Source organism: Zosterops lateralis (genome assembly GCF_965231275.1).
Source record: "Zosterops lateralis genome assembly, chromosome: 3".
NCBI classification, from domain to species: Eukaryota; Metazoa; Chordata; class Aves; order Passeriformes; family Zosteropidae; genus Zosterops; species Zosterops lateralis.
Genome location: NC_139764.1, coordinates 67,638,221 through 67,882,013, shown reverse-complemented (window position 1 = coordinate 67,882,013; position 243,793 = coordinate 67,638,221). Strand labels below are relative to the sequence as shown.

At 39.6% G+C, this 243,793-nt stretch overlaps 5 protein-coding genes and 1 long non-coding RNA gene across 8 annotated transcripts in view; 4 read left to right on the top strand and 2 right to left on the bottom strand.

The window, feature by feature from the left end:
* Positions 1-14,583: 14,583 nt before the first annotated feature.
* CDK19 (cyclin dependent kinase 19) lies at positions 14,584-133,248 on the bottom strand. Of its 3 annotated transcripts, none has more exons than XM_083857488.1 (13): positions 133,121-133,248; positions 114,082-114,157; positions 88,220-88,330; positions 77,528-77,668; positions 48,727-48,784; positions 47,341-47,472; positions 32,718-32,861; positions 32,380-32,449; positions 31,115-31,187; positions 27,202-27,299; positions 25,609-25,687; positions 21,585-21,851; positions 14,584-18,808 (listed from the first exon to the last, which is right to left on the bottom strand). In XM_083857488.1, the coding sequence occupies exons 1-13, from the start codon at positions 133,207-133,209 to the stop codon at positions 18,677-18,679; spliced, it is 1,470 nt and encodes a 489-aa protein (XP_083713614.1). In that variant the 5' UTR covers positions 133,210-133,248; the 3' UTR covers positions 14,584-18,676. The 3 variants fall into 3 exon arrangements, with proteins under 3 accessions (XP_083713614.1, XP_083713613.1, XP_083713615.1); XM_083857487.1 differs by having other exon boundaries at positions 133,071-133,237; XM_083857489.1 differs by lacking the exon at positions 133,121-133,248 and adding an exon at positions 117,820-117,842.
* A 29,263-nt stretch (positions 133,249-162,511) lies between these two features.
* Positions 162,512-180,471, top strand: AMD1 (adenosylmethionine decarboxylase 1). The gene is made up of 9 exons (XM_083857490.1): positions 162,512-163,080; positions 172,894-172,980; positions 174,291-174,417; positions 174,870-174,972; positions 175,751-175,793; positions 175,878-176,022; positions 177,002-177,094; positions 177,179-177,334; positions 178,309-180,471. Exons 1-9 carry the CDS (start codon positions 162,950-162,952, stop codon positions 178,447-178,449), a joined length of 1,026 nt encoding a protein of 341 aa, XP_083713616.1. The 5' UTR covers positions 162,512-162,949; the 3' UTR covers positions 178,450-180,471.
* A 16,963-nt stretch (positions 180,472-197,434) lies between these two features.
* Positions 197,435-204,111, top strand: GTF3C6 (general transcription factor IIIC subunit 6). Its single transcript, XM_083857844.1, has 6 exons — positions 197,435-197,912; positions 198,821-198,901; positions 201,174-201,237; positions 201,710-201,754; positions 201,888-201,998; positions 203,494-204,111. The coding sequence occupies exons 1-6, from the start codon at positions 197,553-197,555 to the stop codon at positions 203,787-203,789; spliced, it is 957 nt and encodes a 318-aa protein (XP_083713970.1). The 5' UTR covers positions 197,435-197,552; the 3' UTR covers positions 203,790-204,111.
* Positions 204,112-206,064: 1,953 nt separating this feature from the next.
* On the top strand, positions 206,065-217,278 carry RPF2 (ribosome production factor 2 homolog). Its single transcript, XM_083858207.1, has 10 exons — positions 206,065-206,135; positions 207,202-207,334; positions 208,129-208,166; positions 208,781-208,820; positions 210,603-210,684; positions 210,776-210,852; positions 211,170-211,269; positions 215,347-215,449; positions 216,404-216,548; positions 216,882-217,278. Exons 1-10 carry the CDS (start codon positions 206,113-206,115, stop codon positions 217,059-217,061), a joined length of 921 nt encoding a protein of 306 aa, XP_083714333.1. The 5' UTR covers positions 206,065-206,112; the 3' UTR covers positions 217,062-217,278.
* A 14,176-nt stretch (positions 217,279-231,454) lies between these two features.
* LOC310907683 lies at positions 231,455-235,562 on the bottom strand. The gene is made up of 4 exons (XR_014589690.1): positions 235,345-235,562; positions 234,948-235,080; positions 233,365-233,460; positions 231,455-231,659 (listed from the first exon to the last, which is right to left on the bottom strand). It is a non-coding gene; the product is annotated as an uncharacterized lncRNA (long non-coding RNA).
* A 3,959-nt stretch (positions 235,563-239,521) lies between these two features.
* Positions 239,522-243,793, top strand: part of SLC16A10 (solute carrier family 16 member 10) — a 65,156-nt gene continuing 60,884 nt past the window's right edge. Inside the window, exon 1 of the mRNA XM_083857164.1 lies at positions 239,522-240,133. Within this exon, the coding sequence (XP_083713290.1) occupies positions 239,776-240,133 (358 nt within the window). The 5' untranslated portion in view covers positions 239,522-239,775. The remainder of the gene's footprint in view (positions 240,134-243,793) is intronic.

Below are 243,793 nucleotides of genomic sequence, written 5' to 3'. Positions count from 1 at the left end.
ATCAGATTTATTATTAATTATTGGTGTCATTATTACACAGCACCCATGAGCCCTGGCCGCCTAGCAAAACCCTGCACTGAATATTAAAATGCTAATTTCCCTCTGAGATGAGAACTTGCTGGTGTCTGTCTGCTCATTTGTTTGCAAATGTCGTTTTCCTGTCGAGGCTGTATTCCCAGCAGGCATGGCAAGGAAATGCTTGCATAAACAGCCCCTGTTTAAGAAACCTTCTATCTCACACATTCGTGCGTTACAGCCCTAATCGGGATTACTGTGACACCATAAGAAAAACGTTTCGTTTTGTCTGATGCCTTTTAAAGATTTTTATGGTGCCTTCAGAGCACCTCTGTGCAGCAACACCATTAGGATATATTGTAGGAGATGCAGTTTCCTTCTGCAAAGCGTGGTTTAGCTGGCTGTAAGAGGTTATATTAAGGGACAGCTCATTTTTGTGTCTCTGTGTAAGCCTCCAAAAGGCGCGCTGGTGTGTGACTGCTGCAGCTGTCTGGGTTTTGCCCCGGTGTCGGGTTCTCACTGGAGGAGCGGGTGGCAGCACAGCCCTGGCAGCGCTGCTGTCCCGGGCCAGGTGCCAGAGCCCGCCCGGGCTGGGGGGAGCCCCTGCACCGCTGCCAAAGGGCCCAGGGCTGACACCCTCTCCGCTGGCACAGCACACAAGTCCCTCTATTTTTAATGCCAGCGATTAGTGGGGCACAGTTAAAACACCAAGGACAGCTTGGTGGTGAGGGGCCTCAGGAAAAGCAGAGTAAAATGCTGCGGCTCTGCAAGTGAAGCAAGAAATGTTGTTCCTCCTTCCCCCCCTGGGCTGAGTTTCCTTGGACAGCTGCATGTGAGGTGCCAATCTCCTGAGCATCACCCTCCATTCTCATTGATGAAGTATGTCCTGAAAACACCTGAATTCCCTTCACCTCAGCTGTGTGTTTTCCAGCAGTTAGTGCAGTGTGGGAATTCATGCTACATTTTAAGGTAACTAAGCCAGCATTCAGTTATATGGCAGAGGGAGCAAAATAATTTGGCACCAACAAATGCAAGCGCAGCAGTTCAGCTTAAAACAAATAAATCAATGAAACCAGGATCTCTCCCTGCAGGTATTTTTTGTGAGAGCCTGCCATTATCACCCCTCTGCCATTGAGCAAGACTGGCAGCGTTATCTCAAGTTGTGCAATACCCTGAATATTTCAGTCTATTTCAACAGCTCTGTATTGTGGGGGATACAGACACACGGCCAGAAAGTAGCTTAGGGAGAAAGATGGACAGTTTTTGCAGCTTTGCAGTGAAATTCACACACATGCATAGCACAGGCTATCTCATTAATCTTCTTTTTATAATCATGGTACCCATCCCATTTATAAACAACTGCTTTATATTTAGAGCCATGTGTCTGCCTTCAGGTGCTCATACAAGGTGATTGCAGTGAGGCTTGCTGCTCCCAGACTGGATTTCTACATAACCAGTAATAATCTCCTTCCCAGGTTAGGGATGCAATCATCTTTGCAAGTTTAAAAGTTTATTACAAAAAAGGCACAGCTAGCACACCTGAGTGACACAAGAGAGTGAAATGAAACAGAGTGGGAAATTTTGTGGGAAAAAAAATCAAAGCTAAGATGTAGCAAAAGTCATTGCAGGTATTGGCTCCTCTAACTCAACTCTAAAAGAAGCCACTGTCACAGGAGCCAGAGCTGATACCTGAGGGTGCCTGTCTTCTGGCACCAGAACTGCTCCCAGCTTCGTTTCTGAACTGCCCATAGCTTTAATTCTGGAATGGTTCAAAATGTACAGAAGCAGACATTGAGCAGACATACTGCCTGGTTCTGCACAGATAGATGTGCTGTAATGCCACAATTTCCCAGAAAAAAACTGCCCAAAATCTCTGTCTCACACAACTGCCACTGCTCACAATCAGGATCGAACACTACTCCAGCCTGCCCAGCCACAAAACTCAGCTTAATTTAGTCCTACTGGATACAAAAAGAAAATTAGTAGGGAACAAAAAAAGGAACCATGCCAATGATGGACAATGCAGAACAGTTTATTCCAGCCCAGCTATTCACAGAGGGGAAAGAAGGGCAGAGAGAAGGCAGACTGAGCCATCAGCACAAAGAGCACCCCCCTGGGGAGGTTCTTGCTCTCCTGCAGAAGCCCATCATGTGCTGCCTGGGGCTGGCCAGTGTCCTCACTGCCAGTGGCATTCACTCTCTGCAGCCAAGGAGCACTGAGCCTGCTAGCAGAGGAGTGAAGCTGGTGGAGAGCACAGAGCAGAGCAGCCCTTGGCAGGTGGGCCAATCTGCTGCTCCTGCTGGTGGTGCTAATGGTGCTTGACCCAGCAGGCTGGGCCCTTGCTGTGCCTCTGCTCTGCACATTAACTCAGCTTCCAGCATCATCTGACAGCTCAGACATGAAGAAGGCAAAATACATGTCGAGTAATGTGGAAACCAGGTTCCCTGTGCAAACAGAAAGACTCAAGCAAAACACTGCTTATCTCCACAACAGAGATAGGGGAAGGGAGGCACTCGCTGTAAATCACAGCATTGCTCTTTCTGCACTGGGAGCATGTACTCTTTGCCTGGTTGCCTGGGCCCCAGACCACAAGAGCATTCTGGTATGTAAATAGATTCAGGCCAGTGCCTGAATCTGCTACTCTGAGGCACAGAACTCCCAGATGTCCACTCTGAACTCACCAACATCTGCCCCATCGTGTCACTGAAGTGCCCACACAGACCTCACTGCTCTGCCTGCCCCAGCCAGGCACTTCAACAGCTCCTCCTCAGCCTGTGGAGATCACTCTCAGCTGTGGTGTTGGTCCCAGCATGGGCAGGTCCTGCTTCTTTTTGTGGTCTTGCCCTGCTGACCCCACAGCCAACACTCCACCAGCCTCATCTCATCCTCCTGCAGTCCCAGAGGAAAGACACTGGCGATGCCTGCTTTGGCAAGAAAGTGCCACAGCCCTGAATCCAGCACAGCTCAGGGCTACAAAACTGCAGAGAATAGGCTGAGTCTGGGATGGTCATCACTGCAGGCCCTGGTGGTGGTGGGCAGAAGCTGGACACAGAGACAAGATGCTGGCGTCAGGATGTGTGTGAATGCCAGGCAGTGGCAGATCAGGAATTTCAGGGCTTCTCTTTGAAGGTCATATACCTCTGCAACCTTTCCAGAGCAGTGGGGTTATGGAATTGTATTGGACAGTAATGCAGTCTTCAGTCTCACCATCTGGAAACAATGGAGTGATGAACCCTTGGCCCTTGATCCTGTCAGAAATATTGTCTCTGGCCAGAGCAATATTACCTAACCACAACAGCTTTCCTTTTGCAGCACTCTCTTGGGCTCCGTCCATCCCATGGGATTTGCCAGCAGATGGCAGGCAACCCCTGGCAGAGATCCTCACCAGCCAGCCACAGAAGTCTTGGCCAGCTACACTTGGCTACTGAACTCCTCAGTCCCACCTGAACAGCAGAAAACGCTCCTCCCAGCTCTCTGGCCCCTTTCCCAGTTCTATATTTAAGGAAGAAGAGGCCCATTATCAAACACTCCATGCCAACACCAAGGAGCAAACAGATACTGCTCCACAGACTTCAGATTTGGGGCCCTGTACCTGCTCACCCTGGTCATTGCCCAGGACAAGGGCCAACAAAAACCACTTTCACAAACTCCATCATAACAGGATGGAGGTGTCTCTGCTGGCAGAGACTCTTGCCAAGCAGAAAATGACAACAGCTAGGGACAGGCATTTCTTTTTCAAGCCTCAAGAAGCTGTTTGCAAAATCAAAATCAGGATGCAACAGTTTTGCTGAAACCTCCCAGTGAAACCAGTGACAAGCCTGCTCTAAAAGGTTCTAGGAAAGGAGTTGGCTCAGAACCATGTTCTAATTTTTTGTGGTTTATGTGTTGGAAAGTATTTAGCCAAAGTTCTGTAGAGAAATGTGAAATTTACATTTGATTGTAGGTGTCTTAAGAGAGGAAAACCCACCAAAAAAACCCCTAACTAATATACAGCAGTCTCATCCTAAAGAGCCACTCCTCTGCTGGCAGGCCTGCAAGCCCTGGCTCTCCCAGGTTTATCAGGAGTTGTGGCTGGTGCTGGTGGGACAGAGCTGGCTCTATGGTCATTCCAGCTCAGTGGAGCAGCCCCAGCTCTGTGGCTGCTGGGCTGGGCAGCAGGACCTCATGGCTCTTCTCCTTTCTCCAGCTTGCACCACACTGACCAGCTGCCAAAGTCTGCCATACATTGCCTTATTCACACTCCAGCACTCGGGAGGTGCAAGGCCTGGGCACAGGCTGAGGTGCTTCTCACTGCAGTTCTCCACTTGCAGGTGCACATGCTCAGAGGAGGTCAGCAGCTCTCAGAGGCACAGCAGACCAGTGGATTTTTGCCCACCTATTGGCATCACCTGGAGCCAGTTGGAGTATGAGGGGACTCCTGAGCACAGCATCCACTGGCCTGGCTGCCTCTGCCCTGCTCACACACACACAGTTTGCAAGCTGGTGTGCTCCCAGTGTGGTTGAAAGGTTGCTCTCCTCTCCAAGCATGTCAGCAGCTATAGCACAGCCCTCACAGGGCCAGCTCTGCCCACACAGGGTGTGTGCTGTCCCACACCTCTCATCCTCCATACATGTTTTCCCAGGGGTCACACCAGCTCCTCCAGGAGCCAGTAGAGCCACCACCCCTGCAGTGGTGCCTGCCAGGAGCTGTGGTGAGCAAAGCTGGGGTTTGGGGTTTGAGACAGCAACAGCTCTACTGCCCAGATGCCTGGTCTTGCTGCAGCCCCAGTACTGGGCAGCCCTGCACCTTGTCTGCATGTCCGATGCCCTCAGGCTGCCCAGGGGCTCAGAGAGATCTCAGGCCCTTTCAGGGTTCTTATTTTGGGATCGATGTTCTTCAAAATCTTCATCAAGAACACAGAAAATGGGGTAAAATTCACCCTCAGCAAGTTTGCAGATGGCATAAAGCTGAGCACTGCAGTTGGCACAATAGAGGGAGAGGATGCCATCCAGAGGAACCTGGACTGACTGGAGAAGTGGATCCATAAGAACCTCATGAGGTTCAACAAGGCCAAGTGCAAGGCACTGTAGGGTCAGGACAATCCCAGAGGTGAGTACAGGCTGCAAGAAGAACAAAGAGCAGCCCTTCGGAGCAGGATTTGGGGTTCTCCTGGATGAAAAGCCGGATGTAAGCCAGCTGAGCACTTGCAGGCCAGAATGCCAAACACCTCCTGGCTGCATCAAGAGATGTGGCCAGCAGGTCAAGAGAGGTGATTCTGCTCCTTTATTCTGCTCTCTGAGTCCCCCCCCGCCCCCGGAGTGCTGCATCCAGCTCTGGGGTTCCCAGCACAGGAAAGATGTGAACCTGTTAGAGTGAGTCCAGAGGAGGCCATGAAGATGATCAGAGGGATGGAGCACCTCTCCTGACCTGACAAGCTGAGAGACCTGGGAATGTTCTGGAGAAGGCTACAGGGAGACCTCCTTGTGGCCTTTCAGTACCTTGAGAGGGCTTACAAAAAGAAGGCAAAGAGACTTTATATGGGCAGATAGTGACAGGACAAGGGCCAATAGTTTTAAACTGAAAGAGGGCAGGTCTAGATTAAATGTAAGGAAGAAACTCTTTACTGTGGGGGTGGTGAGACACTGAAACATGTTGCCCAGGGAGTTGTGGCTGCCCCATCCCTGGAAGTGTTCAAGGTCAGGTTGGACAGGTACCTGAGCAACCTGATCTAGTGGAGGGTGTCCCTGCCCATGGCAGGGGGTGAACTCTATGATCTTTAAGGCCCCTTTGAAAACAAACCATTCTATGATTCGACAGGTCTGTGGTGACATTAGTACTACTGAGGTCCAGCAGCAGTGACTGCTACAGGTTCATGCTGCCCAGCTACAAAGCAAAGACAATAAGCACGCTGGTGTTCCAAGAATCCAGTGGAGGAGTCAAAAAGGGGGTCCCAACCCCTCACTGGAGAGCCTTGTGTAAAAAACAAGCAGTGAGAAACTCCTGTGGAATGGCACTTACTCACAGTTCGTAATACCATAGTTCACATATCATAAAATCTTAAGATTCATCTAGGTTGAAAGAGACCTTTAGGATCAGTAAGTCCAACTATAAGGAGAACACAGCCAAGTCCACCAAGCTGAGGCAAAGTCAGCTGAGCCTGTTCCCACCAGGCTGGCTGGGTCTGGCACGCACCACATATACCCACACGCACATGGCTGTTAAAGCATGTTCTGGTGACAGAGAAATGTGGGGTGATTCAAGAGAAAATAATGAAGCCACTCCCACCTGCCTGTGTGAATGTGACTCATGTGGGCTCAAACCCCAGCCAGATACAATCAACAGTTCATAAATGAAATATAAAAGAGCACCCCCTGAGGCCTGGCAGCCTGTCCCACCTCTCTCTCCCTACCAGGATGTCAGTCTCTCTAATGGATTCTGTCAGGGTTTGTTCAGATCCTCCCTAAATGACCCTGTCCTCATTCCCTGCCAGCATCTGGAAGGGAAGCAAAAACGCACATTTTCAAGGGTTTTCTGGAAGTGGGTCTAGCTCTCACCCTCTCCTCCCCCAGTGGGAAAGTCATTTGAGTCAGTGTAGTCTTGAGCTGGGAATCTTCCTCCAAAGCAGCTGGTACCTGGGACTTTGCAGGGAGGCAGGTCAGGCTACAGAGTGAGGAGAGCAGGATGATGATGCCAGTGGGTGCTCAGGGTCCCATTCTGCAGAGCACAAGGGGCAGCCAGTCCCCTCCTTGATGTCTGAAGCAGGAATCATCTTGCAGCCCTCAACAAGATGCTGGAGATCCCCTTCTTGCTTCAGACCCTCTGCTACCTCCCCTCTCTCAAGAGGCTGAGGCTGCTTGCCCAGCAGATGATTTAAGGAGGCAGCAGCTTCTTGCTTGCAGAGGGCTTGCATGAACCACACCTTGCCTAGTCCAGGTGGGCCATCTGGAGCCCCACACAAGCATAGTATTTGCAGACTTCCTTTTGCCTGCCATGCCCTAGGGATTCAAGTTTCCATCAGCCCTTACTGTTTAACTTGCAGGTCAATAAGATATATTTCCTCAGCAGACTCATGTTCCCCAAGTAGAGGATCCAGCTTCATGGCAGATGATGCCTGCCATACTGCTGAACTACCCAACTCTCTCCCATGAAGGACTTTTCTTCACAGCTTCCTCAGTAGTCTTCAGTGAGGCACACAACACTTTCATTCACAATGGTATATCATATGTAAGAAAATTTGAAGACTAGAATCCCAAGAGGGCTCAGGCTGTGCTCTGAAATATGTGCTGTCATGTTAGATATCTCAACAGACAAATATCCAAGCTGCCAGACAGTTCCCCAGGACAGCAGACAGCACTGGCAGCAGATACCCTCCCTGGCAGTAAAGTGAAACAAAACACCCAAAGGCCCTCTGAATACACCTTTATTTAAAATGCATCTGCCATTAACCATAAAATGGTCTCCTCAGATACAGATTGCCAGGTGTCTGAAGAAGAGAGGCTTTGTGTAGGACTGGGCAAAGCTGAGGCATAAAATGAAAAAGGGCATTTTTGCCAAAGCTTAGAGCAGCCCTAGCAGATGAGAACACAGCAGGGAAAAAAGATTGGAAGGGATCAAACCTTCCTCAAGTCCACCTAAATCCAGCGAACTGCTAGTTACTGTGAGACCCTCCTGTGGGACAGCACAGCAAAACAAGATCTGTATCTGGGGCACTGCAGAGAAGCAGAACACACTTCTCAAAACTTCCCAAAGTCCAGCCTTCACCCACATGTGGGACTCATAAGACTGTCCAAGAAACCTCAGAGCCAAAACTATGTTGGAAGATGGGTACTGCAGCCCCACTCCATGTAGGCACGCAACCACAGAGCAGTGCCACCCTCCCAGTCAGGAGTGAGCTGGTCTTCACGTGGCACCCCTCCTCTGCCTCTCCTGCCGGAGGCCCTGGGGAGCGGCGTGCGTGGGGGGAAGCGACGCACAACATGCCCATCGCTGCGCTGGCTGGCACCTTGCTGCTGGCACCAGCCTCCTTCACACTTCCAGTTTGCAAGGCTGGGACTTGCCATGGGGCTTCAGGAGCCCCAGAGAGTTTCTGTGAAGCACCACAGCGTTTGTGAAGTGTCCATGAGAGAGGATCCCAGGGCCAGAGCACCTCTGTCCCAGAGAGGAGTGGCACACCAGCAGCACTACTCTCTTCCAGGCCGCCCCAGGCGCTGCTGGCACCTCCCCAGGACGCCCACTGCTGCAACGTGTGTGGACAGCTTGCAGAAGGTGGGGGCCCAGGCTCCTGGGGGCTGGGCAATCTTCCTTCCCATCTCCACAGGTAGGCCCCGCTCCAGAGCTGCTCCATGGTGGCACGTTGCATCCACTGCTGCTTGCACCCACCACTGCTGCTGCCAGCCAAGAGGGGACCTCTGCATCCATCCCAGAGCCTCCCAGCAGACCAGCCCAACAGCTCACATCCATCAACAGCAGTAAACCTCCACATCAGGTCTGTGCAGGGGCTGAGAGACCCGCCTGTGCCACACACCATGTTCCCTTGCAGAAGGGATGGTTCCAGCTGGGAGGAGGTGGGTCTGGGTCAGGTAACTGCACTCCCAGCCAGCAGCTGCAGGGCTGGGAGCTGGTCTGGCACCCAAGGAAGTGATCCCATTACACAGTGGGGACGTCTGGCCCCCAACACCCCAGGCTGTGGTACGTGGGATAAACCTGAGCCCTGCTCTGTGAATGCTTGTTGCTTCGCGTATCTGTCTCTCAGGTCAGCTCAGCGCCAGCTGGGCCGCCCTGCTAGCTGTGATACACCCAACAGTACCTTCGCGTGGGTTTTTGGTTCCGCAGTCCCTTTGCCTTAGCTGTCTCGGCCGTGGTTAGAAAGAGGGGACACTCCAGGCTCAGGGAGAAAAGGTTTTATTCGGGTAACTCAGGGAGCAGCCCCTGGTTCCAGGCCTGTGCCTCTGGGGAGTGACCCCGGGCCTCGGTTACAGGGGGTTTTTGTTCCCCCAAATCTCAGGGGTGGACACCAGTTACAGAGACCAATCACACAAAACCAGGTGGGTAAGGTCAAAATGCAATACACAACATTAACAAATCAGGTGAATTTGGGATGTGGTCCTGTGAGACCCACCAATCCCTGTCAGACACCTCTCCTGAAGGTTTTGGGGCCTGGGGGATGGTGGACATGTGGGGGAGAAGTACAATGGGATGGGGGAAAACACAATAGGACGATCGAAACCCAGGGCAGAGGATTAGAGTTGTCTTGGCAACTCTTATCAACCTCTGATAAGCACATTCCAAGACAGTAGCTTTACCTGGCTAGGGTTAAAGTCCAATTTACATCAAACCTACAACTAAGAAACTTATGATACTATTCCAGCACCCCCACAAATGCTCAGCGCTGTTATATTTAGGATGCATAGCTATGCTGGCTACACAGGGTATCCTGTTTTCTCAGGGCATTTTTGAGAAACAAGTTATTCCTCAGCTCCACATTTGGATATGTGCGTGAGAGCAGCACGGCATAGGACGCTTTCTTAGTTTTTTTGGTTTATGAAGTGATAGGAACTTTCAATGTTAACACAGTTTTATTAATCACACTGGCCTAAATAAACTTAGGACATATCCCAATAATTTAAACATGCACGCTCTTGGAATTCACCTGTTGGGTAAGATCCTGAAATGCCAAAGCAAAAGTGCATTTTCTTTTCATAATCACACATAGTATATCTAGAAACCATCCTTAATCTCACAGAAGCAGGAGTAATTCTCACTCTCTTCCTGTGTCCCCTCCATAACCATGCCGTGGCGCATGTACTGGACTTCCAGCCCACACAAGGACAAGACTGAATGGTGCTGTGGTGCTCCTTTGAATTTATTTTCAAGGTAATGTGTAGGTTATCCAGAGTCAAGGCCAGTGCTTTGCTGGTCTCCTCACAGCCACACATGAAATATCCCACAGGAGCTAGGCGGAATACAGATGGATTACCACATCCCTGATGCACGAGAAGCAGCAGTGATAATGCAGTCTTGGAATAGTACAACAACCGTGTATTAATAAAAGCATGACGCACTGCGACTGATTTATGAGCTTGGCACGTTAGGCGGGAAGAGAATATTCCTGGTTCTGATAGAGCTGGCAGGTTGTTCCTTACCTCCTCCAGCACACACAATCCACTGACAAGTATTTTATAAGATTTACATTAGCAAGTCTCAGTTCAGCATGTCTCCACAGACAATATATGTAAATGTTATTGAGTGAGATTGAATTCTTGGAGTTGGAAGTGTACAGCCACTGTTCAAATATTATACATGTCAGAATCTCAGATGACCCAAATGCACTTCAAACACCTCTAATATTGCTCTGTATGACAAGAGAAGCTGCTTCCTTCCTGCTTTCCAGAACCAACTGTTTCAAAGTCACAGGAGACTTCCAGCTTTCATCTAGCAGTAGCATGATGTAGAAGCAACTCTTGATAAATCCCCATTGGGACATACCACCAGGGTGTGTTAGTAGATGTCCCTATTGTTTCTTAAATGAGTAGGGATTTATTTCTATGCTTGTGGAATACTGCAAGCTAGAAGAAAACTTTCAGATGTTTAAAAAAAGATCCATTATTATTACCAGGGGAAGTATTCTGAAACCACAAACTATGCAGATTTTCATGCATTTATGGGTGGGCAAGACCAAAGTCTATAAACTTCTGGATGTGATCAAGTCAGTCTCCTTGCTAGGGGCAGGGAATTTTGCAAAGGTGACTAACGCACATCAATTTGCTTTCTACAGTTGTGATGCTGCACTTACAAATACTTCTCTTTCAAAAGCAAGTGTTTCCCAAGAATTGCAGTTACTACACAACATCACGGTATGATCTGCCTCCTTGAATCTCCTCTGCTGCAGTGGAAGGATTGACACCAACAAGGGAAAAGCCCGATCTCCTTCGGTTCCTCTTCAGAGCAAGTTAAATCTCTGAGTTTTACTGCCAAAACCAAACTACTGGAAACTCTCCTTCTTTCCTTCTGTACCACTGCAAAAACAAGTCATAAAATTACAAAAGGTTGAAAACCGAAAATCATAATTACACTTTCACAAATTACTCATTCCACATCATACTAGATAATAGCAAGATGTTTTAGAACAATAGATGTTTTAGAACTCCACAGCCAAGCAGCAATTATATGATCTGATAATTTACAATCATCTCATAACACTGTCTGTCAAACTGGGGGGCCACAGGAGCCTTTTGCATAAGACTTTAAGCCTTTAAATTTGCACTTCTCTGGCTCACCTTTCAGCCAAGGAAGTGTATTTTTGAAAAAGCTGATTGCTTTTCCACAGACCTGAGCTTATAGGTTAAAGTTCAGTGTCCATTTGTGTAAATTGTCTGCAAGACTCTGAATTGACAGTGGTGTCCCTGACCAGGTCACACATGCAGAATTGAGATTATCTTTTCAGAGCAGGGCTGTGCCACATTGCTCAGACAAGGGCAGAAAACATTTTTAGCAAATGTTTAAAAACTCATACTTGAAAGTATTTAGAATTTCATTATGATCTGGAGAACTTCAGATACCTAAACTTGATAGCATTAAAACTTTTCTTCAAAATCAAAAGACTGCATGCTTCCACTCCTTCTTTACCTCCACAATGTCCCAGGGAATTCCTATTTGTGGATACAGGGAAGAATCTTACCAGTGTAGGCTTACATGCAGGCCACAGAAAGAATGTCTGAGGCAGACTTCACTTGGCATATTTGGTTCATAATTAAAACTTTGTCTGCTACTGATAGGTATGACAAATTCCTTTCTTCAGTGCTTCAGAGTTCAGGTTTTTTGGTACTGGAGACATGGTGTCTTGTGGGATGGAGATGGCATAAAATGTATTATTGTTTGCTATCACATCCCAGATTCAGTAGCAAATAACTTTTTTTAAAGTAATATTTAAAAACTAATTCAGATTTTCTTTTACTAATTTTTTGCCATGTTTACTGACAGTGCAAGCAAAGCAGAAATCCATTCTGGGAATGGACTGGGGCACAGGTATCCTTTCTGTAATGATTTCAATATACCAGCTTTATTCAAAAAACTTCTTACTGAGTAACATCATAAGACATTTTAGCTAAGGAAATGTATTGCTGAATACTTTGTTCAGCCACGTGTTGTGTGCATGCAATGCACATGTAGAAGTTAAATACTCTCAGGCTGTCTGTCCTCCTCATAGTGCTTCAAAGGACACACATAATAATCATAGAACTGCCTTGTTACAGACCCTACAATACACATAGGAGTATGCCAATACACCAAGCTGGAAAAAGTGATCCTATTCCAAGGCAAGTACATATATATATAAATATTAGGTAGGTTGATATTAATTTCAGACTTGCAATAATAATAGTAATAACAACAGCAACATTTTTTTAAACACCTACTCTGGATTAACTTCGAAATCTGTTACATAACAGCTGTGGTACTCCTCCAGCAATTTCAGCAGCTCAGCTATGACTGCACACACATCTTTCATAACCTTGTTGGTGATTTTAATCTACTTCAACAACTATTCTAATAAATATTTCTTGCAAATGAAAAAAATCATTGTAGTAATTATGCAATAATAATTTTCTAAATTACTGTAAAACCACCAAAATAAGCCAAACCTTTTGTTTTTTCTGTGATCATAAACAAGGACATGAAACTTCCTGGAAAGTAAAAGAGCAGAACCTATCTATTAAAAACCATTACAGGTACACAATCATCAACCTTTGCTGGATATTGGAATAATGCTTGCTCAGGTTCTGTTATTAGCCAGATGAAACTGATATTGGCACTAACATGGTACTTCTTGTGTTAAAATAGCACATGAAAAGTGACAACACTACCTACTGTGTAAAGTCCAGTAGTGAAACACCATGATATTATAGTGATTATTATTCATATTCCAGAGCGCTGCAAGCTCCAGTCACGAAGCTACTGTATCAGAACAAAATGACTGTTCTTGTCACAGGGAGCTGGCAAAGGGCATGCAGGGAGATGATAGATGGATGCAGACAGACTGGAAGGCAAAATGAACACTGGAACAGTTTTCATTAACACAACAGATATGACTCCTTGCACACCAGCAGTGTAAAATAGAAAACTTCTGTATATGTCAAAGCCAAAGGGTTTTAATGAGGGATGCAGGAAATGCCTAGGAGGGAATTTTCCAGAAATTTATGCAACAGCTCTTCAGGAGCAATGGGCAATTGGAAACAGAGCCTAAAAATGCTTATTTAGAAGTCTAAAAATGAAGGGCGCAGAGGCTGACCTGGTGCGACAATCAGACCAAGAGATAATTTAGATAACGTCTTGATTTGAGTAAGAGGGATGGCGTAACAGCAGGCTTTGGCAGATGAGCATGTGAAGAGAGAAGCTTTACAACTAATGCAACAGAGATGGCAGAGCCAGGGCAATAACACAAAGCAAGAAGCAACAAGTCAAAGCAAAAGACTAATAAACAACCCACTCTGCAACTTTCTCAGTGGCTGTGAAATCAAAGTTCTTTAGCTGTCAAGGACAAAAAAGGGACACCATAATTCAGATCAGTATGAACAGGATGGATTAGACTGTAAACTGCATGACCAGGTAAGAAAAACAGGGAGAGAGATACACTGTAGAAGAAGGGAGACTGAGACAGAGCTGGCATAGGAGGTTTTAGAAACATCCAAGTCAAAGCTGTTTACTAAGCACAATCGTATCAACAAAAGGAGAACAGAAGCAGAAACCATCAGGGTTACATAGTTGGGAAAATTCAGTTGCATTGAGGCTGAAGGAACAGCTCTGTCTCAAGGTGTCAGAGATGCAGACTAAGCTTTTTGTCAAAAGGCCGCTCCTATTCCCACCCCTGTGTAAAAGATACATCAAAAAACAAAGCCTATTTCTTAAGGCAATGGGCAGTGCAAGTAAATCCCAACTGTTCTTACCCACACAACTGTTTATGGAGAAGACAAGTGGGATTTTTGGAAGAAGTTATCCATCCGTCCGTCGATCCATCCATCCATCCATCCATCCAATAAGAGTTAGAGGAACAGAAACACACAGACTAGCAAACCACACAAAATCCCACTTTGAAAACCCACCAGTATGCTCCAGCTCATACTTTCCGTGTTGCCACCTGAAATATTTGAAATGCTCCAAGGTCCAGCAGGAGGAGAAAGCAGGAAGGTATTTATTTCCAGAACACAGTAAAACAGCTTTCTTTTTTAGAAGATGCATCAACAGGATTGTCATGCAAGCAATAATGAATCCCAGCAAGTGCCATCTGTGTGGCACACCAGCACGCTTACAGGCAAAGAGCAAAACCTGAGAGAACACTCCATCAATCCTGCTTTCCATAAGGCTTCATTCTATTTCGATAGACACATAGCCATGAATATCCTCGTGGGCATTTTAAAAGCTGTAATTTCAACTCTGAGGTTTTGCAAGCTTTGTTTCGTGTGGTGTACGATATCATAAACATCCTGAATATAATTACAACCGCAATTTTGTGGGCTGTATTTTCCCTACTGGTAGCCCAAAGTTGATGCTTACAAAAACTTTTCTGCACGCTTATTTGATTTGAACTTTTTATTATTATTACAAATGTATATTATTTTATTAAAAAAATTCACACTGAAGCAAAGTCAATTCCATTTCATTACAACCAAGAATATAAAATAAATGCAATGAACTCATAGCTTAGTTTTAACAGTCATTTCAAGAGTGACATCAGGACAACTTAAAAGCAGTAAACTCTCAACTCCAGAATGAGAAACAAGTATTTTGCTTTGTGATTTTGGTAGCCCATTGGCACGGGCACTGCTGAATGAAGCCACCACAGATCTAGAGCGGCAAAGTTTTGTGGCAGCACCAGGCGCGTACACGATAATTTCTAATGGAAACTACAAAAATGAAAGATGCGTGCATGAACTTATTAGGAAAAAAAATAACTGAATAGAGACAGGCACACTTCCACAAATAGTAAACATGGGAATATACAACTAGGACAACTTGAAAAGTTACTACCTTACATATATAAAAAGTTCTTTAAATTGCTGTTAAAAAGGACATGTTCTGTCCAGATTTTGTGTAATACTTTTTAGTGTCTACACAAGACAAATTTTTAAAAAAATTAAATAGCATTAATTTACTACTAAATATTTAGGAGATAACAGTGCATTAAGGACTTTTTTTCATATAGTAATACACATCGCTCCTGTCTGGCGACATTTTTAGAAGATTACGTATGGCCTTATGTACAATACATTTATTTAATCCTAAAACAATTCTTTGCTTAATGGTGTTAAAGTACCATTCCTGAAGATTATGAAGGGGAACTAAGCTTATTATGTTTATATAAAATATCATACATATTTGAACACTTCTAGCTTCCCACCACCCCTCCCACTACAGATGCGCTTCCCTCCCCCTTCCCAGATACAGTGTCACAGATACAGTGCAGGAGTCGCAGCTTTCCCTATATTTTTCCTTCATTGTGCAGTTTGTGCTACATAAACTTCACCAATCCAGACTAGGCTGCTCATCCCATTATGTCCCCACATTTGTTTCCTCTGAGCCATGACGTGAAAAGCTGTGCTCAGCAGCCTGCTCTCCCACCAGGATGGAGAAGACAGCTCTGCGCCTCTCGCTACAGGTGTGAAACACTTTGGTGAGGGTGTACAGGTTTATGGGCAGAGACAGAGCTGAGTAATAAAGAAACTGCATAGGCAAAAAAAAGCCCATAAAGATGACATGGCCCTGGTTTCCCACGACAAACTGCACAATTCACTTCTGAAAGAGAAGAGTTTTCTACCTCATGGGATAACCCCTAGGCAGCAAGGCTTCTTCCACTATGACTGCCACCCACCCTGGCAGCATGCATCAAGCTCCCAAGAAAAGGCAAATTATTTCACCCCAGGAAGAAACTACAAGAGTGTGCAGTGTACATTTTGCAGCCAGTGCTGTTGCTTTTATTTGCTCTCTTCCCAGCTGTGAATTTGAAGGAACAGAGGAAGTCAGCTTGGCTTTGCCTGTGCACATAAAAGCTAGAGAAAGGAGTGGCATGTGCTCATCTATCAACCCAACCAAGGCAAAAATGCAAGTGCAGCTTAGAGAGGTTGTGGCAGTCACTCTAGAAGCTGGAAGTTAACTCAATTAAAGCACCTTACATTGCTGTGAAGTTTCACACTCTACATACAGATTAATCTACACCATGATTTGGCCTTATTGGCACAAGAGCCTGCCTTAATTAACCAATGGTTCCCTGCCACCTCCTGATCGTGTATGAATTTTGATGATCAGCTGCAGGTCTGAGCAGGGAAAAGAAATGTTAGATAACTGTAGTAGAAAAGACAAAATAATTTTGAGAGAACAGAAGGAGGAAAAGAACAGGAGGGGACAAAAATCACTCTCCCACAAGTTAATTTCCAGAAATGTGGCATTCAAATCACAGAAGTATAAAAGAAGTTTTACTTAATGACATTGGCTAAATATCCATTTGATCAAAAGTACTTCATCCTAACATCAGTAAGGGGGGAGACAGAATGTCATCCCAGAGTCACTGAAATAAAGGAACAATTAAAACCTGTTTTTTCAAACAGAGTACTACAGTATGCTTAAAATGTAGCATTTCATGGGCTATACATTGAAACTATCCTTTGGGAGATTATTTTTCCCCAGAAATATTTTTTTTCCTTTCAATTGCTTCATTTAGTTTTTCACCACCTTCTTATCCATTTGATGACAAAAGCAGGTTTTAGCTGCTTTTCCAGAGCAGCTGGGTGTTGTCAAAATCACATGATGGTAGGGATAGCCAAAGCAAGCCAACTGCTCACAAAAAGTAGGAAAACAGCATGAGATTGAGGAGGAAGGGAGCACTAAAGATGACTGAGAAATCAAATCCAGTAGAACCATGCATGTGACTAGCTGTGACAAAAAGCATTCTCCTCAGAGCAAACAGACCTACTCATCTGGCTACATCTGATCGTCACTTCAGTATGAATGTGTATTTCACCATTTGTGTGGGCACAGGGCAGAAGAGAACAAACTGCAGTATAAAAACTTGTCACCACTGACCATTTACACCTGAACTCTTCTCATTTCACCTTTTCTCTGGACACCAGCTGTAGAAGTTCACTGATGTTACACTGCCAGCAGTTTTCTAAATGCATTCCTCTAGGTTTTCTGCCACAGGAGTCAGCCTTATTTCTGAAGGCTGAAGCAAAAATGAAGCTGTCCCAAATTACATGTTGTGTTTCTCCGAATAACTGTGGTTCCAGAAGTTGGACAATAATCCTCTGATTATGCTTCTGAACTCTTGCTTAATTACTGGGGATTTTCTGCCAACCACCCATCTACTTACAGTCCCTTAGGCACAATCAAAACATGTTTGCTCTAGGGAAAAAGAAACATTTCAGTGCAATCAAGTGCATCTGGTGTAACTAATCTGGTTAATCATAGCAATGTGAGGGACACAGAATATGCATTATAAACAAGAAAAAGGAACAATTTTCAACATGCTTTTCAAACTGCACAATAATTTCTCTTAATTATAAATTCTAACATAAAATGATTAAATGCATTTGTTTTTGAAAGTCTTAGTATTTCTGTCACCTTTAAATTTTGAGAACTGACTCAGGAATGTGAAAGAAAGTTAAATTTATAGAACTCTCACACACATTAATAAGCTACTTAGCAGAAAAACAGAAAAAGCCCGTCATCCACATTCCTACTGAGACTTGAGGGCAGTAAATTCATTTTCCTGACTATTTTGGTGTCCAGCCTGGGAAGACATTCCATTCTTCTGTTCCAACAGATCGTCAAAGCATCTCCTTTTTATGTGACTGTCCTGGTTTCATTTAAAATAACGCTTAATTTAAAACTAGTCAGAGCATGATCACTGTGATTTCAAGAATTCAATGTGAATGAGTTAAGAAATATCAGCAATCTTCTGTTTGGCGTTCAGTCCAGTAGCATGAAGCATATCTGTTGCTGCAGAGACTTGGGTGGGTTTTTTTCTTTTTTCATTTTTCTTTTTTCATTTTATCAATTTTTAAAATTTTTTATTTTTAATACTTTGCCTGAAAACTAGACTAATAAAAACAGAATAGTAAAATACTCTGGAACAGTAAAATTTTGCTGTTCTTGACATCCATGAGCAAAACAGTAATATCCTGTGAAAATAACATAGTGCTTTAAAAAGGTGCAATATACCTGTATAGCTAAACTGGTTTGCCTAGTATAAAACTAACTATATACAAGCTTGAAAGCCTGGGAGTTCAAGATTTTAAAACTTTAAAATCCCATCAAAGAGATTGAAAAGACAGATTTATGGCAATCACTACAGCATAAGGAAGGTGCACCAGGAATCCTTCAAAATTCCAAAGGTTAAAGAAGTTAAGTGCTGGGTTCAGATCAGAAGGGTTCATTAGAGCAACCACAATGGAGCACATGCAAGGGGAGGGAAGAAGGAAAACTTCACAAGAATCTCCTTTATGGCAATAAAGGGATGGGGATGGGACAGGGGTGGGGGAAGTCTTCAGTGAGTGAAGTTTTCCTTTTGTCATCATGAATTTTAATTCTGCATCATAGTTTGTATTTTTGGTCTTCTCATCATTATGAACTTCATATTGCTGGAGTCTTCTGGCTTCTAGTCCGTTCCTTTCTGAGTGCAGCCGGTCAGGCCCCTCAGTACCTGTGAGACTGATGAGATTGGTGATACTGAGAGCTCTGCTGAGATGACGTGGAATAGCCCATTGTACTCTGGGACTGAGAAGATCCCTGAATGTTGCTTTGGTAACTCAGGCGCGAGCTGGAGTGCTGCAGGAAAGAAAGAGAGGAATCAAAGGAATGAAACGCAGCCTGTCAGGATCATGCAGCTCGAGAGATTTTTAACCTCTCTGGTGCTCATTAAAACATGATTGCTGGGGAAGCTGACTAAACAGTGCTACTATTTAGGGTCCCATAAAACGAGTCATCATTCTGATCTGCAATCAGCTTTAACACAGCACACAAAATACACAAGAACCCTTGGAGACCAAAAGTACAGCAGGTACACACCCATTTTCTGAAAAATAATACACAAGAGACAAGAGAGCAGACTCCCTTTCAAAATTCATATTTCTTAAACTTACATCTATTGTTGCTATTAATGCCAAGGCTACAAACACCCTTCTCAAGATGGGCAGCACTAAATGTTATAGGTGTACACTTTATTCTTTTCTGAGAAAAAGACAACCATGACTTCAGAACTATTCAATTTACCTAAATGAAAAGTTGTCCATTAAGATAAAATAATATAATTTTAAGTGAGTCTTTCAACCTGATACTGTAAACAAGGACAACTGGTTAAAGATGGGCATGTGTATGTACATAACCTAACATTCATTTTCCTGAAGGTTTTTTTCTCCCTCTACAGTTTGAGGCAGTCAGCTCAGTGGACTCCAACCTCAGCAAGACAAAATCGTGGATCTTGCCACCTCTGGCCTGCTGAATTTGTCCTTTCATTATCATAACCATTCCCCATCCAGAATTAATCATGAGCTGCCCAATAATGCAAGTTGCAAAATCACTTGGCATGAGAAGTGCTGCTCAATGGACAGGAGACTGTCCAGCAAGGTAAACCCCACCAGAATCCACATGATTAGTCTGGTTGTGTAACACAGTGTCTGAAACCTGACATTTTTCTCAAAATTATGGAAAGTTTTTCAACTTCTAATGGAAAAGAAAATGAATTGTGATAAGTTCTATGACCTTATATCGCTCTTTCTGGATAAAAAGCAGCAGCTCACCATGCTAAGCAAAATACCCCAGGTCACAAATACTGAGGAAGGCTCAGTAAAATTCCACAAAGAGTTTGCACTGTCATTTGTGGAAGCAGTATATATTGAGGCTGGTGAATGACAAAGAAAACTTCAACAGAGACTTCAGACCACAAGCTAAATGAAACTCAGAGCAGAGTATCTTCTATCTACTTCTGAATAAGATAAAATGGAGTAAAATTAATGCCCTAAGACTACAAGAATGTAGTAACTTGCCCATGCTTATTTTTGTTCCACATATGAGAATTCGCTTTTAACAAAGTCAGACTTGGACAAATTGCAGACATTCCTTTCTGGAACAGAAGATAGTCAGCTAGAAGTTGGAGGCAGATAGCCAAATACAAGTGTAAAAATGGATAATCAGACCATACAATTTAGTGAACAATGTAAAAGAAACGTACAGATCACAATTTTGATGCCTGTGCTGTTAAAGTTTAGAAGGAAAGCATCATAGAGGGCAAAAAAAAAAAGAATATTTAGACTGCTAGCAACTTGTAAGGGGGAAGTCTACCAACAGTTCAGAGAACTGGATAAGAATTCTATAATGGATATCATCAAATGCAGCACACCAGTTCTCAAAGTATAGACCAGACCAGCCATAAATGCTGTACAGTCAGACAGATCTACTGATCTGTCCAGGCCTCAAGCCTGTCTGGAACTTTTCAAAAAAGAAACCTAGTTGTCTTTCCCCTTAAATTGCCCTCAATGCCTTCACAACCATTTGTAACTAAAAGAGTCAAACAAAAATGGGAGAAATATGTCTGGCACTGAGTAGTCAATTGTCTGTGGAGAAGGTCTGGAGGGCTAAGTCAAGACAACTCTAGAGCTGGTGCCTTAAAACCTACTTATTTTAACTTTAAAGCAGCCTGAAAAGACCATTCTCTAAGGTGGGATCCTCTTGGAGGCTAGGAGCAGACAGAGTCCCTAGTATAATTTAAAATTTACCCTTAATATGTTCCTTACCCTTTTATTTTTTTAAACTTTTTTCAACTAATTACTGCTCCAGCAAGTATAAACTCAGAAGTACTTAAGATTCTGGTAAGTTCAATGCTTTCTATATATAATGTAAGTCACTTTTTTTGGTGGAAAATGTAATTCTAGTAAGCAAAGACAAGCATGCAAATTCAAAAATTATTCCGTGGTAGTGTTTTTCCTTACAAATGCTACTATACTGGAAAACATGAAATATGCTCTACTTTGGTCACAGAAACAATGCATGTCTTTGTGTCCTACTCTGGCATGAAATAGATAAACCAAATCATAATTCCTGTGCTTACATGCATTTTTTTTCTTTAACATTAGAAGTAGACTTAGAAAGAAACCAGAATAAACTACAGAACCACTTCATACATGTGATATGTATAGAAGGAAGCAAGAGAGCCTGGTTCTAACTTTGCTTCTCCTTCTCAGGCTTGTCTCCCATCTGCGCCTCACAGGGGATTTAATATTGCCAAAACTCGAGTATCCTGAATTTGATGCAATGCAGCATTTACATCCACTGGCTTCAGCAGGATTACTCTAAAATATAAAGTTAAGCAAATATTTAAGTGCCTTCCTGGAGTGGACTAGTCCTCAACACTTTACAGGGTGCAGTAGATACAACTCAAACTGGTACTCTACTGAAAACTACTAATCACAGAACAAAACCTCACCACGCCTCAGGTTACATCAAAAATCCATTAAAACGTGACCTGTTCTTGCAGTCGGGAAGGGGGGAAATGACATTTTGGCCCTTGGCCTTACAGTATCAGAAGCAGCAAAATTTCCAGAGGTACCTGATAATCTGAAGGCATGACAGGCCCGCCTGAGTTAGCGCCTGAAGGCCCTATGCGTGGTTTCTTGTTGGGAGGCACCTGGTTGAGGCTGGAGTCCTGGCTGTGCTGCAGCCCCGCGCCCGCGCCCGCTGCTCCCCCGCCCGCGCCCGCCGCCGTCCCGTTGGTCTGGCTGCTGCTCTGCTGCTGCGGCTGCGGCTGCGGCGGCGCGGCCGGCGCCGGCTGCTGGGCTGCCGTCTGCTGCTGATGCTGGTTCTGCTGCTGCTGATTCTGAGGGAAGAGGCGACACAACACGGTCACTTGCTCTGAGCGACGTCTGGGAGCTCCGCGGAGCTGCCAACCCCGAGGGTGAGATGGGGAAACACAGCAAAGCTGAGTACTGAGGGAAGTTCACCCCCTGCACATCTTGTGGGGTGTCCCACTTGTGGTCGTTTTGCTTTTTTAATGCAACGACCTGGACTTAAACTTTAAAGACAGTCTAGTGCCTCCTACAGCTACCCAGGTGCTCAGAGAGGATAAAAGGAACCCTTTATAAAGCGGTAATCACCTAATGAAGTAAATCAAAGCACCCAAAATTTCACTGGTGGCAGACATGGGGAACCACAGTAAATTGTTCTAAGTGCTTCAATGGCCTTGTTAACACAGAACCAAAACCACTTTTCAACTTTTCACCTGAAGAAGGCTGACAGCATTACTGCCAGAAAGGTAAGCGAATTGAGACCAAAGGAATTGCATCGTGTCTTCCTGGCTGCGAGGAAATTCTGTGGCAAAACCAGAAACAGGTTTCATTACTCCGTTTTGGTTTCCTGTGCTTTTAAGCGCCTTGCAAAGAGTGCTGTACTGGGAATAGGGCCCAGCATGGTGCCCAATGTATAGTGTCAGAAAATCTCATTGAAATAGCAGAAAACCAGAGATGCTGAAGACAAAAGAGGCGATAACAGCTAAAAGAAGGATCTGGCAAGGGAAGGAGAAGACTAGCAAAGCAAGAGAAACCAGCTAATTAGGATGACACTGGGTTCTAGCAGGAAAATAAACAGAGAAAATGTCACAGAAGGGAAAAAAGGTTAAGAAGAAGAACACAAGAACAAAAGACATGGAGAACTCTTCTGGCTTCAGAGGGCTACAGACTAAAAGGAGTATTTGACAATTTGGAGGGAAGGTCAGAAAGTAAACAGAATGCAACTCTGTCCTCTATGGTTACAGTTCTGGGAAAGACAACACATTCATCTGCTTTCAAACACCAGGGATGTTCCATCCCAGCACTAAACCACCTAACAAAGTTGCAAAATGTAGTTTCACTCCAAATGTGAGGTAAGTCACTTGTTCATCATGGAAAAAAGTTCAACTGACATGGATTGAATTAAAAAGCCTTACTATCATTCCCCTAATATACTGTAGGGAACATTCCAGGATACTTCTTTTTTCCTAGAATATCTGCTTATATCATGACTAAAGCTTTAGCATGGCAACCTTTTAATTAAATCCTTACTTTATTAGTTTCTCAGAAATCACGACAACTGGTTGCCACCAGCAGAATATTCTTTATGCCCCCTTTACTAAGAGATTTTTAGTCACCTCAGATAAATGACATAAAATCTATATCTATGCCATTCATCACAATGGTCTCCCAAGACACTTTCCAACAAAATTTGCCATGATGTATTCATTTAAGACTACAAAGAAGACTTGCATTTTCAAGGACTTAAGAGGTGGTTTGCAATTCCATTTCACATTTAGCAAAACCCATAATGTATCCTCCTGCATGTAGTCCTCAACTGAGAGATTTGAACTTCAGTAATTCTAGAAGTTAATCAAACTAGCTTGTAAAAAAAATATTAAGAAGCAATTTATTTTCCAAAATGGTTTGAGCTTCGCTTACACAAACAAAACACCAATAACTAAGGAACTATTTGTCTTAGAAATCTGAAATTTGTGTTTTCATAGGAGTGTTTGGATGCAAGTAAGCCAGTTACTATTGTGTGAGCTGAAAAACTTCAGTTTTTAATGTGTAAACAAATACTGGAGGGATTCTCACAATTAAAGGCAAGAGCTTGTTGTAGGTTTTGTGATTCAGATTTTAGCACAAAATTTAGTTGACTAGCCTGAGCTTGTTGTTGTGTGGAACCGCTACTGCTACTGCCTGGCTAGAGATTGAGACCTGCTCTGTAAGCCTCCAGCTGGGGCCTGCCTGCACCACCTTACTGCACAAAAATGGCTTTTGCCAGCAAAACTCTTTTCCTCAGGTCAGTCTGGTTCATGGCAGTTCCTAAAATATTAAACTCATCAAAGGTCTACACTTAACAACCCACTGCCATATGTCACCTCTCAGGCACAAATTACCAAAATGAAATTTCTGTCCTACCTAGAAACAAACCTAGCAGAAACTTGCCTAACAGAATTTAAATGAGAGAAAAAAAATATTTTCACTTTGTTTTACAAACCCTCATTTTAGTCTTGCTAACTAAAAATCAACCATTTTGAAGAATGGATGCTTAGGCTAAATGTTATTTAATTCAGATGCAACTTCCAAATGAACTGAGACAACTGCTCCAGGTTTCCAAATGATTATACAGATATTTATGGTTTTAAAAACAAACTGGTAAGAAACCAGTCTAAAAAATAAAACCTTTCATTTACAATAACGTCATAAAGCAACAAAACATGGCACAGATTCAACTTTCAGAATAGCCTTTACCTCCACATTTTCTACACTGTGGGAACACATTCATTGAATTATGTGACTTGTATTACCTAAATGCTCTAAGAAAAAGTTTAATTTGAAGTGTGCAGAAATACCTGACTGCCCTCAACAATCTCAAAGACCATGTCTGACTTAAAATGTAAAAAAGCCAGAGTAAATTTAATCCATAAGGTTTCTTCTTGGTTTTTGAAGCTGTGAGAGTTGAAGCAAAACCAGTAACTAAATTACAATGGAATCAGCATCATGAATTTAATTTTATTTTTGCTCAGGGGTCTGTTTCCTCCTTTGGAAAAACCTATTTGGACACAAAAATCATGGATAGTACCACTTGTTCTTGGTAAAGAAGAATCTGCAATATCAGTTCTGAAAACAAAATTTGCTCTCTAAAATACAGCTTAAAACTCAGCTAGTTTGTCATGCTAGGCAGAAAATCGAAAACAGAAGATTCATGTAGTCAAATGGTTTCTCTGAAAGACAACAGCCCTTCTCACATAGTCCTCAGATAACTGCAGCTCAAGACTGTTCTCTTCACATTTTGCTAGCTATACATCACTGTTGGTGCCTCACTGTACCCTGTTCAGTGAAAACAACATGCTGTTTCCTACACTGTAGCACCATTGTCTGGCCTTCACAGCACCACGGGACAATCGCTGTGGTCACACAGCACAGCTGAGCTACACGCACCAAGCACATCAGGTTATGTTGCAAGCACGCCAAAATTTATTATGCACACAAAAAAGTTCTCACTCATGTCTATGGGGCTATGGAAAAGACTATTCAGAGCAGATTGTTACTACCAGAATAGTTCAGAATCCTTATTATTCCTTTGTCTGAGGGCCCTTAAAACATGATCAGGAAACTGCGTGCAGATGGATGAAATGTTCTGATGTAGTGCCAGAAGCAGGCTGCCACTATTTATTTGAGACCCCAACAGCCATCTACATTCAAATGGTTGGATAGATGCCAGTCATACAATGAAAATGCCTTTCTTTTCATGTGCTCACAATGTATTTTCATCATGCAATGCTGAGGAGGTAGCAAGGTTTTCTTGGAATGACAGCAGCTGAGAGCAGCTACTGCTGACAGAACAGCCCATCCAGCTCATTCCCCAGGTCAGGGCAAACCATGTTGGTGATACCACCTAAGACACCCCAAAGCATCTGATACTTTTCAACTGTCTGAGAAACAGTTTTAAGAGAGCTTTGCCTTGGAAACACATTTTCGGTTAACTCTTTATGTTTCATTAGCTTTCATTTGGCATCATGATGCTTTCTTATTGCATACCTGAAAGTAAAAAAACCCAACCAAACGAGGAGTTTATTATACCTTATCCCCTTTCTCTTCAGGTTCATCTTCATTGAGGAATTCTCTTTTTGGATATGGAATCTGACAGCCAGCAAACACACTGAAACACAGTAAACAGTAAACACTCCACAAATATGTACACATGGCATACATTTACTTAATGCTATGTTAAAAACAAGTGCATATAACTTCATTTCTTTTATTTGACAAATCCTGTTTCCATAAGTGAATGGCAGTGTGAGCATCCAAGATAGGTGCTGATTGTAATGTCAGATCTCTTTGCTGTTGGCACAAGGCTGTCATTTAGAAATCATGGCATGGTTGAACATGCCCAAATGCCAGAACGACCACTTGTTGATCCAGATGGTAAAATGAACAAACACAGTGTCAGAGGTTCCACAACACCTAGTTGGAACGCGCATGGCTCACTGAATAAAGGGACTGATCCAAAGAGTATTAGTGTCTTATGAGCCTGCCTTGGCTTACAACAGGCCTCAATATATTTGCCAATCACAACTGCAGAGTTACTTTCACTAAGCTTCTCAGGTCTTGTTTAGGAAAAAAAAGATCACTTTTAAATTCAGCTGACCAATGGAATTTGGAACATTCCCTAATGTTTATGGCAGAGACCTTATGTTATCCTGTAATCCATGAGGAGCTACAGCTCTCCACAGGGTAGCATCAGATAAACACTAAGCAGAAAATTACTGGTAGATCTTGACCAGTATCAATTTCTTAGATTTCTGTGCCAACATTCAGAATACAATCAAAATGACATAGTTTTTAGAAGGGTGTGAACAGTTCTTAATCTAGTTGCTATGTAGTGTTTGATTTTTTCAACAGAAAAAGAAAATTTTAAAACCAAACTAGTCTCAACTAGACTCCTTTTGCATTCCAGTGACTGTTCCCTCCTTTTGCTGTTGCCTGCTAGTTGAGGAAACAGGGAAAGCAAAGGTAGAAGTCTACCTGCATCACGTTCATACAGATCATAATGCACCACCATGCTTCCAAAAACTGGGAAGAGAAACTGACAAAGTCTGCCAGCTGGAATTGAGTATGTCATTTGAACTTTTCATGACAAAATATACAGAGATATCAATTCTGTACTCCCAAGCCTTCTGAACAAGGGATTTGTGTGATTTTAGGCAGCCATTTATCTCTCCACTTTTCTCATACTGTTACCCTGTGAAATAGGGCTTGGGAATGGGCTGTAGGTCAGAGGACCACTGCTAGGGAGAGGCACAATCAGCCAGGCAATGGAGAACAGGGCTTTGTGAGGCTGTGTAAGGCAGAACAGAAGAGGGCACAGATTGATTCTCTAAATGCTGCAGTAATGTCCCTCTGGCTTTGGTAGTATATTCAGAATTACACCACTACTGTGGTACTGGGTTATTCCTCATGACTACTCAGTTCAGGCACCAGTAGATAAAGACACTTCTGCATTACATTTTAGTTTCTACTGAGCATGGCTGAGCTGCTACTTCTTGCAGACACAGGTAGGTATCTGTGAATTTTTCAGCTGTCGTGTCATTTCAGGGATTATGTAGGGACTTCAGGGACTGCATGTAGCAGAAAGGAGTCATCCCAGATGTGCGCAGAAGAGGGAATACATACTCTGATGTAGGCAGAGGATCCTCTTGAAAGTAGGGGTCCTGCAAAGCCTGCTCTGAGGTAATTCTCTTTGTAGGGTCCATAGTAAGAAGCTTCTGAAGCTGCAAAGCATAACGATAAAAATAGCAAAAAGCTTATCAAACTATCATTTTTCAAACTATGACTTGTATGTCTTGGATTGTGGATTGCTAAATTATTTCTGGCTTGTCCAGACAAGCTTAAGTTAGCACTGCTTGTTCAGTGAAGTTCCCAAGAACTACAATGCACATCCATCAAGGTGGTTGTGAAGTACTTCTTATGTAATAAGCAGTTAAGTGTACCAGGTAGTATTAATTGCTCAGACTGAACCACTGCACTAAAGCAATGCTAAATTCAGCCATTACATGTTCATAAAATATCATTTCCAAATAATAGGTTTTTTGTTGTGGTACATGTATAGCTTTTATACTGTTCTGCACTGCTGAGATAAAAAGGAAAAAAGTGTCAGAATGGACTGAACACAACCAGGATTCTCCGTATTGCTTTAGGGACAGAAACAATAAATCTTCATTTCTTGCACTGGCAACATTCCAGAATCAGAGCACCCTGCTACTCATCCAGCCCCCAAACCCACTCTAATTGGTACTGAAATGAGAAGAAGCAGATCCTTCCTAGTAACCTTTCTTCCTTGCTAGGAGGAAAACAAGCACAAATTTATTAGATAGAATGCTTTTGACTGCAGTAGGCTATAAAAGAGGATTACAATATATTAGTAATATAAAACAGGAATTATAGGCATATCACACCATTTAAAATAGTTACTTATTTATTACATTCTGATAAACTTACAGTAGGAAATTTGGGTGCTCAAATTACATTATACAGTATCCTGCTCTCACACAATACTCTCTTAATTCAAGCCAGTAGTGAAAATGAATTTCTTTCTGTAAAGGACGCCTCAGCTCAAACTCTCTTTCAGGTCTCCAACAAAAACTGCCTGGATACTCAACAAAATAATGTTATTTTGGCATGGGTATTTGGGGCTTTTTATTCCAATAAATTAATAACCTGACATACAATTCTATATTCAATATATGAGCTACGGCAAACAGTCTCAGTAAAAGTACTCGCCCTCCTCAAGAAAGGAATTAAAAGGAAATCATCTTTGTCAATAGTTGTAGTTAACCCTACTCGATAGATAAAGGTCTCAAAACTCTCTGTACTTTTGTCATTTCCTTCCCAGCTCTTCTTATTCACATACTTTATGGGCCACAGACCTCAACATACTCACAGCAAAACAGAGACATTTGGGCTGTCTCTCCACCCATCAGTTCATTTGCAACTAGCTCCTGAATGGATTTCTGCTGCTTGCCTAAAGATATACCTCAAGATATTCCTGCACTGTATACACCTGGAGGTTTGAATGGGTACTTATTTACTGTATTTTTGTGCAGTGAGATAACTCTTAACCCTATGTTTTCTGTGCATCTTAACAAATTGAACTTCTAATAATATGTTGGCTCTCTACATAGAGTGACCTCACACAATACAATGTAGACAATAGTTTGGTACTCAGTATTTTTACTTCAAATCACCTTTCCCTACATGAAAATTTTTTGTCAGCTAGAGCAGCTTCTGACACCCTTACAGGTTATGCAAATTTCACTCCCCAGTGACTAGCAGGGACAAAAATGCATATTCTGTACAAGGTATTCCTGATCTTTAGTACCAGATGTCATCGTTGACAGAAGAGCACAGGGCATCAGCCTCTGACTCTTGGACTCCTGCCTCAGACCTGGTTGCTGCAGCCCTACCCAAGTGAAATCTCCAGCTTTCTGCCATATAACATGGTCATCACAAACTGATTCCAAACATGACTGGTATTCTTTGTCATTCATAGGTAAGGCTAACGCCTAAGAAGACCTAACGATATTTTGGCCCTGTTAATGATCTGGTCATTCCCTCAGCATTCCTGTTTCATTCCCAAGGATACAATCAGCTAGCCCATTCCAAGTAATACCACACACAATATCACTCCCAGCAAGACAACCTGCCTATTAGTGATGTTACTGTGAACCAACTTCTTTGAGAAATTTTGATTACCTGTGGCTTCTGGAGAAATGAATAAAAAACATGCCTGGAGACAATTTGTTTTCAGGGCAGCAGCTGCTAAGACAACCTAGGAAACCAATGAGACTAGGTTTCACCAAAATCTTATACTTCCTAGCAGGTCTCATGCTCTCAGCCTCCACTGGCCTGACATGACAGCTATGAATACTATGCTTGTAACTTTTCCAGGACAGCAAGAACAGATGCCTCTTCCTGAATGGAAAACATTCTGCCCTTCATGTAGACATTATCATTCAATGTCAATCAGCAGAATGGCATAATATCATTCTCTTTGTCAAGAGTCACTTGCCATCCTGCACTGATCTACTTGATGCCATCTGTTCCCCACGCACCACACTTCCTATACTCATCAGCACAGCCCCAATCAATGACTGCTACAAAGCAGATGTCTTCAGAGGTCACTCTGCAAGATGGAGGTCATCTCATAAAAATAACTACCTTGGATATGAACAAGGAGTTTTAGGGAGTCTGCTTCACAATATATGTACCTCCAATGTACAGCAATTAGATAGCAGGAAGGTAGTCCATACTCCTGGGCATTCTTATTCAGAGCTTTGGGAGACTGACCTATTTTAGATTAGCCTCTGTCACTGTAGCTGATCATTAAACCACTCTTATTCACTCCTTGAACTGTGAGAAAAATCTAACAAACTACCTTACTTAGAAAACTAAATCTTCCTCATGATGTTCAGAAAGAAGGGTAAACTATGGTTAGTCTTGTTGTTCTTCAGAGATCTGGTTAATATTTCCCCCAGGAAAAGTAGTCAACGCACCTAAGATGACTCTCAACCCACTGTTCAGCCTTAGAGAATTAGCAATATAAGCTGACAGAAAGCAGGTTTTCTGGTGGGTTCCACTTTTAGTAGGAAAACATGGAAGTTCATGTGCTAACTAATGATGTCTCTTAAAACTGTCATCTTTTCAGTTAGACTTACCCTAAGTCTAGGTGATTCCAACGTGTGCCCAGTAAGCTGAGTTTAAGAAGTTTTCATTCATTTTTCTTTAAGTCTCACTTTTCTTATGGAAATTCTTCCCTTCTACTCACTTGAACCAACCTGTTCTGTTTCCACAGCTATTTGTGTCATCATCCAGCAGCAACTAATGAGTCAAAGAGCAAATCTTTGCCAGGATGTAGAGAGATGACAGCTATGCTGAATTTGTAACCGAACACAGACCCCTAAAAGTCAAACTGCACTAAGAGCCTCATTACAGAGCTCCCTGTACACAGCATTAGCAAAGTCACTTTGAAGTTCATTCCTAAATTTAGACAGCACTAAGTCATCACAGAGACACCCAGAAATGGTGCTGTATTAGACGGAGCAACCCTGTGTTGGCCTACAATGGATGACTCAACTAGGCAACCAGCAAATATATGTTTAGGGATTTTGTTTGGAATCATCCCCAGAACAGTGGTGGACTACTGTCAGAAGGAAGAAAAAACACCCAAATTACTACAGGAAATAAATTTCTCCTTTCGTCTTCCCTTTCTTCACAAAGCTCTCTAGGTTTTAGGGGCTCTTTAGGTCTCTGAAGTCACATAGAATATTATACTCTCTTATTTGCACAGCAGACCTAAAGGTAAGGCTGGATATAAAAGTGTCTTGCAGATCTTAATTAGATCTTCAATACCAGCAGTTTAAGCAATCTTTGTATGAAGAAAACACATTTCAAAAATGGCCAGTTAGTGATAAATAGCTTTCTTTAACATTGGTGTTCATTAGAATGGAATAGGAAAACAGACACAGATATTACCCTTAGAAATGCAATTTCATTCCTGTCATCACAGCAATTTTCAAGTTGCACCTACCAAAAGAAAAACTTTGCTGTCAGGCTTGACTTTGTGTTTCTCCATGTATTTTATGAGGCTACTATTGGCATATCTGAAAAATACAGTTAAAGAAAGACATGTCTGAAATAATAGTGCATTAAAAACATGAAACTATCAAGTGACCACAGAAACATCTCCCAACCCTCAATAAGAAAACTGTAAGAAAAACTGCTATTGGAAGACATGTCAGATATTTATCTAGCAGTTGCACACATAAAGTGCTTTTCACCAATAGGACTGCTATCAACTATGTAAAGATTATCTCCATGAAACATGCAACTCATATAGTATATGGATAAGCTGTTGATAAGGATAATGACAGAGAGAGACACGACTTGAAGTTTATACTCTATTTTTTTAAAGCAACTCTGCCACAGAAAGCATTCAGCAGTTCATCACAGCTCAACATTTAAGCTATTGTTTCCAGTTAGAACTTGGCAGAGCAGTTAGATTACCATTCCGTCTCCCCAACCTCCAGAAAACCATACAGTCCTTACAGATCCCAAGCTCAAAATTGCTCTAAATATCTATGATCTGTGCCTTGCCTTTAATTTACAACTCCAGAGGTTATCTATAGCCATTTTCAAAAGAAAGAAGCTTCAGGCACAGATGAGCTTCATATCTTGTAAACCAGTGTAATGAATCCACGTCAGAGCTGGAAGCAGAATCCAAAACTCTCAAATCCATGTCCTCTGCCTTACTTTAAAGAGTCCATTTAACTCCTTACCAGCTCTGGTCTATTATCACCACTTGAATAATTTAGTCAAAGCACCAGGAAACAGTAAAAGCTGAAAATTCTCAGATCCCAGACAGGGTTTGAATCACAACCTACTGAACGTGTTACTTTCAATAGAAATTTCTGTCGAATACATTGCTGCCTCCACATATCCACTTGTCAAAAATAGTAGTGCTTCCCTATTCTTCCTCACACAATATGAACAACGTTATCTTGAATATGTAATAGAAATGGGTAAAGGAAGCTCATTTGTCTGTGCCTGCCATAGACTAAATTACATTTATAACAACCCCTTCTAAAGAAATGAGGAGGCCACTCAGTTGATGTTCTTAACAAGCAGCTGAGGAAGAGAACACCATTCATGTAAACCAGCTGATTCAAACAGGACAGCTGCCACAGTGTTAGAACCCATGTACTCCAAAATCCCCTCCCCAAAAAGTCAGAGCATAGGAGCCGATTTCTGCCTCCACCACACTCAATGAACTGTTGTTACATTATCATTACTTACGTTGTTCTCCTAAAATCTTTCTGAAGAGTTGGATATTCTGGCATCTTCCTTATGTCTTCCCAGTCTTTATCTTCAGTAATGTGGAAAAAAGAAAAAGCATTTACAATTCTGAACCTGTAGGTTAAGTAATACTCAGGAAGAATAACTACAGGAGTTGTTTGACTTCCTGTTTGTTGGCCAGTGCTATTGTTCTTTAATTGTCAGCATTTCCAAATCCATCAAACTGACAGTTTCTTTGTACCTACATAAACAACTAGTAATTTCCTTTAGAAAAAAAAAAAAAAACCAACAAACAACTCACTAGCGTTATGTCTGCTGCTTTAATGAAAATAAATTACCTGCAGGGAATCCCATTACACTGAAAATACGGTCTAGCTGATCGTGATGAAAAGGATTACTTGTTTTGATGTCCTCCTGGCGACAGTGAAATATAGGTTCTGAAGTCAATAGTTCAGCAAATATGCAGCCGATTGCCCAAATATCTACAAAAGAAGGGGGATAATTAATGAAAATTTACTGTACTCAACTGCTCTGGTTTTTGTTTCTGTACCGTTTCTCCACATGTGTAACCACAGTAAGACAAAATGCTTCACATTTTAAAATAATGCATTAATATAATACATTAAAAAGGGCAAAATCTGGAGACGTTTTCTTTAAACCAAAATTAGGGTCTCGAAAGCCAATTTGTACAGTGGCAGTCCAGCACTTAACATATTCACAGTTATGTCAGAAAGCTACACAATATTTGCTTATAACATAGCTTAAAGAGCATTCAGTTGACCAAAGATTGTCCCTCACAAAGACACATTGAAATAATACTTCTACCACATATTTCAGAACAATTCCAAACAGATAATTGATAACCAAATAAATACTAACGAGAAGACTAATGGCTCATATGTTTAACCAAATGGTGAAGCTAGTTAAAATGAGGGGGGAAAAAGATCCTAATTTTAATCAAGTGCAGAAGAGTGACTATCAAACTTTGAAAAAATTAAAATCCTACTTGACAACTGAGTCCCACAGCAACAATACTTTAACTGTCTCGTCTCCATCTCATGTACATAAAGAAAAAAAAGCATGATATTTGACAGTTGGACTTGACGGTATTTTCTACTTTAATGATTCTAGATACAGAAAGAAAAAAACAACAACTTCTATTTCATAAAATTCTCATTAATATGCTTTTTTAGATTAAATATATTGTGGACCAAAACATTAATTTACAAGAGAACAGTTTTTCAGATTACATGTATGCATTCTAGTTACTGCTCATTATCACCCATCTTAGTGTTCTGTATGACCCAAATGGTTTACTAGGCATCTTAAAATGGAAGTGTGAATTTGCCAGTGAGAAGAAACTGGTTACCAGCTCAAAAAAAAACAAAAACGCCCCCCCCCCAAAAAAAACTCCAAAAAAGATGTCTTAAGGATTTGCTACACTGATAATTATGTGTCAGGGATACTGGGATACAACTTTGGAAAAGGTGTTGAGATCAGATTAATAATACTCATAGTCCGCTGAATACAAGAGTGTGGAGAGTTGTGTAGTAATTGAAGTTAAATTAGATGACCCTAGGAAGCCATTTTTATTTTTTTCTAATTTAACAGAATAAATACAAAAAGCAATTTAACTTTAATGTATAACTCTAAGAGACAGAAATTTTTTTAACCAGAGTTTAGTTTATTAAATTCAGACTAAAGAAAACACCAAGAAAAGTCTCATGGTTTTTGCAATTAATCTGAGACTCCAAACCCCACTTGCTGTCAATGGTGGTGCTTGGTCCATGCTGCCTATGAGACACAGAGTGTCCTTAAGAAAAAGCACTGCTCTCCTTACGTAGGAAATAAGAAAATGAGCCATCACACTCTATTTGCCCAAACTGGTCAGTTCTATTTCCATCACATTACAGGTGTGGAGCTTGAAGTGTCCCAATATATAACCCTTTCTTCAAACCTCCCTTACAGAAAAATCTAATAACATTTCATTCAGACTTTACAGTTTTGACAGGGTATAACTTGCTCTGTGCATTACATCACATTCTCAAGGTTTTATCTTCCTTTGATTTTCCTATTAGCCTTATCTGCATGAAAACAAGATCTTTAGCTGTTGAGATTTTATCTGCTCAACCAACTAATGCAGCATATTAATCACAATTGCTGCCTGGGTAGTAGGCATAAATTATCTACTCTGGAATGGAAATTACTTATTAATTGAAGAATGGTGTCTTCATTTAACAGTATCTATTCACTCATTTTCATAACAGATAGCAAATCCTTTTGGAGATGGCTTATCTAGAGGCCAAAAGAATTGCAGCTCTCTTTGTTTTCACAGCTTTCTACAGTGCTCACTGTCCATCACATTGTTCCATCTCATTATTCCATTCACTATTGCTCTATCCAGACCAACCTTTTCCTTTTAATGAAAAAAAAAAAGAAAGGTAAAATCTAGTATTCTCCCTGACAGCAAAGCTGAACTGGGAAATCTCCCTGATGTGACACAGCAAACTTCAAAACTTTTTTTTTTTTTTTTTATCACCTACACTGTGAGAGAAGAGCCACTATACAGAGAGCGCATTTTAAACCCTTTGAGAATTCAGAAAGACCAACATTCCAACATTGTACCAACTGGATGTTACAGCTGTATAAACACTGGAAACTTCCAAGATAGTGTCATGATTTTCTGTGGGGTGGCATTATTGGGCAAGTCAAGCATAAGACTACTTTAACTTTGATCAATTGTCATATTCTGTAGCAGTTCATATGCTAGGGTTTCTTTACGTTTCTTGCCAGATATTCTTCATCTCCAAAGAACTAATAAAAAGTAACCCAAAAGACTTGGTACAGAAAAGCTGTATGTAAGAAAAGATTAAATTGATGGAAAAGGCCTTGAAGTCATGCAGCTTGAGCAGGTCAGAGTCTTCTCTTCATGAACCTTTTATGTAACCTGATCTTGAACACATCCTTGGGATATATTGATACCATTCACATTTAATGATTTTCTGCCAAGATTAGCTAGTCCTTTTGTTTGTTTCTTCTAAAAAAACATTCATAATTTGCAATAGTAATGTACCACATGTGGTACTTGCTTCATTAAATTCTGCTAAGTTTAAACACTTCATAGATACAAGCAGTCTTAATTGGTCTTCATCCTCTACACTGTCCACAGTAGTCAACCTAATACAAATTTTAGGTGTAACTATGGGGAAAAAGTCCTTCTCTAGAGCCATTTAAGGTTTTCCATTTATGATCCTTAAAAATTAATGATTATTACATCTGTTTCAAATATATTCCAAGTAACACATATTACTCCTCAGGAGTGGGCACTAACAGAACAGAGCTTAAAACAGACAGGTAGTATTTTTCAAGTACAGTATATTATTCTTCTAATGCACATCATCTGCCTCTAGCACTAAAGGAGCTTCTTATAATGTTATATAAAAATTTCATTATAAATAAAACTTCTTTTAAAATCAAGCACCACAATAAGTGGCAAAAATTATCCAACAATTAATTCTCTCCTCTTCCCTCTACTAATGATCAAGACAATGAGTGGCCTCATCCCTCCTGAGCCAAAGCTAAAACTATTGAAGTTATCCATTTGTTATGTCCCAGACCCACTGAAAACTGGGACACAAAGGTCCTACAGAGTTGCACTGGGTACTAAATGTTTTCCCATTTGATGTCTTGGGAGGATACTAACAAGTTTACCAGAGTTACACAACCATTCATGTAAAGATGGTTCTGTTTCCTACAGCCTCTTCTACTGTCCTTAGGCTTCAGGACTAATCTGTGGTAGAAGGTTTTTACCATCTGTTGGGCTGTGTTGTTTTGTTGATGTTCTCCTCTGCCCCCAAGATTTACAGATTGTTCACTTTCCCTAAGTTTATACTGGACCCCAGTGCAAGCCAGTTTTTCTCCCTGGCTCTGGAAAGAGGGGTGGGAGTGACCCTTAACCACGCAACTTCCTTGGGTTCCATTCAAACCTGCCTGTTCTCCACTGAAATATCCTTCCACTATGACAATACTTCTCGAGTACTACGTAATTTTATGAAAAGAAAAAAACCCCAGCCTTTCATGGGTGGACACTAGGGATTGGTAAACAGACTTCCCATACAAATGCCTGTGTGCACAGATTATTAAAATATTTGTATGGCTGTCTATGTCCCAGTTTTAAAACCTGGGACTCCAATAGCTTTATAGGTCAGCTGAGAAAATCCTGCGTGTCCTGCTCTACTTTAGCACTGTAGCCAAGAAGCAAGAACAAAGGGATGCTGTTTCAATGATAGGGCTTATTAAGCAGACAAATGCTCATGTATTCTTTCATTTCTATGGCACAATAATCTCATTTCTGTATTTCTTTAAGAAACAGTATTTCTGTATTCATTTCTGTATTTCTTTCTTGGAAACATTCTTTAAGAATAGTATGACCACTTAAGACAGTAAGACAATTTATTAAGCAATAGCTTTGACTCATAAAATGAAACATCTTTTCCCATGCATATTAACCAACACTTTTCATTCAACACAGGACAGAATCCAAGATTAAATACATCTTAACTATATCCAAGAAAAGAAATAAATAAACAATCTCTTAGTCTCATAGAATTCCTTAATAAAATTCTCTTAAAGAAATCAAGTAGACTTGGAAAACATCTATTTAGGTGCAATCAATCTGAGGAATTCACCATTAGTGAGGTTTAGCATAATAGCACCAGTACTCAACCAAAGTGCTTTTTTCCTGTGTTGTTTTGAACACAAAGTCTACACTCTTGGACACATGTGAATGCTGGCAAAGGCAGTGAAGAGCAGAAGGATAAACAGCAGAATACAGCTTCCCTGAACCTGCCAAGGGCTAATGAGACAACCAGGGTACCCAAGAACTAGACAGCAAGGCCTTAACCCAAACAGGGCTTTTCAGGCCACCTCTAAGAGTTACAGCATTTACTTAAGGTCCTCCAAAACTTTCCAGTCAAGGCAAGGACATCAAACACACCAATGGACTGGAAATCTAAAATGGGGCTGTACAGGCAAATGTGTCTAATTCTTTCAAATAGCTATCAATTGGTCTAAAAGATATAACCTCTATTAAAAAAAAAAAAATCTTATTCTAGACTTACCTGGAATTTTTATATACAAGAGTCTAGGAGCACAGAGATAGCACAGAAAAAGAGTTTATTAATTTTTATGCTAGTTTTAGCATTAGAAATGAGATTTAAGAAAATAATTTATCCTTAAACAGGGATTTCTTTGGTCTGTTAAGGTGAACAGAGCACGCCTGTCACGTATGTTCCGTTATCACACATATACACAAGGGATAGACCTTTCCATTCATACATTAAGATCCCCAATTTTTATATGCTTTATTTAAACTTTAGTCAGCAAAACAGAAGGTTGAGGAAGTGGTTACCAGCCTTTTAAATTTGACACCTTCTATGAAGAACTGAGAATGGGGTCAAACATTTACATGTGACAGGCTTTTCAAGGAGAAGCAAAAAATGGTGTCAGTGGGTTAAGGGTCAGAAATTTGCTTCCACTCTTTGATGTTAGGCAATGTTGACCAATTTTTAAGAAACAGCATCTCAACAGACCTTGACTGAAGAATAACTTACACTTATAAAGCCTCAAAGATGACTGTGGTGCAGACAGAAACTACACCTCCCCCTAATCTGAGGGATGTTCACAGCCAGCCAACCATGTCTCTAAGAACAATGTTTTATTTCAAAAGTGCATCATCTTCTGTGCCATGATGTAATGTCAAGATAATTCAAAACTTTTAACTGTAAAACCATACTAACTTGAATTGATAATGAAATCCACCATCCTTTTTTTTTCTACCTCTATGCCTTCATCCCAGCATTACAAACTAAGCTTCCATCTTCTCATGTTTGCACTAACAATTTGATTAATTTCAATAAATACAATCCTAAGCATTTTAAAGTATCTTAACTGAAATTCTGAGTTCATTTAAATCAATTGTCATTTTCTGAAGTGCTTTAATAGGCCAGGCTTTCATCATTCTCTCTTAACAGAGGCATTCAAGGTTATCAAAGTATTTTATTTTTCCACTTAAATTTCTACTCTGCTGTGTATCATTAAATGAAGATCCCGGATTATATGATTTCAGACTTCTGCTATGCATTAGATACATTATCTAGCTTGCACCATTAGACTAAAATTACTGTGCTAAGCTTGACAACACAATGCAAGGAGTGGCAACAAATCCAGAGGCTCTAAGTAGTTCTTTCATGCAGCAAAAATATGATTTCAAACAGCAAAATCCTGTAAAACAACTTAATCCTTAGTTTACAGAACTTCACATCCAAGAATTTGGAAATTCCAGGTTTATGGTTCTATATAAAACCTTTTATTTAAATTGTGCAGATTCCTGAAGACAGGAATCATCAACACTGAAATCTTACCAACAATTTTAACTCTGGAGCACAAGAATTTTATTTTTGCCAGCATTGGAACCTTGAGAACTAAACCTTAACCAACATTATATTGCTTTTGCAAGGATTTTCAGTGGCTGTCTTCTGAAAGACTCTCCTCCCCCTCTCTGTCCCCCAAATCTTATGTACTACATTTTCACCAACAATTCTTTAACTCCTTATTTGTGCCTCCAAGACTTCTGTATAAACCAGATTATCTACACATTAGCTAGCAGTACAGCAGCTAAGTTTCTCGGGAGCATAGAGTGATGGTTGCATGAATGCAGAATAGAGTGACAGTTCCATCTTCTCTCTCCTCCTCTCTCAGGTCCTCCAGAACCTGGGGTTGCTCCAGCCTCACGTGGTGTCATTTCAGGACAAGGAATTAGGTCACTAGGACAAGTGCTTAGTTCTGGCATGGAAAGGGTGTTACAGTCTTGCTTTTTCCCTAATCCTAAATCTTTAGATGGTTGGAGATGGCAGAGGAACATTATGACAACTGCAGCACCTCCAAGATTTAGTAAAGAACCTACTGCTACTTTTGTTTCAGGAACAGCCATGCTTATACCTCCAAGGGTCCAAAAGGTACCCTAGCAAGCTGTCAAGCTCTTCATGGAAACAAGAGTAAAAAAAAAAAAAATAGCCTTTCAGGGAAAACTCTTCCAAAGTCTGAAGAATATAATGGGCGATAAAAGGCAGCTTTGTATCTTCAGGGCTACTTTCCACTATCAAATATCAAACTGCAGCAAGGAAAGGACATATGAAAACTAATTGCAAAGGTGACTAATCTCTCTTATTCTGCAAAGTATTAGGCAGGTCTAATACAAACATTGTTACTATTTCCCCCTATAATGATGACAGAATTAAGAACAGGCAAGATTAGCCACTGCGTGATAAAACAGTATTTACAAAGCTTTTCAGGTAAGATGCACAGCTCTGCTTTTCATAAAATCATATGAAAAAAAATAGTGACAATAGCAAATATGAAAGCAGTACATATTCTTTGAAAGGGAAATATACTTTTTTCCTAATTAAATGCAAATATTTTAATAAAACAGCTTTTTTTGTACACCATGAAGGTCTTTGCAGGTTAACTCTATGCTACCTAAAGAGGAACAGTGAGTTTGTTATCTGTTGTGTCCTCTCACTTGGCTTATGTCTTTAACTATTACAACTTTTTAATAGATCCAATATGTCAGCACCTTCAGAGCTAACATAAGGTGAGCAGAAGCCCTGCTATCTGGTAGGTTGAGTTATAACAAGGAACATCTGTGAAGAATACTTTCTTGGAACAAGAATACAAGAAGTGTTCTTGTTCCAATTCACAAGCCATGACAGTCTTTTCTAAAAGTTACCAAAGCTTTTGATGCCTACTTTATTTCTGTCAACAGAGAAGAATGCACATGAAGAAACCTCTCAGACAGTAGCACTGAAGAGGCATCTTTGTCCTTCCAAACACAGTTTTTTACATTACAATATCTTAACATGGCTGTTACTAAGGTTTTCAGCCTTACAGCTATTTCTAGTAAGGCACTGATAATAACTCCAATGTAATTATAAGCAACTCCATTGGATAATACATTAAATAAACTGGTGTGAAAAGTAATTCTGCTGTCAATCACAGTTACTGACAAGAAGTAAACTTGTGAAGCAATCACACCTGTCCTGAAAACCAGTCCTTCTACTCAATCAGTGCTGTAATGTTGAAAGTTTCAGTTGATATTGCTGAAGTAATTATGCCTGAAGATCAAACTGATGGATCAGTTAAAACAACTCCTCTGCACCAGAAGTATGCATCTTGTTAGGATAGTAGGCACTTGGTTTTCAGCCAAAATCAACTTCTAGGAGCCAACTTTTCAGATTTGGTAGCAAAAAGTGCACATTAAAAGCTACCATTACTGCACAGTACAGTGAGGGTAACATGTTTATGGAACCAACTTTCACAAGAAAAACTCCTGTCTTACTTCCCTAGGTAATCTTTGTTTAAAAAAATCTAAATCTTTTTTTAAACTGAGTTCATGGCATATGTTGCTCAGGAAGATTAGAGAATCAGCGTACTACTGCAAAACACTGTCTGGTAAAGGGCAAAGTCAGTGAGATACTAGGGAAGAAAAAGCTTGCCCATATGAGGCCCCGTGGTTATTAAGTTTGGAAGAACATAAAGCTGGTACTTGGAGGGGAAAACAGTTAGAAGAAAAAAAGACATGGAACTAAAACTATGACCAGTATGGAGGATTTTTGGCCCACAAATCATTGATGACTCTTGACGTACATGGGACTAAGTGTAGACAGATTTTTTGAAGGCACCTCTTGCTCAAAAGTGGGTTTTTATCACAGAGCTACTGCTATAAAGGATATTCTGCCTTCTGAGTATTTTTATATTATTTTTCCTGCTTTAAAATAAGCCATAGTAATCATCATGAAGCAGCAAATCTGCCAAAATTCTAAACAAAACGACAAAAGCATCCAGTATTTCCCTTCAAAAGTGTTGCAAGGAGAGAGAGTCATGAGAATACAAAAAGTATTGGGTGACCACTATGTGTATGTTTATGTACATATGTATGAGTACACTCTCAGACACATGTATGAGTATGTGGAAGTTTACAGGTTAATTTACCAACCAATCCAAATCAGGACAATTGGCAGACTGTAGTTGTGTTGAAGATCTAGTGCTTTTGTGTTCTTTCCGTTTTGTTTTTAATGTCCAGAATGTGTAAATCTGCAGTCAAGTTAACTGCAGATGCAAAGTGACATCCCAGGTTCTCAGACAAATAATCCATCCATTGAGTTAAAATAAAACAATTTACAGCATACTTGTACTGGAGTTCCCTATTATCCTTAACCAACATTATCTTCAGGACAATACTAATAAGTATGTCCTTATTTTATAGATAATGAAACAACACTTGGGATAGAATAAATTGAATGTCAACTACATACAACCCTTGGCACTGAATCAGTATTTAAAGCCAAGTCTTTTGAGACCCAGCTACTGTCCTAAGAAATGAAACTTAATCTGTCCCACATTACAGTACCTCCATTGGTTTTACACCAGCAGAGACAGGTCAGACGCACAGCACTGGTCCTATTCTTTTGACTATTAAACTACTACACACCTCTCAGACTCTTCAGAGTTGACAATGGCCACCAGATAATTTCCAGACTTAACATTTTGAGAAGCAAGAGTAATAGAGGTGTTAGAAGGTGGCAGGAACTACATCACAAAACAGTTAAAGTGTGCAACAATCCTGTAGACGATATTCCTTGAGTTGCTGTGGGCATCTCAAGCTTCCCAAAATACTAATACAGCTTTAAAATGTTCTAACTAGGTGATCTAATAATCCTTTATATAACTTTACATTTCTTAGAAAATGCTTTTCAATTTTTAATAAAAGAAGAAGCTTATTTTAGATATATTTTGCTATTTTAGAGAGCAAGAGGAAAAAAACAACAGTAAATCATCCAGTACCTGCAGTAACTAGATAAAAAGAGCAACAATTAATCCTTGGTATTAAAATATTTTGCCTCTCAGAAAAAGCATAATAATAACTTTGATAATCAAAATTAAGAAAATTTATCACATGCCAAAACAAGTTTACTGCAAAATATGATCTGAATCCAATTACTCCTCATGTTGTATAACATTTCCCAGGGCATGAACAAGGCTCCCTTCTCGGTGCTGCCTGAGTTTTTCTTTTCAGCACACAAATGAGTATTTTCCAAACCCTGCTAATTTAGTTTAGTTTTCTAGTTTTTTCACAACCCCTTCCTGAAATCACAACCTTTCACAAACAAGAATGTGAATTCCTATGCAACAAACAAATGCTGACTGACTATGGATTTGTTCTTCTTAATTATTTCTCATGGATGCTTAAAAGCAGTCCCCCTGCCCCTGTGATTCCACAGATGACGGGTGGGAACCTCCTCTGTACATTTTTCCTGAAGAGTTTTCAATCTTCTGGCTGATCCCACCTGGAATTTCTAGTTTACCAGATTTTCCAGATAGGTCTTATTGTTTTTCCTTCCAGCCCTCCCAGAACATGAGACCAAAAGAGCTTCAGGCATCTATCCAAGATTTCCAGAGGCCCCACAGGCTGGCCAGCATGCCAACAATCTGTGCATGCACAGTAGGGACATCTGATGCACTCGGAATGTGTGGGACTCACTGCATAGGAAATATGGAACACATATGCACATATTTCCATCCTAAATCCGACATAATACACCCCAGATAGTTCCCTCTCTTTTATTCCTGCATGAGGTCAAATGGAGTTGTTGAAACTCTGACTGATCCCAGCATTCATTATAAATTCATTCCCTCTGATACACCAAACATTCTCCCGTGACATTTGCTTTCAAAGGCATTTTGATATCTGTTTATACCTTTCATGCATTTCCAGTTTCTGTAGCTGCGTGGTAGTCTGGAAATAGAATGAGGTGACAGTGCACTACCCAGGCTTTGAGTTACAGTTTCTTTACACCTAAGTCTCATTTGGCCTGGTAAATGCCCAGCCATTTCTGACATTTCTGCTGACCTATAATTTAGACAAGTGCAAAAAGGTACCTAAGAAATGGAGATTTCTAAGGTTTCCAGATTTATTTTTTCACTATAAACAAGCCCATCCTTTTTTGGTACAGGACAGTGTTTTAGCCTTGCTTAATGGGTGGCTAAATGATCACTTTAAAGAATTCTTTTGTCAACAAAATCCAAACCATCTAAAATACTGTAAGTCATCTGATGCCATTTATCAAACATGCTATTGCTTTAATTAAGGCAAGTGGTAAAGAGAGGTTAGATAACATGGTTGTTTGATAGCACTGATAACTATACAAGCTGCAGCTTGATAAAAACAAGTCATAATTATGTTATTACCTCGATATGCTACAAGATACCGCAGAATGAATCATATTGGAGACTGCCACATGCTTTCTTAAAAACCTATGAAGAAAGAGTTCTTACTATTTGCTTTACCTACTAAAACATTCTTTTCTAATCTGATGTTCCCAGAGTGAAAAAAAAAAATCACTCTGATTAATGTCTCCTTTCAAGCTCAAAGTCAGCTTAACTTTTCCTTCATTTTACCACAGTAATTTCCTTTAGTTTCCTTAAAATTAAACTGCAGAAGTCTTTGCCCATACATGAAAGGAACACCGTACCTTGCCACTTAATTCAACTTCATTTCTTAAGTATCTTGAGAAGAAAGGCATTTTCTGTTGTGCTGAACTTTCTGGTTGTCCAGTAATTTTATTAAAGTTTCCATGATTGCAACCAGTTTACATTTTTGGAGCTTCTTCGTTTCACCTGAAGCTTGTTCAAGTTACTTCTATTTGCAAATTTTATGTCTTTGCTAAAGTTTACTGAAGTCTGATGAGCACAGAGGAACATATTCTATTTTTGAATTTTGATGCTGAAAATGCAGAAAACCTTCACAGGCTATAGTGAATTTAGTACAAATTCATATTGTAGTAATGGAATAGAGAACGAACTTTGGCTTCTACAACACCATTTTCCCAATTTGCATTCTCCTGGTTAGTTACTTGTAACTATGGTAGCAGATATTACATGAGAAACTTTTATTAACAAGTAGGGCTTACATTACAAACATGCACAATTCAGGAAATGAAGTATTACTTGCCATGAAACCATAACGTGGGTTTTTTATTATCCTTTTAACATGCAGAAAGCAAAAGCTATTGCTGTTTTTCAACAACAGTATTTTCCTGATTCCTGTATCTCTTTAAAACATGATGTTACATATATGATGAACAACTATCTGTTCTGCAAGGAAATAAATTAAAAGTAGAATATTTAATTAGTATGAAGAGACAAACTAAAAGGAAAAATATCACTGAAAATTCCCTCCTAAAATAATGAAATATGCTTACATATTGTTTTGTGTAACATATAGCACTTTCTAAACAGATGGTATTTACTCCAATTTTCTCTCAAAGTTAAACCCACAAAATGTAACTAAGATCAGGTCTAAAAATCAAAGACTAAAATCCTAAAGAAGTCAAAAGTCAAATTCTAATTTCAGTCTTTGATCTTGTATGAGAATTATTTACATGTAAGCAAGCACACCTGAAGGCTTTATTACAAGAATAAAACCAAATTGGACACTATAGTAAACAGTGTCCAGGATATTTTTAATACACTGCTAATAATTAAATTATCTATGAAACAAAGATAAGGATGAGAGCATTACATGTAGAATACAAAAAATACATTTAAAAAAATAATGAAATCAAGGACAAAGTCAGTAAAAACCCAAGCAAACATCTGAATCGTAGCAACTGTTGGATAATGTTAGGACACTGCTGAAGAGAACTGATGACAATGATTTCCTAGTAAATTCAAACAAAAATATTTCTCACGATGACAAAACTGGAAGCAAAAACTCTGCTCTTAGCCTTATATGTATTTACTAATCAATAAAAGTTATATATTATCCAAAAGACATGGGAAAATAGCTACAGAAAACAATTAGATATACTAAATTTGTCTTTTTTTCATAATTTGCTATATCTAATCAACTTTCTTCTAAATTATTGTTTCCAACTCAAGAGCAATTAAATGAGAATCATATTCAATTTCTGAGTTATTACTAAAAGCGATACACTAGACTTCCTGAGAATTATGTAATATTAAGAGATATTAAAATTGTATTTCTTGTGCAGAGATTTAAGACAAAGTTTTAAGAGTTGCATCCTTTGCCAAAAACATTAGCATTCCAGTTAAACTCTCACTAGCGTGCTTAACTCATTAAAATGGCCCTTTTTAAAGTGCACATAGTGCTAGAAGCAAAACACAAGTCTGGACTTAATAAACTGCATCACTACTGTCATTTTGTTACTCACTTCTTCCCTTTGCCTTAGAGCTGCACATAGATCAGCTCCATGTACCTTTTTTCTTTTCTCTTCTCTTCAATTGCACGGTCCTCTAATCCTTCAGTCAGCCTACAAATCTCAACTTGCAACTTTCCTTGTTTTCATTTCCGTATTTTTTATTTTGCTGCCCAAACTGTTTTGAGTGCCCTCAGCACTCTCACTGCATGCCAGGTACTACTATGTAACCATTCACACCCCTCCTGGGTGACTCATTGGTGTGATACAAGAAATAAAAGCCTCAGAAATAATAAACTACTAGCTAAACCAAACCTCTCCAACGTACCATCATCCTCTGAAGTTTCATAGGAGATTTTTGCCTGTGTTTTAGTATAGACTAGAGATCCCTCAGGGCAAGAACCAAGTTATTTACGACATAATTAAACAAACAACAGCATTATACTAATTCATCCTTCAAAGAGATACCCTGAGATAGTGGTACATATCGCTCACCCAAATCTCCAAACAATATGCCATCTATCAAAACCAGGTAGCTGTCAGTTGAGGTAACTTCCCCATACCACACACGCAGGTCACTCAGTAATCTGGTCCATTCACATCAGTGTTTTCCACTATGAACATAGGGCAATTTAAGTATCTAATTTACAGGTGTTTGAGGCAATCCTGTTGGTACTTTCTTTAAAACACTTCAGCAAACACAGACTTAGTAGTTAGTAGCCCAGTCTGGACAGTGGCAGATGTGATGCAGGCCCTCAGGGTCTGCTCCTGCCACTGTGGGGTCGTACCAGGATCATGCAGGGGACAAGGGGCATTACAAGGCTCCATCACCAGCTCCCACTGGAGCAAATCCCCTGGGATGCCTCTGTCTCAGCTTGTAAGAACCTTGGCTGTAAGAACCATGAAACAGTGGAGCAACAAAGGCAAGAAGCAGAGGTAACCAGCATGGTTAGAAGCTGGAGAACCTGCTCCAGGAGAGGAGACATGGGCTTGCTCAGACTGAAGAGCAATCTACGAGCAGCCCCCTCGGTACCTACACAGAGGTGACCATGATGATGGTGCAGTGATGATGGTCCCTGTTTCCTTTGCAGTTCAATATATAAACCAACCATGCAGCCAGGATACTTCCCATGCACCTCAAAGCTTTAATTCTCCAAACAGCTGGGCACTGAGGCTGACTGTCCTGGAAATTACCAGGGCAGAAAGAGCCTGGCTACCAGCACTTCCTGAACATGGAGTTTTGTAAGTCACCAGGAGCAAATGATCTGCTGATTATGCACAGCACAGGAGTCCAGCCTTCTGCTTATCAAGCCACACATTTTATCGAAGCATCTGGACATGTAACACCCTACAAGAATGCCACAGGTATTTCCCTTTTGAAAGTTTAAAACATTGCAAGATTTTTAAGCCAATATTAAGAAAACATAAATCAATTCAAAGGATATATTTTTGTTTTAAAACAAAAAAACCCTAGATATTTAAAATGTCTAGGTTATATTGAAAAATAAAAACACGGTCCCCAAAAAGTTTTAATCTTGATTAATCTTTTAGGGATGGAATAATCTGCTACTGCTTCAGTGACAAAAACCCCAAAACTAGCTAGTCAGCTGACCTCCCTATCTTATATTATAAGGCTACTATCCTTACAGAACTTGCAGGCAAACATCTTTCGTACAGGACAACTCACCAATGGCCTTTGTGTAATGTCTGGCCCCAAGTAACAGCTCTGGAGCTCTGTACCAGAATGTCACCACAACCGGATCCAAGTCTGCCAATGGCTTCAAAGGCGAGTTAAACAATCTTGCAAAACCCATATCGGCTGGGGAATGGGGAGAAAAAATGAGGAGAGTATTTAAATTTTAATACAAATAAATCAAAATTCAACAGTATTGTCAAAAACAATTACAGCAACAGCTCAAAAACATTAAAAATTAGAAATCAAAGTTTCTAACAAAACAAAAACTACTTAGAACAATACTGGACCAAATTTTTCTAAGGCTAAATTCCACTTACTTCATTCCTAAGATTATGAAGGATAACATGTGACATGTTTTCATCATGGTATTGTAAAACTTTACATAACACAGATGCCTGTTCATTTTTTAAAACTGTAACAGAAACTTGGTTAACTGAAGTCAACAGTAGTAGGTCTCTAATGTACATTTTCTCCTTTATTTTTATACATGCTTACAAAACTGTGAGTCCTTGTGACTGCTGTGTATTTACCCAAAGTGCAAAACTAAAATGACTGCAATGTAGATTGTTTTGCACTATTTTGCAAGGCATTCCTTCTACATGATTTGGAGGAATGAGCTCCAGATTCAGTCAGCATGGACTGTTATGAAGGTGTATTTAGGTGAAAACTAAGTATGCATTCTATAGAACTCTAAAATTCACATGAGAATAAGCATGGTAATTAACAGTAATAAATGCTAGATGGCAAATCACAAAATTTGGCATGCCATCAAACAAATGCATTTTAAACCCAATTCAAATCTGAAACTTTTCTTTTACACAAACTTGAGCATTGCCACATGATTTATTTAAAAAAGGTGATATCCACATCACTAAAACTGAGAAAGTAATTAGATTTTGGATAAAGATCATCACAGCTACATGTGTTACTCACCTTGACACCAAATAACTTTTGCATAACAAACCTTTGAACCTTTGGATCTCTACAAACATGTGCAGTAATGTTATTTATATAAAAATAATTTAAAAAAACAAATACAATTTATAAGTATCAATGATAATTTATGCTAACTAATCATAGTAGAAGTCAAAAGAACCCTGGTCATCACCACTGTTCTCTGTGCTTACTAATTTTTTGTTTCATACAGACACTTTTATGTCTCATCCAGTACCCTTGGCCAGTTTAGAAATGTCTAATAATATATTTGCAACTTCTTAAGTCTGTAAACTCTGTGAATGAGATTTAAAATTGAACTAGAGGTTGTAGATAGATACACTCAAAGAATACTGAAGATCTGTTTCTATCTTACACAGAAGATATATATTTTTATTACAGTAATCTCTTAGTGGCAGAAATAAGTTTTCCCAAAAAGTTTACCTATTTTGACTCTTCCTCTTTCAGGACCTTCACCCATTACCAGAATGTTTGCTGGTTTCTGGAAAACAAAAGCAGAATTTTTTGCTGATCAGCCTTTGATGATTAATTTTGAGAATAATAAAACTACATACGTTTATTTTATAATGAAAACATTTCTAGAAATATCCTTAGAAGTCTAAAATTACCACACCTTTATCTTGCTGACATTTGGATTTTATCTCTAGTTACCAATTTCACAATTAGAAAATTGAAATATACTTTGACATTTCACAGAATGAAATGCCATCTTTAACTAAATGTTCATTTCTATTGTTACTATAATAATTATATTCACTGGAGAGATTTTCCTCTAGAGGAAAGTTTTATATTAGGCTAACTCTTATACTACACATCAATAATCTGGCAAGAACACTTTTGCTGGTATAACTTATTTAAAGTGATGGCAAATATTAGTATGGAAATACATAGTTGAGACTCAGTTTTGTTTTCATCCTATATAACTACATTTTTAGAGCTGTGCTTGTTTTTAGTGTACAAATTACAAAAATCACATGGGCAAAAGCACTTTTTTTCCACAAAGTTGATTTCATGCTATAAGAATTCTCTTGAAACAGAAGTATTCACACACAGCAACATCCCAAAAGTTTTTGATAGTGCAGACAGCAGCTTTACAAGTAGAACAAAACCTTTATAGGCATTTTTTGCAATCTATTTGTTTGCAACCAGCTGTTTGTGAACACCACATAAAATCTGCACATGACATCACAGCAATTGTTCTACAATTAGGATCTAGGTTCCCTCACACATCAATAGTCATTCCTTGGAAGCTTTTGCCCTATTGTGTTAACAGCTGTAAAAAAGTTAAGAAGATTGAAAACATTAAGTGATTTGAATGAAGAGAGGCATAACAAAGCTTCAAAGCAGAATTTTTGGAATATTCATCCAAAAAATAATTATATTTAAATCCTTAATGCCTGCAGAGGGGTCTGTTCAAGCAGGATTTGTTCAAGAATCTGAAAAAGATGTCTAGAAAACCAATGTCAGAATCACACTTAAATTCTCAGTTCCTTGCCACTATTTACCTGAAATGAGACACTCAAACTAGGGTTACTGAATCGGCTCAAAATTACCCATCTTTAGCGTTTTTGAAAAAGCAAACTAACAACAAAAAAAAAGCACCCTACTTCACCTATTCTTTCTCCTTGCCCCTGGAAGCTGTTCTTCCCACCCCACACCCAGTGCTAACATTGTTTCTTCCCTGGCTCCAACCACTGCCTCTCTTTCCAGATGCCTCTTTTATTCTTCCCTTTTTAATCTGTAATTCTCAGTACCATCACTGACTTTTAATTCCCCAACATATACTGGAACCATTCAAGAGGCAATATGCACTCCCTTCTTGGAAAACATGAGCAATTTCAATGACCTTGAGCAAACACTCACCAGCAAGTCTAGGAAAGAGAAAGATGATGCTTGCTCTTAGCTAATATTGAATGATAATAAAATCAACACCTCAAGGCAATTGTCAAACTCCGGTTGCACATTTATCTACTACCCTGAATTGAATATTCCAGAGAACAGAATAATCACTTTCTGCATATTCAGTAACCAGGCAGCAAGAGATGCATGCAAGTTCACACTACATTTTACCTCTGTTAGAAAACATCTGGATACAATTGTCCTAACCAAGAGAGCAAAACTCCAGTTTTCTTGATTAAATTCTTCCTAAAGTTTTGCCTAGCAACTTTGATTCAGAGTCGAGTACGATGAGTTTGCTGGATTGATGTGCCAAAGCCAATTGTATGAGGTTCCACAAGGCAGTGTTGGGTCCCATCGGGTCAAAACAATCCCATGCAGTGCTGCAGGCTGTGGAAAAGCAGCTGGAGAGCTGCAGCTGCAGGCATTGGAACAGGCTGCCCAAGAAATTGGTAGAACCACCATCTCTCAAAATGTTAAAAAAATGAGGATTTGGTACTTAAGGGCCTGATTTAGTTCTACACATGGTGGTGTGAGTTTAATGGTTGGACTTGATCTTAGAGGATTTTCCAATCTTAATTCCAATCTTTGATCCTATGAACCAAAACCACTTCAACAGACTTTCACATTCAGGATTGGATTTTAAGCACTATAGAATTGCATTTATTGGTCAAGTGAAGCAAGCTGATAAAAATGTTCCTACTGCAGTGATTTATAGGACAGGTTGTTTCTAATAAAAAAATTAGGTTGTAAGTAATAAACTCCAGAAGATCTACTAAGATAAAAATTAAAATCTAAGCAGAAATTATTTTCAAAACATCTCACAAAAGCCATAATTTATCTCTGACAGTACAATATTCTCCAAGCAGCAATTTCTTCACAGAAAAAAAGTTCCCAACTATTTTATCTGCTGACATAATCCACAATATTCACAGAATATTTCAGGTTGGAAAGGACTTCTGGACATCGAGTCTCAAAGCAGGGCTAATTACAGCAGATTGCTCAGGCCTGAGCCATGTTGGGTTTTAAACTTTTCCACAGATGGAGACTTCACAGCCTCCCTCTGAAACTCCCAGTGTTTGACCACTCTCACAGTAAAAAAGGTTTATAAATATACTATATTTACCTCTACTGCCTCCTGTTCTACCACTGGATAGCACTGCAAGGAGTCTGGCTCAGTTTTCTTTATTCACACTTATCAGGCACATATAAGACCCCATACATTGATAAGACACCACATGAGCCTCCCCTTCTTGAGACTGAACAGCCCCAGCACCCTCAGCCTCAGAAAGACTTCCCAAAGCCCTAGGAGACTTATTGGTCTCATGAATAGAGGAGATACACTAGGTTAGAGTCCAAAGAAGCAAGAGACTTGTCCATTTATGTATTTTTAAAGCCAGAATGTTTTGAAGAAATGTTGCTCTGATTAAAATTTAAATCTATTCTAATACATGATCCACTGAGGATCAGAACCCTGCTTAGGCAACCAGCAGAGAAACAAACTGATTTATAAACTTCGCAGATGTCATGTTCATTAGCTCTTGTGAACCTCTCTGAGACAGTCAGGGGCAGGGGAAACAGGGAAGGAATAAAATGGGAAACAATTAAAAACTTATTTCCAAAAGAGCAAGAGCTTCTTTTGGAAAGAAGCACCACCACCAGAGTGGAGACAGCAGGGATTTGATGGACAGCAACCTGATGCCTGCACGATTCCCACAGTGTCAGTAACATCTTCCATTGTGGGACCTTCCTGTGAGGTGAGAAGTCTTAATTTCCCACATGGGCAAATTAACCACTTGATTATCTACTAATCAGCACTGTCCAAGTTTCTCTTGCTCATCAGAGCTGCTCTGGCTAGGAAGGGCTTTCCAATGTACATACGCTAAACCTGATGGGACCCATCTTCTTGAGATGCAATATATGATATCCAGTTCCTGTGCACATGAACTTTTATTTAATAAAAATAAACAGCGTCAGAGGAGTTTAAAATATAGGTCAAATATTTTGTGGTTGTTTTGTACAATAATGGCTTGAATATGGTAAAACTCTCCCCAGAGTCTTCACAATGCACATACCATGGTGAAACACAACCCTCATAGTGCTTGGCTAAACAAGAGGCACCACGGCAGAGCAGCAGAACTTCAAGTGCTCAGGTATGGAGGAAAGATTTTGGTTTACTTCAGAGGGAGTAATTTGGCATTAGAGATCCTCAGAAAACTGTGTTATTAAGGTTTCCATCATGAGGTAAGAGAGAGGATAACTAAAGGAGAATTCAAACAACCTCTGCTTCTCAGAGAAGGTAGAACATATTGGTTCTACCTTAGTTCTTAGTAATCTCTGGAAATGTAGCATTTAAATATCAAAACATTTTAATCCAAGATAGTCACTTAGTTGACAATAAAACTACAGTCTAGTATACTATAGTTACTGGAGAGCTGCAAAAATCAGATTAGAAAGCAGGAATTGAAAAGCCCCACATTTCACGTATGTTCGGGCTTTATATAAGTCATAAGCACCAGAAAAGTTCCTGACACAAATCCTACTGCTAGCCATTTGACAAAGGAAACAGAGTTTTAGCTGGAAGGAACCATCAAAAACTAAGCAGCAGCTAGAAAACCAAAAGCTGGCACATACTTACAGTAAACCATGTCTCTATACAAGAGGGCAGAATTTCAATAAAGAAAGTTTGAGAAGCCCAGCTTAAAATCATTAGCTAGCTCCTCTAGAGTAAAGGGTGAGACAATCCAACAAGGAGTATACTTTTCAACCAGTTACATCCTAATTAATACTCTATTTTCCTCATACTCTCCTCCCTTGCTGATAACACAAACACCAGCTAGGAAGCGAAGTGATGCTGCTGCATCTCCTCCTATCTAGTTGCTATAGGAACAAAAGAAACAGTAAGAATTAGGAGTTTCACATTTAATATAAGATATAAAAATGAACAGGCAAATCCCTGCTGAGAAATTCAGTTGAGGTTTGACTGTCTAAAAAACATTTGCAAAAAGAGCAAAGTCAACAGCAACAAACAACTGAAAGCAAAAATCTGAAACATTTGCAAAAAGAAATGAAGATGACAATTCTTTACGAGTCTTTACAATAGGTTCTTTACAAGTAATAAGCATAGATAATAACATTTACTTTTCTACATTGGTGGGGAGAAGGAATAAAGCAATTAAAAGATCTTGGTGGGAGAGAAATGAAAATGCTGGACTGACAAGTGTGTTTTCACAAATACTAGAATACATGACTGGGACTCATACAGAGATCCATCTGAAGATACACTTCTTTAATATTTAGACAGTAAAACACAAGAAAGGTTGAAAGAAAAGAAACCAACATATTAAAAGAGTATAGCAGTTCAAAACAGGAACAACAAGCTAACAATAGATGGCAATACTTCAGTTTTAATGGTTGTTGTTATCGCCTTAAGTACAGCGGTGACACAATTCATAAGAGATTTGGTGCAGAATTACAGTCCTGTGAGAAAATGTCCATAGGGATATAGTACTTTCCATACACCATTCTTTATTGTTTACATCCAAACAAATGTGTTTCCCTTTTGGAATGTGTCACTGGACAAAGAATAACCTCAAATTAGGAGGCTTCTATTGTAAAAGAGATTACAAGCCTTACAGATAAAAGCTCTCCCCACAGTTACTGACACTGCCTTGTGATGATGTCTTTTCAAGTCTCCATTATTTGAAAAAACAATTGTAAACAGCACAGTGTTGATACATAGAGATACTTTCATTTCACAAGCAAAAGGAGAGCGATAGTGTTTTTGTCTCAGCTTTTAGCATGCTGCCCCCCAAATGACAAAGTCCGAGTGAGATGGCAGTGTTCCACTCTGCAGGCACTGCTCCAAAGACCACCAAGCCTCTCAGTTCAAGAGTAAGAGGGAGATGCTGATTGTTCACCAAAATTTGCACACAAAGCTTTTGTTCTTCTCATCTGTAAGGAAATGTAGGCACTTCCTTGCCTTAAACCAACACCGCTCAAACCCAGACTTTGTGCTCAGATCAATAAACTGGCACATAGGCCCTAACACTGTTGCTAATCATTGAGCTAATTAAATTTCATTTTAAAAAATTAAAGTTTTTTAAAAGGTTTTATTGTGCACTGCGAACCTCCAAATCATTACCACTTCTATTTAAAATACTTCTGTATATTGAAATGCACATAGAAAAACTGTTATCTGCACTTCTCTTTTTTTAGAGAACCGTATGGTCAACATTCTTCTGATACTGAAGCACTAGACAGAAGTATACCATACAGAGTAAAATATCTTCACATCTGCTTCTCTTTAGCCTTACACACTGCAGACTCATGGAAGAGTTGCTACTCTGATTACATAGTATCACCTTCAGCTTGGTTTTTATCAGTTGTTTTCCTTAATGTTACAAAAACCTAACCATATTTCATTACATTTTTGGCCTAGATTTGTAATCTATACAATTTTCTTCCACTATTTCTCTATTATGATGAAATGATTGACCTTGCAAAGTAATATCATTAACAAATCCCATCAAGATATTTATCATTTCACTTGAATCAATAATGCAATAAAACAGATATTATCAAATTATCAAAAAGCCAAATATAAAGCTGATTACTACAGCACACAATCTAAAGAGTCAGCAAAATCACAAGGCATACAAAATGCTTTGAAATTATGAATCTGAACTCAAAACTTATTTAAATCTGAAAAAGAGGAAAAAAATAAGAGGTAAACACATGAAGTAAATAAAAGACTACACAGGAAACAAAGAGTACCATAGAATGCTTTTATCCCATCAAGCAGAGTGCTTGTGCCTCTGGGATAACAGATTTTAAAAGGAAAAAAAAAGGTTATTGTACAAAAGTAATTGAGGTCAGAGTAGAGAAGAGTGGGAATATATGAGAGAAACACTGCAGACAGCAAGATCAGTGAAAAAGGAGGGGCAGGAGGTGCTCCAGTCTCCGGAGCCAAAATTTTCCTGCAGCCTGTGGTGCAGACCATGGTGAAGCAGGATGTCTCCCTGAGGCCCATGGTGACCCACAGTGGAGAAGAGATCCAGCTGTAGCCTATGGAGATGCCCATGCTGGAGCAGGTGGATGCCCAAAAGACAATTGTGACACGGGACTTGTGATCCCACAGAGGACCCATGCTGGAGCAGCCTGTTCCTGAAGCACTGCACTTCATGGAAATAATTTTTTTTTTAAAAAAGAATCCATGCTGGAGCAGTCTGTGAAGAATTGAAACCCATGGGAAAGACTCCTTTAAGAAGTTCATGGAGGAGTGTCTCCCGTGGGAGGGACACAGTGGTGGAGCAGGGGAAGGGCTCTCCTCTGTGAGTAGGAAGCAGTGGCAGAACCAACATGGAATTAAACTCACTGCTAACCACATTCTCTATCTCCCTATGCCACTGAATGTGGGAAGGAGGTAGAGAATCAGGAATAAAGTTAATACCAGTAAGGAGGGAGGGATGGGGAGGAATGTGGTTTTAGGATTTATTTTACTTCTCATAATCCAGCTCTGATTTTGATTGGGAATTAATTCAGCTAATTTCCTTAAGTCTGGTTTGCCTGTGACAGCAACTGGTGAGTGATCTCTCCCTGTCCTTCTCTTACCCCTTCAGCCTTTTTTTTTTTTTTCTATTCTCTCTCCCCTGTCCAGCTGAGGGGGCTTTGGTGGGCACCAGGCATCCAGCCCAGGTCAAACCACCATAAAATAGCACACAAAATTTTACATCTAACTGTCACCAGACTGTGTCTTTTATAAGTTCCCAAAATTCATTTCATTACCATTATAGGAATATTAGTGATAACAGAAACATTTAAAAAATGTATGGTAATTTTATCTCCACTCTTCGTCCTTATAAAATAATTTTAAAATTAAATGTGTACAGAACTGATAAAGAAATGGAAGGATGTGCCACTCTTTGAGAGGAAAAAAACACTCTTGCAGGATTCTGAGATATGGAAACTACATATTCAGTCACAAACCATGCTGTCAGATTATGGTAGTGACTTACATATTTCATAGCTGCTGAACTGATATGGTCGAAATAGTAACTTAACTCCAGCTATCATGAATTCTAATAGAAACTACATTTGCAGAATTTACCTGAGACTGGTGGTAAAACATATTACTAACTCAGAGTAGGAACAAACTGTACAGAAAATACCTGAAATATTTCTTTGGAATACCTTAGGTAAAGGTTTTGGTTAAACACATTCCTTGCTTGTATTCATTGTGTTGAAAGGGGAAACGTGCTGTTTGCATACGGAAGCTAGTTAGCAAAGAAATCTTTTCATGTTTATATACTCTTATAAAACTTGGTATAAAAAGCAAAGGTAAAGGAAAGCAGAAAAAAAAACCAAAAAACTTTGGCCACAGTGCAACCATAGATCTGCATATATTTAAAAAAAGAAATCCATGAATTAGGCTTAAGGTGATGTAGCCTTCAACAAAAGCAAAGATGTCACTGCACAAGCTTCATTACAGACTGATTTAAACAGCCCAAGAATCTGGAGGATCAGTCAAAATCATAGAATGCTTTGAGCTGGATTGGACCTCTGGAGGTCACCTGGACGTCTTGCAGCTCAAAACAGCGCCAAACTTGACGCTGCATCAGACTGCTCAATGTCATGACCAAGGGAGCTGCAAGCCTCCAACACTGGAGGTTACCAAGCCCTTTTGGTGGGCAGCATCTGGCACTGTCTCACAAAAAAAAATTGTTTCCCATCACCTAATCAAAACGTCTCTTGTTAAAACACGGATCTGTCCCCCCTCCTCCTTCTGCATTCCCCTTAAGAAAGCTTCACGTTTTCTACAACCCCTGCTGCTCAAGTCCCCTCAAAGCACCCATGCTGCAGAGTTGCAGTGGTAGCACAGCTGATGCTCACAGAGCCATTTCTGTCACCCTATTGCACCTTTGGCTGAACAGCCAACCCTATTGCACCTTTGGCTGAACAGCTCCAGAGCCACATATTTAAGATCAGAAAAACATATCTGAGACAACAGTGTCAGCCTGGAAGTCCAGTCTCTAGACTATAAAGGTATTTTACCAAAGGGAAAGATAGACTTTTCTACTTCCACCTTCATTTTAACCAAATCACACATAATCACACACAGACATACATTCTAATTAAGTTGCTATTCCTTCAGTTACTTTCCTATATAGCCACCATTAACACAGTGAAATCAGTGATCAGGTTAGAATATTCACGTCTCTGATTGACTTGATTTTTCATAGGTCAGATATTCTCTTGTAATTCAGATGTAATTAAGGATATACATCAACTGACATTATTTGTTTAAATTCAATTCATTCCCCTCACTTCTATCTAGGACTTCCACAGAAATGGCCAAAACATCCACACTCCTTATAAGAATACGCTGCTTCAACATCCATTTGGAACAATGGTACCTTAGGCCATTTCTAGAAAAAAAAAATTAATTTATAAACTCAAGGTGTTTTGATCATTGTTGAAACAGGAAAAGACTATTCAACAACTCTATTCCCTGGTTAACCAATGGATAATATAATTGCACTTATGTCACTGGAAAATTGACTGTAAACACAAGAGGAATATGAAATAAGAGTAATCACAAGAAAATAATATAATTCTGGGCTGCATAGAAGTTCAGAAATGAAACAGTCTTCCTTTCACACACCATTCCAGGTTTCTTATGGCTGACAGACCGTTGAACTAGTGCAAGACAAAAACAAAGACTCCAGACAATTCTGGATGTTGGGCATAGCTTTGATTGAAACAATCTTCACAATGTGCCAGTGCACCAATAGTTTCACACCAATCAATGGCAATGCAATTTAAGTGAAAAAGAAAAGGATGAAGCAAGTCACATTAGGAGAATGCCAAAACATTTGACACAAATTAAATTTTATGTTGCTATGCAACATTATCCAAAGCATTCTGCTGTTACTAGCGCTGCAATAGCATACTTGAACTTAAAATGTTACATGCAACCTTGAGAAGGACAAAGAAGGGGAAAGTCAGAAACAAAGACAAAAATATGATCATAAATTTTCAATGAAAAATAAAAGGTCATAAAGCAAATGTTCAAATAATATGCTGAATTCACATTGTCCCTGGGATTTTCAACACATTGCAGTACACACTCCCATGCAGTACAAAGTTCCCATGAAGCTACCCAGCAACCATCTAGGGCCTTGTCTCTAGAGCTTGCCTGGGCTCTGTGGAAGCACCAAGCACAGCACAGGACAAGACAGATTGTCCAACCTCTGCTACTACCCCATTTCTGAACAGTGAGATGTGCAGGCCCACCAAGTCTGGAAACAGAAGAAAGACTCACCTCAGGAATACTTTGTAAGAATGTTCTGCTTTTAATGTATTACAAAAAACAAAAACAAACAAACAACCCAACAAAAAAAGAAAAGCCCCCCAAAACCCAAAAACAGAGAGAATAAATTTTGATCTATAAAAGCACAGTCAAACTCTTCTTCTGCTGGGCCTTTAAAATACATCCTAAATGCCTAAAAATACTGTGTATCTCTGCACATCAAGTTCTCATTACACATTCTTCACACATAATCCTTACTCAGAATAATGATCCAAAGGCAAATAAACTGAAAAGATAAGTGCACAGGTGAAGTGTGCACATTACAAACACTACTATTTTCTTCACTTTTTTAAAGACAAAAGCCAGAAGACAGTAAATCTGACAGAACACTAACATAAGAAAGCCTATGCCTGTTCTAAGCTTTGGACTAGAATTTAAGAAAAGGGGGAAATGACATGATGCAATTCTCACCTTGAGTTCTTTGCATTACTTTGTTTCCGTTACAGCAGCATGAAAATTAGACACCATAACTGGTAATTCTTTCAGTTGCAGCACTAAATTCCACCACAGCCAAAACTTGGTATTTGTTTTATACCATATTCTGACAACTCCTCTTGATTTAGTAAGGTTATTAAGACAGGAGGATGAAGCCTCTATCCAATCAAACAATAAATGAAAGTGAGACATCCTTATAAAACATTTTCTTAATTGCCTTTCACAAAGTATCTTTGGCAGTAAAACTCCAGTACCTCCATTGCCCCAAGAGTCTGGTAGAGTCAAGTAATTAACAGAGCTTTTCTGACTGCAATAAATAATATAGTACCAAATGAATAGATATAAATGTAACCATTTTCATTACAAACAAGCTTCTGCTTGGATAGCTTAGATTGACTGAATTAGGTTGAAATATTAAAAGCTCTTTAATGGAAAATTCAAAGGAGGAAAAGAATAGGGTAGCACGATTACCTGAAGTGGTTACTTCCATTTTGAGTGCATCTTAAAGTCCCTTTTTGTCTGCATATGGACAGGGGAATATAGCTTAAGGGACTCAGAACTATAGTATACATTTTTTTTGTTGTTGTTATTGGAGTATAAACTTGGCAAGATTTAGAAAAGCAATAAAACCATTAAATTTTACAGGACTTTAACAATCAAAGGTTTATGTCTAATAATATTTAATATATATTTTATTAGCTCTTGTCAGTTTATTACATACATAATTTTGTAGCATCAAGCTACATTTTTAATCCATTTTCACAGATGCTGTTTTTCTATGCTCATTATCTCAAGGATAAAAAAAATTAAATCCTATCTCTTCTCCCCTCCTTCCTTCATGTTAAGTCTAAAGACTAAAACTAACCCTTACCTACATGAGAAATTCAAATGCCTGTTATACTATGGCATTAACCTTCTTCTGTGTGGAGACTATCTAGGAAACAATCTAGATCAGTGATTTATAATGTAACTCAAATCCTTATATATAGTCTTTCTTGAAGCATCTTCTTAAAGCAAGCTCCCGAGTTCCACTATTTGCAGGGCAAGGTTAAGCCTTTTTCCTTATGGTTTGTTCAGACCAATTTTCAGGTTTCAAGAAGAAATTTTATCACCCTAATGCAAGCCTTATGCCTAGAGCAATACTGGCTGGGATTTAACAGTCCTCTGGACCATAAGGTCTCAAACTCACCATTCAGTTACAATGTTCACAAAATTGACTCAGGTATCACTTGAGGCAGCACAACCCCAGGTGTCATGCAGTGGCAAAAATGCAACTACAGATCCCAAAGAAAGCAGACAAAGTACCACTGTTCAGCTGACACACGCATTATAAACAAAGCTAAATAAAACATAACCTTTGAAACCCATCTTAACAAACTTTTTTCCTAGTTCATCACACTGTTAACCTCAGGACTCAGATTAAATCTCTCTTTATCTCTCAGTCAGTTCTCTTCTCAGCTTCGTGACTTCCAGGTGATCCTCAGGCTCACAAAGATTCTGGTTTTTATGAAGACAAGCATCAATGGCCCACCTTCTTCGGAAAGAGTTGTATTTCAGATCCAGCCTTGTAACATGAAGTAAGAGAAGCCTTGTGCTCCTAGTTTTCTCTTGGAGGTTTTCCAAAGGTGTCTCCACCTGACCAAGCAGCTTGTGAAGAAGTTTCAAGTACCCAGTAAATGCAGCCAGCCAGGCATGCTACAACTATATGTACATGATACTCATTTCCACTATTATTCAGAAGAGCACTTGCTTTGCAACATTAACCAGATTATAGGAGAGCAGACTCCTCACACCATCTCAAGAGCTGTCCTGCCTCTGCAGCCCACATCTCCATTACTATACTCTTTAAAGCAGGGTCCCTGGGTAGCTGCAGTGCTTACCCCTGAGCCAACAACCTGCTTGTGTGCACAAGGTATTCTGTCATGGCTGGGGCTACAAGAATCCCCTTGGATGAAAAGGCACTGATGAGATTTTGAGGCAGTGAACCTCACAGAAGACACAGCAAAACATTTCTGGATATACTGCTATAGCAGTATTCAGTATTAGACTTCAATATTATGAAGTTAATAAAGTACCAACAAGATAGGATAAATCTCTGAAATCTTTTTAGGCTCTTTTCTTGTAGAAGAAAAAGTCAGAAAGAGATAATAAAGGCTGTGTTTGCAGATGGATTCATAAGTTGTAGTATTTCTACCTGTTTTCTGAAGCCTGAGATGTATTCATTACCTGCCATTACTCCCACACACAGATTAGATTAAGACATACTAAGTAGCACATCTGCATGTGTTTACATTCATGATTTCTTGGTAATGTTTCTCAATACAAATGCACTCTGTAAAATGCAGAATAATACTGCATTCCCTTTTTTCCCATTTTATCAGTAAATGCTAGGGAAAGGAGCTTAATGTTCAGCTGGGATCCAAGTTTTTATGGTGTTCCTTTCGTAGTATAAACTCCAATCATAAATCCAGTGTAATAATAAAGGCCTAGATGGTCTAGATGTGCCTGAAGAATTGAAGACTTAACCCTTAAATCAGCACTAATTCAGAATTATCAGCATCTTAAAACAATTTGAAAGCATCTCATCACAACTATTATTCACATAAATTAAAGGTCATAGGTGTTTAAGAAGGTTTTTAACTGATTAAAATAATTTTCTAACAGGCCAGGCAGGAACAAGCACAAACCATTTCAATACAGAATGTACTTTCCAAAATTACCATAAACAACTGAAAGGCATAGATCTGGAATACTGCTATTCCAAACATGAGTGAACACTGCCTGCACAACAACCCAATTCAAGTATTTTATTGTTTGTTTATGCAGCCTTTTATTGTTTGTTTATGCAGCACAAAGGACACAATATCTAAAGTACCAAAAAACAGCTCCTGCTTTGGAAAGCTCGAGTCTGGGAAAGGCCAGTACAGCAACAAAACACAGGAGCGTACAGAGCAGTGCACGTTGCGCAAGGAAGACACAGCAACTGCACCAGCACAGCTCAGGGCTTTGGCTTCAGGGAGGGAGAGAACTTGGAGAACAGTAATCAGAGAGGTTCTTTCAAGCAAAGACTGATACATAAAACATTGAAATAGGGAGGAGAAAGGGACAGAGACCAAGGAAGGCTTCTTCCAGCCACAGGCATAGCTGGTGAAGGCTGTGAAATGTGTATAAGCAACACGGGGGACAAAAAGCTCTGAATACAGAGACTGAAAACCTGAAATTGGCTGAAGAAAAGGAAAACTATTTAAAGTCAAGATTTAATAAGCCAATTAAAAAATCATGGAGACCACAAGTTATCTTTTAAGACTCTTGAGCACTTATCCCCTGTTGCTTAGCTACTGTATGTATAGTCCAAGATTGTTAAGTTTTCCTGCCTTGGAAAAAGAAAAATATATTCCTTTCTCAGATACCACATTATTTACACAGCTTGATAAATATTATATTTTTAAAACCATATTGAAAATCAAACAGTTTCACTTTAAAGAATGGTATTTGTAATTTGTGTTTTAGTATCAACAGTCAAAGCCTAAGACAAGCTGGAAGTAAAGGCTTTAAGTAGTTATGTACCCTGCCACCTTGGGCACGAGTATTTTTGCCTGTTAATCCAGTTTCCAGGTTTTCATGCAGAAAAACATCACTTACTTATTCAGAAGTGCCTTTCCACAAAATAATTGCAGCCATTCATTTCAAATCAGCACCTCCAAAATTTCAAAATAAAGATTCTGCAGAAGCTGAGGCAAAGTATGCTGGACATGAGCAAGGAAGGTTCCTAGCTCCACAACATCACTTCAGAGCTGGTAACACTGCTCCCTCCTTTCAGTCTGTGAATCTCTTACTAGCCACGAGATCGTGTTTGAGGGCCAAAAATTTCACAAGAGTTTAGACAACCTGTTGTTGAACCTAAAATTCTGGCCACAAAGAGCTCACATTGGACTTCCATGCTAGTGGGAAGTGTCAGGACTCCTCAAACATTTGCCTGAATAATCAAAAGCAGTAGGTTTTCAATTGCATACTTCACAGCATAAGTGAGTGAGATCCTGCTTAAAAACTGTTCATAAGCACATCATCCATTAAACAGTTACGTTACATTCTTAGTATTTGCTGTGGGCGTTGTCACGTGCAGAGTTACACGTTTGGAGTAGCCTTATATATTTATGCAGCTGGATGAACAAATTAGGCTAAATGAAAGCAGGAATTGTCAGCACCTCCATCAACATGCAGGTAACTGCCATGGGCACGCTTCTATCATGTGGTATCTTGCAGTAAGCACTAAGCAACCTGCTCCTTTTATGAAGGCATGAACGTATCTTATGTTTACCACATGATACCAAAGCAAGGAGAGCAGGTAAAGGGTTTTGAGTTCATATTTCCCATCTCAGCCACAATAACATCTCCTTCAAGAAAACATGCTTATACTTTGACCTGCAAGTCTCAGAGTAAGAGGTTCCTCAGATTAGAGACTACACCAATAACTGAAATGAAAACTGAGGTGCAGCAGATCAGTGATGAAATCTCTTTAGATTAATCATGAATTTATCCACCTGACCCAATATCTTACAACACAAGATTGAGGTGATGACACTCTATCAGATGCGTGACTATTCCATTTAGGCTTCCATAATACATATGGAAGCTTTTCAGCCCTTAAATTTAAAATAACCTAGGTAGATAAAGAAGATTGTTTGTATTGAACATACTTGATGCAGTGACTTGAAGCGTTAGTGGAAATTACTACAGTTTATTAAAAGTCACACAGTATCTAAAGCAAAATGCTAATCTTCTGTCCTAAAAGCATCTTGATTTATGAGTGTAAACAGAAGAAAAAAAACGTGTTTGAGGAAGCAGTGACAGCAACTAGGCCAGAATAAGTTACACAAGAAGCAAGCTATATCTTTTTCATTTCCTCAGAAGCATACAAGAGCTATTTTGGGGGAAAGAAAGTACATTAAATACATCTATATAATGTAACATACTGCTAAAACACAGCATTTCAGATCCTTAAAATTTGTTTCTGTATATTGCCAGAATCTTCATTTTCTATTTCACTACCTAATAAAAATGCATCAGAAGACAATTATGTTAAGACATGCTTTCATGAACAAATACACCAGGTATTAGTATTACTTGTCCTCATTAATGCAAAAGCATTTCTTGGCAGGATATTAAGAGGTGGTGCTTAAATATTTTAGATAAGCAAGCTTAAGACAAGATGTGTGAGTCTGTTAACTACTTTTGAAGATTAGGCTCTTTCAAATGATACACACAGCACAAAACAAAGAAATCATTCAATCGCCTCAGAAAAATTTAACCTAACACATTAACATTTAAATAAAGCCTTGTTAATGTCTCTGGAGTTATTTGCAGCAGTTTTATAATAGTTTTATACTGAGCATCAAGACTCCTCTTACACATTGAAGCTGCTGTGCTGTATCTAAATACCGTGTGGAATGGCCAATTATTTATTGCCTTGGAATGCCCATGGACAGTTTACAGCACCAACTACTAAAAGTTTTTTCAATCAATTGTCAAACAAGGCTGATTCTAGACTGAAGTCTGTGGTTGAAGATTTTCAACTTTCATGCAAGCTAGTTAATTATGATAAGGGGTCAGCCTGACACCTCAAAAAACCCTGTAGTCAATAATACATATACTTCTGATAATATAAATAACACAAACACTTCTGGAAGGTTTGATTTTATTTTTTTTTTAATGTACTGACAAAAAAGTTACTTACTGTTTAAAAAAAAAAAGTCTGCCAAATCCCAAATGGATAAACTCTCTTTTTATTTTGTAAACTATTTTCCCAATGATCTCCAAATGCTTTAGAAGAATTACATAAAAACTAAGAAATATCAGAACTATACATTGTAGCAATTTAAACATACATGACCATATTCACACATAAAGCCACTAATGGAAGGTAAAAGCTAGAAGAGATAGGGAAAGAAGATTCAGTACATGTAATTTTGAGTGGAGAAACACAGAAAAGCTGTTTTGGGAAAGAAAAGCTTTGGAAAAGTTGGTCTCAAGATCTTTTCTGAGGCAGAACCACTAGAGTAAGGAGTGTTTACTGAATTCACAATCTAGAGACTAAGTTTTAATAAGTCCATGAAGCTTTTGTATGAGCATGGTGCTTTTAATGAGAACCTAAACCAAAGGAGAGTCACTCCACCTGGAATGTGTGAGCTTTTCCTACATGGGGATCAAGTTATGAATTCTACCTGGACCAGTCACAGAACTCAAAGTTACGCAGGCCAAAGGGAGATGCAATAATTAAGATTGTGAAGATGAGATAGAGGAGTGTTTCAGGAAAGTCAAAGCTGAGTCAAGGTTATATGAGTAATGTTAGAGAAGTGGCAAACGGCAGATCAACAGATATGGAACGTGGGCAGAAAAGAAGGAAGTTGGAAGCAAATGAAAGATTTGCGTCAAGAAAAAAACCCGAAAGAATAGTTGTGAAGAAGGTTCTACGTGCCGAAAACAAAATCTGAAGTAGAAGAACTAATTATAATATTTTTCCATTCAACAATTATGCCCTTTTAAAAAATGAAAAACAACTTGCATGGACATGCAATGGCTGTGAGATACTGCCAACTCCTGAGAAACATTTTGTGATTCACGTCAAAAACATGAGCATGTTAAAGAGTGGCAAGTCAAGCTGCCCTAATTTTTTTAATTTTTTTTTTTTTTAATTAAACAACTCTAAACACATACCACACTTTTAAAGTAAGACACAACTGTCCTTGCCACAGCAAATTTGCGTCAGCTTACTTGATAAAATGTCCATGTTTTTAGTGCTCAGGTCTTAGGATTTACCTCACCATTGATGTCACCAGTAAGTCTTTAGATATTCTCACAAAAATCAAGTGCTTAAAATGCAAACAAACTCCTTGTGGAAATTTTTATTTTCTTTTTTCAAACGACATAAGCAGGCTAGACACTCCAGTCCTGTTACTCAAAGCCAGATCAGGACTTCTGAGAAGTTTACTGTGTAACAAAATGCCTTTGAGAAAATCCCTGGCTTTCAGAACACAGCATCAGAGGACTTTATACTTCCTGTTACTCTGCCCCATGCTTTGTATAGTCTATGCTCATCAGATGAAATTCTTCTATAGTTGCAACATCAATTTTGAGAATAGTCACAAACTTAGGACCAGGTTTAAAGTCTAGGGAAGCTTTATTGGAGGCAATAATAGTTTTGATAAAGATTTAATGGCTGCAATGTTCCTACTGTTAAAAATCCCAAAGCTATCAACACATTTCACAACTTGAAATCTAATGTTAATCAGATGAAAAGACATACTCACACCTTCAATTCTGAACAAAACTTTCTGTAAGACTGAAGTACTTCTTGCATACTGAAGCCTAGACACACACTGTAGGAGGACTGTACCCAAAAGGCTGCATTGTTCTACAATCTCAGCATATGGGTACCTGTCAGAAAAACCCAATACCATACTGTCATTATTATACTGACATTTTAGCCACTTGCATTTTAATGAAATCACTCTCAGAAACAATGTAAAGCACTTGGAAATTAATGAAATAGCTGTCCAGTTTTAATGATAGTAAACAGGACAACTTTATCTCACCCTATTAAGGAGTGAGATATCAAAAGACTATGCATTTTCTGCAGAATAAAAACATGCAAGTGAGCAGATACTACAAAGCACCTAATGCAGAGTAAATCCACACCCTAAACTACCTTGCTGTAACTTGTTCATGTAGTCATACCCTCTGCATTAGTTTAAGGTTTTCAACTAAATTAAAATTACCGAAATATTAAGAAAGGGTTCCACATCATGTGCACCAAGAAAAACAGCTGTATAGTTTAAAATGCTGCTGCCTCTAACAGTCCATGCTGTCTTGGCTGGAAGTAATCACCCAGGCAGCAGATGGCTGGAGTGGATGGGCTCCAGTCCACTTTCAGTACCTCAAAGGCAGCCCTGGGTCCATGGGCTGGGTCAGACACAGTGGAGAACCACCCTCACATCACTGAGTGCACAGTACCCAGCACTGCCCCCAGTGCTGCAGAGGGTTGGGCAGGGACACCACTGCCTCACACTGACACAGCTGGACTCAGCACAGACCACTTTCAGAACAGCCACACAGGTACTTTTCAGACCACTCAGAAGAGCCACAGCAAAAGCTAAACACAGTTTAGTTAATATATTTCAACATTTTATGCATTTTCTTGAGTGTCCCCATGTACACCACCTCTGAGAGTAAGGAAATGAGATTAGCCTCTAGTAAGTATTTTTCCAATGAAGCAAACTGTGGGGAACAGCACTTAAGTAAGCTACAAGTTATAAAGGAATATAAAAAGGAATATGAAGTAATATGAATACATATCCCTATAGAGAGGGGAAAAAATAAGAAACAAAACTTCACATTGCAGAAGGAAAAAAAAAAATCTTGAAATGAGAAACTTGATAAGAAAGTTTCTCATCTCATAAGAAATGAGATAAGCTTGATCTAACATTTTTTCACACTTATCAAACCACTTGCAATATACACTCAGGAACGCTTATGGTACATAGAAAAGATTACTTTTAGGTCCCCTGAAAGGTTAACTACTACTGCAAGCTCTTCCCATCACACTACAGAAGCTGACACCAAAGAGCAGCTCCCCACCAGAGCAAGGAGATGTGCACAGAAACAAGCTTCAAGTAAATCCTGCATCCTAGAAAAGGGAAGCAGCCAGCCAGCAACAGCACAGACATTTGCTGACAGCAAAATTACTAAGAAGCTACTGAAAATGTATTATTTTTTTCAGCTATAACCAAAATTTCAAGCATACACCTTATGCAAAACCTAAATGGGTTTCAATTCTATTTGGTTTAGCTATCAAGAATTCAAATTAAGTTTTACTTGATAAAGAGTTTTAGGGCTGAGACTGGAATTCACACTCTGAATGTCAAGAAACAAACCAAACTTTAAACATCTTATTTAAGAAATTATATTAGCTGAGCTGGCAAATAGCTAATCATACAGTTGAACAGCCACGAAACCAGTTTTCATAGCATTAGAAGTCAGTATCAGGTCATTAAAATGTGACCTACTGGAGTTTGCATTTATTTCATAATTCTAACATTGATAATCCACAACTGTTACATCAAAAGTAACTACATGAAAGGCAAATCAAAGTAAAAATGTACAAGTGCATTTCATGGATTAGAGAAGAATGCAGAACAGAAGATACACTTCTGAACGCTCTCTTTGGCAACAACTTCAGTGTAAGACAAAATGGCTTGAGTAGCTGAAACCCTCATTCCAAGAGGACTTTCAGGAATGCAAAATATTGGCAATGGAATTTTATTTTTCGTGAGTTACATTTGAGAACACCAGCTACACAGAATATTACCATGCTAAATTTTGGGGTTTGGGCTCAATATCTAAACTAGCAAAACAAGCAGATTCAAAATCCTAGTACAACCTGTCTTCATTTTTTAAAGTATTTTATTTTTGTTAGGTAAAATATTTTAACTAAAAAAACCAAAAAACATCCTCAACACACCAGAATTGGTTAAGTAGAAATAAACCAATAGAAAAATAACCTCAACCTATATTCAAAGATTACTATGCCAGTAGGAGCCAAAACATCACAGATGGAGGGCTAGCTTGGGGGTGGGAGGAAGGGGTTGCAGGAAAACAAACAATTCCAACATAAAGAACATTTTTCAGATCCCACCAGCTAACTTAAATAGAATAAAAGGATTTCCACATTTTTCAACTACTTTACATAGTAGCACAGAAAAGTTACTGAATGCTTGAAAGTGCTTCTAACAAGCCACTCAGAGGAAAGCAGGAGGTGAATTGTGCTCTAACACCACTGAGGTGCTGAACAATGTGGAATGGGGTCCGTCACAACAACTGTCATATTCACATGGGCTTTAGCTTCCAGAGGGCAGGAAGGCAACAGAGAACAGCAGCTTAAAAAACCCTGTTAGTACTGAGGTTTGGTATTCAGAAAATTGTGTGTGTTTGACTACTTGCACTATGACAAGTCTTTTTTGTTTTGAAATCTTTGCTGCTTCACTGTTAAAATAGGTGACAGAATATTATAAATATTTTACCAGTGGTCCAGATATCCTGGAGGAACTGTTCCTGTATTAAGTAAAATGTCTTGAAATTTTAACTCCAAGATGGTTTTATGTGAAATTCAGAACCCTCCCCTAAAGACGTATCTGAAGACCTAATGCCCAGTTTCTGAGAGGATCACTTCACATGGTAGGGCCACTTCACAGATCATGCAAAGTATTTCCTTTGTTTTAACTGACATAACTGTGGTATTTGGCCTTAAGAGCTACCTTAAGGCCAGTGACTTCTGAAGCATTAGCCAGAAAACAGAAAGTATGGAGGCTGGAGAAGACAGAGGCCCTGGGATATGCCATCTGGGAAACACCAGCTGATCAGTCATTTTCTGCAGCAGAGCCAGTTTCTTTGACAAAGTTCACACATACATAGTAAAATGAGAAATAAACTAACATCCTTTGCTAGCCACTGCAGCTTCCTGGATCACTAATCAAAGATGCTTAATTGAAATGCAAGACAATCTGCAATGTTACTGTGACTGCTTAGTAGAGCAGTAACAACTACAGCATGTTTGCAAATGAAGAGAAATGCACATGAGAAAGCACAAGATGGCAAGCAACATGGAGAAAAAAAATGCCTTTTTAAATTTTTTTCTTGATTATATGTCTATATTATATAACTAATATTAAATTATTTATATTCACTGATTGTAACCTACTTCTCTTAAGCTTCACTTATTTCTATTACTATAAAACAACATGGTGCCAACCTCTGTAGCCTTATTCAGCAGAGGTAATGAGTCCAAACAGAAATAATCCCATTAATCCACTTGTAGTCAATCCCATTATCCCAAGTGTACTTTCTCCAACAGAAAGAAAAAAAAAAAAGTAGCATACTTTTACAACAGAGAAACTTCTAAAAGGACTTTCTAACATTTGTATTTTTATTTAGAAAGCAAAACTCAATTAACTCACTCCAAATGGTCTGCTGCACCAGTAAGCTTAAATACATCACGTATTTACTGGAAACCTTCTTACGGCAGATGGTACCTAAACTGGGGTTACTAGAAAAGATGACGTTTTCAATCTGTTTATTCTGCGTCAGGAAAAAAACAACAAATAAATTCTAGAATTATTTTAATACTTTCAATTCCTTGTCACCCTTTTTCCATCTCAGGAAAAAAGATAAGAAGTTCACAGGCCATATGTCATCTGTTGACTTTAGCAGCAAAATGCAGCCAGAAGAACATTAAATCAGTCCCTTTGTTTCTTCTGACTCAACTGAATTTATATCCAGTCAAGGTTTTATGAGCATAAGCTTGTTTCAGAACCTGAGGTAAAGCATTTCTCTTCAACTGTAATTATTTTTATTAGTAAAAATTAATCTACAAACATCTTAATACTCTTGCCACAAACCAAAAGGTATGCATTAGTCAGCCATGGAAAAATTGCTGTTTCCATGTACACAACACAGGTAACAGTCTGTCCATCTTCACATACCTTTTAAATCGTGTGAAGATTAGTTTTTACAAATGAAGGACAAAAGTAAAGTTCTGAGTAATGAGAAATGCACCATTTTTAAGAGGTGCCCTCAATATATGCTTAATACTTTTTTTTTAAAAAAAGTATATGCTGATAAAACTCAGTTTGTTAATCAGCACGTAAAATTTATGGTTCATTTATCTATCTAGAGGCACATACAAATACTTGTATAGGCACCTACATACTGCTCTTATTCACCAGTAAATAAAAGAAAATCATATTCTCTTTAACCAAATATAAAAGAGGAAAAATGTGTTGTCCTTTCAGTTAGTAAATTCAAGTCACTTTCTAAAGTCACCAGTGGAGTCTTATTTCTTGAAATATGTGGGGTTAGCTTGCCTTTCCTTTCTTTTGGAAAATCCACAAGCTGGGTATGACCATTCATATGGTTCTCTGACACTAAGGAAAGTGTCCTCCACCCTAAAGAGATCATGCAGAAGAAAAAAAAAAAAATTATTAGGACGCCCAAACCCATCCACAGCTTGGGAAGAATGTGAGTCAGGGGTGCATGTCCATACATATTCCTGCACCCTTCCCATGCACGCACACATATGATGACACAGAATGGTGAGGATTACAATTACAGTGGGTTTTAAAAGTTTAAAGAAACTGGTAGACAGGTTGACTCGATATTTATTTATAGGAGTCATGTGCATGCTCAAATGGGTGCAACAGGGCCAAGAAGCTTTTCAAGCCAGTACAAAATTACTGGTAGAAGGCAGGACCGAACAATTCTACATTCCTACACAGCAGCTGCCTGTCAAGAGAGGGATGCATGAACCTGTATCTAAATTTACTTTTGATATCAGCACATAAAAATTCCAGTTTAGAATTGCTAGTAAAAGGGGAATTTCCCACACTCATCTATTTACATTTTATTTTTCAAACCCACAGTTCGCTTGCACAGCAAAATGCAAGTGGGAAATTTAAAAGCCACTTCAGTTCTTCTGCTTTTTCAGTAACTTTTCTAATGATTTACTGGAACATCTTGGGGGGGCACAGGGAAGAAGTAGGGGAAGTAGTTAAGTAGTTAAGTGATATAAACTAGTAATAGTAAGCATTTATCTATCAAAGGCATTGAAATAAAAGCATAAAAGCAGAAGCAAAAAGTGAGTATCCACATAACATAATTTTAAGTTTTCTGGTGCCTTCATACAACATGCAATTATTTTTATTTTTAGAAGAAGAGCATCAAATGACAAAAATAAGTCACCTATACAAGCCATATAATACTATACCAATTTCACAGGACATTAAGCAGTGAGGTATGCAATAGACCCATAAATAGGTAACAGATTGGGAAACAGAGGCAAAGACAAGTTAAGTGAGTTGTGTAACGTGGGAGCAAAGTTTTAGAACAGAGTCCAGGTATAAGTCCATGGTAAGAAACTCCATATGTACATAGTGGCTAGAAAAGGATTACTATGAGAAAATGACATGGGGTTTTCCCTAAAATAAAAGTCAACCAGTCAACTAAAAACCTGAAAGCTGTTGGAGCTTTACCGAATTTAATGTAACTGAATTACTGAAAATTTACGAAAATGTTGCTATTCTACAGAAACATTGTGATGTGTCATTTAAAATACTTATTCTGAATAAACAGAAATACTTTTTAAAACCCCATAAATTATCAGAGTTAAAGGATGAAAATCTATTTAGTTCAATCATTTCTGAATAGGCTGTGCTTTTATGAAGACAGAAGTTGCAGATTCCTACAGAAAGTTATCTGTCTGCCCCCTTCAGTTTGGGCTTTCCCTTTCAGCTTTACTTCTGACAGAAGAAAACCTAGGTTCCAGATGGCTGCAGTTTCCAGAAAACCCTGAGAGACAACAATACTACACTGTCCACTCACACAGTTCCACAAGAGATGCGGAGCAGGACCACTGGAGAAGACAGCCTGCCCTGAGTGCAGCTACGGCCAGCTGGAGACAGACACCACACCACTCTTGGCTCTGCTCAAAATTTACCCTCGGAAAGATACTGGGCTATTACTACACCAGCTGGGTATCCAGGGGACTTGTTAAGATGCCTGAATCCAAGAGCTCACACACCGGATCATCCTAAAGGCTGTGTATAGATATCTACTATACAGGCAGACGTGTGAAGTCAAAATTATGTCAGCCTCAATTGTCTGCTATGTCTTTCCACCAAAAATGTCCAGTTTAGCTCCCCATAAGTTCTGAAGGTGGGAGAAGCACACAGACCCTCCATAATCCACTCCATAAAGAAACAGAAACTGCTTAGCTTAAGCACACAATGAAAATAGCTTCTCCCAACACAGACAACAAAGTGACATAAACTACAGCACACAGATATTATTTTCTCCTCCTTTAAGAGACAAGAAGATGGCAATAAAAAAGCTAGATATAGGAAATCAGTAGTAAAGTCTTCACCACTACTGGATTCCTCCTCCCTCTCCTAAGTGAATTAGTGAAATTAGCAAAAGGTTGATTTGGAGAAAACTAGTTACACTGAGAAAACCCCACATGGACATAGATGTGCCCAGATTAATGTTTATATAATAAAAACACTTCAGCAACTTGGCTCATTTTACAAAGTTACTTTATATGACCATCATAAGCAAGTTTTCTATTTCAGAATCCTTAGAGCAGCCACTTAACTCCCTGGGGAGGGGAAGAAGAAATCTATTTCTCTGGTGAGTTTGATTCCCAATATTCATTATTCAACCAGTCATTTTAATATTAAGCAGTATTCCAAAGAAATGCCCAAGGACATAACTGGAATCTTAAATTAATTTCTCCATATGGATTCTGTGCACTTCAAATATCCCATCGATAACACTTCCCTTCAGGAAAACACATTCTGTTACAAATAGGAAACACTTTTATCAGGTTCTAAAGGATACGGTCTCTACCTGCTTTTGACCTTCATCTAACAGAGGGATTATTAGCATAAGAAAGTGCCCAAATCCTTTCAGTTGCTAACATGAACAGACATTGCAAACACCGCATGAAGATGTCCATTTTTTGACATCATGGCAAACTAAGACCTTTGCTGAACATTCCTGTATAATCTAAATATTTTCCTTCCAGGAGAGGAGGGCAGAAAGATCTCAGAACACTCTGAAATAGTGCACTTCAAGTCCTGCATCTTCTAACTTGCTCTTAACTCAAGGTATGGAGCACTGGTTAGACCCCATTCAAGCCGACAGCCCACAATGTATGTAGAATATTTTAAAAAGCCAAAAGCTTAGTACTCAAAGGTTGTTTCTCCAATATCTATCGCTGTTAACCCCTGGTTCATAATGAAATGCTCCAGCAGCTATCAAAGCCAGCAAACCCTCCCTCCTCTCATGCACGGCTTTCAGGAATGCTGCTATCTTGAAAAGGCAAAATTATAATTTCCCAATGACATGCAATTCAACAGCAAAATCCCACTCAAAATGGGCTCACAGGAGAACAAATGTACAGATTTTCACTGACTTAGGTTAACTCCAAGGTATATAAACTGATGCAATGCTATTCAGAAGAATATCATAAGAAATCAGTAACCCGGTGCTCCTGCCCCATAGTCTATACTTGTTTGAATCTTGCCATAAAGGCTGAATCTTTTTTAACTGAGAGAAATTAATAGCTTAGCTAAAAAAAGTACCTAAAAAGTCATTTAGCACCTTTCAGCGACCCTCAAAACATAAAAGCCAGACTCAAAATAACCTAAATACTACAAAAAAATGAAATCTATGCAACACTAAATTAGTTTCCAATTCCTAGAAGCATGAGTGCAAGTCTATTTGGTGTTTACCTTAATTTCAGCACTCTCCCAAAGTGTTGGGACTTATGTTGGCAGTCTTAAGCTGCTGTAAGTCTTGCATTACAAAGTTATATTGATTTAATCTTTTAAGAACATATGCAGTCCCTCCTAAGAATCAAAATAGTGCATTTTAAAAATAACCATATCTAATGACAGGTGATGCTGGAACGGCCTCTGTTGAGCTTTCTGCCACCACCTCCTGCCTCATGCTGCCTCTGTGCCAGCTCCTGCACACTCAGCTAAATTCCTAGCGAGGTCCCTCCAGGACCTAACCCTGCAGAAAACAAGCTCTGTGGGTGAAAAGGTTTCTGTGACACTTTCTATGGGTTTAACTCCCTGAATGAGCTGACCATGAGCCAGGTGAGTGTCTCCTGCCAGGCCACCAGCATGGGTGTCACTGCCTGGTGGCAGTGAAGAGGAGAATGAGACCGTCTGCTTGTGGTAACAGCACATTAGCTCAGCTCAAGGAAAGGACATGAAATTCAAGTTGGTTCACATTTTTCACCACCTTTATAATCCTGTCATGCACTTTTTAGCTACTGCTGATCTTAGTAATTATTTCACTAAAAAAAAATCTTAGTGATTCTAAGGTTTTTAAGTCATGAATCTGGTATTCCAGCTTCTTGAAAAACCTCTTTGATTTAAGGCAGTAATAAATTAAGATTTAAACTATGTTCTTCAAATACCTCTAAGCAAATACTTAACCTCTCAGGTTTCTGGTTTTTTCACAACATTTATATTATTTCACAACATTAAATAAATTACAGATGTCATTTCCACAGCTCAGGAGAATTTGACTAATATTATGATAAATACTCTTGAAGAATCTAATTTTATTTTTTTAAGCATAACACAACTTTTATGGATTCCACCATCTTTGGTCTACATCCAAATACAGATTAAAAATAGTAAGAACAGAGTTATATTAAACCACGAAAGTACAAGGTGTTTTGATGCAATAAAAACACAATAAATAGAAAATTACATAAAATAGAAAAATACTTTTTCCAGCAGCCGTGAATTCAAACAGCTAAGAGGAAACCACCAGAAAAACCGCTCCCCATCTTAAGACATAGAGGAGCTGGTATTTATGTATTATGCAAGAAACTGATCCCAGTGAAATTGTGCCTGAGGTATCATTCTTAGTAGCAAAAAGTCACAAGCATAAGCATACAAATAAAAATTACAGATAAATAAAATCTTTTGGTTAATCCAGGATTTAAACTAGTCATATTAACCTCTAACTTCAAGTGCAGACACAAGGACACATCCAGAATAACATCATTTTTTTTTCTTACTATGCTCAAGATATAACTATTTGACACACCCGAATTCTTCAGAAATCCAGAAGAAAAATTTAAAAAGGCAAAGGATTCTGATTATGCCTTTAAATCACTAGTGTATCAAAGCAATTCGTAAAATTATTTCCTTTGTCTTACTGAGGCATCCAAGAATCCATCAGTTCACATTTATTTGCAGACCAAGAACACATTAAGACTTCACAAATTACTGTTCTCTCTCCTCAGTTATGCCAACATCATTCAAGCACTATCCTTACAGAACGAAAAAATACAGTCCTCTTTTTCACAATAGCAACCATCTTCTCCCAACATTCCAAAAGAAAAGACAAGGACATTAGACAACAGCTTTGCTGCAAATCATCAGCAATAGATAAGAACCGTAAAGCAGCAGCACTAGTCATGCAAAACACCTGGTGCTGCAGGCTGAAAATAACAACACTACTAAGAAAATTCTCAAGGGTATTTGTTGTTATTATCTTACATACCATCTTGTACTTCCTATCAAAATACCACGTTCATGTATGGCATTTAAGTGTCTATATAATTAACAGTTCCATGAACAGCTATGTCTCCCTTACACAGAGCTGGATATAGACTTTTCAGGTGTTACTTCTCAAGCTGCAGCTAATTACAGCTGACCACTCTGCCAAAGCAGCAGCTGACTCTTTAGGAAAGTAGTAATTGTAACGTGAAAATCACAGTTGTACATGCTTCCTGTTTTTTAGTCATGGCTACTATTCCAAAGGCAAACCACACCTCCCACTCCTCCCCAAATATACTAACATCTGGAATTTAACAGAAAAACTAACGATCAACAACCAAGTAACAAAGTAAAAAAAAAAGATCCATAACAAAAACTGAAACTCACCCTGGCCACTGTTGTTAGGTATTACAACAAAAATTACATAAAATTCAGTTCAGAACATGTTTGTGACTTGTATTCCAGGCCTGCCTTACTTTATACTCATCTATTAAAAAAAAATTTGCTCTAGAACCAAAAATTAATCAAAGTCTCTACATACTATTAAAAACTCAAGAACAGTCTATGTCTCACCAAACTTAATTAGTGACTGTAAGTTTCTAGGCAGCCAGTCCTATTTTGACATACTGGGCAGCTACAAAAAATAACCAAATAAAAGCAGTGACTTTATACACAGATTACCATACCTAAGAGTGTTGTTTGGCATATTAACCATCACATTGTTTCAGGCCAAACATTCTAGTTAGAATGCAAGTGGCAGCACACCCGTATTAGTATTCTTTTCATAAACCATGGTAGCACGTCACGTAATTATGAGGAGCAATGGCACACTTAAAGGGGAACTAAGACAAGGCAACCGGCTGCCCTTGTCATCCACAATCAACTTCAAGAGCTACTTCAGGTCATGAGAAATTTCAAGATGATAACTCTTTTATAGTTCTCTTCCCACGGTCAGAAAAATACCACATGGAAAAGAAATACTCCATGAAAAAACTGCTCTTTCACTAGCTTTTATGCTAACTTGCACGTAAGCCAAACAATGTAAAAGGGTATCAATCACTTTCCTATTTAGATGCCTTTTCAAAGTCATGCGAAAAGTTGCAAGAATGTTCAACCAACATATATCAGCCGTCTCACGTACTGTTCTCGGATATTGATATCTGCAATCCCTTTACCGGATCTGGCATCATTGTCTGAGCTCAGATGACTCAGATAAAAACAATGTGAAAGCAAAGTTTGTTTTCGTGTTTAAAAGTCACAACTGGTCTCCTGCAACAATAACAGGAAGAGCTGTAGGGATCGATACGCAAGATTACAAACAGGGGCTTTTCTTGTCCTACCTAACAACAGTCACGTGGAACTTTCTTAGCCAGGTATCACATGTCACACTTACCAGATCTCTATGAAGCACCCAGTTTGCATGGAGGTAATGGATTCCATCAAGGATCTGGTAGAGTAGGGATTTAACCATAGATCTTGGCAACTGCATGGGCTTTTTATTTGCTTTTGAGGCACGGTGAAACTTGATAATATGCTAGAAATAAAACAAGTAGAAACATAAAGAACGTTAGGTGATAGGTGAGAAGGTTGAGTGTTTTGGGATATTTTAACTACTAACACTAAATAATGGAATGAAATACAAAGTTTGTTGAACTTTGGAATTAAAGTAATAGTGATCCACTCACAATTCTCTTAAATTGTTTTTATTCTCTGAGTTGCTTCAAAGAACAGCTGTGAAGTTTTTGTGAATGTCTAAATACTGGCTACTTACCTCCAGTAAAGGGTCTTAGACATTCTCCTTCCTCCCTCTTCCCCATATGGCATCCTCTTACCCTTGGCAGCTAGAGCAGAACCTTTCAAACCCAAAGTATCTACCAGTAGGAGGACACACTCTATGCTTTCACTTCTCCTCTTCAAAAACACATAGGCTAGCATACTTGCAACTACTATTCCCCCCAAAATCAAAATCCCAGTAGACAGATTAAATAAATGTTTTAATAAATATTTGAAGTGGGGGAAGTTGTAACTCCAAAATCCTCACACCACAACATTTGGGTGAGAACATGTTCAAGCATCTAAAAATTCTATAAGTCTTCTTGCTTCCAAGTTATGGCTGCATACTCCATTGATGATGACAAGCTGGTGGCTCTTGAGTTACACAAGTCAGTCTGCCCACTAGAGGACAAACACTACTTGAAAACATAGAATGCAGTAAAGGATCCCAGTATTAGTTGAAGGAATGAAAAGAAATTTGAAATATTGCTAAGAGATCATTAAATAGTCAGAAACTAATTAATTCTTAGATCAGTGTGGAGATGATGGGTTAGGTTTGGTATTGCTACACTGTACAAGAAGTAAACTGGAATCAGGCCATTCTACCTTTTCGATCCTCAGATAAGATGGGGCTATGCAAGGCACAAACCCAATCTTAATATATGGTCATTCAGCAAATGACTAAATATGTTCATTCAGATGAAAAAAGAAATCTCCTTTTTGAAGGCAATTCAATGAAGCACCTCAAATAACAAAATAGTTTTCAATTCTGTGTCTTTTGAAAGGTGGAAATGATAAAGGTAGTTTGCATTTTTACTGAAAATAATACAAAATGTCAGAGCAGGACTATTAATTACCCAATTTTTTAAATAGGATTTGTCTAGCTCAAGATCTTATCCCTTCCCAGGTTAAAGGGGTAGCCAAAGGCTGTGCTTTAATTAGACCACTGTTCCCTCCTCCACCAGCCCCACTCCCCACCCAGTTTGTCACTACTGTTCCCAATGAAAATGGTAATGAGTTAATGTTTACTCATGGTAAATGCCACCTCTGGCTGTCACAAGAGTGGTTAAGGTGTACTTTAGCCACTGTCAAAACTGTACTTAGCAAAAGTGCAAACAATAGTGTTTAAAGAGAAATAAGAAAGGCAGAAAATGCCAAATAAGTCAAAATAGCCTGCTTACTCACTATCAACAATGTTCCCAGAGAGCCGTCCACTACTAAATGTACAATATTTATGGCTTTGTACTAATAAGCAGTAGAAATTTGCAGGATTGTCAGTTTTTAATATACTCATGAGGATCAATAAACTAGACAACTCTTAGGACCTGATACTTTAATTGTGCAATAACTGTGAAAACTGTAATGAAATGCTTTAAGAGATTATTTCCTTAGAAATTTTCTTCTTCTGATGTCACAAGAAGATTGTGTCTCATAACTTCAACTAGGAGTCCCTAGTACTACGCAATGCTCACCAGATAGTGACCTTCATGTGTAATTACAATATGATTTATAAAGCAGCAATGACAGCATAAACTCACAAATTAGTATATTTATTAATACAGGAGATTAAAAAATACAGAGGAACCAACAGGCAAAGGTCATACCCAGAGACCCATAAATCCAGTCCTGCCCTTTTTTGAGGTGCATGTAATCACTAGAAGGGATTTCTACACTCATCCAAAAACCAACTCCTACCCACACAAAACGTTAGTCCTTAGGCACAGAGAAAATGAAGGAGTCTCATGAGACAGAATGGGACACAATTAACCACATATATGTTGAGGAGGAACAATACATGTGGCTCTGCCTCTGGCTCTGCCTTGAGCTCCTCTGGTACCTCTGGAGGTCAGGAGTGAGAGAGAACCAGGTTGATGCCATTGGATTTCTGTCCCTGCCCTCCCATGTGGCTCCCAGTTAGAAAGGCTAAGGAAACAAGCTCCTTTCTCGAAAGGTTATTGAATTGCAGAAGCAAATTAAAACGGATAGTTTTGCTTGAAGCGAGCAATATCACCGCTATGTAAAATCCAATTTCCTGCAAAAGCAAATAAAACCTGTTGTTGGCAGTTTACTCTATGAAAGTTTATATCCAAAAGATTGCAACCATCACAGTTTAGAGAACTGAACAAAAGCTAAAAATATACTGCAGGGACAAGCAGTATAGGGAACTGAAAAGCTAGATTTGCCCCATGACATTGGAATGAATCCACAGTGTTTGTGACCAAGCCCTACACTGAAAAGTTGTCTAAAAAACCAGTAGTTCATTCAGTTTGTTGTAAGCAACTAGCTATATGAAGAAAGAACAACACCTAACAAACACTAAGCAGGAATTTTAATGGCAGTGTCCATCTAAGAAATAGAAGAGCAAACAGGTGCTGTTGCTGAATATCATCTCTTCCACTGAAGGAAGCAAGCCTAAACTCTCTTTCATTAGTTTATACTTTCAGAAATATATCTATATGGTCCTGCAGCTGATGTGGGAAATTATACAGCAAAATAAATAAACAAAAAAATAGATAGGTAAGAGAATCATATCAGAAAATGACAGGACAGAAGTTTTGGTGACCTGGCAGATCAGGTGTACAGTAAGCATGAAAGCAAAGGATGCTACAGCAGTACAATAATGCTAAAGGAACTTTTTATCTTGAACAATTATGCTGACTGCAGCTGTGGCAGGGAGATGTGCTCCTTCCATGTCAAAATAGTTCATATTTAAGAGTCTAAATCCAAGACCTCACACGTAGAAATGGGTACAGGCATCAGCACAGACCAGGATGCTCTTTATACCTAAGTGTACTATGCAAGTGGAGGAGGGGAAGGAAGTGAGTTACAGCCTGCATTTCCTGTTTCTCAGAAAACTGATCTAACCACTAGGCTTCAAAACTATACTTCTCTCATTCAGTAAATCTTTTTGCTGAATAGCACAAAATTAAGATTGTCCTGTGAGTTGAGAGTATAAATCTGAACCATGACAAGTATGAAGCATGTTCTGCCTCTCTCTAGGAAGCAAGAGGTGCACTTGGACACTGCAGTTTCTTAACCTTTAGGTATTCTCACGTTCTTTGCTGAATCTTGCCCCTAAAGGATAACCATTAAGGACAAAACATGAGGACTTCCACAGTCCAGGCAAGTCAGAGGCATGTTTGTAACAAGACCATATGCAGAGGTTCAAAAAGATTCAGCATTCCCCATGTCTTTTTTCACTGCAACTCCCTAAAGATAACTCACATATCCTGATAGATCACCTGGCCAAAAAAGCTGGAAAATACCCAAACTCATTCAGCAAAACTAATGAGGGAAGTTATTGTCAGTCCACACTATACCAATTGCATACTAGAGCACAAAAACCCATCCACAATGTTATGCCAACATAAATTCATTTTAATTAGTTCATTCGAACACTGCAGATGCAAGCTCTCTTCTGATATAGTTAAAATCTTTCAAAATGAAATAACACATAACATGTGTTATATACATATATACATAACTCCATGAAATCTATTCAGCAAAAGTAGCCATTTTCCCTTTTGATGCATCCATATTTCTGATTCCTAAATCTTAGAAACATGCTGCCACTGACTGGATCCCAAAAATGGTGTGAGCCAATTAGGTATTCACTATTAAATATAAATATAATGTAAAAGTTTTTCTATTGCTTGTACAGACTTTGTTTTTAATTTAAACAAGATAGCAACTTTGTAGAAGTGATTTTAAGTCTTTATTCTAAATTAACACTTCACTGACCAAAATTAAAATACACACTCATTAGCAGTCTAGGAAAGCAAGGAAGCTATGACCTACTGCTTGCAATATCTGGGACTATTTGCTTTACTTACTAACTGCTTATTTCCAATTTTCAACTTCAAAAAAAATGTAATAAAATTGCAAGGAAAACTGGATGAACTACATTATTTCAATAAGACCATTTTAGCTCTTGCAAAGGCAAGACCATATAAATGATAAAAAATGAAGAGGAGAAACAGAGCTAGACATTTGGAAATAAAATGATAAAACAATATTCAATCTAGTAGTTTGTCTGCCTTTTTCTATGTTACCTAGTGCATTGAAATTGGTTTGAAAGCTGGCTGGTGAAGACTATGTGCATTTTCTAAATTCTCCACCACAAACAAGGCAAACATAATGCATAACAACACAGAGCAAATTCAAATCCCGAGGATTTACCCAGCAGTTAAGTGAACATTCAATAAGATCCTAATTTTAGTCTGCTTCCAAGTCTGTTTGTGTTTGTGGCAACCCATTCCCAATTCCAAGAACTGCTGTTCAGTGTGACAGAGGTTAAAACAAACAAGTTAGACCTAGAAACTTTTCACAGAAGTAGGATGCCAGTTAACAGAGGGATTTTATGCATGTCTAGCTCAATGAAGTTACAGTGAGCTCCCACCTCAATGCACATAAAATAATCCATAGACACAAGAAAACCTGACTGCTTGAGTTCTAGTGCTTAAGGCAATGCTTTGTGAAAATTAAACGCATCTCCATCAAATTGAAAAGCAATCATGCCAACACAGCTGCCTCTCCCTGCTGAAGCAAAGTGCTTATGCTCCCACAATTCAGCATAACCCCTGCATTCCATCCAATCCCTAATCCAGCCTTTGAGAACAAAAGAGAATTATGTCAATGTGCCAATAAAAAGTAAAGTTACATTTTAATATTGAGGAGAGGGAAGCTTGGATACATGTTATATCTGTACTAAGGCCAAGAGGATTCATATTATATGCCTTCCAGTCTCATTTTAAACACAAAGGTACCCCAAATTACTCACATTTACTTTAAAAATAAAGCATTCAAAAAGGGTATGAAAGAACAAATCAAAATCTTAAGGTGGCATAAAAACTAACCATGCATTGCTTCTGTGATTTTCAAAAAGAGAAAGCAAAGACCCAATGAACCCAAGTAACACTTGTTTCCTGTTCCAAAAATAAATCACAGTTTCATATGCCTACACTGACAACTGATTTCAGACATCAGAGTTTGAGAAACTAAGGAAATTTTGTCAATTTACTGATCACAAGTAAAATTAAATTAAATTAAATTAAATCAAAACAGAAGTGGGTAGAAGTACCTCAAGAGCGATCATTTTGGTTTCCAATTTTGGAAATATTACAGTAATGAATGTAAACTGTCCTTCAAAAGAAGAGGGGGGAAAAGCATGCTTGTTCCCTGTAAATGGTGCCATCATCAATTATCTTCTTTAAAATATCATTAACCAAACTGCCTAATGAAAGTCCCTATTCCAATGACAAGAGGAGAATATTTTTAGTAACAGGGAAAGGAACTTTAATACACCAACTTTTGCTAATGCCAGCTTGCTTTAAATATCTAAGCTTTGAAACACAGAGCAGGCATAAACAGATCCCACGTAATTTTCCTAGTTTTTGCCTGGGTCCTTCTAGGTCTTATAATGCCTTTCAGCCCAAAATATTGCAAAGTAACTCTATACAATGTTAATAAAAACCATCAGAATTCAGCTACCCTTTCAGCGCACATAAAAGTGAAATACACAGTACTCACACCACTCTGTTCACATTAGTTTTTCCACACGTTTATGCTTTTGAACCTTGCCTTTGTTTTGAGGCCTGCTCCTACCTGTTGTTTCCTCCAATTCTCATGCTTTGTGGTATGGAAAATGAGTCCACATCAGCTACCCTCAAATTCATACAAGTCTGGCAAGAAAAAGCAAGTGTGTGTTCTGAGACTATGACAAACAGCTATGGGCAAGGAATGGCCCTCTGCAAGAAATTAAACTATCACTTTGATGGTCAAAAAACCCCATTCACAAGCAATCAATCTTGACACAGAGACCTATGCCAGCCTATTCCCTTCTGTCTCGACAAATCTTACCGTCTTCTTCCAGCCTATATTGGTAAATACATATACAAGAGAGAAGACTGCATGAAAAATCACCTGGCAGAATCGCCTGAATTACACTGAAAGTGTAGGCATGACTTAAAAAAATCAAAAGGTAAAAAAATAAAACTGTTAAACTGAGAAAAGTATTTTCATGTACAAAACGATAATTCAGATGCTAGTCATCAACTAGCATCTGAATTATGTTTATGATTAAGAGCTAAACTGAAGCCTGTTGAAGAAAGAATTATAACTGATTATACCATATTTAAGGAATATGTTAAAACTCAGCTGTTAGATAATATTCATGTGATAAAAAAATGTGCAGGTTTATTTCACACATCAGTACGCAATACTCTCCCAATTTCATTTATCATAAAAGATTATTCAAAATGTTGTTAGCTGAAATTAAGTACATTTACTTGTAGACTGAGAGCATGAGATAGTGCTATGAAATTCACATGTAGGAGGTGTATTTTCTCCTTTCCATTATCTAATGATTTTTTAGGTACACATGACTATGTTAATAATCTCTACCCTACATTTTTTAAAAATGGAATATATACATAACTAGTAATTCCTATAAAATTCCTATAAAAGCCAGTCTGCCCATATTTTTTTTATTATTATCAACAATAATTCCAAGATGAATTTTACTCCATGTTTCTCAGTAGTATTTGCTGCTCAGCGTTTAGCTGTAAGAGATCACTGGAATCTAATAATAAGAGAAAAACATTCAATCAAACCTAAAAAATTCATAGACATGTTTTAACTGGTGAGGGACAGTGAATGTATCATCACATTCAGTATTATCAAATCATAGTTAATTATTTATGTACTTACTTATTAAGAACCAGCAGTGGTTTTTATTGCTATAAAACACATTTAGCACATTTTACTATGATAAAAATGTCCCCCTTTTTCAGAATAAGATCAAACCCATTCAGAAGCTTCTTATTTAAGTTACAACATATATTTCTAGAAAAGGGGATCTTAAAAATTTGACATTATACAGACATACTTAATGAGTCTGAGAATTAACTCTGTACTATAAATAAAAAAGGTATATAGATAACCTATCAATACAAAAGGGTTTAAAAAAATTACAACAAAAATTTTGCTTAGAATCAAAAATCGGGTTTAAAGTATAAAGACTGTGAAATTTAAATCATCAAATGTGAGTTTATCTGTGGTACTAGAACACGTGCTTTAGAAAATACTTTCAGTATCAAATCTTCTGTAGGAGGGAACAAAAGAAAAGTTCTAAATATTGTAACCTCTGCAGTGCCTAAAAGTAACTAGATTCTCAAAAAAAATCACCTTCAGGACAGATCTCATTTGTATCAAACTTTTCTTAAAGACCATTTTAGTAATCATCATGCATTTAAAGCATTTGATGTAAATTTGAATAATGTCTTTAAATGCACTAGCTTTACACAGGAAGTTCTGGACAGCAGTATACTGTCTAGAAATATAAGACTAGGGTGATAAAGAACATCCATGAAAGTTTAATAACAAAAGAAGTTATTCTTTTGCTGATAAGACAGCAGGAATTCTGGCATTTAAAACAAATTTTTGACCTTTAGAAACAAAAGGTTAACGTCTCTATAGCCTGAGAACTTCACCACTTCTCTCTGGCAGCAACAAATAGCCAAGAAAAATAGTAACATTGTGTATTACACTAAGAATTCTGGTAATGAAAGAAAACTAGTTATAAATCAATTTGTCAAAAAAATTCCTATATTCTCCATGGTAATCTCATGGCTTTGCACTGTCTTGTATAATCTAACTTGAGAGGTAAGACAAGAAAGTATCTTTGATAGTCTTAGTTATTAATGACTATCTTTGTAGTCAAGGACAGCATAATCAGTGTTCACCAACTCTCACCTAAAATGGTTCAAATTAGCATAGCTTCTACATTCCTTGGTAATGGTATCAGCAGAAGTTACAGAAAATTATTAAGGATGCACTATCTAAACATAAAATTTCAGATCTGAGCAGTTCCATTCTTCAGAATTAAAAGAGAAGTAAAAAAAAAGTCTTGCTCACCATAGAAGAACTTTTTAATAAGTTTAATTAGCACCAGCCCTTTAGAACAGGACATTATTTTTCAGTATTAGAAAATTAACAGAATAAGATAGCATCTAATATAGTTTATTCATCTCTTGCCAAATGTTTCCAGTACAGAAGCTGAAAAATATAATGATTTTAATTAATCTAATGATTGAATGTGATGAGCATTTATTCTTCTCACTGAAGCCAAGAGGAGTTACTAAAGCTGGGCAGCTTTGAACAGAAAGACAATTTCCATACTTATTGATCTTGGTATGTAACTCTAAGCTACCTACATTTGAAAACAGTAATCTCTGGATATATACATCTCTCTAGTGACAGCACACCTGCAATTCCAAAACTTAAATCCTTTTAAGCTAATATATCCATGATAAATAGACTTATTTTGTCTTTAAGTAGTGCTGGGGAAGCACATGGTGCTAAGCAATTAAAAAAAAATAAAATTGCTAAACCCCTACTAAAATTTCTACCCCGAAGAGTTGAGAGGGCACAAGCTGTAAGGCACAGGAAATGCAAAACACAACACAACACAGACAGAATGACAAGTGGTTGGTATTACTGAAATGCGTTACAAAATAAGTGGATTTTCAGGAGTTTTTTGAAGGAGGACAGTGAAGGATCTTTACGTACGTTAATTGGGAGGCTGTTCCATGTGTAGGAGGCAGCGTGGAAAAAGACACAAAGTTGGGAGTGAGCAAAACAGACAAAAGGGGAATTAAGAGCGATGTTCGGGAAGTGCTGACAGTAAAGGAAATGAGGACCAAGGTTAAGCCAGAACCAAGAGTGCCTTGAACATGGCCAACTTTATGCAAGGGAGGAAAAAATTCCTGGCAAAGGCTTAAGAAGCGAGGAAACATGGGCAATTATACAGGAAAGGAGAAATGATTTGTGTAGCATAGAAAAAAAATAAAAACAAAAGAGAGTTAGGAAGGGGGAGACCAGTTCATATCAAGTACCTCATTGTAACAAACATTTCAGTCTTAAATAATAGAAAATAATTAACTTCACTGAGATTATATCCAATATCCAGCCATATGGGAGGAGTGGCAAGAACATCAAACTGCAGTGATTCTTCTAAAGCTGTTAAATCATGTGAAAAATCACTATGTAGTGTAAAAACCACATGCCCAAAGTAAAATCAAATGGAAAAGGTTAGGAAAAAAGGTGTTTAAAACACATGGCAATAAATGTAGCAGTAAAATGTGTTTGTTATGACTGTTCCATAAAATGAGTAAAAACTCATTTAATACACAAATAAATTCTGTCACAGAGAGATTTAGCTGATGCACTTCTCTTCATCATCACTGCCACCAGTTTTGTGAAATATACAAACTCTCAGTGTCCACTGAACTTTGATGAGGAAACTTGCAAAATACAAACCTGCTAGCCCATAAGAGAAATAAAATAACTTTCAATCTTTTGAAGGGGAACAAATGACCATGATTTTATGTGTTCTGAGACAGAAGTGTCTTTTTGAATGGTCTAAGTTTATTTTCCATCCAATTAAAATTTTGTGTCATTTACAAGCTCAAGAGCCAAGTATGAGAAAATTGAGCAATTTGTCACTAATATATGTAATAGCAAGTAATATTACTAAAGTCTTCAAAAGTAATACTGGAATTTATATTACCACTTCCTCTTCTTCCCAGTATTTTCAAAGGAATCATAAACATTGGCTACACTTCGTGTTTGATATCTTTCAGGTTTAAACACAAATTCAGTTTCAAGTAACTCATATCTTATCAATAGATGTAGAGCTTGAATATTTTCATCTGAGTTCAAGTCACAATATCATTGATGACCACCTCTACAACTGACTAAACCAAATCATATCATATTTTGCTAGAAACTTAAAAACAGACATCTAAGACTGTACTCCTCTTCCATGTAATGAGAGTCCATCAGTAGGTCCAATTAGCTTACTTGTTATTTTATTTCCATTCATACTGCCAGAAATTCACTGTTTAAAATACAGGTGATTGAATGTCAGTCACTCTCAAGTGAGAGGACTCATCAAAGCAGTCCCTCTCCTTTTTTTTCCTCGTGTATGAATATGCAAAATGTCAGGAAAAAAGTATTAAGTACATTTCCAAACACAGTTTTAGAATATCTCAATCTAGGAATGCTTTTTTAACCCCAATTAAAGCTTGCAGAAAAATCCTTTTCACTTGAAAACCCAATCTGACTTAAAAAAAATTCCACATAGTATTTGGCAGGCTTTAAAGTGTAAAAGTAACAGGATTATCAATCAGACCCTTAATTACAGAGCAAGAAATTAAGGCATCTCTGCCTATTTGAAGGTACATCACACACACATCAGCTTGAACAAGCTCTTATTGCACCATCTCAAACACTCAGGGAAATCTGTACTTACCCACAAATCATGCTCAGCATAATCAAACAGCAGCCAAACCTTTCTGTCACTGTGAGAAAGGAAAACCTTCTGCAATGCAATCACATTTGGGTGCTTCAACTCTCGTAAAAGCTGCAGAGAAACAGAGAAGCTCTTGTTACTTCTGTGCTTGTTAAGAAAAGCAAACACAGCAACAAAAACACCAAATAGGTCAAATAGCAAACAAGTAATCCTAAAACAGGCCCTAGAAGGAAAGACTACTGATTCAGCACATTATCTTGCAAACATCAAAATCAGCATATACACAGACTCTGTGGCATGGATTGCTGTTCTAACAGCACAGCTTCCCATTACTACTTACCTTCCTCTGTCCCACACTCAGCACAGAGCTACCTATCTCACCTATTCATCCTGCTTGCCACTAGTATCTTTCTTTAAAAAAGGTTACTACACACAAGTATAACTGTTTTCTTATCAAAAGTGAACATCAGCTCTTGAGGATGCCAGAATGAAGCTTCTGCAGTTGGTCGCGCTCTTTGTCTGGACAACACAGTTCTTGATCACCACATATTTATTTCATTACCAATAACTTTCTTTTGCTTTGGATCCCTACCTCACTTGCCTCAAAGTTCATAGGCTGTTGTTCTCAGAAAACAAGGTGTTTTCAAAGAGAAGTTTACCAATATGAGTTTCGTACTGGTTGTTCCAACTACTATTCTGTAATCCAGAAATAATCCCAAATTTATTTATTGCTTGCCAGAAAGAAAACTAGGTTTCATCACCAATTAGACAGTATATTAAAGCAGGTACTGCTGCTAAAGTCAACCTTCTGCCTGATTAAACCAGTCTCAGAAGGAGTTCGGAAGTGGTACTCAAAAAAACATAATTTCCATGGAATGACTTTATCACTTTCTCCACACCCCCTCCCAGCACAGACTGTAGTCACCAGAATGATTGATCATTTCTGTCTTGTCTGGAAATTGCTTGCATTTGCAGCACTAGTATATACATTGCCAAGAATCAATTTATAATGGCAAAATTGTAAAATGGAGTAGGTTCCAAGGCACATTTGGGAGAAATGAATCTTCTCTTTTACACCCTACACAAAAAGACTCAAGATGTTTATTTTAGGGGAAATAAAATACTGATTTTAAATTACATTATCTTTTGACTATACAGATATCTGTCAAGACAAGAAATCTAAAGAAAATCATAGCCGCTTAAACATATTCCAGTTTTCCAGCAAGTTAAGTAATTCAGATGTCTTTACCATGCAGACAGTGTTATTTTTCTTTCTTTCTCTAAGCCCAAGCCTCCTGTTCTGCATGCCAAACAACCCCAGTTCCCTCTGCAGCTCCTTGTGAGACTTGTTCTTTGTTACAATCTGGCTGTCAAGGCTGCATGCCACAGCAGCCAACGCTTCAGCAGCACAAGAGCAACCAATGAAATGCTGGCTCTAGGAGTCCAACACACCACATCAAGAATGAGAGCTCTGTTCTAGCTGTGCTGGACTTGCAGTGGTGCTCCACACCAACTAGAGGAGGTCAAAAAAGATCATGCAAGGTACAAGGGATGAGTGTGAGCCACAAACACCAGCTGCAGGTCAGGTTTATGTTTAAAACCATCTTATCTGGAAACACACTATGGCAGAAGAGAGGGTGACCACAGGGACTGAAGAGATGTAACTCATAGGTACATGATATATACTGGATATCTGCTACATGCAGAATTGCTAGTAATTTCTTCAACTGTCTGATGAATAGTAAGTTCTCTACAATTTCCCTCACAATTTCCCTCTTATAGCACGGGAAGGGGAAAGTCATGATGTGAAAGTCTCTGATGCCTGAAAAAAAGTTAAGTTGGCAACACAATTAGTATAGAAACTTGAAGCCTTGGAAACATAAAATGTCAGTAGTCATGCTGAGGTAGACTGAGTAAAGGTTGAAGTAAAGAGTAAAGGTTGTCTAGCCAGAGGAGGAGCACAAGAGATTGTACAAGATTAAGCAAGTAAAAGCGGGAGATCATAAAACAAAGAAAAAAAAATAGGAGTCTGTAATGTTTTACCTCAGGTTTTAATAATAGTTATGATACTGATCATGGAATGAACAAACACTCAGGTAATAGAAATGCCTCCCACTTAAGAAAATAGAAACTAGTACAAGTCATATACAAGCGAAACTCAGAGGTGGTATCAGATGATTAGCCAATACATCACATTCATTCAAAACAAGGACGCAAAGGAGACAAGGCATTTGGAGACTTGTGAATCCAAAGCATGCAAAAAACAGTTTTGAAACAATGAACATAAAGAAAAACGTGTGAAAAACAAACTATCCTTACTTTCTTCTCTGATAATTTATTTTCTACACAAGATCTGTATTCAAATTTCAACCTTATAATAGTTTTAAGTACTTCATCAGATGGGAAAGATGACAACTGGAATACAGTCAAGGGGAACAAAAAAAAAAATACCCTAAAAGCGGGACACATTTCAAGGTAAAGTAGCTCAATATATTAACTATTTGAGGAGTTACCAGAGTACCCATATTGTGTTTATTAATAAAACCCATCTCAATATCCACATCATGAGTGTGAATGAAACTATCTGAATATATAAAGGCAGCATTCCCAAGGAAGAAAAAGAATGTGAAAATGCATCACCTTTTTTATTACTTTATTCTGTGACTGAGTAAACAAAGAGCAATAGAAACAAGATTAAATTAGCAGAACAAAATCTGAATTCATACACTTAAAAACTAACCAAAAATTTCTACTTTAGACTGAAAAGTCAGCAGATGCAAGTGACAAATGATAGAACTGGATTGCCATAAAACAAAGAAGAAAGCTAAGATGGTAAATCTGATATTAGATATCCTAGTTGAGGTTCTTATAGGAGAGAATGGGATGTATTGATATCAATACATAAAAGGCTTCTGTGATATATTTTTTAAATACTATATACGGTTTCCTTTGCTCAAACACCTCCCCCTCCACACCCACACAAAAGATGAACTCTCCCAGAAAGAGGCGAAGGGTGACCAAAGGAGCCAAGCAATCTATCTTTCAACAGGCAATTCTCAATTATCGTAACTTTTGCAATTACTGTAACCGATCAAATATTGAAAGAAATAAGATGGATACCCACTAAAATACAAAGACATGAGCATCAATGATGAAAGAAATCATTACACTAGATGATAACCATGGCTGAAGAACAGAAAGACAGCTATTAAGAGATAAAATTATACTGCAAGTTAGCATCTCATGAACAGGAAGGTTCAGGAGTAGCTACTCAATAGCAGGGGAAATAGTATATTTCATTTGCTTCTTTATCAACGTTGGAAAACAAATTTAGTTGATGAATTTGATATAAGTCACACTAGATTCCCTAGATAGATGCCTATGCAGTACGTGCTCCTGTAGAAGCCTTCATGAAAAATGGGTTTAGTGAGGTTTTACTGATCATCTCCAGCAGATGGAGAAGATGATTGACAGCAAGCTCCTACCGCAATTTGGTTTAAACACTTGACCTGAGCCTGCAAATCATCTATCACCATATAATGCAAGTTCATTTTACAAGAAGTAGACAAGCAACTAGGAAGTCTCTTGGTCTTTTGTGATATGTAAAATTCTCCCTTTTTTCTCCTGAAGAAACAGACAAACATCTGTGAATGGGAAAAGAGTTGCAGTGTTTCCCATATAAACAACATGATCAATTAGGAGGACACTCAGCACGTTTAAAAACAAGTCAAACAGTACATTCCTCAAGGAAATAAATCTTGCCCAGAAGTATTTATATGCCACAGGATGAATAATGCTTTCTAGCTACTACTTACAAAAGCAGGGTGAGGACAGACGCTTTCATCTCGCTGTGAAGGGAACCTAAGAAAAATTAGAGAAAACAGGGAGACAAACCAGTCCTCTCACTACTGACACTAGTAAATCTTGCAGCAAACATGTATTTCTGTATCACTGATGACAAAATCCATAACCACCTTCAAAAATTTATTCAGGGGGCAATCTCATCTAAGAGATGCACCCACCTTTCACATAGTTTACTTCAGTCTTTTGATCTATGTACTGCAACTGATCTGGGACAGCACTGGTAGTTTCTTTGATGGAAATGCACACTCTACTACTGCACTTAACCATTTTCAAGGTCAGAACAAAAATGTTGAACAGGAGGAAATGTGGATCACAAGAAATCACAGGGAAGGCCAAAGCATGAGGCTGATTGCTCATAAAAGCAATTGCACATTACAGAATTTTTAAGTCGCCTTTTCTGTGATGAATCTACTTGAAGCCTCTAGGGTCACTGAAGTTATTTTTTAATTGAAGCTGGGCTTTTCAAAGGAACATAAAGATCATAATTTTACTTCTTCAAAAGGTCTTTTAAAATTCCAGCTAGTTTAGATGCTATTAATCAAAACTAGATCCTCTCCTCCGTGTATTAATATTATTCTTTCCATAGACCCTCTGCTGCCTATTATCTTATCAAGCTCATGCTGCAGCTTTTCTCTCAGGAAGGTATACATGGCCTCTCAAAAATAATAAATAAAAAAAAACAACAGGCAGTTATTTATTTTATTTAACATGTAAGAACAATCCTTTGCTAACTGTGCTACAGATCTTGTTATCAAGATAAGAGAAGTTATCAAGAAAAGAGAAGGGAATTCAAATTCAAACAGGGTACCACATTAGAAAACTACTCAAAATTCAGCTTTTTTTAGTGATCCAGATGATTCTGAAGTTAGTGATTTTCCAGTTTAGATTCTCATTTCTACTTGGAGAAATTACAGAGTTACTGCATAACTGAAGTACCAAAAGGCTTTATAGTAATACCTTCAAACAGTGCAGGTATGGAGGGTTTATTTCCAGCTTTTAGTTGTCCATGGCTGACACTTACATACGAGGTCTTAGAAAGATGCAGGCAACATAAAAACAGACATGGAGAAACACAGATATATATATGCAAACACAAAAAAAGAAACCATCCAAAAAATCTAAAAAGAAAGGTTAAAGTTTAAGCATTAGCTCAAGCTCTACTTTAGAAAGGACATATTCTTTGTGCTCTGGTCTGGTAAGGCCTGTCCTTGGACTGCCTTTGGCATGCAAAACCAAGTAGTGGAGGCAGAGTAAAATGCCAAAAATTAACAACTGCCATTCTTAAACAAACTGCTAGGAGTGCTGCCTGAGTTTACAAGGCATGCTCCAAATGAAAATTAACAAGCTAAAATATTTCAAAACAGACTAAGTAGAGTCCATGAAGACTCTTTTCTTCCCTCTAATTCTTCCTATACATGCATCTGATTTTGACCAGTTTGATCCCAAGTAGTCCTTCATATTAAAAGATCCCTCCAAGTATGCTCTACAAATTCTTCAACCTTCTTTCTTCACACTTGCTTCTCTTCAAAGTATACAGTCCCCAAACTGCAAGGGCTCCAAACTATCAAACAGAAAGATCAAGTGTGGTTTTGCTTGTTTTTTTGTTTTTGGTTTTTTTTTTTTTTTTTTTTTTTTTAAAAAAAAAAAAAAAAAAAAAAAAAAAAAAAAAAAAAAAAAAAAAAAAAAAAAAGAGACAACGAACAGAATCTAACCAGTAAATTGCCAAATGTCAGAACAGGACAGGAAGAAGGCAAAAATATGCTCCACCCTCCTCCTATGAGAAGGTTTTAGAAAGTATTTATTCTATAAATATTTTCATTTCAGGAGCTGAAAATGGTCTGGCCTTGCTAAATAACACTATTATTCTGAAACAAAAGCTTGGCAAAAGACTTCTTGTAAGTATTACATTTCAACTAAATGAAAGAAATAGAAACTAGGATAACTGCACTTTTAATTCTTAAGGTCTCCAGCAAAAAAAAAAAATTATCTTTGGCATTTGTCTTGAAGCATATGAGCAAAAACACAAGTAATAAGAATTGTTTCCATTTCTTACTTACCAGTATCATATACCAGAACATAGACTTCATAATAATAAAGACAAAGGACTACTGTAAAATTACTTCCAAAGCAAGAAATTTCTTAATTTTTAATACAACTATATAAGGAAATATACAACAAATACAACAATATAAGGAAATGCTAACATTATAATCACACAATATCAGCTTTGCTCCAGTGCACATATTAAACATATAATTTATTTTCATATCTTTTCTACAAAATAAATCTGAATTATTATTGAATTTGGGCATCTTCCTAAAGGAAACCTCATTTCCTTTACGACAATTGAATTCTACTCTCTCTCTCTTATTTTAAAGGCAGCTGTGCATTTAATTTTGGTCGGTCTGGCCAGAGATTTAGCAATAACCATTTTACTCCCAGCTGAAAGGTATATATAAGTTAAAGCTCTGTCTCTCTCTACGGAGATTTTTCTCCTTATTTGGCCTACAATAAAAGAACATCCAACCACTCAGATAACACCAACAACTAAACTGAAAACATCTAGAGAAAGTAACTTGCTAAAAAAGTAACGGCGAATTTTGTCCTTTCTGAAGATTTTAAGATACCCTGAATTTGCTTCTAGGTTGACTAGAAATTTCTTCTGTTACTGAAAGGATAAAGAAATTTCCCATCAAACTAACAAAGACTCTTCAGCCTAAAGCTATATTAAAATGTTACAATGGGGCAGAGGGAATACAACACATCACAAATAGCATCACACCGTTCCCCAAACCTACACATTCAATCGAGTTTTAAACTGCAACTAATTTTCTCTTGCAGGTCTTGTTCTAACATTTCCACACTTTTCTGAATTCCTAGCAACCATTTATCACCTTGCTCTAGCAGTGTATCTCAGTGAATAAACAGTGATGGCAACTGAGGTCTCCTGTAACTCTTGCAGAAAGGAAAATAAGATGAGTAGACATCAGTGCTGATCGTCCATTTTTCAAATAAGATTTTCCTCTTGAGAAGACTTTAGAAAGATAAATTTATATGAACCAGAATGAGGCAAATAATGTCTTAGCAAAAAACGGCCAAAAAGCATGTTTTTCCAACCTCAATAAATTATGGCACTATAGTGAGGCACCTCTCAAAAGGTAGTAAGTTACTAACCTATACAAAATCCGGGGCAGCAATTGCAATACTATCCTGCAAAGATAATATTTTGCAGTCCATTTTCCCCCTTTAGTCCTAAAGTTTACTTATCTCCCCTACTTAACTGACTTTTTGACTAATGCTATTATTATTAAAGCAATTTTTCATTTTTGTGATTATTTGCCATTTTTGATATTTTATACAGTACAAACTGTATAAACACAAATTGTGAAATAAGTTATTTGAAATTACCATTAAAAAAAAAAAATCTAGATTTGAAAAAACTTCCATCCAACAACTTCTTGTATCTGAACAAGAATAATAACCAGCCTCCCAACTTGGTAAATACGCTTGGGCTCAGGGAAAAGTGCAATCCTGTGCCTTTACTTCTTATCCTGAAGTTCTCTATCCTATGATATGAAAACTTCCCACATTTGCTAGAACCAGAGCACATCAAGTGTGACAACGCTGAGCTGATCCAACACCCATACCCATGACCCAAAGTCTCAGCCAAAACCACCTGTAAAATTCAATGTGTGAGGGGTTCTCTCAGATGATGCATAACAGATTTGGCTCCATAATAAATTGGTTGTGAGACTGCAAGCATCTCTTCTCAATCTGACAGCTCAACAACCAAAGCATCCACTCACCAAGTGGCAAACTTGGCTTCAGTCCTCTCCACTGCTCTGACCTGCTGAACACAAGGGGCACAGTGTCTGGAAAGACACACTCGAGCACTTCAGGACAATATTCCAGGTAAGAAGAAGTGACTCCCTACAGCCTGAAGGAAGGTATCCCAACCCTTTCCCAGGAAAGGGCCAAAAAATGCAGCTTCTCAAGTGTGCATGCTGCAAGTTATAAATCCAACTTCAGAATTTAAATCTACTACCTCTGCTTTGTAAAAGGACTTGGTGTATTATTCAAGGTCAGGTGTACTGCTACTGAGTACTCTCACATCCAGGTTCACAACTTGCAGGCAATTACTTCTCCAATACAGAAATATACAGGAATATAAATCAACAATTATAATGAGACAACAGTCTAACAATAATTTATCATTTCCATTAGCATTTTAAGAAGGCACTCCTCTGATAATACAAAGTACTAACACAATACTCCTTTGTTATTCAAAAACAGCTTAGAAAAAAATAACTAACTTAGCTTGACTATGTATCCAGGGGCTGTATGCTAGATCAGGTATCAGCTATCCTGTGTCACGGTTTAGGAATGGTATTCTCCAATTTAGTCTTCCCACCAAAACCACTTCAAACCATGTGTCACTTGCCCACTCCTCCCTCTTCCCCAACCCCTCTGGAGGGCTGGAGAGAATTGAAGGCACAAAAGGCAAAGATCAGGCTTGAGACAAGAACAATTTACTGGAAACAGCAATGAGATAAGAAAAAGAACAGTAACAAACAGCAACAATATTAATAACAAAAGTGTGTGCAAGAGAGGTGAATGATTCATATGCAAATGCTCACCACTACATCACAGGGGGTCTGATAACTCAGACCCAAAAGGAACCCCTTCCCCCATTCCTGGAAAATGGCATGAGGTGGTCCTTCTGCAAAAACTCACTCTGTCATGGCCAGAATCAGGACACCTGTCTGCCTAAAGCCAACAAAGTCCATGCTCTGAAAGAGTCAAAAGAAGTTAAATTAAGTGCATATGGCCCAATCTGGACCAAACAAGGTTGATCCAGCAAGAAAACAGCAACTTCCAGCCAGGATATGATTCTGTTATATAACATTTTCATTACGCTGAACCACAGAAACAGCAGCTATTTCATGGAAGAATAACAGTGTTGTAAATGCCACTAAGTTTTCTCTGACACTATGATGTGAGAACTTGTATATACTTGAACATTTAAAGATTAAAAGAAAATGCTACTTTTGTATAGTTAATGTGGGAAAAGAAAAAAAAGAAAAAAGAAGGGGGACAAAACCTAACCAATCAACCACGACCCTAATGGTCATGGCTTTGTATGTACTCATTCTACTTACTTGAGACTGGGATGCAGGCGTTCAGATACATTATTTATAATTACAGTCATCTTTAAATAGAAAATTAAAACACAGAGGCATGAATTCAAAACATATTAAGCATATTAAACCTCTGCTCCTTATGGGAGTCAAGTTAAAACCACTTTAGTTCTGAATGACAGAATCCATAAACTTTGATGTACTTCAACTGATGTGCTTTAATGTCTTAAATGTCTTACCTCTGCTTAAACAACCTAATACACAAGCCTGTAGTTGCAAGCGTAAATTCAGTCTAATACCACACACCCAATGAGAAACACAGCTGCAGATGGCAGGAGAATGTATTATTTTGGGGTTTTAACTTCCTTTTATTAACCTGAGTTTTTTAAAATAGCAGAAGTTATGCACATAGATCAGGTTTCTGATATATTATATTGTGTCCAGATAAGATTACTTTAGAAATATCACTCTTTCAGAGTTTTTACTTAATAATTATTTCTATAATTAGTCTGTTGACAGCTACTTACAACAAATTCAACATTTCACTCTGAAAGCACAACACTAGAACACTCTTGGTGTTCATTAACATGATTATCCATTAAATTTGTTCTGCTTTTGCTCACAGGTTTCCAATTTTTACCCAAATTTCTTTGCAATCTTCAGCCACACGTTAGACAAATCTAATGTGTGAAGCAAGCTAAAACAAGACATTCGCTGGCAGTCTCCCAAGTCATTAAACGCCTACCACAAGATTCTTCTCATACTCTCAGGATCACACTGCAACTGGAGAAAAAAAGTCAGTTTGTAATCTGAAGCCTGCTATTTCTTCTATTAAATATGAAAAATCCTTTAATGAGACAATGAATGCAGCAAAATCAGATTTCCTTCAATGAGGACCAACACAGCTCAAAAGGTGGCTTAATGCAAGTTACAAAATTAGTAAGCAAAGAGATAAAAATATAAACAAGGTAAATACACTCTTAGAGCAACCCATAAGGACTCAGAACAACATCAGTTTTGTAAGAGAGCTTTGGAAACAACAGTAAGTTGTTATTAGATGAAGAAATTAGTAACTGGCTAATATTTACCAACATAAGAGGTTAAGCATGTGGCACTATCCATTTATCTTCCAATGAATATACTCCTTTTCTAAAGTAACTTTGACTGTAAGCAAATGGGTAGTGAACTGACTTTTTGCCCCAAGGCAGCAAAAGCCATGTGGCCCTGAAACCAACATACCACAAACACTCACATTAGATTTTCTTCCTGAGAACTGACTGCAAACACTGACCCAGATGTTATGGAGAAAAGAGTCATTGAAGTCTCTCAAGACCTGCAATAGAACTCCTCCAGTATCTTATTAAGCATGTAATTAGCAGCAGCAAATAACGTTTTTCTAATCCCAGCAAAAATGACAGCATTCATTTACATGCATCTTCCTTCTGAAACAACAACTTTGGACTACCTAAAGAAAAAGAACTACACCTTTCAGAAGTTAGGTAAATTTCTTACACAATGATACCATGACCCACTAAAAACATAGCAACCCTCCTGCATGCTTATTGCTTCTAATTTTCTTGTCTGGGCACTAGTGAACACCTGAGTATTCACATAAACCATTTAGCATGTTTGTAAGAACACCACTGCAATAAAAACACAAAATACATGTCAAAGAAGAGCTACTGTACTTGATTCATGCTCATTTCAAGTCTGCTTACTATCCTGGTGCCATGTAGCTGAAGAAAACACCAAGGAAAAGAACAGGTTGAGCAGTGCACAGACAGTACAAGCCTTTTATGATATGAGCAGTCAGCTTCCAGCAACCCACCAGATCACAGATTTAAGAACCAGAGACTGCTATCCTCCAAGTGCCTTAGTTCTTCTGTTCTGATAAAAACTGAATAACAATTTCATAATTAACTTTCCCATCTAAGTTTGTGGTTTTAGACCTACACTTTCCTTCAGCTTCCCTCCCTGCCAATCCACAGATTCCCAGTCTACTTTGTACATACTGACGTAGTTTTGTACAACCAGCTTTTTGATTCCCCTTGTCTCTGCCTTTACTACTGTATTCCTTCCAAAGCAGAAAGTGACCAGGACAGCACAAAGAAATTCATCATATGAACATACCAGGGTTTTATGTGGTTGACCAAGTCTGATTTGCTGTCTTGACTTAAGGAACTCACTAGAAAATTATTCTACTGACTTTGAATTTGCCTTTTTTGACTGCTCCTAATATTTGAGCTCTTTACAGAAGAAGAGTGACAAAGATTCTATCCCAACCCTCAACTTGCACTGAAGTCATGATCATTCAAGAAGTCGCTGTCTGTAAATAGGTAGGATAGTTTCCCTCCCATTTCCACTAAATTAAAATTCAAAGATGAGAGACACTTAATTTTATCAGACAAGCTGCATAGTATTATGAGGTCTTTTGCACTTCTGCACAGGTTAGCAAAGTAACAATATCAGGCTAAGCAATTTTTTATCATCAAACTGCCACCTGGTGCTTCATTTTCCCTTGGGAAAAAAAACCAAAAACACCTATTTGACCATACTCTGTAGAAAGAGCTTTAAAGCTAAAATATGCAGGTTAGAGACAGCTCTGGCACTAAAACAAAGGAGAATGTCCCTCATTTTTCCCCTGCTCAATTCAGTCAGTCCCTGAGGAGAAGGCTGACTTCTTATGGGGCAATGGACATGAAACCCACTCCAGAAATAGAGGTAGGAAGAAGGTGAAGGAAAAGCTGGTTCAGAGAACCATCCCAGGGAGAAGGAAATCAGCATGGCAGCCACAGGAGGAGAGGAACACAGGGGCATCTTACCAGCTGCTCTGCTCAGCAACACTGAGAAACAACAGAGCTGGAATGAGAAGTGAGGATAACTGCAAGATCTTGGAGAAAGATGCCAGATCATGAGAGAAGGATTCATGGTATATCAGTGATGAGGAATGCAACTGGCCGTGGAAACAGTAGGGAAGAGGAGGAGGAGGAGAAAAAAAAAAAAAAAAAGCAGGGGACACTAACAAAGCTGAAGACAGAAAAAACAGCCTTGGTGAAGTGAGGAGTGGGATATGGAAGCATAAAAAGGAATGAACTATGTGGGAAGAACAGAGGGAAAGAGTAGTGGAGGGGAAAGTGAAGGGCAAATACAAAAAACATCAAGGGAGGAGAGACACACAGAAATGTATCCAACACAGCAAATACTCCTCCTAACCTTGGCACACAAAGTCCAGAGGCCCATCAACCCTCAGGCAAAACTGTCTTCTTGTTCTCCTCTTTTAAACATTAGTTCCCATAACAGTGAGGTTACTTAAGATGGCAGGCTGTGTTAGAAGGTCAGAAAGAAGAAAAAATGAGGCATAAGGGAAATTAATTGGTGCAGGGAAAAGAAGGTGCATAAGGAAGAAGCTTCTATTTCCAAGGACAAAAAATGTAAAAATATACAGTCTTTGTCAAATTCTTTTATTCTTTGAGCATGACCTTCAGGAATAAAATCAGTCAGAATGATTTGTATGGAAAGGGATACCAGAAGAAGGAGGGCACAAAGTTTATGTCAAGGGTAATGAGGAGAACCTGGGACTGGCAGTATGTGATACAATTAAACTGCAAAAACTGAGAAAACTCCCATAAAAGCAGGTGAAAAATCTGGAGAAGGTGATTAAGGTTTTATTATAAGTAGTCTAGAATACAAAAGAAGCAGCAAAAGCAGTAAATATTGCTGCTGACAAACCCTGTGATAAAATAGGGAAATGCAAGGAGAATCAAAAACTGTATCAACAGAAGAAAAGCAAGCAGGAATAAAGTCACAAATGAGAAGTCATGAATACTTACACACCAGATATCATAAGGAGCTCTAGGCAACAGAATATAGGAAGTATACTATAGAAAGAAGAAACTGTACAATAAAGAAAAGGTTTGGAATAGAAATTAGAGATAACATTTGAAAAGCCAGGAGCCAGAGTCAGAGGAAGGGCAACAAGTAAGAAGATTACAAGTTGCATGCAAGGATTCTGGTAAAAAAGGATTAAAAAACCCTAGAATTAATAATTTTTTCCTAGTCAGACTGCAAATATCTTACAATGGTTATTGAAATAACTGAATGTAGTAAGACATTTTGTCCCAATCAACATGTCACTACTGTACAATAGAATAACTCAGCCAAATAATCTAAGAAGAGCAACATGCACTTTGTTTCCACTCATTATGATATTTTCCACAGTTAGATAAAAATCAAAACAGCACATCCTTTATCAGAGGAAAAAAAAAAAAAAAAAAAAAAAAAAAAAAAAAAAAAAAAAAAAAAAAAGATAACAAGTCAAGGATTCTTCCTTTATCCTATTATTGCCAAGACAAAAAAAACATGTTTTTGCAATGCCCTACCTAAAAAACAGAATATTTGCCTGTATATTTGGCAAGAAGCATGGAAAAATTCAGGCAATGGGCCAGATCTTTTGTCTAAAATGCATAATGGTATGGGCTTAGCTTTGCTAAGGACTCACAAAGAGTGCCCTGAAAATCAGGTCCCAATGCCCTCTCTTCTTATATAGTACCCAATATCAGATTTTTATCACAAAGGTGTAAAAGTAGATTTACACACACAACTCCCCTTAAATCTCTTATAAAAGACAGGAGCATATCTTATGATACGACATACTGACAAAGCCATATCCATAAAAAAACCAAACACTTGAATGAAGTTACTTTAGCACAAGTTTTCACAAAAACAAGGCACACTGTTGATGTGTGCTGCAGTGAGAGAACTCGGGCACTCCTTGTTCCACATTGTTGTCTTCAGCTTTTCTCTTTCTTGCCACTGGCACCACCTGCTTATCTCAGTAGAGCACACCTAAGCTATGTCACCATTTAAGCAGCCCGCTGTGGGGTTTTATGTATACACCTGTCTACATGGCTTCCTTTTGCCCCACCTTTTAATAGCACAGTCCCTACCTGAGTTGCTGTGCTTGGATTTTGCCACCAACCCCACCCCCCCCGCAAAAAAAAAAAAAAAAAAAAAAAAAAAAAAAAAAAAAAATTCTAAGAAAACACTTAGATCACTTAGAAAAGTCCTTCCACCTCTTACTTCACTTGCAAGCATCCTTTTACCCCACTGCCTTCAGATTTTTAGGTATTTTAAATAAACAAAATAAATTAATGTGATCTGATACAGATGTGATAGAGCAATGGGACTCAGTGGATCACGAAAGAGGTATTACAAATATCAAAGACTGGATGATATAGAGGAAAAAAATGATAAATGGAAGTCTTAAAAGGCACACAGATGAGAGCTATTTTATAAACTGCAAATATTTTTTAAAAGCCTCGTTCGGGAAAACCCATGGAAGGAAGACTCCTTCCTTTAAATTTTCTTCATAATTCACAGCATATGAATCGGACAGTATGTAACAACAAAGTAATTAGTTTAAATACTGCCAATGCTCTCACTGGTGATAATTGGTTGCTTCTTGTAGGAACATCTGTTCCATCTTTCTTAAGAAATGAAGTACAGATTCTGTTACCTAGACAACAGAATCCTTCTGAGCATCATGCACTGTAAAAGGGCAGTATCAGCCTAAGTCACACTGCACAGTCGCTCTCCCCACCACTCCCTTCTTGCTGCTAATGCAGCCAAATGCTGCGATTTTTTAACGTTAAGTCCGTAGTTATTAGATCGCATCACTCAAGCCCACTTTCACATGCACCAAAAGCAACAGCCGTGTCACGGTCCTTTGGCCAAGCAAGTCACTTTGAGGCTCTGTATTCAGCCCGTTTCCACCACTGTGATTGCCAAGCTGTCAAGCTGAAAATGCTGCAGCTTACAAGTACTCTGAGAGCAAGTCTTAGCAAATCTAGAATTGTCAGCTCAGTCCCCCTGAATGTGCAGAAGCAGTCACTTTCACTGCTATCCCTCTTGATTACCGGAGCTGTTCTAGCACTAAAGGGACTCATCCTTTACCGGCACCCACTAGTGTCCTCTAGCCAAATTCAGACTGAACTTTGAAGATGCCTTTTGTTGCCTTAAACTCACCACAATTCTATAAATTTTGATAAAATGTTAACAACAACAATGAAGTGCACCAGACGATGAAATTCCTCTGCATGCTTCAGCAAGATGGATGGATTTATTTTTTCCTGTGTGCATCTGACGGAAGACCAACAAATACAGAAACTGAATTTGTAGAATCATTAAGGTTGGAGAGGAGCTTTTCACAAGAGTATGTAGTGACAGAACAAGGGTCAATAGCTTTATTCTGAAAATATTCTGAGTGGGTCTAGATTAGATATTAGGAAGATATTCTCCATTGTGAGGGGGGTGAGACACTGGCACAAGTTGCCCAGAGAAGCTGTGGATGCCCAGAGGAGATGCCCACCCCGGCAATGTCCAAGGCCAGGCTGGATGGGGCTTGAAGCAACCTCATCTAGTGGAAGGTGTCTCCACCCATGGCAGGGGGATTGGAACTAGACGATCTTTAAGGTTCCTCCCATTCTATAATTTTATAAATTCTATAATTTTAAGAAAATAATCCCAGCGAGAAAGCACCATAGATGTGTTTTCCAGGCTCATCTCTGTTAAAAAAAAAAAAATTTAAAATCATGAGCTCTAAAAATACTGAAGTACTGAAGATAAAAAAATAAAAGCTCAAAAATGGTCTGGATTTGAGATGCCCAGAAGAAGCAAAAAGCAAAACAAATTCATCCATCTGGCCTTAGACTGAAAATCTGAACAACGGAGATAGTTGAAAATTGTTGAAACATAAAATCACAGTAGAATTCCTTATTTTGACTGCAAGGCTTTGAGTGAAGTTCAGTGAATTTCAAATGGGAGAAAGTACAAAAGACAATTTAGCAACAGTATTTTTTAAGCCACAAGTATAATAAATATTTAGAGACAGAATGTAAAGTTGCAAGGATCACCCAACCTCAGAAAAATTAAACAGACTAGGTGAAACCTAGGCAAGCAGAAAATCACTAATACATAACAAACATAACATGTCAAAAAAGAAGAAGCAATTATTAATCTGAAGTGTGAAGATACTAAGGCAAATGAAGACGATACTGAACAAACCTTGGAGTTTGGTAAGGGAGAGCTCATTAATCACAGAATAAGAAGCTGTATCACAGAAATAAGAAGCTTTTTTAGGGTAGGAGCTTAGAGAAATCAAACCAAAATGGACCCAAGATAGAACTAGCAGACACAAAACCACTATGTTGCCTGTATATATTAAAGACATCTGGAGATAAAGAAAAGCAAGGGAAACAGTACAAAAGGCAACTAAGATATAAATGAAACTAATCTAATAAGCAAGTGAAAATATGGAAAGACAATGACAGTTGAGAAATAAACTTTGCAGGAGGCATGGGACAGAGTAAATTCATTAGCACAGAAAGAAAAGGCCGGGACTCAATGTCTTCAAGACCTGGCAGTAGATCTCCCATTTTATAACTGCTTCCAATCAAAATCATTCTACTGATAGATGTTTTCAATATTCCACATGTTCAAAAAAACTAAACTTTTTCCAGAAGTACAGCCTGTCTGGAGTACATTAACTTCAGTATGCTCAGGTGTGACATATGAAAAAGTTCCAGTATACTTGTGGCATGTTCACACAACTCAGTACATCCACTAGTGCAGGCAACAGGCAGGCTCCAGGAAGCATCCTGACACTGCAGCGACACAGGAAGCATGAGCATGATGCTCCTCCTACAAGCCAGAAGCATCTTGCCAATTAGATGGCCAAATGGAGCAGAGAGCAAGACTACGATGCTCACACCTTTCTTACCAAAATGCAAACAAAGCATCACACTGTAAGATGCATCACAGAATTAAAGACACCAGGCTACTCACTTCATGTTGTACTCTTAACTACAGTGTCAAAACAGGAAAGCCTCCCTCTGTCTTAAAACCCACACACATTAATGTCTCAAGTCATCATAAAGACAAGAAAAATCCCAGTAGGGTACAGTAGAAGCTGTATTTAAATAGAACTACTGTTCAGTTTACCACAGAAATAGACACAGAGGTTAACAAGAAAACAAACACCACAATAAAACTGTTCACATAATGGAATTCAATTAAATGAATAAAGTTTTAGTAGAAGGTGACATTTTGCCTTCAATAACAAAGCTGACTACAATTTGCACACAAAAACTTGCAGAGTAAAATATGGCTGCAGACTAAAAACACTATCCACTTAGCCATATACAGAGCTGAAGACAATGCCAGACAATGTATTGAAAAAAGCAACATTTGATCAAATTCTTAGATTTTTTTTTTTCTTCCAGTGATGATCCATTTGCAATCCAGCCATCTCTGTTCTGAATTAAATTTATCCAGTTTAAGCACTACTAACAGCATTTAATTTCTGCCTCAAATGGGAACCAAGAAGTCTCAGGCAGTTTACAGATCCGGGACACCAGAGAGACACTATGGAGGACATTGTGTTGGGAGTAAATTACAGAACCATCTGATAAGGATGGGGAATAGCGTGAAGTTTTCTTTATAACTCAGAGAAGTCTCTGATCCACAAGCTATCACTCTTACAAGAAGACATTTACCTCCTTGACATCCACTGGAATTAAGTCAGTTAATTTTGGGAAGCTATCAGGAACAGCTTCTCAATACACTGGAAGGGCCAACAGAACACCATTGTTCTCAAACAATGAAGAACTGGTTGGAGATTTGAAAAGGTAGCTTTGCCTGCTGCAAACATCAATTAGTACACCTGAAGATATTCAGCACAGAGAAGAGAAGGCTCCAGGGAGATCAGCTTAGGCTTTTCAGTACTTAAAGGGGGCTTATAAAAAGGAGACGGACATTTTACATGGGCAGACAGTGATAGGACAAGGGAGGATAATTTTAATTTAAAAAAGAGAAGGTGATGTTTTAGAAGTTAGGAAGAAGTTCTTTACTCAGAGGGTGGTGAGGAACTAGAACAGGTTGCCCAGAGAAGCCACGGATGCCCCGTCTCTCACCATGTTCATGGCCAGGTTGAATGGAGCCATGAGCAAATTGATCTAGTGGTGGCATCCCCGGCCCAGGGCAAGGAGGATGGAATTAGATGATCTTTAAGGCCCCCTCTAACCCAAGCCATTACATTATCCTATGATTCTAAGATCCTGAGTGAAGAAGGCACATAGCAGAGCACAGACCTTGAGCTTCAGGGCAGCATACTTCAGCTTACTGAAGAAACTGGTAGGCAGCCACAGGAAGCAGCTCTGAAGAGCAAAGTTGCTCAGGAAAACTGGCAGGTCTATTAAGAAATGCAAGTTTGGCTAAGCAGATCGTCAGAGCTCAAATGCAAGGGTATAGAGAGGTGCAAACAAACAGGGACAGGCTACATGGAAGGAGTTTACAGACATTGCTCAGGCATGTAGGGATGGTGTCAGGAGAGCTGAAGCTTAACTTGATTTGACACACACAAAGGAAGTTGAGTGCAACAAGAGCTTCTCCTACTACACCAGTTATGAAAGGCTGAACAGGAAAATGTGAGTCTGTTTCTAAATGCACAATTCAACAATAGGAGTTCCAATTTAAATATAATCCATCATCTGAAAACACATGCCATCACCTCTCAGCCTGAGGCATAAAAACAGTCACATGTAGTATTAAATTAGAGACATTCTAGTTATGCAAAGTCAAGATAATTCAAACAATTTTACAACTCCACACAGAATAAACTGAAAACATGTACAAACTAATTTTACTTCACTATAGGGAAAGCACAAATGGAGGAATATAAGAAAAATGTGCAACGTGAAAGAAAGCATGAGAAACAAAACTGAAAGTTTGTAACAAATTCAGAAAATAACACAATTTACAAAACTTCCAACTGAAGCTTTAAAAAATAAGTATATATGTTCACTTGTGCACACACACACACACAGAGTCTTGCAGGGAGTATTTAGGTTTGGCAAGTAAGTATTTAAAATCTCTTCTTTGCATTATTGGAAACTGTTTTTCTTTATCTGAGTGATAAAGTAGCTATTTGCTTTCAGTGCATTGCTGCCTAAAGCTTAATCTGAAGCAGTTTGGCTTTGGGTTTTTTTTCCATTTCTGCTGAAGGCACCATCAATTGGTTTTGAATTTGTGTGTTCTGAAAATATTCAGAATCTGAACAAAACAGCAAATTCAAAGTGAAAATAACTGAGCCTAAATAGCATGAACAGTCATTTTCCCTAATCAGCTGCACTGGGAATCTGGATTATATCCTAACTGATGTCAAGTACCAAACTTATAGAGACATTTCCTCAGCTCATACCATGTTAGAATGGGGTAAAATCTTTTTCTTCTTTTTAATGTACCTGCCGTAGATTTATTGATATTACTCTCCTGCTTTGAGCAGAAACACAGCTTCAAGAACAGAAAAGTAACCTCTGCATGAAAAGAGGTTGCAAATTTTGCATTTAGAAATCTAAAAGCAGCATTTCCCTTTTCCTTTCTCCGCTGCATGTTCTTTTTTGATGATAAATTGCTGAAGGAGATAGCTGTAGTTAAGACAACGAAGCCAACCAGCTGCTTCAGATGATGCTCTACTTCTGTCCATTTCTTGATATAAAATTGTACTTCAAGCTGTGAAATTTTATTTTCATAAACACTACGGTGTATTTACGGGCTGATAAAAACATCAACTTAACTGATTAAACTAAAACAGTTTTATTCCACATATTTACTACTTATGTACTTTCTTATTAAATGAAGTTAATTGTTCTTTCAGATGCAATAAAATAAAGAAGATAAAAAATGTTCACAGAACCCTTTTAAAGAATAACCAAAGCAGGAATTTAAGTACTCAATTATACAAAAAGCATTTAAATTACACAGATTATACAAGATTAGATAATGTAGCACACAGAGCTCTTATTCTTCCTATGGCACACAAAACACGAGTTGTCATGTAGCTGAACCAAAAAACCTTTTTCCAGCTGATTCATACTCATAAAATCACAATGCATAGACACTTCTAGCCAACACATGCCTTAGCTCTCTAATAAAAATCCCTTCAAAAAAAAGTTCTCACTTATTTCACTACCTCCAGCTATTGAAAGGACAGAGTAGAGTTTCAAAGTTTCCACAAACAATCTTTTCTAATTAGGTAGTAGAGAATTAATGGGAAGATTTTACATTGCCAAATATTCTACTCATTTATCCTGTCTTGGCACGGGAAAAGAAGTCCTGACATTCAAAAGGAATCTCCTACAAAGGTACTCAGGTACACAGACTTCTAAAAAGTCCTTTTTCACTCAGCCTTGGCTCCAACAAAGCCAGGGACCAAAGCCTACATAAAGCTACACAGCAGCAAGTACTGCAAGGCTCTATGATAGTCATGGACAAAGAAAAGGTTAATATAGCCGAAGCACAGAACTTGTACTATTATGAAATTTTATGCAACTTCACTTGACGAGAGCCAATGGCATTACAAAACTTCTAAGTGTTTCATAAGTACTGAAAAGTTATCATTATTCCTGTACAGCTGACGTTTTTCACGAGAGATGCAGAGACAGGTCAAAGATGCTTAAGGCCAGCCTGGTCCACAGTCTCAAATTAACTTCATGTTTAGCTCATTTGACTAAGTGGTTTCCAACCAGGGAGGTGAGACCAGCTTGTAAATGATGTGCAGCACCTGACAGAGGTAAAAGTAAGTTTTACTAGCTCTGCCAGCAAGGCACAACATACCCCCTCTGAATCCCTGTGCCACACTGCCAATGGCTTCAGAGGAAACACATGAAAAAGGCACAAAGTGCTTCAATATGGTGATAGTAAATCTGGCTGACTTCCTCGGCTCAGCTTCAGCACAACATCACAGTGTACCCAAGCCCAAGAAGAGGGGGACACAACCCCAGAAGAACTGTCCATATGGAAAGGAAGGCCATAAACAGCAGGGAGGCAGAAAAGAACATAAATGCAGTGAGAAAGTGCCGCCTTCAAGAGAGCTGACAAACACAAAAAGGTTACAAAGATGTAAAAAACCTTTGCCCACTCTCAGAAACCAAAATATTTGTATGCTGTAGTAGTACTTTGGAACACATACTGCATGAGTAGGCAAAAGCCTGAGAATGATTTGTGCACACTAAATTGTTCAACTGAGCTTTCAGTAACTCATTCTACATCATAGTTTGAATTTATTTTAGCCTGTACCCATAAATGCAAGTTTGAACAACAAAGGCCAACTAATGCTCCCACTAGTGTGCCACAGCATACTGGCACCATTTCAAGGCCTCCCAGAAGGAGCAGCCTTCCCTAAGAACCAGCACACACAGGCAAAGGATGTGGCAACTAAAATGGTTACAGGACCCAGACCCAACATCACACAGGGCAAAACAGCACCAATTTAGGGCACTCCTTAAATAAAACTAGGCTAGCAATGTTGGTTTGTGGTTCTGCTTCCCCCATCTAAATCATCTGCAACAGCCTGGTCTCTTTTTTTCCCCCGACAGGGTAAAAAAATGAGCTATAAAACCACCCAGATATAGAAACATTGAATTAACTTTAGAATTAAGGTCATTATTTACAGAGAAGAAGGCTAGAGTTGGTAATTTATCCTTGGAAGAAGGAAGTTCTCACTGGCAACAGTGCAAAAAAAGGCTAGAAAGGACCAGAAGCTGACCAAAGAACATCCAAGTCTTGACTCAAGTCGCTGGTTCATGTGAAACCTTTAGTAGAGTCATTTTTGTCTGTAGGCTCTGTTAGCTGCTCTGTGAGAATATTATGGAAGACACCATTAAAAACCCTACTAAAGTCAAGGTAAACAGAATCCACAGCACTCACCCCATTCACCAAGCCAGACATCTCATTATACAAGACAAACAAGTTGGTTATTGAAAATCCATGCTGACTACTTCCAATCACCATCTTGTCCTGCATGTGTTTGGAAACAGTTTCCATGAAGATTTTCTTCATCATCCTCCCAGCAACTAAGATAGAGCTAACCAGCTTGCAGTTCTCCTGATTCTCCTTGGAAAGAGGAGTGACACTTGTTCTCTTCCATCCACCATTATCTTTCGAAGTTAACAGAGTAGTCTCATAATGAAACCCAAGCAGCTCCCAGCACGTGGGGTTGCAACTCACCAGGTGCTACAGACTTGTCTATGTCCAGTTTGAGTGTTCCCTAACCTGGACCTCCTCCACCAAGGCAAGGCTTCCTTCCTCACCTTTCTCTGTTCTCAAGAGCATGAGACTCCTGAAGGCTGGACTTACTGTTAAACACTGAGGTAAAAAAATTTACCTCCTTGGCCTTTTCCATACCATTTATTCCCATTCAGCTAAAGGCTCATGCTTTCTTTAGTCTTCTTTTTGATATTCATGTACTTGTAGAATCCTTTATTGGTGCCCTTCTGGTCCCTTGCCAGACCCAACTCCATACTAGCCTTGGCTTTTCTAACCCCTATTCTTGCAAGATCAAACAGCAACTCTATACTTCTCTTGTTCTGCTATCCCTGTATCCAATTCATATATAACTCCATTTCATGTCCAGGTTCAATAAGGAGCTCCTTGCTCATCCATCCAGGCCTCCTGTTGCCCTTGCTTGCTTTCCCACTTGCTGGGATGGAACTTTCTTAAGTTTGGACAGGGTGATCCTTGAATACCAACAAGTTTTCCTGGGCCCTTCTTCTCCCCTGGGCTGTATCTCACTTCCTGCTCCCAAGCAGATACCTGAAGATGTTCAGTCTGCTCTCCTAAAGCCCAGGGTTGTGATCCTGCTTTTTGACATGCTCCATCCACTTAGGATCTTGAACCTCATCACATCTGCTAAAAAAGCCAATAAAAATAATAATTGCACTGAAGTTCTTCCATGCTCAGGGACAGGATACATATCCATATATTTAAAATTTACATTACTGGTGAATGGTACTAAGAAAAGGCTTATTACTTTTCTTTTTTCTTGACTAATTTTTCTCAAAATCCACAATTAAAAGTTTGAAAAACAAAGTCCTTGAATTAACTCGGATGTACTATCACAGGAAGTGAAGCCTTTAGGACAAGGAATCTCAGATAAAGCAGTATTACCCTGGTGCTTTTTTGATAAAGAAATACCATATTCCATTACCGTTACCTGTTGGCAGATTTTTAAAGTCATAGCTATTGGTTCTTAGCACATGATAGCCAAGATGATGGCCAGGAAAAAAAACAGCCTTTAACGACTAATACTCCTCTGGTCTGTCTCTTGTGTCGCCACTTCTTGTTCTATAGAACCGACTTAGATAAGGTAAGGAAAAAACACAAAAGCAGCAGAATTAAAGTCCTCCTTTCAACCAACCTCAGGTTCCAAAATAAGCTAATGCAAGCCTTGAGCTGAAAGAAATGTCACATTCATTAACTAAATAATCATCTAAAAATAGAAACTATTTTATTACTCTCATTCACATTTTACATATCTGCTCTTCAAAAAAATGCTGTTGCTTAAGCCAAATAATAATCTGCCTCATAACAAGAACACAGAAATAGTTAGCATTTCGGTTATCTTCAGAACACACTTGAGTTACAGCAAACTAATTAGGTTTTTCCACACACATACAATTCTTTGAGGTATAGAGTCCTTTCTAATACTTTCATACTCAATAAAACAGAATTGGCTGAAATAAGGATTCTTTAAGCAGGCATCACCCTACAGCTGAAAAAAAGCAACAATCACTTGCCACAGGAACCACTGCCTATTTGATGTTTTTACTGATATAAATTTTCTTCCAGAAAAAACTCCTATGAATGAATAGCAGTAAGAGAAACTTCACAGGTTTTGAAGTCCTAAGCAAAGACAGACCAACTTGATTTGTAATGTCAGACGAGAAGAGTCGTCTGCCTTTTCCTTTAGGGAAAGCGAGCCAGCCAATCTTATTGGAGGTATCTATGCAGTAAAACACACAAAACGGTCTTGGACTGTAAAACTGAATGCCTTTCAGTTCAGCAATATATTTCTTAAATACAATGTCAAGTGTCTGAAGTTTACAGAACTATTAAAATATTCTGAACATACACCAAACCAGGTACATGGTGCCCCTGTCACTTTCTCATCTTCCAAAGTGGGATTTGGGTTTGTTTTGCTGCTGGAGCAAAGGGGAAGGGTTAATGCCAAAAGAACTGCTCATAACATTTTTTAGATGGCCTCTGTCCAGGCTGATAATCTTTATTTAATCAGTAAACATTACCATATTTGTCACCTATCTAAGCCTTTAAATACAAGATAAGCTATTGATGTATTATTTAGAAGTCTGTTTCTTTTTATGGAAAATGCACTTGATTTTGGCTTGTTTCCGTATGACAAAAACTTTGTCATTTTTTTTCAACTATTTCACCTTTACCTTTTTCACATTTCTAATATTTGACCTGAAATTTCACTGAGGCAAATGCTGATGTGCTGCATTAGCTCAGGTTACAGAGTTTTACAAAAAGGTTTGAAGAAGAATGAAATATAACTCATGGAAGAATTACCAGAAGAACTACTGAAAGCAGCCAAGTAACTTACACAGTACATGCCATAATACACAAGTACTGACCTTTGTAAAAGTTTTACTAAAAAAAAAAAAAAAAAAAAAAAAAGAAGTGATTTATCATAGGAGTTAAAACATAATTTGACACTCTCTCCTTCCTTACATTGTTGTGTCCAGGTAGACAGAACCAGCTCCATATCCAGTGCTACCATGCCCATAGGAAAGTCTCCTTCAGACTCATCCACACATCTCCACAGCAGTACAATTTAAAACAAAGGACAAGAATCCAAGAAACAAAAACCTCTCAATATTGTCAAATATGACTTTGTAGCACCAGGCATATAACCTCGTAGTGATGCTAAAAGAGGATTCCCTATTTCCTCCAAAGGCAGAAATATTAGCAAAAAAAGGTCACTGGGTAAATCCTGTGTAAAGTGACTGACAGCAATGCAGCCACCTCTCAAATCCACGGGTGCCCCTGACCTTACAGTGATAAGCACTTTAAAAGGACAGCAGTTTAATCTGTTAAGTCTCTTCATACACAATAACCATGGACACTACTGAACACAATCCAGTGGTTTGTTCAGCTCATGGACACCGCGTGTCTAATGCCTCACATTGCATTGTACATCTGAAAGCTGTATTTCAATGCAACACTACAAGATTATTAAAAGCTTTAGGCACAATCCTAAGATACATTTCAACAGCTGACTGCATAATGACACTTTAAGACAAGGTAAATATTTAATCAAGCAAGTGCACTTCTTTTGCAATGCAAGAAATACTTGCATTACAAAATTTTACCTGGTATCCAGCATTTTGTCAGTAATTCACATTTTCAGACATAAAAAAACATTTAAAGATCAAATTCTATCTTCATTTTAAACCACTTATTTTTTACCAAACCTAAAGGAATTATAGGTATGTAATAAAGACACATGTAATAAAAATAGAATTAAAACTGATTTTCATTTTGCTATGAAACTTCTCTGTACTTGGCAAAACAAATTAGAAATGAGAACAAACTGTTCTCAGATACTAAAGAACAAGTTACCATTAGTCTAATATAAAATACATTATTAGTAAGTGGACTTCAGATGGTAATTGTAATCTTTCAGAATCTTTTTCTTTCAAGTCACTTTAAAAAATTCCTTTTTAAAATAAGTCTTCATTTAGAAGTCCATTTTTATTTCCACCTCAACACATAAAAGAAGATGAAACAAAATTATATCATAAAGAGGCATTGCTATTACCTGAAAAGAACTACAAGGAAATTATGATTTTAAAAGCTTCTTTCAAAGGCTCAGATCTGAATAAACTTCCATGCTTGCATACTTTGAGGACAACATTTGGATAATCTTTATGTTACTTAATTCTAGGAAAATAAAATACCTGTTGAGTAATAATATCAGTAAAATTACTTTTGTTTATGTACACTTACTGCAATCTCTCTACAGGCCGACATGGATATCCCTGTACCTTCAATTTGCTTCAGTGCATACTCCTTTTCATCTTTTCTGTGCACACAAAAAAAAAAAAAAAAAAAAGAGAGAAAGAAAAATTTATTTAACTCTGTCTTACATTACACCAATCAATATAAGTATAATGGTGAAACACTTTAATTTGGTCCAGATGAAGAAACTGAAAAGCCAATCTGCTTTTATGCATAAATGATACTTTGAAATGAAAAGCAAGTTTTCTTTTAACCAAGACCTTACAGTTCCCAAACAAAACTTCTAAATAAAAAAAATCTGGTTAACCTATATCCATTTCTCTCTGCAAACAGACATAATATCCACAGATAACTGCAAAAACAGAGTTCTGGAGGACACTTTCCCTGAAATTCCAGGATACTGTCTACTACTGTGAAAACACTGCAGTCATATTCCATGCCTGGAAAACTCTCCTAGAAATATCTGGGAATGCCAAGCTTTTTTCTTGATTTTATGAGCCACTCTCAATCCACTTTTATTTCTGAAATACTACTATTTTAAACTAATTATATAATAAGCACTAGCTACTGACAGATCCCTACACAGCACATGAAACTCCTTGCTCTGATGTACAAAGCCAGAGCTGAAACACTGTGCTATCCTTTTAAATAATCACAGTTTGAAGTGATTTAGAAGGACCATCAAAAGAACAAGAAAAGCAGGTAGAATCTTGAAGCTTTCATGATGTAACAGAACCAGCCCAGAACATGGATTCAGCCGTCAGTGACAGATGGTGGAAGGCAGCAATGCCCACAGTGTTGAAGCCCCTTTGCAGACCCACCAGTCACAATTCAACAACCCACAAGTCCCTACCCAAGTTCCCCCATCGCATTCCTGGTAGACCCCAGTTAGCCCTTCTTCCAGTCCCAAAGCATTCTGCTTTGCCACACAGAAAGATTCTCAGTTTGCACTTGCTTCAGTCTTCCTGGCTTTGAACTCCAAGCCTGTGTCCTGCCAGCTTCAGCCTGTTTGCCACCTTCTGCCAGACCCTCTCCCTCCAAAATTCATGGGATGAGAAGTGACTGAGTCGAAAAATGTGGGGACAAGATGACATAATTTGAAGTAATAGCCATCTACACATATTGTAAGTAACACAGGCAAGCATTATCCTCAGTAATTTTCAGTTGCAGCTAAATCCTCAATCCATGTCTACAGTTAACACTGAGATACATATTTTGAAAGAAAATTTTAACAAAAAAAATTCCAAATGTTTTCCAACTACACAAGAAAGCGTGTAACTTCACACGTGATAAGACCACACTTTATCTCGCAGGAATTGTTTCTGATTTCATTAATTAGTGCAAATTTTAAACAGTAAATAAAAGTCCATCCCCTCTTATACATGGTCCTGCTATCTATGCAGAGGATTTCCATACACTGTAAAGTATTGACTCCATTAACTCGGGTCGCTTACAGAGACTGTGAAGACAAAATTATATTGTCTGCAGAACCAAAACCAACTGTGGACATACAAAATGGATCATGGCATTTAAACTATGGTCATGCTTAAACTATGCAGCACAAACAATCCCGTGCACAACTATCAGCTGGAATCCCAAAGCAATGTAGTCACTACAGTACTGCATCACATCCTTATTTTGGCACACCTACTGAACCAGGCACAGGACCACACTGATATGGCCGCCCTTGAACCAGCTCTACATGCAAAGCATTGCATCCAGTTACTCAGACCTTCCCAGAGTGAAGGTCACTGTAGAGACCAGACATGACACTTGGCACACGCAGCCTTCAGCAGCCCTGCTGAACGCCACGGCCACGGCGAGGCTGTCAGCACGTGACAAGACAGACACTCCATGCAGGACTTGAGGATACAAATGAGAAATTATGAAAGATGTTAAAAAAACCAAAAAAAACAACCACTCCAACAACCTAAGGTATTACAGCATGTGGAAAAAGGAGGCAGCCTTACTGAGCTGCAACCCACATGGTTCTAAAACACTAGGTTTTGTAAAAAATGAGCAAAAATAGGGATAATGAAATGCTTATCTATAATAAATGGGTGGCAAGGATAAAGGACTCCAAAGAGATCATATTCTCAACCTTTTTTTTTTTTTCTTTTTTTTTGGACAGCTTTGGAATCATAAACACAGCCTACTTTAAATACTAATTACTTGCTTTGGCAGAAATGCAAGTCTATACAAATACTTTTCCAAAGTTAACTGTCCTTATTATGGAAACATAATAGCTACTTAAAGCACTTTCAAAAGATGTCCACCAAGTGGTATTTTAGTTAATAATATTTCCCATTCAAGATAATTTGAAATAGAAAGAAATATATTCAAAACTTCAAAAGCAAGTCAGCCAGTGCAATCTGATGAAACACACAATTCTGGTTATTCAGTGAAGTAGCAAAAGAAAAGAACACAGAGGTACTTTATTAGCTATTTCCCCACTTGTAAGAATTCAATAAATAATATCAAATGGTGTGTGTGACAGGTAAGTACACTGTTCAACTCCCTAAAGACCAATGCTCTCATTAAACACTTGAGACAGGGGGAAGTACTTACATTTCATTTCAGAAAAACTCTTTAGTGAACTCTGAACACATTTCAAGAAATTCTACAGAATTACACAGCAGGAAAGTTTTTATAAATCCTGTTCCGACAGATCCTATATCAGTTCATTTTCTACTGGAGCGAAGCAAGCATGACCAAGTTAACACCAAATCCAAACAAAAACCACAAACCACACAGCTCTGGTACGAGACAAAAGGCACCCATGCCAGGGACAGCCAAGCTAAAAGCAAGGTCTTTGCCCACAACCATTTTTATCTGATCCACAGAAACACTGTCTCAGGAACAGGTCAACTAACTTGAAGGTCTTAACCTCCAACTGTAAGGGAGTTTGTCTGAGGCAGGAAGCAAGTGGCACAGATCAAGGTTTAATCAAGCAGGTTGTATCAAACAGCCACCCCAGGACGATGGTGGCAATGTGTTCACCAATCTGAGCAAAACACATAGCAAAGCAGAACTCAAAGAGAAACCATACTTTAGGAAGCTGTGAATTAACAATTTTTATTAACGCTTTTCAAAACTAATGCAGAAGAATTTGCTTGATAAAACAAGCACCACAACACACCACTACAAGGCTTCTCTATGCTTCAAGCTCCCTTATCCAAAACCAGGGGTTAAAGATTAAAATCGGCATGGCGTCTGGTTTCAGAAATATTACAATTCATGCTATTTTAAGAGGGATTAACTTTTTACCAAAATGTCACTGCCAATATGAGATACTGCCCTCCTGAAAATTTCCCAACTGGTATTTCAGACTGCCATAGGCAGCACCCAAACACAAAGATCCTCATGCATGCCAGCAAGTATTGAAAACATTCCTCCACTATAACAACTTGGTCTTTAAGATCAAGTTTTTCTCCCTCACCAATAAATATCCCATTCTGCAATCCTTAAGGTTAATGTCAATATTTTAATTTGTACTGTGCACTGGAATCTGTTCTCTTGCCCCCAAAACTTCTACTCAGTAGTTGATGTCCAGCTGCAGTATTCAATCCAGAATATGAAAATATGATTACTACTTCTGGGTAACACTTTCAGTTTCCATTTTCCAAATGCTTTGGAAAGAACAAAGTACCAAATTCACTTTTAAAAAAATGTAGTTCATAAGATTTAGAATAATTACAACATTTCAAACGAGCTAAAGTGTCTTACCTATTGCAATTGTACTTCAGAGACCTCCCATCATATGAGAAACTATTTTACAAACAAGTTAATGGAAAACTAGAAACAACTTGCCCAAGACCATTAAAAAAATAGGAGGATTTGAAAATAGTGCATGGTTCACACAGATTTTTTATCCCTATTATTCAAATTTAAAGACTTTCAGTGATGGTCTCTATTGAATTCACAGATAATTTAACATACATCCCAACTTGAGAATTAATTATTCACATCAAGGAACGGGCTTGAAAGACTACAATTACTCTGAAGCTAGAACTGTGACTATCACATCAGTTAATACAGATACTATCATTACAGTATATACTAATGATTTAAATTAAATTGTGCCTTAAATTAAGTGCACAATACCATAAATAAATAATAATTAAAGTGCACATTTTCTTTAAAAAAAAGTGCACCACAAAACCATTTCAAGACTAAGCTAGAAAAAAGTAGAAAATAGAAAAGAACAACAATTCACCCATGTAACAATACTAATGGAATTTAAGTATTTGTTACTTTGTAGGACAAAGCCTGGGTATAGAGTTCAGTGTCCTTCACAGTACTGCCAGGAACACAATGTCCATACAAGTATCTGGTTACATTCTGATCACTTTGTTTAATTGCTGCCAGACAGCATTAAGTTAATCACTCAGCAGGAGATGACAAAGCGTTGCAAACCTTTTTCCCTCCTGAGAAAAGGCAAAACCATGACACTGAAGGGCAACTAGAAGCTAACTGAAAACCTCATCTGGAACACGGCAGCCAAGCCACTAAATAGATCATGCTCAGCACTGGTTACCTTCGGCAATCTGCTCATGGATTTAATCCTATACTTAGCACATCGTCCTATAGTCCTATAAAGGTAACAGAACCAGAAAAGAAGTCTATGACTGACTGGAAAAAGGGACATAATCCTTTCCAAAAAGTAGTGAGTTCTTGTGCTGTAGTGTTTTTATGGATATAGAAGCAGTCACTAAGCCAAGAGAATTACTAGATCAAAAAATCCACACATGGTGTCTCTAGGATGCATGTTCTTTACCAGACTCGGAAAGTAATTTTCTTTTACTGCTGTCCTCCAAACCTATCAAGACTTATCCAGTCAGCAGCTCAGCCAGCCCATTTTCATCCATGTGACAACCAGTCACAAATGACAGCAGCTGTGAATCTACAGATTGATCTTAATTTATTTCTAGCCAATATTACACATGTTGTATTTCAATGCATTTGCATTAGTTCATTTTGAGACCAACATAAAAAACTCAAAATGTGAAATGTAAGGATGGTAAGCAGAAATCTGAAAAGAAATCCCTGACCACATCAGCCCTTTAAAAAGTTTGTCTTTCTTCTCCTTCACAGGCAGCAGCTAAAACTTCACAGCAGCTACAGCTGTTCCTACAACCCAGACCCAGAAAAGCTCACTACAACTGTCTGGTTTTGGCCATGGTTGAAACCAGCAGGCGTCTACACCTCATTCTGCTACTGTGAAGAGTTTCAGTAACATCTGTGGACTGCATAGCTGGGCTCTGCGCTGATGCATCCACCAGAGGTTTGGTGGGAACTTCCTTGGTACTGCAAACAGAACATCACATGTGTCAGTCACAGGAAAGGACTCCTCATACAAAAAGAGCAGATATGGATGTCATCTGGACCTGGGCTTTCCTCTTAGTGGTAGTGTTGCAAAATGTGGAATATGCAAAATTTTCTCAAGAAAGGATGGTCTTTAATGTTTGATCTTTGTATACTTTCAACCTATTTAACAAGAAGGGAGATTTAGCCTGTGAAACAGAGAGCAGCCCACAGGCTCTAAGTCATGTCCAGGTGTTAGAAAGACAAATTACTGGTTGGTGGAATTGCCTTGTTAACCTTTAGGGCCTGACAGGTTCCAGTGAGCCCACACCTAGAGGGAGGTTAACAAAGCTGGGGAGAAGGATGTGCCACTGACAGCAGACACAGAGAATGCACAATTTATGGGCCACAAGGACAGTGGGCAGAATCCCCAAGACAAGGAAGAAACTAACAAACCTCACCCAGCAACTGTGCAGAATCAGCTGTGACTGGGTAAAAGGTAATTCTGCTGGGGGAGATCCCACACAGATCATTGACTCAAAAACCCATTGGCCCAAAAGAAGAGAAACACCACGGCAGTGATCAGCACGAGATCAGCACTGAGAGAATCATTAACCAATACAAGATAGAACACTAATTAATACAAGGATTATGTAACATGGAGCCAATGAACACTAATTCCTTTGTTTGCTGACATGTATAAATAGCAAAAGGTTTTGATAGTTGTACTTGATTTGTCGACTCCCAGTGGGCACCCAGGCTTGGAGAACTCTGAAATAAAATAATCAATGTCTCTCTCCAGTGTGCAGTTATCGGCCTCTTGCCAACTGGGTAACAAATCCAATTTTTGTGGACAACAGCAAGGTGGTAAAGCAACCTCCTCGTCAGGCAGTAACTATAAAACTTTAAAAGCTGAGCTTTTATCTTATCTGTAACATCTACAAGTAAACTTGAGGAGTGGGGACAATGCAACAAACTTACATCGAACAAGACAGTCTCTACTATACAATATTAAAAAGAACTAGAGTGAAAATAAAATTTCCAAGGCTGATCCAGGTAAACAAAAGGAAAAAGCTTTTTGGAATGGAAACAGAATGCTACAGTAAATATGGTATTTCTGATTTTTTTTGTGTGTGTGTGTGTGTTTTTTGGTTTTTTGGGGTGTTTTTTTTTGTTTTTGTCTCAAGCCCTTACAATCTCAGTTTTCAAAAAACGGCTTAAATGCTTCTGAGCTCATTGGTGTCAATGCCTGATGACACCTACTGAACTCCTCTAGGCCTCACTCCAAACACCAGATAGCTCAATATATACACAGAATAACACAAGGAGGCAGCACTTTTCTCTGTCTTCTGCTACCTCCATGACTTAAAGTCTACCCATGACCAACCTAAGAACACATCCAAAAGGCAGAAGTTTGTGTGTCATTTTAGACATTACTTTTCTCAAAATGCAACAATACCGAATTCCTGAAGGGTGTATGGTTTACTACTCCATTTTTCAATAATTTCATAGACTTGCCAATGTCAGGAGCATAAATTACTAATTTGGAATCATAATGCAATCTGTGAATGTTTCAAATAATTACTTTTCTTAGGTTGGTTAAAAAAAAACCCTTCAAGAAAATAGATCTTTTTGATGTTGAAATTAGCATTCTAAGCTTAAATCTATTATAAATTGTCAGAGACATTCAAATACAGAGCAGCTGATTGCTGCAATTAGGCTTCTTAAAAAGGTATCTGACTTTCCTCACATACACTAAGAGAAATAGGCAGAAGAACCATTACATGCAACTTTGCCTGCTGGAAAATCTGCCATGTTCCAGTCACACTAAAATAATTCATATTAAAAGTACCAACTGCATCATATTATTAATAGTCGCTCTGTGTTACCACAGCGCCCTATGAGAAATTGAAACAGATTTTGCTTTATAATCTGTAGAAAAGCCCAAAATGTATCTCCAAATCACAACGGTGATACAGCTATCCTTCCCCTCGTTTACTCCTCTGTAAACCAGTTTATGAACTCAGGGAAATGTTCATGTTAAAGAACACGGCAAGTTCTTAAAGCGATGCTAAGCTACTCATCATTAAACACAATGCCCCTGACATTGCCTGCTTCCACAGAGCCTCACAAAAGATGCACAAAAAATCTCCCACAAACTTCACCTAACATAAATTATGTGTTCTTCATGCATGAAAAGATAGCTGATTAAAAGGAATCTGATAAGGTTTTCTGTCATTAAAAAAAAAAGAAGCCTTTTCCCAGCTATGATTTCACTAGACTGGGAGTGGGAAGTAGAGGTCTCTTAATATCAGTGCGCGGACACTAAAAGTATTCCAGCATCATTACACATAACTTAACCATATGCTCTTCTCTTTATTCCAGTAGTTTTTAAATCAGAAATTTAAAAGCAAATTTTTGTAGCATAGATACCCTCTTCTGCTAACAACAGTTTTGGATTATTTCACATCACAGTCTAAGATCTATGTAATACCAGACCCTGGAAATCTAATTAACCTTAATCAATTAAAATTTAGCCTTTACACAATAATAATAAAACTTTGTATTTGCAAGGAAAGAGAGCACAACTTCAGTCACTGCCACCCTCACACCAAATTTATCGATGAAAATTCAAAGGCTTCAACGAGCTACAGGGTTGTTGCCATTGCTAAAATTAGACTGATTCCCAAGTATCTGGAGCGACTGAGAACTGTGAATTTCATACAAGTACAATCATAGCAGATTGGGGTAAGCAGACTTGACAGGCTGTTTGTAAGGGTAAAAACTGAAGTATTCATATTAAACCCTGAAAGCTGTAAAATTATTCTGCTGCTTCAGGTAGCTTCTTCCAGCATTTGCTATATTTAAGCAGTGGAGAGAGCTACACCTGATTTTATTTCTTTACAGACAGGCTTGATTACAGATAATGAATATATTTAGGAAATACCTCCCTGCCAGAAAGGATACCACATGTGAGGATTTGCTACCTTAAAACAAGGAGCAGCAGCAGCAAGGAGAAAAATACCTCTGAAATAAAGAGGAAACAAATTTTTATTTGTCAGCAAGTTACATACCAAGGTCATAGAAATGAGGTCCAAAGACTATGCCAAAAAAGAACCTGCCATTTGCTTATAAAATCATTTAAGAAAAATGCTTGCAACTAACTATAAATGTGAAGAAATGAGCTGTCTGTTTTGGAATTTTTTAAGTCCTAAAGCTGTACCGTAACTACACAGTCCAGCTTAATGTGCATCACAACTCTTTCTGTGTGATGCTAAATGTGGCTAAATACTGCAACTTTGATAGGTAGGCAATCACTGTAAAACCACCAAATAGTAGGAAGCCTGTACTTCTTTGGGGTCTTTCTTAGCAAGAACATGTTTGAAAAATCAGGTCCAGTTTTTTTTTTTTTTTTTTTTTCCTAAATCCCTATAATGCATTTGCCTATAGCAGAATAAGCAGAATTATTGACTCAATGTAAAACCTAACAGAAGGCAATGGCCTAAAAGCTGCAATTACTCAGTTTTCCTTTTCTGACTCATGACATAATCGAATGCTTCCCCTAAAGCACATGAAAGTCCAGATTTATCAGAGATTTATCACAAATTTTCTGTTCTTTTCCTTCAGACCTCCTAACTCAATCTACAGTGAAATTATCAACTCTCAAAGCCAGACCTACATGAAAACTTGCTAGCACAATGTGGGTGTAATTCTTAGGTGGTAAATTAGCCTTTAGGTACTAAAGCTGCACCCAGATCGTGAGTAAGAAGCAAGACCCAAATTCCACACAGGCAGAGTAGGACAGAGTGAGACAGAGCATATTTATTACTGTTGAAAAGTTGCAAAGTTGAAACAACACTCTCACAATAAAGTAGGACTGGAATGAAACTCCATAAAGTCATCACAAGGTCTAATTTAATTCAGTCTGAAATGTAAAAAAAAAAAAAAAAAATTAAAAAAAATCATCATTTTTGATGATTTTTCTTTAATGGAGCATCTCCACTTTTTTTCCTCACTTCAGTGTCAGGGGATGAGGATTTCTTGAATATAGAGGTCTTAATTCCAGCCACTAAGACAACCTTCCTACTCCTCAAAAACAAACAAGACCTTTAGTCAGCTATCATATCTGTTCCTGGGGAAAGGGAGGGGCATTCTGCTTCCTTTGAATTTTAGAACTCCATGTCCCATAGCCAGAATAGGCTACTGTCACAATCTGAGGCTTAAGAACATCACTTGATGGCATTTTATGCTGTTTTTTCCCTATCACTGAAGTGACACTAAAAGTAGAATAAATGGCATTCTACTCATAACAAGTCTTTTGGTTATTCTGAAGGTCAAGTTAAATTTGGCAATTTTTCTACCTCTGTTTCTCATTTGAAGCATGACAGAACTCAGCAAAGGAACAACTGATTATCCAGTACAATGACTGGTTTTAATCAAAGGATATGAACATAAGCTAACTTTGAAATCTACAATGCCCTTGGGAACAAGACAACGACTGATACAGAAACTCCATTTCAGGAACAGACACATTCAAAGACATGAGCTGACACCCACTCTCAGCTGCACTGACAATAATTAACACAAGCCATAAACACAACATTTTTGAATGTGCAAGGTGTTAAATCTTAGCATGAATCCATGGTAATTCATTATTAACACAGGTGAGAATCTTCTCTAAACACCTCTGAATTTGCAGAATTCATTACTTATAAGAAGTATCTCTCTCAAAACAACCGACTTCAGAGTCAAACATGCTGCTAGAAATGTCATGCACGAGTGGCCCTTGTATCTCTTCAGGCTCTCAGGCCCCACAATATTACCAATGAGGTGGGAAAGTCAAGGACAATCACAGCCAGAGCTGAATCCCAGCATTACCTGTGTAAGGGCTTCCAAGTGCTCTAATAAAGATGGCAAAACAAAGGAGGACCAAAAGAAGCAGAAAACCCGGCCACACAAAAAGGATTGATTCTTCCTTCAACTAATGCATGAGGAAAGCAGATACACTGCTTCAAAATAGTGCAGCATACCTCCAGAAGCAGTTTCCATTCCAGCAGATTTAGCTTCTGCCTCTAAGTCAATTGCCTATGACTCTTATTTTCACTTGACTGCAAAAAGAAATCAATAGCATTTTCTACTTAAGTCAGTACAGAGTGAACAAAAAAAAAAAAAAAAAAAAAAAAATCATACTGCACATAAGGACCACTTTATGGGAACATATGTTTAAAGCCACATTGTCCCAGACTGTCCTCATTTTATATCTGAGCTTTTATTTAGCTCAGAACGCGGATACTTAACTGAGCAACCTGACACTCCCAGCACACACAGGAAGCCATGGCCACTGCTCTGCCTACTGGAAAGCCTATCTTCAGTGTGGTTTCATCTACAAGATGAACAACTGTAGAGTATCCCAGGATCATGAATTTTGTAGAAAACAGATGACAACTGAGGGAGAAACAAGCAGTTCCACAGTGGCCTCATTTGAAAATATTGTTTTAAAGACTGCTAAGCCCAGAAAAGACAGAAGCAAACATGAACATTAATAATGCCCTTCAGGGATCCACTCTTTCAGTAATCTCAGCTTCTTCAACCTTTCCCACAACAGAAAAGTCAGTTCTGCTTTCCAATAAAGTAAAATTTAAAAAATAATAAAATATTAAAAACCCCAATCTCAACACACCACCCAAAAAACCCAACCCACACTTACAGACACCCACTTGTAAAGGTCAGTCAACACTATCTCCACAACATTTCTTCCCTCCAGTCTTATTAGATACACTAGTATTTCATAAACTCGCTCAAACAAACTCCCACCACTAAATGAATGGATTGTACTCTCACAGAAAAGTCTAAAAAATGTTAATAAAAATTTCAGATATAGAGGTTAAGTTTCAGTTGAGGTAAAGACTTTCCCTGGACTTTGTCAACAACAAATTTTGGTTTAAAATATTTTTGCACTTTTTTCTTCCTGAATCTGTTGAGATAGTGAACTTCACAAAAGGTACAATGATTTCTAATATCATCACAACTAGCATTGTTATCTGTCAGTCATCTAACTTATAGTCAAGCAAACCATGTAAACCAAGCTCCCAGAGCTGGGAGGTCTTTAATAAACCTGTATTATTTAGAAAACATGAAACTCAAGTCAAGTCAAAACAATAAACTTCTTGTATTTGCTACACAAGTAGAAACTGTTCTTCATTTCCTGAAGTCACATACTGAGTTAGCCAATTTACTCTAAATGCAGTTGTCCTGGACCAGTTTCAGCATTCCTTCAAGCAAATGCGCTGTTATTGAAATAAATAAATCTTTTTTAAATTCTAACACTTTGTTTCAGTAAAAAATAATAATAATAATTTAAAAAAACTACAGTGTATGTGAGTTCTCAAATGCAAGCAAAGCAGCTCAAAGGAGGACACATCTTTGGAAGCAGAATGCAAGAGCTGCCTATCACTGCTGCTAACAATCCCTTTCTGATCACACCCGCAGACCAGACCGTACCTCCTCCTGGACCGAACGTGAAGCAGCAGCAAGTGCACACAGGGTCACTTCACAACACAGAAATCAGCTGCTACAAACAGAGGACGAAGGCATCTTCTGACCCAAGTCTATGCACATCATGAGCTTGATTAGGGCCACAGAAGAAGCAAACAGCATTTCAGTAGGTATTTTCAAAACACAGGTGAAAATTTAATGTTACTGGTAAATCTCCAGTGCAATTTCGTTAGGATATTCCAAAGAAATTCTGGTTACTTGTACAAACACATCTGCAGCATTATGAACCACAGCAATTTCTGGGGCTTTGGAGTTTTTGCTGATTCTTATGGTTTCTTTTTGAATCATACATGATGTGAAAACACTCATGGTGAAAATAAATTTATGAAAAACACCTCTACACATCTACCCACAATGTAACATGTTAGACTGGATGACCCAAAAAATACAACATATTAAATTGGTATGTCATGCGGTTCACACAGGAAGTATTTAGTTTCTGACCTAGTCCATGGTCTATCTTGCTTTGCACCCTATTACCAGATGGAGGGCAGAAGAAACTGTTCTTCCTCTTCAACCTCTTACTTCCTTTTCCTGCAGCTCTACTGGAAAACTCTTAACTCCCTCACTCAGGAACAGGAACTTTCTTGCCTGTTTCATTTCTTTAAAAAAAAAAAAAAAAAAAAAAAAAAAAAAAAAAAAAAAAAAAAAAAAAAAACAAACACTAAACTACAAAAACTTTTCCTTTGCATCCTATGGGCTAATTTATGTACAATTCTTTCTTTGCAAGCTTGGCAAAAACTGACCTGTTTCTCTAAAACACAACTACTTCTACATCTTACTGACCCTCTTTCTTCCTCAAGCTCCTACCGCCACCACACCACCTTTGTGCTTGCCACAGTAGCAGACGGAACATCAGCCAATCGCTATTTGTTTCTGAAAGGTGATGATGCACTTTACAGCTCATTTCTGCACTTGGTTTCAGGGAGAGTAACAGAAGAAACTACAAAATAGCCACGGGAGAAACCATAAGCAAGAGTCTGTGGGACTAAAAATTACTCATCACCACTTGCACTACAGTCTTGGGCAGGAAGCAAAGCCGCGGTATAGTTGCAACAGCAGCTCTCATTAAGGCACAGATATGAAGTACTAATTATCTCTTCCTAGATGGGGACTTTTCTATTAAAATGCATGGCAGGCAACTAGTTAGACAGGTTTGGTTTAGTTCTGCTGCTCTCTCACACACATTGAGAGCATTCAGTGGTTAAGAGGTATTTTCAGGATTTGCAGGTAAATCTAGTATTTAAGTTTTCTTTGCTTTTGAGAGATTTTAGCAAGGCATAAACACCTTCAGCCATTCTACCTTCCTCAAAATAAGAAGTTTCATCTGGAAAAGAAAAAATATGAAAGTGGAAAGCAAACCCCAGATTTTCAGATACCATAACTGATAAGAGATTTTCCTGCAGAGAAGTAATTGTTTAGGATCTAAAGCATTGCAATGTGACTTCGGTCAATAATTCTGTGATTAGCCTGTCCTAGGTTCATATTAGTAAAGAGCAACTACAGCTCAACACTCAAATTACCTACGTTCAAGGCAATGTCAAATAGAGGAAGTAAGAAAATGTAAAGGTATAAATTATTATAGACTCTCAAATGTCTTACAAGTATCAACATGCATTGGTAAATAACATTCTAGTTTCACATTCAAGAAAGTATAATCCTTGCCACATCAGTGAGTTGCCTCTTTTAAGACTAAATGCAACTGCAGTTCACATGTATTCATTCCCCTGTCATTTTGCCACCAACGTTGTTCATTTGCAGCATTTGGTTAACTTGAATGCAAGATTTCTCTCCTGACAAACTCTTGCTATATAACTTAAATTACAAAATAAGAATATGGGGAGAATAGTACACATAATAAGTGATATACAAATACTGATTTAAGAGATCAAGCAGATTACCTTTACCTCTCCTATACTTTAAATTTTCTACCACCACAGTGACCTGAGTCACCACCTTCACCAGAGTCAACTCTGAGCAATGTTACAGTATTAGCAGAAATACCAAATACACCAAGCTGCCCCAGGAGAAATTCTGGTTTTCCAATAGAGCCATGCTTCACAGCAGATAATTTTTTTTCCCTCTTAATGTATTTTTTCACTTCTGCTTCAAATAAAAAATATTAATCAAATAAAAAAACTAAAACAAACCAAAGTTGACATGGCCACAACCACAAGCAGCATTCCTGTGTTAAGATAATATACTTGCTTTGGCTATATACTTTATCCTTCCTTCTCTCCCCATGTCCAGCCTTTCATAGAACCACAGAATGGTGTAGGTTGGAAGGAATTTTAAATATCACCTAGTTCCACCCTTCTTCCACATGCAGGGAAACCTTTCAGGCTGCTCAGAGCACCATGCAGCTTGGCCTTGAACACTGCCAGGAAGGGGCACTCAACTCTTATGTGGACTTGGATGCTGTGAGTTAAGAACCTTACATTAATGATTCTGCACACCAATATCAGTCCAAGGAGGAAAACAGACTCTCCTCTTCAGTTACAAGCTTACAATACTGGAAAACAGGGGAAAGAAGAGGGAAAGAATATTTCATTTATCTTTCCCTTCCAATGCCTGTATTCCACAGTGATGTTTCTGGATTTGCATCATTGTTCCCCGGTTCTCAAAAGCGAACTCAAAAGTTTGTTGCCATATTTGGCAATGAAGGTGAAATCTGTTTTATACCAACTCTCTTTTTTAAAAGTTACAGGTACAGTAACAATAAAGTAATCTGACAAGTTACAAAAGTACACTACTTCAGTAGCATATAAATCTACACACTTGGCTCAGCTGATACATTGTAAGTACAGGGCAGTGCCAAACCTTTTATACTCGCCAAAGGATAACAGCAGGAGGGTCCACCAGGTCAGCACCAGCTACTGAGCTGTCAGCGAGCCTGGGAGCTGCCCAGGGTACAAATCCTGGCCCCTCTACTGCCATCATTTTGAAAGGTGATCACTTTGTATTTCTGCCATTCCTTCAGTAACAACATTAAAAAGCACATACTTGCTTTTTGAAAGGTATTCTGAAACATACAGATTAAACTAAAATTACAAGGTTGGGGTTTTTTTTTCTTTCCAGATAACTTTATAGGTAATATTTATAATAACTGCTGTTGCTCAAATGCAGATAGTGAGTTGAATATAAAATAAAATAGCCCTAGATCGAGAAAAAGCAGCAATTGTTTGTTTACAGGTAAATAGAAGCAGCAATAAATAGAAAGGCTTTATTCACATGAAGATACAGCTTTTGCAAGCGTTGCCTCTGCTGTTGCTGCTACAGAATGAAGAACAGACTGGCCTATTTTCTACTTGACTCCAGTGTCCCACTATTCCTTGCGCTCCTGACTAACCAGCAGTGGTATCTTTTCAGCTTGCTGACTCATGCAAGCATCCACCTGTAGGTGGACTGACATCCTGGTGAAGGAACAGAAACACTCTATAGTTGCCTGGACTCAAAGACTGAGCATTTTGAAAAAGTGAAAGAAAATAACTCAGGCATACATGACAAACAGAATTTCCAAACCTCACTCATTCAAAAAATTCCGTCTCATATGAGAAGGAGATAGAAGAAGTGAAAAAACTAAGCACAACATTGTAGCTTAAAATGTGATCAAAGAAGTGGCAAGGAACATGAGGAGCGGTAAGGCATGAAACAAAACTACATTTTCCTAACCACAACTGGAAGAGTTGCATTCTTTGCTTTACTAGGGGGATGCGGATGTGTCCAAAAAAAATATTTAGCAAAACTCAACATGATGCTTTGAAGCAGTACACAAACAAAAAAACTGTAACAGATTTTCCAACAACATAAAGAGCTAAAAACCTAATATTGACGACTGAATTGCAATCATGAGGCTTATATCATGATTTCCCTTATCAAAGTCACTGCTCTGGTTTCAGAGTACCTGAAATAAAGGATTGGACAGTTTATATAGGTACCTATTTTATACACCTTCTGGACTACAGAGGTATTAATGAAAGTTCTGTAAACCCAGGTGCCTAATTCAGCTAAATGTATAACAAAAGTAGTACCGCCAGACCTCATCAGACCACACAAACAGTACCGAGCTAAATAAAAGCTGCAGCCGCTCAAAATCTTTAAAAACATAATGATGCCATGCATACAAACGTAACACCAATATTGTTCAAATCTGACTATTTAAAGAAGAAAAAAAAATCTTAACTTTCATCAAAACCAGCTCACTAGAAACATGCCCAAATGATCTTCTACTCCAGTCTGAAAAAGTCAAACTAAGCTGTTACTTTGTCAAAAAGCTGCTTTTATGCACAAGCCATTCACAGAGATCTAAGCAACACAACCACTTTTTTTTACAAGTATTTTATCGAACAGCTTGCCAAGCTCCATATAAACACATTTTACTATTTCATAAAAATTCATATGCCAACTTTTTGAAACATGAAGTGACAAGTTCTCTGTGGAATTTCTGAAGAGCTACAAGGTTCTTATTGCCCTCAGCCTCCTGAGACTGTAAATTGACTACATAAAGCAAGAAGCCAAAATCTTTCTCTTTTATACAGGAATGCCTTGCAAATTGGAAATACTGAAATGGTCTCTGCAATCGGCTAAAGAAGAATTCTTTTACATGATGCTCAAAAGCCCCCAGTTATCAGCACACAATAAATATGCACCACTGCTAGATTTCTTTTGCTAATTTCCTTAATTAGAGACCCCTTAAAGTTCAGAACTAATGCTAAATATCCTCCAATCTCCAGATATATAGTTGTTTACATAAAGATATCATCTCATGTTAATGGTTTTAGTTGCCTTCTGATTTTTTTCCTAAATTGTTCACATTTTACATTCACCCAGGTCAAAGTTACACAAAAGCAACCAAGAGTGAACTCACCAATGCCATAAAATGAAGACCAAGAAAAAAAGAGAAAAAAAGCTTCCAAGCTCATGAAGTAAAGGCTCTGAGTATACAGTACAGTTGAATTTGCGCCATGTTATATTACATGTCAATCTATCTGACAGCACTGAAACTTTGCACTTCCTTTTACCAGTTAGTCTTCTTAAGGCTCAAGGTCTCCCTTTGATTACCCCCAGCTCTGACACATTAGCTATCTTTTTATCATATTTACTTTCACTTTACTACCCGTTTGCATTTGTCATACTGCTATTATTGTAGGGATTTTGTAGACGTCCTTTATGGCGTTTTGTAGCAGTAAAGTAATTCCTATAATGGCTTTCCACTGCAGATGATGGAAACGAAAAATGTCTTGTTTTAACTAACATCAAACTTCTTTCTTTCTTTCATAAAACAGTAAACCCAAAGCTCTGCCTTTTTTACACTGTTCTTACAAGCTGCAATTTTAGGCTTACTATATCAAAGAACAGCAACAAACATTTAGCTAGCATTTTTGGTGGTTTTATAACCGCTTCTTTTCATATATCCCACGTATGTTTTACATATATATATATATATATATTGATACTTAGGAAAAAGAAGCAACCATGACCATGTAACTCAAAAATATTGGAAGAGCTCAGTGGCAGCTGTAAAACCTGGAAAAGCTTTGATATTTCAAGTTAGCTATGCTCTAGTGTTCCTAAGGTTGCAGAGCAAGCTAGTCAGAATCAGGTCTCATTTCCCAGTATTTAATCCTCCACTGGAATTAGTGTCCGCTTTTATTAATCACTTTTATACTACAACCGCCTAATTCAAAGTTTAAATTTTCAAGACTCACATGAATGCCATTTATTCCTACAGAAGAATCCCTAGACTTCTCTACTAATCTAAAGCAGCAGTATTCCCTTAACCACTTCCAAAATTTTATTTAAAAGTTGTCATTTTTCCACATTCAGTGCCTTCTTTTGCAAAGTTTCAGTTTGCTATAACGGGAGGCTATTCCCTTTAGTATTCTGACAGAAAGGAATCACCTCCATTTCGCAGGTGTATTTTATCTAACCTTACAGTATGCTTAGAACACTCTGCAAACACAGCCTGTGTTTGCACACCAGGCACACATCACACTGAAAAAGTGGTCAATGGCTCTTCTGAAAGCAAAGGATTCTATTTGGAACCCACACCTGCGCGAGAGCCTTGCTCAGGCCTCAGGGCTGCTCCCCTTCAACAAGTGCATGCCAGCCAAGCATTCCCAAATTGCAACCCTAGCTCCCCATTGCTCTTAACCACAGCACCATGAAAATGGCATCCATGGAATAGCTATCCCATGGTGCCAGCTGCCTCTTCCCCAGGGAAGAGAAGAAACCTTGCTGAGCCAACATACAGGGGCTTAACGCCTAAAGGACCTCTCTGGATGGAGCCAAGCAGCCAAGTGTTTGGAGACAGCGACTTGTATCCTGCTCTCTCCCGGGAAACTGATGGAGACACACCTGTGCATAGGACAGAAGCCACCAGCTCTGCCTGCAAGGAGCATCCCAGACAGACCAGCAAGCCAAGGGCGGCCGGCGCTGGGGTCAGCGGGGTTCCTGGGGCTGGGGACACACCGGGGACCGACACACGCCCCGGGAGCTTCCCGGGCCGCTGGGGAGCCAGGTGCTCCTGGCCTCTCAACCCCCTACAAGCAATCGGAACAGAACGTCTAAGTACCAACGCGGTGACACAAAAGACGAAAGCGGCGACCTGAAACACGGCGTGCAAAGCAAAGGCGACCCGGGCACAGCGGCTGACACCGCACCAGGGACGGCGGGGGACGCGGGGCAGAGCGACACAACGAGCTTTAGGTTGGGCATTAGGCAGGACTGCTCACATAAAAGGTGATCAGATGTTGGAATGGGCTGCCCAGGGAGCTGGTGGAGTCACCGTCCCTGGAGGTGCTTAAGGAAAGACTGGATGTGGCACTTAGTGCCGTGGTCTAGCTGAGCACGGTGATGTTCGGTCACAGGGTAAGCTCGATGGTCTCAGAGGGCTTTTCCCAGCCGGACTGACCCCGTGGCTCCGAGCGGCCGGGCACCGCTGGCGGGGCCGGGGCACGGGCCCGCTCCCGGCGCGGGGCGGGGGATGCCGGGCGGGCCCCGCGCTCCGGCCCCCGCCGCCAGAAACTTTCCGGGGAGGGGAGGAGGAGGGGGAGAAGGCGGGGAGGGCGCTGGGGCGGGGGGGCGGATGGGAAGGGGGTTCTCGGCGCGGCCCTTACCCGTCCTTGCGGCGGGCCTTGTAGACGTGCCCGTAGGTGCCTCTGCCCACCTTGCATCCCTCGTACTCAAACAGGTCCTCCACCCGCTCGCGCTCGGCCGCCAGCTTCGACTTGAACTCGTAGTCCATGTCTCGCCCATGGGCGGGGAGGGACGGGCGGGCAGGGGGACGCGGGGCCGGATCAGCACCCGCGGCTGGCGGAGCCCCCTCCCGGCGCCGCCATGTCCGGGGCTCGGCGGGGGCGGCGGGCGAGGGGGACGGGGAGGGGGCGGTTTGTTTTTGTTTTGGTTTGGGGCTTTTCGGCGGGGGGGAGGGGGCGCGCTCCGCCGCCGCCACCCGCTTCAACTGGGCTCCTCGCGGCGCGGCGCGTGGGGTGCCGGGAGTCGTAGTGCGGCTGCGGGAGCCGGCCCCGCCGCCGCAGGCGGGACTCCGTAGCGGCGGAACTACAACTCCCGGCATGCCCCGGGCCGCCCCGGCCGGGCGGCGTCGGCGCACTGCCCTCCCCGGAGACACCGGAGCGTTTCAGCGGCCGCCGGGAACTTGCTGACTCTTCATATTGCGCGCGGAAGCGGGAGCGACGAGCTCGGCCGGACGCGGCACCTCTGGCTGGCAGGGAGCTAGGGAGGGAGAAACAGAGGAATGGACGGCGGACGCGCACCCCATGCTGAAGGGTGCCGAACAGCGCTGCGACTTGTTTATCTCGCTAGCTGCCATTCACGGCCCGGCCCCGCCCCCCTGCGGGATGCCGCCCTGTGATTGGCCAGTGCTGCCCCGCCGTGCGGCGGGGGGCGGGGCCGGAGCTGGCCGCCCTCAGCGCTGTGGCGCTGCGGGTGCATGTTGGAAACGGGGATTCTTGGAGGCTTCGTGCCTCCAAGTCGGATGGTGCTGAGTAAACCGATCACTTACAGAAATACGGGGGCACGTACTGTGTTTGCGCTCAGATACTGCCTAGGCGTATTGCTGCGACTTTATGATCCGATGCCGTAGAAAGGCTGTGCCCCTTCAGCCCCGAGCAGAGAGATGTCTAAACAAACGCGGCGCTGCTTTGGGGTACGGATTTCATCAAAGTGCTTTGAGATCACGGAAACATTCAGGCCTCTTAATGTTGTGTCTCTGTCTCTCGAATATATATATATATATATATATATATATATATATATATATATATATATTTTTTTTTTTTTTTTTTTTTTTTTTTTTTTTTGTGAAAAGCGTCGCTGCAAGCTCACTTGAGTTATGGAAGTGCCAGGGAGAGGTAACAGTATATGAAGAGTTACAGAGTTACACGGAATCCAGTAGGTTGGAAAAGGCCTCTGAGATCGAGTCCAGTCTATGACCAAACACCACGGCAACTACAGACTGTGGCCCTGAGTGCCATGTCCATTCTTTACCTAAATACCTCCAGGGATGGTGACTCCACCAGCTCTCCGGGCAGTCCATCCCGATGTCTAATCACCCTGTCTGTAAATAAATTATTCCTGATGTCCAACAGAAACCTCCCGCGGTGCAGCTTGAGAGGGTCTCCTCTCGTCCTGTCACTTGCTGTCTGGCAGAAGAGGCTGACCCGCCCCTACAGCTCCTTTCAGGGAGTTGAAAGGAGTGTAAAGTCAACCTTGGCGTGACCTTATACAACCTGCAGGTTACATCCTGCTCGAGAAGCAAGGGCAATCCCCACCTGCTGTATTCAACCTTAGATTACTCCTGCCAGCGGCAAGTGAATGGAGCCGAATTAAATTAGAGGAGGGGAGAGTAAAAATGGCATCTCTCCATATACAGAAAGGATCTCAGTTCATCCCCTGCTCTGCCAGCATTACTTACCACAATGGAAAGTTTTTCCACATGCTGGATGGGAGGGGTAGAGGACTGATGAGAAGCTGTCATTGCTGACAAAGCACAGGGAGGTGTCAACTGCACGATAAGGTCCGGTGCTCTATATGATTACTACTGCATAGCTAAGTCATGAGGTCATAGCCAGAAGTTTATTTCTCAGGGAAAGGCAGGAGTGTTACCATTTTGATGTGATTAGTTCTTCCAGTAGGCAATAGATGATTCAGAATTTCCCTTGAGACAGGTAGCTAGCAACTGAAATTCTCAGAAAACTTCATCACTCCTTTACCAAAGTAATATTTTCCAGAGAACTGCAAGTGATTTGCTTTGCAGTTGCAGATGTGGATCTCTCTGAGCAAGGACTGATCACGAGCTGGCAATTTTCCTGAACAGGAGGAAGAACACTATCGATCTTTCAGTGTCAATATTAAAGACATTTACTAAAATTAGAGCTAACCATTTAAATTTTGCAAAGTGTTCACGTCTTTGGTCACCTAGTAATCAAACCAGCACTGAGAAGAAACGGACAAAGACATAAAAAAGAAATCTTATCTGTAGAAGGTTATTTTACTCGGATTTATTCTGCCAGTTTTAACATCAATAGGAATACAGACTACCTAGCTCTTGGTAATAATAAACTCTTCAAGTAGTTCCCATTGTCCTCTTTGACCAAGAGAAATAGCCATTATTGCCCATTCTCACTACTGAGGCATTTGTTTTTACTCTTTCAATTTTACAATGACTGTCTTTTACTATAATTCATTTTAAATCCGCAGTGCTGGTGAGAGAAGGGTAAGAGCACCCCCATTATGGTAACCTGGCACTTGTGAGCCAAGGCAGCATAATTTCCCCTCCACCCTATACTGTACACAGCTCCCTAGTGTTGCAAGCAGCCATTTTATCCTTTCTTCTGTAAATTAATTGTGCTTTGCCAGTAAATTTTTTGGCCCTCACTGCTGCTACTGGGAGGCCGTCCGAGAGAAACCTCTCTAACAGCTGGAAGCCTTTTAGAAATGTCAATCCTACATTTCCTTCTGACCAGTACCATGTCCATCTTTTCTTCCTGTGCAAATACTGTCCTGAAGTAGCCTTTCCCGCTCTCCTGTGTGCACCCCTGCCAAAAGTATTTATAGACAGCAGTCTCATCCCCTTGATTTTCTCTCACAGCCTTGATTTTGCTGGACTAATCAAGCCATGCTCTTCTCATTCCCCTTGTGAGCCCTGCCAGTGAAAGCTGGACTGGTACAAAGCTGGTGGTGAAAAACACTGAACGTGATCTGTGGCCTGATTCTCCTCTCATGACCCAGCCCTACTTCTACTTTCTGAACCCGTATGTTGGCCACAGAAAAGCCACTAAAAGCGTAGAACCAATTAAACAGCTTCCAGCAGAGGCCAGTTTAGAGGCTGGGAAGAATGAGGCTACCGTCTCATTTGTGCAAAAGTTTTATTGATTCGTGGTTAAAAGATGAGCACATTTCTTTCTTCTTGAGATTGGAATATACGGCAGGATTCTGTTTCAAGTTCATAAAGGTGGAAAAAACTGTTTATATGGGCACAGGCTGTCAGACCTACTGGAAAACAGCTGCCTGGCATCTCCTCTCCAGGTGGTTCCCAGGGGAGAAGCAGCAGCAGGCAGCCATTTACAGAGCAGCAATAGCAAATTGTTTGAGAGAAAGAGACAGAAAAATACGATGACATTTCCATTGCTCTTCCAAGTTAGTAGAACAGTTGTGATACCAGTAACACATATTTAAAAGCATTCATGTTTTCTTTTAAAGTGTTTTACCAATTGTATTGTTCATTTCTGGTCAGAAAATAAATGACTATAAGACTTTTAATATGCAGAGCCATATCATTTGTTAATTGTGCTGATGAAGAAAGTTTGAGTAGCCCTAGCAAAGAAAACAGAAAATTCTGGGCTTGCAGATTGCAGCCAAGACTTTTCTCAGCCTGCCAGCCTAAATGAAGATGCCAAGTTGTCAATCATTAGAATCACCATTTCTTCCACATCTCAAGTCACTGTGGTTAAGTTTCACTGGAGGTGAAAGATATATCAAGCAAGACTGAAAGCTGAGGAATTGAGTATCCTCACCAGATCTCTAAACAATTCTCCAACACAGATAAGACATGAATTTCTAATGTAAAAAGGAAAAATTTGTTTTCTAATGCGTTGATATCAAGAAAGTGATACATGCAGAACATTGTTCTTGTTTGTAGATTGCCTTGCACTTAAAATACACTCTTATTTTCTTTCCATCTTGTTTCATTCCATGGGCAATCTCTTAGAATTCTCTCTTCATTTGTTAGTGAGACCAAAAGATAGGTGGTGGGATTTTATATTTTTTTCTGGGCCACATTTGGAAGTAGCAGCACCTTTTCCTAACTCGCTCTCTTTGTAAGCTTTTACTTGTTAATCTAATGGGAAAACTTTGATTCTTAGGGATCAAGATATCATTTTTTCCAGTTGATCTCGAGTGGGATATTAATAAACATATGCACTCAGTGTTGACTTCTGCCTGTCACATTTAAAGCCATTGTTGCTTCACTTCAGTGTGGAAGCATGGTTCTCAGAATTCCGAGGGATACAACTAGAGAAACCTTGGGATGAATAGAGGTCTCATATGTACTGTATTATCATCTCTACATAAGCAGAGAAAAACTAACAGACCTATTCCAGAATGTGTATATATACTCAGGATTTTTAAACATATTAGTGTGAGTGTGAAGAGCTTAATGAAAGTGGGACAACATACCAGAGAAAATCTCCAATTGGTTCTAAGTTCATACATTATGATTCCCAGTAAAACTCTGAATTTTGGAATCTTTTATGTCAATTAACTTGTAAACCTCTATAGTAAAAGTATTCTATTGGTTTAAAAAACAAAGCACATAACTAAGAGACTGTGTCAAGATTTTACAATAAATCTAGAAAGCATACTAGGACTGAAATAAGGGAGTGCTGACTTCTGCACTCATGATATAATTATTTGGCCAGCTCTGTTTTGTTGGGGTTTTTTTAATTAATTATTACCATAAATCCAAATAGTACCAAACCAGAAACCTTGTGCTGCTTTTCTTGAGCATAATCCAAGAACCTCATCCCAGAATAGTCTGTACTGCTTTACTCCATATTAAAAGAACCCTTGTAAAAGCTATTCCCTACCTTCTCTTTACAGACTAGCAAGTATGAACACTTACTTGACAAAATCAAAATAATTCAGAATTCAGCAACTAAAAAACAGTGGGAGACAGCAAAGTAAAATAGTTTTTTTTTGTGAAATAATAGTGATTAAAATGAATTAATTAAAATGAAATGATTCTGTGTTGCTCACTGTGCTCAAGATCATCATTATGCCTCTATACCTCAACCTTATTGCTCAAGTAGTGTTACCACATATATATCTGTCTTAGGATATCCACTTTGAATTGTGAAATAAGATGCACAAGCTTATTTCATTTGGGGAGCATGATGCAGTATTGTGATCTGGCTTCAGTTTGACAGGAAAAAAAAAAGTCAGAGGATACTATTAACTAATGCCTTTGTGTTCACCTTTGAGAATCAGTATAACAGCTGGTTTAGAAGGCAAGCCAATACTTCCAAAGCAGAGATTTAGAGAAAGCCTTGAATTCCAAAAATGTAGAAGTCACCCATAATTATGGAGAGAGCATAAACTCTAATTCTGAATATAGCAGCCTAAAATTTTATCCTTTGGAGCTGTGCAGTCAGTGTAATTGAGTTTCCTTGTCTTCATTGGTATACATGGTTTCAGTCTTCCTGCATTGTTGGCATTCTCATTCTAGCACCATCATATTCCATCCACTGTATTTCCTTGCCAGTGGTTAAAGTTTTGGAAGTTTAGTAATTCTAAACTTTCCATTAGAATCCACTGGAAAAGAGTATCATGTAATGAAAAAGGAAAGATGTTTCTTTGCTTACCCTTAAAGCATTTAAAGGAGAATACAGCTCAACTGCTGTGATAATTTTCTGCTGTAAAATTCATTCCCACAGAAGAAATAGAATTGTGCTAAAAAGATAACCTGAACCATTGAGTTCTACTCTTAAGTTTTCAACTTTTTCTTTGGATATAATAAGTTTTATACCACTGTATTGGCAGAATCCATCCTAAATACAAGCTACAGAACAGTATTTGATGACTGGTCTATAGAATGTATATAATTTATATAGAGAGAATATATACTATTATTTAGTGTTGCTCCTAGCCAATCAGATTGTGATGCCCTATTACAAATGTTTTCAACAACAAATGTTCATAAAGGCATCGATAAATCATCTTAGGGTAGGAGACATAGGACAAGGAATAATAAACACCAGTTGTACCAAGTGAGATGCAGATATGGGAAAACCTTTGAGTGATAAAGACAATTACATAATCAATTGTCTGAAGATACTGTGTAATCATTAGACTAAAATTAAAATCATTAGATATTTTTAAGAAAAGATCAAGTAAACCTCTGTTAGAAATTTTGTAGGTAAGGTAGCATTAACATGATGAGAAATTAGATTTCTTGTTTTTCTTTCCAGACCTTTTTTCCCATGTCTCTGTTATTCTATATGGCAAAAGAAGGACCCTCAGTTCATGGACTAACCAGTTAAAAGACAAAAGACAAAAGTAAACTGTGAGTTTTCATGACAGAAGGGTTATCCCACAAGGATTCATACCTAACACTGAGGTGTTCACAGTTCATAAATGAACTGGGAAAAGGCATGAATGATGATGTGACACTATTTGAAGAACATATTTAGTAAATCAAATCTAAAGCTGATTGAAAAGTACTGCGAGAGGCTTCCATGACAGTGTGTGAGTAGTGGTAGTTGAAAAGCAGTATTCCAAAGCACAAAGCGGCATAATGAATAAGGGGGCAAAAACATACAGATGTGACAAATTCTAAAAGCTAGTGTCAACCAGGAAAAGCCTTGCAGTCACTGTGAGTAGTTCTCTGAACAAAGGTTCAGTGCTCAGAAGTGATTAATAACACAAGAAAGATGAACTTTTCTAGGAAAAGGATAAGAAAACATAATGTAGAACACATTTATACTGCAGTGCACTAGTTGCATGTTGCTTTCAGTTCTGGTTACCCCATCTCAAAGTCCACATAGGAGGGATTACAGTAACGTTCAGGATTGAATAATCCTGAAAAGAAAACTGGAATGGCAAAATACAAATACATTAACAGCTTTTAAATACAAAATACTGGCACTGTCTTAGCAAGTCTGCAGTACTCAGATTACTGGAAGATGGGAAGGCACACAGACGGCATTATTGCTACCTCCTTGCTACCTCCTTGCCCTTTTCAGATACTGTTTAATCGTGTGCTCACTGGGCCTCTGGTCTTGTCTACTACAGCCATTCTTACGATCCTATGAGGAGAGGCTTAATACATTTGGATTTGTTAGCTGGGAGGATAAATGATTTGGGGGACAGGAATTGATAAATGGTAAAAAATAAATTGACACAAAAAGGCATATTTGATTAATATTGTGTCATTTACAGCTATTGTATACTATGGTCCAGAGGAAACTTCCAGCACATGAATTCACTGGAACACAGTTTGTTAGAATATGAGGAGCTATGCTAACAAAAGAAACAAGTGATCCAAGAGCTAAATCCCTCTTGCCTGTGAATGATTTTGTGTAACTAGGGTGGAATTAGATTTAGAAAAACCTAAGAACTCCTATGCTGAGAGCCTCAATATGTTGAATATGCTGCTGAAGTTCTGGTTTTCTTATTTCCACCCTAATTTTATTATTTCCTAACTCCATCTGTGCCTCAGTGGCAAAATCCTAAATTATCTAGATTCCAGAACTGTATTTACAGCCAAATAGGAAATGACAGCATTGGCTGCTGGCTCACAATGCTGAAGAAGTTGAGCAACTCTGAATTTTAAAAGAAAGCCAGATGGTCTAATGAGAGCAGAAACTAGAAGTTCTATTGTCCTGCATGGTTCTATTTCTTTGGGGAGCAGGTTTTCTACCTGCAATACAAGGTAGAATATTTTCCCATCTTTAGGAAAACTTTTATATTGAAATATTACTAAAACTATCACTTAGCTTTACTAGCTCTATCCATCAACCAGTAAAAAATTTGCACGTAGCCAAATTTCAGTCAGCCTAAAAAAAGAACTGGCCAAAATCTTTTTATACTTCAGGCTACAATATTGCCAATACAGCTCAGGAAAAAGAAAAAAAAATATCCAGAGTCAAATTCCTATTGTTAATGCCATATATAGAAGAGACTTAAGCTCTGACTGAAGAAAAAATATTTTGAAGTCCTCGCTACCAAACCTCAAAAATTTTCTTGTCAAACCCCTACAGTGCTTTTGGCTGGAGGAAGTATCAAGGAGAAGGTGACTGTGACTTTGGCCTCACAGAAGATGCAGAAACAAGACCAGAAGCATGGGGATGATGCATTCACAATCACTACAAAATATTAATGCCCTTGCTGCTAACTTCTTATTACTTGCTTCTGTCTTACCTTCACTCCAATTTTACACAGTCACTCAATAAAATTAGAACAATCAAAGTGTTAAATCAATGCACCTAAGCTGAAGTATGTTTCACTTCCACGTTAATGTTTCTTTGAAGGATAAAGTGCCCTTGGTTTCCTGTAGCCTCCAGTAGTACATTGTGTCTGGTTGAGAGGGGGTTAATTTTCCTCACAGCAGCCTGTGTGGTGTTGTGTTTTAGATTTGTGACCAAAGCAGTGTTGATAACACACCCGTGTTTAAGCTACTGCTGAGCAGTGCTCACACAGCTTCAAGGCCTTCTCTGTTTCTCACTCTGCCCCCACAGCACGTAGGCTGACATGAGCTGACCAAAGAGGTCCTGCATGCTGTGTAACATCAGGCCCAGTTATGAAACTGGAGGGGGAGGTTTTGCAAAGTTGCCATTGCTTGCAGACTGGCTGGGCATCAGTCTGCTCGTGGGAGGTGGTGAGTGCCTTTCCATTACTTACTTCTTTTTCTTCACCCTTTTTTCTTTCATTGCCTTATGAAACTGTCCTTATCTTGACCCAGGCCTTTTTCTTGCCTTTACCTTTTCAATTGTGTCCCCCATCCCACCTCAGAGAGAAACTGGGCGGATGTTTAGTGGCTGGCCAGGGTCAACCCACCACCTGCAGAAAAGATCTAAGGAAAGAATGAGAAGGAAATGGGATGCATCTTACTGGACTAATTGTTTTGCCATGGCTCTCTTCTTCAATGCTGTAGGTGGAAACAACCAAATCCCTATTGTTAGGGACTGAGTGGAAGAAGTTACAGTTCATTTTCTCTTTCCTATCTGCTGATGCCAGGAAGAAGGCAGTATGGATCTCAAAGAGATTAACAAACTGGTAACAGTCCCTGTTGTGTGAACCAACTGAACAAAATGTGCTGCCTCTTCCAACCTTTAATGCAGGCATAGGCAACCTATAGCTCATATGTGGCTTCTGCAAGAGCTACACCATATGACAGGGAGATAGCAGGCAGTGCAGCTGTGGAAGTTCCTGCACCTTCTGTATGTCCAGCTGTCAGAAAAAGCAAACAAATTGAGGCCAGTAAAGCCAAAATTACCCTGCCACCTTGGGCCCAGCTCTACTCTCCAGCAGAATCCTTACCAACAGCCTATAATGTCATTCTAAAGTTTGACCTCTCCTTAGTGTGATAGGGTGTCACATGAACTTGAGCTTTCATCTCTTATCTTCCTTAATCTGAAACTGTTGTGTTTGATTCTGCACAGCCCCAGTCTGATACCATGACACCCAAACCAAAATTTTCCCCTGAGAGAAGTTTTTCTATTGATGGGTAAACCTATGATAAAACAAGCTCCTCCAGTAACCCTTAGACTTCTGAGGAACTGCAGAAATTTGGATTCTACACATGCACGAGCTTTTCAGGACTGCTGGAAACCAAAAAAAAACATAGAATGGGACTTTTATGTTTTTTTATCATCTCAGAGTAAGGAGACTCGATTTTTAGGAAGTGCATTTAGTACACTCTTTAAATAGACCTTCAATAGTAAGTTAATGGAGACATGTTTAAATCAGAGTCTGTTTCAAACCACTTTGTTAGCATTGGAAAAAATGCATTGCATATGTTTCAGTTCTTCTGGCTATAAAGTAGGAACAATCTTTAGACATCCTTAGTAGGGCTGTCTCAAATCTAATTGGTAACTGTGGGCTCTCTGAGTACTGACCATTCCTTTATTAGTAGTACTTTATTATTGCAAAATGATAGCTGCTAGTGCAAACAAAGCTTTCTTCATATAACTTCTTGAGTCCATCACTTGCAATGTATTCTCTGGCATAAGACAAAACACTGGGAGCTGTAACTTTAGCATGCTTGTTATAGAAGTAAGCATGCTTGAAATAGAAATATTTGTGCTATCAATGGTAACAGAAACAATGACAGTAGACTGGCATCAGATTACCAAGCTGTTCTCAGTAGTGAAATCCCGACTATTGTATGTAGTGAACTGGATGCTCGAGGAAAAGAAGACAAACTAAGATCAAGAAAATTTGTTGAAATGGTGACTGTTGTGCTGGTTGTGCTAAGAAGCCATTTTGGTGCTAAGCTCACTTCAGTCTGCTTAATTTTGATGTGTTGCTTTTGACTCCAGTCACCCCCAAGTAGAGATCAAGTTCTGCTCCTAAGAAATGAAAAGCCCTAGCTTCTTTGGATCTGTGCCCCATTACTCATGCTTTCCCCATGTCCAAACCTCAGGTTCACTGCCCATCATCAATCTTCCCTTCCTGCAGCGCCCACAGCTCCCTCCTCCTGCCTCCCAGCTACCAGCTGAGTGAGAACCAAGGTGATGTGGCTGCTTTTGAGCTGAGCATATGCTGGCTGCCAGCAAACTCAACATAATAAATAACCTTTGAGCTCGGGCAGCAGCCTTTCAGTCACAGTAGTAATTTGAAGGAAGTAGTCTTTCCTTTACTGAGCCATTATGTTGCGTAAAACTCGGAGGAATTTCATAGCCTTAAGTTTTCTGTTTCTGAGACAAATGTAACTGAATTGAATTTATGGATTCAAAAGTTATTAGAGAGGGTCTGACAAAATGGGTAGGAAAATAGCATATCACCTAAGCCCTGTTTCCTGAGGTTTACAGTCCCAGAGAAGTATCCTTTGACAATGTAATAGATACAGTTCCCAGAAGTTTATAAATAAGGTTTAATGATCAAAGGTATGGGCAATATGCAAAATATTGATCTCAGGAGTTTCCATACCATTTACAATATTCAAGGAAAATCTCCAAAGCCATTTAGCAGAAAAAGAACAGTGGTTTTGATTTATTTGGATTCATACAGAAACTGGTAGACACTGGGAGCACATTTCAGGAGCCAGAACATGTGTCCTTTTTAAATGTCTCTGCTCCAGCAGTTAGGCATAATTTCCCAAACAAATATAATTGTAGCTTATTGTCAGAATTATATTTAATCCTTGACAGGATTATATATAAATTAAAAAGAAAAAAGAAAAAAGTATTCATAGGTCCATACTATACAATTCTACCCAATTAAAGGCTTTGACTCCCTTTAGGACTTCCTGCATACAAACGATCTTCTACTGGAACATCCACAGATGAGAATTATAGGCAGTGAATGTATGACTGCACTTTCTTCTTTTATTAAGTACATTATTTTTTCACATTTTGAGCATCCTAGGCTGTACCTGACCTGAATTCAGATGCAAAAAGAACTGGTTTTGGCACAGTGCAGGTAACATGATACCTGTTCTAAAGCCTGATAAAATTGCATGCTTTCTTTTCTGTATAATCTCTTTTCCTTCTATCATTTGAATATTGATACCACATGTCATGCTTATCCCTTCCAAAACACATTAAAATTGAAGGAGAAAAAGAAAAAAAAAGCCAGACGCAAATTCACCTTGACATGACCTTGATGGAAGGAAGACAAAGACGTGCTGAACTCAGTGGCATTCCTAATGAATTTATTTATGACTAGCAATAATTTGGATTGCACTGAAAATATGTCAGGTCCCTGAAATAGTAGAAAAATTCATCTAGTGTCAAAAATATGTTTCATATTTTTATGAGCCTAATGTCTGAAACTATTCTGGTGGTCATATAAATTTTGGATAAACTGAAAATAGAAGAGAAAATTTGGTAAATTACTGATGAGGAAATAATATGCAGTGACTGTAGCTCCTATTGGTCAGGCAGCAGAGCACATAGTACACTTCCACAGAGAAAGGGGCTAATAGAGAAGTTCTGCGCATATATACGAGAAACAATATTGGAAATAAAGATAAAATATGGAAGAAAGCCTTAGAATATGGGGAATTTGATTTCCCAGCTCAAACTGATCATGTGTAAAATGCAGATCTAAGTGCTGTGCCCTGACCACTCTGCAGAGCTTTCAGCAGGCAAGTCACGTAAAATCCCCTTCAGGACCTCTTTCCTACACACAGGAGCTATATGGACTTATTTCATGCGCTATTAACCAAACAAGTTCAATTTTTGTGTGTGGTTTCTCTTACATCGACTTGGAACTATTTTTATCTGTTTGCTTTATGACTATACATTTACACCATAAGCACAAATTAAGCTTGCAAACATTTGCTCCATTCAGAGTCATTACTTCTCCCTAGCACTTTATTGCTGACCATTTGCAATAGGCCATTTACTGCCACGGTTCTTTCTGCCAGACTGACCCCAAACAGGTCCCTGGTGCCAGTGAGCCTGGCAAGCAGTGAAGTATCCAAGGGGATGAGCCAAAGAGCACCTACGCAACAGGTGTGGGTGCAGTAACCTGCTGCTGGACGGTGACAAGCAACAAGGTGCTGGATCTTCATCAGTTCCAGCTGTGTTGGGAAGGAAACATCCATCTGCTGCCCTGCTGACAGCTAAACCACTGTAAACAGATCTAAACCATGCTAAAGCCTTGACTGCACACAGCCTTTTGTAATATACTTGCTATATTGATTGGAAAATCAATAAGGCTAAGCAGGTAGCCCCCCTGTGCAAGCACATTTATAGCATTCTAAAGGATTCTTTTTTCACTGATGGGATATTCCTATGAATTTCTCTCTGATACAATAAGTAATTTTATCATAATCTACAGCATGAATTAGTGTTGCATTCTGACCTAATATATAAGCATAAAAGATGAGTATCTTTATCTATCATCTCATAAGGCCATTTTAATTTAATATTGTCTAATTGCAGTGCAATGCAAAATACTGCAATTTTTAAGTAGTTTTAAGATGCCTTTATTAGCCAAATAAAAGAAAAGGAAAATGCAAAACACTACTGAGGAGGACCAAATGAAGCTGCAGGATAGCTGGGAAGGTCAGGATGTAAGTTATTATGTTGTTCCCATGCTGTGTGACATGGAATGTGCCACACTGAGGGGTGCTGATAGCCCCCAGCTGTAGCTGGGTCTCCCGAATGTCCTTTGGTGGCAATTTGAAAGGATGCAATTTGAAACTAAATAAAACAGTGGAATAAATTGATAATTTCTGATACTAAATTCCTTCAATCTCAACATTTTATTTATTACACAATGTATTTCAAAATTACACTCCTTATTTAAAAGATATCTTCCTTAAGAAACCTAGCCAGAAGTCATTGCTACATGCAAATATATAGAGAATGCATAAATACATAACACATAAAATTATTATCCTTTTCTACTCATAAGATTGCATTAACATGGGTGAGGCTGCTTACCTGCTTTGATGCTTCTATGAGTACATTTACTTTGTGGGTGTAACGTTTAGGTGCAGTTTAACACTGTGCCTTCTGCATGTTTACATACCACTGTAAAGGTCTGCTCTTCCCTTTCCCTTCCCCTGAATCACTCAGTCCTCAGAACTTACTGTCCTGCTGAGTTGTGAAGCTGTGGACAGGCACAGTAGATCTGGAGAACCAAAACCTGCAGGCAAAAATGCATATTTGAGCACTTGCCAGTGCCCATGGCCACATGGTGGGCAAGTAATCCAATGCCGTGCCTGTCAGTCACCCAAATTTCCAATAGTTAGGAACTGAATGACAGTCTTCCCAAAGGCAGCATCAGAGTTAGAGAGCTCAAAAGTGGCTTAATACTTGATAGAAGCTCCACCTAGGCAATCCACAATGTCTTAGGAATGCAAATATTTTGCAGCACTCTGATCCTGGCAGGAGGTTTCTTCTTTGCAATCTTATAACAAATCCAAATCCAATAATTTGATCCTGTGGGACAATTTCTGCATTAAAATAGCAACCTCAGATATCTTTCTTAGTCAGAGGATTTGAAGCTGAAGTAATTCTGAAGGCTCCAGTGTAATTTATATATATATATATATATGTATATATGTATGTGTATATATATGTGTGTGTGTATGTATGTATGTATATATATATGTGTAAAAAGAAATAGCCTGCTAATATTAAAAAATAGCAGTACCAGCATATGAAGGCAAGAAGTTTAATTTCTTGATTTAAATAATTGAGATACACATTAAAAATATTTTAGATGAGACTTAAGAGCACACATTAAGACCTGAACCTACCTACTATTTCTAGCCAAGATTCCATTTACTAGAATAAAAACATTTGGACAGGCAAGTACCAAAATAAAGTGCCAGGAGCTGATCTCCCAGTAATGAATTGTATAAAGGTATCCCAGGGCAGGGGCAAATTCTGGGACAGCACATTGATAACCATAATAATTATGTAATCTGGTTGGAGTTAATGGGATTATGGCTACCCTTCCCTGTTTTTCCTTTAGAATAATCTTGTATAACAGAGAGAGTTTGATAGAAGATGTGTGTTTCCCAGCTCAGGAATCAGAAACCTGTGAGAAGAACCCTGAAGACAAACTACCCCTGAAGGAAAAAAAAAAAGCACTTCCTACTGAAAGTCAAGACACAAAGCAAACTTGAAGTACCCCCTGTCTCAGAAAAGGTTTGACAAAACATGACTCCAAACTGCTCAGCAGCTCCAAACAACAGGACCATTTGGTATTGTGTGTGGGAAGACTGAAGCAGGTCCCATTATCCTTGCACTCTTTTGTCTGGTAGAGGCCACCTTGCACCATCACCCTTGCTGATAAAAAATAAGGGAATGGTAGATCCCTTTTTTTTTCCCAAAACACACCATGTCAACTCCTGGGCCAGAGCATTTCACACATGTTCCTCACTGCCCTGAGTTCAAGCAGATAAACCTGTGGGTGTGCTGTACCAGGGACTGCAGACTCTGCCTTCACATAATCTCGGTGAGATGCCTGTCTGCTACTGCTACTGCATTTATGCAGAAAATGTAGGAATTCTCAGAAACTGATCCAAGGTGTGTCCTGGACAGACACAAATACCTTGCAGTCATTTGCATAAAGTCTCACATACTGTGAGACTATCAGTACAGGAGGGAGCACAAGCCCCAGAAGAGCTAAACAAACCCAATGCTCAGAAGCCAAATTTGTGGCTTGAAAGAAGTTGCACTGGAGGTAGGGTTTGACAGGAAGGTACTCTGTCATTACTGACAGATTTAAGGTTTCTCTGAGATCCAGTGGTGGCTCTGAGAAATTTAGCACATAGTACAGGGAATAAGGAGTTTGTTGTCTCTATCTCTTTTTGAACCAGTGTAGCTCCTGAGCTATGTGTGGCATGTATTCAGAATGTTTTCCACTTTTGTACAGTTCCCATATTATCATCTGGAATTACGTGGCAAAATTAACCACTCTACTCTCATACTAAGAATGCTACTTTTGTATTATGTTTATTACATTATCTTATATATTATTAATAATCATTCATAGTCTTGCTTTTTTTTAAATACTAATGCTTTCCATGAAATGCTCTCATGTAATTTAAAAAATTGATAGCCATATTATCTTCAGATTTCCTCATGTATTATGGCACTGTAAGAAACTGGATGTTGGAAATAAAACATTAAGCCACCCAAAGCCACTGTAGTTAATCATATTTAACACCTGACTAAACTGAGCTCACCCAGAGCTTTTGGTAGAGTCCTGCTCAAGTCATTCTGTACAATTATGTGAGAGCCCATGAATAACTGCAGTTTCTGTTAAAGTTGGATGTAATTCTAAGAAGCCAAAGCTGTTTGTATCTCTCTGGTACAACAAGAGCTCTTGGAAGGGCTTATCATTTATATTTCTATGACCTACAGATTGACTACTGATCGTAAATCTATTTGCTTTTAATTGATATATCATCATGACAAGCATATGAGAGGACATTGCAGAGAGCATGCTCTGCTGGTCAACCTCTATAATGATGCCATAGTGCTGCGTGGCTTTTTATTTACTCTCTTGAACCTACAATGAATACATCCTCCATAGCAATCAAAGTGTTAACTTTTGTCATCTCTATCCATATTTCCACCACAAAACTGACATGAAAACTCAGCTTTTATATTGTCTGAATAATGTAATCCCCCCAAACAGCTCCCATTTGAAATGGATCAAAACCCCCAGCTCTGAGGAGCAAGTAGAGTGCAGAGTGTTAAGGCAGAGCAGGCTTCAGTGTGGAAAGACAAGGGTTTTTTTGAAACGGGGTGAGATTAGAGACAGATTTACAAAGAGTCAAGTACATCAAGGAAAGAGGATAGGAGCTTAAGGATGTCCTACTGCATATTACTTTAAAAGGTATGATTTTTCCTTTGAGGGAATGCTTGAACTTGGCTTTTTTTTTTTTTCACTTGAAAGGAACAGCCTTTTCTTCTGCCTCTTAGCATAAGAAAGGAACAGGCTTTTAGTGGTAGCTGGATTTTCTTCAGTTTGCAGACAAGGGGAAAATTTTGATTTCCTCTAAATATATATTTTACTTATAGAAAAATAGTCCTTTCATCGTCCTGGATCCTTTTTAATCCCTCCACATAATTTTCTTAGGTTCTCAAGCTTTTTTTCACTCCATAAGGATATGCCCTTGGGTCATCCCAGTACATATGGTTGGGAACCTGCAGCTGTGTGTACCTGGGCTTTTGTCACTGCTGGGGACATTACAATGGTCATAACCACTGCTTCCTATACTGAGTTTGACACTGACTACACTGTTCCAGTCCTCCTACTTTAAGATCCACTACATCAGTTCCCCCTTTCATAGGACTCACAGGCAATCCTCAGCAATTTAGCTTCTCTGCAGCAATGCCAGAGCAGGCTGTTTGGAAAGGGACAGAAATTCCTGCAGGGAAAGAAGTTTCAGTTATTTCCAAATTCCTTCTCCTTCCTGTAACCAAGAAAATCTAACAACCTCTCCTTTGATGGAAGGTCCTAGAAAACTGCAGTCTCCATAATTGCTGAAGGATGGATGCAGATTAAGGGGAAAAACGGGTTAAACAAGAGGTAATACACTTCCAGAGTCTCTTTATTCCACAAAGAATGCTGACCATGAGTATACACAGTATAGGGAGAAATATCCTGGGGAGATCACAGGAAAAATCCTGTTGCAGAAGAACAACACGCTTCAATAAAAACAGAAAGGCAGATAGGTGCATCTGTTATCAATCAGCTCTTTAGAAAAGTTGAGGAGTCATGGAGCAAAAGAAACAAGCTTTCCCTCAGGCTCAAATTCCTCCTTGGAATTTCTCAAATGTCCATGGCTGCAGAGCTGTAATTCCCAGTCTGCCCTGAGAAGAGCAGCTATTGCCACCTTCCTTAGCACTCTGATTACCCAGCCAGGAAAACCAGCAAAACTGAGTACCTATGCAGAAACCATACTGGCTCACTGGGAAAAGGCAGGATTTAGCCCATTAATCCATCAACTGTTGAGAAATTCTTGATCATATGCATACTCAGTCATTGCTTTTTTATTTGCTTGCTTTCAATAAGGATATTTAAATTGCAAAATTAACTTCATGTGAAGTTGTCCTACCGTACCAATTCAGCTTTTCTCCCTGAGCAGGGAAAACTGCAGAGTACATTACCGGTGTGCTGAGTGCCCATATGCTAATGTTAGCAGCAACCAAAGCCCAGCAGCTTCTTTAGCATAAGAATAGGTTTGTAATGACAATGCTGACTGAAAAACAGACGTTTCTGTAAAAACACTTTCATTTAAAGCTTGACCGCATGTCCTTGTACAACACAAGCTTGACCACAAGTCCTTGTAACACACCCTTGTCCTCAGCTCTGACTCCCAGCCCCCTCCTCACTCCTGGTTCCCCTAACAGCCATGCACTTTGTCCCTAATTCCAGGCAGCCCCGTCTGCCTTGTCCTTTACTAGTCAGGCAATCGCACAGGATCAATTAGATTGGAAAAGGCCTGTGAGACCATCGAGTCCAACCTTGTCCTCCCCGACTGAGTGCAGGCAGGGTGGGTCCTGCCCCTGTCCTCTGGCACTGCGCTCCCTGGCAAAGGCACCCTGCTCCCTGGCAGCTCGAAAAGAGAGCAGGGCCTGCCTGAAGTGATGGATTTCTAAGGGCAGGAAGAGGGGGAGGGAATTCAGAAAGAATATTCTGGCCGTGTAGCGAGTGCATAAACATTAGTATTTTGGTTTGGAAGGTCTTTTGTCCTGCAGATCCCTTCCTAGAGGTGTGCACTGAGATTGTGTAGGTGGCAGCAAGATGAGGATTCCCCAGAAGTTCCCCGCATCGGTGCTGCATGTTCTCTTTGCTTCAAAAAAGTGTTCTGTGCCCCTGGATATTTCCAAACCTTCCTCTAGCCTCTGGACTCTGACCTCAAACCAAGGAGAATTCAGTAATGAATGTAGTTAATTTGAAACCGATTATTGTTTCCAAGGTCAATAATGGGAAAACTGACTATCAGCAAATAACCCTCCTGAGAACACAGTTCTGAAGGGATCTTGTGTTTCCCTTAACCAAACAATGCCATAGAAACTGAGCAGATGTTTGCCTACTCAATTTACCAATCTACTGCCATGCTTTTCCTATTGCTTAAAGCAGGCCTCACAAAACCTGAACTAAAAGTAAGCAGCAGTCACAATGGCATGCTTATTTCACTCAGACTGGGCTTTATCAGGTGTGTTGCTTCTGAATTTTGAGAAAATCATCTTGTATTTGCTAAATCAAAAGTTGAATCTCTTCTTCTCAGTTTCTGCATTTGGGAAGAAAAGCCAAAGTTTCACTATCCACCCTTCAATAAAAAACAGTCAAAGAAAAATGTTTCCTGTGAGTATTGTAGATCTTCCTTGATCAGCCAAGGTTTACATCATGGACAAATATGCCCATTTGTATTCAGAGGATGCAGACTCAGGATGCGCCCAACCTATTTCCCTACCACAACCTCATCATCCCCCGCTTCAGATTCCTCTGTTCCCCAGGCACCACCCTGATTCATAATCTCAAGAAAGTAGGAGATGCTTGATGATCTTGCAGACCTGCACAACAACAGTGTTCACTGTGGATTTTCCAGCCCAATTGATTGCCTACTCTCTGGTAAGCTGGCTTTGCTTGCTAACTCCTAGAGCATGAATGCTATTTGCTTATCTGTCATCAGAGTGGCTCTCACTTTGGTGTCTCTTTGATAAAGGCCAGGGCCAGCACCTCTTCGGCATGCAATTTCATTTATGTGGCTTTCTTCACTCCCAATTTCTTCATCAGTGCTAGTCACACAAGGCCTGCAAAACAGTTTCACCTCCTGGTGCAGTGGTTTACAGGCCCAGAAGCATTATTCCATAGTGTTATCTTTTACTGCTCCTCAAAATTAAATCATTCTTTTCCTATCATCATTTTAGAAGGACTTGCTTAAGTTCAATGTATATGAAAGATATGCAGATGAGAAATGCAAGGTACATTACCTTTTACAGATCTTGTGCTGATGACAGAAAGTTGCAAAGTATGGCTTTTTGTTAAATAGAAAAAGAAAATAAAAACTGTGCAACAGAGAAATGTGTGAAACTGATCCCAATGCCTCAAATGGAAAAAATCTGCAGAGAAGTGCAGTGCAAGTTAGCACAGGGTGACATCACATTTTGGTGTTGCTCCACCCTGTACAATCACACTTGGTAAAGCTGGGATGTGTCAGGCTGAGCAGCCCTGCATGAGTGTACTCTGGTGTTGCAGTGTCAGCTGTTGCAGGCTGACAGCAGAGTCTTTTATGGAGCCACATCTATAAACCCTGAGGCTTTCAGTCACCAACTCTGCTTTGACTCCAAGTCAGATGCAGACATTAGAACTGCAGACATCTTAAGATAGATAATGCAAATTCCAGTGCTGATGCTGTAAAGATGGAAGACAAATGGTCTCAGGTCAATGTACAGCAGGGATCTTTCTTACCATTAAAAAAAAAAAAATTCTAAGAAGTTTTTTAATACTTTCTCTCCAGTAAAGATGCATCAGTCTTTCAATCACTGAAACACCAAGGCATGATTTTTATGCAGCCACTTTTTCATGCAAAAGCCACTTTTTCTATGTGCAAAATTCTTAGCAGTGCAAATAAATCATATTAATAAAATAAATTATTCCATAGACGATGATTTATTATAACATGGTTTATAGTTTTTACTGAAAATTAGTAATAAAACTGTTGCTATTCCTGCCCAGATGGTTCATTTCTCTGCTCACTCTTCCCAGACTGGACATATAGTTTCACTGCCACACTTCCACTTACTCTTCCAGTAGAACGAGTAGATCCTTTGGTGTACCTAGAAAATGTAATGAATCCTTGTCTAACATATGTTGAGTGATTCATGCCCTGAACCTTCCTGTTCTGCTACACTGACCACCAAGGGAAACCCTGGGTGACTCATCTTAGTTATCAACATCTGCATTGCATATGTAAAAGTTAAATGAGATTCATTTTTATGGTGGTATCTGCAATTGCTTCAGACATTTCCTAGCAAAACTGTAATCTTTAAAAGAGCTCAAATATATGGTTTTTTGAAAGAGCACTTAAGAAAACACTTGAAAGTCATTTGACCAATGGAAAGCACTAATCAGCCTTTTCACAAATCTTTTTGCCACAGTGATTCATGTCTTAAAATGGTCCACAAAATAAATGCATACAAACACAGGTGAGAAGAATACACCAACAGGAAAACACAGAAATCTGGATCCAATAAACTGAGGCAGAGGAAAGACAGAACCTGGGCAGAACTTACTGATTTCTATATAAATAATATTTCTAGTTTCCCATGAAAAACTCAATATGGAAAATTTAGTAACCCAACTAGATTAGAAAATTAAACTGAGAAACAGAAAAAATTCATCACTCTAGTGATCCTCTCAAATGAACAGTGTTAGCATACTGAATTACATTATTTTCCTGACATAAACAAACACGGATACAAAGAAAGATAAATAAATTCTCAGATTACCTGGAGTGGGACTTTCTACAAGGGCCTGTAGTGACAGGACAAGGGGAAATGGCTTCAAATTGAAAGAAGGTGGCTTTAGATTAGATATTAGGAAGAAATTTCTTATTGTGAGGGTGGTTAGGCACTGGAACAGATTGTCCAGAGAAGTTGTGAATCCCCCATGCAACATTCAAAGGGTGGATGGGGCTTTGAGTAACTAGATCTAGTGGTATGTGTCCCTGTCACTGGCAGGGAGTTGGAACTAGATCATCTTTAAGATCCCTTCCAACTCAAATCATGCTATGATTCTAGGATTCTGTGTTATATGTTCCAAATACTAAGTTAAAAAAAAAAATCAAATTATTATAATTAAACTAACAATGTTGGCTTAAGACGTGTCTTTTCGTAACCAGGCAGCATATATTCCATAATTGCACACAGAGACTGAAATCACTGGTGAGAGATACTTGACCAAATGACAAAAAGGCTCCTGCACCTGCAGTTAGCAGTAAATATAAAAGTTCAGTGTATGCCTTCCACCACAGTTGGTGTAGCTGGTGCACACATTCAAAGCTGCAATCAAAGACAGTTGTGCAATTTAGACTTTAGATAGTATTTTGAAAACACGGAAGGTAGGGGCAGTATTAAACTACTGAAGAAATATTTATGAAAAGGAAAAACATGAAGTACATTCCAGTTTAATCAAGGACTAATCCATAGGGGAAAAAAAAATACTGCAGTTATGAAAAACTGATATTTTTGGACAGCACCTTGTCAGGTTTCATGATGACCTCCAGTTGTGCACAACACTGTGTAATAGCTTTGTCTGCCAGTCTCCAAAACAGCCAGATCACTTTTTATATCATCCAGAAATATGGTCTCTGCAATCATTTATCTTAGAGAAACTTTCAAAATCAGTCACACCCTTTGTTTAAAGGTTTTATTTTTGAAATGCTGACAGCAGCTTAGCTCTAGCATTGTCTACAGAGAACATTACAGAGACACTTAAATGATGCTGTCACATAGAGTAGAATAAATTATTTCAATTGTAAATCAGCTAATTATGTATTAAATCTGGTACCTATTCCTCTTTGATATAAGAAAGCTGTTTTCTTGCTCTGGATGAAATATAGAAGTATGCCCAAAGCCATATAAAGAGACATTTTGTTTTTATCCTATCAGTATCACTCAGTGTCTCCATTTAAGATTTGTATTTCTAGTAATGGGATAGCCTCAAGTTTTCTTTTCACTTCATTTTTAGAGTTTTGAAATTTTCAATGTACACATTGACAAATACCCCAGAGGTCAAATCCCAATTTATTAATGTCTGAAATCTCATTATTTTTTAATAAATCTCATTAGTTTAAGAGCTAACTGGTGATTTTTTATGCTTAGGCTCATTAAAATTGATGATAATAAACCCAATGTAAATCCCTTCTTTATATAAACAAGCAATTAGAAACAATGTAAGCAATTACAAGCTATATAAATATTTTTTCATTAATTTTCTGATAAATATATGGAATTTTCCCTGTGGAAGGCTGATTATAAATCAATCTCTGCAGAAGCAACCAGCATAAAGAGGAGACAGGCTGGCTTTCCTCAATCAAGTCTGAAAGAAATGAACTTGCTTTACCTCAAAGACAGACTAAGTGAAAAGGAACATAACTTTAAACTGAATTTTGGATATACCTAGGTTCTCTTGAGAGAAACATGGGTTTCAGTGTTATCTCCCCAAGAATCCTTTCAGATTCAGCCATAGGCCTTGTATATGGGATCATATGGGATCACAAAAAAAGAGATGCATCTTTGTCAGCTCTGTGTAAACAAAACTCCTCCACGCGGTTTACATCCCATCCTTCCCAGGCTGGTTCCTTCAAACTAAGTTTTCTATACAGCCAAGGTTAGGAATTTGAAAAACTGGAGCTTTATCTCTTCTTTAAAATATAAAATCCTTTTGGAGGTTGTTGGGGTTTTTTTAACAGATTATTTATTTTCCCTTTGCCTACTGCACCTTTCTTAGTTCAGCTGCTTATCAGAAGATAATGAAAAGGTCTCAGATATGAACTGTTAACAATCTACATCAAGAAAACACGACACAGAAACTTTTAATATAGATCTCTTAAATGTTCACCTAGTATTAAACTACAGTATGTGCCAATGCAATTAATTAATTAAACTAATAGATCTTATTCTTTATCATGTTTCTACTGGTCTCTCACCACAGGCAGATGGAGGGAAGAAGGTAGAGCACATGGCTACCTGAATTCCTGTTGTAAACATATGTAGAAAAAAAAATAAAAATTGGATTGACAAGAAAAGCCAAAGATGAGGAGAAAGGGCACATTTCATTTTCCTCCCTGGAAGTCCTTCTCTGAAGGTCAGTTCTGATTATTCTGTACCCTGGTAACAGAAGACAGTAGGTAATACTGTAAATTACCATTCCTTCCTTCCAGAGGAGCTAAGAGGAGTCTGCCTCTCTCATTCTGTCATGCCTGCTAGTACTTCTATATATGAATTTCTTCTTAGATTCATGTGCTTCTGTTGACCTCAAATTAAGTTTCAAAGTTAAATGTGTAAATGTTTGCAGGAACAAGGCCTGAGTTTGTGTACTGACTTCCTTTAGACTGGACGAAAATGACTGATATGATGAGGGGCTTTTGGAGATTGGGAAAGGGGGAGGAAGTATGAGTTTTGCTCATATGTGCATATTGTCTTCTTCAGTAAAGCAATCTGCTCAGGGAACCTTTTAAATTAGCCTTTGCATTTTCAGGAGCACAACTACAAGACATCTCAAGCAACAGTTTCCATGTACTTTTCAATTGCCCAAATGTAAGGGCTGACACAAGTTTTTAGAACACTGAAAAACTAATACCAATAAGAAAAAAACAGGATTACCCAATTCTCTTTCTTTGGTCCCTCTTTGAAGATCAGCTGTAACTGGTTTAGATTCTGTTTGAATAATATCATATCTTTAGTAAATTAGGTACAAATAAAAACTGAAGGTAACCACAACTGAGCTAAAGGTATTTCTAAGCAAACTTTATAGATAAAGATGAAACATTTATGTTGTATTCATGAATTAAATTCATCATTGCATTCAGTGTATTACATTCATTAATCAAATGCATATGAAATCCTATATAGGCATGATAGTAATTGCATTGCCATTGACCAATGACAGAAGGGGGGTTTGACAGATGTACAACAATTTGATAAGGTAAAAATTGATTTGGCAGAAGATCCAAAGCAAACAATATTCTCAATTTCACAAAGAAAAGCTTTGAGAAACCAGAGAACTTATTTGTTAAATCAGGGACTGAGAAATTCAAATATTGAAGATAATATAATTATTCAAAGTGAAAAGGATAAAAGTATCTGGACTTTGTCTCAAGAAAGCAGGGGAAGTTCTAGAAGAGAACTAGGTGAATAAATAACCACAAGCAAACCCCAAAACACTTGCAAAATGTCAAAGAGGCTTAAGCATACAGGAAATGTTATCTGAGGGATGAAGAAAAGGAAGGACAAAGTGAGAACTGCCAAAAGTCAGGCTAAATTAGGCTTTCAAAAATATATGAAAAACAAAAAACAAAAAAGATTCTTCATCCCCATAAACAAGACAATAAAGAAAAGGACTGTAGTACTCTGGAATAAAAAGTGCAGAGAAATGGAAGATAATCTTGGCAAAATATAAATTGCACTTTGCTATTGATCTGAAGTGAATATTTTGCTTAAGATTTTAATGAGTACATTGACTGATCATGGGAGCAAAGTCAGTTTAGACACTGGCAGGAACGTGGGGCAAAGCATCATTCAGAACAAGAACAGAACAGAAATCTAGAAAACTAATGCAAGACCCTGCATATTCTCCATCCCATTTCTGAAAGGAACTGACATGTGAACTCATGGGTCTACTGGCCAGGTGGCTGGAGAGGGGCAAATTTCACACCCATCACTAAAGTGATGGTTAATTTCAGCAGTGGAGTTTTTATGGCCCATCACCATGACATCCAGGCCTGCAGAACACATATAAACTAGCAGCAAGGTCAAAATTGAAATTCCTAACTTTTTCATTTAATTAATCTTTTCCAAATGTAATTGACTGATTATTTCATTAGCCAAATATTTTGCAACTGATCTACAAACTAAATCTTAAGAAGCTTCACTAATTTAATGTTTTTAATAAGACATACACTGTCCAAGTATTAAAGTTATGCTACTTCTGTTTTACAATTTCACACATACAGAATTCTACAAGAATTACTTAATAGTCAGTGTATTTTTTGTTTGTTGTTTTTTTTTTTTTGTCAGCAAGAATCTTTTATCACGAGATAAATCATATGGCAGCACTACATTTACAACTCTCAGTCAAATCTGAACTAACTGCAGAGGAAATCATAATGGCACCCTGAAAATTATTTCACAGGACAATTCTTCATATTTGCCTTCCTCATTTAATTTAGAAGGAGATTTCCTGGTTATAGGTAATAAATCCATTTATTCAGTAAGGAATAACAGCATTAGGTGCTGAAATCACTATTTTGAGCTAAAAATAGCTCCCATTACTGAAAGATCATTTCTGCTTTTTGCTATGACAGTTTACAATTTCTACCATGTAGCAGAACAGCCCAGATTTGCTGAGAAATTCTGTTTTGAGACCTTTGACTCTCTGAACTGTGAAGTTGGCTGCAGTTGCTGTCCTTTCTGTAAGCAGAAACCCGAGAAGCGGGTCAAGTAAATCAAAATTGAAATGGAGGAGCAGGGCCAGGTTGGCAACAGTAGAGATGAGTGCTTTTGTTTCTAAAAGAAGTGAAAAAATGCCTTGAAAGTCATGCATTCTCTATGCCTACACTGGCTCTGCAGTAACTTGCTTTCCCGTTCCTTTTGTAACAATTGGGGAAGACACTAAGACAGTGTTCCCCCTCACAGCACACTAGTTTTTGCTTTTCATGATGACATAGCAGAGATGCATAGAATTAGTGCTAATATAACTTTTACATAAATATTAACAAGGAATGTTCTCCTTCACAAAGAGTGAGCACAATCTGTTACTGCCCGGTGGGTGGAGGGCTGGTAAAGGCAGCTTTAATTCCCTACTTGAATCTCAATTTTTCTTGGCAATGCCTCTCGTGTAAGTTGGCTGCTCTAAATGACTTTGCTGCCACAGCCCCCTATGGATCATTCCAGCTGCTCAAAATAGCTGTTCAAAGTGAGGAAACCTCTACCCAAGAAGTATTCCCTAGGGAGAAATTTCAAGAACTCTACAGGCCCTCTGTGCTACTGGGAAAGTGTAAAGAGACTGGCTAAGAAAACAGAATTCATCATTGTCCTTTCCATACAAAAAAAACCCATTCATACTTTCTCATCTTTCTTTCTGGACTTGATTATTTGTTGACACCAAGCTTACACCGTTCAAGAACATGGGTAAGAGCAAGTTAGCTTCACACCAACTCTGTGACCTCTATGCTCTGCTGCTGTTTATAGCAGTGAAAATGGGGAGGATCTTCAGCATCCAGCTTGCATTCTGTTTCTGACTGCTCCAAAGCTCTGTTTTGGTATTGAGAAACTCTGAACCACTCTGACTGTTGGGCTTGGTAACACACCTGACTTAAAAAAAAAAAAAAAAAAAAAAAAAAAAGTTACAACAATAGTCACAACAGGTTTTTTGTGACATAGAATTTCCTCCTGCACACAGGGGAATGTACCTGGCCAGTTACAGCCTGTTGTGCCAACAGATTATTACAAAGGAACAAGATCATAAACAATTTTTGGCCCTGTGTCTCACAATCATGATGATATCTGAGCCTTCCTGTCTTCCCAAGCCTTTCTTCCTCCAGATTCAAATGTCTGATTAATATTATTAAAACAATTTCAAAACTGGTCTAGTTAAATTAGTGCAACTCCTTTGAATTGACATTTTCAAACCTGCTGGTCCTTCAGCTCCTGTCCTGCCCTTTATCTCTGGGTAATCTCAGTTGTAAACATGAATTCAGCAAACATCTTTCTAACACTGACTCACAGAACCTCCCTCTAATCCAAAACAATCTCCTTCTGTCCTTCCTGAAACCTCAGCCTGTCTCTCAGACAATACTTTGTTCATGTCTAGTTGTCACTCAAGTTCAAAAAAGAGCTTTCACTGTTTCTCTCCTTTCCCTCCTCCACCTGTTTTTTGTGTATCTGTCAGCAATCCAGACTCCTGTGAAGGAAGGCATGCAGCCTTCAGCTTTAATACAAATTTCTTTTTAGGTGATCTGATTAAATATACAACAACACCCTGCTACTTTTCTAGCACATCAGAAAAAATACTATTAATTTTACTCAGTGTTGAGATCATTTCCCTCCTCATGTCAGCTGGTGATACTGAGCTGTATTGTCCCTTGTTAAACTTTCAAACAAATATTTCATGTGGTTTCATAGGTTATCCATCCCACCGAGAAGCTTCCCAGAAATAAAAAAAATCACGTACTTAATTTTTTTTTTTCATCTTGTTCTCCCCCAAAATGTCTCAGAAACATTCTTACAGCTAATTGGTGTGCCTGAAGACCAAGGGACGACAGTCACAGATAGTGGGTTAGGGCCAGTCTGACTCTAGTGAACACTGTCTGGTAGCAGGTGCCAAGTCCTGAACTGGAAAAATAACAGATTAAGGGGGTAGACGAGAGAACAGTCAAGACTCCAGGAAATGATGAAGTTTGTGAGCACGTGGTCCGAGACACGCTGTGAGACTACACCACAGTCAAGATCAGGAAGCCAGAAACTCCATATAAAACAGGATCCATGACAAGAAAAAGACATATCTGGCTTGAGCAATGTCACACAGATCACTTGCAAACAGCCAGTAGGATCAAACACCTGACTGAAAACTAGAGAAAACATTAAATCAACAGAAGACAGAACTAGCAACCAATACCGCACATCTAGAAAGAAGGATGGGTGGACTGATATTAAAAGTAAATGTGGAATATGGCTGGACTAAGTCCACAAGCCCTCAGATGTAGTTCTATTAGCACTTAAAGTAGGTTTAATCCATTGTGACTACTGAAACTAGTGGTCCTGCACTCCCCATCCATAATTTCATGTGCATGCCCAAGCGCAGCTTCCTATTTATACCAATACAAGCACTTGTGTAGCTGGGACATGAACTGGCTTGGGAATCCGATGCAAATTAAAGCTGATCACAATTAAAAACGATTAAGCATCATTAAAAGGAAGCAGTCAGCATTAAACCTGATGCAGTCCACTACAGAGCCATGCGGGTGAAGTGTTGTACTGGCCAAGGAAGGAGGCAGCACGGAGGGACAGGCTGAGAAAGGAAAACCTTTTTTTTTTTTAGAGTTGTCACAGCTCACACGAAGTTAACAAACCCCAGTGAAGCCCCAGCAGTGGAGAACATGGCTCTGTGCCAGCTATGAAGGCTGTGCCATGGGAGCACACAGCGGCCACCTCGAGAATGATTCATGTCCAGCTGCCTTGGCAGTGACTCACCAGCCCGGTGACTTCACTCCTCGCTGGTGGACAGAGCCCACTGCCTGTTATACCGTCCGATGCTGTCTCCTGTCTCCTAGTAGGGGCTCATTCATCTGCCCCACCATCTGCTGCTGCCTGTCCCGGGAGCGCCGGCACCGCGGGCTCGGCGGGAGGACTGAGGGGTTTCTCTTCTTCATTCGGTCACTGGCGGGCCTTTCCCCAGACTACGGAGTTTATAACGTGTTATAGTACCGCTAAAAAACGCTTTAGGCGACCATTGATCTATATGGTTTTTGACATTTCTTCTAAATATTAAAAACAGAGTGGCGGGTTACCAAGTCCTGCCAAGGACCCGCGGTCCCCCCGTGCGCCCCCAAGGCCGTGCCCGGTCACTGGCCCTTGTGCCGCACACCGCGTACCGGGGACTGCCCGTGTCTCGGTCACACACACCGGGCTCCTGGAGGGGAACGGGAACTCCGCCCGAACACCGGCTGGGCTCCTCTTAGGAGCGAGGGGAGCGCCTTGCGGCGGGCACAGGAGGAAGGGGAAGGGCCGGAATTCTCGGGCTCGCCCCTCGCTAGGCGCAGAATGGTTTCGGGGGATGCTCCCCCGCCGTCTCTAGGCCACGTTCAGCCCTGCTTCTCCCAGCACGGCTCCCTACCGACCGCAGCCCGTGCTCCCCACCCGTGTTGGCGGCGGCGCGGTCCGAACCCGGCCCCAGCGCTGCCCCGGCGCCGCCCGCGCTCCATCTCCCGCTCCCTGCGGGCGGACGGGCGGGCTGCAGCGGGAGGGGCCGGAGGAACCGGCATATGCCTCGACGGGCACCGCCGCCACCCAATGGGAAGCGGGGAAGGGCGGGCTGCAGCGGCGGCCGGCCAATGAGCAGCGCGGCCCGGTGTGATGCGAGTACCGGCGGGGTATAAAGGCGGCTGCGTGCGCACCAGCCCCTCGCTTACACAGTATGGCCGGCGACATTAGCTAGCGCTCGCTCAACGCTCTTCTCTGTAACAGGGGAACACACGGACTACAAGGAACCGAACCGCATCGCCCGCCTGCAGCCCCGCTCGGACTGTAACCCGCTCACACACGCTCACGCCGCATCCGCCGCCGCGCACTCCGGGTGGTTTTCGCCCGTTTAAAAAAAAAAAAAAAAATCCTTCTTCTACTTATTCCTCTGTTTTTTGTTTTTTGATTTTTTTTTTAATTACTATTACACGAATCCCCCCGAAGGTGAAACCCGCCCGGGACGGACTGGGACCCGGCGGCGGCAGCAGCGCGGCCCGTGCAGCAGCAGCAGCAGCAGCGAACGGTGGCGGCCGGGGGCGGCAGTTTGGTTGTCGTTTAATTTCTGTGGTTGTTGGTTGCCGAGTTGTCTCACCATGAAGGAGAGCGGTGCACACTTCTTCGAAGGGACCGAGAAGCTGCTGGAGGTGTGGTTCGCCCGGCAGCAGCCCGCGCAGCAGGAGCCGCACCAGAGCAAGGGGTCCGGCGACCTCCGCACCATTCCCAGGTCCGCCAACCGCGGGGCGGGTGGGGCCGGGGCGGGAGCGGCGGCGGCGGGGCAGCGCTGTCCCCGGGGGCGGGGGGGTCCCCATGGCCCGGGTGTGGCGGCGCTCGGGGAAGGGGGAGCAGGTTCCGGGGTGGCCGCGGTGGGGGCTGGGCTCCCGCGCCGCCTTCCCGCTCTCCCGGTGACAGCCCGGTACGGCCCCGCTGGGGTGACCTTCCGCCGCCCTCCAGAGCCCCTCGGGCGGGGAGGTGCCGGGGACAGGGACGGAGCCATTCCGCGCCGCCACCCCGTGCGGCCCGCGCGGTTCCCGCTGGCGGCGTGTGGCGGAGCGGGGCCGGGAGCCGAGCGGGGGAGCGGCCGCGCTGTCGCAGCGCTGCTGGCGGCCGGGGCACGGCGGCGGCGCCCAGCCCTCTGCGGCGGCTCGTCCCGCTCCTGCCGCCGGTTTCGGGATGAGGAGGCTCGGGAAGTCCCTGCCCGTGCCGTGCCGCGGAGAGCGGGGTTCGGGAATCTCCCTCCCCGATAACCTAGGCTGGAAAGGGAGATCCCTGTGGCGGCGAGGGCCGATGGTTCCCCTCACACGGGCGGTGTGGCGCAGCCGGACAGGGCCAGGGAGCGGCTCTCGCCCAGCGGAGCGGGCGGTGCCCGGGGACCCTCCCGTGTCTCCGGCGGCGCGGTGGGCACCGCAGCGAGGGGGGCCCCGGGGAAGGGGATGCCCCCTCCTCTCCAGAAGTGTGGCCGGAGCCGCGTTTACACGTGAGTGTCCTGGCCGCGCTCCCGGCCGCGCCGCTGCCGAGGCTCTCCCCATTGAGGGCCGAGGCCAATGGGAGCGGGAGGCCGCGGAGGGCCGGGCCGCGCCCGCCGCCCAATGGGCGTGTGGGGAAGGCGCTGGCGCCGCGCTCGGCGCCGCCCGGGGCGGGGAAGGCAGGCCCGGGGCCCGCTCCGCTCCGCTCCCCGCGCACGTGTTCCGCACCGGCTCCCGCCCGGCCCCGGGAATGTGCCGCCTTTGTTAGCGCGGGACGGAGCCCGCGGCCACCTGCCGGAACGCGGGGCGACCCTGGAGCCGGGCTGGGCTGGGCGGGCCCGGGGCGGCTGCACCGCCGATTGCCAGAGCTCCATTTTGGAGCGGGACAGTGCAGAGACACTGGAGCTGCGTCATCTTTAGGGCCCCTTCCAACCCAGACCGTTCTAGGAGTCTATGGAATACTTAAACTTCTGACTGTGAGAGTCCAGCCTGTAGATCCACAGAAAATTGTGCTCTGGAAGTGTCAGAAAATGGTAGCTGCGAGCTTGAGATACAAAGCGAAATCTGCAGAACTGTGGATGAGCTTGCAGTGGCAACAAAAATGGTCTGTAGGTGGGATCAACTGACATAGTTGAATAATGTAGGCTTGTCCTAAGCAAACAGGGCAAGGCTGAAGGTTACGCTCAGGGGAGTAGTTCACCTTCAGTATGGGTAGCTCGTCAGCTTTTCAGATTCAGCATCTGGCTCTCAGATCTGCATGTACATACCAGTGTTACCCAGTGGTCTCTGGTCAAGGAGTTTGAGTAAGAGAGCTTGTCATAGTGTATTTAATGTTTAGAATATGTTAATAACCTCTATTCACAGATACATCCTATTTGTCCTTTCCTTTGTTGTGGTATTTCTCAGCAAATCTCCCATGTGGATGTATCGGTAGAATTAGCTATTCACAGGTCTGTGAGCAGAGAACTGCCTTTTTTTTAAAGTAATGAATAATCCACGTGTGTGCATGTCTGAGTGCTCATGGTTAGTGGGAGCTTCATTTCTGCTGTGCCAGAAGCACTGCAGAATACATTTTTACCTCTGACCTGTTGGTGTAAGTAGGTAATTTGCTTGTGTAACTTTGACTTGTGGGGCTATTTAGACCTTTCTGAATAATGTAGTAAACATGGAAATCGTCAAATGTGGTTTTGTAGCTCTTTGAGGCTTAGTGGTGTAGCAGATACAGGGTAACAGCTTGTATAGGTAATGTCCAGGCGGTCCTGGAAGGAGAATCCTAGCTGAAATACTTGCAGATGATGTGAGCTACTTAGCTGCTGGAGGAGCAGTGATGTGTTTGTCTTAAAATGTGAAAGGCTCCAAAAGTACTCGCTTGAGTTTGTGTTAATATGTAGATCTAGTTTAGAGATGTTATTCTGCGAATGCTTTCCTCACTGACACATTCGTACTCTCTGGTGTTCCATTTGTCAGCTCAGAGTAGTGTTTGCAAAACTGCAAACCGAACTTTTAAACTGCTCCCAGAATATTTAATGTAATCGCAGTGTGGGTGCTGGGACAGTTCCTTTGTGTGGTTTAGATATGGCTGTAAAGTTTTAATAGAGTGGATAAAAACTGTTAACGGTTGAACGTGTGGTCTTTAACAGAGTGTCAGAGCTGTGAGCAGGCTTTGAAGACTTTTGTGTTAATTGGCTCTTAATACAGCATGTTAATCGAAGTTGCTTACTTTCTTTGGTAGGAAGCTGTGATTTGTCTGAAAGCGCTATTAACCTGAGTCTGCTTGTTATTAATTATCAGTGATACCGTGTTTCTAGCACGAAATGACCTTCTACAAACATCCTCTTTTGGAAAACTGTCAGAATTAAATTACGTGTTGGAGCTGAAAGTCCTGAACACAATGTATCCTGCTATGCTAATTCTATAAAGGTGATTGAATAAGCTAGTTTATGTTGTCTGAAATCAAAGCTGAAACTATAGAACAATAGCTAAATTAGAATCAAGTTGCAAAGCAGTTGAGCTTGCCTTTTGTATTGTAATACCTGCTTAGTAGTGAAATGTGAACCATTCATGTACTGAATGACTAAGCTGGTGTTCAAAGCTAAAAATTTCCATGTTGTGCGTGCTTGTTAGGGATTAGATATTTTAAAGTCTTTGCTGGATATCATCAGCAAAAACGTTCTTGAGCTGATGCAATAAGACTTTTTTCCACATTTTTTCCCTCCTATGGGCAAACTTGCTTTCTGGATAAATTTTGGATTATGTGTAAGGTATTTCAGAAAAGATCTGTCATTTTAATACATTCAATAAAGGTCCCAACTAAAAAGTATGGAACTTGAGCTTTACTTTGTTGTTAACTTTTGGGATGTTTTTTTGCTTTTTGCTCACTTGTTAATGAATTATGCAGAAAGGTCTTATGGTTCAAATAGTTGCTGGCAAGCATCTAAATATGCCTACTCTGCTTATATCTAGCAGTGGAATGAAGTTAATGTTTTTGTGGTCTAAAAATAATTTGCTTTAATTTTATTGCTTGTTCTCACCATGCTTTGTAACGCATGCTAGTAAAACTAAAAAAAATAGCCTTAAACTATGTATAGAAAAGAGAGGGTTTGCTGAAAACATGATGAACTTGCTGCAAGCCCTGGATTTCCATGGTGATTGTAGTGCATTCACTATCCCCCACAGTAAAATAAGCTATTTATTCCTTCAGATGATGTGCAGCTATGCATTTTCCATCTTAAGGACTATCAAGATCTTGAATGCATAGAAGTTTGAAACCATAAATAAATGTCGCCAGCATTAAAAACTCATATCTCAAGCATTCAACCCTGAGGAATACTTTGAATTTGAGCACATTTATGGATTTTTAACCTGCTTCCTATTTGTCTATATTGCATGGGGACACAAGCTGGAGAGAACTGCAGCAATGAACAGTCTGGGGTGACACTGATCCAGCATTCTGATCCTGTGCTACAAGAAAGCTCCCAGGCACCAGTAGTCAATGATTTGATGGGAGTCCTGTGAATCCTTGCTGTGTACTGCACCCTGTAGCCCGAGTCAGCTCACTGCTGCAGTGCTGCTGCACTCTGCCCCTTCCCCCAGCCCTGGGCACTGTTACCTGCCTTGTTTCCTCAAACACTGAAGGTACAAGGAAGCTGGGCATGAGCCCTGCTCTGCTTCTACTCCTGCAGTGCTTTGGAACAAAACTGAAGGGACTCTGGAAAGAAGGCAGGGCTGTGCCAAGATAAGGGCTTCTGTCCACGTGTACTTGTGGAGCTTTTTTATGGGCAATGCAAGGTTATTTGGAGAACTGTATGTAAGAGTGCAGTCTTCCCCTCATCAGAATGGATATTAATCAATTAGATTTTAGATCAGGTTCAAAACTACAGGTAAAATGTTTTCTTGTAACTCAAAACTGTAATTTAAAAATGGTTTCACACAACGGAAACAAGCCTTTTTATTCTCACTACTACCGAATCTGATACTGCTTGCAGGAAGTGAAGACTTACGTTGAAGACTTTCTGACATTTTCTCACCTTGCCAGTAAAAGTGCAGAAGCATTTGGGTAGTCACTTTCTGTCAAAGGTCTGGGCCCTTAGTGAGACTCTGTAGAAAATAAATAAGCAGCTATTGGTGTATTCCTCAAAGGGCTTTCCTAATGGTTGTTTGCTCAGCCAGGAGAACAGGAGGACTTGGGGCTTTTGCTGCCTTACAGTATGTTCCTTCTGGAGAAAATTACACTCAAATTTGCCCTGAATGTTGTTTGTAAGTCCTGCTGTGCCCGCTGGGACTCATGCTTCCTCAGACACTTCACATGTCCTTGGATATGAGAGACTTGGGAATATCCATTGAATATCTTCAGATGTAAAGGATGGAGTCTCCCCATTCCATGTGACTGCAATTGTGGTGTAAGGCCCACAACAGGTGAAATATGCAGCCTTCAGAGCTCCAGCTGTGGCCATCTTTGTGCCCATTGCTGAAATATCTTGGTTTCATTTGGGAGTGACGCTCTGAGTAGTTGGCTTGGGACTTTCTAGGTAAGAAGGATTTTGTGAGCAGTACTGCATAGAATCGCTTTCAGTGTGGATGAAATTTTCCTCCCCGGGTGCCTGTCCCTCAAGATTAAGGGCATGTTCCTGGAGGGCTTCTTAGGTTTAAGATAAGGGAGATGTGGGCAGTCTCTCTGTATCTGTGCTTGGAGCATATAGAGGGTGTGACACTTTTGTGCACCCCACAGATATTGCCTATGTAAACTTAGCGAGTTGGAAGTGCCTTGAGCCTAAACTCAGGCTGTGTAAGTCGTTCAAGGTAACCTATCTTAAACAGCAGTTTTCAAATTAAGTTATATTTCTGATAGGAAGTAATTTACATGCAGCTGTCTGCAGAGAAATACATGGGCTGCTGAGAGGTGCTTTAAAATGTTTGTGACTTTTGTGTAATCTGTACTGTTCCTACCTGTTTTGGGATGCTTGAAAGCAATGTTACAGCTCTGCTGACACCAATGTTTAGCCAGCTTTCGTGTGTCTTGGCTGCATCTCCTCTGTGCAGACAGTTTAGACACAGTTTTAGGCTGGATCATGCTATATTGGTAGGAATTTGGCTATTCAACTGTAATAGCCTACTAATGAGGTAACTGATACCTATGTGCCTCCTAAAAACAATTAGTAGGTAACAGATGAGGGGATAAAAGATTTTTCTGCAGTCAAATGCTTGACATTAGAACAAGGTCTTACATGGTCAAGATTAAAAGGCTTATTACTTATGGTGCTATAGAATTGTCAGCTGTTCTATTCTAATGAAAAGCTATGCAAGAGTATGTACCTGACTTAAGCTGTCTTTAGGAGTTCCATATGATTTATTTCCTAAAGATTCCTGCCCTACTGCAATACAGGTTTCTTTCACTGTGCTGAGTGGCTGCCTTAGCAGGGTCCTGTTACTGGGGTGGTGTGCTTGAGGAGGCTGTTGGCTGCTGATAGGAATGAGTTCTTGATGTAGTTCTTAATCTCTTCAAATTGCTATTAGCACATTGCCAGTTGGCCTGAAACAGCATTATTGTGCCTAGTATGCTTGACTCTTGTTAAAGAATGTGTTTTGCCCCTTAAGGTGAAGGCTCAGAAGAGGCCAATAATTTGGTTCAAAAGCACGCGTTTATCTGTCAAGGAAAACTTCCTTCTGAAATATGATCCTTTGGAACTTGGTCGAGAGGAACTGTTGACTATTCATGAAGCATACTTCCTACAGTTAAGCTACTTCTCAGTTATAATAGCTTTTCTCTAGTGACATACCTGGTTGGCAGTTTGAATGGAAGTTATTAGTACTCTGGTAACAAGTGTGTTCATAAGGCACTAAATATTGCAACACAGGTATAGGACTAGATTGTTAAACTTGATATTTTTTTTCTTCCTTTTGGGATGTTCTGCTAGTCAGGTGTAGAACAAACAGCTTTTTACCATTCAAGCAAGGACAGTTCCTCACACTTGAGCAGATGTATTCCATTTTGATTTGATATTCTCTGAGAAGGTGCAGTCATTTAAGTGCATCGTGCCTGCCCACTCAAGAAACTAATTTGACTCTGGATAAGTAGCAGTTATTTGAAAATTCAGAAAGAGGATCTTACAGCTTTGGAATGAAGTGATCAATAAGCCCACATAAGTGAGGAGTCACTCTCAAGTTGGTGTCTGCAGGTCTGCTGCAGAACTTGCTTCCAGTGAGAGCTGCCAATGACTCTCATGGATCATATTCTACTATGTTTGAGTATAGGAAAACATTTCCCAAACTGGCATTGTCCTGATGTCTGGCTATGGGAAATAATTTAGGAAATATAATACCTTGCACATTTGTCATTGAAGGGGGAATTTTGAAGAGCCATGATGGTACTTCATTGAGAATCAGTCTTACTTGGGTACCTTTTTTTAGTTGCAGGCTTTGCTTCCAAGTTTAAACTTAACTCAGTTATGAAACTAGTAGTGTTCTCAGATACTTAAATTACTAACTTAGTGGATTTTTACTTATCGAATGGCTGCAGTACATGTAGTGATAGCCATTGAAATACTATCTTTAAGGTTGATTTTGTTTCTTCATTCAGTTGTGGGTAGCTATTGCTTGTCTCAGCTAGTGACAATTACATGGATAAAAAAAAAAGAAATGCAAGAGTTGACTTGTAGTGAACTTCATCTACTTGTTACAAAGTGGTCCCAGATGTTCTTCCTTAGCTGTGCTTTAAACAATAGAACATGCCAAATACAAAGGTCATCTTGTTTAAATAGATTATGTTGGATCAAATCCAGCCTTTCTTTAGTTTTTTTGTACTTTAAAATGCAGAGGGACACAGGCCTGGATCCCTGCAGAACTTCTCCCTAATGTGGCCAAGTCTCATCCTGGGTGCTGCAACCCTTTGTTAGTCTCTGTATGCTTTTAGAGTGGGCCTGGCATCTTGTCTGATTCTAAAGTTGTAGAATTTTTCCTTAATGCTGCTCTAGACAGATCAAATTATGGCCTTGCCCTTTATTTCTGTAAAGGCTGAACACAACATTTAGTGTATGCTTAGCTATGGTTTCTGTAGTATGATAGTGAGGACATGAGCAAAGCTGTGAGATGCAAAGGTCTTGTGCAACTGCAGATTTCAGCCGGTACCTAAAACCAACTGTAGAACCTGCAAGCAAAATGGGACTTCCTTTGCATTGTGGGCTTTCCACTTAACACCTGATAGGGTGTTGTTGGTGCTATACTGACCCCTCACTGAACTACCAAACTTGTTGCATCTTCCTCTGCTAATATATGTCTGAAATATGGGCAAGACATTTCCCTGAAATGCATGCACAGAACTGCTCTACAGTGATACTTAAAGAAAAGTGTCACTTGCCTGCATCAGGCTGAGGTTTTGACTGTCTGACCTGGTAAGAAGCTTGTGAAGGCTGAGACGTATGGTCTTGCAAAGCCTAAGATAGTTACATGCCCATTAATACTTGGACAAGTACAGAATCAGATTTGTAGTAATGTACAAATGGGGTTAGTACAGCTCAGCATCAGGGAGCCCTTCCTCACCTTTCCCAGATGCAATGTCAGACTCTGGGTGTTTATTTAATGCCAGGTAGAATGTCAGTAGGGATGCTGGAATGGTTTGAACAATCTAATACATTACCTAGTTCAATTTACACACAGAGTGGCTGGCAAACTTATCCTGGTGTGCTGTAGCCAGAGAAAACTAAATCCTTTAGTACTGTTACTAGCAAAATAGTATGATTTTCCAGGGCTATATATTGTTATATCTATTTAACTCTTTGCATTTACCAGTCTTTTTAAGGTGAGCAGCCACTTGCATTTTCATGTACATGTGAGTTTTAGGAACAGAACTAAATCTGGTCAACAACATAAGCATAGAGATGAATAAGTGTGTGGGACTTGAGTTGAGCATTCAAAATAACCTTTTTAATTTGACATGGAGATTTGAGTGTCTGTCCTGTCATGTCTGTGTTTGCAGAAAAGCATTTCATCAAGGGTCACTAACTGGGGTAAACCTCACTTTGATTTTAAGTATCCAGTTATATCACTGAATTTCTAGTTTAGTCAGATGTATACTTGATTATGAGGAGTTTTTAAATGGATAGGGTATTCTTAACATATGCTCTGGTTGAATCATATATATAAATATTACTATTCTTGTGTAATATGTACTTTAAATGGGAAAATCCTCAAATATTAGTAAAGGTACAGAATTCAGTTTCAAAAGGCATTCTCCTGAATGGAAGAATTCATTGAGGGAGAAGTTAAGGCATTTATTTGCTGACTGTTTAGAAAGGATAGAAAATATGTGGATGTTTTAATTATACATACAACAGAATCTAAAACTTCAATTTCACAAACTGATGACTTTTCTAAGGGGAGAGGCTGGTGGCTGCAGGAGAAAGCATGTTGATGGAATTAACAGTGAGCGCTCTGTCCTGGAGTACAGCCATGAGGCTTTTGCAGTGTCAGTAAAGGGTGAGAGGTCTGCCTCCTGAAGAAGGATTAGTCTGACAGCTTTATAAGGGCAAGCTGAGCTTGCTTGCTGATGAAAAATTGGCAATTTTTTTTCGTGCTTCTAGCTCCTGCCGCTATTCCAGTTCTACTGACGGGCAGCTTAGTTTTATGCTGGGTTAGTAAATCTCTTGGATCGTGGCATCTCTGAGGACAAGAGCCAGCACAAACCTGCAGGTGGAACATGCCACGGGAAGGGAGAAGTAGGACAGCTGGCAGTCTTGTAATTTTGTGACGTCAGGAAGCTGTATCTGTTCCTGTCTTATTTATAGTAAAATTGACTATATTGAATGCTACTAATCTGGTGTAGACACAAGACTGGAGTAACAACCAAAGTAGGTTTTTGTAAGCCCATCCTTTGTCTTGAGTACTTGAAAAGTCTTTTAGCTTAATTTGAGCACTTGAGGTTTTTTGTGTTGTTTGGTGTTTGTTTGGCTTTTGTTTGTTTCAGATTTCTTGTAGAATGAGTAATATTAGTACAGAATTGAAATATTAAACTTCTACCACCATACTGAATTCTAGCACCATAGCTACAATTTGCACTGTATGGAGGAATTCTGTGATCCTGGTTGGTCAAAGAGGAATTCAGGCCTTTGAAATTTATTAATTTTTAGTTTTTCAGTTAAATTATGAACTTGACTTGAAATTGGTCAATTAAAACATCTTAATGATAGCTTACCAGTTTATTACTATAGTAGTTGCCAATGACTACTGTGTTTGAAGTGCATAGAGGCTCAGCCTAAAGCATACCTTAGGTTACCAACATGTGGGATGCAGGATTTATGGTTATCATGACTCACCTGGTTAGAAGCTTGAGGTTGCTGTTGAGCAGTTGTCTGCATGCAGCAAATCATGGTAACAGATTTTGAGGACTCCTGGGCCATCAAGAGCAAAGAATGGAGTATTACTGTATTGGGAGACAGTCCCTGTATGAAAACTCTTCCCACTTTGTGCTCTCAGATCCAGTAATTCACAACTCTAGTCTTGTTTGGGCTTTTTACCCAGGGCTCCAGCAAGCTTTGGTTTGTTTAACCTGTTGTTTGTGCTCTTCTATAATTTCTTCACAGGATTGAGTGGGACAAACTTCTGGAGAATGTGCATTGTTTGATCATAAGTGTGACAAAAACTGACAAGCAGGAAGCTTATGTACTCAGGTAAGACACTGGCTCCTTCTTTCAGTCCCTAAGAGGGGAAAAAAAGTGAAAGCTGTCATATGTGATGGACTTGACTGAGAATCCAGTCTTGGGTTAATGGCAAGTTGATGGCTACAACTTGCAGGGATCTCCTGCTCAGAGGTGCAAATCTCTTCATAGTTGTTTCTTTTTTCCTTTAACCAAAAGGATGGACAGAGCTGTGGTGGCTTTGCACCTCATCACTGAATTTTGTGCATGGGTAAATAGATGTCCCCAGTACAGAATTTCAGTGTTAATTACTTCAGCAGAATAGGCTATAGATGTCTCCCTTATCAATCAGCAAAAAAACCTTATTGGTAGATCAGCTTTAACTGCATGTTACACAATTAAGTGGAACAACTCTTGCAGCTGACTTAAGGGTATCTATAAAACTGCAGCTTTCCTGGAACCCTGGAGTTTTTGTTGTGCTGCAGTTAGTTGTAAGGACGCTACTTCTGCCATGTGTTTTTCATCTTGCAGAATACTTTCTTGCTTTTTGTACGTGAACTTTACCGACACATTTGACATTGTCTGGTTTACTTCAGATTACCAATACTGAAGTTTTTGTACTCTTTAAAGACTGCCTTGAGGGCAAGGTTGTGCTAAGAACAAGCTAGCCAAAGAAACTCTGTTCAAGTCGTGTTTCTTCAAGAGCTTCATATATTTAAAACAATTCTGGAAAGAGTAACTAACTAGCTGCACCGCATCGTGGATGAAACTTAGTTTTGTATTTGATTTTGTATTTGTAAACAGCATTTCAAATTGAGTTATTTGAGCTAATTTCTACTCACATTGTTCAGTTACCTGATGAAAAGATACTTGTTATGCATGTTTAAATGTTCTGGATTAGCTACTGGATACTACTAGCTATAGTATCAGCTAGCTCCAGTTCAGCTGGGCTGTAGTTAGGGATCTGACTTGGTATATGTATAGTTAGTTTCTGTGTCTTACTTATAATGCATATCATAGAGCTGTGCCTGTGTACCCACTTCACAGCATGTTGGTATTTCTCAGATAGTTTGAGGGTGTCTAATGTGTGTGCCTTTCACTGTAGTGTGACAGCTCTGTAATATCATGCTTGGGGCAGGTGTTTGTTTTGGGAAATCATAACAGCTCTCAAATGTTTGCTGCATTCTATTGATTTGATCTGTTTGCTAAGTATGTTTGTGCCATATGCTGGGTGTTCACTTAAGAGTAATGCATTTGGTTGGGATAAGGACCAAGACCTAACAACTCCCTCCTGGCCTGTTTTATGTAGAGCACTTAATATATTCTTAACACCTCTTTTACAGTGAGAGTAGCATGTTTGTCTCCAAGAGACGTTTCATTTTGAAGACGTGTGGTACCACCCTCTTACTGCAAGCACTGGTTCCCCTGTTGGAGCTTGCTAGGGAATACAGTGGGTTTGACTCAATTCAGGTAAGGTGTCAAAAATCTTCCTTGGAATGTACAAAAAGCTTTTTGCTACTATTTCAAATTGACTCTTTTTATTAAATATCCTGAAACGTGGACATTTGTATGTGCTTCCCATAATGGGAAGGCTGTAATGTAAGATTGCTCTGCTGTAGCAGTTGCCTGTTGATCTGTCTCTTAGTGGGTGCTAACTAACAAATGCCATTGTGCTGAGTTACTTGTGGATAACTGTGCCCATGCTGCCTAGTGCAAAACAAGCTTTAAATAAACTCTCTTGAAGCTTAGAAATTAAGATAGGAATAACTGTGTGCCTCTGAAACGGGAATACAGGTAGCAGTGTTTTGACAATGAGAACAGGTCCTGTGAAAGTTCATGATAAATGCTTGCATTTGTCTAAATTCTTAGATTCAAGATGGATGGATATACTCAATACCTAATATGCACCTTTATTTTTTCAGAGCTTCTTTTATTCACGTAAGAATTTCATGAAGCCTTCCCACCAGGAGTACCCACATAGGAATTTCCAGGAAGAAGTAGAGTTTCTTAATGAAATTTTCCCAAGTAAGTTGATGAAACTTCAGCAAAGTTGGGTGAAGGATTGATGTTTTGTGAGAAGTGATGAGCAGTACAATAGGTACAGGCTGCCAGACCAAGAATTCAGCAGTCCTTGCATAAAAGTCAAAAGCTATCAATACTTGTTTTCTGAATTTGTGATACTAGCTTGCCAAGATCAAAATCTAAATTATACTAAGCTTGACATTTAGCACCTTGTCTTAACTGGGGTCATCTTCAGACTTCCGGTCACTCTGCAGAATTCTGAAAGCCCTATTAAAAACCTAGGATAGTAATTTAAACTAAGTAATACAGTGAAGAAAAATGTGGGCTTTTCTTAGAGACTATACTAAAAATTGAATTTAAACCTTTAATACAGTTTAAGACTTACAAGAAGAATCTTACATTTTAAAGTAACAGATTTTGAAGGAACATCAAAGCTGTGGTATTCATCTGAGTTATTTGAAAATAAATTATAATCATAAATGTATTTAATAGAGGCTTTAAGAGTACCAGGGTTTCTCTCTGTGCATAGCTAAACTGTAATATCAATTTCCTGATAGCAGCCTCTCAGCTGGGGTGTCCAGACGCGCTTTTTGCTTTTCTCATCATTAAACTTTGCATTCCTGATGTTAAATACCTGATTATTTGATACAGCCACTGACTGCATCAGTGAACCTCATGGGGTTCTGTGAAAGGCCCCTGTCTTTAAATGAGAAATGAATACAATATTTTACATAAATGTTCCACTGTGGTACATTAACTGGAGGCTTTTTGTCTTGTCTAGATGGAGCAGCTTATTGCATGGGGCGTATGAACTCTGATTGCTGGTATGTATGTGAAGAGTTGTTGTCTTCATGGTGGAATTTGGTGCTGTCAGTATGTGTTACATACTTGATTTGTGCTTTGTGTAGGTACCTGTACACCCTGGATTTCCCAGAGAGTCGGATATCCAATCAGCCTGATCAGACACTGGAAATTCTGATGAGTGAGCTTGACCCAGTAGTTATGGACCAGTTCTACATGAAAGATGGTGTTACTGCAAATGATGTCACTCGTGTATGTTTGCTTGAAAACTGAGCATTTTGGAGAATGGTGGAAATTGGGCAACAAAATGCTTCATTCACCTTTTAATACAAGGTTTATTTTATAGTAGGAGAGATGTTGTAGAAAGTGGCAGATTAATACTTTGGAAGAAAAATGGATTTAACTCAGGAATGTTTTGGGGAATGTAGCTTCATGTTTTCAATGCCCTTCCTTTAGTGAAAGCAGCAATATGCAGTGCTTTGGGTGGTTGAAAGCTTTTACTCTGAAGAATGTAGGAGTAGGAATAAAACCACAATTTGAGTAACTTTCAAGGATGTAGATTATGAGGAGTAATGCTTAGGCTGGGGATAAGGAATGCGAAGGTTAAGTAGATATCAAATCAGGGAGCTGTTTGGATGGGGGAAGGGCAGATTTGGGGTCTAAACATAACTTGATGGGTTTTCCCCCTTTTCCTAGATGGGGAAGTCATGTGACATGAACAAGTTTTCCTGACAAGTACACTGACTTCATCTTGTTTTCCATCTTAGGCTTTGATTCTCATACTGTATTTGCTTTTGAGATTTGGCTGTAGCTCAGGTACTGTGTGGTAAATCAAAACACTTGGGATTGCGCTTCTTCCTAGGGTATAAAGTAATAGATCCTTATTCTAGAGTAAATGTAAACAGCCTTCACTCTGGATAGTGGTTGAAGAGAAGCTCTGTTTTCCATTTCAGCAGCAAAAGCAAATAATTTTGAAGTTCTAAGCTGTTTCCTTGTCTTGGATGGATTCAGCTGGGCTCTGTAAAAGGCAGTGAGATAGCTTGCATGCAGCTTGTCACTGACATGGATGTAGTGACAGGATGCAAACCAAGGTCACTTCCAATGGTACACGTAATCAGACTGACTTCTTATCGGGAGAATTCTGGCTAAATAGATATTCATTCTGCCTTCGGGTTAAATCTAAACATGTGTAAGGATGCATGATAAGCAGAGTTGTTTAACTTTGTTTCAGATGAGTGGAATTCGTGACCTGATACCAGGTTCTGTTATTGATGCTACAATGTTCAATCCTTGTGGGTATTCAATGAATGGGATGAAATCGGATGTAAGTTTTACACTCATTAATAATAAATGTTGGTAAATAAAAAGAAATAAATATTTGGTGATAATACCTTATTTTCTTTTTCAGGGAACTTACTGGACTATTCACATCACTCCAGAACCAGAGTTTTCTTATGTTAGTTTTGAAACAAACATAAGTCAGACCTCTTATGATGACCTGATTAGAAAAGTTGTGGAGGTTTTCAAGCCAGGAAAATTTGTGACAACTCTCTTTGTTAATCAGGTGAGTTTTCTTGCATGACCTTGTCAGCTGATGAAATTACATATAGACACAAATGAAGCAAGGCTAGAGGTTTTTGCTTGGAGATTAACAGTTTCCAGTTTGCCTCTATATTTGAGTGGTAGCTTCTTTGGAAAGTAAAAATACTCTTCTGTCTTGCTTTGGTATGTACTAAATCTGATCTTCAGAAAACTTCAGAATCAATAAGATGTAGCATCCCAGAATTCTAGTGACTTCCTGTATAGTTCTGTATAGGCATAATTTCTTTCTTTGGCGTTTTTCTGGATTTGCCTGCAACTGCCAGTTGCAGAACACTTGCTGTTAACGGTGTTGCTCTCAGCTAATCATAGAACTACAAAATGATTTGGGTTGGAAGGGACCTTAAAGATTATCTATCGAGTTCCAACCCCCTGCCATGGGCAGAGATACCTTTCACTAGACCAGGTTGCTCAAAGCCCCATCCAACCTGGCCTTGAACACTGCCAGGGAAGGAGCATCCCCAGCTTCTCTGGGCAACCTGGTCCAGTGTCTCACCACCCTCACAATGTAGATTTCTTTTTTTCCTAATATCTAATCTAAACCCACCCTCTTTGTTTAAATCTGTTACCACTTGTTCTACCACTACACACTCTGGCAAAAAGTCCCTTTCCAGCTCTCTTGTAGCTCCCTTTTAAGGGAGGAGCACCTGGAAGGTGCTCTGAGGTCTGCCCAGAGCCTTCCCTTCTCCAGGCTGGACAGCCCCAACTCTCTCAGCCTGTGTCCATAGGAGAGGTAGTCCACCCCCCTTAATTGTTCACAGAACAGCAGTACCATATGTAGGGAGTAGAATCACTTCTTAGGAATGAAGCTTTCTGCACCACTGTCAGGAAGGGTTTAAAAACATGTTGGTAAGAACCGTATATGAAATGCAGTGTGCTAATCCACCTCTAAATTATAGTTTTAAAAGTAACTTTCCCTTTTTTTTTTTTGTTTTCTAGAGCTCTAAATGTCGCACAGTGTTTTCCTCTGCCCAGAAGATTGAGGGGTTTAAACGTCTTGATCACCAGATTGCCCAATTCAGTGATTATAATTTTGTTTTTACCAGTTTTACAAAAAATCGCCAGCAACAGCACAGTTGATTAAGAATGAAGAAAAAGCGCAAAAAGAAATCCCATATAGAAGGTGGTGGTTGCTTTCTAGTTAATGATTCAGGGGGCCATGCTTTCCACTCCCACCACCTTGTAGTTGTGGAAAGCCCTAGGTGTAATCATAGTATAACCATTTTGAATTGTATGCATTATTATATCAAGGAGTTAGATATCTTGCATGAATGCTCTCTTCTGTGTTTAGGTACTCTATGCCACTCTTGCTGTGAAATTGAAGTGCATGTAGAAAAATCTTACTGTATGAAACTTTACAACACTTGTAAAAATGATTCAGGTAGAATTACACACAGTATAGTTTTTCTCCAAGTATCACCAAAAATTCCCCACAGACAAGGCTTTCGTCCTCATTAGGCTTCAGCCTCACCCTACTCACTGGGGACAGTTCTCTGTTAAATTGTCACTTTTTTTTTTTTCTTAATCTATGTTGTGATTTCAGTCTAAAACAGTTTTTGATGAACTTCTATGATTTCTAATGAAACTGATTCCTAATAAACACTTTCATGTTTGGAGAAAGTTCTTAAAACAGTTACAAATTGTTTTGCTACTACAGGTGGTGGTTGATTTATTTTTAAATCAGACTGACTTTTCATACTCTAATAAAGCTTGTAGGACTTTGCTCAGCTCTGCTGTAGAACTGGGCTAATGCATTCATTGGTCTTTCACCTTTAGTAACTTGGTATCGGTACTAGTGCAGGCTAAATTGTGTCTCACCTTAATGGTCATTTGTCTGTCCACATCCCCGAGCTGTCACACTGCTACGCAATGGCACAATGTGATAATGAAGGTCCAAGACTTGACAGGGAAGGAGCTGAGCCAGGCTTTGAGTGCTTTGGTGTAATTGTGTGACAGCTTTGCAAAGTGCAGGTTCATAGTGGCGTTTTCTGTCCTAATCACTCGTTATGTCAGAACAGGGAGCTGGTGCTCCTGAGCACTGGCAGGTAGGGCCAGTGGAGGAGTGGAATTTGCCAGTCTGGCTGTGTTGATTGGTTTGGATTATTCTCAGTAAAACCTGTGACCTGCCACTTCGGACTGTAAAGAGTGCTTCTAAACTGGTCCAGTGTCACTTCATTTTGTTGTTCCAAGCAAAGCTAATGCCTCTGTCTTGTGACAGTCCTGTGACATTGTTGTGCATGTGACTTATGTTGTACTTGAGTGTTGTGACTTCATCTGTTTTTTCCTCCTAATTGCTAAGGTGGTTCCTCTTACTGTGACGTGAGGGCATTAAGTGAAGATGTAGAACAAGAACTGTCTGGGACACCTGGACAGAAGTGAAGTAGAATGCTATTCATGGAGCATAAATAAGTGTGTAATTCAAAGTCACTTTAATGAGTATTGACTAAAATGCAGGCTTTGAAAAGCTGGCACACTTTCAGCTATGTTTGTTTGCAAATACTGGGATTCTAACAGCTGTGAGACCAGCATGTTAACAACAAAATTGAGATTATTTTTCCCCTCTTGTCCGTGCAATGTTTTAACTTTCTGGTTTGATGCAGTGGTTCTTTTGTTCCTTCCGTATTTATAAATGAAGCACTTTTTCAGTGCTTCTAAACTAAAGTCTGCTTGGTTAGAAATCAAGTGGTTGGAACATTTTGAGTTTTTTTTTTTAAGCATATTATTGATATTCTTTACCAATGTTATCAATTACATGCTGTAAATGGCACTAATGCTTTTTGGTGTTAATATTGAGGACCAATATTTCAATAGAGGTTTTTTTGTTCTTGCATTGTCTCAATTGTTCTGACATTTTTTTGGCTTGAGGTCCTTTAAGTAGACTGAAGATCCCTTTTCAAGTGATACTGAAAGAATGCATCTTACAAAAAGAAGCATAAGCCTCGTCTATGAAAATGAAAGCTGTTGTGAATGGGTTATTGAACTATCTGAGTGATCAGGATGGGGGGAGTATGGTGTTTATAATTTCTGTGGTGTTAGACTTTGATCATTTAAAAATATCTGTACCACAACTTAATGCTTCAATAAAAGTTCGCTTAAATTGTTTGTAGTGATGATCCAGCAATTCTGTCCTTCATCTCTTCATGCTTTTTGGTACCAAATGGTTTAATTCTGAAATTGATTTATGTCCTTACTGTCCTGATTTGCACTGATCCTGTAGGAGATGCATCTCAACACACTGGCAGCTTAAAATGAGGCAGCATGTGAAATGAAGCCAAGTGAAAATGTTACACTATTCTTGAAACTAAAACTGTTTCTCTAAATGAACAAAAAAAGTTGTCTACATTTAATTAACCTGTATCTTTTTCTTGAGCATTAAATATTCTAAATAGCCCTCTGAATTAAGACAACTGCTTCTAAGTAACAAACTGGCATACGTTTATGTACTTAAGCTTAGACTGGCTTTGAGAGTTCAAGGTGAGATTTATCTCTTAAGGTAAAGTAGGCAGGTACCTAATCTAGATAGTAACCTATACCAGAAGCTAGTGGCTGGGAATGTCAGTGCTAAGCAGATGTAACGAGCTCAGTTGAAAATTCCTTGAGTTCATGTGATAAGTCCTACAGGAAGAGCAGCTGTTTATTCATACCTGCAAAGCTCCAGCAGTGCTGATACCCCCCAAAGTCACCTAAGTATTATGTTGATATTAGAGGTATAAAACCTTTAAATTGTTTAGTTGTGAATACAGATTTCATTAGTCACCCAGAACCTTTTCTGTGATGTTACATATCTCTAATGGTGTTCTGGATAGTAAACAGTAGCTTCTAGTTATTCCAAGTACTTAAAACTTTTTTAAATGCCCAACAAACTCTAGGAAAATAAGAAAATCCAATGTGCAGCATCGAGAGATCCTGTTTTAACAATCTCGAGAAATTAGTAGTAATCTACCTCTGAAGGGTACTGATGGACCTGGTGAAAGCTTGTTAAGCCACTTAATTATTTAACAGTTGTCCTGGTTAACTGGAAAGGTTCCAGTTGGCTGGAGGATAGTAAATGGGATACCCACCTACAAAAAGGGCCACAAGGAGGATCTGGCAGCCTGATCTTGTTGCCAGGGAAAGTCATGGAGCACAAGACACTGAGCACTGCCACACAGCACATACAGGACAATCAGGCCCAGCCAGCATGCATTTGTCAAAGACAGGTCCTGATTGACCAACCTGATCTCCATCTGTGGCAAGCTGACCCACTCTCTGGATGAGGGGAAGGTGGATGGTGTCCACCTGGATTTCAGAAAATCCTTAGGTGCTGTGTCACAACATGCTGGAGAAACTAGGTGCCCTGTTTGCTGGGTAAAAGAACTGGCTGGTTCATCAGACCCAGAGAAGGGGTGAGTGGTGCCACATCCATCTGGTCACCAGTGGTGGACCCCAGGGCTCAGTGTTGTGGTTGTAAAGCTGAGGATGTTTCATCCAGCGGCAGGAGGATTTTTAAAGTTCCTTCCAAAACATTCCATCCAAACCCTTCTCTGATTCTATATTAGACTGTGTGGGGATGGAGGGGATGGGCAGACTGGAGGTAGCATGATTAGGGAAGAGGATAAGGCAGTTCTGTGCCTGAGCACTCTCACATCCTTTCAACATGGGGCAGAAAGGGAGATGCTGATACCAGTGCTGGTACCAAGCCACTCGAATAGGTATTAAAACCAGTGGTTTTCAATCCTAGACCTTTACTGTAGTGTGTTGATGCCAAAGAAATGACACTGCTCTGGTACTTATGTCTGGGTGGGATGACTAGAAACAGGTACTGGCTGTCAGTCTGACTGCTGCCTTGGTGGTGCAGGATAATGTGTTGTCAGAAATGTTGAAGCTTGCCAACTGGGGTGGTGTAAACTCATATTTTCCTAGTGATAATCTCAAAAGCAATGCCACCAATATCTAGATGCACAAGGCTTGGGAATAATGCTGAGGATATGCTCCCAAGGTGTGGAGTTCTCCCAAGCTATTTCAAGTTAACTGTTCCATTTTCTTCTGTTGCTTGTTACACACTGTACTTATGATACTGAAGCTGCTGTTACATTTTAAAAAATTAAGCAGGCTCTAGGGAGTCTTGCTTCTGCAGCTGCCTGAAAGCCACATATATATAAATTTTACATTCTCTATAATATGTTTAGTTCTGCCTTTGGCAACTGCTATTAATTTTAAATATATGTGTATAACTGAAATATGTACAGTCACTTTTAGGAGTAAGACCAGACTCATGAATACCATAAGCTCAGCATTTTTCATTCCTGGATTAACCAGAACGTGAACACACATTTTTGTATAATGTAATTCCTAATGCAGGCGCTTTACCTAATCCCTAACTCTAAATAATGTCATTTATAGCCTTCCTGTTATTTTCCCCACATCTTGTTCTAGATTATATTGATGCTCTCAGTCCATCACTCTATTTTTTTCTTAAATGCTAAGTTTTCAAAATAGCATGTAAGGTATCTGCCCATTTAAAGACGCAGAATCACAGAATTCTTTGGATTGGAAGGGACCTTAAAGATAAAGATATAAATCATCTGATTCCAACCCCCTGCCCTGGGCTGGACACCTTCCACTAGACTGACTTGCTCAAAGCTCCTTCCAGCCCAGCCTTGAACACTTACAGGGATGGCTCATCCTCAGCCTCTCTGGGCAACTTGTTCCAGTGTCTCACCACCCTCACAGTAAAGAATTTCTTCCTAATAGCTAATCTACACCTTTGTGTTGGGAAAGATGGGACAGGAAGGACTTATGGATATGATTGTATGGTAAGAAATATTGAAGATGTAAAACTTGTGAGTGAAATAGAAATGAAAGCTAGTTTCGAGATGTAGGCATGGGAGGCAGGAAAACGGTGATTAGCTGAAGATGGGTTGAAGGACAGGAAAACAAAAGGACTCAGGAATGTTGCCTTTCCACTCTGCCAGAGGCATCAGGGAGAAAACAGATAAGAAAAGTAGTCTTTAGAGTTTAGAATATAAAATGACATGGTAATGTAGTAGTTCTTATAGGCAGCATGCAAAGTTTGTACGTTTTGTATCTTGCACGGGTTGGTCACTAAATTAGAATATTCAACACAAAAAGAAATATAATGTATTGTAACAGGGTGATTGCGCCCTTCTCTTCCCCTCTCTCTCTTGCTCTTCTCTTGTTCTGCCCCTCTGCCCTCTTGTCCTCTCTTGCCTCTCCCCTTTTTTCCCCTACTCTCTTGCTTGCTCTCTTCTCCCTACTCTTACCCCGTTTCTACCCCTTAGCTCTCTTCTACTCTCTCTCTCTCCTTTCTCTCTTTTGGGGCTTTGCTTCAGCCGAGGCTGGTGGCCGAAGGCAGGCCCTCTTTACCCACGACCCTTGCAATAAAACCACGTGTTTGTAGAATATCTCAGGTCTGCAAAGTTCCTTGTCCCCGCCGTCCACGGATGTTACTACACCTTTGCTCATTCAGTTTAAAGCCATTCCCCCTTGTCCTGTCACTACATGCTCATGTAAATAGTCTCTCCCCATTTTTCGAAGAGGCTCCTTTCAGGTACTGGAAGGCTGCAAATAGGTCACTGGAAGCCTTCTCCAGGCAGAAAATCCAAATTTTCTCAGCCTTGCCTCATAGGAGAGGTGACACATCACTAACCAACTTGATGTCCCTCCTCTAGACTTGTTCCAACTGTTCCATGTCCTCCCTGTGCTGGGACCCCAAAGCTGGATGCAGGATTCCAGGTGGGGTCTCACCAGGGCAGAGCAGAGGGGCAGAATCCCCTCCCTCCCCTGCTGCCCACGGTGCTTTGGGTGCAGCCCAGGACACGTTTGGCTTCCTGGGCTGGGAGTGCCCGTGGGTGGGTCATGTCCAGCCTCTCACCCACCAGCACCCCCAAATCTTTTTGGGAGGACTGCTCTTGATCAATCTAGCCTGGATTGATATAAGAGTTGCTGTGACAGAGTTGCAGTACCTTGCACTTTTTAAACCTCCTAAGATTCCCACAGACCCATTTCTCAAGGTTGTCCAGCTCCACAGTCTAATTTCCATCTTCAATTTCATTGCCTTATTTTATAGGCAAAAGTAAGTATGTGGTACTTGTTTTACACTATTAAAATTGCTGCACCAACAAAGCCATAGAGAGACAAGGAAAAACCAGCATAGGGTTGAACAGAGTTGTAAATTGCAGTTACAGCACTAAGTTTCAGCTTCTTCTCTGTGTGGACAGGAGTTACACAGATGTAACAGTACAAGACAAAATGTTGCAAATCCATTGTGCTTGCTCAGATACTTGGAGCAATGTGGTGCCTCTTCATCATCTGCTTCTTCCAAAAGAGGTACTGGCCTCTGCCTGCCAGAGATTATTTATTGAAACACCATATGACAGCTCCATCAACACACCAGCCACTGTACTTTACAGCCATCTCCAGTCCCTAAATTTGGACTTGTTTCTCTCAAAGAGGAATTTGCTAAGTACCTGTCAGCTTCACTAGATCATCTTTAACAGCACTGACCTTAAAAGTTAGAAATATTCAGCCAAATACAAGGTCAGATTTCAAATGCAAAGTTAGAATCCAAGCTATAAAAAGGTAGATAAAACTAGACCATACCTAACAAAAATATTATTTCTTAGCTGCTGTGATATTTTGCAGCCAGAACCACTAACAGACTAGGCAGCAATAACACATGTAATCCAAGCTGTTTCAGGATGAAACTTAAAACTAACCAGAGGGCCTAAGCCCTTGAGGGCTGTTCTCTAATGGTAACCCTCTCTAAACTCTTCTTTTTGTAAAAGGTGCTTCTCTCCTGTTTTTATTTCATGGTGCTGTTCCAAAGCCAAGATGGTGCTGTTGCATTATCTGGGGAGGAGAGGGAAGAATGTGTGTTTATTCAATTATTAAAGCATCCTCAATACTGTTACAATATCCTGCAAGGCATGTATCATCAGGTCCACTCATTGTATATTCACTTGATTAGGCTTGGAGGCTTGGGCTCTCTCTAAGCTACATTTTTCCTAAAGCCACATTATCAGCTACATTGTAGGTAGGACACTCTATCCAAACTCTCTCTCTCACAGCCCAAATTTTCCAGTTTTAAGGGTTCTTACAGACATGTATTTTTCAGATAGTGCAGAAGTTGTTTTTTCATCTTATTTGATGATCTAATATTTATTTGTTTCTAATTCTCAAATCTTAAAATCTTATTTTGAGTGAAAATCTGATATAAAACCAAAGTGTTGATGAAGTTGCTGATTTAAATAAGGACTTGATTTATTTATTCTCCAAAACTGTTGTGAAATATGGGCAGGGGGCTTAGAGGAGGAGGAGGACAGAAAAATAAGCAAATTTCTCATTCTCCTTACAGAAGGCATATTTTCCCTAGTGTGCTGTAGCAAAAGCTGGCATATGTGACAATAAGATAAAGCTGCAAAGGCTTCAGGGTGTAATTGCTGAGGCTACAGTTCCTACAACTGAAGGATATTGAGCACAAAGCTGATGAGGCTAGGAAAAGCAGTAAGGCAAACAGACAAACAAACAGCCAGTGTTCTAATTGTCTGTGCTCTTGATTAATATTGGTTTTAATGCTAGTATTTCATTAGTTCAGATGTGCTGGCACTGGTTTTAGGCAAGAAATCAACTGTAAACTGATAGGTTTTAATATTCCAGTTTTAAACATGGTAAAAAGTTTAGTTGTAGTTGTACTCTCTTGTTAAGTGCCATGACATGAAAAAGCTGAACAGTTTATATTTGTGTCTTTCAGTTCTTCCATTTAGTGTGCTGCTACATAGGAGAAAGATAAATTTTCTGATTACCTGCTTTTTTAACATTGTAATCTCTTAAATACTTAATTCCTGAAATATTTAAACTATGCAGACCACCCAGAAGGGCCCAGCAGACAAGGAGTTTCAAACCAGTAAATTTCTCTTCAACTGCTCATGTTACTATGTCAAGCAGTTGGTAGGAAATGGACAAACTACTAAAAAAAAAACTATCCAGTTTGATTTTTCACAAGAGAATAGTCCAGAGACACACAGAAATCACATTTAAGCCAGCTTTAATAAAACTGTCTTAACTCCTTTTTAAAGAATCGTAATCCTAGATATTCCTACTGAATTTGGGTAACTGCCATCTCATTGAGCCACTGCTCAATTTCTTGTAGTAGTCGAGGCAAATTAATAGACAAAAAATAGATGATTACAGAAACAGATGTTCAGTCCATACCAAAAATCTCAAAATATTCTGGGTTTTTTTCAGTTTATGTGATGGTGACTCAAGAAATTTTTACAATCTCTGTATTCCATGTGTAGTACACATTTTAGATACAAAGTAAATACACACTGGTATATATTTATATATATAAACATGGAAAACTATAAATTACACCTAAAACATAAGCAGTCTAGACTACCATTTGTGTAGCAGTTCCTCGAATTTTATTATTTTGGAATCCTTTATTTTCAAGATTGTTTAAGACTTTGTAGGCACTTTGAATTATTTTGATTGCTCTATCTGCAAATCTAACCAAATCGCACTCTAGCAGTGGAGCCTGAGCTCTGTGATGGGAAGTTTCTGTTGTCCTAGGAACCATACATCCCATGCAATTTCTTAATGGACCTCTAACCATCCACAGAAAGATAAATTTTAATGCATTCTGGGTGAAATGGGAAGATTTTAAGTCAGGCCTTTTTGCAGATGCTGGATCATTCCTTCTACTGCCTCAGGGATCCTATAGGAATCAGAGGAATGGTTGCTTGTATGCTGAGGAAAATAAAAATGTCACATGTGTCTGCCCCTTAAAAGGATGTTCTGTTGCCTAAAAAAAAAAAAAAAAAAAAAAAAAAAAAAAAAAGTCATGCAGGATTTTACTGTACTCATAAGTAGCCTGGAATACACTTAAATCTGATGTAATCTGAAACCACACAGACAGGAAGACAGACAATTGTCTCTATAAATGCTTTTAGGACCAAGTGGGAAGGAGACATGACCTATAGGTCTTCATCTTGAGACTTGGGCTTCTAGTGAGTCATGAGGACTGCATGCTGGAATGGAAGTGCCTACTCTTTTCACAGTCCTGTAAACCAGTTGTACAGTATGGAAATAATGGTATTTACTTCATTTCACAGAGGCACCAGTGGCAACTAGAACGTTAGAAAAGGTGGTAACATGGAGAGGCTGAGTGCAGTGATCCTTCATTGGTAGTTACCCTGAATCCACAATATTATGAGGATTCTTTTGATGATACAATCTTAAGGCTACATAAGACTAAATACATATATATATATTCTAAATCAGGTAAATAGATTTGAGCTACTCACCCTCTTCTGAGTAACCAAAATGACATTGATTTAAAGACACCGGTGTAAAGATTGAATAGTGTATAAGTTTAATATTTTTTGAAGATTTTGCTGTCTCCAGAAGTGAAAATCCTCATCATAGTATCTCTTGTTTCAGTGCTGGATTAGGATCAGTTTTATAGTTCCTAAAAAAAGGATGCAATTTGGGAATTCCCGAGAAGCAGCAAAGCCAAGTAAATGAATCATTTACTGCTGGTCACTTTGTGTATCTGCTAATATGGGGGAAAGAACTAATTTGAATTGCATAGAAGAAGGAAAGAGAGAAAATTATTTGTTGCTTCTAGTCACAAATTCAGGGCTGTCGCCTGTTAATTCTGAGCTGATTAGAGAAGCTGAAGGAAAAGAGATGTTGGCAGTGACCACTGCTCCTGTCAGCAATGCCAGATCTGGCCATTCTGTAGCTCTTGCCAAGCACACAGTCCCTTGCCCAGACTGGTCCAAAGCTGGTCTTTCCAGCAGTATCTTTCCATCTGGATTGCTCCCAAAATGAAGATGACAGAAGGGTATTTGTAATGCTTGTAATGCTTTGCCTTGCCTTTTCTGGTTTCCAGAGCAGTTCTGGCTGGATAAGCTTAAAGGAACTGAAATGGTGCCAGTTACACATCATAATGTGTTTTAACACTCTGAAAATAACGGAGAGCAAGTCTAAGGTGCTACTTTGTAGCATCTACAAGGGGAAAAACTCTCCTGCTTCCAAAGGACTGGGAACTCTTCCTGCTTTCAAGGGCATGCCTTCATAAACAGTGGAAGTATACAATATTATATAACTATTACTTAAATACAGAAAGTTTGGGGTTTTACCATAATACCTTCTGAAAAATTGTCCTCTTCAAAAATAAAGTATTTTTGTATCTCAAAACTGGTACCTGGTGTTTTTTCATAAGAATGTACATATCTAAATGGCAACATAAACTTCTGTTTGTCTTCTTTGCAGGAGGTTCTGAGCCCATGATAGATATCAATGATTGACCTTATGGCTAAGATGTTCAAGTCTGCCATTTGAATGTCATGTTCAATTCTTTAAGGAGGATAAAGCAAAAATATTGGATTAAAATACCGATATTACAGTATAAACTGATGGGCATCTTGTCTCATCTCCTATAATTTGGATGCTCAATTACAGTATGACCCTGGCAGATTAAGCAGCACTTAATAGCAATCTCCTTTAAAAACCGTCATGTAGCACATGTTCAGATGAATGTTCTTTAGCATCAGTCACCATTCAATCAATAACATTTTATTCAATATAAGCTACTCAGAATGCAAGAACTGCAATAAAAAGTCATGAAATTAGTTACAAAAGAAGGTGTTAGAAGGTGATGCACTGGGGACCTACAAATACAACACATGCTTGTAAGGGCAGAAATAGGAACAGAAAGTTCTGAATTAATTATGTGTAGAGGGTATTTATGTGTTGCTACTGACTGTAAAAGATGATCCTTAGTGTAAACAGCTTGCCTTCAGAATCTCCAAGAGAGCAAATAAAAGAGAGCTAAAAAAGTCAATGCCATCAGAATTCAATATTTTCCATTTTCATTATAGATTTGTATAAACTGCCTCAAGTCTATCCACCATTTGGAAATACATATGAGAAAGTATAAATTGTTCTCCTATAAGAGCAGATCTCTATAGAAAAAAAAAAAAATCACATCAGCAGTAAGTGCTGCTGAGGCATTTTCAGTCAGCTAGTAACTCTCTCCAGAGCTGCCTAGGTCCAATTTGGAATTTAAGCTAACAATTTTATCTCCCTCTCAATTGGTTGCTGGGAAAAAAACAGCTATGCTTCACTGCAAATGTAAGTAATAAAGGATAGTAAGGTCTTCAAGCCTTAAAGGTAATAGATCTTTGATTTTTTTTTAATTGCCTAGCTGCTTTTCTAGGAAAAAAAAAAAATTTTTTTTTTTTTAAGAATCTGTCCTGATATAGGTTAGAAGTCAAAAGTGTACATTCATACATACTGAAAATGTCATGAGCTTACTGCAAGCTAAATGAGACAATTGTCAGCAGTGGGTTTATTTTCTTACATAAAAATGAAAATTTCACTCACAGTGGCTATAAGAGTATAGATAAACTCTTCCACACTTATTTCTAACTAGCTCACAGAGACAGTCATTTCTTTGCTCTATTCATGCTTTGAGCCAGCTGGACATAAGACCAGCTTCTTTCCAGAAATCATGTGGCCACATTAGCACAGTTCTGAGCCCAAGCTAATGTATCCTGCTTCACAGCCAGCCTCAGTAACTCAGGTTCAGCAACACACAAATCACGGCTACAGCTGCTCTGCTGGCTGGCTCAGGGATAGGCAGAGTGCCTGGCTGCACCCATCCATGTGGATGTACCCTCAGATGACCCTAGGCACTGTGTGCTGTAACAAAAGCTAGTTTCAGGAATTGGTTCTCCAATTAATTGCATTTTAATTGCATAATACAAAGTATACTGGAAATGGAGTAATGAAATCTTACGGGATATGGTAATGAGAGTTTTTGTCAACATCACCACAAGTGTGGTGCCTAAGCTGGTCTATGAACTAACTTAAAAAAGCCAAACAAACAGATTCATACAAATATAAAACAGTTTAAGAGATCCAGCTGTAATGGGAAAGATTATCATGTTGCATTTCTGTATTTCTGTCCTTGTTTTCCAAACACACTATCTATCAAACAACAAGGTGAGTCAGGAAGGAAGGATACCGAAAGAATGTGGTCAGCTGTGACAGTGTCTTTCCACTTTTTGCTTGGTGTTTCTGAATGGTATTCCTGAGTCAGTGTAAAGGGTAAGTGTGCTTTGGTATAGATTCAGGTCCTTCTTCACCATTAATTACTCTTCCTTCCTCTTAAAAGTAGAGACAAAGACATACTGTCAGTGGGTCAGTGCACCAGCTTTAAACACAACTCCTCAAGATTACTTTTCCAGTAGCTTTAAAGTCTTAAAAGTCACTCACAATATTATTCACAGTCTTCCCACACAGAATCCCTAAAGAGCCCAATAAGTCTTTTCCAAATACTGATCCCTTCATGAGTAAAAGCAGTAATTGTAGGCATACCAAATGTCATGATATGTTAAGTGACAATGGGGACTTGACAGGTATTTCCACCTCCTGGGTTTTTATCTGCTGTCATTTTTTCTGCTGTATTAGATCCTGTGCTTCTCTGTACAAAAGACAGTGGAGTTAAATATCTGGAATTAAAAATAAAGCTGCTAAACACAATTTATTGCTCATAAAAGATTTCACATTTTGGGTCTAGCTCGCTCACTACACTGTCTGCAGCAGTGGCCACCAAGTGAAGAACACAAGTGCTTATGGTGTGCTCCCAGCTGTCAGTTCAGTCATGTCCTTGGCCTTGGATAGGATTTGCCCATGTTATTATTCCCAGTGGATCCCTTCTTCAAGTACTCATCCAATCTCCCACTGAGTTCATATAAATTTTTGCCTTTATAAATTTTGGAAAGGCATGTAACAAGTTTGCCAGCTTTTTGCTTTGTAGTTCTGAACCAAATCTGAGAGCCTAGAACAGCCATACAATGAGACACATCAAAGATCCACCTGGCCAGTACCCTTGTCACCTAAATCAGCCCATAGTGAATGCCTGGAAAAAAGCAGCAGAACAGGCAGGACTAGCATGCAAAGGTATTTCCTCATTCTTCAGGAGCTCCCGAGACAGAAAATGGTTGCAATTCACCTGTCCTTTTACTATCCAGTCATATGTTACATCTCACAGTAGGCTTTCATTTTTAGAACGCCAAAATTTAGAAATATGTTTCATACTTTAAATTTCCATGAAAATACACTAATAGTCACCCTTCATTTTGAAAACAGATAAATTTCTCCTAACCTGTATCAACAACTTACTCCTTGGCAGTTTAGTTTCTTTTGAGAGCCACAGTCCACTGTAGTCTGTTATGCAAATAGATCTTTCTTTTGATACAACTGCATCAACTGCTAGTACAACAAGATCACTATTTTAGAATGATTCTTCTATAAAAAGAGTTTGAAGCAGACCATGCATGATGGTGATCAAAAATCAAGTCCAGACCAAGAAGCTTAAAATTTATGGCACCAAAGATTTTAGTCTCATGACTCTGATCAATATTACATTAACCTATAACACTCACAAGTACACAGACAATATTTTCTCTTTTGTTTTTTGTTTTTACAGTGCTTGATTTTCCTTATCAGGAAATGTTTGCAACCATCTTGATACTACAGTCCTAACAAGATGTATTTGTTGTTTGGAATTCATTTTAACTCTGATTTGTCTCAACATCCTTTGCTAGTGCAAAGGACTCTTTTCATCTTCTCTCCATCATTTATACTTGGTGTTTATTCTCCTTCCCTCCAGTCTCTCATATGCACAGTATCACGCTATCCCAATTTAAACCAGCTTTTCTTAGTCTCCTGTTCCGGGAGGTTTTGGTATTTAGGAAGCAATAGATTTTTTAGTAATTGTAGAAATACACACACAGAGATAACTGAGTCAGTACATTCTTCTGTTGGTTGTACAACTGGTCTTATTTATTGAGCTACTCCACTCTATCCTGTCTCACTTTGGGCATTTCTGTCCTTCTTCAGAGACACAGAATGCCTTTATGATTTTACCCACACAATATGAACTAAAACAGCTATTTTTTTACTGAAAAAGTAGCATTCTCACACCTTGTAGTAATATCACAGTAAGAAAAAACAATACATATAGTATTTACCCTCAGGCTTCAGCAATATGATCTTTACTTTTTATACTGTGTTAGAAATATTTTCTGCAGGTCAGTGGGCATAACTACACAAGCACTAAACTATCAGGAATTCCAAATTGCTGCCAAGTTACACCTCAATAAAAGCCCACTGAATCAAGACACTGATGTTTCTGATGCAGATTGATTAATAACTAATTTTTATTTCCTGCACTGAAAACCACTCTGGCAGTTCTTGAAGTGTGTAAAAATTGCTTTTAGCAGCACTTCACTAACAAGCAAAAGGTGTTCATGTAGATGGAAACCAAAACACAATTCAATAAAAATATTTCACTTCAATAAAAGTAAGCCATGGGAATACTGATCAAAATCAATTAATAAAAGAGAAATAACTTTCTGATTTTACATAATCGTATGCAAAAAAAAATTCCAAGGGTCATTTATATCAGTTTGTTTAAAATATATTTTAAACAAATGATCTCCTGTGCGGAAAAGCTGAGAGATTTGAGCTGTTCAGCCTGGAAAAAAGAGTTCCAGAGGTACCTTTGAGCAGCACTCCAGTACATAAAGGGGACTGCACTAGAGCTGAAGAGGGACTTTTTACAAGAGTGTGAAGTGATGAGATAAGGGAGAATGGCTTTAAACTGAAAAAAGGCAAGTGTAGATTAGATATTAGGAAGAAATTCTTTATTGTGAGGGTGGTTAGGCACTGGAACAGGTTGCCCAGAGAAGCTGTGGATGCCACATCCCTGGAGTGTTCAAGGCCAGGCTGGATGGGGCTCTGAGTAAGTCAGTTTAGTGCAAGGTGTCCCTGCCCATGGCAAGGGAGTTGGAACCAGGGAATCTTTAAGGTCCCTTCCAACCCAAGCCATTCTCTGATTTGGTGAAATACAGACAGGCCAGCTGGGATTATATAAGAGCTTGCCCTGAATAATAATTATTCCTAGTAAATTTTTCAGCTACTTTCAACCTAACAGGAGTAAGAATTTTCATCCTGGTATCTCAAATAGATAGAGGGATCCCTGTTTCAGAACTCCATGAAGGACACTGCAGCAGTTCTCAGCTTTGCCACACCACTCTCCTCCTGACCTATCACTCATAGACATGAAGATACATCCCTTCCACATGAGGATACAGCACCAAGTTTCTTCAGGGTATTCCCAAGGCAGGAGCATCTGAAGCTCTGAGATGACTGCGTGCAGGAGGCAGCATTCATTACTTTTAACAGCCAAGCTGTTTTTCCCTAAGGAAGACAAGACAAAGTGTGTCTCTTGGAGGACTTTTGCAGGAGCCCCATAGAATAAGGCCCTGGAGGGAAGATGGAATCCAGGAAACGTGTAGGAAGTCAGGCAAAAATGCCAGGAGACCTCTGTGGGTGAACAAGAAGCACCTCCAAACACAAAAGGAAAGCATAGAGAAGGTGGAATCAAGGACACGTAACCTGTGAGGAATACAGAGACATTATTCAGGTATGCAAGGATGAAGTCCTGAAAGTTAAAGCCCACCTGGAACTGAAGCTGGTGATGGATGTCAAAGACAACAAGAAGTGCTTCTGTAGGGGACAAATGAAAGACTGGGAAAAATGTGAGCCCAATGCTCCGCTTCCTACTATACAATCTCACTCCTTTATATCAGACTAGACACAGTAAATAGAACCAGCTCTGTACCCCTGTACCCTCTGTACCCCTTACCGTACCTACCCTTCTTTGTTTTGTCTGAAGTCCCTAGGACTTCCTTACATAATGTTTAAGGAGTTCTGGAAAAGACAAAGGCACATTTGCAAAAGAAACAAGCAGGTGGGGGTTTAGGGTTTGTTTGGGGTTTTTTTTAGCTTGCAAATTCCTAACTGAAGAGGCTCAGCAACGTAGCTGCAGAGAAATGGAAATCATCTTCTGTAATATTATCAGCAAATTACCTTTGTCCTGGGGCTGTTTTACCTTTTGAAACCCCAGCTACAGCCAGAAACACACACTAGTCTCTTACAAGCTTTCTCCTGCATCTCTCTGCACCATACAATGCTGTATTAAGGCATTTAGATGTTTCACATGGTAGCATTTTACTGAGAGTCTCTTCTGACATCCACAGGCAATCACATTTTGTCACATCACTGCTTTTAGTTACATTTCCAACTGAAAACAAGTGTAGGAAGTACAATGCCCTTCTCCCAAGGCTGTCAATTCAGCAAATAGCACAGATACAATGATTAAATGTAAGTCGTGTGTGTATATTTGCTGCATATGATCTATTATAATTTTTGAATGCTAAATCCTATGGCTTTTTCACTACATAAAACAACCAGAGACACTCATAATCTAAACAGACAGAAAAAAACACAAGAGCTTGAACAGAGGCTCTTATCTTACTCTGTGCTTTTACAAAACTTTTAACCTTTTACTTAGATAGACTAGTTCCAGGGCCTCACAAAGAAAGTAATGTGTTCAGGAGGGAATGGTGAAAGGGCACTTCCCTTCTGCAAAAGGATTGAGAAGGAATTTCAAACATGAAGATAAAAATCAAAATAAAATGGAAAAATGAGACAAAGTAGTAAGCCAGAATTTGTTCATTATGTGTTTCAGTGAACTTTCTCTGATTTCCTGTAATGTGCCTTAACTGCAACAATGTTTATTTGCTAAATAGATAGTCCAAGCCTCTTATCTGTGAACTTCCACAGCTAAAATTTGCAAACTACATGGCCCAAAATCAAATACATATTAATGTGCTTAAATTGGAGGTGAGCCCATGGAACCAGCACATCCATATTATGTACATAGATCTCAAACATGAGCATTTATTTTAAATTGACTATTTAGTTCTCACTGATTCAGAATTACGTAGGTGCCACCAAGGAACTGGCCTCTGGTAGCACACACACATAAATCTTTTCAAGCACTGACAAGACTATTAGCTGAGGCCCCAGAAACCCAAAATTTGGGTCCTCAAGACATGTATTCCCACATTTATCTCATCAAGCAGTCCAGTCTCGCTGGCAGAGTCCAAGGACAATCTCTTTTAAGAGATGAGTTGTCAAAATACTCCTGCCAGGATAGGAAAGAGCAAGGTAAACCACTAATGCCCACGGCAAATGTAGCTTGACAAGGCAGTAATCTCTTCTAAAATACCTTTGGCACTAATGCACCAAAAATTTCCCATCGTTCAACTGCACGCCCTGAATCATGATAAACTGGGAGACTGAGAGGACCCCGAATCCTACACCACACTTGGGCTGATTTAAAAGCAAATGAATGTACTTGCTCCTTCACAGCAGTTCATGCCAGTCTGTGATTTACACGGGCTGATCTGGCACACATTTACCTTCCTGTAAGGCTTTCTGTAGTTTTTGACTGGATCACTTCACCTCCCCCCAGCTATAAAAAGAGAATGATGCTATTCATGTAACATTACAGAGGCACTGTCAGTTATGACAATTAATTAAAAGAAAATAAATATTTGGAGTAGAGAGTTGATTCTGCTTTATTGAGGTAGAGTTTTTTTTAAACAACAAAAAAATTTATCTAAAGTGAAGAAGACCTCGTGCAAAAACTAAATTCAATGATAGAAAATGTTGTTTTAAAATATCTGATAATTAAACTCTTGTATTATATCAAACATCTGTTCCACAGCTTTTATTCCCTGCAGTCAAAATTGAAGCCCTTGCAATTTGCCTGGTGAAAAGGTAACATGACCCAGCATCTTTTTCAGTATTTAGAACAAATCCAGATTTATAGGCTGTTTTTACCACAGCAGTATGCAATATTCCAAAACAAGCTCTAAGAAAATGTAATTAAAAATGTGAAGCTTAACAGAAAATGAGACAAAGCCTAAAGCCAAAGAAAAACCCTGCTAAACTTATTTGATATTATTAGGATCTGTAATTTTTATAGGAAAAGGAGAAATGCATTAGATCACATCTACCTGGATATAGTCAAATACTTGATATGGTGCAATGCTGACATTTATGTCTCTCTTATGGAAGTTAAGGAGAAGCTGCAAGAAAATTTCCAGCGATTTCTCTTGCAAACAGATTTTACTTAACATTGTAATAATAACTTCACCACAACGAGTAGGGAGACACCTTTGATACAAAATAAGAAATATAGCATATGGGGGGGGAAAAAAGGGAAAATTATAAAACCAGTGTAAGACTTAGAATTATGGAGTGCAACATCGTAGCAAAATGTGTAATATGTAAAATTTTCTCAAGAAAGGATGGTCTTTAATGCTTGATCTTTGTACACTTTCAACCTAATCAACAAGAAGGGAGATTTAGCCTGTGAAACAGAGAGCAGCCCACAAGCTCTAAGTCATGTCCAGGTGTTAAAAAGACAAATTACTGGTTGGTGGAATTGCCTTGTTAACCTTTAGGGCCTGACAGGTGTCAGTGAGCCCACACCTAGAGGGAGGTTAACAAAGCTGGGGAGAAGGATGTGCCACTGACAGCAGACACAGAGAATGCACAATTTATGGGCCACAAGGACATTGGGCAGAATCCCCAAGACAAGGAAGAAACTAACAAACCTCACCCAGCAATTGTGCAGAATCAGCTGTGACTGGGTAAAAGGTAATTCTGCTGGGGGAGATCCCACACAGATCATTGACCCAAAAACCCATTGGCCCAAAAGAAGAGAAACACCACGGCAGTGATCAGCACGAGATCAGCACTGAGAGAATCATTAACCAATACAAGATAGAACACTAATTAATACAAGGATTATGTAACATGGAGCCAGTGAACACTAATTCCTTTGTTTGTTGACATGTATAAATAGTAAAAAATGTTGACAGCTGTTGGGCTTGATTTGTGGAATTCCACTGGGCACCCAGGCTTGGAGAGCTCTGAAATAAAATAATCAATGTCTCTCTCACGTGTGTAATTATTGGCTTATGCTGTAATTATTGCTGCACACTGGGAAACAAATCCAATTTTTGTGGACAACCACACGCCACACCAATAAATTACAGCGCTATCTCAGAAGGCCTGGTCAGAAGGAGGCGTTTGATGGGGTGTATTTGCACCTGTCAGGAAAACTGGAAAGCATCATGCAAAGGACATGAGTGGTAGAAACTAACTGCATATTTTATTACCTAATAAAAGCTTTCTAAACTAATGGTCTGTACCAGAAGCAGGACATTATTTGTGTTAATAATAAGATGCGTGTCTGGCAGCCCTTTTTTGAAAGAAAGAAAGAAAGAAAGAAAGAAAGAAAGAAAGAAAAAAAAAAAAAAAAAAAAAAAAGAAAAAAAAAAGTGGGGGAAGGATGGTACTGTAGGGATTCCCATTTTCCAGCATCGAGCCTGGCAGAGCGGCGGGCAGTGCCGGGCAGCGGCCCTTGTGTTTGCACCTGGGCACTGAGGGGGCTCTGGGCTCTGGGGCGGGGCCGGGCCGCTCTAAGATGGCGGCGCGGCCCCACGTGGTGCGCGGCCCGGCGGGCGCGGGGCGGCGCTGGTGACATGGCGGCGGCGGGCAGCGAGGGCGGGACGAGCGGCGGAGCGCAGGAGGACGAGGTGGAGGTCGGTGGACACTGACACCGGGGCGCTCCCCCGCTCTGGGGAAGGGTCCGGCCCCCTGCAGGGCGGGGCAGGCGGGGAGGGGGCTGGTCTGGGCCGAGCGCGGTTCCCGGGGCGGGCGGGTTTGCCGGTCCCCACGGCGGCCCCGTGCCCAGAGCTGCGGGTTCTGGCTGTTCTTCCTCGGGCTTCCCGGGAAACGGCGAACTTCCAGTTTCTGTTGCTTCTTATCGCCATAAAATCACAGAATCAGAGCAGGGTTTGGATTGCAAGGGCCTTTAAAATAATCCTCTGGTTCCAGCCCTCTGCCGTGGGCAGGAACACCTTCCATAGACCAGGTTTGCTTAAAGCCTCTTCCAGCCTGGTCTGAAACACTTCCAGGGATGAGGCACTCACAGGTTCTCTGGGCAACCTGTTCTAGTGTCACACCCCCCACTCAGTTAAGAAAAAAAAATCATTAATAAAAGATTCTATATCTAAATCCACTCTCGATTTTAATCTGTTAGCCCTTGTTCTGTCACTACAGGCCCTTGTAAGAAGTCCCTCTTCATCTCTTGTGGGCCCTCTTTAGGCACTGGAAGGTGCTGTAGGGTGTCCCCAGAGACACACTGATGCTCTTTTTTCAAGGGGGAAAAAAGTGCTCCCCCACTGCTTGGTAGGAGGAAAAAGCCAGGAAATTCAGGTGTGAAACAGGGGTCTTAGAGAGCAGTGGGTCACTACATTTCCCTGAGTATTACAAAAGTTCTGTCTCTTGACAAAATGTAGCATCAACTCCAGTGTGGAGCCCGTTTATCCTGAAAATTGCGTCTTTGTGTGCAGTTCTTATTGGTATAGATTGCCTTACAAGGGGCCTTTTTTATTCCCTGAGTTCTGTTATATCTGTTATAGCTGTACATTATCAACTTTTCTTGTAGGAGCAGCTGGTCATGGTCGAGCTATCAGGAATTATTGATTCAGACTTCTTAGAAAAATGTGAAAACAAGTGCAAGATTTTGGTGAGTGATTACAGCACAATAGGAAAGGGGTAAGTTATTATGGATGTGAACAAGGGGCTGAGGCTGCTTCTAAATTTCTTGTCATTGATAACATTAGATCAAATCTTTGATAGAGAATTATGTGTGGTGTGCTTGGCTGCATATTGTGGGCTCTCTTTCAGAAACAGCATAAAGTCTTTGAATATATTATTGTGTAAATATAAGGAAACTTTTTCAAAAGTTTATATAAGCTTGGGCCAGTACCTGCTCTGATTTCAAGTTCTAAGTTAGGTTTGGGGGTTTTTTTAATTAGGTATTTCACACATTAAAAGAAAATTGTTAATCACACTTTTTCAAATTACTGGAATACAGCAGACAGGTAAACCAAAATATTTAAGATTTGTGCTGTATTTACAATGGGGTTTTTTGCAGTTGTGTCCTGGCAAGTTCAAGTCTTGTAAAGGATAACTGGGTATTAAGCATTTGGTAAACAGTTTTTGATGATTTCCTTCACCGTAAGGTTTTTGTAGGAATCTGGTTCCCCCATCCTGTTCCTTTTGAGTTTTAAAATCACTTTATCTGTATAGGACAGATTTTATTTGCCCTTCAAAATCTATGTAGACTATGAGAGCTGTATAGATACAAGTGCTACTGATTTGCAAATACTTTCTGAAAGTAGACCTTTATTATAGGCTGAAAAGATGCAAGAGAACATCTGAGTGTGCCACTGATCACAATATATGTGAGTGGTAAAGTCAATTCTAAATGTCTCAGAAGCAGAAATACAATCAAAATTCATAAAATATTCATCTTTGGATGGATATGCTTTTTTAAGCTGGTTTCCTTCCTTGGTCTGATTTAATTATCTTGACATTTGTTACATGTATCATTCATACTGGTGGCTGAAGGGCTACAGATGCTTTAGTAGTGCTGGTGGGATTCTTTTAAATGTGCTTTGAGATTCCCTTGTAATGTTACTAGGGAAAGGTTAAAGTATCCATACTGTGTTTTACTTGTATCCATATCTACTTGCATTTACTCTACAGGTTGAGCATTCAGTGAGACTTTTCCTAAGGGAGGACTGTTGTTAAAACCTTAATTAAAGTATCTGCTCAGTGTTACTCTGTTTAGCAAGTTTTCTGTGATGCTGGTCACATAAGGGGAAAACAGTCTCGAAGTCTGCGTAGTCCACAAAGGAATCAGCCAAAGAAATAAAAATCTGAATGTAAAAGCCCCATAATGCTATTGCTTAGTACTGATGTGTTCTTATTTTTATTTATTTCTTGTAGAAGAAAAAAAAAAATACACAAAAATATGTTCTATATGTTAGCTCAGTGTTATTGGTGTTCTCAATTTATGCAGAAGAAAGAGAATCCCAGAGCTTAAATCTTGTTGATCTTGTACCTTTGAAACACAGAAGTATCTAAGAGGAAAATTGCACAAATTCATATTAACCTGTGTGATAGTCTGTATGTTACGCAATTTACCACATAATGCCTTATCTTCAAAACTTTTTGCATGTGCTTAATTTCATGTCTTGAATAATTCTGATGTTCACTATTCAAAGTCATTTTGCCTCAATTAGTGTGTTCTGTTCAGATACAGATTTTTATCAAAATACACTATATAGGTATATCTTATATAAGAAAAATGGGATGCTGGCTTGTGTATTTGGAAAACCTGTGCTCTAGAGGAAGGGAATGGGCTGATAGAAGTGTTTCCTTACTCTTTCACTCCTTGCTTAAAAAAATAATATAGCAACAATTTCCAACTGCTTCACAATATAGACACACAGTAAGCACAGAAGCTTCTGTGACCCTGCAGTGGCACTTCTGGTGCTGATGTAATGCCTTATGCTGGACTTCTTCACCCTGTGTGTTTTCCAATTTGAAAGCTATTCCACTTTCTATAACCTGCATTAATTTGAGCTTAGAAAATAACATCATCTTTATGCAAACACTTACATTTTTGCTAATTTGAAATGGAGGTTTCATTAATTTCCTAGAGGATTTAACAGCACTGTAACTTATATAGACCATTGGCTGCAGTTTGATCTAAATTTATTGTAATATACTAGAGCATTTTCTATACACTTCTATACTAGGTTTTATTATGATTACTACAAGAGTATTATCTGGTATTTTTTTGGTATTTAATATACTTAAAGGGACATGTATGATGAGGAATTGATATAATCTGGATTCTGCTATGTCTGCCTGCTTGTCTTACAGTGAGAAATTCACCTGGGCTAATACAGACCTGACATTATGCAATTTTATCCTTCTTTACATAGGGAATAGAGACAGAGAGGCCCATTTTACAAGTGGACAGATATGTATTTGCAGGAGAATATGAAGGTAGGAAAACTTATGTGAATAGAATCTTTCCCTTTTCTCATGACCCAGAGACCTTTCTTAATATCAGGTGGTTTTGTTGCAATTGGTCCTGTGAGATGCTGAAGTTGTGGGTGGTTGTATAACACCGTGTAGAGCAGCAGCAGTCTGAGTTCACTGCAAAATTAACCATGCATCCTTTCCAGGAAAGTATGTGGGGAAGCTGACTCTGGGGTGCACCAGCTGATATTACTGCAGACAAAAATGTGGGGTATAAAATGCCTTAAGTGCTGTTGTCTCCTGTGTAAGCAGGACCGACACATTGCACGATCTGTAGCTGTCTCATTTGCCCTATGGTGACAAGACTGGTCTGGAAGAAAATGGTCTGGGATCCTCCCTCGTAGTGACTTCCAATGAATGTGATACTCCTGCCTGTTCCATTATCTGCAGCTGATATAAATTAGTCTCTAAAAGTTTCTCACTTTGTTTTTCATAGATACCTTGGGAACCTGTGTGGTTTTTGAAGAAAACACAGAGCAAGGTAATTGTTGTGATTTGATGTTCTTTTTGTTTCAGTAGCTGGAGAGGTTAAAAATAAATATCTTGTTTCAATTGCTGGTGGAATTCACTGTAACAACTGGGGTTTGGGTATTGTTTTTCTCCTCTCTTCTTAGATGCAGAAGGCAACCAAAAAGTTCAGCTGAAATACAAATGCCACACAGTGAAGAAGTTGAACATGACACGGACCCTTCTGACAGAAAAGAAGGAAGGTGAAGAGAATGTTGGTGAGTGATTTTCCTTTTATGAATGTGGACATGAGTGGATTATGCTTGGGAACATCAGCCTTTATTAAGTTTTTGATTCAAGACCATGCAGGACGTCAGAGGAACTTCCTTCTTTAGGCACCATATGTGTATATTTAAATTAAAAAATTAAATACATTTCTGACCAGTGCTGCCTCCAGAATGGCTAGTAGGAGATTACTACAAGGAAATGTAAGAGCAGGGCAAACATGCTGATGCTGCCTGGTACATTCTTTTGTCATCTAGAAGTTTTAAAATCAGAGGTTCTGCTTCATAGATCTTTGTTGATTTTTTTTTTTTTTCCTACTTCCATCATTTTTTCTAATGACTTTCTGAGTTTCTGTAATTGTTAAAAAAATGAGTTGTACTTACTGAATTTACAGTTGAATGGAAATGAATTTAAATTACTTGCAAAGATGTACCTAGAAGACCATTTATATTGATTTTCATTCTGTAGGCAGAACTCAAGGTTCATATGTTTGCTTTATTTTTTTTTTGTACAAAAGTCAGTACTTTTACATAGTCAAATGCTGAGTATCCTACTATATATAGCAGTATTCATTAGAACTGTCCTACTGCTTTTAGCTGCTTTTTTCACTCAAGTCAGTGTTACTGCTTCATATTTTAAGAATATATAGCCATTTTACCTTAAATATGAGCAGTCAGCCTGACACTGGCTATAGGAAATGAAATGTCATCTAGAATCTAACCAAACATCAGCATTCTTATCAACACCACATACCACTTCTCTCTAATAGAATTAATTATGTAATATTAAACCGAAACTATTATTGTGATAGTATAAGTAATATTAAATTGAGACCAGAGAGTATTTTGCTTAATACACAGGCCTTTTTTATTCTGGAGCAGCAATACTGATAAGTACTGAAAACCACTTTGTTTCTGTATTGTGACAGGAATCTAACTTGTGCATACAAAGTAACTACAACATCTTGTGAAAGTGACAACATGTACTGAGTAAAAATTAAAATGGGAGTCGAATCCCATTTCTGTTTGGGGTTGGTTTCAACCTGTTGTTTCAGCTTGTTATTACACTTGAGTTAAAGAGAGTGCACGAACTTGTGTCCTGTCCCTGTTGTGATTACCAGAAGGTCTAATATTTAGGTGAACAAATATTTTATTCTCTTCATTGCATTTGTGAAATATTTTCTCTGCGTTTTGATTTATGTTTAAGTTATTTTAAGAGCCCAAGGGTGGCATCAGACACCTAAATACAACAGGAACTGCCACACTGGATCAGAGGAAAAATCTCTTTAGTATGGTATTTTCTGACTATGAAAAGTAGTAAATGGGTATGTGAAAAGTAATAGGAGGGGGACATGCACATCTTCCTTTCTAAGTGGTTCTTTTACTTAGATCTTGGTCAGGCTCAGCCTTTGTAACAGTGAACTTAAACAAAGAAAAAACTGCTGTTAACTCCTTTTGTCACTAATAGAATTATCCTTCTTTACATCAGGTGGAGTAGAGTGGTTGCAGATCAAGGACAGAGATTTTTCCTACAGCAGGCCTAATATGATTTGCAGTTTTCTGCCTGAAAAGGATGATTCTGAGGAGTCAGCTCAGGCCCAAGATAAATTGACTGAAGAGTCAGAGGGAGAGGTGAGTGGCAAAGGAAATTCTGACATGAACTGTGACCTGGAAAAGCAGCACACCTTGGAAAGAGATGCCCCTACTCCTCTGCCTGGCAGCTCTGCTTCTGGGGCAGAGGAATCTCCTTCTGGAAATGCTGCCTTAGAGGATGTACCTCCATGATACTAACTCTGACCTTTTCAGGATTTCTTCATGGAATTAGTGTGCCAACTTTTATAGGCTGTGACATCCACCTTATCTGAAAAATGAATAGTGGAAAAACAAACATTATGTTCTTGTGCATTGCTTTTGTGTTTGAGTTATAGTGGGAAGGGCTTAAGTTTTTTAAAATTACTGACTGGAAATGTATGTATCCCTACCTCAAAACTGAACAAGTGGAAATGGTTACACAATTTAAAAAAAGTCCTACCTTAGAAAAATGTTAATGTATTGTACAGTCTGAAACATTTTGTAAAAAGAAAGAAACACTGTTGTTTAAAATAAAGTCCTGAATTTTTCAAGTATAATTTCACCTTGTGTGTCGTATTCAGCCGCATACTCTGTCTGCTCTTGTACTGCAGTTACTGAAAGAAAACAAACCAAGTAAGTGTGATGTTTATTGACTGTTTGAATACTCATCAAATTGTTTAGTTTAGATGTCTCTAGTGTCCTTTGTCCCCTTGATGGAGTTTAGAAATCTTTCATGTGGGAAGGGACTTTATGAGGTCTCTCATCTAGCTTCCTATATAAAATATGGTGAAACACGGTCAACAGTGAAATTCAGGGCAGGTTGGTTGGGGCTTTGTCTACTCAAGTCTTGAAAACCCCTACAAACTTGTCAGCACATGAAATCCAGGTCTTAAAGAGGCATCTGTTACAATGCTTCCCCCATTTTCTGTAGAGTATATGTGTTATGTAAAAGGAAGTGTGGTCACCCTGTTTTTCTTCTTCCTTTGTCACTTCTTGGCTCTAATCTTCCTCTCTGGCATTTTTTCTGAAGGGTTTTATACTTAAGTTCCTATACCCTGCATCAGTGGCTCCCAGACTCTAGTCCATGTGACCATATTGTGGTGCCTAGCTAGTCTGTGGTTGATACTGCTACATCATTTATACTGCCACACACCATTCTATATCACAGTTGTGTGTGGTGCACTCATAATGTTTTCAAAAGCACAACAATTTTAAAACATAAAACATTTTCTCCCTGACCCTTCTTTCCTACCTTTCTCTGCCTCCCTCAAAACAGTGTAACTGCAACAGTGCTGTGAGGATGGGAATGCCTAATTAATTCCAGGATAATCATGTAATACTTTAATTAGTAATGATCAGAGGAGAAGCTCACCCACAGCGTTGTTCACAGCACAGCATCAGTAAAGAGAAGTCATTAAAATGGCAACAGTTTCAAACCATTAATCCCATTTTTCTCTTTTTTTTTTCTGTGTAGAAGCAACTTGAATCCTAGGGGAAAGAGAGGCAGGGAGAGGAAGAACAGGGAACATGCTCTGTGTGCCGTGTGCCTCCAGCCTGGGTGTGGATCTTTCACGTGGTAGTGTTGCATTTGAGGTTTCAGGGAGACCGAACAGCCATCCCTCTGGATTTAACTGCAACCATGGAAGTTTAAAAACATCATCATTCACACTTGATTTGTGTAGTGCTGATAGATAGAGGACAATTATAACTGGAATAATGATCCTGGGATCCATACACAGGCTCATGAGTGCTGGAGGGAGGGTTTGCAGTGCACTTGGTGGCAGCTGAGCCTCCTGCAGAGAGGGTTCTTGCTGTGGCTGCTTCAGCCACTGGGAACAGAGAGGTGCTTCAAAAGTTTGTTCTCTGACAGAATGCAAACACAGCACCTCATGTTTTGTTAACTGGTAACTTAGCCCGGCACTATGTACGTGGGGCTTTTTTCCCTACGTACACGGAGTATTCCAGCAGCATTGGCTTCTGGCCTTCTCAGCCTTTTCTTTCAGCTACACTGAAGCCATTTCTTTGTTCTAGTTCATCTGGTAATCAGTATTATTATTTGAAAACATTTTTTGTATATCATGCATGATGAGTACATTCATAATAATGGCGAAGTTTTAAAATATTTTAAACGTTTTTTCTAATGGTCGAGCTTTTGTTTCTATTATTATTAACCCGAAGTTAATAATAATATTATATGGTTGTATGCAACCATACAACCTCTTGGGGAAGAACCTTTTCCTGAAATCCAACCTAAACCTTCCCTAACACAACTTCAGGCCATTCCCTCGGGTCCTGGCTCTGGCCACCAAAGAGATCAGTGTCTGCCCCTCCTCTTCCCCTCAGAGGAAGTCGCAGACTGCAGTGAGGTCTCCTCTGCTCCAGGAGCCCCCAGCCGCTCCTGGCAGGGATTCCCCTGGAATCCTCCGCCACGTGGGCCGAGCGAGCGGAGCCGGGGCCGCGCCCCGCGCATGCGCCGCGCCCCGCCGGATGTGACGAGCCGGCGGGCCCCGCGCATCCTCCGCACGTGAGGGCAGCGATGGAGGCGCTGGACAGGGTCGTGTGAGTGCCGGGGCATCCCGCTCTGCGAACGCCAGCGGGGGGCGGCCCGGGGCGGGTTGCACTGGGGGAGCCAGCAGAGAGAAAAGCCTGGTGGAAAACATGCGCTTACTCAGTTGGTGGCTTAAAATAACCGCGGTGAACAGCTGGTGTTGAATTCGTGTGTTTCCGTACACCCGAGAGAATTCATTTCTGAAGTTTGAGTGATGCCCCGCCACAGCGTAGGGAGCAGTTTGCATAAACTAAACCACAGCAGGTCCCACCTCAGCATGAGCAGGAACTTCTTTACGTGGAGGGTGACAGGGCCCTGGAACAGGCTGGCCAGGGGATCCTGGGGTGTCCTTCTCTGGACACCGCCCAAACCCACCTGGAGACACTCCTGTCACCTGCCCCAGGGGGCCCTGCCTGAGCACGGGGGTGGACTCAATGGTCTCCGAGGTCCCTTCCAGCCCTCTCATGCTGTGATACCTCTGTGTGTGTGTGTTGGGGGTATTGTTTGTTCTAAACAAGAAATAAAAATAACACTTTACTGAGGCGATAATCTAGTGGAGAACTGTAATTCTTAAGCCGTGTAGCCACTGACATGTATAAGGTATTTCATGGCTGGGGTATTTCACCTGGATAGTGCCCAGTGCTGGTTCTTGACAACAGATAGATGTCCTGTACCTGTGCTTTTATTTTGGGGGGGGGCGTTGATGTCTTTGAGGAACTTTGTTTTCTTCTCATAAGCAAGTTTCTGGCTTGTTGAGGGAGCTGGTGTGAGGGGAATCCTTCAGCCTGGCAGTAGGCTGGGAATTGTAGTATAGCTTGATTGCTAAATTAGTGAAAAGTGAGGAGCACAAGACTGTAAAATAACCTTTGCTTATTTAGGGGGACAGAGGAAGAGGAGTGGCGGTAAAAACACATTCACCTGAGACAGGGCTTTTGGCATTCATTGTAATTCTGAAGGTTGGGATTAGTTTGAGTCATTGAAACAAGTTACTTGAACACAGTTTGTTCCAATTCTTGTTTGGCTTCACTGATTTCTGTTACATATATTAAGCTTTTAACTTTTGATTTATTGTTACAGAAAGCCTAAAACTAAGAGAGCAAAAAGATTTCTTGAGAAGAGAGAACCCAAGCTAAATGAAAATACAAAAAATGCTATGCTCATCAAAGGAGGAAATGCAAATTTAACAGTGACCGAAGTGCTTAAAGACATTGTAAGTTGTTGGATATAGCATGCAACCTTCCTGTCTCTTTCTTACAATCTGCTGCACTATCAGCATTTTCATACTCTCCCTATACCCCAAATCTCAGAATGACCAATACTCCAAAGGTGTCATTACCTGCTTCTTAATGGAGATTGTTTCTTCCAGCTTCTTCTTTGCAAGAAGTTCTGAGCTTGCTCTCTTATTTTTCCACAATGGTCTAGTAGATAAGGTGAAGTGTTGCCAAGTCTGTTTGAAAACAAGAGGATGAGGAGGATTGGGTACAGAGCTGGGACTGTATCACACAGCTAAGTCATATCCCAGAATCCTGTAAGCTGACTGTGTGTATTGATGGGGAGCTTTCAGCCTCTCCTGAAACTAAGTTACCAATCTTGCCTCATAACTCCATGGCTCAAAATATTATAGCTGTTCCTACACTCGTTTTTGTCTTTGCTTTTTTGTTTTTTTATTCTTTTATGCTTCTTATAATTAAGTTGTTGTTCTTTCCCTGTTTCTCCTTATGTCTCTTAGAAGTAGAGGGATTGCATTACATGGCTTTGATTTCAGCTGTTTCTCAGTTAGTTTTTTATTTCTTAGTTTCTACAAATAATTTCTTGTGCAATTAATTTGGGAACAAGATTGTCACCAGCTCGAAAGGTGTTACTGTGAGCAGGCCTTTTGAGGTACCTTGTTCTAGCCTGCTCTGCATAGTTACTGTTTCACATGATCCTGTAAAGTGTTGGGTTGTAAAAACAACAGTGCTGTGTGTGCTTTAGAGATGATGTGTTAAACTTTGTGTTTTGCAGTATGCTGTGAAGAAGCCTTTTGCTGTACTGTATAAAAAGTAAGTGATCTCACTTTGACACCTTTGAGTCTTCTGACAGACAGACAGACAGACAGCTTTGGGTAGTTTCAGGGCATGAATAGAGATGCAGACTTGCATGGGGGCTTGAACAATGACCAAGGAGCAGAAGATGACTGATCATGATTTTCAATAGACTGGAAACAAGCTATGTGTGATTAGTGCTGGTGCTGAGCCCTGCTCTGTATGGAGCAGGATTCAGCTCCAAGTCTTGTTTGAGATGGGACCCCAGTGTCTGTATGAATGTAGTGCAGAAACAACTGTAATAGCTAAATTTATTGAATGAACAGGCAAGGGCAGTTATTCATAGTGTCACTGGTGGAAGTGTTCTGCAGGTCAGCCCCAGGAGACAGGAAATGTGGAGAATGGTAATGATGGCACTAAGGCATTCCTGGCAGTAGTAATGTGACTTGTGATTTGAATTCAAACTGAGCCTTTACTGCTGGAGTTTCTAGTAGAATGGAAAACATTTATTATCAGAGAATTAATAAGAAGTGACTATCTAGGCCTGTTTTGGGTTTTTTTTTTCTTTTTTTTCTTTTTTTTTCTTTTTTTTTTTTTTTTTTCTTTTAACTTGTCTTTTCTCCTCCTCTCAGGAAAAATATTACCAGGCCTTTTGAGGACCAAACATCATTGGTAAGTATAAAGAATGTTTTCTCTTACAGTTTTGAGTGGGCTATCCTTGTGTGCTAAAAGATGAACCATCAGAAAAGAAGAATAGCCTGTCTGAATAGAGCTTTGGCTGAAACTAAAGGGTAGAAAGAGAGAATGTTGCTTTTGGAAGAGGCAGGCCACTCAGGAGGACCACAAAGATGTGAGGGTATGCAGGGAGAAAATTAGAAGGGCCCAAGCCCAACTAGAACTTAAATCTGGTTACTGCCATAAAAGACAATAAAAATGTTTTTGCAATTACATCGCCAACAAAATGAGGGCTAAAAGACTCTCCATCTGGATGCAGAGGGAAACACAGGGACAAAGGATGAGGTGCAGAGGTATTTAATGCCTTCTTTGCCCCAGTCTATAATAGTTGCTCTCTGGGTACCCTGAGCTGGGGACAGGGACAGGGAGCAGAATGAAGCCCCCATAATGCAGGAAGAAAGGATTGGTGACCTGCTACACCACTTTGACACACACGTCTATGGGACTCCATGGGATCCATTAAGGTGCTTAGGGAGCTGGTGGAAAAGCTCACCAAGCCCCTTTCTGTCATTTAGCAGCAGTCCTGGCTGACTGGCTAGAAGCATTTTTTAAAAGGGCAGTTTTGCAGTGTATGTGTTGTTGCAGTATATGCAGGGCACATTCAAAGCATTTGAGTTTTTACATCTTTTTAATAAAATATACAGCTATTAGAGAGTATAGATATCAGCACACAGTGATTAACAGAGCTGTATGAGCGTGTGTTTCAAGAGGAGTCCCCTCTGGTCTGTTCTTGGCCTGTCTAGAGTCAGCATTTCTCAGGGATCTGGTGGCAAAACTCGATGCTGAGCTCTGTGATTTGTACATGCAGTAAATCCAGCCTCTCCAAGTGTCTCTGACCTTGCAGAGAGGCAGAGCTGCAATGTTCTCTCTTAGCTGCTGCTGTTGCAGGGGTGGGAGGTGAAGTGTCCTGTGCTTCACAACTGCCAAGTGCAGGTATATACTTGTGGGAAGCACTGGATAAGTTGTGTGTGTACATCATGGAGCCACTGTTGATACACAGGATGAGGAGCTGCCTTGGGTTATGCAGAAGTGCATAAAAAGACTTTGGAGCTGGACATCTTTAGAAAGAACTGCTGTAATGTTGGCTCTGGACATCGTACCATAATAGGTTCTCTAATCCATTCCTCCTGCAGAATATATCTCTGTGACAGTCAGCACTGGCTTGGTTTTAGATAGCATCTTAATCTTAAATAATAAATTGACATTAAGTTACTCTGTAGTAGGACTCATGTGCCAAGTGCAGATGTTGTAAGACTTGCTGTTGAGGGAATTAACTGGTTGTTCAGAAGCTGTCAGGCAAAGCCAATGTGCTGCATGAAGCTTAGTTGGGAAACTATGAGACATTACAACAGCAGCCAGCTTGCCAATACTTACTCATCAGGCAAGGAGATGAAGTTGAAAGTATCTTGTGTGAAACCAAATAATCAGGAATTACAAGAAAAGGTATTAAAGATAAAATGGCAAGAAAAAATTGCCTGACTTGTATTTTAAGATGCAATGGTAAATTAAAAAAGAAATCATTTGGATCTTGAATCCAGCTGTCAGTTTTAGCGTAAGTGCTGAAAACCACTAATGACATGCTCAAAACTCTTCTGGTAAGTGCAGTTGCTCTGCTCACAGAGCAGCTCCTAAACTCATGTTTGTGCCAATTGCCTTTGCAGAATATTTTAAATTCTGTGAACTGCAACTCAAAAATTTTATTATTTTCTTCGATTGCAGGAGTTTTTTTCCAAGAAATCAGACTGTTCTCTGTTTCTCTTTGGCTCTCATAATAAGAAGCGACCTAACAACCTGATAATAGGTAATAAGTCTCATTTGGGTTTTTATTGGGATGATAAGTGTAGTTTTCAGTGAATATTTATATAACTAGATTTTATTTTCTACTCTCACAGGTCGCATGTTTGACTACCATGTGCTAGACATGATTGAGCTGGGCATTGAGAAGTTTGTATCCCTGAAAGACATCAAGGTAAGGAATTGCTAATTCAGTATTTCAGTGACACCTACTGGTGGACTTTTTTTGTTGCAATTTTTTCTGTGCCCTGAAATGAATTAAGTTATTTTTTAAAAATGCTTCATGCAGTATATGAGGATTGGTAATTGTGTTTATTGAGTGTTAATTTTATGCTCTGCTTTTTAATTTAATTTGGTTGGTCTATTCTGTCCCTAGTGATCACAGGTCACAGCAGTTTTTCTTTCAGTGTTGAATGGCTGGCCACCTATTAAATCAATTATATGTTCCCTAACTGTCTGAATTTTTGTTGTTTTAAAATTCTTATTCCACAGAACAGTAAGTGTCCTGAAGGGACAAAACCTATGTTGATATTTGCTGGTGACGTGTTTGATGTGAATGAAGAATACAAAAGACTGAAGAGCCTTCTCATTGGTCAGTATTTTGATTATTTGGGCAGTAGGATTGAGTGGATGTGTAGTAATATGATCTATTGGGAAAAGCTAATTTGTCAATAAATGCTTGCTTATGTTCAGCGCAGACGGAAAACAGAATGAGCACTTGGAGGTTTCATGTCACATAAAATTAAAGTGAACTAATCGTGATGACTTTTAAAGAGAGGATAAAAAAATGTCCTAAAAGATTCTGAAGATGAAACTTTATGTTCACCAGAGTTCCTTATTTCGATTATGGGAAAACTGTCATTTTCCAAAATATCTTGGCCTTAGAATTGTACTGAGTTGTCACTTTTCTAACAAAATAATATCTTGAAGTATATAAATTGAAATCAGTGGATTGAGTTCAGAAGCTGGGGTATTTTTGCTTACAGAAAAGTCAAATCAGTCTAAGTCAGCTTCTGTTTTTGTAATGAAAGCATTTTTGCTGGAAATTCCACCAATTCTAACAAGTGTGCCATTGCTTAGGGTACTTGGAGAGAACAGGTGCAGTAAAAATCAGCTGTAGATAAGTTATGCCCTAAATTTAAGGCAGGCTTAGAGCTTAGGAAACAAACTGGCATGAGGTATTTTACTATCTTAAAGTTGGAGGCTCTGGAAGATAAAGCACATTGTAGCTTTATAGAAGCTATACCTAGAAATAGAAGTTATAGGATATTGTATCTCTTGACACTTCAAACATGCTTCTTGCTTGGCAAAACTAGATCTAGTAAGTAGAGTGGAGTAATTTTTCTTTTTAATAGCTTTCCTGAAAGTAATTTTTTTTTTTTTTTTAATTCTGGTAAAATACTGAACCTGGTCCAATAAGAACAGTCTTGTTCTTTCAGTTCCATTCTTGGGTTTCTAGGAAAATGAGTAAATGATTGCTCTTTAGAAACAGACCCTAAAAATCAGATTTTTTTTCCTTAGTATTATTTCTTAAAGCAAAATATTTCGTCTGGAATGAGAATGAAAGGGAGCAGGAGAGGAGTAAATTTTTGTCCTCTCAGTATGACTGATTGGTTCTTGGGGATGGATGAAGGGCTGGTAACTGAGCTTATGCATCTTTGAAGACAACTGAATACAAAGATAAGTGAGTTTTACTGCTGCATGTTTGTGTCACTGTAAATGAGTATTTACACAGAAAGCAAGTGCACTTTCTGAAGTGTATCTTGTTCAGGCATCTGCACAGTGATGGGCATCCAGATTTTCTCAAGCACCCCATGGTCAAACAGCTAAAATGGGAGACATGCATAGTAAGATAGTTGCCAAATAATTGAGTACTCCTTCCTATTTCTCTTGATGTTTGCCTGTCCTTTCTCCTCTCCTATTTATTTAATGACTTGGCAGTCAAATGTACTCCACACCCAATCTTTCTTCTTGAACATATGCCGTGTACTCCAGGTCCTAATTGTTCTGCTGAGTTCTGTGAAATACCCAGATGCAAAACAACAGACAAAGGTTAAGGAGAGTAAAGGCTTGAAGATATCACTAACAAATTAAAATAATTTGGGAATTTAATCTGACCTGCTTCAAAACTGCCCTTTACCAATAAGGAAGAAGTGATTTGTTCCATTTCTGCAGAAGATGCTACTCTTGCTAAGAAAGAGAATAGAAGAGTGTCTTTATAACAACAGCTGCAAATATTTTGTTGCTGTACCAATATTGTTGGGGTCCCAGAGGGAATATCAGATAGCTGACAGCTTCTTGTTGCCAAAGCAATGTGATGCCAGTGATGCTGAGGAACAACCAACAAGCTAACTGGCTTTTTGGATATCAGAAGGGCTTATGCATGTTTGGACAATCATCTTACAGCAGCTTCTCGGTAAATTTAAGGGCAAGCGTGAATTATTGTCTTCGTGGTAACCAAATGCTGTAGTTAAACTGTGAAGTGGAAGAAGCTGTTTAGGAGAAATAAGTGACAGATGCATTTTCTTGGAGACCTGGGAGACAAAGACATCCCTCTTTTTCTCTGTTGGTTTTCATTGCTCTCCGACATGGTAGTGTAGTCCATTTAAATTATGTAAGTCTTGGAATGCATTTAATGAAATACTAATAATTTTTTGTCTGTATCTATAAGATGTTTCAACCCTTGCAACACTGCCTGCTTGTTCTGTTATTGCACATCTATTTTATCCTAAAAATGGCCAGGCCACTATAGGTCTTGCTTATACACTTTCTAAAATGTTGGTTTGCAGATCTCCACAGTTTTGGAATGACCTTGATCTTCAAACAGCCTTTCCTCACACAGACTCTTTTTGAATGTCTGAAAAGATTTGAGGGCTTTTTCTGGCCAGGAAAGGGAATGGCTGGGAAATATTTGAACTTCACTCAAGCTAACCAAAGCTACATAGAATACAGTGTTACCAGCTTTTGGATATGAATTGATACAGAAAGAGTTACATTCCAAAATCAATTGGGAATTTAATCTGGAAATAGAAAGGACCTGAAAAACTCTCTACAGCAAAGAGTATATTAGACTTTCTGGAAACATGTTTGAGGACAAGGGGGAGAGAGAACTAGGAATGGAAAGAAAGGAGAAAGCAAGTCTCTAGTCCAACCAAAGCAAGAATTGTAAATTAAGAGTATGTTAAAAAAACTTCAACTCTCTGGGTGTAGTGAAGTGTAAGGTTTCTGCAGCTGTTCAGTGTTGCCAGGAAACAAATTCCTGACCACCTGCATTTATTGGAAGAGATCATCCTGTGGGTAAAAGGATGTATGATGCCACAGGAAAATATGAAAGGGAGGTATTGCCAATAAAACCACTGTGAATGTAAGCCTGTGTACCTGCAGAGAACTAATTGAAGGGAAAAAAATATGCCACAAGCAAACAAAATGTTTTATTTGAAACTTTTCCTCTAACTACAAGTTAGACTCGAAATAAGAGAGTATTTAATTGACCAAGAAAGTTTCCTGGGCTGACTCCATCTGGTATTTGCCAGCCAAACTGTGTTTTGGATGTTACTCCAGTGCTGGTACTCTTGCAAAAAGGTAGTGAAGGAAAAGACAAGTAGCCAAGGGGTCTGAAAACAGGGCAGAGCAGAAAAGAGTGATGTGTTTTGCATCTGTTCGCAGTTGTCCTATGTTTCAGCTTTGCCCTGTCGTGTTTACTAGAACACCTTGTTCCCTTGGTCAAGGTCACATTCTTTCTCCACCCTCTGCATATGTTGGACAGATTGCTGTGCTCATTGCAGGCTCTCTGATTGCACAGTACATTTTCATTTCAGCCTGATATAGAGGCAGCTCATTTTGTATTTAACCTGTATTTCAGTGTTCTCTTTGCAAACTCACAAGTATTTGAAGTGTTTTATTTTCATAGATGTTTTGCTTATTAATAGAGAAAACATTAGACAAAATGACAAATATTGCTTTACCTAGAGGACAGAAGTGCCTTGTTGTGAGGGAGATATGAAAGAAATTAGATATCTAAACTTTTTCCTAAAGTCAGAGAAGAAAATGTAGATAAGAGTAGAAAAGGTGCGGTTTTGATCTGCTGTGTACTGGTTTTGGTCCTTCTTTCTGGTGTTCCAAATCTGGCTATGATTAAGATTTAAAGATTAGGTTTGAATGATGTCTTTAAACAGATACCTGAGGAAATGGCTTCAGTATACTGATCTGTGTTTGTCTGAACATTGACTGGCCTAAACACCAAATAAGATCTTTTTTTTCCCCCTGATTTTAGAGATGAATACTTAAAAGAATAGACAATGCAATTATTTGCATTAGCTCAATAATGCTAAGTTACTGCTCTGAAATGTGTTTGCTCTTTTCCTTGCACTTACTGATAGGAAGTATATCTAAAGGTAGCATGTATGTTGCTACCAAATTATCTCTGGGAAGTCACTGTGTTCCTGTAAGGATATACATACACATTTGGATTCAGCAGTGCACACTAACATGTGCAATATTACATTTCTGTCCTGTGTATTGGCCAGGCTGCAGTTTTAAGTAGTGGCTATTTCATGAGATTCCTATTTCAAAATGGGCTCACATCACAGCACCAATTTGTTACAGGCATCTGTTGGTTTTATTTTCAGCCAAGAAACCTGGCATTTATTCCTTTTAAATACTCTCTCAGATTTCTTCAGAGGTCCCACTGTGCCCAGTATTCGTCTGGCTGGTTTAGAGTACGTTCTGCATTTCACAGCTGTAGATGGGAAAATTTACATGAGAAGCTACAAGTGAGTATGTGTTTCATCTGTCTGTCTGGGGTTTGGTACACTTGTCAGCTTTAATCTGTAGTTGTGAAATTGAACTGGCTTGAGCTGCATTTAGAACATGCATTGTATAGAGGTGCTCCAGTGTAATTTGTACAGCAGAAGGAAAGCACTTGAGCTTTCCTGAGGCAGGTCTGCTGCCTCCTTCCTTGTTGAGCTCCTCCTGGTTCAGAGGATTGCTCTTCCATATGGCTCAGTTAGTGAGGTGAATTAACTTGGTGAATTCTGGGTACTGTCTTAGACTCGATGGACTTAGTCTGTTCTCAGGCTGATTTCTATGACTCTCCTCACTTAAGTGTTTGCCAGGGAACAACAGGGGATAGGCTGCAGACAGAGATGCACAAGGAAAACCAGGAAAAGGCAGGGCAATGCAACTTTCTTGTTGCATTGGTGTTCACCCTCACAGTCACTCCCTGCCTTAGGAGGCTGTGAACATTCATAGTTTGTGTTCCGTGTGATTTTGATTTCTCTTGATGCAAAATTTTGAAATTTCAATCAGCCTCACTCTTAAAAACAAAGAACCAAAACACTTTCTCAGATAAGTGCTTGGGTTGTTTTGCTGTAAATTATAGTGAATATTTTTCATATCTAGTAATACCCAGGGTGCTGTTATGAGTTTGAGAAGTGATATGGTTTTCAGGATACTGGGGCTGAGTTTTAAAAGGGATACTGATTATACTGATCTCGTTAAAAAAAAAAAAATACATTAGCCAGGTCATATTTCAGGTGTGTTCAAATTGTAATGAAACTGATTTATTATAAATTGTTTTTGATGGACGCCTTTCCCAATGATAGAGTTAGTGGTAGCAGTTGATTTAACAGTATTTTGAAGTTCAGGATTGAACCTGTTGTTAAGGAAGATGGATGAACCTCTGGCACAGAGGACAATGTTGATTTTGGTTGGTTTTTTCCTCCTAGAGTGCTTCTGAAGAAATCTGGCTGTAAAATACCCAGAATTGAACTAGAAGAGATGGGACCTTCATTAGATCTGGTTATGAGGAGAACACATTTAGCCTCAGATGACCTTTTTAAGCTGTCTTTGAAACAGCCAAAAGGCCTAAAGGTATGTACCTTGGAAAGGGCATTGCTTTCAGATCTCTCTGTGAAGAAGAGCAAAAGCTGGAAGTATTACTTAGAGCAAAGGCTGAAGTATTACTTGTTGTGTATTTGACCAGAGCTTGCTTTCATCGAGGCCAACTGACATTCCTGGGGCCACAGCATTTCTGTGGTGCTTAGCTGGCATCCAGACTGTCCTCTGGAAGCACACAGAACACACAGCACAAATCTTAGTCTCCAAACTCCAACCAATGTATGAGGTCTTGCTTTTGGGCACTTGATTCTCATTAGAGCTCCTGGGACTGTACTGAGAAATACTAACATCATTCTTCCCTTGCAGCCTAAGAAGAAAAAGAATATCTCCCACGATGCGCTTGGTACAACTTATGGTCAAATCCACATGCAGAAGCAAGATCTCAGTAAACTGCAGACACGGAAAATGAAAGGCTTAAGAAAGAGGCCAGCAGAGAAGTCAGCTGAAGATGGTGGGGCTAGTCCCAAAAAGTCAAAGTCAGCTTGACAGTCTGGGACAGTTTTGGAAACTCTTTGTACTTTCAGATTTAGAATATATGTTGTAATATAAATTGTCAGGCATAAAAGATTTAGCTGTTAAGCTGTTAGCTTAGTTTTGTACCAAAAAAATCTTTTTAATCATATGTCATTTTAAAGGGAACATTGAGATATTGAGCTTTAACATGGAGCTTGGTTATTTACAATAAAAAATATTATTTAACTTTCTTAGTTGTCCAAAGCTGAATGTTTGTTTCTCGGTATTAGCCATATATGGGAGTCAAACAGGTGACTCATTTCCCGGACAGTTTCACAGAGTGGATTGGAAAGGACTTTGAAGATCATCTGGTTCCAACCCCCTTGCCATGAGGAGAGACACCTTCTACTAGACCAGGCTGCTCAAGGCCCCATCCAACCTGGTCTTGAACACTTCCAGGGATGGAGAAGCTTCTCTGGGAACTTGTTCCAGTGCCTCACCACTCATACATGGAAGAATTTCTTCCTAGTATCTCCCATGCTTCATGCTTTTAGCATAAAGGCATTTGAATTGTGTCTCCAATGAAGCAACTTGCTGGTGGGAGAGGCTGTACTGCCCTTCAAGTGCTCTCCTGTTAACCTGCAATCCCTCTCCAGGCTTTGGGCATCTCTTGCTGGCATCAAACCGGTCAGAGTGGGATGGATTGAAGTTCCCTTCCCTCAGAAACTTTAGATTGCTGTTTTGTTGGGAGCCCTTAATCAGTCAGTTCTTACGCATTCTGTGCAGGACCAGAGCAATGAATGTGCATACCATTCACAACTTCTCTGTTCATTTATAGTTAATATATTTCGGATTTTACACAACTGCAACACTCAATAAAGTTTAAGCCATTTTCTAAAGTCTGAGTTCAATACATGTGTGATTGCTTCTGACTATTGCACCAGGCCCTGCTTTGCACTGGCAGAAGTGGGAGTGCTTCAGGTGCTTTTACTGTGTTCATCACCAAGGTAGCAAAGTACCTGATATTTACTTTAGGCATAAATGAAACCTTTACAGGTTGAATTTCAATCTTTGCTGCTTGATCTGTGCCCAGAATGGAAGTATGTGAAGCAACCACTAAAGGTCCATTTTTTTTCTTCTTATCCTGCTTTCCTCCCAAGTTTGTGCTCATGAGTTAGTGCAGACTCAGCTATAATGGGATGAGAGTCTAAGAGTTTAGTGAGATTTTGGTGTGGTGTTCTGTTTTGGAATGCATTGGAAAACCTAGATTTTTAAAATTCTGCTTGTCTCTTTGGAAGATATTTCTCTGCCCTTTAAGCATAATTGTTACAGAAGTATACACGTTATCAACGCAAAGGTCAAATACAGCAAGCTTGGTCATCCTACTTACATTTTTAATACTTTTCTTGCTAGTTTTCTAATCAGTTGAAGTGTCACATCAGAAATAGGTGGTTTGTTATTTTCAATTGTCTTCTGCATCCTGGATGGAAGCTGTTGGGCAGCTTTGCTTTCCTTATGGGAGGGCTGAGCTGTAGCTGTGGCTGTGCAAATGCCACCCACGACATTCTTGCACTGCTCATTTGATAGAATTTGTAGTGTGGAAAAGGAAGGGCTTTAAAAGTTTGGGTTCATTTTGAGGGGATAAACATATTATCAATGTATTTGCATGGCTCTCTCCAAACCGTTTTCTCTGATCTATAACCATATGTTTGAGAAATTGATGATTCCATAAACTTCTTCAGATTTGTATTTCCCATTGTACGTTTCTGAAATACAAATCACTAGGCTTTTGTCTGAAAGCAGAAGAACCTTACTAGCAGGCAATGCTATCTTTTACAAGGTTTGAGTTGTAAAAGTAATAGCAAAATACTATAAATTCGTAAAAGCATGCCCATAGTTTAAAGGCCATAATTTTCCAGATTTTCCTAATTTGGAAGCTAATTTTGGTGCTCAGTTTGGGTTTTAAAATTTAACTTCTTAGCAGTAATGTAGACCACCTAAAATCCTGTTACCTCTTCCTGTAAAAAGTGAAACTGTAACACTCCTACTACTAAAAAGTAGGAGTCCCCAGAGAGAAGCTGTTGTGTCCTGGTGTGGTTTTTTTTTTTAACGCTGCTGCTGGTTTGCTCCTTGTATGAAGGGGAGTTTTGGACAGGTTAGGGCTACTACACCTTCCAACACCCAGGTGTGGTTACCTAAAGATTCAGGAGGTGAGAAGTCCTTGAGCATGGGAAATCAGTCAGGGGGGAGAACCGAGGGTCATTTATTAACCCTTTGAAGGTGGAATGTGAAGTGCCTGATGTCCCTCACCTGTGGCTGTTTGTGTGAATACCCTGCTTGTGTGAATACCCTTTTATATATAGCTTTTTGTACTGGTAAAATACAGCTATGTAGTGGATAAAATGCATTAGATATGTGAGGTAAGGAGAAAATTCTTCTGGATATAGTATAAGGCTATTTAGGTTATGCTTTTTCATGCCAATCACTTTCAGGTTAAGTTGTTAGCAAGGAATAAAACTTACTGTATTTCTGAAAAATACTTTTTAGTTCTATTTTGGTGTAAATTCTTGAGTGTGAAGTGGAAATGCTCTCTTGTTTTTCACAGCAGAGATTAACTGCTCTGATCTCTGTATGACAAGATAGGGTGAGATCACCTCATGCCCTTTGGAGAAGTTTCTGCCTTGCTGTGGAGCACTGATAAAGCCACAAGGCTGGTGGCTGGTGTGATTTCAGGGGTACAGCAGGTACAACCACACATCTGCTCCATAGGCAATGGCTGCATTCTGAGTACCTCATTTAACTCAAGGTGAGTGGTGATAGGAGGGCTAAAGATAACCTGTGTAGTGGAATGCTCTTATTTCCCAGAGTCTCTCAAAGTGTAGGGAAATTTGTCTGTAGCTGTGTGCATGAGGAACAGAACATGCAGTACTCAAAGGGCAGCTGATGAAAGGGGCTTGCTCTACCTCAATTGCTCCTTCCTTCTAGAGTTCACCAGGCTCTGAAAACACACAACATGGCCCCAGGGGTTTCCTGGCATAGGCAAGGCATAACTGGTATGTTCATCCCTTTCCTCTGGCTTTCATCTTCCCACCTCCCAAAGCACAGGAGTTAGCTTTATTTATGGGTTGAGCCTAGTAATTACTTTGGTTTGAAAAAAATATCTGTGGGCAAAGCATGGCTCCTGAGGCTGTGCCTGTGCAGGAAAACAGAGAAGTTGCAAATAGGCAATCAAGCTCATATTCTCTTTAGTCTAGCTGGCAGGATGGTAAGCGCAAGGAGAGTATAATTCATGCCTTCTGTAGACCCTTGGTTTCTACGCTGATGTTGCCCAGCTGTGCTGCTGGTGGTTTTGCTGCTACTGTTAACCAGCCTCCTGTCACTATAGATAACTGATGATACACATAAAATATACAGCCTACCTGCAGTTTAAGTCTTCTTGGCTCTTTTTAGATTTGGTGGAATTCTAAAATGTAGGAAGAGAGGTAGATATTGAGTGAGTGCTGAAACCTGCTAGGTTCTTGGGATTCCCACATTTTTGGATATATGTCCTGGGAGGACATAATGACAGCCTCAGCTCTGTGCTAGTATAATGTGACAGACTGAGCACTGAGAGCAATGAGTGGTGTGTGTTTGAAAAGAGCATATGAACTCTCTTCTCCTTCCTGGATTTGGTAGGTTTGAGCTTATCTTTACAGTTCCTTAGCAACCTTATTTGTTTTCAGTAAGTGCTTTCTGGGTTTGATTGTGAGGGTTTCCCTCCACCACTGGCTTGGTTACAGCTGAGGAGAGCTGGAAAAGAGCATGAAAGGAGGACATGGCAGACGCATCAGGTATCACACTGACTGCTGCATCCTTCAGCCAGGGGAAAAAAAGATGCTATCAAATATGAGGGAGCAGGATAAGGAGACTAGTGCAGAACTCTGTAAGAGACATTTTCATTATTAAAGAGAAGAAAGTGGAAAATGTTAGTTGTGCATAATATATATAACACTGCCATACATAATACATGTTAACATGTGTATTACACATGGTGCAGAGAGTTCTCCCCTGTCCCCCAGTGCAATTTATCTCCTCCCTTTGAACTTTGCTGCAAAGTGCCTCTAGCAATACTGACACATCCCAGATGCAATCCAAAAACAGCTGAGAAATAGGTCAGTTGCATCAGAAGTCGGGTTTCCTACAGAGGCATAAGGAAAAGAGACATGAGGCTTCTGAATGTGAAGTCTCTGTAGGATTGCCTTTCTAAATGGATGAATGTTTCAAGTTAGCAATATGACTAACGCTATATAGGAAGAACACGGTTGCTGTCACACATTTATACAGAACATAGTGAAAATTTTGTAGGTAATCTGGGGTTAAAATTTGTCTTAAATAATATGGGCATCATCTACTCAGAGCGATCAGTAAACACAGCAGATGTTCTCTGATCAAGAAATTTCTAAGGTATCTCTTCTTCATTTCTTGTTTTGTTTGGCTTTTGGTGATACTCTCTTTACTTCATATTATCCCCCGCCACCCTGCTTCTCTAAGATAAGCACAAAGTAATTGAGCTGAAGTAGACATAAAGTTTTCAGTAGAACTTAACAGGGAGTATGCATGGTTAATGACAAAATCTCATTTTCTTCCAACTTTCGCCCTTGATAATCCCATAATTCTTTCTGTGATGCAAGACAACACCTATGAAATCTGGATTTCTCACTCCATCCATGATCATGAAGTCTGCCTGTATTAGCCCTCTCTTCTATTTTGATTGTTGCAATTTGTTCCTCTTGACTCCTTTCACTCTCATAGCCTCCAAAATAAACATGACAGAGTTGCAGTGCCCTTTTTCCACTGTTTGCCCAGGCCATCTCTTTGTGCTGGCAAGAAGTTGAGCTTCTTGTCTTTCATCGTTTATGCACAATAAACTGTATTTTTCACATATACAGTGCTGCAATGCAAAGAAAGGTGAACTTCAGAATCTAAGTTTCTCTCCCTTTTTCCCAACATTTAGATGTATTTCCTGGAGAAGGCAGTGCTGGCATGCAGTGAAAGGCTGTCACTTAAGGCAGAGCTCTGTGATCAATTCTAAGGCTGCTTTAGGTACTGGAGTTATTTCTCCCCCTTTTCAATCTGCAAAATCAAACCACTGATCTCTGCTGCTGGCCTCTAGGCAGGAGAACTACTGATGTTGCTGTATGTCCTGGAATTATTGCTACAGCAGCAACTGTGTTAGTTGTAGATAGGCACGCTGGGGCCCAAGATCGTCTGTTGCCAAAAGATAGTTTGAAACCCTTTTCCCTCTCCACTTGTTTTTCAGATAAAGGCATGTTCCTTGAACTAGGTCAGGCTGCCTGTTTTCCTGATCCAAAGAAGTCCATGAGTAGTTGCATCTTTTCATCTTTGATTGCAATTTGCTAATGTTTCTCTCCAGTGGCAACTGAGCTCCTTGGCCTAGAAGTTGCTCTCTCCTCTGGAGGAAGGTGAGGAAGGGACTGCAGAAGTGAGGAGTAGGAAGATTCAGGCAAAATGTTTCCTCTCTCTCCTGGTGTGTCATGTTTGTGTGTGTGACAAAAACTAGTCTCCCAATGCAGCAAAGAAATGTGAGATATTGGGCAGTATAAATTCACCCCAAACATCTTTAAGCAATGCTCTCATGAGCCTCTCACCTACTTGCTGTGAGTCATTGCCAAAGATGGGCAGTCACAGCTGCTGCATCAGGGAGCCTGTCTTGGGACAGACTGCTGCAAAGAGTGTGATGTAGAACTTGCACTCACTTCCCATTGCTGCCTTTTTTTTTTTTTTTTTTTCAGTTGAAAATAGATTATTATGAAGAATTAATGAGGCTCTCCAAAGGGCACATGCAACATGCCAATAAAGAGTAATGAGCTTTTCATTCATAAGAGGCAATAGACTTCAGCTCCTGTTTGCTTATTTTGCACACAGGAATAATTCCTTGCTCAACAGGCTTATTTGAAAGAAATGTTGGACAGGGTTTATATGTTACATTGTGAAAAGAAATTTGTAGATGCTTTACTTCTTTTTTTGTTTCTTTTTTTCCTTTCTTCTCTGAACATACTTCAGACACCTAAGGGCTTCTAGGCCAAATGTGTTCTGTAGTTGATGAGTGAGGGGTTTCTCTTTGTGTTTCAGATGGTCACCTCTTGTGAGCTGTGCAGAAAGGCTCACTTGAAGAAAGATTCAGAGACCTGGTAACTGCTGGACACTTTTCTCTTTCCTTCCAGAGTGAGAGGATACCCACCCTTCCTGCCATTAGCCTTCTCCAGTTTCTCAGAGGCAGTAGGTCATACATAATAATATTTCTTTAAAAAACCTAACAAACCCACAAACTTTATAGATAACACCACGTGGGGAGTGCAGCAGCAGTGCTGACATAAGGAGTTAGGAAGGTGCAGCTGTTCATGGGACTGGCAATCAGGTCAAGGAATTGAATTCACTTGAAATGGCAGGCAGGGAAGAGGGAGGGGGCTCTGCTTTGCTTTGAAGGCTGGATCAGCTCCCTGATCTGGCTTGCAGAACAACTAGATGTGCATTGCTGCACTGAGGAGGCAGCAAGAGGCTGGGGGTGGGATTGGGAGATGTAAGGGAACTCCTTCCACTTGAGTTGCTGCTTACAGCAGTACCTGTAAGACAGTGCCCAAGTTTGACAATTACTACAGTTCTGAGTTCGGTCTTAAGGAAATGAATGGGGTTTGAGATACATATTTGCCAGTAAGTTTCATAACAGCTTTCTCTGTGACGGTCTTTTTTTAATACCATTTTACAGATGTGATAGCAAAGGTTAACCAAACAGATTTGCTTTGGGAGCAAAGATAAAATATGGAAGTCATGAATTCCTTGTTGGTGTGGTCTCTGTTGGTGGTTTCCATGTACCTTCCTGTGGCTGAAGCCTTTCCTGTCTGTGCTGTGGTGGAGCTGGCACAGCTGTCAGCGTCACTTGGTCAGGAAAAAGTTGACTTAGTGGAACCACTGATGATTTTTCATTTTCTTTGCAAAGAAAACCTCTCAGAAATGCTAATCTTTTTCAACAAAGACCAACACCAGTTAATAAGAAAGATGCTAGGTCATCTCTGTACCATTTTTAACAAAACATGAAGAAATTTGTGCAGACTGGTTTTAAGGCAGCCTTCAAAATAATATTCAGGAAACTTCTCCTGCTGATCAGGAGTAACCTCCTGACAAAACTCCCTGTGGCTTCTGGTTTAACTGGAAGGATTTTCTCCACTATGAAGATTCCTCAGTCTTTTTCCTCTGATGCTATGGAGCCATGCCATGAACAAGACTTTTTAAGCTGCATTAAGTGATTTTATTTAATGAACTTGCATGAAACATTAAGTTGGGCTTGTTCTAGTCTGAGCATGATTAGAAATACTTCATGTACATTTTGCTTGGAAAGCTAATGCTACATCTTAGTGTGATCATCAAATTTTTGAAGGCACATTTAGTTATTTTCTCCAACTATGAAAAATATTTTAAATTTATTTTAAATTAGATCTATGTTACTGTTTTCAGGATGAAATAGCTGTTTAGGTTCTTAGTTATTTTCTTTCAACTCCTGGAAGTAAATCTGTTCTGTGGCCTATGTGGTTTAAGTGACTGAAAGGTTTAAGCATGTGTAGACAAAGCTATCCATGTTAAGGAAAAAGTATAGTTAAAGAAATATTACAAAAAAGTGAAAGGTGAAATTCTTTTCCAGCATGTGAGCTGCATAGGGCACAATAAACCTACCCTAAAGATGATCTCATGCATGACATTCTGTCAAAGGCAATTCTTGTTCCTTTAGGGACTCATGCTTGTGGCAGATTTATACCACCTGACTGGTATGCCTGGAGAAAAAGATGTATTAAATGCTAGCAGAGAAGGAGGAAAAAGCTTGTCAAAACTTGTGGTTTATGAAAACACTGCCAACATTTGGTCAGAGCCAGCTTTACTAGGGTTGTAATCAATTCTGGGAGCTGAGTTTACAGGGAAGTTTTGCTGTTCTATTAAAAGGTAGAACAGGATGAACTTTTCAACCTCGTAGGTAAAGAGCTAGTTTCCATGGGCCCAACTCTGCCAGCAAAACAAATGAGTGTTAAGAAAGAACAGCCAAATTATTAAGACAAAGCAATAGCAGAAGTGTTTTCTCACAATAAAAGCCAGATGACTGAAATCAGAAACTAGCTGGTCTTCTATGTCCCTTCTAGGACACTGAACGAGACACTTGGAGACCTGCTCAGAGACTGAACATGGCTTTCTTGAATGATGGTAGCTTCTACTCACAAAACAAACAAGCTTTAAGACCTTGTCCTTCAAGCTCTCCTGTTTACTTGCAACCATGCATGGCAGAAGAGTGTTAAACACAGTCTCTCCTGGAGAACTGTGAGGAAAACCCTTAATGAGAACAGGCATTCCTCTTTGGGAATGCTATTCCTCCTTTGTGTTTTGTACATGCCAAGAAGTACTTGTGTGATAAAGGTGGTTTATTGTTTTACATCGATAGTTTGGGTGTGGGATACATCCAGTTTCCATGGGCCAGAAAATCTCAGTGAGCTCACTGCTATTCTCACTTCCTGCTGAGGGAGAAATCTCAACGGGATTGCTAAGGTTTAGCAGTTGTGTGAATAAAGATATCTCCAAGATTAATGTTGTCAAGTGACAGGAACCTTCCTTTTCCAAACAAACACACTGGTGTTTCATAGTCAGTCTATGAGAAAAATAAGCTGTTAGAAAAATGGAATTTCTCAAAATCACAATATTTGCAAACTTTGTGTTGTTCCAAGTCAGAATAAAAAGGCCAAACTACCCATTGTACAAAACTCTGGGGAAAGGAGAAAGTTGATTTGTCACCATTGAAATGTTCATAATTTTATATTCTGTATAACCTTGCCAATAATACAATAACAGCAATCTTACTCTTTTGTAAGCTGAAGGAAAAGAAATCCAGTTTAGTAAAAGCACAATGCTTTACTTTGACATTATTACTTATACACATTTTGAATTTCCACCCATGTCACAAGACAATAAACAACTACACTCAGGAGAAGTGTACAGCTACACTCAAACTACACAATATCAAGAGTCCTTTTCATCTGAGGGGACGTGATTTAGACACTTCCTTTACCAAAGGTAAGACTTACTTCTTACATGATGTTGTCACAGGTTGTCCCTGTGATTTCCTCAAATATGAGAAAATCCACTGCAGTGTCTGTGGTAGTACAGAACTGCATTTGTGTTTCACCCTGGAAGTTTAAAATGAGCATTAAGTCTCCACTAAGTTCCTGGTACTTTGGGAAAGAGTATGAGAACAGGGAAGAACTCAATGGAGCCTTATTTCAATACTTCTGTTATTTCCTAGTATAAAGAAATCCACAGATTGAAAAGTTCCTGAGCTGGAAGTAATCTTTTTATTGTGTTTTTTGTTACTGCATCTTTCTTTTACTACTCTTCTTAATGTTTGGTTAAGTATGCAATTTTAGCATCTTAAATACTCTGTATTGGTTAGTTTAATAATTTAGTTTTCTTGAGTGGCACAGGAATTATTGGGTCAAACTTAGATCTGATCGTATTCTCAGATTTCCCTTAGATCTTTTATTTGAGTGTTATCAGATAAACATTTCCCTTCACCTGTTTCATGCCTATCATGACTCTACAAGCCTCTGTTTCCTTACTAATTTCTTTCCCAAGCTGATGTGTCTTGGTCAATTTAAATGTTTTTCACAGAGACTGTAAAACAGGACAAATATTGCTTATTTGTACTCTTCCTAGTTCTGTTATATTCTTTCTGAGAAGAGAATTGTGTGTGATATCAAAGGTATTTTTAAACTACTAATTCTGGCTTGTGCAACACTTTCTTTTTTATTTTCTCTTCTTAGATTATTGTTCAGATGGAGGCTGAATATTTATGTGCAGCATTGTCTTGGCCAATGCCAGCAGATGAAAGAGCTGCAGAAACAGGAGGACCCTTCCAAGAAAGCTGCAGCTGGGGCATTTGCTCAGCTCCAGGCTTTTGAATGTCTTGCTTAGGGACATGGCTTAGTGGTGGACAGGACAGTAAAATTTTTGCAGTTGCACTCAATGATCTCAAAGGTCTTTTCCAAACTCAACAATCCTGTGATTCTGTGTGCCACTTAGACATGGTTTAGGGAACTATTGCTAAGTTCTTCCATAACTTGTAGTTTGATAACCTGTTGCAATGAAGTTAGATTCATGCTTTAAAGTTGACAGGCACCTGCAAAGATATCCATAACACTATTGGGAAGGTGCATTTTAATGCCACACAAATTAAATGCATTGTTGTTGCATACAAATGACGAACAAAACTGACATCAATTAAAAAAAAAAAAAAAAAAAAAGGGAGTGAGACCTTGCAATTGTAGTAGAAAGGGAAAAAGTCGTTCTGATACTCATAGTCAAAAAGGAAATCAAAGGTTAAGAATTCATATGGGGAAATAAGAATGTATACAAGGAAAATAAAATAGAGTAAAAAAATTTGCTGCTGTGTAAATCCAAAGTCTGCCCATACTGTGCCTGCTGTGTGCAGTTCAGTTGTCTCTGTCCTCTGCCATGAAAAATCCTATAATAGAACTAGTTCAGAGAAAGCCAAAGCTGGTCTTAAGATATGAAATGGCTTCTACAGGAAGAATAAATAGGTCTTCTGCTTGGAAAGGACATAACTGACATAATTGACATAACTGAAAATAAATATTGCAAAAATATAGGAATTCATGGATGACAGGGAGATCTCAGAATCATTTAGGCTGGAAAATACCTTGAGGAGCATTGAGTCCATTTATTAACATTTATTAACCATTTATTAACACAGCACTGCCACATCCAACACTAAACCATGTCCCAAGTGCCACATCCACTCATCTTTTAAATACCTCCAGGGATGGTGATTCAACCACTTCCCTGGACAGCCTGTTCCAATGCTGGGCAACCCTTCTAGTGAAGAAATTCTTCATAATACCCAATCTGAACCTCCCCTGGCACAACTTGAGGCCATTTTCTTGTCCCTGTTGTTATTTTATGGGAAAAGGCAGTTTATTTGAGACTATGCAATGAAGAAAATAGGTGGTACATAAAAGGATGCAATTTTTTAACACAGGCACTTAAGTTATGGAACTCCGCTAGAAAATGTGGGTGATAAAAAGAACTCCATTTATTGTAATTGCACTAAGGTTGAGGAATGCTAAGAGGAAGTTTTGCTTCTTTACAAACCAGTTGTGCAGTGGAATGGTCTGTGCCTTCATGAAGAGTTAGGGTAAAAAGAGGCTGACTTGGTAGAAAGGAAGGATGGGAAAGAAGATGAAAAGTGTGAGGGATTCTGGATTCAAAAATGAGGAGAAATGTTTTGACTCTGAGAGCTGAGGAAGAGGTGACTTGTGAGAGGAGTTTGGACAGAAACTTGCAGAAGGGCTTGGGACATAAAAAGCCACAGCTATGAAAAGGCAGATGAGAGAAGAGAGTCAGGGGATGACTGTGCTGTGCTATACAGGATTTTGCTTGAGAATGGGCAGGGATTACTGTGGTCCCTCCCCACTGCCTCTAAGCTCTTATCTGGAAACACGAATTTGCAGAGACCTTCCTCTCCCAGCAGCAAGGGTTTCGTCACCCCTACATTCTCTTTTTGTCACTCAAAAGTATAAGAATTCAAGTGTAATTTCCAGACGAAAACGAAACTATTTTACCACCTATGTTAAAATCAATACTTCAGCATCATGGATCCCCCAAACTCATCTCTCCCTTTATAGTTTTTCCCCTCCTTTTCCAGCGTGAACTGGAGAAGTATGCACATACTTCTGTGCCGCGGGCAGGCTCAGCTGACAATGGCACCGTCTCCTTTGCTCAAATCCTTTTCCAAATTTAGTCAGGGAGAAGTAGTAATAAATTGCGGATAAAGCCCATTCCCGGCTTTGCCAGCAGATGGCAATTCCTGCTGTGTAAGATATCCTTAGGAGGCCTTTAAGGTGTACAGAAAGAGGAGTTTGCAGTAGCTGAGTCTCCGTAACACTACATTGAGCATAAAAACACCTCTGGAAATTGTGTTCAGGTTTCCTGTCAGTTACTACCAAATCAGATACCAGAGTGTATGAAACCAGTGTTGCCACACATTAAGGAGAAAAGAACACTGTTCTGTTCACTCCGCAGTTAACTCTGTTTCACTGCTCTAACAAGCAGCACAGGAACCTTTAGTCCCATTTAAATGATATTGCAGAATCTACGTTGCTTTGGGATGTTTTCTGTCACATCAAATGTTCCTGGCATGCATTGACATGGAAAGCTGAAATTAAAGCTAACACAAGAGGGTATTTCCTGCTGTTACAAATCTATGGGAAATGACCTGTTTCATTTCAGAAGAAGAAAAAAAAAAAAGCAGAGCATGTAGGTGTAGATAATATATGTATTAAATTACAGACTTCTGGAGGAGGTTAGCAGAGAAGACTGCTGCAGAGAAATCAAGGTAAACTTGAGTTAGGTTCTTTGCTGTAAAAGGGAAAAGTTTCAGGAATGATGTAAAAAGCCAGCAAGACAGAACAATGATTAATGGACAAATACATTGATATTTTCCTTTTCCTTGCCTAAATTTCTGTTTAATTTTCACACTGAAATGGTTCTGTAGGGCTAACTACAATTTTTATTGAGGGAATGTTGTGAGTTTTACATCTCAGGATTGGTAACTCCAATGCAGGGAGAAGAAAGGGTTAAGAAGGGAGTCCAAGCTGACATTACAGAAATGACTGGGCAGAAGGGGGTACAGAAGTTCTCAGTAAGTGGGGGGCAGGGTGGGGGGGAAATTCCTTAAATAATTTCTGGTGACCTTTTTGCCTGGAGAAGCATAAATGGGATATGAAGCAAAATTTATCTAGCTTTATGTGGCTCAAAGTTTAGTTGTCTTGACATGAGACTGAGGGCTGAAGGGACAAAAAGAGGAAAATTATTGGAAGAGGTACTAGGGTCCTGCCAAGAAGCCAGGTTTACTTTTAAACATTCAATATTTGAAATGGATCGAAATACTGTGTTTTACTTTCCAGTTGTACTGATACCATCAAAATATAATGGGAGAATTCATTCCTAGACTGAGTGTGAGTAACAGTTTTTAACTCAAGGTCCTTTCCCAAGCTACTGTACACAGACCAGAAGTGTGCAAAGTCTGTGCTTGTGTTTCTGTCCTTAGTGGCCTGTGCTCTGTGGCACCCTGAATCACAAGTCTTCTCACTGTCAGAAAAGAAAATGCTTCCTTGAGTGAGAGGGAGTCTGGACCACCAGAAACAAGCCAGTAGAAGCAGAAGTCTAGAGGGGCTTCTGGCCTCATGCTCCAAAGGAAGGTTAGAATTTGCTGTAGGTGAATAGTTTAGGGAGACCACAGGGACTGTGTTCAAACATTTGTTTAAAAAACAAACAAACCTGTAACTCTTACATGTTAACGGGTAAGAAATTCTTGCTCTAAGCCTGTGCTCATTGCTTTAACATCAAACTTGTTTCTGAAAACTGTTGTTAGGAAACCATATAATTAGGAAAGAGCAGGAGGAATTCATCTAGGTAGTTAGGAGGGTTGGTTTTAGGGTAGGAGAGAGAAGAGACTCATGGTGGTGAAAAGATTTAAATATGGGTCTGCACCTGGCAATTTGCTTGAGAAATCCAGAGTTAGGAACACTGTGTCTTTCTGCATCAGCAAAGCTTTGAAATGTGGGAGATTGAGTTTGGATACAGCCAGACTAAGCTGGAGATGTCTGGAGAACAGACATTAAGCCTCCTGTGGCAACTAAAGCTTCCAGATAATATCTCCTCATATATTGCTCTTAAAAAGGAGAGTGACAGCTCATCTTTACAAGAAGCACATGTCTTGACTAGAAAAAGTCAGAAGTCTCTCACACTGATCCTGCACATCAGGAAATGCAAAATGGGAAAAGTTCCACTCAAATCCATTTGGAGGTTACCCTAGTGTATCAGTCCTACTGTGAAAGTTGAAGTCAAGCACAAGGTTGAGGTCTTCTAAGTGTCTGTAATTCCAGGCTATGCTTGGCTTCATTGCAGAACAAAAACCCTGCTTTTTCCAACCGATAGCCTTGCAAAGTCATACTGAAACCAAAATATACTGTGTACTTTGGCAGAGGTAATACCAGCCATAAAGATCTGGCAACTGCAACCTGTGTAACAATCTTGCTAATTGTATTTAAATTGGAGTAGATCAACCCTTCTAACACTGAATAAAGAACATTATTTTTCCCAAGAAAAAAAGCAGATGGGAGGCTGGATGTATACAGGTGAGTAGGATTTTAACAAGGGTTTCTGCAATGAGATTTGACACCAGGTTAACTATTCCCATTTGCTATGTGGGTGCAAGTTATTAGATTGCATAAAGTAAAAGATGGTCTAAAGTTAAAGCTCTGTAGTACCCCCACAATAATTCATGTGCCAACACAACTTAAAGGTTTGTTTTTACTCCATAATAATTCATATGTAAAACAATGAGAATAATTAATTTTCTTCTTGTTCAACTTTTTCCACATGTCCTTGGAATATTAAGCTAACTCATAAAAAAAGGGTCCTCTTGTATATGTGGATATATAATGGTATATATATACCATTGGTGTAGTACTTTAACTTCCTGCTTTTCTACTGACTGGTGGCAGCACATCAACTATCCTGCAGAAATACAATTAGAAAAATGCCTTAAGATCAAAGGAATTACAAAGTTACAGTATCTGGCAACAATGTGGGTCGTTAAAGGTCAGCAAATATTCTTTCTTAGTAAAACTAAGGGTTCCAGGTTATTTTGAAGATCACCTCCTTATGTCAGGGGTGCCTTTCTTAGTGGGAATATTAGGCGTGTTTTGATAATACAGAAACCTGAGATGACTTAATGATTAATAGTGTTATTCTCCATAGCAAGCTTACCTCAAATAGAATAATTGTACATTATTTAGTACAGAGGTTTCATGCTCAGTCAGTAGCATTATAGGTCTTATTAACTGTAAAAACCTGTTAGTACACAGCAGCATCCTTCAGTAAATTCCAGCAAAGTGAATCCTGGAATGATGATAGTGCTGCCTGTGCATGGTTATAAATCAGATTTCTAAGTGTCTGGGATTTATTCATGGGGTTTAAGTGGCTTGGGTTTATATTGTCTTATTGCTTATTTAGCCCAATTTGAACATGCAAGCTTTTCCTCAAAGGGTGGTACTCTGCATACTGTATTATTCAAACAGCTGGTAACTTCTTAAAAGTTTAGATGTTACTGGAAGAGCTTACAGGAGTTGAAGGCTTTAAAATAATTAGGTAGAGTGTCATTTCATTTTAAATATTACTATCCTGGGGAGTTTAAATAAGATTACCTTGATTTCACCCTAATGAGAGAAGGAGGGAAGTGTTTTCTTTAAAGTGTTTCTAACTAAAATATATGACACAAACAGACACTTAAATGGTTAGACCTATTGTATACTGCATAATTCTGCCTGAAAACACATCTTGCTATGTCACAGTACTGTGATCAGAAGCTTCTGTAATGCAAAATCTTTACACAGTCTTTATTTAAAATAATTGGGAAGATCATTTTGATGATAAAGAAAATTGATTTTTAATTTTATCTGTCTTAGGGAGTGCATCTAGGATTCCCAGAAAGGAACCTTAGCCTATGTGCATCTCTTGAGTTATAAAAAATGCTGTTTCAGAGGGAGGACAAGGAGCACTTGGGAGCCACTGAACCTGAAGGATTCACATCTGGCTTTCAAATAAATGCTGCACTATGAATGACCAGCTATAAGGTAACCTCGTACTTCTCATGGCTGAGGCTGGCCAGGGGTAGCATATTGTCTTGCTCAGCCTAAGTAATAGGGAGGGCAATTTAGGATTCCTTAAAGAAATTGATTTGTGTGAATATACGCTATACTACAAACCTTTCTGTACTAATTTATTTTATTTTTGTATGTAAAGTAACAGTTATCCCATTAATCTGGTAGAGATGGATTTTATCAGAGTAGAAATAGAAAGTGCAGGGCCTATGAATGCGCTTACTTTTGAACAAGTGGTATATTTTTACTGAGCCACAAAGTAAATACATATTTAGAGGAAGGCCACTGATACAGGATATATTTAACTTTCAAGAAATTCCTGTCAACAGAAGGATTAATTTAATTCTGCTTTTGAAAGAGAGGAGATATTTAATGGTGCTAATAAGAATTGTTATGTTTATTTCACAAAATATAGTCAAACTAATGTTGCATTTTCACACACCTTTGTTGAAATCTATTTTACCCATATTACCATACATGGGATGAATTATGTGTTAAATAACCTATCAATTGGAGAAAAGTGAACCAGAGAGAGTATGTTGTTGTTTTTTTTTACTGACCTGCAAAAGATTGGTTTTTTTCTTGTGGGATACTCAACTTCAAATTCAGGATTTCAGATGATAGTTAAAAAGTAGATATAGACTGAGGACAATAATCTAGAATTTTTTTAAAAATGAAAAAAAAGATAATGTTTGTTAATCTTTCACATATTAAAGAAACTCTTCTTGAGTAGAAAAACAGAATGGAATTAAGTCCTTCTGTACCAGCTTCAAAGTAGATGCATGGAATTATTTACCTTATATTTAATGTCTGATATAGTTTAAATACTTCCATGCAAATATGTACAGCCCAAAACTATTCTTTGCTATATTTAGTACCCCTGTAACAGTCTTAAAAAGTTAGATTTTTAAATATTGTATTTCTCAACACAAATCTGCTCAATTTGCAAAGGCAAGTAGACTTTCTACATGGAAGATTTTGTTAACAGTTTTCATATGCCTTAATATTTGAATTGACTCACTTAGATACACAGTTTTGCTTACCTAGTAAGTAAAATGCTGACAGTGTTGTTAATCATACCTTGAAATGGGGCCACTACCACCTGCTAACCCTTGCTATAGCCTTTAATACAGAAAAACTTTCAAAGGGCCAAATGGACAACAGTGATCAACTAATTTAATTTAACTTCCATAGAAATTAGAATTATTAAAAATCAAGTGAACAAGATTAGTATCACTTCTATTCCTGGTGGATTTTCACTGTCAAAGGTAGTACTGTCAGAGGTGGTATTTTTTTTTTTCTTTTTCAGCTTTTTGCAACCTGAAAAGTTAACTGAGTGGCCTCTGGGCAACCAACTAAAATCTGCTTCTAGACAACAATCTGATTTGGTTGGTTTGGTAAAACATTTGCTTCTCTGAGGCTCCAAACATCTGTTGAAAACAAAATTGAGTTCTTGAGATTGCAAAGGTGGTCTGGAAGATATTAAATCTACATAAACAAAGGAAGGAACTCTGAAGTGCTTGGATCCTATGATAATGCCTGCAATATGAAACACTTGACCTGCGTAGTGGTATCAAACCAAGCCTGAAGACAGCCTAGAACAATGGCTTGAAGCAGCTCCTGATCATTTGAAAGAGATGTTAACTTTGAAGCTGAATGAGAATGTTGCCAGCACTGTTAGTTATTTCACTGCCAAGAGAGAGGTGAATGATCATGCTAGGACAATGTATCCTTCATGCTGCCTCATTTAGCAATAGGATCAAAATGAATTCTGTGTTTGAGGTCAGAATAAAAATTATCTTAAGATGTTCTTCAACTTAACACCCACAGGTGAGATTAATTTCACCAAATTTTAGGTGTCTAGAGTTCTCACTTATATATCTAAGCTAGTCACCTGGGCTCTTTCAGTATCACTTATCATAAATGCTAATATTTAAAGTAATTTGTGCCCCTGTTCCCACCTACCAACACTACATAGATGATGTCCCTGACCAGAGGTTCACAGTGGAGACAGCAATAAGGTAGGCTAGAGAAATCCTACACTAAAAGTCTGCCATCAAAAATTTAGCTTTGTGCTGCTGGGGATTGGCAGGGGCAGAGGGCTTTGGCAGGTACTGACTGCCACTTCCTTTCACTTGCTCACCTTTAACAGTAGCAGTTATGTGTCAATCATATTCCAGACAACAGCTGGTCAAGTCCCATCCACACTTCACTGAATGATAAACTAAACACGAGTTTAACTTGTAAAGAAGCCAGACTTGAGCCATAAGGTGAACCTGAAAAAGGAAAATGTTAAGTCTGGAATTGGTGTTTTAAATAAATGCAGAAGTGGGAACTGGACGTGCTGCTTTTCCTTAGCTTCACTAGTTAGACATTTAGTCTACCTTCTTTCCCTCTCTCATACTGGTTGGAATTAGGAGGGAACCTATATCTTGACAACTAATAGCAGTCTAGAAAACTTGCACAGTAGGTAATACCAAATTTAGATTAGACATTTTCAACACTCTCCACAATTAACAAGTAAAATCTGCGGTTTTTACCTTTGAAGATGTGACTCATCTGCTCAGCAGTCAGATGCAGCACTGGTAGTTCATACAGCTCAGCTGGAGCCAAGTCTGAAACACCAATAAAACATCCTGTCTGGCTAAGAGGTGCATAAACACTGCTTACTGAATAGGTTTTAATCTAATGTTGATCTTCACAGAATTGGCGATACCGTATGTTTTTGTGTTTTAATGGTTATCCTGTTTATCTCATCTTTCTGACCTAAGTCCAAATCCTTCTGCAGAATAGGTGTCTCAGCTGAAAATTAAAGAACAGAAAGGCTTAGTCATTAATGTCATGCATTAATCTAACTGGCCACAAGATTTTATATTAGCCTCATGTCCTCTCTGTATACTTCTTCTTTTTCTTGGATTTGCTTCTACTGTACAGCTTGTTAAAAATTTGTGGAAAAGTTAGGCATTTTCCTGAAGACCTATTTTTTTTTCGGGATGATGTAGGCATATCCTTTTCATTGATTACAGTACAAATTCTAATCAGATCAACAGAAGAAGGAAGAATTAAACTCTGAACACATACTCTTCAGGCTTGGCATTCTGTGCACTTTACATTTCTGGAATACTACATGACTTTGAAAAGCTTTAAAAATAAAATGGTTTATGGAAAAGCTGTCTTGGTGTGTCACTAACAGCATGCTTCAACAATATAGGCATTTTTTTTAAAGTCATAGGAAATTGAAATGCTCTTTATGGTCAAAGAAAATGCTGCATGTGAGAGCTACTGAAGTCTTGGTCTATTTTCAATAGCTTGTGAGAAAGTGAGTCGATGTTTAATGGGGAGCTGGCTAGAATTTCAGATAGGGTTGCAGAAGATGCCATTTCCCAGCCCCTGGGGCTTTTGAAAGTCCACAAATGATAGGGCAAATTCCTCCTTTGGCATTGGCTCTTATGTATTGATCCTAAAATAGGCACAGCCTAAGTACCACCGTAGCAGATGTCTGTTGCAGAGTATTATGTCTTTTGTGTGCACAATTGCTGTTTGTTATCAGCTGTAGGGTATTAATAAAACATGTAAAACAAGCACATTACCATAAACAGGAAGGAATCTTAGATAAACCCAAGGCTTTCCTCACATCACATTTCTCAGCTTATCCATACTCTCTTGGTTTTTTCCACTTTTCTCTCTGTTTTACTGTTGGTTTTATGATTTTTTCTTTTTGTTTATAACAACAATTTAGCTGAAACATATGCAGTTATCTGTATATGAGGTATACCTCATATATCTCCGTAACCTCTTTATTTTCACTGTTTTATGGTGATTATCTCATGTCTATCTTCCTTCTTTATCCTTTTCAGCTGTTTTTCTTGTGACCATATAGGGCTCAAATAGCAGAGCCACAAAGGTAGCTTTCCTTTCACATACTTTTCCAGAAGTAGTATTTTTTTCAAATAATACTTTTAAATTTTTTTAATAGCAATAATTCAAGCACCAGTGCTTTTATTGTGAATCTTGGGGGTTACAAAAAAAAAAAAAAATCAAAATCTTCAGAAATCAAACTGCAGTCAAACCTGCCTGTATTCTGTTTGCAAAGTACATTTTCCATGGAAATTATCTGACTGTGAAGAGTGAGATTTTATTGTTCTTGTTCTTGGGAACTACTAGGGAAAAAGCTGAGATCTCAAGAGACCTCTCTCAAAAGGGAAGAGGCTTAGCTCTTGAGAGGAGCAGAGTGTACCAAAGAGGTACAAAGTTTCTCTAGATACCTACTTAAGGCCTGTAAAGGAAGACCCATGAGCCTATTTTTTTTTTTAATAAATACTACATATTTTTTTTTTAGTTTAGCTAAATAGCAGTAGGACAACAAGGTACAGAATGCTGAAGAAATTCAGAATACTTATAGATATCACATTTGTAAAAACTATATGTACTGGAGAATCTGATTTTTGGACTATGCATTCCCAAATGTAAGGAGGAAGGGAAAAGAATTTGTTCATACCAATCAGGGTATAAGAAACACTTAATGACTGGAAAATAGAATCTTTTTTTAAAAAATGCATGCAAATGGAAGCTGCACACAATATGTTCACAAAGGGTTTTCTTAAAGACATATCCTTTATCTTAAAAAGGGGGGGAGTCGTTGTAGTGTTTATAGGAAACAGGCAAATGAAACTGCAGTACATAAATATTACCTTGAAAAATACACAGAGAGAGTCTTGAGTTTAACTGAACACTGTCCAGTGTTTCAGTGCCACTGAAAAAATACGTGGCACTTCCCTCAAGCTGATTTGACTTTCCATCATACTTTCCATCATACAGTTCACAGGCTTCCATTCAGGACTCCGACCTGAGGAGTCTCAGTAAGAGTTAGAAACATATCTGAAGGTTTGTGGAACCATGACCCCTTGCATCAGTCACATTAAGATCCAGTCTTGGATTTTGCCCTTGTTTATTTCTATGCAACTGAAAGTTTAATTAAGTTAATCGTTGCTGACAAACGTAATGAAAATTGAATCGGAAAGCAAAAAAGGTTGGTTTGCTCTGTCATAATTGTTAAAAAATGTTATGTTGTGGAGGAAGCTTTAATTCTTGTAAGAAAGCTTGACAGATTTAGAAAACAGCTTCTGGACAAAGACTTTGTGGAAAATGTGAACTGTTAACTTCTGCACATTAAATTGCTTATGAAATATTTTGAGCATAGTTAAGCTTATCATAGGCTTGGGGTTTTAATAAGCATCCAGACTTGTTCCTTGGGGAAAACAGATGTGTTTTTTAATGGTTGGCCCAATATTCTCTCTTTGCTTTGATAATACTTATGTATTTCATAAAACTATATCATGTTTCATTGCTGGGTTTTTTTGTTTTTTTTTTTTCTCTGAATTCTACTGTTGTATGTTTGTATGTAATGTTTTTATGTTTAATTTAGAAGGACATGGGTAACAAGACAGTGAGTGTGCAGTAAGATTAGTGCATCTATAAAATTCTCATAATAATAATAATAATAATAATAATGTATTTTACATTGTTATATGTAAATAACAATGTATTAGTAGCTACTGCTACTTTTCATGTGGAGAGCAATGTGTGCTTGTACCAGAAGACATGTTCTTAAGAATCTGTGCTTTGTTTTGGACTAAACTTTGTTTTTCTGTGTCAGCACAGGTAGGTAGGACAGAGAAGGTGATTCAGGGTCAAAAAAGGAGGAAGAGGCTTTGGCAGGCAGGCTGGGGAGTTGAATGGCACAGCGGGCATGGCAGTAGCAGCCCAGGCTCTGGGTGAAGAAATTGGTGTATGAATCCAAGAGGATGCTTTGAGCCCTCTAGGTCTCACAGGGAAGGACGAAGCATGCAGATTTAATCCGCTGATTTTCTTTCAAGAAGCTCTTTTCCTCATCCAGCCCAAACTGCTAAAAACGTAAGTAGCTGCCAAGCAGCGGGACAGATGTGCGCCTGCGAGCTTCGAAACAGGATCATGGATCAGAGACTCGTCATTTAACACCCCTGACCTGCGCTTTCCCCATCCTCTCACTCCCCTGGCTGTGGGGGGGAAAGGTCAAGAGTTGATGTCTCAGGTGTGCAGGAGCATTTTCTCCTCTTTAGTAAAAAAGCAGGAGGGAGGGCTGTGCAGGAGCGGTTCCCGCAGGGTGTCCCCCGGCACAGTGTCCCAGGGGAGGTGCACAGTTGTCCCGGGGGACAGCGGGTGCCCGGGGGGCCTGGGGCCGGCCGCGCTGCCCTGGGGAGGAGGTGGCGCTGGGGCTCCGCAGGGGCCGGAGGGCCGGGCAGGGCCGAGGGCTGGTTACCATCGCAGTGCGGGTGAGGGGGGTGTGTGTGCGGCGGGAGGCGCGCCTTTTGGGGCGGCTTCTCCTCATTCCGCTGTTGTTTGCGAACGGCCGGGGCGGAAGTTTCGGAGCTTTCCCCCGGCCCAGCTCGGGCGGGACGGCGCTGCCCGGCCTCGTGGGGAGCGGGCAGGGCCGGGAGCGGGGCCAGGGGCTTGTTTACCGCCGTGCCGGCCCAGGGCAGAGCGCGGTACCTGCGCGCGGGCCCGGGGCGCTCTCCCGCCCCTCCCCTCCCCCGGCCAGCCCCGGCACCGGGCGCTCACAGGCGCGTCCCGCCCCGCCCCACCCCCTCCAACGGAGAGCGGGCGGCTGGGGGGGCCGGGGGGGAGCGCGGCTTCTCCTGCCCTTCCCCAGCCCCCTCCCTCCCTCCCTCCTCCCCTCCCGCGGCCAATCGGCGCGGAGGGAAGCGCTCCTGCCGCTGACGCCCCCGAGGGAGCCCCCCTTTTAAAATAGAGCGGCGGCGGGAAGAGGGGCGTGTGTGCTCGGTCCTGCACACCGGCACTCAGACAGACAGACGGACAGACAGGCAGGCTGCACGATGCCCGCAGCCCGGGGCTGAAGCGGGCGGGGGACGAGAGGTCGCGGGGAGAAGGAAGGCGGGAGCGGAGCGCCGGAGGGTCTCAGGGCCGCCCCGGGGATGGCGCCGGTGAGCGAGCAGCCGGAGCCGCAGGGCGCGGGGGGAGACCCCGACACCGCCACCACCGCGACCCCCGCGCCCGGCCCGCCCGAGGTGCAGGAGCCGCGGCGGGAGAACGGCGGGGAGCGCTGCCCCGGGAGCGGCGGGAGCGGGGCCCGGCCCCGGGCGGCGGAGGAGGCCCCCGGGAGCCCCGAGGCGCCGGAGCCCCCCGAGGGCGGCTGGGGCTGGGTGGTGATGCTGGCCGCCATGTGGTGCAACGGCGCCGTCTTCGGCATCCAGAACTCCTGCGGGGTCCTCTTCGTCTCCATGCTCCGGCTCTTCGGCAGCAGCGACGATAAGCAGCTGGTCTTCAAAACAGGTGAGGGGCGAGGCCGGGGGCTCGGGGCCGCTCCGGCCGGCGGTGTCCCAGCCCCGGGGCCGCAGGGGCCAGACCCCCCTGGAGGGCCGGGCCGGAGCCCTGGGGCGCTCGGGAACACCCCCCGGGGGGACCCTGCAGGGTGGGCGCTCCCAGCCCTGCCCCCCGAGCAGCCACCCCCGGGATAGCGGGGAGAAGCTGCGGGACAGGAGCTGGTGTGCTCTCCCTTCTTCCACAGCTGGATCTTTAGGCATCCGCTGTCCTGCATTATGGCTTACAGTGCACGCTTCTGGCCGCAGAAACCTTATTTCCTTGCTCCCCTTAGCCTAAAGGTTACTCTAAATGATTAATTAATAGTAGGGTATAGCGACCCTTAAAATATATCAAGAATGGGCTTGACAGCTGCCAATCCCAGCATCTTGATGTATAGATTTACTACTGCAACCAGTGTCACAAAACTCACCAGTGAGGTTAATGATATTTACTAAACTTTAAAGACATTAACAGTACTCTCACATGTTGCTGATCTAAAGCGCTTTAGACACATACGATTCAATTAGTTAAAAAGTAAGCACACTTTCTCTTTTATTTTATGTAAGTTTTCTGTGGAAAGTGTCTTTATAAGTTGAAGAAATGCACTTTTTGGTCCTTGGAATAGCATCAATTGAAATTAAGGAACAGAATTAAAATTATAGTAAATAATAAAGTTGACTTACATAAAGGATAGCGCTGTGTTAATTTATTAAAATGGAATACTGAAAAATAAACACTGTCTTTTATAGCTTTGTTCCTTTCTTGAAAAAAAAGTCTAGCCTTGCAGAGTTGTAAGCCTTCTAGAAAACTTTTCCAGTACAGAGTGGGTGAAATATGAAATTTATGTTTTCCTTAATACTGCCATAAGTGGGCCTAAAGTTAAGATGTTAAGACAAAGAAGTTAATTTTCCTCCTGCAGCTTACTAACTATTTTTGTCTGAAGTAGAAAACCAGGGCAGGTGTTTAGACTGAAGTCAGAAAGCTGAAAAGCTGTGGTGGAGCATTAAGTGATGTTGTCTCCAGCATTTGAACCGTTTCCAGTGGTAGACAAGGTGTATTCCCCAGCGTTCTTGAGCTAGGAAGATGGGAAGCTACATCTGCACGTCAGGTTGAGAGGTGCCTGTTCCTCTGAAGGGGAATGCACATCCAGAAGTAGGTGCCCAGGCTTCTTAGCCCCAACAGAAGAAGAATGAGATTCAGAGAACGTGCTGTGAACATTTGCATACTGACCTGGGAGCCCCTGGCCAGTTAGAAATGCAGAAGCAAATGGGTGGCTGATACTCTGCCTGTTCATTGTACAGAAGTGTAAAAATTGCTTTCTCTGAGTATCTGGTTCAGTAGTAGCAATCTCTTAAAAATTGTTGTATTGTACTTAAAAAAATAAAAAAGGTCTTTAGGTAGGTAGTGCAGTAGTCAAAATAATCAACAAGAAAAAGACTAAAGTTATCTCCTACCTTCCAGAAGGGTAATTGCACCCCTGGTGTCTGAATGAGGTGAGATTGTGGGTGTGCTCCATTCATGTTTTTGAAAATTTGCCCAATTGCAGAAAAGAGTAGGGGGGAAAAAAATGGAACCTGGCTTTAGAGCCTAGTTGTTTTGCATCCTGCTTAGAAGAGCAGGAAGAGTTCCAAGTCCTAGATACAGCCAGCACCTCCTGTATTGCTTTCTAAGTGATTTGAGGAAAAGAAAAAAAGCTATAGCTGCACTTTGTTTTGCTTTATCAGATGTATTCTGGGCTGGGTAGTACAGAAGGCACCAATTTTGCTCTTTTTTTTTTAAACCCAAATGGATTCTAATTGGGAGGAATACTGCAAGATAGCTGCCTTGACTAGATGACTTGTGTGCATGTGAAGGACTGCAAATACAAGAAGTCTCCTGCAAAGAAATGTACAGCAGATAAAAATACGTTCCTTTCCTTTGAATGCCTGAAACTGCCTTGATGAGTTGGGATACTGGAAGGGAGAAGTCACTATGATTTTTTAGTGTTAGAGAAAAGTCTAGTCCGATCATTCCCATGGCATTGATTCAAATACTTAATCTGCTGCGTCTCTTGTGTTTCAACTGATTGCAACTCAGACCTGGCAGTGGTAACTGAGTCAAGTTTAAGGAATTGGAAAACTGGAATTTGTAATGAAAGTTTTCTTGCTGTGGGGCTTTGCTTTGGAAAGCAGAGTTTAATAGTCTAATCCTTCTGGAAAAAAAAAAAAAAAGATTAATATCTGAAATGCTGATATTTTTGAGAGGCATGAATATTCAAGGTAATTTCTTTGAGGACCCCAGTTGTCTGTGGAATTTTGCAGTTGATCCACAGTACCAAAGAATTCAGATCTGTTAGTGGTGTGTGTTTTTTGGTGATTTTTTTTTTTTTTTTTTTTTTTTTTTCTTACTACAGGATTACTTAGCTGTTGCCAAGAGCACATGTGTTGCCAGAAGTTTTTGTGTGCCTGCTCTTTTGAGACTAGTCAGTTGTTGCCTCTTGCCTGGTGTTTTTCCTGAAAAGAGGAATTAAGTAGATAATAATAAAAACCGCTTTTTGTATCTCTTAATAACATCTTGTAATATCTTAAAAGCCCATGCAAGGCAAAATGGGAAGGCACTAAATATCATAGTCTATGCTATTTTTGTTAGTATTAGTAGTTGGGCGAGTGTTTATCAGTGTGAAAGGCAAAAAGGGAGGAGACAAAATGGAGGAAGATGTAGTCGAGAAGTGACTCTGCCTGGCAGATGAGGAGTGGAAGGAACCAAAATATGGGCAAGGCAGCAAGGCTGTTTACTGCACACAGCATCAGCAATGGATAAATAAGTTAAAGAACTATAATTAACATTGTGTCTGGATTTAGGAGTATTAATGGAAAAACTTGTGGGTCATAGAGGGTTCAAAAGTTCTTTCAAGTGAGACCTTTTTATGAAAAGAAAATTGAATGTAACTAGTACGCAGTATTTTGGAATTTATATTAGCAAAAACCTAACTTTTTTTGCTTATGTGGTGCTCTATATAAGAAATTCCATTGTTTCCTTGTGTAGCCATTTTTTTTGTTCAAAACCGAATTGATTCACAACTCCAGAAGGTGAAAAGCCCCTAGTGTAAGTATAAAACTTCTAGAGAGGTTTGCCTGAAGTCTCAAGAAACTACTCTGTTCATTGTTTATAGCTCATTGTGTTTGAGAAACAAGTTGAGTGGAAAAAAACAAGGGCAATGGAATATAGGAGACTCAAGGCCCTTGGAAACAGGGCAGACCTAGTTGGCCTCTAGTGTTCAAATGCAATTGTAGTCTGATCACCCTTGATGGGAAAGTATTTGGTCCAGACCAGTCCAGGGTCTGGCAGGAAAAGCACTTGGTTCCTTTCCCTGTCGGAGTTGTTCACGTGGGGATGAGAAGCACTGAGCCAGTCCCGTTGTTATCTCAGAGATTTGTGAGCCCCATCTAGTCCCATGTTTTGATCTCTTGATAGGTGTCTCTGTTATATAGGTTTTTACAAATGTGTACCCATACTTGTTTTCAAAAGGCAAATAAATACTATGGTACTAGTGGGAACAGAGATAAAAATGGTAGGTTTCATTTTTTAAAAAAGTCAGATAAAATTACGAGTTCCACTTCTTTAATTGCTCCTTGTTCTATGATTTGCAGT

What these genes read in the sequence shown, in the direction of transcription:
- CDK19 (XM_083857487.1), bottom strand. Translation starts at nt 133,198, where the DNA reads ATGGACTACGAGTTCAAGTCGAAGCTGGCGGCCGAGCGCGAGCGGGTG. An exon ending in CGGCCTGTAGAGAGATTGCA is followed by an intron (nt 88,331 to 114,081) that starts GTAAGTGTACAT and finishes GTTTCTCTGCAG; the next exon opens with CTTTTACGAGAGTTGAAGCA. An exon ending in ACATTACACAAAGGCCATTG is followed by an intron (nt 32,862 to 47,340) that starts GTGAGTTGTCCT and finishes CTTCTTTTGTAG; the next exon opens with ATATTTGGGCAATCGGCTGC.
- AMD1 (XM_083857490.1), top strand. Translation starts at nt 162,950, where the DNA reads ATGAAGGAGAGCGGTGCACACTTCTTCGAAGGGACCGAGAAGCTGCTG. An exon ending in CGTATGAACTCTGATTGCTG is followed by an intron (nt 175,794 to 175,877) that starts GTATGTATGTGA and finishes TGCTTTGTGTAG; the next exon opens with GTACCTGTACACCCTGGATT. An exon ending in CAACTCTCTTTGTTAATCAG is followed by an intron (nt 177,335 to 178,308) that starts GTGAGTTTTCTT and finishes TTTGTTTTCTAG; the next exon opens with AGCTCTAAATGTCGCACAGT.
- GTF3C6 (XM_083857844.1), top strand. Translation starts at nt 197,553, where the DNA reads ATGCGTGTCTGGCAGCCCTTTTTTGAAAGAAAGAAAGAAAGAAAGAAA. An exon ending in AAAACAAGTGCAAGATTTTG is followed by an intron (nt 198,902 to 201,173) that starts GTGAGTGATTAC and finishes TTCTTTACATAG; the next exon opens with GGAATAGAGACAGAGAGGCC. An exon ending in TGAAGAAAACACAGAGCAAG is followed by an intron (nt 201,755 to 201,887) that starts GTAATTGTTGTG and finishes CTCTCTTCTTAG; the next exon opens with ATGCAGAAGGCAACCAAAAA.
- RPF2 (XM_083858207.1), top strand. Translation starts at nt 206,113, where the DNA reads ATGGAGGCGCTGGACAGGGTCGT. An exon ending in TTTGCTGTACTGTATAAAAA is followed by an intron (nt 208,167 to 208,780) that starts GTAAGTGATCTC and finishes TCCTCCTCTCAG; the next exon opens with GAAAAATATTACCAGGCCTT. An exon ending in TTGAGGACCAAACATCATTG is followed by an intron (nt 208,821 to 210,602) that starts GTAAGTATAAAG and finishes CTTCGATTGCAG; the next exon opens with GAGTTTTTTTCCAAGAAATC.